Source organism: Crotalus tigris, unplaced genomic scaffold, assembly GCF_016545835.1.
Source record: "Crotalus tigris isolate CLP2741 ecotype Arizona unplaced genomic scaffold, ASM1654583v1 scf7180000017764.6130737, whole genome shotgun sequence".
Taxonomy (NCBI): domain Eukaryota; kingdom Metazoa; phylum Chordata; class Lepidosauria; order Squamata; family Viperidae; genus Crotalus; species Crotalus tigris.
In genome coordinates, this window is record NW_024096618.1 from 2699655 (window position 1) to 2976725 (window position 277071).

The 277071-nt window shown below is 41.0% G+C and overlaps 6 protein-coding genes, 1 long non-coding RNA gene and 1 gene segment (V, D, J or C); 5 read left to right on the forward strand and 3 right to left on the reverse strand.

Moving 5' to 3' along the window:
• The first annotated feature begins 20802 nt into the window (after positions 1 to 20802).
• Positions 20803 to 28369, forward strand: LOC120307018. 5 transcript variants are annotated; one of them, XR_005556431.1, is made up of 6 exons: positions 23035 to 23262; positions 23419 to 23682; positions 25219 to 25401; positions 25560 to 25820; positions 27520 to 27625; positions 27782 to 28369. XR_005556431.1 is itself a non-coding variant. In XM_039341189.1 (5 exons), the coding sequence occupies exons 1-4, from the start codon at positions 23184 to 23186 to the stop codon at positions 27543 to 27545; spliced, it is 630 nt and encodes a 209-aa protein (XP_039197123.1). In that variant the 5' UTR covers positions 23035 to 23183; the 3' UTR covers positions 27546 to 27625; positions 27782 to 28369. The 5 variants fall into 5 exon arrangements, 3 of the variants coding, with proteins under 3 accessions (XP_039197122.1, XP_039197123.1, XP_039197121.1); XR_005556432.1 differs by having other exon boundaries at positions 25296 to 25401; XM_039341189.1 differs by lacking the exon at positions 25219 to 25401.
• Positions 28370 to 33013: 4644 nt separating this feature from the next.
• LOC120306919 lies at positions 33014 to 33963 on the forward strand. The segment is given in 2 exon segments: positions 33014 to 33240; positions 33397 to 33963. Coding segments are annotated over 2 exon segments (516 nt in total).
• A 40093-nt stretch (positions 33964 to 74056) lies between these two features.
• On the forward strand, positions 74057 to 78249 carry LOC120307019. The gene is made up of 4 exons (XR_005556433.1): positions 74057 to 74107; positions 76526 to 76855; positions 77550 to 77678; positions 78008 to 78249. It is a non-coding gene; the product is annotated as an uncharacterized LOC120307019 (long non-coding RNA).
• A 13869-nt stretch (positions 78250 to 92118) lies between these two features.
• On the reverse strand, positions 92119 to 136625 carry SLC43A1 (solute carrier family 43 member 1). 2 transcript variants are annotated; one of them, XM_039341191.1, is made up of 15 exons: positions 136424 to 136625; positions 122305 to 122483; positions 120380 to 120563; positions 119871 to 119926; positions 118569 to 118645; positions 108924 to 109016; positions 108120 to 108253; positions 99003 to 99184; positions 97202 to 97348; positions 96992 to 97027; positions 96240 to 96378; positions 95976 to 96117; positions 95738 to 95811; positions 94910 to 95033; positions 92119 to 94205 (listed from the first exon to the last, which is right to left on the reverse strand). In XM_039341191.1, exons 2-15 carry the CDS (start codon positions 122456 to 122458, stop codon positions 94032 to 94034), a joined length of 1716 nt encoding a protein of 571 aa, XP_039197125.1. In that variant the 5' UTR covers positions 122459 to 122483; positions 136424 to 136625; the 3' UTR covers positions 92119 to 94031. The 2 variants fall into 2 exon arrangements, with proteins under 2 accessions (XP_039197125.1, XP_039197126.1); XM_039341192.1 differs by lacking the exon at positions 136424 to 136625 and adding an exon at positions 135668 to 135859.
• On the forward strand, positions 136558 to 193119 carry SMTNL1 (smoothelin like 1). Of its 2 annotated transcripts, none has more exons than XM_039341194.1 (9): positions 136558 to 136672; positions 175095 to 175637; positions 179247 to 179385; positions 180151 to 180205; positions 181756 to 181926; positions 184528 to 184630; positions 188105 to 188256; positions 190268 to 190474; positions 191670 to 193119. In XM_039341194.1, exons 2-8 carry the CDS (start codon positions 175158 to 175160, stop codon positions 190410 to 190412), a joined length of 1245 nt encoding a protein of 414 aa, XP_039197128.1. In that variant the 5' UTR covers positions 136558 to 136672; positions 175095 to 175157; the 3' UTR covers positions 190413 to 190474; positions 191670 to 193119. The 2 variants fall into 2 exon arrangements, with proteins under 2 accessions (XP_039197128.1, XP_039197127.1); XM_039341193.1 differs by lacking the exon at positions 136558 to 136672 and adding an exon at positions 170836 to 171058.
• TIMM10 (translocase of inner mitochondrial membrane 10) lies at positions 149671 to 162043 on the reverse strand. Of its 2 annotated transcripts, none has more exons than XM_039341195.1 (3): positions 161890 to 162043; positions 160138 to 160238; positions 149671 to 150050 (listed from the first exon to the last, which is right to left on the reverse strand). In XM_039341195.1, exons 2-3 carry the CDS (start codon positions 160206 to 160208, stop codon positions 149849 to 149851), a joined length of 273 nt encoding a protein of 90 aa, XP_039197129.1. In that variant the 5' UTR covers positions 160209 to 160238; positions 161890 to 162043; the 3' UTR covers positions 149671 to 149848. The 2 variants fall into 2 exon arrangements, with proteins under 2 accessions (XP_039197129.1, XP_039197130.1); XM_039341196.1 differs by lacking the exon at positions 161890 to 162043 and adding an exon at positions 161497 to 161862.
• Positions 193120 to 195838: 2719 nt separating the features above from the next.
• Positions 195839 to 199041, reverse strand: UBE2L6 (ubiquitin conjugating enzyme E2 L6). Of its 3 annotated transcripts, none has more exons than XM_039341201.1 (4): positions 198532 to 199041; positions 197305 to 197400; positions 196827 to 197013; positions 195839 to 196710 (listed from the first exon to the last, which is right to left on the reverse strand). In XM_039341201.1, exons 1-4 carry the CDS (start codon positions 198559 to 198561, stop codon positions 196556 to 196558), a joined length of 468 nt encoding a protein of 155 aa, XP_039197135.1. In that variant the 5' UTR covers positions 198562 to 199041; the 3' UTR covers positions 195839 to 196555. The 3 variants fall into 3 exon arrangements, with proteins under 3 accessions (XP_039197135.1, XP_039197136.1, XP_039197134.1); XM_039341202.1 differs by lacking the exon at positions 198532 to 199041 and adding an exon at positions 198322 to 198476; XM_039341200.1 differs by lacking the exon at positions 198532 to 199041 and adding an exon at positions 198216 to 198327.
• Positions 199042 to 207540: 8499 nt separating this feature from the next.
• SERPING1 (serpin family G member 1) lies at positions 207541 to 224536 on the forward strand. Of its 2 annotated transcripts, XM_039341197.1 has the most exons (9): positions 207542 to 208013; positions 210505 to 210615; positions 210842 to 210991; positions 211764 to 212160; positions 213487 to 213624; positions 216199 to 216402; positions 219913 to 220055; positions 222172 to 222391; positions 223776 to 224536. In XM_039341197.1, the coding sequence occupies exons 1-9, from the start codon at positions 207954 to 207956 to the stop codon at positions 224024 to 224026; spliced, it is 1674 nt and encodes a 557-aa protein (XP_039197131.1). In that variant the 5' UTR covers positions 207542 to 207953; the 3' UTR covers positions 224027 to 224536. The 2 variants fall into 2 exon arrangements, with proteins under 2 accessions (XP_039197133.1, XP_039197131.1); XM_039341199.1 differs by lacking the exon at positions 210505 to 210615 and having other exon boundaries at positions 207541 to 208013.
• Positions 224537 to 277071: the final 52535 nt, after the last annotated feature.

The window sequence follows — 277071 nt, forward strand, 5'->3', positions numbered from 1 at the left end:
CAGCCAGGAGCCAATGTACAATTTTGTGGTGGCCATCTATGCTGAAACGCATTCAGTCTTAGCTCCACAAGGCTGTCTGGAAACAGCGAGGAAACAGCCCCTGCCACGTCGGTCCCACCCCCTGGGTGCATGCTAGGGAGGTGTCACCCTTTGTGAGGAATGAAGAAATGGACCATGCCTTGGCGCTTGCCCCGGTTCCACCCCCTTCTGCCAGAGACCCTCAGATCTGTCCCACTCCTGCCCAGGCCCCCACAGGCACCCTTGATGCGAACAATGTAGAGCTGGCCATGCCCACCCAGTAGGCCATATCCACTCCATCCACGCCCACCCAGTAGGCCGCACCCACCCTGGCCACACACCCCCAGCCCCCCCCCCCAAGGGCAACTGCAATGCTGATGCGGTCCTCAATGAAATTGAGTTTGACACCCCTGCTCTAACTTAACGGCTGCCATGATTCATTTAACAACGGTGGCAAGAAAGGTCGTAAAATGGGGGCAAAACTCACTTAACAAATGACTCTCTTGGCCACATAAATATTGGGCTCAATCGTGGTCGTAAATGGAGGACTATCTGTATTGACATAAGCTATAGTGACCAAATCTTGTAAATCAGCCAGTGTCTGTCCTTTCCTGCTTCTTATATCCCAGGGAATAACAGGGGAGCCAGTTTTCTACCCACTGGGTTTTATGCATGTTTCCCTTGCCTTATTGTTGCCCTAAATCAGTGGTTCTCAACCTTTTTAATGCCGCAACCCTCAACCGGTCGTAAGTCAAGGACTACTCAACCGGTCGTAAGTCGAGGACTACTCAACTGGTGCAGCACCGTTTGCAGAATGGGACTTTTGGCAGGCTCAGCAGGGCAGAGACAGCCTGGACAATTCCTATTGGCTTCTGAAAGCCAATAGAATTAGACTCTATTCAAGAGAGTCTATTTTATTGGCTTTCAATAGCCAATAGAATAAAAGGGAGTAGCACAGCTAAGGAAAAGGGGGGAAAAAATGGCGGACTGCGTTGTTTGGCGACCCCCGTGAAATGGTCGTTCGACCCCAAATGGGGTCCCGACCCACAGGTTGAGAACCACTGCCCTAAATCTTCTGGATGCCTTTTCCAAGGCTCCCTATGGCACTGCTCCAAAGGACCAGCAAAGTGAGGCAGCCACTCAGGTGGTGTATTTGGAGTATCTCCACGGAGTTTGCAAGATGTCAATAAAGTACTGTCCCCCATCCCATATAAACACATGAACCTATCTGAATTTTCTGGAGCTGAAATTTCTCAAGGCTGGCTTCCGCCAGCCCAGGACTCATGTTAGATATTTCCTTACAGATACAAATTCTTTTCTCCCTCTCTCCCTTTTTCCCTGATCTGTATTCTGTCTTAATTAACACATTTCCCCTTTCTATTTGTGATCCCCTGAACATGAAACACATTCCCTGAAATTTGCAGCCATGAGTAAGTGGCAACCGGCTCCTTCCCTCCCACACCCGAATGCTCCAATGCGGAGGCTTAACCCTTCCCTGCCATTCAGCTTAACGCTCATTACAAGATTTGTACCCAACTTCTAGGAAAGAGGCCCGGGGAAATACCAGTTCCCTTGTCGACTGACCTTGGACAAGGACAAGGCCTTTTGAAGCCCAGTTGGGCTGCATCTGTAAAATGTTAAAAGCAGCCCTCGGGTGCAGGACAGTTGTGAGAACAGACATGATAAAGTTGTAACATTTCATTAGGGGACAAGGGACCAAGAGATTGCAAGTGCAGAGTGCGCTCTCGTTTGCTTTGCTCCTGTATTGCAATCTCTCATAAACCGTGATAATTCTTTGCTTTAATAAGCAAGGTGACATCTGCACCAATACCCTAATCATAAATTATCTGTTATCGCCCTTACCCGGTATTATTCCTAGACAAATGTGCTACAGTGGGAATGTTTTGTGTTAAAACTTTCAGTAGAGATAATAAAGCTGCTTTTCTTATTAATGTTATTAGCTTTATGCATGCATGCGTGCTGAACACTTTGCAAGGAATGAAGAGAAAGGCATAGCCAGAAACCCCACGATTCTTCTCGAATGTAGCAGCAATGCAACTGATAAAAGTAACTATTTGCAATTCTAAGTAATAGCTCAAGTTTTGCAGCTAAGGAAAGAGAGGTGCAAAGGGGACCAGAGACTTTCTTGGGTGTCATTCAGTAAAATAAAGTCAGGACACCCAGATTTCCAGAATGATCATTTTTGTATTCTGTCACTAGGCAACGTCTTCTCTCAGATATGATTTGCTTTCTCCTAGGACACTATTGAAAATGTAACTGGTATTTTGTCACTGTGTCTGAAGCTAAAGCATTTGTCTGTTCATCACCAATTTACCCTCTATTTCTTTTCTATTTGCCCCCCTGAAACTGTTTCTATTTTGAAATTTTAATGCTTGAAACTCTTCCCTGCCTTTTGTTTTCAGACAGGTTGTTTGGAGTACGATTTTCATATTGCACAATGACATATTAACAGTAGGTGCAACGAATTAAAGTTTGTGCGTGTGTTTTTACTTCAGAATGGATGTTCTTTCTATGGAACTGGAAGCGAGGGCACTGGCGAAGGCTGGGCAACATTTTTAATTCCAATCTGGCCAGGCTGATATGATCTGTTTAAGATGGGTCAGAAGTTTCTGTGAGAGCAATTGTTGCCGCAGAGCAATAAAAAAAAAAAGCCTGTTCTCACTTTTCCAAAAAGAGGCAGAGATTGACTTCTTCTCTGCTGCCTCCAAGATGGGAAGAGCTGTCATTTACAGGTTGATTTATTTATTTATTTTATATAGCCATTCATCTCAAATACGGATATCTTAGGATTAAAACAAGACAACCTTCTAAAAACAAACACACACACTCAGAATAATATATAAAATATATAAAAACCATATACAGTAACATAATCTGTTACTGAGCTATAAAAACACTCAGCCATGGTCAATATAGCCACTTAAAAATGGCGTCAGCCCTTAGAGGTAGTCCAGGCAAGAAGCACTAACCATGAACCCCCATCTTTGTTGTAAGGTTACGGTAACAGAAATTTGCAAATCTGAAAGCATATCTCTCCCCCTTGCCTTTAGAGTCCAAAAAAACTAGGGAACATCCCTTTTGAAATGTATTGCTTCTCTGGACTAAGCTGCCTCTTATCTGACCATTCATTGCTGCTGCTGCTGCTGCTCCTCCTCCTCCTCCTCCTTCTCCTCCCCCCCTCCATTGTCACACACATTCTCAAAGACCATTATAAATGTACATTCAGATCCCTACCGTGACAAAACCACATTTTTAAAGCCTTATAAAAGTCCACTAGGACCAATCTGAACTCTGAAATGATTTTTTTTTTTTTGCATTTTTTCTCTGCTTATAGGAGATTCTTGTCTTGCGATGACCAGAATATACACAATATTCCAAGCATGGCCTTGCTCTAGACAATATTATATCAGCAGTTCTATTTTCATGTTCTTTCCTGATGTTTCTAAGCATGTGGCTTTACCACTGACAGCAGCTGCTCCCTGGGTCAACCGTTCCTTTGAGTTCTCCACTTGCTGACTCTGCTCTTTCATTGATGTATAGGTGAAGTTTGGGATTGTTACGCCCATGCACACCTCTTGGCCCTTGAGCTGCTTTTTTAAAGCCTCGCTAGTTCGCAAACAGTGTAAATATCTTTCAGAGCTCTTGGCAATTCCTTGCTGAGGTTATCACATAGAACAGTTTAGAACCATCAGCAAACACCTACACGATGGCTCTCCATTTTTGTAGAAGAGCTGAAAAGTGCCAGCCCCAATATTCACCCCTGAGGGTCCTCACAACGCACATCTTGCCAGTTTGAACAATGCCAATCTAGCCCTATTCTTTTTTCCAATTCTTGAACCAGTTGCCGTCCTCTGATGCCATCAGCTGGGTTTGCTCTGAACTCCTAGGAGAGCGATATTACAAAAGGTTTTTGAAAGTCTAGCTATATAGTGTTGTTGCCTGTATGTTTGTAGATACCCTCTAAAAATTCTAGAAGGATCGGGTAAGCAGGTTTTCTTTTGCAGGAGCCTGAATGATTCATTTCAGCAAAGGTTCATTCTTCTATATGTTTGCTTATTTTCTCTTTCATAATACTCTCAATCACGCACTCCAGAACAGATGTTAATCTAACTGCCATATTGTTTCCTTTATCGCCCCTCGATCTGTTTTTAAAAATTATGATCACATTGGCTTTTTTCCAGCCCACAGAAATAGAAGCTGATGTCAAAGAGAGGCTGCATATTTTTGTGAAAAGATTAATATGTTCCTACGTAAGCTCTTTCAGAGCCCTTGAGTAGAGATTGTTTGGGCCTAGGAGGATTTTTTTTACTTTAAAATTTGTTTTTTTAGTTTGGTTTGTGCAACTTCATCACTTGCAACATGTATCTATCTCCCAATTTTTCTCAGGAAAAAATCCAGCCCAGAAACCAGTATTTGTCCTACGGGCTCAGCAGCCAAGAGGGATGGGAAGAATTCGTTCAGATCCTCTGTTTGCCTACTTTCTTTCACACCTTTACTGCCCTTGTCATCCAACAGTACCCTGATCATAAATAAATTGGAAGAATCCCATTGCTGCTTATCTTGAACTTCTTTGTCATCTGCTTCTCAAAAAAAAATATTTTTTTGGCATCTTTTCTTGATATTTTGCTATCTTTTGCCAGTGTTTTATGTTCCTTTTTATTTTGCTCAACTGGGCAAAGACTTCTTCTTTTTGAAAGAAGCCTCCTTGCCTTTAATAGCATCTCTGCTCATTCATCGTTCTGGCATCCTCCTGGATTTTGTTATGATGACTTTCCTGAACTCAAGTATATCTTCTTTCTACCTGAGATCCAATTATTATTATGGGCTCTCCAAGTACTGTGGAGAGAATTGACCTTCCTGACTTTCCCTTTTAACTTCCTTTTCACCAATACCTTTTTATTTCTATTTTATTTTTAAATTGCTTTTCTGAAGCTAAGTGTAACTGTGCTAAACTTTCTCAATAGGCCACCATTTACATGCACACTGATATGAGGTGACAACATTATGAATACCATAGTGAATGGGTTCTCTGACTATAAGGTTAGGAGCACTACTTTGTATTACATGTGATGCCGAATCTCTTCCTGTTGGTTCCTTGTGTAGCTGTTCCAGGTTGCAGTCTTTTAGGTACCTAGAAATGTTAATATTTTTGTTACATCTAGAATGGCACCCATTCATATCGGTGGTTGTTATTCAGATGCCTCTCTAATTACTCTCTCTTCTCCTTCTCCTCTGAAGCCCTATCTTCTTATTCAGTAGACATCCACAGTGATTCAAGAGAAGAGTCTGTTTTGCTTCCTGGGATTCTGTGGCCTCTTTACATCCAGGGCCACTCTACATCTAGAGAAAACCATATACCATTCATTATTTCCATTCCTCTAGCTTCTGTAATGCTTGATCTATCTAACATTAAATACCCTAGCTCTCACATTTGGCTCACAAGAGCCTGATATTTTTAGATAAATTGAATTCAACCTTGAATTTCTGTGGCACGTGAGCTTATGGCTTTCTTAATTGACTATCCTATTTTCCTTGTTCTATCCTGTCTCCTGACCACTTACAAAAATTTTCACCCTCCTCTTCCAGAAGTAATTTTTTATGAACCAAATGCTTCTTGCATCCTAGCAGCTTTTCCCTAGAATCAATTTAAAATCTGCTCTGCCATCTCCTGCCTTTGATATTATGCACCAGCAGCCTCGTGTCTTCCAGTTTTAGTACAGCCATCTTTTTTCTACAGACCTGGTTTCTCTCAAAAGGTATAGCACAGTGGTTCTCAACCTGTGGGTCGGGACCCCATTTGGGGTCGAACGACCATTTCACGGGGGTCGCCAAACAAGGCTGTCCGCCATTTTTCCCCCTTTTCTTTGGCCACACCCCTGGCACCCGGTGATGTATAAGTGATTGGGGGTCACCACAACATGGGGAACTGTATTATGGGGTCGCGGCATTAGAAAGGTTGAGAACCACTGGTATAGCAGAACCTCACAAATCTGAATCGCCTCTCCCAACATCAAACTCTCATCCATAGGTTGGATTATTCTACCCTACGTGGCCCTGCTACATGAGGAATAGGTAATTTTTCCAAGAAATCTACCTTAGCAGACTTGGGTTTCAACATCCTATCCCAGGATTTATACTTGACTTATGGGATCACCTAATTACTTCACAACTTTGGTACCAACATGCACCACAAAGAGTGGCTTCTTTTGCCCCACCTAGCAATCTGTCTTGATGATAATAACATTTGAACCAGGTAGGAAGTCCCCTATCTGGTCAGCATGCTCAAAGATATCTATATCTATCATAATCATGTACACCAGTACTAGGAGCTCCGCCTTCCTGGAATATATTCTCAGTGTGAAAAAAAAAAGTATGCTTTTTAGGGTTTCAAAACCCAAGAGGATACTAGAGGGCTCTTGAAACTTGAGATTTTGATAGCCAGATCAAAAGAGAAAAACAAATTTAATGGTACTGTGCTACAACCAGCATGCCATGCCCAGTCTCATATTCTCCAATTCCCAGTTAATATGGATTTGGCCAAGCCAGCACCATTCAGGGAATTGAAGCTATTATATCTGTCTACTATAAGTGTCTGCCTTTTCCAAACGCAACAGCTTTAAAGTAAAGAGGAATTCTTTGGAAAAAACAAGATCTAATAGAGCTGTTTACTTGCTATTCATCTTTATTTAATTGTTATCACCAAAGGACTAATTCTCAAGTTCTTCTAGCTGGAGCATGAACATGACTCAGTAATTGCATTTTTCTACCCTGTCTTGGTATCATTGCCTTTGTCTCATTCTCAACTCATAAGCAGCAATTTGAAGTCACCCATGGAGGATATTATGGTCACATGGTCGGACAGATGTTTAGACTGGATTTGGCATTTTCATCCACCCATTGAGTCCTTCCCAAATCCTTGGGAGAGGCAAATGTTGTTTGATGGTGTTAAACGTATCATCATCAGATGTAAGCTGTCCCCAGTAAAACTGCCTTTTGCAACTGACTGATGGTGAATTTGTCAATGTCAATGGTGTGAGTGGTGCTCCAGATATTTTGGTATTCCACCCAAGGCACCTATTACTATTGGTGCAGTCTTTGCTTTCTTTCACCATAGTCATTTTACTTCTATTTGCAGGTCTTTGTATTTAGTGATTTTCCCTAGTTCTTTGTCTTCTATTCTGCTGCCTTCAGGTGCTGCAACAACTACTATCCAGACTTTTTTTGTGTCTTCTTTATCAACAATTGTTAAGTCTGGGGTGTAACATGGCAGGTGCATCTTCATTGTTAAGCTGTATTCCATCATCTTCAACAATTTTGTCTGCCTTTATGGCTATAATTGCAAACTTGTTGATGCCAAATCACATTCCAATATCCTTATTGAAGCGTTTTCTGCTTTTAAATAAGGAATCTACTTCGGCTTCTGTTTTTCCAAAAAAATTTAAATCATCCATATAGAAAAAATGAGAAATTTTTATTCCTTTTTTTGGCCAATTCATAGCCACAGTTTATCTTGTTGAAAACTGTTGTCACTGGGGCCATTTATATATAGTACAAAGAGTGAAGGTGTTGATGAGTCACCTTGAAAAATTCCACCATTGATTTCAACTTCTCCTAACTCTTCCCCATCAGCCATCAGCTTCATTCACCAACACGTCATTGAAGTATTCATAAATTGTCAAATGTTTCTTGCTGATTCCAAAAATTTTGAGATTGTTCTCAATCCAGGTATGTGAAACAGAACTGAATGCCTTTTTATCATCTATCCCAGCCATAAACAAATTTGTTCTTTTAAAAAAATTCTTTAGAACTAATTTGTCAATTAATAACTGATCCTTCATTCTTTCAATTTTTTTGGAGTACCCTTTTGTTCTACAGGGAGCATGTCATTTCATTTCAAATAGCTGTAGATTTGATGTGCAATTTTGCCCATAAGTACCTTGTATGCTGTTGAGAAAATGTTATGGATCTGTAGTTTCCAGGCTCATTTCCCTTCTCCTCTTTCTGAATTCCAGTTGTTAGCCATCTTGTTTTGTTTTGTTTTGTTTTGTTTTCTGGGGCTTCCAAAACCCTATTCATCTGGTCTCCCAACTTCAAGCGTAGATTTGTCAATGATATCAGAATCCATAGAGTTCTTCTAGTCCAGAAGCATTCCAGTTTTTGATTGCTTTGATCGCTTTTGTACCACTTCCTCAATTATCCTACTGTCTTTCATGCAGTACTTTCACTGCATTTTCAACTTGCTTAATCCATGTTGTATTCCTGTTGTGACTCCTATTGCTTTCCCAAAAACTTTTCCAAAATTTTAGTCTCTCTTCTTCCACAGGGTTTTTATTATTTATATCGGTCCTTTCCCATTTTAAAGGGTTTGTAGAATTGATACTGAATTACTCTAAACTACAAATTCTGCTGGATTTGAATTATTTGATTGTCATATCGCTTCTCTGCAATAGCCACGACTCTTTGATTGTTTTATAACCTCTGCAATTTTTTTAGTCTCCAGGTTGTACTTTGCAGAAAAATTACTTTTGATTTTTTTATTTTTCAAATTTTCTTGCCTCAAATTCTTCAAATTGCTCAAATCCATACAAATTTTCTCTGTCTTCAATTCCAATTGCCTTTTTCATTTCTTAATAACTTCATTCCTTATTTCATGCTGAATTCTTCAGTGGTTACACAGGATATGTCATATAGCTGCTGGTTCATCTGAGCCAGTGCGGCAGTTGGAATAATTTTACTAGCTGCATTAACATTCTTCATTGTTTTAGCCAAAAATTTCTTGTTAATTTGATTCAATTTTGGCAAACATACTATTTTAGTTTCTTTCATTCGGTTCTGGATTTTCCCAATTAGTTTTTAATTAACTAGTTAATTAAACAATGGTTGGAAACTGATCAAAGAGAGAAGCAACCTGGAATTAAGGAGAAACTTCCTAACAGTGAGGACAATTAACCAGTGGAATAGCTTGCCTTCAGAAATCATGGGTGCTCCATCACTGGAGGTTTTTAAGAAGATACTGGACAGTCACTTGTCTGAGATGGTATAGGTTGTCCTGCTTGAGTGGGAGGATGGACTAGAAGACCTCTAAGGTCCTATTCTATTCTATTCTATTCACGGATGGTGCTTGCAGATCTATAGCAATTTCAGTTTCTTTTCCTTTGTTCTTCACTAATATCACCAGCTCTTCATTATCTACTGTTTTTTGCTCACTTGGTATTATTATTGGTAGTTCTGAATAAATCTGATTTTGAGTTGTTTTCTGTAGCTTCCAGTTCAGTATTGATAAAGAACTTGTTTTTTAACAAAAATTACACACCTTTAATCAATAAGTCTCTGCTTATTAATCTCTAAATTAAGATGTCTTTTTTTCCAAAGCTGGTACATTCACCTTTGAAATCCATGTTTCAATGGCTCTATTTGGTAGAAACATTCAATAATTGAGAAGTTTTCTTCCTTTGACCATTTTTTTTTCACTTTTGATTATCTTCCAGTAGCCCTACAGCTCCATGTCCTACTTGCCTAGCAGAGAACTAAGCCCAATGGCACATTTTTTTGGTGGCTGTTCAGGAGTCATAGCATCAAACAGGACACTTGTTAATCTAAATGATGTATTTTCAGAATATTAAATGGGTTTTTTGGAACTGATTTAGTCTGACTCTTCAGCTAAGACATGTCTCAAATGTTGCACCTGTTCAGCACAGCCCTTAGCATCATTAGAGAATGCAGGCCCCTCCACCACAATGAGGTATTGTTTCTTTGGATGAAGGAATATTATTATTATTCCTCACCCTTTAAATATATAGCTCGTGGTGAACTATGATTCAGTACACTTCACCAATGATGTGGCTGCTAATGCAGTTTGGGGTTGAGATCTGTTGAGTTTCTATTGGCCATTGAGGCAATGGCAGGCCAACCCCCTTCCCTCTGGTCCCTGAAAACTGCCATCTATTGCCATTTAGGGTTGGGATGTAGAGGGGACAGTAGACCCCTGGCTTCTGCAGAAGCATCTGCCCACTTTTTAATGTCAAATATTATCGAAATTTCTTCTCAGGTCTTACAGGGGTTCCTTCTAAGCAAGGAACCTATACTCTATACGCTGCATAGAAGGTCTGTTTAAACCAGGAAAGAGAACAGATTCTGCCAGGTATATATGACTGGCATTATCCTACCACCCTTCATTGTATTACAAGTTTTCTACTTTTGCTGACAATAAGGAGTTTCGTAGGTTGTATGTTTGTTTTTGTTATGTTTGTGATGACTGAGACACACTCCTTGCCATACTCCATTCCAATCTTGGTGCACTGTGTACCATGGTGAGGGCTACAGGTATTATACATGGACTAATCACAATGGTTTTCCTTAAGGCCTTGTTCACTTGCTGCCAAAATGGCCTTTCCCTCCCCTCACTGAGGATGGAGCTTCTTTTATCCTCAATCACTCAGTCCTATTTCACCCTTCCTCCATACCTTTTACCCATCAGTCAAGCTATTTCGGAACCAGGGTTAAAAAAAATCTTTCAGAAAAATCAAATTTGAATCCAGGAGACAGCACAGAACATCTCTAAACAGTTTTCTTGTAAAAAGTATGGAAATTGTCTAACACTGCCTTTCTCCTGAGAGTGCAAACTTCTTAATCCAGCCTATATTCCTTGGCTCTCTTTGTGATCTCCCTTCCAAGTGTTAAGGAAGGTCATGCTGAGTCAAAGCTTTGGAAGGACTGTCTCATTCCCTCATATCTTTCTTCCATGCTGGTGGCCCATCAGCTGAAACAATAGCTAAAAATTCGAGTATCCCTTATTCTTCCCCAGCCCCTGTGGTTATGAAGAGAGATTGATGGTTGTTCTCCCATAAGCAGGTGACACTTAATGGGAGAGGAAACAAAACTGGGAGAATCCACCCATCCAATCATTGTGTGTTAAATCACTGGTGGAGGTGCCAGTTTCTGGCCTCCATCCTGGGCCTGAATAGGATTGGCAATAATCTGAGGATCAAGGACTGGGGGGGGGGGGAGCATTTTAATCCTGCTGTTGGGATTGCCAGTTAATCTGTGACAACAAGAAAGAAGAGGGGCTCGCTTGCTTGTCCAGAATCCAAGTCCATTAATCTAGATCAAACCCAAGAGGCCTTAAAGGAGAGTTGATGGTTTCATGGTGTTCAAAACATATGTGAAAGTGGCTGGGAGAGATTTGGTCCTTGGAATCGGGCTGGACCCGCTATATACACTAAGTATAGAGGATTTCCAGATCACAAGCAGCGCGGCTCGGCAAGCGGGGGATTTGATCCCACAAAAACTTCCACAGAGCCGAGTAGCCTAATCCGCCACTCCGAGAGTTCATTTGCCGACCCCGCCGCCGCCACCGCCACTTCGCCTCGCCTTGGCAAATCCCTCTATGAATGAAAGAAGGGAGGGGAGGGGGCAGTGGGTGTGGCCTGTGGGAGAGGCCCTGGTTCCGTCTTTGCCTTGCCTCCGGGAGCTGAGGGGTTTAATCCTGCCTCTGCCGGGGGCCCCTCCCTAATCTCAGCCCCCGCAGGAGATGCAGCCCTTTCTCGCCATCTGTTCGCTGTTAAGCAGCAAAAAACACGTTGTTTTCCCGCTCTCGGCCCCTCCACTTGCTCATCGCTGCCGCCTTCCCCCGCGCCCCATTATTATCTCTTGAAGCATATTTGGAACGGGGGGAGGGGGGAGAACAGAGAGGAGGGGGAAGATTGATCACGGCGTCCCTCCCTGCCTCGGGTTCTTCTCTGAGGGGTACGCCTCGCTCCTTTCTACACCTTTCTGACTTCTTTTGCCAGGGAAAAGGTTTTTCTGTCCCCCTCCCCCCAACGGCGCCCCGGCAGGCAGAAATTCAACGAAGGAAGCTGAAGGGCGCCAGAAAGACCGGTTAGGTATTACCCGGAGAAGGGAACTGGCTGGACCCTCCCCTCGCTGCCTCCTGGGCGGCGAAAATCTCCAAGTCGATTTTAAGCTGAGAAGCGGTTCTAGGGCAAGCAAATGGGCCTCCTAAGAAGTGGCGCCTAACTTTGTTCCCACGCCTCGCCACAACTTTTTCCTGTTACTGAGGTGTTTTGGAGATTAAGAGGATGTCCAGGGAATTACCGCCTCTCCGGACATACCTTCCTGCTCAGCTCTGAGAAAAGTAACAGGTTAGGTTAGGACATGGAACCCAGAGCAAAACAGCAAAACAGAGTAACAATAAACACCAAACACGCATCACTGAATTGCACACAAGATGTAGGGCAGGCTTCTTCCAGATGTGTGAGACTCCAGCTGCAGCAGGTGGCAGCATGATCTCAAGAAAAACTGGAGGAAGGCAATAGCAAACCGTTTGGGGCTTTTGCCAATAAAACTACAAGACTATAGGTCCATTTTATCACCAGTTCCACTCAAGGGAAGATTTCTTCTTTTATATAGCTTGCTGTGATGGAATCTACAGTTTGATATTCAAAAGGCACCAGATTGAACAAGGTTTATAAAATATACAGATAGCTGAAGCAGCTTTCCAAGATCTTGTTTGCGTGAGGGGAATTTGTGAATTATCCTACATGCATTTAAACTAAAGTAAAATACCATAACTCAAAAATAATTCTTTGTAGAAGCAGTTTAGGTTTTCCAGTAAGTGTGGTATATCTTCCAAATAATGGAAGAACTACTCATAAGCTAGACTAGAGAATCAAAATGACCTTGACTGATAATTACATCTATGTATCTTTTTTTCTTTTCTTTTCCTTCCTTTCTTCTTGTTTGGAAATTAAGGTTAATTTTGGAAGATCTTGTAAGGCTAAATATTGAGGGGGTTACCTTTTTATTTTTGTACTGCATCTAACATTTAAAAGTTAAATTACTAATGCTTTATTTCTGTACACACTGTCACTGCTAACTAGATTATGCATTCTCTCTCCTAAAACCTTACATGCTTTAATCAATGAATAATTGAATATGAGTGATCTGCAAGATGTTTTTTTTTTTTTGATAGAGAGTGGGGTCACTTTTCTTGCTTTCTCTAAAGCACCCCCCCCCTTGAAATAACATTATATCTCCTTGTTTTCTGATGTCCCAGAATAAGCTGACATAGTTCTGCAGTGCCACCTACTGGATCCATCTTTCTATCAGATACCGTTTGACAAATTTCCTGACAAACAAGCCATGCCAAGCTGCCCATTAAGGATGTTGATCTGTTGCACAAAAGATGAACAAGTTGTCCTCTTGCTGCCTTTGTTTGGAACAACAACTTGGAACATCTGGGTCTGATGGTTCCTTCCTATCACATTGCCAAATACTGTGACTTGTAGCAGGGCATTTTCTCTATTTCCACTACTCTGAATTTTTCAATAAGAAAAATAAAAATAAAGTATTTTAGCTGAGTTCAACTCTGGTGACCATGGATAAATCCATACAATTTTCTAGGCAACAATGCAGTAATGGTTTGCTGTTATCTTCTTCCAGGAAAGCAACTACAGTATATATCTTGTTTTCCCTGGGCTTTTCCTTTTACCAGATCATGGCTCCATTAATCTGTTTTCTAACCTTTTTCTGGATGCCTTGCCTATTGTTTTCAGTTTCTTCCATATTTTGTTCTGCCAGCCCTTTCTCCGTCATATCCTCAAGCCCCACTGCAGTGCTTTTTGCCTTCCCCTCCTTCTCCAGCATATTTCCTAAATATTCTTGCTGCCAGTTGTGCTTCTCAGAAATACTGCCAGTCAACTAAAATTTAAATTAAGGCATGTCAGCAATTATCATGCTAACTTTATTGATGAAAATATATCTTGGGGCAGTGAACAATTCACAATGAACATGTTTGTCCTCATCCTGGAAACAAACAAAAAAAGCAAAGGAAGTAGAAACTGGTGAAATTGGAAGAAAGATGAGGCTATAAAAAATGGTGTACAGGCCCAGAGATGTCTTCAATAGTAGCAAGAAACAAGAGGGGATGAGCTGTGCAATCTTCTTTTGAGCACTAATCTGATAACTTCTGTCTCTTAGCCAAAATGCGCATGGAGAGAAAGTGGGGACTTCCATAGCAATTCCCCATACTTCCCAACAGAACTCATCTTTCAGCATGAAACCTTCACACATGCATTTTGCATCACTTGATGATGGCATATATGAAGATGTTGTCACAGACATACTATAACCATGTAGATGGAATTTGTATACTCAGCTGCCAGGTATCAGCTGCAGAGAAACCAAGAAATAGACATGTACATGTAAAGTTGTACTAAAACAGGGGTCTTCAAACTTGGCCCCTTTATGACTTGTGGACTTCAACTCCCAGAATTCCTCAGCCAGCATGCCCGGCTGAAGAATTCTGGGAGTTGAAGTCCACAAATCATAAAAGGGCCAAGTTTGAAGACCCCTGTACTAAAAGGTAAGAAAAAGGGCAGTTAAACAAGGTATAATTTTGTGGTTCATACCATCCCAAACCATTCCCTTCTTAACCATGTTGAATCCTCTGCCAAGTTATCACCAGCGCTATGGTATCTTTGTCTCTAAAAATCCTGCTTAAAATTTTCAATCTGTTCTTGTTTCAAATTAACTATATTATACGACAGCTTGCTCCCTAATCGTGCATATTTATCTCTCTCTTTTGGAGATTATCTGAAAAACAATGTTTCTGTCTTAATGTCTCAGTGTTGGAAGTTGTAGCCTCTCTTTGCTGCACTGAACTCACTATGTAGCTCCCTTCGATCCTAGACTCTTGGCCAGAGGCTTTTCAGCTCTGGTTACATATTCAATAAAGCCCTCCCTTGGTTCTACATAATTCACCCTAGTAAAATATCTGCTCATTCAACATTACTGCACAGGGATTTGTATCAGCCCAGCTTAGCACCCATTTCAATATGCACTTCAAAGTGACTCATACTTCTTAATGGCTGGCCCCATCTACTTGAACTGTTTTAAATCATGATTGCTCACTCTGGCAGTCAGGGCATTGATTAGCCTAAGGAGCAATAATATGTCCGTACCACTAAAATGTTTGAGAGCATCTGCAGGGCTCCCTCAATTCTCTGTTGACATGGGGGCTGGGGGGGAGGGACAGCTGGCAGGAAAATAGGAGGAAGAGCCACACGCAGAAGTCTGGGAGTCCAGAGACAGGACAGTAAAAGAAGAAAGCAAAATGAGCAGCTCACATTTTTAATACATTTGCTTTAATTGGAGTTTGATCTAAGATGTCCAGGGCTTTCTGTAACTCTTTTTCAAGGCATTAACTTCTCACTGAAGAGCGGAAGACAATGCCTAATGGCTTTTACACCCCATGAAGCAGTCTTTGGACATTGCAGAAGAAGACAGGGAGAAATGGTATTGCTCAGCATAACTTAAGCTTCTCTTACAATCAGAAATAAGGTGATAAAGGCTTAAAACAGATGGACAATTCATGTTGATTTTTTTTGAGGGGGGGTAATTCTTCAGAATGATCATGTCAATATTTGGCCGCAAGCAGCTGAACCATAAAAACAGAATTCACATATTTATCCCTAGAAAGGGAGGGGGGAAATGGCTTTGCAATCATAAACCTAAAAAAAAATCCCAAAGTACAGGTAATCCTTGAGTTACAACCGCAATAGAGCCCTAAATTTATGTTGCTAAGTGAAACATTCGTTTAGTGAGTTTGCCCCATTTTACGACTTTTCTTGCCACAGTTGTTAAGTGAATCATTGCGTTTGTTAAGTTAGTAATGAGGTTGTTAAGTGAATCTGGCTTCCCCTTTGACTTTGCTTGTCAGAAGGTCACAAAAGTTGTTTACATGGTCCCAGGACACTACAACCGTTATAAATATGAATCGCTTGCCAAGCATCCAAATTTTTATCATGTGACCATGGAGATGCTGCAATGGTTGCAGGAAAATGGTCATGTCACTTTTTTCAGTACTGTTGTAACTTTGAATGGTCACTGAATGAACTGTTGTAAGCATACTTGCTTAACATCAGGATGTTATTGTTAGCATTTTCTGCCCTGGCTGCCTAATATAACATTGTTTGCCCCTCTGGCTGTCCATAAGTTGCTTCCCAGTGATCTAAAAGGGCCCAGTGAATTAGAGGAAAATGTGAGGCAGGATTTCTGGTTCATATTTTTAAGGCCAATCTTCAACCAGAAAACAAATGGATTTTAAAGTCCCCTTTGCATACATTCTAACCTACTTCTGAAAGCACACACTGAATTAGACTTTATTTTCACTTAACTTGTCAAAACAAGTAAAACCACAAAGCTGAGCTGAAGCAATTGCTCGGAGCTGTCTGTAGAGCAAACGTGAGTGCTCATGGTGTTGGGAGCTGATCTCAAAACCACAAAGATCATTGCAGAAACAGGTGTTGAAAGATAAGGCAGCATAGATGAAAAAACAAAATCCCCCCACAGTAAATCTCTTATACTGTAACTTTCCCAATTATGTATCTTCTGGGGTTGTTGGATTTGCACCATGATATTCCAGAATTTTCTACCTGGTAAGATCTTTGGCATCTTTACTGGGAATTCTGGGTGTTTTCATCCTAATGCACACAGTGGTGCACAAACCTTGCATTAATCAAAGTGCATGCAATGTTTTTTGCAACAAAATACAGCTTTTTGCATTTTGTTTGTGAGCCAGATGACCAGTAGGTTGAAAAAGTGCTTCTTTCCTTTTGCTTGCATCATTTAGCTCAGTTTGGCTTTGATATGGACCTTTTGGGATTGTTTTTAAAGCACATACAATTGTGATGTGCTGCTGTACACCATCAGTGAATTCATGTGAATCATACCAAAAATGATTTAGTAACCTAGTTGGCCTTCAGAAATAAAAATCCTCAAATCGTTTTATGGCTATACTTTTATTAAGAAACCTCACAGATTACAAACTAGTCCATAGTGTTTCAAGAGAGTCAGAATTCTTCATCTGGTAAGGTGAAAATAAAGCAAGTTTTAGGGAGTAGGAAAGAAGCTGCTGAGGTTAAAATCAGGATGTTAACATTTAAGGCAGGCAGGGGAGAGAGCTTGGTTTCCAAAGGCATGCCCACAGCAGCAACAGAAATCAGTAAGAGCCGGGCAAAGCCCTTGCTGGATTCATGGCAGAAGTGTCACCTATCAGGCATTCAGCGAGGCTTATGCTGGAAGAAGATAGAGAGCATTATTTCTGCATGAAATCAGAAAATAAAGAAATAGGTTTCAGCAATATGCTGGGCTAAAAGACATATCCTTCCAAGAATTTACAAGGCATCGTTGAGACAAAATAAGGGAGTTGTGTAGATGTCCCTTGATGATCTTCTGAAAATAAAGGTGCAGATTCTGAAGTTAGGCTTTAATAAATGCTTCAGTATTTCCTGGCTCACCTAGGATTGCTCTTAAAACTGCTTGGATGAACAAATAAAGAATAATTGATCTGTTGTTTCTGAAAATATAAAGTGGGAATGTTATCCAGACTGATCTCCATTGTATGTCAAGTAGACAGGTGTAGAGCACAGCCAGGCCAGAACAACTGAGTTCATTCCCTGTTAACCCCACTTGATAGAGTGATAGCAGTCTGTGGAATGAAGGGTGCAGTGTATAATGATGCCCAAAACATAGCAGAAGTGGCCCAGTTAGAACATTTTCATCTGTGAGCTTTTTGGTTTTATGTGTGCACATGTACAGCCACATGCTCTTCTGCCAATAGATGTCCTTCAGATGGCTTGAACTTCAGTGTCATATCTGTACCCAGTACAGGCTTAGATCCTACTGGCTGCAGATTATGGGGCTGAAATCCAAGACACCAGGCTGGAATAAGTTAATGCACATAGTAATGTGTATAATGTGCTTTACTTCAACATGTGGTAAGTTTGGCCTGCTGCATTCAGGAATTCAGCCAAAGGTGAAGAGCAGCATTTGCAAGGCTGAGCCGGAAATTGTCTAGATAAGAGATGGGTAATGGGCCTTCTCTGCTGTCACCGCTGCCGAGGTCAATTATGAGCAATGATATTGACAGTTCAGAATACTAAGGGAGAGGTAAAGGGCTGTTATACCTAAGGAGCCCCTACAGGAAAATCTTTTTCAGTAGCTCTTAGCATGTTTTTTTTTTACCTCAAGAGTAAGATACCTGTGCACATTACTGTGCTCCAAGTGCTTAGCAGTTTCCTTGTGCACCTTGCTTTAAAAATATGTTTTCAATTAAATAATAATTCAAATTGCAAAATGGTGGAAAGCTGAAGCAGTGTGCGTGTGTGTGTGTGTGTGTGTGTGAGGTGAGAGAGAGAGAGAGAGAGAGAGAGAGAGAGAGAGAGAGAGAGAGAGAGAGAGAGAGAGGTCTCCTGGGCATGACTAGGAGACAGAGGAATGAATACACTTGCCAGCAGGCCCTTTCAAAAGTAGGTGTTTTGTAATCAGCAATCTCTCCACAAAGACTACTTTGTTTACAAGTAGACCAATCAAATGTGCTGTCCTGCACCATTTGCTTATCAATATTTACTTACACACCTTTACCATTTTTACAGAAGCCTCAAGGCCAGGACAACCCCAAATTGTACATAGGTTCTATCTGGAGGGGTAAAAATTGTATCCAGAAAAAAAGATGGAAGGTCCCTAGTTCCCCCCTCCTCCCCCCACAAGATCTAGACGCCCAGATCTTCCAGGCAGTAAAACGAGACCTCCATGACATTACACTATGGCTTTTGACATTACACAGAAGGTCTGAGGTGGAGCTATAAAGCTAGATATCATCAGTATACTGGTAATAACTCACACTGAACCATCGGATGACCTCACACAGCATCTTTTTCTACCCTGCAACACACAATATGGCTTCTGACAGGCTGAATCAGCTTTTTCTTTTGTAAAAAGACAGTTGCAAAATAGGAATTATGAAGTTTAAATTTCTTGTTGTACATTATCATCTTGCCCTCTTTTCCAATAAGCAAAAACTGATTGTTTCCTTGATTTTCTTTGTTCCACATATACCCCAAAATGCTTTATTGTGGTTGTTGTTATTTCTTATTCAGAGCATTTATTGTAAGCCTTACTTCATTCTTAGCCTTAGCCTTGATTATTTCCCCTTCAGGATTTCCATCAATGGTATTGTTTCTATTTTTCCCCTTAGCTTATTGAAATCTGCTCTCTGGAAATATAGACCGCTAATTTGCCTTCAGTTATCCCTGCCTGAAATATAGTAAATTTTAGAATTACATGGTCAGTCTCTACTCCTACAATTTTCATTTTTTCAGTTCTTTCTTCCATGTTACTAAATCTTGAATCCAATGTAACTGATCCTCTAATTCCCTCAAGTACCTTTTGGACAACAATGTTTGTTCGTAAGACACATCAAGAACCTGTTGGCCTCCTTCCTTGGCTGCATCAAAGAGTTTGCTTTCCAGGTGATGCTGGGATAGTTGAATTCTCTCACTATGACAGCAATGATTCCTGGATTCCTTGCTGGTCTGATTGACAAATTTTCATTTATCTCTTTGGCTTGATACATGACCTGTATGTCAAATGTCAGGAAAATACAGCTCAAATGGATATAAAGATTTATTGTAAGCTTAAGCCAGGGGCCTTCAAACTTGGCCTTTTTATGACACTGGCTGAGGAATTCTGGGAGTTCAAGTCCACAAGTCATAAAAGGGCCAAGTTTGAAGACCCCTGACTTAAGCTCTCTACAAGAATCTGAAATTAGTCAGAGATAAGAGTAGAAGGAATTCAAGGTAAGCTAGCCTTAGATCTCTTGTGGGTGTGAAGAGACTCAAGACTGATGATGCATTTATCCCCTCACTCCGCTTCAGCCTGGTCATCTCCTTCACTGTAATATCCTCTCACAAGTTTCGTTTATAATTAGGTTCTTTTCCCTTTCTTTATTTCCATCCAGGCCCCTTCAACAGAATTTTGATCACATGAATTTTCACACAGGTGTAGTAATTCTTTACATATAATGCAAACCCTACAGGTAGGTCTGTTTCTTTTGAATAAATTATATCCTGATGAATGCTATTCAGATAAAAAGTCTGGAATTATCTTTGTGATATATCTCATCTTTTCCCTTTAATTTTTGTAAAGGGTGTTGACAGCCTAAGGCCACCATACAAACCACATGACTGAATAAGGATTTGCTCTCATGCTTCTAAATTTAATTTATCTACTCTTCCACCTTAGCTGGAACAGCAGCTATGTGCAAAGAAGGTATAGTTCTTGTACCAAACTATAAATCAACAAATCAAGCATATTTCTTCATGCTATTGTTGTTAGCCCTGAAAAGGGCGAAAATTAGTGTTATGCAGAACACCAGAATCATGGGGTATTCTATACACTTTTATAATCTTCTAAACTCTCACATATTTGTAATTCTTTCTCTGTAAGCTTAAGGACTAGAAACACTGCTAGTGAAAAAACAGCATATTGAATTTTTCAAGCTAAGCTAATGCCTCTCCATTGTCAAGCTATTAATACAAGAGAAGCTATTTATAGCAAACCAGCAGATGCAGCAAACCAGCCCTTCTCCAGCAGTTTCTTTTTCTAAGTAGCAGAACACCCCTCTCCCACAAGAAAGCAAATGCGGGCCCCCCATTTCTGCCCAGCCTCTGCTCTTTTTTCCTCCCTGAGCTCAGGAGCAAAGGCCTCAGGTGGGCAGGGGGTGGGTGGGTATCCGGTTCCCACCACCAGGGCGCAGGCTAGTCTGCCCTTGCAGCCACATTGCCAGCATGTGACCGGAAACCCTCTCCAGCAGCTTCTATTTCTAAGCAGCAGAAACCCTCCACACACACACACACACACACACGCACACACAGACAAAAGGCAAACGGGAGCCCCCATTTCTGCCCAGGCCCCGCTCTTTTTCCTTTGTGAGCTCAGAAGCAAAGGTTTAAAGTGTCTGAGCATCCGGTTCCCACCACCAGGGCCCAGGCCATTCCGCCCTTGCAGCCACATTGCCAGCACGTGACCGGAAACCCAGCAGCTTCTGATCTCTTTCCAGTTGCTTCAGCAGCAGCCCCAGGCTGAGATGGCTGCAGCACCTCTCCACTCCTGCCCTGGGCGCCCTGGACTCTGCTTCTTCCATGTCCTCCTGGGCTTCTGGTGCAGTAAGTGCCCTGAAAGGGGCCTGGACCCCTTCCTTCATCAGAGCCCCATTTCCCTCCATATTTCATTAGGTCCTCCCTTGACCTAATTCTTCCAGAGTCTCCTGGGCTCCACTCTAGGATCCCCAGTTGATGTCGCCTTTTTCTTTCTCTTTCTTCAGCATTTGTGGGCAGTGGCTCTGCCCTGACAGTGATCCAGACTCCAAGCTTTGTCAGTGTCTCAACCAGGGACCCTACTGATATTTCCTTCAGTTGCTCTATGGATGATACAAGCTACAACATTTTTTTGTATCACCAATTGCCTGGGAAGACAGAACTGAAAGTCCTCGGGTACCTCCCCACTGGTAGTACAACACTTGATGATATTCCAGATGAATTGAAGAATCGACTGAAAGGACAAGCATCAAAGAGCACAAATCCACCTAAGAGGGGATTTCGTTTAGAACTGTTAAATCCTCAGGCGAGTGACACAAGCTTCTATCTCTGTGCTGCAGTGTACACGGTGAAAGAGAGAGGAATAGTGGCAGGTGCAAAATTGAGTATCAGGAACAAATCTGCCTTTTAGTCTTTTCTATTCATATCTGTTTTTTTATCTGACATCCATGGGTAATCCTGTTCTACATCCTAATAGTCTCCTATTTGAAACAGACCTTGATTAATTTATGCCTTTCAGATTCCCAGAAATGGCATTTTTACAGGGGCTGTGAGGTGAGCCATTTGATCTAATAAATTTAAGAAAAAAAACTACAAGAAAAAGCCCTGCATGATGAGGGCCAGGCTGTTGTAGGCCAGCATTTCACTTCTCTGGCCAGCCAGACTTCTCCAGGCAGCTGACAAAGAGAAGATGGATATAGTTCTTTTCCTATAACTGGAACTTGGAGACTTGGTGCCCCTAACTTAGAGGTAACATTATTTTACAAAGGACAGTAGAGTCTCTCTGGTAAAATGGTTGAGAGGTTTGACTAAAACCAGAAAAAGGCAATCCTTTTTGTACTGTCACCAAGAAAAGTGTATAAAAATGGGCAAAAAAAAAAAATAAGATGAATTGGGATGAAAGACAATGGGACCACGCCCTTTCCCCCAAGTTCATTTTGGGGAATATAAATTATTTTCACTGTACATTGATTTATATATAAGTTGGGAGCATTCCTATTTACTGTGGCACAACATTAGCTTTCACAAGGGGTTATGGGTGATGTAGTCCCATCAAAGACACAAAGAAATGTTGTAAGCATTGAAAGACATTTAGATTTCACAGGTGGAAAGTGATGCACTTCTGACAAAAAGTGTCAAAAAGTTCTGTACTTTGAAATCTGAAATAATTGCTGAAAATAAGCACAGGTACACAAGGGTATCCACAGATGGGTGTCAGCAGTGTGAAAATGGTGTATGCAACCCAGCAATTGAAATCCTTTCCCCTTTTTAATGTGCATATTTTGCACATATCAAAAAGAGAAGCAGCTTCAATTTCTCAATGTTATCTACCTTTTTGATGGTGCCCTCCTTCACACAACAGGAGTCTGGTTTTGGGGAGTCCTGGAAAGGAACAAACACTAGGACTGCCTATATGGGCTAAAATCTCTCTGACCCTCCAAACTCTTCTGAGATTTCGCAGCCATCAGTTGTACATCTCCAACCTTAACTAGTCTTAAGAACTAGAAACATAGTTACTGATAGGCAAAGATGGTCCAGGATAAGGGCATTTAGAGCTGCATTCAAAGCCAATTGAAATCAGCCAATGGCTTTTGGCTGGGTATATAGAGCCATCACATTTGAAGGAACAACTGAAAGTATGAATGACTTTGCCCTTAAAAGTATTTATAGCCAAGCCAGCAGGTGCAGCAAACTGGCCCTTTTCCGGCAGCTTCTATTTCTAAGCAGCAGAAACCCTACACACACACACACACACACACACACACACACACACACACACACGGCAAACGGGAGCCCCGTTTCTGCCCAGGCCCTGCTCTTTTTCCTTTGTGAGCTCAGAAGCAAAGGTCTGAAGGGTGACTGAGCATCCGGTTCCCACCACCAGGGCCCAGGCCATTCCACCCTTGCAGCCACATTGCCAGCACGTGACCGGAAACCATACACCTTCTGTTCTCTTCCCAGCTGCTGCAGTAGGAGTCCCAGGCTCAGATGGCTGCACCACTTCTTCACTCCTACTCTGGGCTCCCTGGACCCCTCTTCTTCCATGCCCTCCTGGCCTTCTGGTGCAGTAAGTGTCCTGAAAGGGGCCTGAACCCCTTCCTTCATCAGAGCCCCATTTCCCTCCATATTTCACTGTCCTCCCTTGACCTAATTTTTCCAGAGTCTCCTGGGCTCCACTCTAGGATCCCCAATTGATGTCGCCTTTTTCTTTCCCTTTCTTCAGCATTTGTGGGCAGTGGCTCTGCCCTGACAGTGATCCAGACTCCAAGCTTTGTCAATGTCTCAACCACGGACCCTACTGGTATTTCCTTCAGTTGCTCTGTGGATGATACAAGCTACAGGATATTTTTGTATCGCCAACTGCCTGGGAAGACAGAACTGAAAGTCCTCGGGTACCTCCCCACTGGTAGTAGTACAACACTTGATGATATTCCAGATGAATTGAAGGATCGACTGAAAGGACAAGGATCAACAAGTACAAATCCACGTAAGAGGGAATTGCGTGTAGAACTGTTAAATCCTCAGGCGAGTGACACAGGCTTCTATCTCTGTGCTGGAGTTACACGGTGAAAGAGAGATGAATAGTGGCAGGTGCAAAACTGAGTATCAGGAACAAATCTGCCTTTTAGTCTTTTCTATTCATATCCATTTTTTATCTGACATCCATGGGTAACCCTGTTCTACATCCTAATGGTCTCCTATTTAAAACAGACCTTGATTAATTTATGCCTTTCAGATTCCCAGAAATGGCATTTTTACAGGGGCTGTGAGGTGAGCCATTTGATCTAATAAATTTAAGAAAAAAAACTACAAGAAAAATCCCTGCATGATGAGGGCCAGGCTGTTGTAGGCCAGCATTTCACTTCTCTGGCCAGCCAGACTTCTCCAGGCAGCTGGCAAAGAGAAGATGGATATAGTTCTTTTCCTATAACTGGAACTTGAAGACTTGGTGCCCCTAACCTAGAGGTAACATTGCTTTACAAAGGACAGTAGAGTCTCTCTGGTAAAATGGTTGTTTGACTAAAACCAGAAAAAGGCAACCCTTTTTGTACTGTCACCAAGAAAAGTGTATAAAAATGGGCAAAAAAAATAAGATGAATTGGGATGAAAGACAATGGGACCACGCCCTTTCCCCCAGTTCATCTTGGGGAATATAAATTATTTTCACTGTACAGTGATTTATATATAAGTTGGGAGCATTCCTATTTACTGTGGCACAACATTAGCTTTCACAAGGGGTTATGGGTGATGTAGTCCCATCAAAGCCACAAAGAAATATTGTAAGCATTGAAAGACATTTAGAGTTCACAGTGGAAAGCAATGCACCTCTGACAAAACACGGTTACCAAAAACTTCTGTACTTTGAAATCTGAAATAATTGCTGAAAATAAGCACAGGGTGTCCACAGATGGGAGACAGCAGTATGAAAATGGTGGATGCCACCCAGCAATTGAAATCCTTCCTCCTTTTAATGTGCATATTTTGCACGTATCAAGAGGAGCAGCAGCTTCAATCTCTCAATGTCATCTACCTTTTTGATGGTGCTCTCCTGGAAAGGAACAAACATTAGAACTGTCCTAAAATCTCTCTGACCCTCCAAACTCTTCTGAGATTTCGCAGCCATCAGTTGTACATCTCCAATCTTATCTAGCCTTAAGAACTAGAAACATAGTTACTGACAGGCAGATATGGTCCAGAATAAGGGCATTTAGAGCTGCATTCAAAGCCAATTGAAATAAGCCAATGGCTTTTGGCTGGGTATATAGAGCCATCACTTTTGATGGAACAACGGAAAGTATGAGTGACTTTGCCCTTAAAAGTGTTTATAGCCAAGCCAGCAGGTTCAGCAAACCAGCCCCTCTCCAGCAGCTTCTATTTCTAATCAGCAGAAACCCTCCACACACAAACGCACACATAGAAGGCAAACGGGAGCCCCGTTTCTGCCCAGGCCTTGCTCTTTTTCCTTTGTAAGCTCAGAAGCAAAGGTCTAAAGGGTGACTGAGCATCCGGTTCCCACCACCAGGGCCCAGGCCATTCCGCCCTTGCAGCCACATTGCCAGCACGTGACCGGAAACCATACAGCTTCTGATCTCTTCCCAGCTGCTGCAGTAGCAGCCCCAGGCTGAGATGGCTGCAGCACCTCTCCACTCCTGCTCTGGGCTCCTTGGACTCCGCTTCTTCCATGCCCTCCTGGCCTTCTGGTGCAGTAAGTGCCCTGAAAGGGGCCTGGACCCCTTTCTTCATCAGAGCCCCATTTCCCTCCATATTTCATTAGGTCCTCCCTTGACCTAATTCTTCCAGAGTCTCCTGGGCTCCACTCTAGGATCCCCAGTTGATGTCGCCTTTTTCTTTCTCTTTCTTCAGCATTTGTGGGCAGTGGCTCTGCCTTGACAGTGATCCAGACTCCAAGCTTTGTCAGTGTCTCAACCAGGGACCCTACTGGTATTTCCTTCAGCTGTTCTGTGGATGAAACAACCTACTATATTTATTTGTATCGCCAATTACCTGGGAAGACAGAACTGAAAGTCCTTGGTTACCTCCCCACTGGTACTACAACACTTGAGGATATTCCAGATGAATTGAAGGATCGACTGAAAGGACAAGGATCAACGAGTACAAATCCACGTAAGAGGGAATTGCGTGTAGAACTGTTAAATCCTCAGGCGAGTGACACAGGCTTCTATCTCTGTGCTGTAGTTACACGGTGAAAGAGAGAGGAATAATGGCAGGTGCAAAACTGAGTATCAGGAACAAATCTGCCTTTTAGTCTTTTCTGTTCATATCTGTTTTTTATCTGACATCCATGGGTAACCCTGTTCTACATCCTAATGGTCTCCTATTTAAAACAGACCTTGATTAATTTGTCCCTTTCACATTCCCAGAAATGGCATTTTTACAGGGGCTGTGAGGTGAGCCATTTGATCTAATAAATTAAAAAAAAACACAAGAAAAATCCCTGCACGATGAGGGCCAGGCTGTTGTAGGCCAGCATTTCACTTCTCTGGCCAGCCAGACTTCTCCAGGCAGCTGGCAAAGAGAAGATGGATATAGTTCTTTTCCTATAACTGAAACTTGAAGACTTGGTGCCCCTAACCTAGAGGTAACATTGCTTTACAAAGGACAATAGAGTCTGTCTGGTAAAATGGTTGAGAGGTCTGATTAAAACCAGAAAAAGGCAACCCTTTTTGTACTGTCACCAAGAAAAGTGTATAGAAATGGGCAAAAAAAATAAGATGAATTGGGATGAAAGACAATGGGACCACGCCCTTTCCCCCAGTTCATTTTGGGGAATATAAATTATTTTCACTGTACATTGATTTATATATAAGTTGGGAGCATTCCTATTTACTGTGGCACAACATTATCTTTCACAAGGGGTTATGGGTGATCTAGTCCCATCAAAGCCACAAAGAAATATTGTAAGCATTAAAAGACATTTAGAGTTCACAGGTGAAAAGCGATGCACTTCTGACAAAAACTGTCAAAAAGTTCTGTACTTTGAAATCTGAAATAATTGCTGAAAATAAGCACAGATACACAAGGGTATCCACAAATGGGAGCCAGCAGTCTCAAAATGTTAGATGCAAACCAGCAATTGAAATCCTTTCCCCTTTTTATGTGCATATTCTGCACGTATCAAAAAGAGAAGCAGCTTCAATTTCTCAAAGTTATCTACTTTTTTGATGGTGCTCTCCTTCACACAACAGGAGTCTGGTTTTGAGGAGTCCTAGAAAGGAACAAACATTAGGACTTTCCTATATAGGCTAAAATCTCTCTGACCCTCCAAACTCTTCTGAGATTTTGCAGCCATCACTTGTACATCTCCAACCTTATTTAGCCTTAAGAACTAGAAACATAGTTACTGATAGGCAAAAATGCTCCAGGATAAGGGCATTTAGAGCTGCATTCAAAGTCAATTGAAATCAGCCAATGGCTTTTGGCTGCGTATATAGAGCCATCACTTTTGAAGAAACAACTGAAAGTATGAATGACTTTGCCCTTAAAAGTATTTATACCAAGCCAGCAGGTGCAGCAAACCAGCCCCTTTCCGGCAGCTTCTATTTCTAAGCAGCAGAAACCCTCCACACACACACACACACACACACACACACACACACACACACACACACACACACACACAGAAGGCAAGCGGGAGCCCCATTTCTGCCCAGGTCCTGCTCTTTTTCCTTTGTGAGCTCAGAAGCAAAGGTTTAAAGGGTGTCTGAGCATCCGGTTCCCACCACCAGGGCCCAGGCCATTCCGCCCTTGCAGCCACATTGCCAGCACGTGACCGGAAACCCAGCAGCTTCTGATCTCTTCCCAGCTGCTGCAGTAGCAGTCCCAGGCTGAGATGGCTGCAGCACCTCTCCACTCCTGCTCTGGGCTCCCTGGACTCCACTTCTTCCATGCCCTCCTGGCCTTCTGGTGCAGTAAGTGTCCTGAAAGGGGCCTGAACCCCTTCCTTCATCAGAGCCCCATTTCCCTCCATATTTCACTGTCCTCCCTTGACCTAATTTTTCCAGAGTCTCCTGGGCTGCTCTCTAGGCTCCCCAATTGATTTTGCCTTTTTCTTTCTCTTTCTTCAGCATTTGTGGGCAGTGGCTCTGCCCTGACAGTAATCCAGATTCCAAGCTTTGTCAATGGCTCAACCGGGAAAAATATTATCTTCCACTGCTCAGTTGATGGCACAGACTATAATTTCTTTTGGTATCGCCAACTGCCTGGGAAGGTAGAGCTTGAAGTACTTGGGTCTCTCTACACTCACAGTAAAAATATTGAAGCATCTCCAGAGAAATTGAGGGATCGACTGAAAGTAGAACGGTCAAAGAGTACAAACCCGCCTAAGTGGGAAATGAGTTTAGAACTGTTAAATCTTCAGGAGAGTGACACCGGCTTCTATCTCTGTGCTGTCGTGTACACGGTGAAAAAGAAAGAAATAGTGCCAGGTGCAAAACTGAATATGAGGAACAAATCTGCCCTTTACTCTTTTCTATTCATATCCAGCTTTTACCTAACATCCATAAGTAACCCTTTTCTACATTCTAGTCATCTCATATTTAAAACAGTCTTTGGTCAATTTGTGCCTTTCAAATGCCCAGAACTGCATTCTTTACATGGGCTGTGGGATAACCCTTTTGATCTAATAAATTGCAAGACTTGCACAATGAGGGCCAGACTGTTGTAGGCCAGCATTTCAGTTCTCTTCATGCTGCTGGCGAAGAAAGGATATAGTTCTTTTCCTGTAATTGGAACTTGAAGACTTGGTGCCCCTAACCTAGAGATAACATTGCTTTACAAAGGACAGTAGAGTCTGTCTGGTAAAATGGTTGAGAGGTTTGACTAAAACCAGAAAAAGGCAACCTGTTTTGTATTGTCACCAAGAAAAGTGTATAAACATGGGTAAAAAAATAAGATGAATTGGGATGAAAGACAATGGGACCACGCCCTTTCCCCCAAGTTCATTTTGGAGAATATAATTTTCACTGTACAATGATTTATATATAAGTTGGAAGCATCCCTATTTACTGTGGCACAACATTAGCTTTCACAAAGGGTTATGGGTGATGTAGTCCGATCGAAGCCACAAAGAAATGTGCTCACAAATACTGTAAGCATTGAAAGACATTTAGATTTCACAGGTGGAAAGCGATGCACTTTTGACAAAACACGGTTACCAAAAAGTTCTCTCCTTTGAAATCTGAAATAATTGCTGAAAATAAGCATAGATACACAAGGGATACTCCACAGATGGGAGTCAGCAGTGTCAAAATTGGTGGATGCAACCCAGCAATTGAAATCCTTCCCCCTTTTAATGTGCATATTTTGCACATATCAAAAAGAGAAGCAGCTTCAATTTCTCAATGTTATCTATCTTTTTGATGGTGCTCTTCTTCACACAACAAATCTGTCTGGTAAAATGGTTGAGAGGTTGGACTAGAACCAGAAAAAGCCAAATTCATATCCACCCTCAACCATGGAAGCTCCCCTGGTGACTTTGAGCCTTTCAGCCCAGCCTATCCAAAAGGGTTGTTGTGGAGAAAGCTTACAGAATGGAGTGAGCCTAAGCTCCTGGAAGAAAGATAAGATGTAAATCTAACATCTTAATAGACAAATCCTTCAGTCCACTTTTAAAGCCCTCAAATAAGTAGTCACTACTACAACTTAGTATTCTACCATGTACAGAAGTACCTCCTTTCTATTTTAAATTACTTTTTAAGCAGTTACATTGGCTAACGCCTGGTCTGAAATCTCTGAGAGAAGAAAAATCCTTCTTCCTGTCTACTTTGTCTATTTCATGGATGACTTTATGCACTGTGGTCATGTCTCCTAACCTCACTTTTTCTTATAAAGAAATGGTGCATCTTCCTTCACCTTCTATGAGAAAACAGATGGACCACTAAGGAGATATCATTTGGTTCAGGCACTAAGGCACTCATTTGTATAGCTCAGCATTACACTGAGTTTGCACCCCTTGTCATCTTTCATTTCAGAGTCATCACATGAAATCGATTGACAGTGCACTTTGGACAGGAATATAGAAGCAAGCCTTCAGCCAATAAACAAAAATGTGACAGATCTGAGCACTGGCTCCTAGTGTTTGAGCTAAAGCAGTTCTTGGTGCCTCTCAATCAAACCCCAAGCAATAGCCCAAGAATCCCAGAAATCATAGTCACAATGAAGTTATCAAATGAGTATCTGGATCAGAAAGAAGTTGAGGGTCTGAAGCAAGGACGCAGATTTGGTGGTCCAAGTCAGGGGTTTTGTAGGTAGAAAAGAGAAGGGATGGGCTACTCAACATATCAAGTTCAGATTCAGCATCTGCTTGATTTCAGGAAAAAGCATTAATGTTGAAAAGTCCTAAACTTCTAGATAAAAGTCACTAACATTCATGAAAGCCATTGTTTCAGGGATCCAGGCCCTTGAATCTGACATCCCATGCCTCTTTGTTCTCTTTAGCAGTAGCAACAGCAGTTATGGGCTTGGTTTTCAATTCAAGTTTGCTACCCTGCTGCTCTGGGCAAGCAGCACAGTTAAATTTTCAGAGTTCCCTCAAAATCAATCTTAATCCCCAATCACAATTTGGGGGATATCAACTGAAGTAAAAGTGTATACTTAATTGACTGTGTAAGAGAAATTCCTCCATAAACTTCTTTAATAATGGGGATCAGACACACTCTTTCTTTGAAACACAAACTGTTTATTGCAGTACCAGAGGTGGCAAGGCTAATCTGAAAAGGAATGGGGTTGCAACCCTATTTTAGGGTTGCAAATGCACATATTATTAATACAACCGGTAATTGATTAATAGGTATGTTTATGAGATACGGATACTAGGATGATAAAGGTGGCATTACAAAGACAATGGATATAGCATTAAACAAGGGCTCTGTCCTTTGAGTTAGTGTTACTATTAAGGTAACCTTCTCTAAGTATTTTCTCCCAGTGACCTTCTCAGTGCTTTTCTCAGTCTCTTAGTGCTCTTAACTCACATTCTTTGTGTCTAAATATTTTATGGTTTACCACCAGCATGGATCTGGGAGGAGGGTAATTTACTTGCTTTACCCAACATCATTTTCTTTCTACTAACTACAGCTATCTACAGCAATAAACTGTAGAACCCAAGGCAGCTGAAGCATCATCTCTACTAGGACATCATCTTGATACTGTAGTTGGGGGGGGGGGGAGGAGGGATGAGAAAACCTGAATAGGCTGAGTGCCATTTTTCCACATTTCCTGTTCTTCTCCATTGCCTAGCTTACAGTAGATTTCTTTAAAAGGAAACATGACAGTATATTCATTTGCATACTTATATGTGTAACACCTACTGTATACATAAATTAAACACACATGTATTTATTAAACAAATTATTACAGCCACCCAACTTACATTTAGATGACTTGGGGAGTTAACAACATTGAAATAATCCACTGTATAATAAACACCCATTTAAAAACCCACCACACCATCCTTTGGCAGAAGCAACACAAATCAGCCACTTGATTGGGTCCATCTTCCTCCTGGTCTCCAGCTCTGACAACCAACCATATTTTAGGGTCTTTTGGAAAAGCAACAGGATGGGTGCCATATAGCATTTTAAAATGTAGAAACTGAATTGCTTTCCTTTTTTTAATTAAATAAAGGCACAGACACAAATATCAAATAAAACTGATTTATTCCTCTGTCTTTTTTTAACACAAAGATTAAAATAACCCAAAGGCATAGCTACCCTAGATGTCCTTCCACAGTATCATCATCTTGACATGAGACAACTCAGTAGCATCAATGGCACTGAGAGTAATAACAATAGTACTTAGACTTATAGACCACTTTATAGTGCTTTATAGCCCTGTCTGAACTGTTTATGGAATCCACATGTTGCCCCCAACATTCTGGGTCCTCATTTTACTGACCTTGGAAGGATGGAAGGCTGAGTCAACCTTAAGTGAGAATTGAACTGCCGAACTGCTGGCAGCCGGCAGAATTAGCCTGCGATACTGCATTCTAACCACTGCGCCACCATGGTGGGGTGATGCCAGCTGGTGCAGCTGTATATGGTCAAATTGGAAAGAAAACAAATGAAGCTAAAAGATAATTCACAATGGGAGGGAAAGCGGCAGAGATTTTCAACTATGAGGGAAGCCAATGCACTTGGATAAGGAACTCCAAAATCAAGCCTGGAAAAGCTAGCTGCAAACCTTTTTTGTACTGTCACCAAGAAAAGTGTGTAAACATGGGTGAAAAATAAGATAAATTGGTATGAAAGATAATGGGATAAAGCCCCCTTCCTCAAGTTCATTTTGGGGAATATAATTTTTTTTCACCATACACAGATTTATATATAAGTTGGAAGCATTCCTATTTACTGTGGCAGAACATTATCTTTCACAAAAGGGTTTGTGGTTGATGTAGTCCCATCAAAGCCACAAAGAAATGCGCTCACAAATATTGTAAGCAGTGAAAGACATTTAGATTTCTCAGATGGAAGGTGATGCACTTCTGACAAAACACTGGTACTAAAAAAGTTTTATACTTTGAAATCTGAACCAACAAGGATGTCTGCAGCAGTGTCAAAATGGTGGATGCAACCTGGCGATTGAAGTCCTGCCCCCTTTTAATCTGCATATTTTGCAGGTATCAAAAAGAGCTTCAATCTCTCAATCATAACCACCTTTCTGAGGCTGCTGCTCCCCTTCACACACCCAAAGAATGGTTTTTGGGAGTCCTGGAGAGGAACAAACATTAGGACTATCTTATTATAGGCTGAAATCTCTCTGACCCTCCAAACTCTTCTGAGATTTCACTGACATCACTTGTACATCTCTAACGTTATTTTTGCAACCGTTAAGATCTAGAAACATAGTTATTGACACCTATGGAAAAAATGCTTAAAATAAGGGCATTTGGAACTACCTTCAAAGCCAAATAAAATCATAGAGTGGCTTTTGGCTGGCTATATAGAGCCATCACGTTTGAAGGAACAACTGAAAGTATGAATGACTTTGCCCTTAAAATTACAGCCCCGCCAGCAGATGTAGGAAACCAGCTCCTCTCCAACCAGCTCTCCTCTCTTTTTCCAAGCAGCAGAAACCCTCCAGAGAGGGAGGGAGGGAGGAGAGAGACAGGGAGAGGAGGGAGAGAGACAGGGAGAGGGAGAGGGAGGAAGGGAGAGGGAGGGAGAGAGAGAGAGAGAGAGAGAGAGAGAGAGAGAGAGAGAGAGAGAGAGAGAGAGAGAGAGAGAGAGAGAGAGAGAGAGAGAGCAAATAGGTCCCCCCCATTTCTGCCCAGCCACTGCACTTCTTTCCTGCCTGAACTCAGGAGCAAAGGCCTGAAGAGGGTCTGGGCATCCACTTCCCTCCACCTGGCCCAGGCCAGGCAGTTCTTGCAGCCACATTGCCAGCACGTGACCGGAAACCATGCAGCTTCTGATCTCTTCCCAGCTGCTGCAGTAGCAGCCCCAGGCTGAGATGGATGCAGCACCGCTTCACTCCTGTTCTGGGCTCCCTGGACTCCGCTTCTTCCATGCCTTCCTGGCCTTCTGGTGCAGTAAGTGCCCTGAAAGGGGCCTGGACCCCTTCCTTTATCAGAGCCCCATTTCTCTCCAGATTTCGTTGTCTTCCCTTGACCTTATTCCTCCACAGTTTCCTGGGCTCCCCTTTAGAATCCCCAGCTAATATTGCCTTTTTCTTTCTCCTTCTTCAGCCTTTGTGGGCAGTGGCTCTGCCCAGAATGTGATCCAGACTCCAAGCTTTGTCAATAGCTTGGCTGGGGCAAATGTTAACTTCTATTGCTCTGTTGACAAAGGCTATAATTTCTATTGGTATCGCCAAGTGCCTGGGAAGACAGAGCTTGAAGTCCTTGGGTCTCTCTACAGTCACAGTACAACACTCGAAGATATTCCAAATGATTTGAAGGATCGGCTGAATGGAAGGATCTCAGACAATTCAGATACATCTAGGCGGAAAATGTATTTGAATTTGTCAAATCTTCAGGCGAATGACAAGGGCTTCTATCTCTGTGCTGGGGTGTACACAGTGAAAGAGAGAGGAACAGTAGCAGGTGCAAAACTGAGTATCAGGATGAAATCTGCCCTTTACTCTTTTCGATTCATGTCCATCTTTTACCTGACATCATACTAATACACGGGTTCTGTTCTAGTGTTCTCATATTTAGAGCAGCCTTTGTTTCATTTATGCCTTTCAGATGCCCAGAACTGCCATTTTTACACTGGTTGTGGCGTGAGCATTTTGATCAAATAAACTGTTAGACCACAAGAGCAGCCCTGCACGATGAGGGCCAGGGTATTTTCTGTGAGTACATAAAATTTGCATATTATGCAGGAAACTGATGCACCAGGACAAGGGTAGGCTTCCTTGGCTCTTTTATGACTCGTGGACTACAACTCCCAGAATTCCTGAGCCATAAAAGAGCCAAAGTTGCCTATTTCTACACTAGGAAGACGAATATCAAAATCAAACCCGGAAAAGGCAGCAACAAACATTTTTTGTGGCGACACCAAGAAAACTGTATACAGGTAGGCCTTGACCTATGACCAGTCGCTTAGCAACTGTTTGAACTTATAACCCACTCGAAAAAGGGGGTGACTGGGATCCCAAGTTCTGATGGTCACCCTCTACTCCAGTGATGGTGAACCTTTTAGAGACCGAGTGCCCAAACATCACCCCACCCGCAGGGCCACCCACTGCCTCCACTGCCCACTGCAGCAGATTGCTCAGGCGGCCCAGCAGCACCATGGTGGCCATGCCCTCCGCCCGCACCCCGCAGCATCATCTGCGCGTGACGGAGCACGAGGGAGGAATCTTGTTCCCGCTGCCCGACTGCCATGTCCTTGGCTATGTTGCTCTGCATGGGCTGCACCCAGGGGGACTCTCCTCTCGGGGGACTGCTGGTGAGGAGGGGGCTGTGGGGGGAGGCGGGGCTGGGGCGATGGCGCGCATGCTCAAGAGAAGGTTCTGAGTGCCGCCTCTGGCATATGTGCCATAGGTTCGCCATTACTGCTCTACCCCCTGTAGTCATGTGACTGCCCTTCTGGCAATCAGCAATATGGCCACATTTATGGCCTCTTGCAGCATCCAGTGATGACATGAGTATTTTTTATGATGGTTTTGCCAAGAACTAGTTTTTGGCAAAAATGTGTGCCATGGCAATCCATGGATTCACTTAACAGCCATCACATTTTCTTAACGACCATCTCATTTGTTTAACGATGTCTGGAAAAATAATCAGGTCGATCATCTGACCAACCAATTTACAAGTGTTAAGACTGTGATGGGCAGACTCCATTATGATTGTAACGTGCGGACTAGCTGTCAGCATGGCTAAAAAATAACATACATTTGGATACCAGATCATGGGATACCCTGTTCCCCAAATTCATTTTAGGGAATATAAATTATTTTCGCCATATACATGGATTTATATATAAGTTGGAAGCATTATTGTTTACTGTGGCAGAACATTCACCAGGGGCTTCTGGGTGATACAACCCGATCAAAGCCACAAAGAAATCTACTCACTAATATTGCAAGCAGTGAAAGAGGAGTTTTTCCATTTTGTACAAATATATTTATCTAGGATGCAGAGTGTGAGAAACATGATCCAAGAAAAACTAGAAATTTTCAAAGAGGAAATGAAGCATATTACAATGGGTGGTTTACGAATAAATAAACTTAATTGAACCGGCATAGCCAACTTAAATCAGATGATTACACGATGTATTATTCAGCTAATGAAAACATAGAAGGAAATGGCATGTGAATGATATTCAAAAAGCCAGTAAGTATGTGCTTAGTTATAGACCAACAAACAATATCATAATATCTATTGTTTTTAATGGGTATCCATTCAACATCTGTGTTACGCAAGTATATGCACTGTTACAAATCCAGTGGAAAAAAGACACTGAGGAAAATGACAAGAATTGCAACACAAAAAAAGAATTTGTAGCATTTTCATGGAGTATTTGGGGAATATAACTTGTGAAGGTTGTTTAATAAGAAAGTATTTATGCCATTTTGTGTGCTGATGTCATTATGCAAATAGTATCATTTTCATACTGATGCAATTATACGAGTGAAATAGCAATTGCCTCATTTGCAGAATGACATCATTGTGCACATGATGTGATTTTCATCATTTGTGTAATTATCATGCATCCACACAAATTACATTATTTGCAAACACCTTTTTGCTAAGATCTCATTTTGTGTGTTTGGAATTAAAAAGTCGGAGAAATAGAGGAACTTGGAATCTTTCCCCCACATAACAAAGTCAACGAGTCATGTGAAAGCATCTTGCGAAGATAAAATGCCCACTGAATTGTTTAAAGATGAAGAAAATCTTTGCTGCATGCTGCCCAGAGTCACTTGCTTTGTGAGGTGGGTGGCTATATAAATTTGACACATAAATAAATAAAGTTCTCAGCTTTATGTCAACAAAGGTGGAGCAAAACTACAGAACTTCAAAACTGGGAAAGATTGGTGTATATATATTGCTATTAAAGGAGGAAGATGCAAAAGAACATCCTGCAGTTATGTTTAAACCTTACAAAAAAAGTAGAAATAAAAATGCCAGATGAACAAACAGGCTTTAGAAAAGGCAAAGAGGCATAAAAATCAGGTAGGTAAGATAAGATGGGTAATGAAAAGAGCAAAAGAAGACAAGGGAAATATTCCCATGAAATGATTCAGTAAGGTATCTGATTGCATAGGTCATGCTAGAATATGAATGGTCCTCGACTTACGACCATTTATGTCGCTAGTAAGACATTTATTAAGTGAGTTTTGCCCCATTTTATGACTTTCCTTGCCACAGTTGTTAAGTGAATCACTGCAGTTGTTAAATTAGTAACATGGTTGTTAATTAAATCTGGCTTCCCCATTGACTTTGCTTGTCAGAAGGTTTTAAAGGTGATCACATGACCCTGGGACACTGAAACCATCATAGATATGAACCAGTTACCAAGCATCCAAATTTTGATCATGTGACCATGGGGATGCTACAACGGTCGCAAGTGTGAAAAACGGTCATAAGTCACTTTTTTCAGTGCTGTTGTGACGTCAAACGGTCACTGAACGAACAGTTGTGAGTTGAGGACAACCTGTATTAAGGTTCATAGTTGTGGCAAAACCATGAGCAATCTTTACAATGAACAAGGTCATGAATTTGGAGAATTAGAAAGTTTCAGAACAGAAGAATAAGATGCATTCCAGGAGGCATCAGGGTGAATCAGGATGCATGTCTAATAACTTGTACAGCAAATATAGGACTGCAGGATGTGATTCAGGGGCATCCACATGGAGAGTTTAAAAAGTCAATGAGATAAGCACAATTGGGTAATCAAAGGCCCACCATTTTTGAATGTTTATTGCACACATAAAAAAGGACAGACTTTGATTGTAAAGCCATGGCCACCCTCTTTGACATACTTGACGTCCTTCCAGAAGCTTCAAAACCTGTGTATCAACAGGCTTGGGGGGGGGTGTCTTAGGGAAATGGCGATTGAATGAGGTGGTATATTAACATTTAATGTTTTCTCTTAGTCTTTTAATCATAGCCTTTTAATAATATTATTACAAATGATCTCCCTCAGTAGTATCATAAAGATGTTGGATAGGAATGAGAGACTGTAGAGATCTGAGCAATTCCACAAAACAAGGTTCTCCTCCTCCTTTACCAACACAGCTTGAACCACCCATGAAGGAAGGAGGAGAATCACTATAACACATACCTCCAATTCTTAATTCCCAAAACCACTTTGGACGAATACTATGATCAACAGTATTAACAGTTGCTGAGAGATCAAGAAAGGACAAGATAGACGCACCATTCCAACTTGGTACCACCAAACATAATATACAAGTCTAATTAATGCCACTTTGATATTGTATCCCAGTCTGAAACCTTATTGAAAAGAATTCAGATAATTCATTTCCTTCAGGGCCCTCTGGAGTATAATTATTCAATCCCACTGAATCCAAGAATGGCTTTTTGTAGAGGAGACAGATCACTGCCTTTTAAGTCCAGGAGAATCCCCCCCCCCCGTCTCACAGAAGCATTCACCACCATCTTGATCCTCCCACATGCTTTCTCCTGGGAGGCATTGCCCAACCAGAAGCATGGATCTAATATGCAGGTGGCCATGCTCACAGCCTAAAGGACCATATCCACTTCCTCAAGGCCAACAGGCTTGAACTCATTCCAGATAACTATGCTAGAACATGCCTATGGGATTTGCACATCCAAAATCCAGCTCAGAACAGAACTGAGTGACTTTATCTGACTGATTCCTAGAGCAGTCATAATATAGCAACAATATAGATGTTCTTCCAGCCCATTCTTCCTGAGGAATTACCAAGTCATCTTAAACAGAGCCCCAGATAATTATTTACACATACAATAAGAACAGAAGACTCGTTATGATTTGCCACTCTTATCATTACAAGGTAACTCTTAAGAAAGGTTCTTACTCATGGTCAATCAGATTTGCCTTCCAGCACTCTAAGCATCTCTTCATCTCTCAGAGTTCTTCTGAAAACCAAGGATTCATGGAGAGAAAGAGTCTGCACAGGGACAATTCAATTCAGGGTCATCACCATTCCCTCATTCCAGCTGTGGCCAAGACTTTGAACAAAGTCCGCATCAGTGCCATTAGGCAACTGGGCAAACCAATCAAATAAAGACACTGTGGGTGAAAGGATAAAATAAAATAATGAAAAACTGTAAACCCATCAAGGGCAAAAAGATTTAAGACTGCATACAAATTACTGGGTGAAGAGGGAAAGAAGAGAAGCAAAATTTTAATTCAGCTGACACGCTCAAGTTATCAGTCCTCGCTGTGGCAGAATTATCTAAAAATAGTAAGCATACATTTCTATATTTGTAAGTTTTACTTTATGCAATGAAAATTTCTCAACAGAGGTGTACAATATCGTTGGGCAATAATGATCTGGGGAATAAGGAAACTTCCACAAAGATAAGCAAGCAGCCCTGTAATTCAATCTTTCTTTAGGATAGGTTTACCTAAGTTCAGCAGTAGACAAGTTTGTGGTAAAGTCAGAAATAAATCTGAGAAAAAAAAAGTGGCTGCAACTGCATCCTTTTTTAGCAGGTACAATGTGCCTCTGGGCATAGTCAAAGTCTTCATTTTCATTTTCTCCATAAGGGGGGGAATAACAAGAGGAACCCTAGGGGTTCATCAATTCCAATCCCTTGCTCAGCATAGATCCACAATAACATCTCTGAAAGATGACCACCCAATCCCTACTTGAAGACCTCCAGCAAAACAGAATTCACTACTACATTTGGCAGCCTGCTCCACTGGCAGACAGCTCATATAATCAGGAAATTCCTTCTGATGTCTAGCTTGAATCTCCTTTCTAGTAATTTTAATCTATCGTTTCTCATCCTGTTGTCTATGGTTCTATCTGACTCTTTTTCAGATTCTGAAGAATGCCACCATCTCTCACTTCAATTGTTTTTTTCTGTAGGTTAAAAAAATCTCCCTGACAATGAAGATATTGAAGTGATAGATTGCTTCTTCCTTTTAGGATCAATCATCAACGATAAAGGAAGCATCAGTCAAGAAATACACCATAGACTAAGAACTATACAGGCCTTGGAAAAATATTCACAAGCTATGAAGTAACTATATCTGTAACAATCAGAATCATGCAAGCTGCGGTATTCCATTTGACAGCCTATGTAATCAAACCTTGGATTTTGAAGAAGCATGATAGGAAGAGCATTGACACTTTTGAACGTTAGTGTTGGAAAAGATTGCTGAGATTACTACAGAAAACCAACACAACAAAAATGGGTCATAGAACAAATAAGAGTTCTCACTCAATGCACAAATGACCAGGTTCAGATTACAGTATTTTAGACATTATATGAAGACTTATCTCTCAAGCTTATAATGCAGGGAAGATGGAAGAAAAGAGACCTTAGGAGCAAGGTGGAAGGATTCAGTTATGACACTGATAGGTGCACACCTGGAAGACCAGAAGGGCCATGTTGGGGATAGATTATTCTGAAGGGGATCATGGTCACTAAGAATCAACACTGACTTGATGGCTCATAATCAATTAAACAAACAAATAAATTCTAGATCTCTTAATTAATAGGGAGAAAGAAAAGCTGCTTAATTCATTCTTTGCATCAGTCTTCACACAAAAAGAAATTATAGCACAACATACCAAAAAGAAAATACTGCGAAAGACAAACTAGAAACAAAAATTAAAATAAGCAAGAAAATGGTAAGAGAACACCTATCTGACCTTGATGAATATAAATCGCCAGGACCCAACAGATTACATCCCAGAGTTCTGAAGGAGCTGGCAGATGTTATCTCAGAACCATTGTACCATATCTTTAAACAATCCTGGAGCACATGGGAACGACCTGAGGATTGGAAAAGGGCTGATGTGGTTCCCATCTTCAAGAAAGAGGAAAAAAAAACAGATCCAGGAAACTACAGACCAATCATCAATACCTAGGAAGATCCTGGAAAAGATAATCAAAAAACAGATCTGCGAACAACTAGAAGCAAACAAAGTTATAACTGGTAGCCAGCACGGGTTTGTTAAAAACAGATCATGCCAAACCAATCTTATTTCATTCTTTGATAAAGTGACGAAGTTAGTAGACAGCAAAACACTGTAGACATAGTATGCTTAGATTTCAGTAAGGCATTCGACAAAGTAGACCACAATCTATTGCTTGGTAAGCTAGAAAAAGATGGAATAGACAACATCACCACCAAATGGATTTGCAGCTGGCTGAAAAACCGTACTCAACCAGTAGTCCTCAATGGTACTACATCCACACAGAGAGAAGTAAGCAATAGGGTACCACAAGACTCTGTCTTAGCCCCAGGACTCTTCAATATCTTCATCAATGACTTAGATGAGGGAATAAAAGGCAAACTCATTGAATTTGCAGATGACATTAAACTGCCAGGAATAGCCAACACCCCAGAAGACAAGCTCAGGATTCAAAAAGATCTTGACAAACTTGAACAATGGGCCTATCCAACAAAATGAGTTTTTATGTGGAGAAAAGCAAAGTTTTACATTTAGGCAGGAAAAATCAAAGATATAAGTACAGATTAGGAGAGACCTGGCTCAAAAACAGTAACTGTGAGAGGGATCTTGAAGTCCTAGTGGACGATCACTTGACTATGAGCCAGCAATGTGCAGCAGCAGCCAAAAAAGCTAATACAGTCCTGGGTTGTATAAACAGAGGCATAGAATCAAGATCACACGAAGTATTAGTACCACTTTATAAAAAGCTAGTGAGACCACACCTGGAATACTGCAACCAATTTTGGTCACAAAAAATGATATTGAGACCTTGGAAAAAGTTCAGAGAAGAGCAGCTAAGATAATCAAAGGCCTGGAGACTAAAATATATGAAGAATAGCTGCAGGACTTGGGTTTGGCTAGTCTAAAGAAAAGAAGAACTAGGGGTGATATGATAGCAGTATTCCAATATTGGAGAGACTGCCACAAAAAAAGAGGGGATCAAACTATTCTCCAAAGCACCAGAGGGCAGGACAAGAAACAATGGTTGGAAATTGATCAAAGAGAGAAGCAACCTGGAATTAAGGAGAAACTTCCTAACAGTGAGGACAATTAACCAGTGGAACAGCTTGCCTTCAGAAATCATGGCGCTCCATCACTGGAGGTTTTTAAGAAGAGACTGGACAGTCACTTGTCTGAGATGGTATAGGTTCTCCTGCTTGAGTGGGGGATGGACTAGAAGACCTCCAAGGTCCATTCTATTCTATTCTATTCTATTCTATTCTATTCTATTCTATTCTATTCTATTCCATTCATTGTTCTTCATAAAGCTTGATTTCTAGACCTTTTCAGGCTTGGTAGCCTTCTTCTGAATTCACCATATCTGTCTCTGTTGAGACATATAGAACAGGCTAGGGAAGGCTTTTTTCAAACCTAACTGCCCACCAATCCCATAAAGGATGTTCTATGCATAGTCTTTCCCTGCTTGCACCTAACCATGGGACCAACATGTCCCAGCAATCTCTTTTTTCCTGCCATGTCATGTTCATCTAATCTGCTGCCCGTGCCTGAAGCAACCTAAAATATTCCTTAATTGTTCTGATTTAACAGCAGTGCCTTCCAGTTTCAATCGCTAACAAGGCTCAGTAGTTTTCCTGTTGAATATTCTGACATATTTCACTGGCCAATTGGTGCTGAAGTCAGTTGACCCCATTGGGTGACATCAGCCCGTCATCTTATTGACCACTTTAGTCTGGTTTGGACACACTCTTTCCTATCACTCCCTGGACACTGTTTCTGGGGAGCATTCAGCAGCTGATCAGCAGTTGCAATGAGGGACTGTTCAGTAGAGACACATAGAGAGGGTATTTTCCCTTTGCCATTCCTTGACCTCTCCAACTGCTTTGGAATGTGGGTTTAGCATTTTACTATGCAAATACCTCTTCTTCTCAAAACTTTGTTTCCTATCTATTAATGTAGAGTATGGAGACCTCAAGTGGGAAGCTATGCAATTCATACAAAATATAAATACGGGTGGCAAGAAGTTCAGCGCTTTCAAACCTGAACCAATTGCTGAAAATAAGCACAGATGTGCAGGGGCAGTGATGGCGAACCTTTTAGGGACCGAGTGCCCAAAAACTGGCCCATCCCCGCTCTGTCTGCTCCTTCCCTGCTCCGCCCTCACCCCGCCCACCTTCAGGACCATCCACGGAACGCTGCAGATCGCCCAGGCGGCCCTGCAGCGCCCTGGTGGCCACGTCCTCCATCCACACCCCACATCATCATCTGCTGCCCAGCTGCCATGTGCTTGGCTGTGCAGCTCCGCACGGACCGCACCCAGGGGTGACTCTTCTCCGGAGGGGCTGGTGAGGAGGGGGCTATGGGGGGAGGTGGGGCTGGGGCGACAGCATGCGTGCGTGCCCACAGAGAGGGCTCCAAGTGCCGCCTCTGGCACTAGTGCCATAGGTTCGCCACCACTGTGCAGAGGTGTCTGCAGATGGAAGTCAACAGTGTCAAAGTGGTGGGTGCAACCCTGTGATTGAAGCACTGCCCCCTTTGGATGTGCACTGCACACTCTGCGTGCATGAAAAAGAGCTGCAGCTGCAACTTCTCAATCTTATGCACCATTTTTTTTTCAATTTTTATTATTTTATTTTCATTACAATCATAAGAAAAAAAATTCAGAAACATAAGAATTCAGATACATAAGAAACACACAAATTCCGACATTGCTCACCCATTTCCCCCCAGACTGCATCCCCCTCTCATCTCTTCACTTCCCCCTTCCTTCTACCTCCTCCTCTCCCTTCCTCTTTCTTTCCTCCATCTTTCTACTTACTTGTCCCTCTCCTCTTCTTCTCAATCGGATGCGGTCTGCGGGAAAATGCCCGAGCAATCCTCTATCACCAAAATCTGAACTATTGAACATACTACCCATACTCTCCCCTCCCCCTCCCCCTTCTCCCCCCCCCCCGACTTCCCAGAGCTCCGTACAGGGTTACAAAAAAAAAGAAGAAAAGAAAAAAAAGAAAACTAAACATAGTCAACTTAAATTTACTACTTATACAATAACCGGAATCCTAATAACCCTTAACTCTCTGCAAACTTGAATTCATAATTTAATAAAAATCCATTATTCATAAAATAAATGAAACTTTGTTGTTCCATACTTCTTCTGAATATATTCTATCCATCTTCTCCATACAGAAACATATCTCTTTTGTGACTGATCCTTTAAGTAAGCAGAGAGAGGGGGGGGGGGCAAATGGCAAAGGCCTGAAGAGGGTCTGGGCATCTGCTTTCCTCCACCTGGCCCAAGCCAGGCAGTTCTTGCAGCCACATTGCCAGCACGTGACCGGAAACCATGCAGCTTCTGATCTCTTCCCAGCTGCTGCAGTAGCAGCCCCAGGCTGAGATGGCTGCAGCACCTCTCCACTCCTGCTCTGGGCTCCCTGGACTCCGCTTCTTCCTTGCCCTCCTGGCCTTCTGGTGGAGTAAGTGCCCTGAAAGAGGCCTGGACCCCTTCCTTCATCAGAGCCCCATTTCCCTCCATATTTCATTAGGTCCTCCCTTGACCTAATTCTTCCAGAGTCTCCTGGGCTCATCTCTAGCATCCTCGACTGATTTTTTTTCTTTCTTTCTCCTTCTTCAGCATTTGTAGATAGTGGCTCTGCTGTGACAGTGATCCAGACTCCAAGCTTTGTCAATGGCTCAATTGGGAAAAATATTTCGTTCAGTTGCTCTGTGGATGAAACAGGCTACAAGGTTTTTTTGTATCACCAATTGCCTGGGAAGTCAGAACTTGAAGTCCTTGGGTACCTTTCCAGTTTTGGTAGTGAACTTCAAGATAGCACTAAGAAGGATCGGCTGAAAGCAAAGTGGAAAGATGACAAAAACAATAAAATGCATTTGGATCTGCTAAGTCTTCAGGCAAGTGACACAGGCTTCTATCTCTGTGCTGCCGTGTACACAATGAATGAGGTAGGAACTGAGACTGCTAGAAAACTGAATATCAGAATAAGCTTCCCCAGCTTTTCTTAATTTCTTCTGATGTCATCTCCATGCAGGTCTCCAATTCAGATTGCTGATGCTACTCTGGAAACCTCACCTCTACTCTCCATATCCAATCATAGTCTCTCTGGATATACTATAACTTCCAGGCTGGTTAGGGATAATGGCAGTTGTACTCCAAAGCATTCAGTATGCATCTGGTTGGGAAGGATCCACACACTGAGGACACTGAGACAGCTTAGCACGAATTCATTTGCATTGTGCTAGCATTAGCTCAAAACGATTCTATAAAAATTCCATGGTATGAAATATAACATCAATTCCCACACTATTCCAAGCCATGATATACAGTGGTTTTCTTGTTTGGGCTTAATGTTTGGTGAATTCAGCCCCCCTATGGTTCTTATACGTTACTATATTAATGGTGGTTTTTCAATATATAAATACACAAGACCTATGCTATATGTAAAGCTGGTCACCAAATGCCTATTTTGTTCTTGTATCTGATGGTGGGCCTCTGCATGTGGGCAAATACATTATATCTTCCACTAAAGAACCTTAAAATCAGCCTTCATAGGTCTAAGATTTGAGGTGAGGAAGGTTTGCTTGAGTGTGCACAAACTTTGCATGAGCAAAACTTATATAAGCGTGAACAATGAAGAACAATGAATGAAGCATGTTTGTATTCTTGCATAATAACTTGCATTTTCTGCAGAAACGCAAAGTATTGGACTCCACATCTTTTTCTCCCAGCTGCCTCCATGTAAGGCTTATTGTATTCCATCAACCAGTGAATAAGCTGGGCTGAAAGACAGATTCACCCCAAGTCACCCAGAAGAACTTTGTGGCTAAGAATTTTCAGTGTCAGGCTGGACCTGGGAAAGTTGGTTAGCTTGTTTAAGGAACTGGGTGAAAAGAATGTGCTGCTCCAAACTGAAAAAAAAATGGCAATATTAGAACCCAGAGAGCCTTTTTGCAAAAAGAATTGAATAGCCAAGATCCCACTGCTGAGAAAATTTGGTCATCCTTTGGATTTCCATTTGTCTTGTGTCTCCAGGAAAGAAAGGATTGAAGCAGGATAAATTAACATATACAAAGACATTCTTCAAGTATTTGGGTTTAAGGACTGAGGGGATGCTAAGGAAAATGACCTGCAGCTCAATTCAAACTTCTTCTTTGGATTAAACCAATTATTTAAAGCATTGGAATTCAAATTGCTCTTTGGAGGGATGGCTTGTCTTGTTTTCATATTTCTTTATTCTGACCTGTATTGTGGCTAGGAAGCTCAACAGCTGGGAGTTCAACAGCTGGTTCTCTGAGAGGGGTTGAGGATAATTCTGGGAATGACTGCAGTGACCAGTTCATGCCTGTCCCAGGAGGCTTTTTCTACCCCTTTTTTCCTTCCCCCTTTTTTTTGCCATTGTAAGATTTTTAGTAACTGTTTGTAACAAGGTGGGGGGTAGAGTTTAAGAGAAGGGTTTATACACTCTAGAAATGGAATACGAAAGCAGAACCTGGGTTTTGACAAAGCCTCTTTTGCTTTTTAGCAAATGGGGTCAGTTGGGCAGCAAGTTACTAAAGCCATAGATTAGGCATGTCAAACTTGCAACGTCGCGTGACATATTGCGACTTTTTCCTCATTGCCGGCAATGGGGTAGGCGCGGTTTCGGCGTGATGCATACGGCCCATGGGCCGGCAGTCTGACATGCCTGACATAGATGTTGCTCAGTTCAACTTAATGGTGAATGTTACAACCTCTGGAGCCCATTAAGACTGAGGTTTTTATAAAAGGCAGCCTGAGTATGGAGAGTGCTAGTTTAATGGGGCTTCCTTAGTAACATATACTCATGTCCAGGTTTATTGCTGTACTCTATCAAAAGGGCTAGATCAGGGGTCCCCAACCCCTGGTCCGTGGGCCAGTACCGGGCTGCGGCATGCCAGCAACCGGGCCGCACAAACAAACAAAGCCCCATCCACGAAATGCAGGCAGCACACGAAACCACACACCCTCCAGTCCATGGAAAAATCTCTCTCCACGGAACCGGTCCCTGGTGCCCAAAAGGTTGGAGACCTCTGGGCTATATATTCAGGGACTGTTGAAAGCTGAAATTCAGCAGAGTCTATGACAATTCACTGCAGCCAACTTGCCACTGCAACTCACCACGGCCAACTCGCCACAGGACAACTCATCATGGCTAACACGCTGCGGGACAAGAGTTACACTACTATCAAAGAAAAGGTGAATAGAATCATTAAAGAAACGATGCAAAAGGAGGGACAGAATGAAATGTGAATGACTAAAATTGAAATGATTTATGTATTTTAAATAACTAAATTGAATTGTTAAATTGCCCTGCGGCGAGTTGGCTACAGTGAGTTGTCCCACTCCAAATTCATCAACATTTGCAGTCCAGAAGCTGCCTATCCAAAGCTTGCATGCTTACTCACACGCATTCTTACCTAGGGGGAAGTCTCATTGTACTCGCTGAAACATCTGAACAAACATGCTAAGAAAAAGGAAACCTGCTCAGAATTATTGATTTCCGTGATTGTTTTTTCATACACAATGGCATCACAAACAGAACCAGGAAATCTAACCAAGTAACTACAGTGGAGTCCATGGCTGCAGGCAGGAAGTAGTAGTGGGATCAGTAGATCCAAAGCTACCCCAGAGAGGGGAATGAGAGGAAGGTGGTATATCAAAGTTACTGGCCACCCAATGGAATGAGTTGCCCTCACTCGTATGATGTCTCTAATCTCAGAGCATTTCTACGTGGCTTTGAGGCATTCAATTAGCTGACTTTTGCTACCTTTGAATGGAACTGTTCCCATGTCAATAGAGAACAGGGAGGAAAGAGAATTGAGAAAGAGCTGCTCTGAATGATCAGGAATATGTGTGATGGTGGTGACAGTGATGATAATAATTGCAGGGGCCTCATGAAATATGGGAGTCCCATGAGATCAAGGCTCTTTTTTCCCTTTGTAACTTCAATGGGGATCAATATGCTTTCTCGTGTCCCACCTGAAGCCTCGGATTCCTCTCTGATCTCATGAACCTATCCTGTTTCTCAGGCCAGCGCTGAACCAGCTACAATCATCACTTGGCATTCTGAATTAAAAGTGGCTTTTTCTACATGGTTCCTGTCACAATGGCAATGTATATAATATCTAACAATTTTATAATCTATGTGGGGAGCAATTAACTTAGGTGGCATGCTTCTGGGTATAGTTATAGCCATACAAAGTCCCGCCCCTTCCTTCCATTCCTTGGACAGCATCACCACCCCATCTCTCCTTCCACATAAGCCATACATCCCCCCTCCTTTCCATTTTTAAATCAGATTGATTCAAATGGGAAGTTTGCTCTTAATGTTCTACTTTTCTTTTAACTGAATTGCTCATTTAAATGGGAAATATTTCTATATTAAAAAGATTGCAATGAAGGTATATTTTCTGATTCTCCAAAAGGAAAAGGGATGGTTTCTTAAAATGTAAGAAAACATGTTCAAATTTAATCAGCCTGCCACTCATTGCCAGAAGGAAAGGCTATTTTGAAATATTTTCTTTCTCAAGTTTAGCAAAACAGAATCTTATTTCTTATTATAGCAACTTCACAAAATGACTCCAAAAATGAACACGCTCAATTTCCAGCATAGTTAGAGAAATGCCTGCTTTAAAAGATGTACTGACACTTTTATTTCAGACCAGAAACCAAAACTGTCTTTAGTTTAGACATACTAAGCCACTCTTGGTTTAAATCATAGTTTATTCGGTAACCATAGTAATTTAGTCCATACAAAACACTGGAACCAGAGATGGGTGGCTGGGGATCCATTTAATGTTAGCAGCAGGGCCAGTAGATGAGTAGATGGGAACAAGTCATGCCTTGTCCCAAAACAGCTATGGTTCTGCAGGATTTGGGATGATGCATTTATTTTTTTGTTCTTTTGGCAGGTATTGAATTAATGTTAAAGCTTCCATTATAATTTCTTCCCTCACTGTGAGTGGTGAAAGAGACCTTTGGGGGAGGGTGTCACAATTGGCTCAAGGGTCACAGGTTGTCCATTCTTCTGCATTGCCATAAAAGGGTTACCCAAGCATTCAGAGACCCAGTGAAGAAGCCATTTTAAGTCTAGCAAAACCCCAGCAAACTACATCATCATTTGGCAATGATGAACCCAATCTAGCACTAACTTCCAATTGCTTGCATTCCTACTGAAAACACAAAGTCTCACCCAGAGATGGCAAACATCTGTTAAACTGCCAGGAAAAAGCCACTTTTAAGTTTCCTCTTCATCAACCTGCTACAGTGAAGGCAGCAACACATCTGCGCTGCCTGTACAGCCTTAGATCTCTCAGGCATCTTCCTGATAGTAGTGGAGGATAGGTTTAATTGGCAATTAAAGCTTTGACAGATTAATCACATTAGTGCCCTGTTCCAGCTGAGGTTAGCCATAACAAATGATTTTCTTCCATTGGTTTAATGGGATGTGCAGCTGAATCCTCTCTGCTTACCTGGCAATGAATCTCACTTGTATCAGGGGCTCATTTTCATGGAATTCTGGAATCCGAAATCCAGCAGACATATGGAATTTCCTTTGTAAAAAAACATGAGAAAGGAATAGCAGACATCCAATGATCATCCTCACTGGGGCCACTGAGCTGGTTAGCATCAAGGTCATTGCTTTTAGATGGCAAGAACTGTTTAACAATCAAATCTACTTACTCATACAGCATTCAACTTTAATGGAAAGATGAAACTGCACCCAGGTTTAACTGTTGCTCCTTCAGTTGCTCTCTCCACAAACTCATTCAGACAGTGACTCATGCCCTTATCATCACACCATTAGACTACTGCAATAGTCTGCGTGAAGCTTCCTTTCATATGAGCTAGAAATTGCCATTGGTTCAAAATGTAGCAGTTTGGTTGCTGGCAGGGACAGCTGGCTTAGCAGCATAACTACAATATACTGCAATTACCGTACAGTATTGGTAGCCAAAAGGTTAAATCTATACATCTGTAAAGTTCTATATGTTTTGTCTCCTGCTTACTTTCAGAACAGTCTTTCAGAACCAGAATTGGCTGCCCTATATATTTATTTCAAATGGTTGAGGAAATGGGGAGCTAGAGGAAGATGTTATATTACCGTAGGTGGCCCAAATATAAAGGAATAGCTTAGTCCAGCCTGGCTTCTACAAATCTCTTGAGAATGGTCCTATGCAGGCAGACATTTAGGCACTAGTGGTGAGATTGGACCATCTTTTGATTTTGCTATATTGTTTTGGTGGATAGAATTGGATTCTGGTTGGAAGTTAAATTAATCAAATAATAAGGATCTGAATTAATGAAAGTATAGGAGTATAGTGGCATTTTAAATATTTAGTGTACTTTTTCTCATGTAAACCTCCTGGAGCCTTTATCAGGATACACATTCTATAATAAATCAAGGAATGATATAAGCTCGGCATCTCTAAATGATCATCGGTGATGCTGTCATGGTAAACACATCCATCTCATTCTGGATAAATAAGAGACTGGATCTAGAGATCTTGGCCTTTCAATATGAGCAGTAACCATATCATAGGAATTTGACAATATGAGGCAGAAATAACATTTGCTAGACCTACCACTGCAAACATTCAGATCACCACCAACACAGTAATAAAAAGATAAAGAAACCTCTGGTCATTAAAGATTTTTCCAGCCTAGATATGTTTATCCTAAACATTTGACAGCTGAAGCTCTGGTGAAATCCTCTAAATCAGTGGTTCTCAACCTGTGGGTCGGGACCCCACTTGGGGTCGAATGACCATTTCACGGGGGTCACCAAACAACGCAGTCCGCCATTTTTTTCCCCTTTTCCTTAGCTGTGCTACTCCCTTTTATTCTATTGGTTTTTAAAAGCCAATAGAATAGACTCCCTTGAATAGAGTCTAATTCTATTGGCTTTCAAAAGCCAATAGGAATTGTCCAGGCTGTCTCTGCCCTGCTGAGCCCGCCAAAAGTCCCATTCTGCAAACAGTGCTGCACCAGTTGAGTAGTCCTCAACTTACGACCGGTTGAGTAGTCCTTGACTTACGACCGGTTGGGGGTCGCGGCATTAAAAAGGTTGAGAACCACTGCTCTAAATTATGAACAGGAGCACTGATGGAGGTTTCAGGTTATATAGCCAGCAAGAAAGACCAAAGTGGAATCAATGATCATACAGACAAGTGTGGTGCTGGGCTCAAGGTGATGGTCAAGAGTGGAAGTGGAGACAATCAGACTCTAGTAGAGGACCTCCTGCTTGGGCAGAGGGTTGGACTAGAAGACCTCCAAGTCCCCTTCCAAGTCTGTTATTCTGTATTGTGTATTCTGTTTTCTGTTCTGCCTGGAAGCTCACTAGGTATCTTTGGGCTAGTCAATCTCTCTCAGTCCAGGTTGTTGGGAAAATGGGAGGAAGGGGTACTACATACATGAACAACTGAAGAAAAGGCAGGATATAAATCTAACAAGCAAATTAAACTACATTTGGATGCAACCTTTATCCAGTAGAGGACTGCACTTAACTGCACTTGAAATAATACTCCAGTAAATGGGCAGGCCAGGATACCAAGAAAATTGGATTAAATGTAAATGAAATATAAATCAAATTAAATTAAATACATAAATGTAAGTCATTATATGAATTTAATAATTTCCTCCCTCTGTCAATTAAAATAACTTGGCAACAATTTTTCGAGGGACTCTGAGACTGCATGTAATCTGTGGCTGTACATCATTCATTGTCTAGGTTCAAGTTGAACCAAAAAAAACTATGTTTTACAAAGCAGAATGCAAAAGAGATATGTGTGTCATGATATCACACTGTTTTCATATGCTAAGCAAATACAGTTCATCATATTGCAATTGGCTCTAAGACAGTGGTGGCGAACCTATGGCATGGGTGCCAGAGGCAGCATTTGGAGCCCTCTCTATGGGCACATGTGCCATTGCCCCAGTCTTGCCTCCCCCCATGACCCCCTCCTCTCCAGCAGCTCCCCTGAAGGAGAGTCGCCTTCAAGAGTGGCGCACACGGAGCAGCACAGCCAAGGACATGGCAGCCAGGCAGCGTAGACAAGACTCTGCCCTCACACCCCATCATGCAGTTGATGCTGCAGGGCGCAGGCAGAGGGTGTGGCCGCCATAGCGCTGCTGTGCTGCCTGGGTGATCTGCGGTGGGCCCTGGAGACGGTGAGTAGTCCTGTGGGCAGGTGGGGCGGGGGATGGGGCAGAGCAGGGGCAGAGCAGGGGGGTGGAGTGGGGGCAGGGCCAGTTTTGGGGGACTTGGTCTCTAAAAGGTTCGCCATCACTGCTCTAAGATGAGAAAATGAACTTGTACCTGACCTATGATCAGGAGCCAGTTAAAGAAGGCTATCTCAACCCAGATACAGAATGTGTGGCACACTACAACTCTCATCATCCTCAGCTAATACACTGGGAGGGAGTAATGGGTTTGGGGATCCTCCTTCCTCCTTTGATGCAAAGGGGATTGTGGTAGAATGCTTTAAACTAGCCTTCCAAACAGGGCTACTTCTTTGGGAAAGACCAGTTTAAAGCATTCTACCGCAATCCCTTTCCACCACTTTAGAGTCATAGACTTGCACTGTAACAAAACACAGCCCTGCTGCTTCTAAATCCTATAATCCAGCCAAACATTCCCACATCCTCTGCAAAGAAATTATGTTTCTGGTTCATAGTGCCAAAGTCTGAATTCACAAAATTCAACTAACTTGTTGCCCTCTCCTCATTGTTTGGATTTCTGCAGCCTCCTAGCTGTCTGTTGGAGCAGCAGATAAAAGTGCTGCAATGTGGCTCAGCTGCGGAAATGATTGAGATACTTTCTAGATCAGGGGTGTCAAACTGCTGGCCCACAGTTTCATCATACCAAAGCCGCGCCCACCCCATTGCCGGCAATGCAAAAAGATTTGCGATACGTTGCGACATGTCATGTGATGTAGCAAGTTTTACACCCGTGTTCTAGATCCCTCCTGCCAATGGCAGAATGCAATGGAATCTTGACTGGGGCTACCAGACCTGACCTACAAAAATCCACACAATTACCAAAAAAAAAAAAAAAACCTCCATGATTCAACAATCATGGCTTAGCATTATGCTATATGAGAAGGCTCTAAGACAGAACAATAAGCGATGGATGGAAACTAATCAGGGAGAGAACCAATCTAGAAATAAGGATAAACTTTCTAACAATGAGAACAATTAATCAGTAGATCGGCTTGCCTTCAGTGCTCCAACACTGGAGGATTTAAAGAAGAGACTTGACAAGAGACTGCTAGAATGGTCAAAGTCTTCAAAGGTCCCTTCCAACTCAATTATTCTGTTAAACCTCCAGCAAGGGCTTATGGACTGCCACTCAGGTTTCACTTTTCAACTAGCAAAGAAGAGGAAGTATGTCTTTTGGTTAAAGTAGTGATGGATAGAAAAACTCTCATTTTTTCTTTACCAGTTCTCATTTAACTTGATGAGAGGACGATGACGAATTTTGGAAACATTCTCAGGAATGGAATGTAGCATCCTTGCATTTATTGAGCTCAGATGCAGGCAAGGGCGAAGAAGACACGGCCTTTCATTGACTGTACAGTTGGCTCTCTCATGTGATCTGCACTCTCCTTGCCTTTCCATCTTTCCCCAAAAGAAGACTTTATAAATCAACTCCTTCTATTATTTGTTTGCTTCTTTGTTTTTAATAGTCCTACTTTCCACTCCTCATACTCTAGAGGAGGAGACCTACACCCTTGAGAAATCGTTAAGAGAATTTATCTTGCTTTGAGGAAAAAAAAGTGAAGAAATTTTCCACCTAATACAGTTGCCAACAAAATGCTTTGGTTTAAAAAGTAGCATTACAGTCTGTTCTATTTTGAACTTTAATATGAGTCAGAGTGGAGAGAGGTCCAAACCTTTCCCTGATATTGCTTATAAATAATGTACCCATAGAAGCTTCAAGATAGAAATTCTCCTTTATTTTTCTGCCTCTTTCATTCCACCTTTTCTTTTCAAAAAATATGACACCCCTCTATTTCTTTAAACTGATTTTTTTTTTACACCAGATTGAAAGTGACAATCTTCAGACTTTGTGAATTCCAGATCACCAAAATACGAATAAACTATTCAAAATCTAAAGATGAATTTTCAGGAATGCAAGCCCAGCAGTAGTGATTTAAGATTTTTAATAGCACATATGCAGGGGGCTGGGGTTTAAAGGAACAGAGAATTCAGAATGCACACAATTTGATGTATGATCATATATGATCATCTCAACTTTTAAACAGTCATGACAGGAAATTTGATAAGGATTATGTAGTTTGCTGGCAGGTTGGGAGAGAATATTAAATTATCCAAGGTGGTAAAAAACTAAAGGTGATTATGAAAAACTTCAAAAAAATCTTTAAACTGAATGAATGATCAACCAAATGATAAATGAGATACAATTTAGATAAATATAAAACTAGGAATATTGAGGCAATACTGTCTCCCATCAAATATACTTTCATGCGGTCTGAGCCATCTATAACTAACCAGAAGAAAGATCCTGAGGTAATAGTAGTAATAGTAGTAAAGTTGGAACGGACCTTGGAGGTCACCTAGTCCAACCCCCTGCTCAGGCAGGAAACCCTATACCATTTCGGACAAGTGGCTGTCCAGTCTCTTCTTAAAAACTTCCAGTGTTGGAGCATTCACTGCTTCTGGAGGCAGGCTGTTCCACTGATTAATTGTTCTCACTGTCAGGAAGTTTCTCCTTAGTTCTAGGTTGCTTCTCTCCTTGATTAGTTTCCACTCGTTGCTTCTTGTCCTGCCTTCAGGTGCTTTGTAAAATAGCTTAATTCCCTCTTCTTTATGGCAGCCCCTGAGATATTGTCATAATATTAGCTCCAAAAAGATATTGACTCAGTATGGCAGCTCTGAAAAAGACTAAGGATTGGTCGCAAAGGAACAGAAAATAAATGCTAACACTGTATTGCGCTTAAACAAATGTACATCTGGAACAGTGTGTCTACTTCTGATTGCTATCCTTGAAAAAAAAATATAAGAGCTGGACAACGTGCTGAAGAGAAAAGTTAACATTATCAAATGACTCAAACTGCCTTTTTTACAGTACAAAACTATAGGATGAGGGGTCATCCGTCTGACTGGAAAAAGAGTTAAAACAGGCCAAAGGAGTGGAGAAAAAACTTTATTGAAAGATTAACTTCTGGAATCCATTACTGCAGGACATAGTGAAGGCCACTAACATGAATTGAATAAATTCTTGAAGAACAGATCCATCCAGCTTGAGATGACTCCATAGTATTTCCAAGTTGGAGCCTCATACCTCCATTTGACAGTTTCAAGAGGACAATGACAAGAGAAAAGTACCTCTCAGTGAAAATGTTTAAAAATATATCTAGCAATTGTTGGAAATGTAGACAAAAACAAGGCACATATTATCATCTTTGGTGGACATACTCTAAAGCCAAAAGATTTTGGTCAAGAATACATATATGGTTAGATAAAACGACTAAAAAACACATAGATTTTAAGCCAGAATTATTTTCGTTAGGTACAATTGTAGGAAATTATGAGAAGGAATGTGTATATTAACTTACATGTATTAACTGCAGCAAGAATTGTATTTGCTCAACATTGGAAAGATGAAGAATTACCAGCGGAGGAAGAGATAATTAAGAAAATTTTAGATTGTGCAGAAATGGACAGACTGACACTGAAAATGAAAGAGAAAGGAGATTCAGAATACTAGAACATGGGATACATTTTATCAGTGGCTAGAAAAAACGAGGTAGAGAGAAAGGAGTTTAATATGTATTAGTAAACTAAACATTGGAACCCAGACAATATGTTGCTGATAAAATATTAAGGATTTGTGACTATAAAAAATTAATAAAATATTGAACAAAAAAAGGGAAAAGTACCTTTCTGTTTCTTGTCCATGTGGCTCCAGGTCAGGACAAGGTAACTGAAATCAAAGTATCAGAACTATTCAAAATTAGTGTTTACCAAATTAATACCTTCTTTCATGAAGAGTTTGGAGGATCCTACCATTCAAAGGCATTTGTAGTCATTGTGGCTGAGGAAAGTGAGATTGGCCATCCAATACATCTAGAAGGTACCAGACTGGGAACAGCTTATCTAAACTAAGCTTTATATCTGAACACTCTTTATATCAGAATGGGCAACCAGGCACACACCATATTTGGTGGAATACTATTACCCAGTCCCACTGTGTTGGCCAAGCTAGCTGGGCTGATGGGAATTTGAGGGTAGAGGGTTTCCTTGTCCTGTTTTGAATAATTCTATAAGAAGAGTTGATTTGGAGAAAAAATCCTAGGAAATATAAATGATACAAAAAAAAGAAGAAATGAACTCAATTTGTTATTGCCAAATTTACTATAGCAGAACATTGCAGAATACATCTTTCTTTAAATAAATGGTATTTACAAGTGTGGGAAATAGCATGGGCTGAAAAATTAACACAGCAGCACAGTCTCTTGAAGAATCCTTTAATTAAAGGATCATCTTATTCCTATTTGATCTCCGTTTTTCTTTGTTCCAGCCCAATGAAAAGTGAGAAAGAAATTATGTATTGTAATTACTAAATTATTTTTAGTAAAACCAATAAAGTAATTCCTATTTGATTAACTTGATTCACCTCAGTGGTTTTCTGGATACAAATATTGAATATGAATGTTGAAAATTATATATCTTTCTTTAAAAGTAAAAATATATTGATATATACCAGCGGTTCTCAACCTATGGGTCACGACCCCATTTGGGGTCGAACGACCATTTTACGGGGGTCGCCAAACAACGCGATCCGCCATTTTTCCCCCTCAGGGGGCGGTGCCGCGCATGGGGGCGGTGCCGCGCATGCCGCCACGCATGAGGGCGGCGCCGCGCATGCGTGCCGCGTCCGTGTGATGGGGGTCACCGTCACACAAAGGTTGAGAACCGCTGATATATACTAAGACCATGATTTTGCTTAGTATATTTATATATACTACGACCAGAATTTTGTATAATTCTGCTTATGTGTTTTTTAATTCTTATGTCTTGTTGAGAGCATCTTTAGATAACTTTAGACGTCATCTTCCAAACTTTTAAACAACAAAGAAAAAATCATGGGGATGATGGCAGTTCACTGATGGAAATAGTTTTTCAAGATACATCCACCTGTTGTATTTTGAACCCAAGCAAAAATATATCCAATCTTTCAGACTTTTCAGAATCATTAAGGATCAACTTTCTACTGGAGGACGTTTTTTATTTTACCAGCTGAAAGGACTGCTGCTATTTCCTTTTGCTGCATTAGCTTGTGTTTTTCTTGTTTTATTGTTGCTGACTCTTACTACATTTTTCACCATTCTGGGAACAGCAATTTATATTGAAGAAATGTTGTGGTACAAATTAGTTAATATTTCTTTCATGGATATAATAAAGAATTATTTTTGATTTTGGAAAATGGCCAGCTTGGTTAGTTCCTGATTTTTTTACCAAACTGCATTATGAAGAAAATTAGAAATATCAAATACTTTTCCAGGAGTTCTCCTATTCTGCATATATGCCCAAGTAAGAGATTGAGAGAAAGAGAGAGCAAAGACTTTTCAGTAAGAGCAACCATTGTCCTTTCCAATGGCAGCCCACTCAAGATCAAATAGCTTTGTTTATTTATTTTAACTTATACTGTATAGCCATCCATCTCACTTATGCAACTCTGGGTGGCTTACAAGTATAGAGCTGGTCCAGTTCCATCTGGCATGCTTCCAACATCTGCTCTCCTCTTTCTGGATCACACAGCATGGTCAATGTCTGGAAGGGGGAGCAAAATGTCGATGCCTGAGATTTTGTTTTCTCATTCTCATTGGTTCGCTTTAGTCCCAATTCCTGCAGATCTTGTCCAATTAGTTGACTCCATGACCAGTTTTCTCTTCCTTATCCCGGTCAGCAGTAATTCAGCACTGCAGATTGCAAGCCAATTGCAGAATAAGGCACCACAGCTGTCAGTCCAGATGGACATTGCAACTATCATCCTTGCCAATTCCCTAGTTAAGCAACTTTAGGACTTTCAATTACAACAAGAATACCTTGGAAAAATAAAAAGGGTGAGCTGCATCACTTGCTGAATGGCAATCAGAGTGGCAGTGTTGCATTAGCACAACTTAGAAACCTACAATCCATTGTTTCAAAGGGGTAGCTACGTGCTGCAAAGGAAAGAGTGACACCAGCAGGAACACAATCTGTTACAAAACAAATTGTTAGACAGTTACAGGTAATCTTCAACTTACAACCATAATGGTGCCTGCCCATTAATGGTCGTAAAGCGGATCACCCACACAACTGACCCAGTTTTATGACCTTTTCTGCAGTGGACATTAAGCAAATCAGGGTATTTTTGCAAAAAAATGGAAGTAAATGCAAAACAGTCATAAATTATCATCACATGATTGTGAGGTGCTGCAAAAGGCCATGAATGCAGGCTGGTTGCCAAGTGCCCAAAATGCAGTCACATGACTATGGGGAAAGATAGCCATCAGAACTTCGGAACCAGGTCTTAAATATCTTTTTGGGGGGCGGGGGGCTGCATTAGGTTGAGGACTATCTATATATCCCTCTCCATATTTTGAGCCAGAAAAACATACCACTTCCACATAGGCAACTTTAATTCCACAAATGCAGCCAAACATGATGCCTGCTCAGAATCAGTTATCCATTTTTTCTAATAACTGCTCCCAAACCCACAAGTTCACACTTGCACACATATTTTTTTTTAAATTTTGCTTGCAACTGTTGCTTGAAAATGCAAGAGCTGACCATTTAGCTATTTTGTTTTGCTGTTCTCAGGCAGCTGGCAATGCTTGATTACCCATTAGAAATATTGAGAATTGATTAAGGATCCATCAGAAGGCTAAAACCAAGAGACATCTGGGAGCAGTTGCCCATTCAGAAATGCAAATAATATCCTGGACTATTTAAAGAAGAGGCAGGAACATTTAGCAGGAAACAGAGTCTGAAGGATATATAGAAATGTGCCAAGACATTCTAAATAATCAGCATGGCTTCCAACCAGTATTTTCAAAGTTCTGAGCAGTTGGAGGCACCTAGCTGACCTTGACCAATCCTGAAAAGTTCAAAGAAAGTCAGACCTGATTATTATTACTTGGATGGGAGATCACTAGGAAATCCCAGGCTATCAACCAGTTGGAGACTTTTTATTAAAAAAAATTAACCTAGAAGAAAACAATGCCAAACCCCTTCTATTCAAATATCCTTGAGCTGTGATTGTAATGGAATCTGCCTATTATGGTTGCAAGTCATGACGGTCCTTAAGTGAGGAGATCATGTGGGTCTACTCTCCCTGAAAAGGACATTAAGTGACTGCATGGATCTTGAAGTGGAGTAAAGGGCTAGGGGGGCACTGGGAGGCCTAGCACAAGTACAAGCTCACCCACCCAGGGTCTTCAAAGCCTCTCCCACCTCCTGAAGTACCCTGTGTTCTTTCTGCTGTCAGGGTCCTTGCCGACCTTGGCCTGCTCCCCACCCTGCCATTCACCCAACCAAGGGAGCCTATAGCAGGATAGCAGAAGCTACCAGTATGTGGGATTGTTACTGCTTGTAGGCTGAGGCCTGCTTCCCATTCAGGAACTAGAAGGGCTTGGCCTGCTCTCAGCCAGGTCCAGGGCCCAAGGGCACCCAACTTACCCTTCTGTTGTCTACAGAGAGGCTCCTGGCCAATGCGAGGCTCAGCTTTCCTAGAGAGGCTGCCTCTTGGCAACCATGTGCTATGTAAGGTGACCAACTTTTTTACAATGAAAAGAAGGACACAAATAAATTGAAGAAAAAAATATCGTAAATAAAAGAAACATTTTATTCATTGCAACAATAATACAGAATACACTATAATATGATGAATGCATAATAAAAACATTTTTAACAATAACATTTTATATTGTAATTATGCTTACATGCCGCACCGCCACCCGCAGCCGCCCCGCCAGCACTGCTGCCCCGCCGTGTAGAGTGGGCCCCGCGGCTCCCAAAGCACCAGCTGCGCTGGCTCTGGCCCTGGGGGGCAGCCCGTCAACACACCCCGCCTGCAGCCACCCCGCCAGCACCACTACCCACCCTGCACAGCCTCATGTAGAGCAGGCCCTGCGGCTCTCACAGCACAGGGGGCAGCCAGATACCGCCGCCCTTCACACCCCTGCCCGCAGCAGCCCTGCCGCCACTGCCTCTTGCGCCCGCAGCCATTATTGCCCTAGCAGGGCTGAAGATCAAGAGAAAGTTACCGTGGCATCGCCATTCCAATCTCCTCCAGGTATCTTTGGGGCTAACTAGGAGATGATGTAGTTGAGTAGCAGGGAGGGGTGCAAAGTTCCTGCCAATTCGCCTTCGCTGCAGACAACTTACGTGTGCAAAGTTTGCCGGCTGAGTGTTTTGATGCGCTCAGCAGCAATTCCTATTGGCTTTCAAAAGCCAATAGGGGGAGTAGCACAGCTCACGCAAAAGTTGGGGAAAAAAAACCATCAAAAAAGGTGCCAGAATGCCGGTCTGAGCGTTCTATGAGAAAAAAACAGCCCTGCAGATTAGTCTTCAAATATTGAAAAGGAGGACATGTAGGAGGACATTTTTCGAGGGAGGACAGAACTCACAAAAGGAGGACTGTCCTCCCTAAAGGAGGACGGTTGGTCACCTTATATCAGTGGTTCTCAACCTGTGGGTCGGGACCCCATTTGGGGTCGAACGACCATTTCACGGGGGTCACCAAACAACGCAGTCCGCCATTTTTTTTCCCCTTTTCCTTAGCTGTGCTACTCCCTTTTATTCTATTGGCTTTTGAAAGCCAATAGAATAGACTCTCTTGAATAGAGTCTAATTCTATTGGCTTTCAAAGCCAATAGGAATTGTCCAGGCTGTCTCTGCCCTGCTGAGCCCGCCAAAAGTCCCATTCTGCAAACGGTGCTGCACCAGTTGAGTAGTCCTCAACTTACGACTGGTTGAGTAGTCCTCGACTTATGACTGGTTGGGGGTCGCGGCATTAAAAAGGTTGAGAACCACTGCCTTATATTCTGGGGCTTCCTTACAAAGGAAGCCTCCTACAAGATCACAAGATTAGCACCTGTTTGCAGAATATTTCAAAATTTATAAGTAGCTTTTGGGGGGGAGGGCATAAGTTCAAGCGGTTGCTAAACAAGCAGTCAGGACTACCTGGTACTGTTGCCAACAAAATTGCAGAGACATGGACATGAAACAGTGATGTCCATGGGGAGGTGGGGGGGGAAAGGGAAAGTTAGTGGGTGTAGTATTGCCTCTTACCTTTTTTGACGCCCCCCCCGCCCCCTTGGATACTACTTACATAAAATCAGAATGCTGTCAGTTTGTCTTTTAAAAAAAAAAAAACAAATTGTATTGGTTTTTTAGTTTCTTAAAGCAAAGTATTCAGGACACACCGTGGTGCTGGGGTAATCAAACATCCTAAGACAAAACATATATACATAGTACAATCAATACATCAAGTGTTCCCTCTCTTTTTCCCTCAAATGTCTTAATATGACATATTAACTTTCTAGTGAGAAGCTCGCTGTTCACCTGTACAGTAGAAGTGGCCACTGGAGATTCCTGGAGGGTCCTGTGCTTTTAGGAGTTGAGGCTGGAACACGACAGAGCCAGAGATGTGAGGAATAAAGTGGGGAAGATGTTGCTGCAACAGATAAAAAGCTGCATTATTCATTTAATCGTTAGGCAATGTTTCTGATATATTGCTAAACTAGGCAGTTGGATGCACTGAAAAGCCAGGAATTTGCAGGAACACATTATCTGGAAAAGTTTTAGTAGATGAGAGAAGTCTCCCCATGCTCTTCTTTATGACATAAAGAAAAAGCTGTAATTCAAGAAACAATCGTTCAGAGATTCACTGGGTTAAAATCCAGCATATACACTGGTCATTACTTCTTTAATTTACTTTCCAAGAGTAGATTTATAAGCACTTTTTTATTATTTGGAATGATTCTACAACATAATTTTAACTATATGAAATTATTTTAAAAGCTCCTAGGCCACCGAGGCACATTTGCTGTACTTGTTAATTGCTGTACACTCCCTCCTTATTTAAATTCATATATGTTTATTGCTTATTTATTGTATGTTTATCCTACTTTTCAGATAATTGCTATCTTCAAAACTGGCTCACATCAACAAAAGAGAGTGAAGGAATGGCTTTCCAGCGGGCTAGCAAACTAAGTATGCATGACTCACAAGGGAATATATGGTAAAACAATTGAAAAAGAAATAAAAATGAAATGGAGATACATTAATCCAAAAAGGAACATATTTGCCAGAAAAAAAATTAGATATATTTTTTTAAAAAAAGTTTTACTAAATATTAATTGGTGCATTTCTCATTTGAGGAATGGGTGAAACTCCTTAGTTTAGAAATTAGAAACCACATTCACATTTAATATAGCTCACCATTGGTGTTCCTGTGCAAAAGAGTGAGCACCTTTGCAGGAAACCACAGCTTCCATTTTTCTGTTAGTTTAGAAAAGCTTCCATTGTCTGTTAATTCAAGACCAAGATGGTTGCACTTGTGGCTCTGCCTGCCTTTGTTCTTATCCAATGCCGCCTCCTCTTTGTAGCCCAGTAATATGGTAAATATTGGTGCATCTGAGGAGGGGAGGTAGAAATATGCATCTCATCCAATAATATTGTGATGATCTTTCCAACATAGGATGGGCAAGTTGTTCTCTTTCTTTCACCCTGTTTTGCCCTCTCTTCATTATGAGAGCAGATTCTCATCTCCCACACCCACTGAAGTCTTCTGCCTTTATAGGTTTGGTGAGCAATAATTCTGGAGTGAATTGACCTAACTTTACCTCCTGCCATACTACTGAAGGGGAAGGATTAAAATTGGACTTCATGATCAACCAAGATAATTGCTACCTGTTGATACCCCTGCTACCTGGACAAATTAGCCTCCAGCATCTGGGCACTTTCACTTTCTCTGAAAAGGCCAACACAAGCTGGAAGACTTGGAAAATGAGCTTTGTGGAATCAGTTCAGTCATTGAATGGAAGGCAAGGATTCAGTTTTGAATCTGAAAAACCTCCAGTGAAGTGGCTCAGAGTTCTATCTTTGTGTTGACAGGAATCAGTGGTTGGGATAGGAACAGGGGCTGATCGAAATTTGACAGGCCTCTATGTGCTTCTTGTATTCTCAGCATGTGATACAAGTCCACACACTCAAAGGCACCCCTTTCTGCCTCTGCATACCTGAGCCATCTCATTCCAAAGCTGCCTCATGATCCACAGCATAAAAAGGAGCCTTAGCTGGCCAAAGAGTTGGAGGACCAGAGTCACATCATAACCATTTTCACAGAGGGGGAAAGAGCATTAAAGTTTCTAGAAAACTAGCAATCTTGCCATCAATCTTGATTTTTTTGTTAGTTACGAAGTCGTGTCCGACCCTTCACGAACCCATGGACAACGTTCCTCCAGGCCTTCCTGTCCTCTACCATCTTCTGGAGTCCATTTAAGCTCGTGCTTCAGTGAGTCCATCCAGCCACCTCATTCTCTGTCGTCCCCTTCTTCTATTGCCCTCAATCTTTCCCAGCATTAGGCTCTTCTCCAGTGAGTCCTTCTCATTAGGTGGCCAAAGCACTTGAGTTTCAACTTCAGGATTTAGCCTTCTAAAGAGCAATGCCAACCTGATCTCTCTATCTCAATAGCTAGAGATTCTCATTGTTTTGTAGTTTCAGTACATCTGAAAGCCATAAGGATGGGATGGGCTGTTCTGGGCCCTATTTTTCCTTGACTGGCTACAATGAATACTTCTGGATCCTAGTTTTCTCCCTCTATACACCAGAGTAGTAGAAGTTATTTCTGTTCCCGGAGAATTGCTAACTTTCTCTTTCCCTCTTTTGTTGACCATTTTTACCCTACAAGAAAGCTCACAACTCTGTTCTACCTTTTGTACGATATAAACCGCATCTAAACATATTAAGCCATAATTTGATTAATAACTGTACACTGTATAAATCATGGTGGCTGGGCTTACACAACACGCTGAAGTAAAACTAAGTCAACCCCATTAAGACATAATGCAACATCAAAGCCTAGCCCCAAAATTCGTCTCACAATATTCAATGATGGCCACCCACTTGCAATATCATCCACAAGGCATCTGCTCCAAAAGTAAATCCTATATAGCATTCATTGAGAATTATTTCCAGCCAGGTAAATTGCTATAAGATTGCAGCCTCTGACCATTTCAAAAGAATAAACAAATAGAGTGGAATTTCTCTCAGCCAATGCAGTATATTTCTTTTGAATTCCAACTGGTGGATCAGAACCTAATACTGTATCTCAGCCAAGCTATGATAGGTTGCTACACCAACATTAGCACTTCAAAAACTTATAATAATAAGTTTGAGTTAAATGTAAATCATTAGTCTGAAAAGATTGACAAACAAGGGAAGAAAAGGCCATTCTTTTTGGGTTAATACCTGGTCATCAGTACTGAAAATAGATAGCTGAATTAGATTTCTCTACCTACCTTTAGCAGAACTCTAAAGTGCTGCCCTAGTTGCCAGAGAAGAAAATGGACTGAAAGACATTTCTTCTCTCTGTAAAATCCTGCCTCTGAAATCCTTGCCTGCTAGCCAGTTCTTTACAGAGAAGGAAGGAGAGACTAGCTATACTTACAGGACAATGGTCTATGGAAGGTCAGCAAAGAGGAATTTAGGGCTTCCAAACAGACATGGTGAGATTGCTCCAGAGTTTATGCAAAGCAGTCTATCACTGTGGAATACAGGGACTCACTATGATACAATAACAGGCACTACCTTTACAAAAATCTCCTCTGGTGGGAAAAACGAATACTTGGTTTCACCTTTGAAGGCATAAGCAAAACATAAGAGGAAGCAGACAGTTGACTCTTTCCTGCCTGGAAACATCCAGAGAGAGATAGTCACTAAAGCTGCTGTGCAAAATATTGTTGTGATCTTGAGCAAGAAAGAAGGGGAGGTGCAGGGAAAGAAGCACTAACTTTTCCCCACTATTTTTTTTTTCAATTTAAACCTGTCCTTCATACTGCTTCTTTTTCTGTATACATAAGAAGCTCAATGGAAATTAGGTTTGCCTAATGTTGGATAGGATCAGATTGCCTAACTACTGATGATGAAGTTGTCTCTTCTTTCCTGATACTGAAGACAGACAATTAAATAATGATAAACACTATTTTTGTAACTAGTTCACAAACAATGCATGCAATTATTGTAGCTTATATCATGCCTTTGTAACGAGCATATGCTGCCCTTCAAATTAAATAAATAATGTATTTATGTGGCACTGATGTTATTTAATTCGAACATCAAGAACCCCCGAGTTCAATCCTGAGTTACAAATATTTTCTTCTATAGATGCTAAGTACAGTAAATATTTCAATATAATAAAAGATCATTATCTTTGAATGGCTACAAGTGTAAGCAAACTAAACACATATAACAACTAGACTCACAGATCATGCTGAATCTTAAAATTAGCTTTGGCCCAACTCAAATCATACATCCATGTGTACTGCAGATTGGGCAGGATGGGTTGGGACAGCATCTTGTTTAGCCCAGCATCATTACAGCATCACTTATTCCATTCTAAACAAAATTAGTAGAAATAAATAAATGGACATGTGTATCCTCCAAATATCTTTGGGGCTTCCCTGGATACAAAGGAAACTGTGTCAACTGACTTAAAGATCATTGATGATACACTTAGACAATTTGCTCAAAATAAGTAATAAGTTAATGGGCCTATGCAACCAAGAACCAAGTCCAGAAGGATTATTTTTATGTGATCAAATGATATCTTTTTTGGTTCCAGGCTTTGTGTGCATACATAGCATGGCTAACCAGGGTGCATCAAATCAACTTTGAACAGGATAAGTAGAAAAGGTTATGATAAGAGGCCTATGCACCGAAAACACCTCTGGGCCACTACATCATGTAACCACATATCCAAGAAAGTGGCCTTAATGTGGGACAGTTTTTCCCCTGGGCGATCCAGACGTAACACAAGTTTACTGCATGCAATAGGCAATTATTACATTATTAGTCAGTGGTAGCATAGTAAACTAATTATGCTTCAAATAGAAACAAAACAGGAAATGGGCTTATATCTCAGCAGGTCATTATACTTACTTGACCTAGACCAGGGGTGTCAAACTCGCAACGTCACGTGACATGTCACTACATATCACAACTTTTTTTCCATTGCCTGCAACAGGGAGGGCATGGTTTCACCATGACGCATCTGGCCCCGAGCCGGCAGTTTGACACCCTGACCTAGACTGATTCCCAAATTTAAGCAGGATTGGACTGGTTACAATTTGCATGGGAAACAAGCAGCACTTTGACCTGGAAACAAATTTGGAGCATTGATGTTATGTTGTTCAATCTACTACCTCCAGTTAATAGGTTTTTTTTCCTTATTGGAGGAGTTGAAATATAAGGATCATTTGCCAGACAGTGCAGAGAGGCAATATCTTCAGTTAAAACATTTTTTGACATGATCTAGATGTGGGCCAGGAGCCTTAAGTGCTTCTCTAGCTCTAGAGGATTTAACATATTGTTTATAATAATAAGCCTGTAACAGCTATTTATAAAAGGCTATTAGAATACATTAAAATAGACATCCAAGAATATTGGGAAATATTGGGTATGTAAGCATTAATGTTTATCACTATACTGTCGTCTGGGCCTCTCTGTGTCACATTTCAATATGTTTAAAAGTATGGTTAATTCAACTTCATCAACAAAATTATTGTGCATGTGAATACCTATCATTTTTTTAAGGAAGAAATTGATAGTTACAGCTGGAGAAGTTATGCTTAAAAAGCAACACTGGTTCCTGCCAGATGTCACCACGCACTACAAGAGTTCTTTCTGGAGAGAAATTGTTTTACATATTAATTCTCTTCTCATTCTTTTTATAGAGGCTTATATCCCTTTGAATTATATATCAATGGTTTGGAAACTAACAGGAAGATAATGGAAATAAATATTGTCTGCTTTTATGATCACAAAAAAAGGATACTATAAAGCTGGAAGAACATCCATTTGCCATCAATTATACAATGGTCTAAAGAACTCATCTCTCTTTCTATATTTGAACATAGATTTTATCACCAGGAATCCAGTTTGGAGGAGTATTTAGAAATTGGACCACATATATGAGTTTATAAGCTTTTCTTTTATATTGTTAATATTATCAATAATTTAATTTATGATGTGATATGACTATATTCTTAGTTTTATTTAGTACCTAAGAGGTGTGTGCTTTGTGCCTTCTTTTTCCTTTTCCCCACTTTTTTTTGAGTATGCCCATACACACGGGTGACAGTGGCACTGTCTTCTGATTATATATAGGTTTGGACTGGGAAAAAAATCAATTTATAGTAATAATCCTTGGCATACAGTAACACAAGTTCGTTTCTGATTGCTAGTTAAAACACAATCGACCCATTCTTGATTTGGCATTAACAATGCCAACACAAAACTGATAGTTGAGCCCACTGCCAGTTAAGCTGAGCCCTTATCCTGACTTCTTTCCTTCTGTTTGAATCATTGCCAAGCAGTGTTGTCCTGGTTTGTGGGTGAACAACTCATTAGAAGCAATTGGTTTTTCTCTTTGTTGTTCTCCCCCTCAGCACATCACTAACCAATGTAGGAAAACAGCAATCAGGAGTCTGTAGCACAAATGGAGAAAGATTGACTTCCCTGAGGTAATTGGTCAAGCTTTCATTGCATACCTGTACCATATTTTGGCATCTCCTAAGTTTAAAAAAAATATATAGGAAGGCACCTGGGTCAGAAATAATTCGAGGAGGGGGGATATGATTTTTTTTCTACTAGCTAGTAGTAACTGGATAATTGTCTTTCTTAATTTATGGGGAGAGGGGAAGTGATGAAACTGATAAAAAATAGGAACATAGTATGGAAACAGTCACTACTTCAAAACCAGTACATTTATTAAGGACTTAAGGCTGGTTTATTCTTGGGCTGGGAATGAGATGAGATCAATGTCAAATTACCAAAGATTGTGCCGTGGTAAAGTGTGAGGCAAGTAAGTAAAATATTAAGTGTAAACCTTGGCTTAACAATGTAAGATCTCACCAGAGTAATGATATTTGAGCTGTCTAATGGAATGTATCGTCCTCAGTACTAATGTTGGTGGGGGAGATTTTGTGGGAACTGACTGGCTCACAAACAGTCCATGATATGCATTTTTCATCTTCCAATTAAAGCTTCTCTCTGCCGTTATCCAGCTATGATGCATCAACACTGGTGGGGAGAGGCAGGATCAATTAAATGTACATCCGATGGTTCTGTGATGATAAACCGGTTTTGCACTATACTGGCATAACACTATTTGAATCATAGAATGGTTACTGGAGACAAGGCTTGCCAAGGCTGTTTTGTGCAATATTGTTGAAATTTTCAATAAAGGAGATCATTTTTGTCTATTAAGTTGCTGATAGAGTTATAAGAGCAAAGCTAATGAGGGGGGGGGATGTATTCAAAAGAAGTACGTTCTTTTTTAAAAAAATTACATTTAGGTGTTAAGAGATAGAATATGGAAAAGCACAAATCTTTCATGTTAGTGTTAGAAACTATGGTGAATGGGTGTATATAAAAATGCAATTTAATGATCTTAAAACTTAATAGAATATTCTTTAAAACCAGAGGAAAAACAGTCTGAGAGGAAAGAGAGTTTATTTTGACTCAATGATGCAAAGTGGGTAGTTTTAAACCCTGAAGTAAATAATCTTTTAAAGAGACAGGTTGTTTTTAAATGGTTATGTATACTGAAACTCATAACTGCTTTTGCATACAAGCAAAAACAAAGTTTGCTAATTCTGACTTTAAAAAGATACATTGGCATCTTTCACATTTTAAATCTTTTATAGCTTTACCACAGGAAATGGAGCTTTGCTGAGCTGTCAAAATAAAATATAGTTTTTATCTACTGGAAAGAAAAATGCAGCATACTTGGAAATGCACTTCTAGAATTCTGAAAAGCCAACTATACTATACAATAAGAAGTACTGGGCAGCTTCTCATAGATAAAAAAATCTTTTAAGTCAAAGAGAGTACATGAGATTTTGAACTTCCCATGATTAAGGTACTGAAAGTAAAACTGGATACTATTTCAGTAAATAGTAAAAAATGGATGAGTAGTTTAAGAATCATGGTAGATGCATAGGGACCTTTTGACTGAGCTAAGAATTAGAAGGGGGGATGGAAGAAGGGTGCAATCACTAAATAGCTAACATGCAGAAAGCAAAGCTAATACTCAAAAAGCTAAGAGTAATGAAACGTTTTCTTTTTAATTATGTAAACCAGTGGTTCTCAACCTGTGGGTCGGGACCCCATTTGGGGTCGAACGACCATTTCATGGGGGTTGCCAAACAACGCAGTCCGCCATTTTTCCCCCCTTTTCCTTAGCTGGGCTACTCCCTTTTATTCTATTGGCTTTTGAAAGCCAATAGAATAGACTCTCTTGAATAGAGTCTAATTCTATTGGCTTTCAAAAGCCAATAGGAATTGTCCAGGCTGTCTCTGCCCTGCTGAGCCCGCCAAAAGTCCCATTCTGCAAACGGTGCTGCACCAGTTGAGTAGTCCTCGACTTACGACCGGTTGAGTAGTCCTCGACTTACGACCGGTTGGGGGTCGCGGCATTAAAAAGTTTGAGAACCACTGATGTAAACAGTAAGAGGAAGAAAAAGGAAAGAGTGGGCTTGCTTCTTGGAGAAGATGGTAGAGTGGTAACGGGTGACAGAGAGAGGACAGAGCTCATCATTTCCTACTTTGCTTGGACTTCTCTGCAAAGGAGAATAGACCTAATGATAACATAGCTGATATAAGCAGGAAGTGGCAATCCAAGGTAAGTAAAGAGGTAGAAAATAGAATAACAGAGTTGGAAGGGACTTTGGAGGTCTTCTAGTCCAACCCCCTGCTCAGTAAGGAAACCCTATACCACTTTCAGACAAATGGTTGTCCAATCTCTTCTTAAAGACCTCCAGTGCTGAAACACCTACAGGCGTTTCACTGATTAATTGTTCTAACTGTCAGGAAGTTTCTCCTTAGTTCTAGGTTGCTTCTCGCTTTGATTAGTTTCCATCCGTTGGTTCTTGTCCTGCCTTCAGGCGCTTTGGGGAATAGCTTGGCTCCCTCTTCTTTGTCTTAGCCCCCGAGATATTGGAATCCTGCTATCATGTCACCTCTAATCCTTCTTTTCATTAAACTAGACATACCCAATTCCTGCAAAACCTCCAGTGTTGAAACACCCACAACTTCTGGAGCAAAGTCATTCCAGTGACGAATTGTTCTAACTGTCAGGAAATTTCTCCTTTGTTCTAGGTTGGTTCTCTCCTTGATTAGTTTCCACTCTTTAGTAGTGAAATATGAAAAGTTAAATTTGTAAGACAAAAGTCCTAACTGAACTTGTAGACTGTCATTTCTCTGTGATCTTTGACAATAATTTGAATCACACATAGTGCCAGACAACTGGAAAGGAATAAATACTGTTCCAAAAGTGGGGAGGGGGAGAGGAGCTGAGTGCAAACTTTCTTGACAGTAACCAGTTAGTTGACCATAAAAATGCAGTGGACATAGTATATCTTGACTTCAGTCAATCATTTAACAGAGTCTTCCATGTGATTCCAATAAAGAAGATGGCATAATGTGACTGTGCTAAACAATCATTACTTGGAAACATACTTGATCAAACATTAGCTCCAGGAGTTAAAACATAATATAGATTGGCAGATGACAAAAAGACTGGAAGATAGCAAAGCAGGGTTTTCCAAACTGTGAGGTGCACATCACAGTTTGGGGAGGTTCAGACAGAGTGCAGGGGAGGGGTAAGAACCTTTTTGTTGTACATTGTTACAATAAATCCTTGCTTCCCAAAGTTTTATTGAACTGTTTTCATCATTCTTTTGTGTTGATATATTATTAAGGCTTAGAGTTTAAAGGGAGGTCTGTATATTAGGATTACACTAAAGGGAGGTATAATGGCAAAAGGTGTAAGAACCCCTATCTTAGAGACAACAACAACAACAACAACAATAGAGTTGGAAGGAACCTTGGAGGTCATCTAGTCCAACCCCTGCTCAGGGAGGAAACCCTATACCATTTCAGACAAATGCCTATCCAGTCTGTTCTTAAAAACTTCCAGTGTTGGAGCATTCACCACTTCTGGAGGCAGGTTGTTCCACTGATTAATGGTTCTAACTGTCAGGAAGTTTCTCCTTAGAAACTAGGTTGCTTCTCTCTTTGTTTAGTTTCCATCCATTGCTTCTTGTCCTGCCTTCAGGTGCTTTGGAGAATAACTTGACTCCCTCTTCTTTGTGACAACCACTGAGATATTGGAACACTGCTATATGTCACTCCTCATCCTTCTCTTTATTAAACTAGACATACCCAATTCCAGCAACCGTTCCTTTATCTTTTAGCCTCCAGTCCCCTAAACATCTTTGTTGCTCTTCTCTGTACTCTTTCTAGAGTTTCAACATCTTTTTTACATCGTGGTGACAAAATTGGATGCAGTATTCCAAGTGTGGCCTTACCAAGGCATTATAAAGTGGCATTAACACTTCATGTGATATTGATTTTATCCCTGTTAATGCAATCTAGCACTGTGTTGGCTTTTTGGGCAGCTGCAGCATACTGCTGGCTCATAGTTAAGTGATTGCCCACTAGGACTCCGAGATCCCTCTCATAGTTACTACTACTGATCAAGGTAGCACCTATACTATATCTGTGCATTTGGTTTTTCTTGACTAAATGTAGAACTTTACTTTTTTCACCATTGAATTTCATTTTGTTACATAGCATCCAATGTTCAAGTCTGTCAAGATCCTTCTGTATCTTAGGCCTATCTTCTGGAGTGTTGGCTATTCCTGCCAGGTTGGTGTCATCTGCAAATTTGATGAGTTCCCAATCTATCTCATCCAAATCATTGATGAACATGTTGAAGAGCACTGGGTCCAGAACAGAGCCCTGGAGCACCCTACATACTTCCCTCCATGTAGATGCAGTTCCATTGAGGACCACACGCTGCATACAGTTGGTCAGCCAACTATAAATCCATCTGGTGGTGATGCTGTCTAACCCACATTTTTCTATCTTATCAAGTAGTAGGTTGTGATCTACTTTATCAAATACCTTACTGAAGTCCAAGTAAATTATATCCACAGTATTCCTCTGGTCCACTAATTTTGTCACCTGGCCAAAGAATGCATGTTGGCTTCTGGTAATAACTTTGTTTGCCTCTAGGTGTTTGCTGATTCGTTGCTTGATTATCTTTTCCAGAATCTTCCCAGGTATTGAGGTCAGGCTGATAGGTCTGTACATTCCTGGTTCTATTTTTTTTTTTCCTTTTTTGAAGATGGGAAATACATCAGCTCTTTTCCAGTCCTCTGGTAGTTCCCCAGTGCTCCAGGATCTTTGAAAGATATAGTTCAATGGTTCTGAGATCACGTCTGCTAGTTCCTTCAGAACCTTGGGGTGTAATCCATCTGGTCCTGATGATTTGAACTCATCTAGCGTGAACAGGTGCTCACTTACCATTTTCTTGCCTATCTTAACTTGTGTTTGTAATCTGTTTTTTGTGGTATGGACTGTTTTTCCCTTTGTGTAAAGATGAATGCAAAAAACAAGTTAAGTAGTTCTGCTTTCTCCCTGTTGAGAGATATTTAACAAACTAAAACAATGGTTAGAAACAAATAAAATGCATTTCATCTGGAACAAATGTAAAGCTTTTTTATTTGGGTATGAAAAACTAAAGGCATGAATAGAAGCAACAGAACATGCAGAAAAAATCTGGGTGTCTTGGTGTAACAACATGAGTCAATAGTATATTGCAACTGTGAGAAACAGCAAATTCAATCCTGCATCAGCAGAAATATAATCAAGAGAAAACCCTGTTCTTTGCTGGTCTGTCCACTCCTAGAATATTCTGGGCCATTTTCAAAAGGACACTGACAAACTGGAGCATGTCCACAGTAGAGCAACCAAAATGATAGGTAGAAAAAACAACAACCCATGAATAAGAACTATTGGTAGCATTGAATATGTTTGTCTAGAGAGAAGATGGGGATGAGACATGGTAGCTTTCTACAAGCATCTGAAAGACTGTCTTGTTAAAGACAGGGCAGAATTATTTAAAGTTATTTCAGAAGACAGGACAAAAGACAAGGGATTTTAATTAAGTTGGATATCAGGAAAAATTTCCAGATAACTGAGAGCTGTTCTCAGGCATGGAACTGACAAATGTTGGGATTTGATATATCTAAAGTTTGGATAGCCATTTGCTGGGGAGACTGAAGTAAGGGATTTCTGAATTGGTCAGGGGACTGGACTAGAAGCGCTCCCAGATATCTTCTAACCCTTGTATCCTATGAGTCTGATGTTCAATATGATTCAACATTTCAGCAATGATGATGATCAAACTGCCATCAGCATCATCCGCATGATCTCATCATCTACAGCAGGGATCCACAACCCCCGGGCCGTGGACCGGCACTGGGCCGTGGCATGCCAGCAACCGGGTCACACAAACAAGCAAAGCCCCATCTGCGGGATGCAGGCAGCACACAAAACCACGTCCCGTCCGGTCCATGGAAAAACCCCTCTCCACATAACCAGTCCCTGGTACCCAAAAGGTTGGGGACCTCTGATCTACAGGTATGATAAGGCACCTGGTGTTGCTGCTTCTGAGCCTGTGGGAGTGAATGCTCTACTTAGGAGCCATGCCATGGCCCTCTCAGACCAGGGGTTGGCCCTGGATTCTTCCACAGGTAAAGCCCATCTGGTTCCACTCACCACATGTCCACTTGATGGGCCTGTCACCTCAGTGCCCTTCCCACCATTTACTGAGGGAGACTTGGGGGGGGGGGTTTACAGCAGAAGTTGAAGGAAAAAAATGTAGACACAATACAGTAGCGCAGGCGAACACCTTTTGATCAGCATCCTGTGGGCGGCAGACAGGGACCAATCTCAATCCCCAATCCCAGAAGTTGGAAGGAAGCTGGAGAGGGCGGGGGGGGGCATTGCATTTAAAAATGGAAATTGGTGATTTCAAGCTAGGGGTTGGTAGGAGAAATGAGAACACCTGAGTCACTTAAGATTTGGCCCCCGGATCCGAGGACACCCCAGCCCCCGGCCCCGGAGTCGATCTCCGAAACGCCTAATATCCAGAGACCGTCGGGCGTCGGAGAAAGGAGCGTGAATTAACACTCTGGGTGCAATTTGGACATTCGGGGCTGCCCGCAAAAAAGTGAAAGGAAGTTTTTGCCGCGCCTCGTCTGACTGTGCACAGTACAGGGCACGGTGATACAAAGCGCGTCTAATACTCTGGCCAGGCGAGGGACTAGGGTGGGGGCTGCTAGGAGCCGTGGAAAAGGGTTCGGATCCCAGGTCGGGTCCCGGGAGAAGAAGTCGGAGGGAGCCGAACTAGGCGTTGGGGTGCAGGGCCCTTTGGCGGGCTCCCGAATGAGAAGCGAGGGCTCCCGCTCGCCGGCCGCCCTCTCGCCGGGCTGAGCGTTTGCGACGTCCTCGGCCGAGCGGAGCTCATCGTCTTGCCCCCTTTTGGACGGAACGGTCACTAAGCCCGGCTCGTCCGGACGTGACAAGCCCGGCGGGCGAAGGGGAACGGCGACGCCGGCCGCCAAAGGCTCGGGAAGAGCCGGGAAGATTTTGCAAAGGCGCCCGGAAAGACTGCAGCGCTGTGAGAACAAGCTCACTTCGCCCCCACCGGAACGCACGTCCTCGTCACAGGTGAGTCCGAAAGCGGCCTGCTTCGCTTGCTCTTTCCCAACTCTCCCGTGGGGGGGGGGGTTACCGCGAGGGCTTCCCAGGGAGCGAGTCTGGGCTGGTCCGAGGCGGGGAGCGGCAGAGGGTCAGATCGCCGGGGGAAAAGTCTTCCATTGCCGCCTGCGCAGTGGGGAGGCAAAGTCGAGGGCTTGCTCCACTTTGCCAGGGAGTCCGCCCTCGCCTCTCGTCGGACCGGCGAAGGGAGCGCCCAAGGCACCCGCTTGGCTCCCGCCACGAAGGTCCCGCCAGAGGCTCGCAGGGATCGGCAACCTCGGCTCTTTTATGACTCGTGGACTTCAACTCCCAGAATTCCTGAGCCAGCACAGCTGGCTCAGGAATTCTGGGAATTGAAGTCCACGAGTCATAAAAGAGCCGAGGTTGCCTACCTCTGCCTGGAGGATTCATCAAAACGGGGGGGGGGGGTAGGGAAGCGGCGGAGGAGAAGCGGGAGCGAGCCTCCCCCCTCCCTTTGCTCAGGCAGGGGCAGCAGAAGGGCTCTTCGTTTGCCTTTGCCGGTGCAGCGGACCAAGGGGAGGGTCAGCGACGTCCCGGATCAGCCCACTTGGGCGAAGGGTAAACTGTATCCCCAGCTGGGCAAGAGGCAACCCTCCTGTGTTAGGATCGGATTTCTGCGTTCCCGAAAACAAGCCAGCAGGTCCTTCCGACCAGTCGCCGTCCTCCCTTTGTGAGAACTACTAGAGCTTTGGTTGGGAAAGGCTGATAGTCCCTGGTGGAGCTGGAAAGAGGAGGCGAGGGGCAGCTTTGGCCAGCTGGTCACTGAGATCTGGCCTGGAAGTGGGCGGCTGGAGCCTTCCAAGTTGCCCTGCTTTAAGACAACTCAAACTCAGAGGCAGCTGTCGTCCCTTCAGATAGATTTAATAATGGTGCCTTTCCCAACCAGTTGCTTTTCAGATGTAGTAGAGTTTTTAGACTATACTCCCCATAATGTTCCCGCTGTTGGGAGCTGTAGTCCAAGGCACATGGCTGGTTGCTAATTAGGGAAGGCTGATTTAATTGAACTGATGCTTTTGGTGGTGGGATGCCTTTGAGTCATTTAAAAAAAAAAAAAAAAAACTCCTGGTAACTGCCCTGGTGACAAGTCCCTGCAGTTTTCTTGGCAAGGTTTTTCAGAAGTGGTTTTCCATTGCCTGCTTCCTAGGGCTAAGAGAGAGTGACTGGCCAAAGGTCACCCAACTGGCTTTGTGCCTAAGGTGGGACTAGAACTCATGGCCTCCTGATTTCTAACCTAATCTGTCTCTCAGTTCATTTTAAGGATTATCAAATAAAGAGAAACTAGATCATACAAGCAGCTTTAAAAACAAAACAGTAACAAGGCCACACTTTATATTCCACAGTTAAAATCATGGGACCCCCAACCGAGTCCTGAGCTAGTTTATTTCACTGTTGTTGGCATTTGCTTGGCCTATTTATCTTACTTTATAAAGTTTTTTAAAAATATCTAGAAAAATGTTCACCTAAGGAATGCTTTAGTATAAACAGTCTTAAAAGTAAGCCCAATTTTGAAAATACACCGGAGCTAAAACCAGAGACTTTATTCTGTTTTAGTCATCCTGTTCATTAATATGATTCAAGGGTACCATCGGCATTAATGTGCTTAGTAAAAGCATCCGTCCAATTGGTAGCAAGTGTCATAATTAAACTGAAGTTCAGCCTTCTCCAGCTTCATGCCCTTATATATATGTATGTATGTAGGTAGGTAGGTAGGTAGGTCTTTGGTTGTTCGGGTTTTCTCCCACGTAAAATTGGAAGTGTCTTGGCGACATTTCGACGAAGTCCCATTCATCATTTTCAGGCTGGTGTTTTCAGCTTCATGCTCCTCGAAGCATGAAGCTGAAAACACCAGCCTGAAGATGACGAATGGGACTTCGTCGAAACGTCGCCAAAATACTTCCAATTTTACGCGGGATTAAACCCGAACAACCAAAGACCTACATACAAACACCCGCGAAAACCTCAGAAAATATATGTGTGTGTGTGTGTGTGTGTGTGTGTGTGTGTGTGTGTGTGTGTGTATGTATATGTATATATCTCCAGCCAGTATGTTTCCAGAGGATTATGGGACTTAGAATAGAATAGAGCTGGAAGGGACCTTGGAGGTCTTCTAGTCCAGCCCTCTGCTCAAGCAGGAAGGCCTATACCATCTCAGTCAGATAATTGTCTAGTCTCTTTTTAAAAACTTCCAGTGATGGAGCGCCCACGATTTCTGGAATATCTGGTGCCACTCCAAGTCTTTCTTGGAGGGCTTGAAGACTGGGAAGGGACCTTTCTTCCTTGACAGGATGCTTCATTCCTGAGTCTTGCTTCTAATCACAGGTTAAGTCTGTCTGTAAGGGCAAAACACAGGCTACTTCTCTCCTGCAGATCCAAATTGTGACGATCAGCCATCACCAAGCGTCGTTCTCCTGAGCCCTTTATGCCACAAAAAGCGCGTCACCCTCGTGTGCCTGGTCCAGGGCTTCCACTACGAGTGGCCCCTGGATGTGATCTGGGAGCGTGATGGCAAAAAGATTGAACGGCTCTCCTTTGCTACTGAGCCAGTCAAGCAAGAAGGGAAGTGCAACTTCGCCACTGCCAGTCGCCTGAGCGTGTTGGCAGAGGAGTGGCAGAAAGGCCACAACTACTCCTGCCATGTCAACCAAATAGGGCAGGAGGTGGGTGACTCGGTGAAGAGCAGTCCAGACCACCAGACAGGTAAGGAAATGCCGGGCAATTAAGCAAGCAGCAGGGGAATGAATAAGCTGGCTGAGTTCTGTCATCAGGAAGACAGGGCTGGAAAGTGGCTTCCTCTTCTTCCTTTCTGGAAGAGAAAACCTTTCTGGGCCTTGGAGATTGATTTACTGGTGGTCAAGCACATCTGCTTCCCACAACCAAAGGGCTGTTTGTTATTGGATCATCAGTCTAAAGTCAGTTTTACAAGGAAGAGGGTTGAGCAGAGCTGGCCTGAGTTTTACTTATGGCAACCCATGACCTCCACTGCCATATACACATATAGAGGGAGGGAGGGAGGGAGGGAGGGAGGGAGAGGGAGAGAAATAGAGAGTCTCTGCATAGTCCCCAACAACCAAATTCCTCTGGCAAATGGCTGAGGCAAAAATCCTGCAAACAATTTTCCCTAGAAATATCAGTAACAAAACACATTTTAAAATGCACCATTTGCTACTTTTGCATGAACTCTTCAAGAGGACTGGCCAAAATTAGTTGCTTATTTATCGAAAGGATTCTGTGGAATGAAATGAAAAAAGTCCAACTCAAAACATTTGGGTTGCAAGCTTTGCAAACTGAATGGGGGAGGGGGGGTATTAAAATATCACCCTGAAATGTCTCCTTAAGCAATGCCGCTAGCTTCTGTTACAACTGCAACCTCTTTCTTTCCTTCTTTCTTCAGAATCACCTTCAGGTATCTCTGAGGTTCAACTCACCCTTTATGCAGGACACTTTATATTCCTCCTACTAGGGGCGAAAAGCTTGGTCTACAGTGTTATTTTGGGCATCTACAAGTTCTATAGAAAAAAAGGTAAGAGACAACTGTCTTGGTTATCCTAGAACAACTTTTTGATGCTGTTGAAACATCACATTGATAGTTTAATTATAATTTATTGACTAAGCCACAAATGACTTTACTCACACAGCATACTAAGCCAATAAATTATGGTGATGGGTTCCCACTCAGAGTAATTAAACCACATTATAGTTTTAACATGAACTGCAGGTCCCACCTTTGTATAGCAAAGGCCCTGATACTCTGAGGTGTCTTATTCAGGACATATACTTAAGTGACAGGCAGCCATGTGCTGATGGTCATTGCTGACTATATCCCTACATCTGAATTTATTTCCTTTGTAGGTCTCTAATTGCATTACCTGCTACAGCAGTATTCACTCCCTTAACAGCCAAGCACAGATTTACGTATGGCTGCAGGCCTTTCCCAGTGAAGATCCATTCCATTCTGAAGTTTCCACATCCTTCATCTCAGCTTCTTCCTTCCAGAGGGACTCATTGGTCACTTTATATTAAATTGTTCTATGCCTGGAGAAAATTTCAATACGTATTTTCTGCCTCATAATAAAGATGTTAGTGTTTCCTTATCTTTGTGTGGAAATTATTAATCCGAGCGGGTTTTCATATTGTCTCCAAATATTGGGTGAACTGAAGGAAACTGCAGCTATTCAGAGGAAATTATGATGACACATATTCCCATATAGCTGTCTTCCAAATCACATCGCTGCTCTCGTTAAATCCTGGGTCGCTTGTACTTCACATGTTGGTTGGTCTTCATTGCATTCAGAGTCTTCTGATGTCCTCCATCAAGGCAAGGTGACTATAGAAAGGAACAATGTCACTGTTGGATGGGCAACTTTCATAAAATGTGCTGGAATATGAACCCTGATAATAGCATCATACTGTGCTTCTATCACCATAGTCAACGGAAATGAAAACACAGACAGTTTCATTAGAACTAGTTCAGGGAAAGAGGGAAATAATTGTTATGGTTGCATAGTGAGAGTGAAAATGGATGCTATTCAAGGCCTCAAGTCATGTCAAGCTATTATCTAAACCAGGTTTCAGCCTAGACTCGCCCAGGTGCCTTTCCCATAATCTATCAGCCAGCAAGCCTGAGGGTTGGAGGAGTATGGGAGCAGAAGGGCTCCGGAATTAGGGGTCACAAAGTTTGGGCTTAGACTTAACTTATCTTTTACAACAGCCTAATGAAATCTATCTGTAAACTGGGAACGAAGCTGAGAGATGAACAGCACTTTAAGCTTTCATTCTACAATGTTGTATAGAAAGCACATTGTATCTGCAAGTATTTAGTTAGGTGATTTGACAGAAATCTTAAAGGGGGTCTTATTCTTTTGTATTAGTTAATAAAATGAAACAAAGTCTGTTGATTAAATAAGATGTTACGTTTTTAATGTGAAAGGATAAGGATCTAAGTTCCAATGCTAAAAGCATATTTCGAACAATAACAGTTCAGATGAAGAATTTTGCTATGTTCATATAACAAATTAAGCCTTGGTTTGCTTAAACATGGTTTCTTGAATAAATCATAATTGACTAAGTTTATAAAAACAGATCTAGAGTATAAACACTGGATTCTAAATCCAAAACCCAGATAGGTTGATAATAAAGTCCTATTTAAATATACTTTTTTACAGAGTTTCAAAAATATAACAGTAGATATATATTTAAGATGGAGAAAATTAAAACAATATTAATTAAGAGAAATCATAGCAATTAAAATGAACTTTCTGCCAAGGTTTAATTTTCTGTCCAAATGCTCCCAATAAAAATTGAAAATAAAATATTAACTGATAGAGACAATTTTTGGTGGACTAATAAATGATTGAGGATTATATTTTAAGTTAACTACAGTACTTAACTTTAAATTTGGAGGAAGAAGTTAGTCCAGCAGCTCCAACCACCTTACTGTCTAACTTGGATTATAGATTGGATCATATCATCTTATGATTGAGTTATTTTTATTAAGGGAACAGAAATCCCAGATCATTTGTACAAATGTCTTTGGACTGATACAAACAGGAATTAATGGCTTATAGAGAGATCATGCAATAAACAGTGTTTAAAAAAAATGTGATAAATACAGGAGAAGAATGATTTATCTCTCACCTAGTTATTAAAATTTTATTTTAATAAAGAGAAAGCAAACTCAGTGGAGAGATAACAAATTGTATAAACTGCAAGAACTGATTATTAAGAAGAAAATATTTTGAAACTCTTTGAAAATGCCAGAATGATCCAACCAATTTCCATTTTCAAATAAACATTATAGATTTAAAAGAATCTCAAGAAAAGATTTAAAAGAATCTCAGAAATGAGTGGGAACACTTGGAGATTCTTAATGAATTTGAAAACCTTTTAATGCAAATTCAGAGCATTTGCTGGGCCTTATGTGTTGAAATATGTTCAGAAACCAAACAATTTAGAAATGCTGTAATTAAATGGATGAAGATCCTACATATAATATTTAATAAGCTTCAAGAGGAATGTCAATGGAAGAAAACCATTAAATTCACATACAAAAAAAAAAACTGCCATAAGGTGTTTTATTGCTGATGTTTCACTCCAGTATTGTTTGCTAAAATGGGCAGTTCGCTCTCTAAAAATTGTTGGTAAAATAACAACCAGATTGGATCAGTTTTCCATACTTGGTGCAAGCTGAACAATCACAACGATTATTGATAATAGAAATACTGCTAAATCTTACTTTCCCACTAAGTATATCAACATTTTGTACAGGGTAATTGCTATAAGGATACTTAACCCTTCCTATTAAATACTCAGTTATTTAAAACTAATTAAAGAAATATTAAAATTTTTAAATCTAAATCCCTCATGTTGGTAAATTCACTATTTAGTTACTCTAAATTTTCTTTTTTTTTCTTTTTTCTCTTTTTTCCCTTTTCTCAAAAATAGTTAACAAAATACGATTAAAACACACAATACACACACACACACATACATTTTGGCTTAGCATAGTGTGGCCACTCAGGGTTTTACTCCCTTATTCAGGCTAGCATAGCCTAGGAATCATGAGATGCAGCAATGTTTCTGTTCCTCCTGCCAATCATTTTGAATAAAGCTATGTTGCTAATGCATTACACTGGATTCAAGTTGGGACACTTTAGGGATTTTAGTGAAAAAAGAAAAGGTAAATAAAACTTCTAACTTAGACTATTTATGACTGGGATGAAACTAGACATTTCACGCCTCGTGTACTTGTCTGCAATGTTTTAAATGAAATTTCTTTGCAGCCTGAAGTTCAGCAATAGATCTGTCTTCAAAGCATGTGTGCAAAATGTGTTTCAGGCTGGGTGGGACTACACCTGACCAAGACAAAGAAATGACTGGGGAGAACAGAACCATATTTAAATTTAATTAAAATGGCAATACCATTAATACAATCACTGTTTCTGTGTTAATACTTTTCTCCATCTATCATGCTCAGACTTAAAATTTGCTACTGGGGGGGGGCAGGATAAATCTTTTGGTGAGCCATTTTCAGTTCTGAACTTCTCTAGGAGCCAAATTTTGTTTTTGTTTTTTTCTTTAAAGAATAACTTCCCATCCAGATGCTTTACAAGTATTCTGGTTATCAATTAATATGCTTAGGACACCACAGAAGTGATGGCTTGTTTATTTATATTCATTTAAAATATAGACATAACACATCCTATTTTAAAACAGCTCAAACCAATTTACACATGCAACCATTCAAACAATTAATACGACATAAATTGTAATTCAATTTCTATATTTGAATCAGCAGCATAATATCACAGTTAACAGAGAGAAAAAAGCAGCAACATAAAGTCAAAAATATCACAAGAGTATTGTTATTAAAAACCTGAGACATTAAGGCATAAAAAGCATTTGCCCGGTATAAAAAAGCAATAAAGATGGTAAGAGATGTACTAAAAAACAACCAGGGATACCAGGTAAGTCCTACTTCCAGGTAACCATTTGCAATCCAGGTATAAGCAAGAACCACTTGAAGGCCGTTCTAGTCCCACCTTGTCTGGACAACAAGATGCCAGGCCAATGGTTTTGAAAATTGCTGAGAGGTCCAGGAAAATCAATAAAGTTCATGCATTTAAAGCATTTTTATGGTTGCTCACCTCAGCTCAATGTGACTCAGTGGCACACAAAAGAAAAATACACCTATATTAAGGTGACCAACTTTTTTACAATGAAAAGGAGGACACAAATAAATTGAAGAAAAAATATCGTAAATAAAAGAAACATTTTATTCATTGCAACAATAATACAGACAATTTGCATGTGCAAAGTTTGCCAGCCGGGTGTTTTGGCGCACTCAACAGCAATTCCTATTGGCTTTCGAAAGCCAATAGTGGGAGTAGCACAGCACATGCAAAAGTTGAAAAAAAAAACTTTAAAAAAGAGTGCTGGAACGCCATTCTGAGCGTTCTATGAGGGGGAAAAAAAGCCCTGCAGATTAGTCTTCAAATATCGAAAAGGAGGACATGAAGGAGGACACTTTTTGAGGGAGGACAGAACTTACAAAAGGAGGACTGTCCTCTCTAAAGGAGGACGGTTGGTCACCTTACCTATATATGTGTGTGTATCTTTCAGTGCCAAAACTGAACCTGAACTGCAACTACCTAATCTATTTCATCAAAGAGTTTTTGGATCTAATCAACTACTTTATTTCATTATATTTAAAACATAAAGGGAACACTGGGCAAGTCAAACTAGAGTTTGTTTAATCTTTGTCAGCTTCCCCCAACAACTGTTGCATCCCAAAGCAGAGCAAATATTGGGGGTTCCTACTAATTTTAAGACTCCTGCAAGTCCCTTGGACTGCAAGGTGTTCAAACTGGTCAGTCCTAGAAGAGATCAACCCCGACTGCTCTTTAGAAGGCCAGATCCTGAAGTTGAAACTCAAATACTTTGGCCACCTAATGAGAAGGAAGGACTCACTGGAGAAGGGCCTAATGCTGGGAAAGATTGAGGGCAATAGAAGAAGGGGACGACAGAGAATGAGATGGCTGGATGGAGTCACTGAAGCAGTAGGTGTGAACTTAAATGGTAAGATGGTAGAGGACAAGAAGACCTGGAGGAACATTGTCCATGGGGTCGCGATGGATCGGACACGACTTCACAATTAACAACAACAACTAATTTTATTGTTGCTGTTTATAACTGAAACACTAGGAGGATAAAAAAGCCTTCTCACCCCCAACTCCTTGACTCATTTCTAGCTTCTCTATCTGGTTGATCTGCAGCTGCAGGAACTGTTTCCTGCCGCAGAGAGGCTTGTTTTGTTATTAAGAACAGGGTTGCCTCCATTTTATGAAAGAAAACAAAAATTGTAAAAACCTTACCCATTTAGCACCTGCATCATCGAGGCAACTATTCTACCACAACATTACCACATTCTACCACTACAGATGACAGAGTAGGGGGTGGAGGGGAGGTGAAGTGAAATTGGCCTTTAAAAAAAAAAATAGCATTCTTCCTCTGTTGCTCTTAAAGAATGCTGCATTTTCTCCTTTGCATGTTGCTGACTATTTCTCAGGTCAGTTATCAAATAAAAGCCACATTTTAAGATGCTACTGTGGCTCCAGTGTATTCTCTTGCAAAGTTTTGGCTCCCTTCATAAGAAATCACAGTGCACCCAATGCTTGAATTCACTGATACAGAGCAGTATGTCACACTGAGCTCTACCTCCTTTCCTTGGGATGCTTCAAGCTGAGCTGGTGACTTCATGCTCAGATCCAAGCAGTTTTCTTGACAATCCTATAAAAATGGTTTGGCACTGCTATCTTCTCGGATGTTTCTTGATTTCCCCATATACCAACAGCCCTGTCGTTCTCTGGAAATCTCCCATCAAAGCACTGATCAGATCTAACCCAGAAGGGGTCTGCCAGGCGACGCAACCTACCAAGGTGAGGGTTAATAATAATAATAATAATAGTAAAGTTGGAAGAGACCTTGGAGGTCATCTAGTCCAACCCCCTGCTCAGGCAGGAAACCCTATACCATTTCAGACAAATGGCTGTCCAGTCTCTTCTTAAAAACCTCCAGTGTTGGAGCATTCACCACTTCTGGAGGCAGGTTGTTCCACTGGCTAATTGTTCTGTCAGGAAGTTTCTCCTTAATTCTAGGTTGCTTCTCTCCTTGCTTAGTTTCCACCCGTTGCTTCTTGTCCTGCTTTCAGGTGCTCTGGAGAATAGCTACACTCCCTCTTCTTTGTAGCAGCCCCTGAGATATTGGAACACTGCTATCATGTCCCCCCTCGTCCTTCTCTTCATTAAACTAGACATACCCAATTCCAGCAACCGTCTCTTATATGCTTTAGCCTCCAGTCCCCTAATCATCTTTGTTGCTCTTCTCTGTACTCTTTCTAGAGTCTCAACATCTTTTTTACATTGTGGTGACCAAAACTGGATGCAGTATTCCAAGTGTGGCCTTACCGAGGCATTGTAAAGTGGTATTAACACTTCACGTGATTGTGATTCTATCCCTCTGTTAATGCAGCTTAGCACTGTGTTGGCCTTTTTGGCAGCTGCAGCACACTGCTGGCTCATATTTGGGTGATTGTCTATTAGGACTCCGAGGTCCCTCTCACAGTTACTACTATTGAGCAAGGTACACCCTAAACTATACCTGTGCATTTGGTTTTTCTTGCCTAAATGTAGAAACTTGCTTTTTTCACCATTGAATTTCATTTTGTTAGATAGCACCCAGTGTTCAAGTCTGGGTGCTATCCTTCTGTATCTCAAGCCTGTCTTCTGGAGTGTTGGCTATTCCTGCCAGCTTGGTGTCATCTGCAAATTTGATGAGTTCCCCATCTATCCCCTCATCCAAATTGTTGATATAGATATTGAAGAGCACTGGCCCAGAACAGAGCCCTGGGACACCCCACTACACACTTCCCTCCATGTAGATGCGGTTCCATTGAGGACCACATGCTGAGTACGGCCGGTCAGCCAGCTATGGATCCATCTGGTGGTGGTGCTTTCTACCCCACATTTTTCTATCTTGTCAAGTAGTAGGTTGTGATCTACTTTATCAAATGCCTTACTGAAGTCCAAGTTAGTTTTCCTTCTGTTGAGACAAGTTCATTCAGCCTCAGCTTCCACTATCAATGAGCTGGCTGGGAATGTACTCAAAGTCTACAGTGGGTTTTGAAGGATATGATGGCCAAAAGGAAAGAAATGAAGTGTTTGCCTTTAAAACCATGCTCTATTACTTGATCAGGAGGAAGCAGGATTCCACCTCTTCACTGCATCACAATGTGTTCACATCGCCACCCGCTGGCTTGTACACAAATCATATCAATACCGATTTCTTTTTCTGTCCCAATCTTCCTCTTTTATGTTGCGAACAATCATTGTATTTGCTACATTTTGTGTAAAGCATGAACCAGCCGTTTAGAAGTTTTTGTATTTTAGTACTTGAAAGAGATGCACTTATGGCCTTCACTCTATTGCTTGTCAGATAAGCGGAAGTGACTAAGAATAGCAAAAGGACAGGCCAATTCATGCTAAGCAGAATTTTCCTCTGCTGGAAACTGACAAATCTTTCTTTTTTCTAAATTTGATCCTGAAGGGAAAAATGGACTTTTAACCAAAAATTATTCACACAACACCCTGTACCTCAAACTAACCAGCCATTGATTAACGTGCCATGGAATTGTTTTCATCTCCTAAGGACCGCATAGCTTTTCACCATGAGGATCTTTCCCCAACTGGTCTTTCAAGTCTCTCAAAGATACACTTGTTGCCACTGAACCGAGCCATCCACCTTGCAGCTGGCCATCCTCTTCTTTTTCTTTCACCTTTCTCAGCCTTAGAGCTTTTTTTCCAGAGAGTTAGTTCTTTGCATAAACCATAATTTAGCATATTATGTGCACCCAGAAAATTGGGAGAATTGCAACAGGCTTCCACTTTGGCCCTAAAATTAATTTGCATACAACATACAACACAGAGAGAGAGAGAGAGAGAGAGAGAGAGAGAGAGAGAGAGAGGGAGGGAGGGAGGGAGAGAGAGAGAGAGAGAGACGGCAGGCTTTAAGCTAAAGGATGAGTAGGCACTGACCTAGGATGCCATAGTTTCAGGGCACAAATGGCTCTTTCTGAGTCATTCTAAAAATGCACATCTTTACATTAGTAGGATATTGATACCATTAACAATGCCATATATCCTTGAGTTGTCAACAGTGGCACACTCATTCTGTATAGCTGGATATACAATAGTACAATATACAATAGTAGCTGGATATACAATTTTCTAGAGCAGTGGTTCTCAACCTGTGGGTCGGGACCCCATTTGGGGTCGAACGACCATTTCACAGGGGTCACCAAACAACGCAGTCCGCCAATTTTTTTTTTCCCTTTTCCTTAGCTGTGCTACTCCCTTTTATTCTATTGGCTTTTGAAAGCCAATAGAATAGACTCTCTTGAATAGAGTCTAATTCTATTGGCTTTCCAAAGCCAATAGGAATTGTCCAGGCTGTCTCTGCCCTGCTGAGCCCGCCAAAAGTCCCATTCTGCAAACAGTGCTGCACCAGTTGAATAGTCCTCGACTTACGACCAGTTGAGTAGTCTCGACTTACGACCGGTTGGGGGTCGCGGCATTAAAAAGGTTGAGAACCACTGTTCTAGAGGGTGCATAGCCAAACCAATTATCATTCTTTGGAACATTCTGAACAAGCTATAGTTTTCACAGATACCGTTTCTAAGAATGGAATTTTCCTTCCTTACTCCTAAGAATGGAATCTCTTCAATGAACTGACGTGTATTTTGTAATATGATCACTGGAAGTATGCATTGGAAGAAAGGTATAAACATTTTAAAAAGAACACAAATGAATGAATATTGAATATTTGATATATATCTAGACAAAGCTTTCTGGCCTAATGACCATGTAATTGCTACTCTTGTTTTGTTCCAGTTCCATATTCATGAATTCTCTACATTAACTGTACCTTCATTTGAAAGGATTTTTTTTTCCCTGATACTTTGCCTTTCAGTTTAATTGAGCTGTTTCTGACTCGTATATTATGAATAATGGAAAACAAAGGAAAACTGCTTGACATTTTCCAGGCCGAGATTCTTTGTATGTGTGGGAGAAAATACTATTTCTAAAATATAATCAAATGTTCCTGAAACCAAGTTTTTAATTATTCATAGATGGCAATCTTGTTTGTTTTAAAGTCCATTTCAAGAACCTTAAAGCAAAAATTTCCAACATTTTTGAGGTGTCCAATTTCCCCCCATTTTTTAAATGAAGCACACTATAAAGGTTTATAATAGTAAGAACTCAGGAAAACCAATCATACATTAGCATAGACTCTGGTTCATAAAAAGATCTGCTTCAAGATGATTTTGAATCCCGGTGACTTAATGAACTTCTTTATAAAGATTTATTGGCAGCAACATGGAAGTGGTTTGCTGTGGGCCCCCTTCCAAGATATTTTTTACTTTTTTATTTTTTGCAATTTCCAGTCTAGCCTACAGCCTCAGTGTTCCCTGGCAATCTTCCATCAAGTACTAATAAGGCCTGACGCTTCTCAGCATCCAAGCCCAAACAACAGAGCCCTAAATATGGATTGAAGGAGGAGGCAGAATTCTATCTGGAGAGGAGACCACATGCTGTTTCTCTATGAAGTCATCTAGATAATGTTGTACTCCATGAATTCAACCACATGCAAGTGTTGGGCTCAAAGCATTCAACATCATGTTAAACCACTAGAAACCATTAATCAGTGCACACCCAGTGACGTTTTACACCCGCCCTTAGCTTCTTAAATAAATATAGAGGCTTTTAGCTCAGGTACATGATGTCATCTGAACCTGGAGCAAATCCCATTGTTAGTTTGTAGAAGCTGGAATTTAACTTCTAGGACAAGCATGGTCATGGATTGTTTGCCATCTTTGATGCTGGCTGGATTCATGCAGACTAAACCCAAATCACATCATAGTTTACTGAATTATGAGACGCCAGTTTCTAAAAATTTTTGCTCTGTTCCATGATGAAAATTAACTTTCTTCTCATGTCATAAATACCACAACATATTTTACTGACTGCCCTTCCCGTCCAAATAAACAAATCCATTTACAGTGCTGCATTAAAAAAAAAACAGTTGCATTGGTAACAGTTGTATGTTGCCTACAAAAACAGACAACCTAGTGGATAATGCATTAAGAGTCTAGTAAATAAACAACTGAGAGAGCTCTGAAGGGCACCAAAGAAAACTGGCAAACATCCTTCAGAATTTATTTTCAAACTTATAATAAAATGTTTCCCCAATAGCATCTCCTAGCTGCCTAATCCTACAAACCAAAAGACCAAAATGACAGCACAGCTAGTCTCTACCCCCAGAATGGGCTTGGGGAAAAGAGTCCAGCAATGAGCTTCTTCCATTAAAAAAAGGTGATGGGGGTCTGTAGGCACTCCTCAAAAAAGCTCACAATTCAGCCAGACAGGAGAGGAAGATGCAGCCAAATGAGACCCACTCCAGTAATTGTGTCATGGATATTCCTTTTGACACTTGTAGAACCCTCGTTAGCTATAGATATACAGATTTTGTGAGCTGCCTGAGGGGGAATCCTTGGATTAGAAAGATAGGGTATTAATTAACTAAGCAGAAGGAGCTGTCTTAGATAGAGTCAGACCAATTATTCATCTAACCCAGATCTGTCTAGCTTGATTGGCAGCAGGTCTCGGGCAGCGCTGTTTCTCAGGCACACTACCTGAAAACCTTTCACTGAAGGTGCCACGAATTGATTTGGGGACTTTATATATGCAAACCCATCTCTGCCCCTGAGCTAAGTCCTTTCTCTCTGCCATGCTACAGTCACGGAAGCAACAGGTGTACCACCTGGAGAAAAGATGGCACTTTCTAAAAAAAAGAATGTTCTCCAATGATATCCCATTCTTGGCTATCCTCATGACTGCTGTCGCTTGCTGCTCTCCAGCCCATCAGTTCAAAAGCTGTGGTCCAAAACCAGAAAAATAATTAGCGGTTACTGGGGAATGGACAGCCAGATGCACATGGTATATATGCTCTCTCCTTACTTCTGAATAGGTGGCTGTGTAAGACAGCAGGCACACAACCAAGAAATAGCTGCCCGGCCCTTTGAATCAGCCTCCTGTTTGAAATCAGAGAGATCCCTGCTTTTTTTAGGACAGGACCTTCTGGAGGCCCTGTCTCTTCCCCCCCAAGCAGCGGTGGGGTTCAAATATGTGAACAATCGGTTCTCTGTGTGGGTGCCGCTTCTGGAAGTCCATTCTAGGCCTGGGCAACAAAAAATTAGCTACTGGTTTTGCTGTAGTGGTGCGAACAGGCTGAATCCCGCCACTGCCCCCCAGCATGTGGGGAGAAGCTGTGAGGATATCTGGTCTGGCAACTGGGGGAAGGGAAGGAAGGGTACTTTTGTTTTTAATCATAGTTCTATGGATTGCTGCGAGCCAACTAGAGTCATTACATAAAATAGGCAAGCCGTAGAATTCCTATTTTTTGTAAGCTGCCTAATGTCACTGAGTGAAAGGGCGGCCATATAAATTCTCTAGATAAATTAAAAAATAAAAAAAAGCAACTATCAAAGGATGCCCTCCATCACTACCCTGAAAGTTGGTCTTTTTTTCCCTCACTGAAACAATTGCGCAAAGTAGCATTCAAAAACAGCAAACATATTGAACATCATCCCGAAGATATAACCACACATTACACAATGTAATTTGCTTCTGAACACGAATGCAATCAACCCTGAATTGTTGTCTAGCTTTCTGAAGTAATGCTGAACGTTTTTGTCTCAATCAAGGCTACAGACTTCTTTTAATCTCTACAGTTTTTTGCCAGTTCTTCTCCTCTTCTTGATGTAAGCACAATGCAAGTTACAAACCTCCTTCCCTCAACCACACATACCAGCAATCTGGTTCAGTCAGGGAGATTTATGCAAGCATTCAAGGCTTGAATAAAATGACAGCTTATTAGTTCAGAACTAAAACATGTTGTATTAATATCCAAATGCAACCAAAATATACATGGATTGCCTTGCTTTTGATGTCTCATGAATATTTAGCCTTATCTCCATTTTGGAGCAGTTGGAGATGTGTGCAGGTAGTCTTTGATTTACGACCGGCCACTTAGCAACCATTCAAAGTTCTGATAAACCTACCTGGGGGGGTTACTTACAACCCAGATTCAAAGTTCCAGCCTTAGGCCTTCCACAGGATAACATGACTGAATTTCAGGTACTCAGTTAACCAGGCCACATCTACAGCGCCTTGCAGCATCTTGTGATCACATGACCGGGCTTTACAATAGTTTTGCTGAAAACTGACATTTATTTCTGGTGTTTGGCAAAACCACACTCATAGTGAACCATTGGTTCAATTAGCAACCACTTCAAAGGTCATCACATCACATGACTGACCCCATTTAAAGACAGTCATGAGTTACAACCAAGATGAGCAGGCTCTGTTATAGTCTCAAGGACTACCTCTAAATGCCCTTTTAAGACACAATTGGAATTTGAAGCAAGTGAACGGGGTGGGTTATTTATTGGTAGCATCAAGTATCTGCACATTCTGACCCGTCTCAGATTAAGTAGAAGTATTAGCAGGGCTACAAACTAATTTACCTTTTTTCGTTTCCCCTTTCCTGAAGGGTAATGGTGGAAAAAGATATATGTGTTGATTATCACAGAAATTAATAAACTTCATGTGCACATCCCTTGCACTGATGTGGGCATTGGGCTAACTAACTTTAACCTGTTCTGAGTGTTTGTTTGTTTTTTAACCTCGGCACTGATGCTGGGAAATGAACAATTCTGAATGAGGGGAGCTAAGGAAAAGTAAGTCAAGATATCAATCAAATAATGGCTCTGTCCTAAAAGATACAGAAGTCTCCATCACTTGTGTTCTGAAACTTGTCTTACACTACTTAACACTTTAGCTCTGGAAAATTTCTATGGACACCATGAATAGAATCCTTCCTATCTTCTGATGCCAGATTAGACAGAGAAAGGCAATTCCTCATTTTAGGCTGGATAGACTGGGAACATCACTATTTCTATGTCTTTGTCATGTTTGAAAATAGCCCCCTAATTAAATGCTTCTGATACTGCTTTTAAAGAGGCCTTCTCTCATTCTCTATGCCTTGGCCATTGGCCTGTTCTTATTCTACCAGCATCTTGGCTAAGGTGATCATGCAGACAGTGATGCATCAACTCCATTTACTCCGGATGAAATGAATAAGATAAATCCATTTCACTCTGGTGTTCAAGGTGCAGACTGTTCCAACTGCCTCTGTACTGAGGGACAAGAAGAGCTGCTAGCATTTTCTAATGGACAGTGGCTACAGTATCTTTCTGGGCATCTTCCAAAGGTCGGCAGCAATAGCTTTTGCAGAAGCTCGTCTTCTGCCTGGTAGAAAAATGGTCCAGCAGGAAGAGATCCTGGAAAACTACTGGCCTTCCCAATTATACTGCAGGCCTCTACCTCCTCCTTTTGCATTCGTGCAAAATGAGTGAAGAAAAAAAATCATTAAAAGGAGTAGAAAGATGGGCCCATTTAAATGCCATTACTAGGTTTTTGCTTTCCCAAGTATATCAGGCGTGAGAGCATCACTCATCAGAGGCTGCTCCTAAATCAGATGAGTGACAAGCTGTGTCATTTTGTGTTTAACACACAGATGAGAGAGATGCACACACACATACACAGACAATAGGAATAGATGACAGGCAGATGAGAGACAGACAGACAGACAGACATTGCTGTAAAGGAATGATCTGATGAATTGAGATAAAAATGGTGGGTGTAACCTGCTCTGACTCTCTTATGGATTTGCAATTTAAAAGTAATTCTGAAAACATTACTTTTAGACAGCCAGGTAACTGGTATACCCACAAATAAGCTGTTTTCCAGCTTTGACAGTTATATCAGTTGAACTCTTTTTCAATGGTTACAAACTTGGTAATTTTTGCACAAGTTCAAACTTTACAGTAGTGGAATGGTGTCAATGGGCACCAATATACCATGGGATATTTTCTTTGTGTTTAGTAATCTCTCCCCCTTCACACACACACACCCTGCCCCATTTGGTATTATACATAATGGAAAGATGTACAACAAAATGCCAGATTCTAATTTCACATTTATTTCCAAAAATGAGGAATATTTCTGAAAACAGGTCCTAGGTATTCTTAGAAAATGATGAATGAACAGCATCATTTTTTGGGAAACCCTCCTAACTCACCCCCCCCACCCCCAAAAAAGACTGAGCAACGTTGGAATGCTGGGCTAGAAATGTTAAAAGATCATCTCACCAGTGTGTCTCCTAGTAAAAGGGTGTTTTGCGACTACAAGGCACACCAGGGTAGCCATTCACGAGGAGGCAAGTCCCATTATGGCATCCATTCAGTGAAAGTGTTATGATGTTTCCAAATGTTGCTCATCTAGTAATTTTCACACTTAGCTTCTGCAGTATGCTATACAGAGAAGTCCTTGAAACCGTTTCAAAAAACTCCACTGATTCAAAATATGGCAGCCCCACTTTGAGCAGAAACAGGCCAAATTATGATTTTCCCCTGGCTACCACATTAGCTGATGGTGGATGGCTTTGACCTTTGGAACAGAACACTCCATCAACCACAGCCAACGGTGCCTTCTCCTCCATTTTTTCCAAGTCACAACCACTGAATGGAAACTTGCAGGTATCTTTGAGTAGGACTAAAGCATTTTCAGGGCTGGTTCTAGTACAGGTGGTCCTCGATTTAACAATAGTTCATTTAGTGACCGTTCAAAGTTACAACAACACTGAAAAAAAGTGACTGAGGACCATTTGTCACACCTAGGATTGTTGCAGCATCACATTTCGATCCTGTGATCAAAATTCAGATGCTTGGCAACTGACTCATATTTATGACGGTTGAAGTGGGGTCACTTTTTATGACCCTCTGACAAGCCAACTCAATGGGAAAGCCACGTTCCCTTAACAACTGTGGCAAGAAAGGTCGTAAAATGGGGCAAATTTCACTTAACAACTGTCTCACTTAGCCACGGAAATGTTGGGCTCAGTTGTGACTGTAAGTTGAGAGTTACCTGTATGCAGAATTCCCTCCCAAGGAAGAATCGGCCCAGCCCTGCTAAACGCTACTTTTTGTACCTCATAAAAACATTTTTAACCACGTTTCCACCATTTCTATTTTTAATCTACCTACATTTTATCATTCAGTTGCCAGTTGGCTTATTTAGTTTTTTAGACAGTTATTGGGTTTAATGTTGCACAGAAACTTATTTAATTTTATTGTTGGATCGCTGTATGGCTTTATTTTGTTTTAAGACAAACCACAGCCTGCTCTTAATAGAAAGGCAGCAATACAATTTCCATATCAATAAAAAAGTTTGGCTGGGATCTGCCAGTGCAAATCCAGTCGCTAGGATTTAAAAAAAATTTTTTGGGGAAAGGCCCAGGCAGAAAGTCAGTCATGAAAAATTGGCACTTCTATTCTTCTGACACAAGTCTTGTTAAATCAATGCCTGCCTACACTTCTGTAGTATACAAACCTTGTCACACTTGCAATCAAGACAGATCAAAGAACAATATCTGGAAAAATTCACAGCACTCAAAAGGCCATTAAATTCATCTCTGGGGGACAATTCATGGGGAGGGGGCTTGTCTTTTAAAGCTCAAAACAGGATTGGGAGCTAAGGCACAACCTGCAGCATTCATTATCAAGCAATGATCTAACACGGCATCCAATTTTTTGACACCCCCAATATTAGTTGCCGAACCCCAAGGGGACAGAGTCACAAGGGACTCCCTGGGACTGTTAGCAAACAATAATCCTTTTGAATTTACTTCTGGGATTTTGCAGTCACTTCTTGATTTTCTCTGCAATAATTATCAGGCAGGGAGGAGACGGAAATGGTGAGAGTCAAGTTCCTGCCCAGGGCCAAACAACACTGGAAAATTTCGACTGGTGAGAGCTACCTAAGGTGCTGTACGTTAGGCATGGTACTCCACCCTGCCAACCCTTCATTCAAGATCTTTTCATAAATGCTTCTTGGTTTCCAATGCTTAGTGACTGATGTTCTAATCGTCTATTTAAAAATCACTGAGCTTTTTAAAATACCCTGCAAAAAAAATAGAGTTTTGTTTCTATATATATATAAAAATATAGATAGATATAAATATAGATAGGCATTTGTTGAGAATTAAAAGCACCTCAGTTATTTTCATAGTTCCCAAATGTAATGTTCTCACAGTATTGTCTCATCCCTTTGCTCACGGCGCCTTGCTCCATCTGTTAGGCACACCAGTTCTGCATTCTGCTCTCCATCATCCACAACTCCCCACTTTCCCCATGCCTGATTTATAAAGAGGTGGCTTCATTGTTCAGCAAGCCATTGGCAAGTGTATTGTCCTGGAATTTCACAGGAACACCATCTTTGGCCATTTGCTTCTGGATAAGTTTGTAGCGGTAGTAGAAGAGATAGCCGGGGAGCAGGAAGCCCATAAATGAGAAGATAAGCAGGGCAAGATTCACCTACAAATAAAGCAAGGAGGATCAGTCATCTACCATCATATCCATGAATTATGTCCATTTATGATCAGTGACAGTAACTGGTACGAAATTGCTAATTTTGTTTCTGGACTAGCCTGCTTTGACTTCATCAAAGCCCTAATTTTCCATTAATATTCTTTCATTCAAAATGAGATCACATATATTTATTTTAGAAATAATAATTATCTACCTACAATAGATAATTACAGTACATTCCCATATAAAGCCATCCGTGAACAGTTCTCCCTATCCTGCAGTGACATCCCAGAGAAAAAGTCAGATGACAAAGCCAGTCAGAGTAATTCTGTAGCTTGTGGAGCTTATGTGACATCACCAATATCTCTCTTTTCCAAATCTGTAAAGCACTTTTTAAAAACCCTTTTTAAAAAGTTGCTGATATGGAGTGAGAGTTGCAAATTAGACATAGGATGTATGTGGGTTTGGGTACAACAACAGCTTTGGGGAAAAAAGGCAAGGGATACACTGATACACAAAGTACAGAATAAGAAAACTGAGAACCAAAACATATTGTTAGTATGGGAAGAAGCATATCAGCTTGGCACTGAGCTTGCTAGAGTGTTTGTCAGTAAATCTAAATAGGGAAGTGGATTTCACATCAGACATGAAAAAAACACCTCATTCCTTCTTCAAGTACTCCTATCTTCATTCAAACAACTAAAACTCACCCAGAAGGGATCCCCTTGTAATGGTCCCACCATAGCCATGAAAAATGGCTGTTGTAGGAGAGCAAATACGGCACTGATCAAGGACTGGAGCCCGGTCAATGTACCAAAGTGATTGGAAGGGTACCTGGTGATCAAACATAATGTGAAGAAAACAACTCTCAAAAAGCTAGAAAGGCTATTGACAACCCTTACCTCAACATCTACATAGAAATATATATTCTCAACAACCACAAGTTTCTATTTTGTTTAGAGAAATGGAAATCTATCAGTTGTTTAGGGTTTGGGAACCTGTGGTCCTCTAGAAACTGCTAAACTGCAACTCTCTGCAGCCCAGTCAATACATCTAATGCTGGGAACAATGGTTCAACATCCTCTAGAAGGCCACAGGTTCCCCACCCTGCTCAAAAACTGTCCAATCTATCAATATTATAAAGATTTAAAAGAAAGCCTCAATGGATTAAACTTGTATTTAAGTCTAAGAAAATGCTAATGGAAAATGTAAGAAGCAAGATAAACTGCCACTCTTGTTTAAAAACCATGAATAGTATTTAGATTCAGTAATTGGAAAAGAAATTTAACTAATGCTTCTCTTCTACTTCATCCTCTTCCATTCTTAGGGAAGATTTGGTCCCTTGGGAAAAAAGACAATGGGATAAGCAAGAAAAGAAAGCCAACTCACAGAGCTTTCTTCTTCTGGAACGGACTGCCCTGCTTAGATTAGAAGGACTACCCCATTTTCACCTGAGTAGCAAACCATTCTACCAAACAGGGCAATACCTTTGCACTCATTCTCAAGTGCAAAAGATTCTATCCAGTGGCAAAACTTACACAGCAGCATAGAGACTTCCGCAGGCAGAATGGAAAAAGCCGCGTACCATGGTGTGAAGAATGAAGGTCACAAACTGTAGGGGAAGAGACAAAGAAAGAATGAGGAGTCATTAAATTAAAGATAAGTTAAGGAGCTGGTGAGGGAAGGAAACCAGCACTGAGGCAGCAGAAGAGCATTATCAAGGGGAGAGAATATCAAGGAAAATCAGAGAGGAATGAAGAACACAACAGAGGTTACCTGCAAAGGAAGGTTGTTGATCAAGCAGGTGATACCAAATCCAACCAACAGAAGGTTGGTGGTGACAAAAGCTCGGATAGCATTGGTGAGCTTCTGGATCTTAAGATAGCGGACTTTAGGTGGAATTCCTTTCATCTCAGGACTAGGAAGATAAAGGAAAGTCATCATTGGTCCTCCTATTAAATGCCCCAGCATCTCTACCCTCAAGCATGGGTTCCATTCTACATTTGCTGTTTTGTCATTTGGAAATTATCAAAGTCTCACTTGATAGATCCAGCACGGTTTGTATTTCCTGGTGCATCCACACAATCCTTTATGCGCCAGTCCATCACATAGCCAATGAAGGGACAAGTGAGAAGACATAATAACTGCATGACACCAAAGATGGAAGAGTAGAAACTGACTGTCCAACAACAAAAAAAGGAGAGGGGGAATGAGAAAATAATCCAAAGAACCAGGAGAAATGTTCCTTTCCTAACCAAAATAAATCATTTTGGAGCCCCAAGGCATATTATTCTAAGCTCATGGGGGGGGGGATGAGATAGAAGTATAAAACCACATCGTAACAGAAATGAAACCTTCATTCAGAACAGCAGAAATTCTCTGGTCCAGCTTATTTACACACTTGGATCAACCTGCTGACCATCATTTTATGCCTTGTTAGCCTTGCACTTCCCAGTCCATAACAGGAAGCTCCTGTTAACATCCACAGTGGTAATGATGGTTCTGCTGTTTCAGCACTCTGATTTCACTAATGTGAAAAAAATCATCCCCCTACATCTACCCAGTAATCAGAGAACACGAAGGGGGCAGATAGTTAGCAGTACTTGAGCTCACAGCAATGGCTAGAATTTTTTGAAGGACATGGAGAATATTTGGAAGGTTTGTTTCCTAGGAAATGGAAGATTTCACCTTAAAGCTTGGACAGAGAACTGTATATAGAAGCCCTTTATCAGATTACATTACACATATACTTTGAGAGACCCATCTTAGCCCCAGGCAATTAAGGCTCCTGCCTGTGTTCTTGGCTTTATCCTCCAATTCTTCTGGCACTGGAATAAAAAGAAAAGAAAGAAAAAACTCACATCAGAATAACCAAATTTATTTTCAGGATAGAACTTTCAACTAGAAGCTCACTAAGCAGGAAGAAACAACCTGATTCTTCCCTCTCATTGCTTCCTTTTTCTCCTGCATTGCTTCCAGACACCCTTTCCCGTTGAGCTCACCAGGGTCCACGCCACCCGTCACCTGGAACGCCAGCATCTTGTTCATAGCTGCCATATAGAAGATGATACGCAACTGGGTCATGCCCATTGTGATGAGGCTCCACAGAAAGATAGGAGAACAGACACTGTGGCAGAAGGGGATGGAGCCTGCGTCCAGAAGGAAAACGTTAGAATGCTTTTCGGACAAACAAATGAATATCCTTTCCCCTTACACTGTACTTATTAGGGAGGAATTGGATTGTGTCTCAGACAAGACTTCTCCATAAGGTGCTTTATGGCTATAGCCTCCCAGAAAAAGTAAGCTGTCCCAGGCAATCTATCTGGCATCAGACCTAGAAAGACTGATCTAAACAATCCTTTCTTAGCACTCTGCTTTTCAACAAGGTAGGTAATAAAGATTCACCTGAGAGTCAGAGATTATGATCTCTTAGGAATGTACTAGTGATTTCAGCTAGACCAGGGGTAGGCAACCTTGACTCTTTTATGACTTGTGGACTTCAACTGCCAGAATTCCTGAGCCAGCACGGCTGGCTCAGGAATTCTGGGAGTTGAAGTCTACAAATCATAAAAGAGCCAAGGTTGCCTACCCCTGAGCTAGACAGAATATTCAGTACTTCAGGAGGCTTTAACAGTTCTGAAAGGCCAATGATACTTAATGTACAGGAAGTCCTCATTGAACAACTCCCCTGTTTAGTGGCCATTCAAGTCATAATGGCACTGAAAATGTGATTTTTTTGACCAGTCTTGTGACAATGGCAGTGTCTCTGCGATCGCGTGGTTTTAGCATGAGGCACTTCATAACCAGAGGGCATTTGCAACCAGTGGAGTGTCCCATGGCCACATGGTCATTATCCACATACTTCACAACCAGTTTCTGACAAGCAAAGTCAAGGGAGAAGCCAGCAGTAAAATTGTAGTTGGGGTCACATGATGTTTTGCTTAGAGAAGAAGTTGCCAGTCCCGACTCTGGTTAAGTGAGGACCCCCTACAAGCAGAGAGGATTTCTGCTTCACAGAATTTGTTTATCTTAATCAATTAAATACATCTTTTCTGTTATTTGTATACCTGGATTGAGTTCAAGCTCCACAAAGGTACTGGTCACATAGCTTGCTTATTTACAAGTTTCATTTTTTCCCTGGCTGATCTTTTAACCTATACTGCTACAGGATTGCTACCGGTAGAAACCTAGAGAGAAAAGACTGTTCCTTTACGAGAACAGTACAGAGTTAATTCAATTACAACACCAGGTTTTTTTTTTGTTGGTTTGCTTGCTTGCTTGCTTGCTTGTTTGTTTGGTCAAAAGAACAGCAGTTGGACTGGTGATCCATATCACTCCTATTTCTATCTTGAATTTTGTTTTGTTTTCTTTTTCCAGTTACCACTGCCTAGAACAGGCAAAGGAGGTGTTTCCCTCCAAATTTAGGACTGAAGCCAATAAACAGAAATGCTCGAACTGTCTCCTGCCAACAGATGGAGCCAGATGCCAGGGTCTGTCCTGAGCTTTGGCAGCCACAGCTAACAATCACCCCTGATGCCACAGGCCCAAAGCTGGAGAGGGAAGGAACAGCTGGGAGGGAACATATAATGTAGTGCCAAATCTACAAACAATGGAAGTTCCCATTTCTTAGGAAGGCTGGTACCAGCCCTCAAACCTCCAGCAACCCTTCTCGAAGCAGCTTGCAAGCCAGGCACATGACAAAACAAACTGCAAGCTTTGTGAAAAAGGCTCTTTGCACACATCCCCTCCTCATATAGCTTCTCTCACTGAGCTGAGGGATGGCAAGGCAAGAAGAAGACTCACGCTGGGCTGATTTGGTGGCCCCTTGGCAGAGGTCCTGCACTGATGGGTAGAGGGCCTTCTTGCCCCCCTCCAGCTGCGGCTCCCTCTGGCTTAGCCGCTGCCCCACAGCTGTCACATGCAGGTAGAATCGGTCACCGGTCACCTTGTGATCTAGAGCTAGGCTGCTCAGTTTGATCTTCTTCCTGTTTTAGGGATAAAGGGTCGAGGAGGAGAAGGAGAGACAGAGTTGGACTCACACACTAAACAAAGCCTATACATGGTGGCACAGTGGTTAGAATGTAGTACTACGGGCTAACTCACTGCTCACTCCAGGAGTTCAGTCCTGATGGGCTCAATGTTGACTCAGCCTTCCATCCTTCCAAGGTCAGTAAAAGGAGGACCCAGATAGTTGGGGGCAATTATGCTTTATAAAGGAGCTGTCAGACCCAGCACACTACCAACCTGGCCGCTACCAACCTGGCCGTTTGCAGCCTCCAGCCTGCGCCAACGGCGAGCGCGTCCTGGCGGCTCCGGCGGGACGGCACCTACACCGCCGGCGTGATCTGCGTGCAGCCAGCTGATTGGGCATGTGACGTCCTCACGTGGAAGCCAACACGGGGGATGGGGGCTGTGGGCAGGAGCTATGAATTGCCGCTGGGTCTGACAGGATCTAATGTCAGTTAGGGCGGGGGGACGGACTTGTTTCATGGGGCTTGCTGCTGTGGGACTGACTGAGGACTTGTTTCATGGGGCTTGCTGCGGTGGAGGTTAGCACAGGGTGGGGTGGATGGGTGGATTATGGGCGGGGTATCCTTATAAGGCTTGATGAGGGTGTGTGCTGTGGGTGTAGCCCGGGACGGCATATAGCGCGCGGGGTTGGAGCCTCTCCCAGGGTAAACTTTGTTTCCTGCAACGTGCAATAAACTTTGTTGGATTCTGGAGCGTGCCTGGTGTATTGCTTGCCTGATTCACTCAAGGACGTTCCTTACAGTAAGTTTACCCTCATCTTGCTTGCTGTTCGACGCCGGTTGCCTGCAGCGTCATGGTGGAGGGAACACAAGGGGCAGACCCGGTGGAGACCGCAGAGGCGGCGGAACCCGACGAACAGCTGGAGAGTCCGGCTGTCGGCAGCGCAGCAGTCAAGCAGCCAATAGTGCGACCAAAGGAGAGGGTTCGCATTCCGGAGGTGCTGGAACCAGGTTTAAAGCTACAACGCCCGGGGGGGGGCGAGGCCGACTGGTGGCTAGGTTCGGCGTGGGAAGGACCAGAGGACAATAGGGGGCGGCGGTTAGCGCCGAGTTTCACCGGATGGAGGGAACGCCGGGTGACTGGAGATCCGGAGGAGGAATGGAGCTGCTCCACGGCTCCAGGACAGTATACCTTAGATGTGCTAAGAGAGCAGTTCGGGGAACGTCTTCATCCCGCAACACTCCGTAGTCCTGTTAAGGACAGTCCGTCCTATTCCTCCCGTTTCCGCCTGTCCAGTCCAGGATTGGAATTAAAATCAAGTGATCAGTTTGCGTTCCAGGACCCTGGCCCGGGGCGGGTTGAAGCGGAGCGACCCCGTTACAGCCTGGGACCACGCCCGGCGGCAGGACAATCTTTAGGTACCGACAGACAAGGGGCAGGGTCCATGGGGGAGGGGTTTCGCCCTATACCACACCCGGGGGCTGCCCCGTACGGGGGTCAGGCGCCAACCCCATGGCCACAGAACATGGTATGGAACCCCCCCCGATCACCCTCACGTTCGATGGTGACTCAGATCGGTTAGCAGTGTTCCTGAGCCACGTGCTAAACCACCTGGACCGCTATACCACCTTATATTCCTCCAATTGGGCGATGGTGGTGGCGGTCACAGCATGCTTGCAGGGTGAAGCCGCTGCTTGGGCCGCAGATCTATACAGCGACCAAGCAAGAGAGTTGACCGACGTAGGGCTGTTCCTCGAGGCGCTGAGAGCAAGGTTCGACGACCCAACCCGGTTACAAAGAGCTGAGGCCCAAATAGTGGGGTTAAAGCAGAGGGGTAGACCGGTGAAGACCTATATCCGCGAATTCCAAAAGGCGGCCGGGAGGCTGAGGTCGTGGCCGGATCGTTTACTGATTCACCACTTCCAGGCTGGATTGGATTCGGACATACGTCGCGCCTGTGCGGTGAGAGGAGTTGTGGGACGCCTGGTCGACTGGTTTAAAGCTGCCATGGAGTTGGAATTTGGACTGAGGGACCGTCCCGACGTACGTGCCGACAGGCCGCCCGCGCGCCGTGCTCCAGACCGATCCGGAGAGGGCACTACACAAGCCGTACCGGGTACCACCCGGCCGAAGCCCGTATTCAGGTGCTTCCGCTGTAACCGGCCGGGCCACCAGGCCGCAGAGTGCGGGATAACAGATCTCACCGAGCTGACCGGTACACCAACGGCGATCGGAAGACCGGGCGTTACGCCGAAGAGAACGGCGGAGAAGTCCCGAGTTGCATCCCAGACGGCTCAGACGTCGTTCCAACAACTCCCTGGTGATACGACCCCAGTGCTCCACGAATATGAAGAGGAAGGTCAGGTGGAGGATCCTATGGTGAGTGAACCGATAGTCCCATTTAACATTCCGGTAACATTGACTAGCCCGGTCACTGGGGAGACAAAATCATTCCAGGCATTGGTTGACACTGGCTGCACCAGATGTCTTATTAGCAAGGAGGTGGCGTCCCAGATGCATATTAGGGTGACCCGATTGAAGTCCCCCATTCGCTTTGAGCAGGTGGATGGGTCCGTATTAGGAGGGGCCCCGACTACGCTAGTGACTGAACCCGTTAGGATGGAGGTAGCCGCGCATTGGGAGATGTTGAGATTCATAGTAGTTCCATCCATGTCAGAGGCTATTATCCTGGGGTTGGCGTGGTTGGATAAATGGACACCAACCATATGGTGGGCAGATGGCTCCCGCCATCTACGCCTTACAGCAGGCCCTCAACCACCAGTCCCGGAGCGGTATAATAGCAACATGAAAGGGGAAGGGGCAGATCACATAACGGATGGGAATCAGGGCGAGTACCCAGCAGTGTACGAGGATCTTGCAATGGTCTTTAGTGAGCAGGAGTGCGACAGTCTGCCTCCCCATAGGCGTACAGATTGCGCGATTGAACTTATCCCTGGGGCGAAACTCCCAAAGGCCCGAATGTACCCAATGACATTCACGGAGTTACAGGAGATGAGGCAGTACGTGGATAAGAACTTAGCCAGAGGATTTATAGTACCAGCACGGTCTCGGATGGCCGCCCCTGTACTGTTCCAGGGAAAGAAGGATGGGGGTTTGAGGTTATGTGTAGACTTCCGAGGTCTCAATGCGGTGTGTATAGAACAGGTGTATCCTCTGCCCCTTATAAAAGACCTTCTGACCCACTTGGCTACTGGAACAATCTTCACAAAGCTGGACCTCCGTGAGGCATACTACAGGGTTCGCATCAGGGAGGGAGATGAGTGGAAAACAACCTTTAACTGTCCGCTAGGCAGTTATCAGTTCAAAGTAATGCCATTCGGGTTACAAGGGGCCCCGGCTGTGTTTATGCAGCTGATCAATGAGGTGCTGCACGACCACCTATACAAGGGTGTCCTCGTGTATCTGGATGACATCTTAATCTACTCACGATCACTAGAGGAACATGTGGAATTGGTGCGCACGGTTCTACGAAAATTGTTAGACGCTCAGCTGTACTGTAAAATATCGAAATGCGAATTCCACAAGGAGCGTATTGACTATCTTGGCTTCAGAGTGTCGGCGGCAGGGATAGAAATGGATCCCAATAAAGTAAAATGCGTATTGGAATGGCAAGCGCCAAAAACCCGTCGTCAGCTACAGCGGTTTCTAGGGTTTGCGAACTTTTACCGGCAGTTCATCCCCTCCTTCGCTGACGTGGCCCTGCCGCTGACTCAGCTGTTGCGCACCAAGCGATTAACCGGAAAACCTCGCCCAGGACAACCTCTTGCCTGGACTATGGCCTGCCAACAGGCTTTCGAGTCCCTTAAAGGACTATTCGCACGAGAACCCATTCTGATACACCCCGATCCAGGCCGGCCGTTCGTCGTACAGGCCGACGCCAGCGATGTCGCCATTGGGGCGATATTGTTGCAACGTAATACAGACGGACTGTTACAACCGTGTGCCTACACGTCCAAAAAGTTCACGGACACGGAACGCCGCTGGGCAGTGTGGGAGAAGGAAGCGTTTGCTGTGAAATGGGCCCTGTCGACATGGCGTCATTTGCTGGAGGGCGCACAGCACCCCTTCGAGGTGTGGACAGACCATCAAAATCTAGCGGTCCTCCAAACCCCAAGAAGATTAGCACCCAAACATGTGCGATGGGCGCAATACTTCCAACGGTTCAAATTCCACCTGAAAGTCGTTCCGGGAGGGAAGAATTTCCTAGCCGACGCACTATCCCGGCTACCACAGTACAATAGCAAGAGAGAGCAGGTGATTCACGCTATCATACCTCCGTATAATCCGGGTCCCGGCCTGCCTGAGAAGGGTGCACAGTTAGGAGCCTTCGAGGATGGGCTGAGATCGGCTTTGTTAACAGACCCCTGGATTTTGGCTAACCCTGGGGTCTTGAGTCGTCGTGATGGGTTAGCCTGGTATGGGAATAGGCTATACGTTCCACTGGCACTAAGGAACCGAGTGTACCACAGATGTCATGACTCAAAAACAGCCGGCCATTTTGGATTTGTAAAGACACTCCATCTAGTGAGACGCCAGTTCTGGTGGCCAGGGATGAGGAAAGACATTGAAGAATATGTCAAACGGTGTCACCTTTGCGCCCAAGCAAAAACGGTACCGAAAAAACCCATGGGATTACTGCAGCAAGTATCTGACCCGGACCGCCCATGGCAGGATCTCGGGATGGACTTCATTGTAGATCTGCCAAACGTGAGGGGCTACACGGTGATCTGGACGGTGGTGGATCTCTTTTCTAAGCAGGCCCACTTCATCCCCTGCAAGGGTCTGCCATCTGCAAAACGGTTGGCGAAATTGTTTGTACAACATATTTACAGACTACATGGGGCGCCCCGTCGAGTGATTTCAGATCGCGGCGTGCAGTTCACAGCCCGCTTCTGGCGAGATTTCCTAGCCAGTATTGGAACCACACAAGGATTGAGCTCGGCATACCACCCCTGTACCAACGGGGCGGCAGAACGGGCAAATGCAGCGATTGAACGGTACTTACGCTGTTATGTATCGTATCAACAGCTGAATTGGGTGGACTATGTTCCATTTGCTGAACTAGCGTATAATAACGCAGTGCATAACAGTACCGGTCTAACCCCATTTCAGGTTGTTTATGGGTATGATGTGGTCCCCTTACCCGATTGTGTGTCACCAGACCCCCCTCTACACCGATCAAAGGGTTGGTTTGCTCGAGCGGGCCAGGTGTGGCGTAGCGTAAAGCAGGCACTAGACCAAGCAACACAGGTGGCTAAGTATCACGCCGACAAGAGACGTCGACAACCGCTCCAATTCCGTGTGGGGGATAAAGTATACTTATCAACCAAATATGTTAAGTTACAGGTCCCCTGCAAGAAACTGGCACCAAAATATATCGGGCCCTTTCGCATAGCACAAATCATCAATCCGGTAACGGTGAGGCTCGAATTGCCAAAGCTTCTAGGTAAAATACATCCGACATTTCACGTAAGTTTATTGAAGCCGGTGGGGAGGACATCTCATGGACAAACCCCAGGCCCTGTCACCCCAGGACGGTACGAAATAGAGGACATAGTTGACTCGCGACTACGGGGTAAAAGACTGTACTACCTGGTCGTGTGGAAGGGGTATCCTTTGTCTGAAGCCTCCTGGGTATTGAGTGAGGATGTATCCGCCCCCGAGCTAGTTAAAAGGTATCACAGAAGGGTACCACACGGAGCGCGGGGGGGGCAAGGGGACGGTTAATTGGCGTATCTGGCCAAAGGGTACACGCGGTGACTCATCTGTTACCTTTGTTTCAGGGGGAGTTGTGGTGAGGGGAAGCCGAATGTCAGACCCAGCACACTACCAACCTGGCCGCTACCAACCTGGCCGTTTGCAGCCTCCAGCCTGCGCCAACGGCGAGCGCGTCCTGGCGGCTCCGGCGGGACGGCACCTACACCGCCGGCGTGATCTGCGTGCAGCCAGCTGATTGGGCATGTGACGTCCTCACGTGGAAGCCAACACGGGGGATGGGGGCTGTGGGCAGGAGCTATGAATTGCCGCTGGGTCTGACAGGATCTAATGTCAGTTAGGGCGGGGGGACGGACTTGTTTCACGGGGCTTGCTGCTGTGGGACTGACTGAGGACTTGTTTCATGGGGCTTGCTGCGGTGGAGGTTAGCACAGGGTGGGGTGGATGGGTGGATTATGGGCGGGGTATCCTTATAAGGCTTGATGAGGGTGTGTGCTGTGGGTGTAGCCCGGGACGGCATATAGCGCGCGGGGTTGGAGCCTCCCCCAGGGTAAACTTTGTTTCCTGCAACGTGCAATAAACTTTGTTGGATTCTGGAGCGTGCCTGGTGTATTGCTTGCCTGATTCACTCAAGGACGTTCCTTACAGGAGCATTTAAGAGCAAAACCAAAAACATAAATAATTAAATTAAATAAATCTAAAACTTTTTCTGAAATAAAGGATCATCATTTATAACTAAGGGCATATATGACCATTGTAGTTAAAAAATATAGTAAATGAATTTTGTCTTAATCACATAAAACGCTCCTTGTTTAATAAACTACCAGTACGCAAATCACAGTGTACATAATATATGACTGTGGGCAGAAATGATCCTGGCAATGTTGTCTCATAGTAGTTACGTCTCATAGTAGCTACAACCAAGCCTACTGCAGCTGATAAAAAGGGGTTTTCCCTCCCTTGATTTCTGCTACTTGGCAGAAAACCCGAGGTGAAGAAAGGACAAGAGAGTGTGAAGTACAACAGAACAGGGCTTTTCAGCCAGTGGTTGGATTCTTATGTGATTTTGTGACTTTGAAGTTCTGGGATTTGTGCAATGCAGGCTTTGTGTTCTTGAGGAGTGTTTGGCAATTTCTATTGTGACTGATGTCTGGTGTTGAATTTGGGGTTCTAATTCTATTGCTCTGCTATTGTTAGCTGTAAGTTTTGCTGCAAGGGATTTTGAAGTATTTTTGTCCTGAATGGATTTTGCCTGTAGCATTCCTTTACTTATGAATGGAGCCATTTGGGGAGGCTGCCTTAGCCAGCAGCCAGTACTTTGTGGTTGGTTTTTTTTCTTAAGTGCCGGCCTGCTCCTTAACTTTCCTTTCTAACCAGTAGCTAATTCTTAAAGAGGAATGCGCCTTTTTAAGCTAGTTCCTTCAGTGGTTTGTCTTTTCTGTCTCTGGAGGCTTTTCCTTGTTTGATAAATATATGGAAGAGGGAAAATAGGGGGGGGGGTTAAATTCTTCCTTCAGAAGGAGATGGGAATGAGAAAGAGGGAGGCAGGCAATTTAAATTTGATATAAAAAAATACTATATAGTTTTTTCATAATTTTTAACTTTATATATATATATATATATATATATATATTCTATTTTATATTCTTTTTTTTTATATAAATATAAAATTTTTTTAACTTTTTTTAATTAAGCCTATATTCTGCTCTGGGAGGCCCTGGGGGGGGAAGGGGGGGTTTGGGTAGGGGTGGGGGAAGGGGGGTTTTGTTGGGTAATGTTTGTTTTTATTTGTATATGTTGTTTTTTGTTTTTGTATTGTCTTTTATTTTTTGTAAAATTTATAAAACTTTTTAATAAAAAAAAAAAAGAGAGAAAGAGGGAGGCAGGGAAGGGAGGAAGGGAAGGAAGTCCCGCCTTAGCACTTGGCCACCAGCAGCTCTGCCACTGACTTTGCTTGTCAAAAGATTGCAGAAGGGGATCACATGACCCTGGGACACTGTGACCATGATAAATATGAATCAGTTGCCAAGCATCCAAATATAAATTGCATGATCCTGGGGATGCTGCAATGGTCATAAATGTGAAAAAATGGTCATAAGTCACTTCAGTGCCATTGTAACTTTGAATAGTCACTAAGCAAATTTTTGTAAGTCGAGGACTACCTGTACTTTATCACTTTTTTCCTTTTTTTTGGTCATTAAGTTTTTGACACTTTGTTAGGTGGTACTCGAATATTGCCATATCCTAAAAGCGGTACAATCGGTGAAAAGGTTGAAAACAACAGAACATGTACCAGAAGAGCCTGATGGGGCCCAAGCCAAATACAAGGAGTGCATTAGGGAGAGACTCAAGACTTGTGGACTACTCCAAGGGAAAACAAGCCACTCTTCAAACTCTAGAGGGAAATGCCTTGGGGCTGAAAGGAAAAGCTGAGCCAAGGCTGGCATCAACATCTGGCACCTTTAAGAACCTGCCAAGATTTGAATGGGGTGTACTATGCCTGTTTCAGGAAGAGTGCCAGATATTTGGGTATACCATCTTTTTCATCCCCTCTGAGTCTCTGACCCAGGGGAATATTGTAGAAGTATGTATCATTCTGAAAGCCTGAAGTTCCACTGCAGGCTAAGCTTTCTGTGCATCACCAACCAATCAGAATATAGTAAGTAACCAGTAGCAAGCCAGTTTTCTGCAATACACACTTAACAAAGATGTACATTTTAGCCAAAGGGAGAAGAACAATACTTCCCCAAATCAAGCCAACACATGGCAGCAAAAGCATGCCATCAGAAGACAGACAAAGCAATTCAGAAGGAAACAGAGTCTGTGAAGGAAGCTCCACGGAACCGGATACATCTCTCTTTAATACTACTTAAGATACTAAAGCAGAGAATGCTGACCCTGATAGGCAAGAAATTGCAAATCAGCCCATCTTCCATTTAGCGTAATGTGCTGTAACTATCCAGGAGCTGATGTGCTCCTGAACTCCCAAAATTTCTAATGAACATGGCAAATAGGTAGAAATTAAGGATAATAAATACAACACATCTGATGGGGAAAGATAGGTGCAGTGTCCGCAATAAGGAGAGAGAATAGCCACAATATAAATTCTTGAGAATCCTCACTCTTGCACTCTGTTTACCAGATGGTTTACCTGTAGAAAACATGTATAACATTGATTGGCTAGAGCTACATTGCCATGCAATTCCTACTTACGTATAGTTGGCCTCTTCTGGAGCTGGGAAGGACTCCTTAGGCCAGTTGATCATGCAGTTGAGGAAGATGAGGCAAGCCAGGCCTGACCAGACAAGCATGATAACGATGAACGAAACTCCTGCATCATAGATCAGCTAATAGCAATAGGACAAGAGGCAAAATAAACATCTGGAATAGTAGAAAAGCCACAGAGAAAGAATGGGATGGCTTTGGACATTCCAATAAGTAGTCATAGAAGAGGCTGATGAATTCTCTAATATCTACACAATATCTATACTATTCCTGTGGATTCCGTGCACACAGTTGAAAACATGCATCCATCTCTTCACTTAAGCTTGGAAAGCAATGACAGATGTCGTCTATGGAAATTCTCAATCATCCAGATTATGGCTGCCCCAAAGATGTTTTTCCAAAGAGAACTTGACTTTCTTGGTTTTTTTCTTTGAAAACATTTCACTTATCATCCTCAGAACTCAGGAAAGTTCTTGGATGAGAAACAAAATGTTTTCAACCCCCAAGAAAGTCCAGTTGCTTTTTGAAAAGCAGCTTTGGAATAACAGATGATATGTCAATCAGGCCTGCTTCTACTCTCCTTTCCTCTTCCCAGAGGTAGAATATCCTTTGCTGGTAGACCACACATCTGGATTCCTCATGTGTCTCTCTCAGCCTAATGACGAAAAGCTTTCTGTATCATCAGCCAAGAGAGAAGAATGTAGAGTACAACCCACAGCTGCCTTTGACTTTCCAGATCAGGAATTTGGGATTAGAACTTTCCTTGCTGCATCATCCGGTTCTATTACGTACCTTAACCCCAGGAAATGTAACAGCAGAAGAAGCATAAGAGCCAATCAAGAGGGCCATGAAAGTAGAACGCAAGTTTCCAAACATGTTGGGCAGCTGAAGAGATATAAAAAGAAGCAACAATAAACAGAAATATACTCCCTAGTCTGGTCCTTTCAAATTACTCTTTTATTTTGAAGTCTTGTAGACCATACTGGGTATCAGCTTCAGTACCAAAAAGCTGGATCCTTTATTATTTTCCATACTCTCATCTAAATCATCCCCATTTCTTTCTCTAAATTCTAATTTTGCATCAAAGATACATATTCAAACCAAAGGTATTATCACTGCCTAACAAATTACAGTGCACAGCTTCACATGTGTATTCAGAAGCCAAGATCCAATGAAGTAAGTGGCCTAGGATAGTAGCATTAGCTAACTAACACAGTGTTTATTTTAAAATTATATACTACTTCCTTGAAAAACTCAAAGCCTAAAAACCAGCAATTAAAACAATAATATATTGTTTAAAGTATATTGCACATTAAAACATTATAGGTAATATACAGACTCTATAACAAAAATAATACCGTAAGAAAGGTAGCAATAGAAGATCTAAAAATCACAGCAACATTATAATTAAAAGACTGGAGAAAACAAAAATAAATTTGCTTAGCACCGAGTCAATAATCACTCACTTGGGAGACCTTTCCAAAGTCCCTTGAAGATGACCTTGTCAGATCAACATCTATTGGAAGAGGGATTTCTTTAGATACTACAGTCCCGAACTTATAAAGGGCTAAAACCAGCACTTTGAAGTGGAAATAAATTGCATGACCATAAAGAACTGGCATGATGTGTTCATATTGCCCAGTTCCTTTCAATGCTCTTGCTACCAGAGTTCTGTGCTAACTGAAGCTGCTGAGCCATCTTCAAGGGTAGCCTCACGTACATACATCTGATTACAATAATCCAACAACAAATATTTAGGACATGGATTATTGTTTTGAAGCTACTGTATGTATATCCAGTTAGGGCTGTAGCTAGCATATCAGCCTAAACCAGGGGTCTTCAAACTTGGCCCTTTTATGACTTGTGGTCTTCAACTGCCAGAATTCCTCAGCCAGCTTGCCTGGGTGAGGAATTCTGGGAGTTGAAGTCCACAAGTCATAAAAGGTCCAAGTTTGAAGACCCCTGGCCTAAACTGATAAAGGAACTATGTGCCACAAAGGCTACATACCCCTTTGCTATAAACCTGATCCTTTAAGGCACATGCAAAACTATTCAGAACAGACTCTGGATACAAATGTCACTAACAGCACACTGTCTTTTCTGAATTGAGCTTCAGTTTGTTGCTCTTCATCATCCAGTCCATTTTCAAACGAAGTCCCTCATTCCATGTACATATTGACCAACATAGAGAATACAATGGAACCTGTGAAGCCTCACAATGGTCAGTCAGAAGTCCTCCATTATCACCTTTTGCAGACAGCCGTCCAGAAATGAGTAGAACCACATTAAGGCTGTTCTGCCTATAGTTAAGCTGTTTAATGTCTCCAGAAAGATTCCATGGTTGATAGACAGCTGCTGAAAGAAGCTGGGGAATCAATAAAGTTTCACTCCCCCATCTTCTCTAGGCAAAGATTGTCAAGGCAGTTTCCCTGTCAAAACCCCTAAACCTGATTGAAGTGGATCTAGTAAATCCATCAGCACCTGCAACTGATCAGCAGTCATCTTTGTCCAGGAAGGGAATGCTGGCCATTGGCCTTAAAATTATTTAGATCTAATCTAGAATCACTGATATTATTCCCAGGAATGGGCTCATTACACCTTTTTTTAATGAGGTTACGATCATTTATGTAAGCAGGATTTATAACTTCCAGATCAAGTTAAGCATGTCATTCTTGCTGAATACAATAAGCCATAAGGGATAACAGGCAAACAGATGTGGGACTGGCTGACTTGCTCAAACACTCAAACAGTGTTAACAGGCCCTAAAAATAAAATATCCAAAGAAATCTGATGAAAACTGAGCTCTGAACACGTCTACAAATTGGTCTGAAGCTGAAGAGTCTAAATGATGATTGTGATCAATAGTTAACATGACACAGCTAGCCATCAAGGATTATGATCTGTATTCAGCTGGATCCCAAACAAACCCTCAGCCATTCAGAAAAACTGTGCTGGATGACACTGGGAAGAGATGCAATGATGGAAGAGAAACTGCTTTTTGCTTCCATCATCACCACAAAGCATGTTTGATAATGAGCTCTTGTGTTTGATCAGATTCAGGATGTGTTTTTCCTCCACTTGGGTATTAGTCATCGCCTGACTTGTCCTCGTGTGTATCAAGGGATTGAACAGGCTGTATGACATGGGAGAAAATGTTCAGGAGCAATAACAATCTCTATAGTCCACATGCAGCCAAATCATCAACACCAACCATATTAGCTGAGAAATCTCCCCCCCCCCCCAAAGCCTTGTGAAATCCATCCACCTCCTGGGAACAGGGGCAGACCACTCTAACAGGTTTCCCACCTCTGCAGAGAGGAATAGTCTCAATAAGAAGGCGTCTAAGCGTGACAAGAGAGCCGACCTTAAAGCAGATACCACCATCCTTCTGCCCAGTAGAAATACAAAAAATAAATCCAAATCCCTGAAATCCAGCACAGGTCAGGTAATTCAGGGATGAACATTAAAGCATCCCAGGAGTCTTCAAAATTAAGTCCTAAACCAGGGGTAGGCAACCTTGGCTCTTTTATGACTAACTCCCAGAATTCCTGAGCCAGCCAAGGTTGCCTACCCCTGTCCTAAACAATCTCCATCACTCAGATTGAGAGGCTGTTGGATTATGGAGGGATGATATAGTCCTCAATTTACCACCACAACTAAGCCCAAATTTTCCCTTGCTAAATGAGACAGCGAAGTGAATTTTGCCCCATTTTACCTTTTTTGCCACATTTGTTAAGTGAATCGCTGCAGTTGCTAAGTTAATAACACAGTTGTTAGGTGAATCTGGCTTCCCCATCAACCCTCTTTGTCAGAAGGTCACAAAAGTTGATCACATGATCCCGGGATGCTGCAATCGCCATAAATATGCACCAGTTGCCAGGCATCCAACTTTTGATCTCGTGATCATGGGGATGCTGCAATGGTTGTAAGTATGAAAAACGGTCATAGGTCACTTTTCTCAGTGCCCTTGTAACTTTGAATGGTCACCAAACAAACAGTTGTAAGTCGAGGACTACCTGTACTATCCGTTTTAAGCTTATTTCTTTCCCTGTAGAACAGCTCTAGGGAAGGCATAGTGCCAAACCTAACATTGGACTTGGGTAAACATTGAAGTAGAGAATGGCTCCTTCTCCAGTTCCCTAATATATGCCTCTCTCCAAGGCAAAGGGAGAAGGTGTGGCACCTTATTCTGCCTGCTCACTGGCTGGTACTCGCCACCTGTGCCCTGAGGGTGTTTTTCTGCCTATTCCAAAAAACACATTGATCTCCCCGTGAAGCAGGTATAATCCTTGTATGTTTTGAGATAGCAATGTTTTGGAGATAGCAATGGGTCAGAATTTTTAAGCCGTGGGCTTGGAAGAGCTGTTGCTCAGGTCACCTAGACCAGCAAACAGGGAGAGAGAACTTCCTGCCACGGTCATAATCCTTGCCCTTTGGGGCAAGCCCGAAATGACCAGAGCCACCCTGTGCCTTTATCAATGGTGAACAGGAAATTCCAGCAGATATAGATCTTTGAGCCCCAGCTGATAAAGTACCACTAATGTCTCTTTCGTATGGCTCTTAAAGGCATCAGTGTTAGGGTCACCCAAATTTCAAAGTATTGCCTCATAATACATGACATTCAAGGAATATCAAGCAGGAGAAGAGACCCATGACTCCTACCAGCTACCAGAGTCACATACACCAGGGGTCCCCAATCCCCAGTCCGTGGACCAGTACTGGGCTGCGGCAAGCCAGCAACCAGTCCACATAAACAAGTAAAGCTCCATCTGTGGGATGCAGGCAGCACACAAAACCACACACTCTCGGGTCCGTGGAAAAAACTTCTCTCCATGGAACCGATCCTTGGTGCCCAAAAGGTTGGGGACCTCTGACATATATTACGCAGCCCATACAGCTTATACCACTTATACACACAGCCCAACAAGGAAAATTTAGACACTCACATTACACCCAGAGAGAGCAAGATATTTAAAATTGTATGTTTGAGTTCTACCATTTGTTACACAAGGGTTAAAAATTACTAAATTTTACAACTACAGATATTTAAATTCACTTATCTCTGTAAATTACTTAAATTATATGAACACAGAGAAATGCTAATGAGAGCCGGTAGAGGTTTAACATAAAAATGTGGGTATTAACTGTGATTCAAAGGAATAATGTTCAGATTTTTGATGCTTTTATCCTATAACATTTTGTTTTGCTTTAGATTTACCTCTAGCAAATAAAGGGGGGGAAATAAGCACTTCTGTCTGCTGATAGAGGATTACATAAATGGATAATGCTCAGAATGGAAAGAGAGAAATCTAGCATGTCAGGAAATACTAGACATCTCATGCCCCGTTAGGTCATTGTTACAGAGATATTTCCTTACCTAATCAGAGAAACTGAATTAGCAAACAGTAATGGAAGCAGGAGCAATTTCTGATTTCCTGCTGGCTTCCTCATTGAATTTCCTTGTGAGAAGCTGGCAGAGAGATTTAGGAATCCCTAACTTACTTAACTTCTTTCCTCCCTCCCTTCTCTCCCTCCCTCCCTCCCTCCCTTCCCTAGCTGCCTTCCCTCTCTCCCTGTCATTCTGACATTATCTTTCTTCCTCCCTTCTTTTGTTCATACTATCCTTCCTTCCATTTTTCTTTCTCTTCCTGCCTCCCGCCTTCCTCCCTTCATTCCTTGCATCATTCCTTTCTTTTCTCTCTCTCTTCCCCTTCCTTCCCTCCCTTGTCATCAGAGTGCATACCAGGTGTGTGGTGGGGAAGACACTCAAAGGGGTGGTGCGAGCCACTCAAGGGATGGCACAGATCATAAGAACACATGGGAGGATTGGCATGGGCTGAATAGGATGGGGGTGTCTTCCTTCCTTTCCCAGCAGGCAGGGAAATGGCTGCTGCTGGGTGGGGGAGGGAGCAAAGGATTGTGAGAGTGGCTGGGAAACTGTCATGCAATATTCCAAATGAATATCACATGACCAAAGCAGCACAACAACAGCCTGAAGCCGCCACAATCTTCGCAATTTCATTCCCTTGAAAGTCATGGGTTCTGGATTTTGTACAAATTCTGTAAGTTAACCCATTTGAGGTATCTCAGTTTAAAAATTGTTACCTATAATGCACTGTTTCACCAAATTAAAAGTTGTGACAATAAGAGTTTTAATAGTATTAGATAAGACTATACTAATATTCCAAATATATGTTTTCTTTGTGCAAGAATGTTTCTTTTATTTGTCTGAAAAAACACTCAGCCTTTCAAAGGGGCACAAAGATTTTATTCTACTCCCTAATTGTTATGCTTGAGAATCAGGCTCCAAAGCAACGCTATATTTATTCTCTATGCTACAAAAGCAAACTCCTGTGCCAAGAAAAGCCATGGATAGTTTGTAAATTGCCTATTGTTGGGGTGAGCAATAGTTTTAAAGCAGAGCCAAAACTTAGAGTTGTTTAATTTTTTTTTTCATCTTTTGACAACCACAGATATCGTGGCTGGTAATGTGACTTTTCTCACCAAGGGTCTGGGGTTTATTTTTGGGGGTAGTGGAAGAAAAAAGTTAAGGGAGAAATAAATACCTTAAATGTCATGGAAGCTTATTACATCAATTTTGTTCCTTACTATGGACAAAATGGTCAGAGAACTCTAGTATTAAAAAGCTATGGTTGTATCACTGAAATTGGGCAGTACAATTTGGGAGCAAAAATAACGGAGCTGAGAGCCATACGTAACCTGTCACCCATGGGCAACCTATCTGTGATCTTTACTATTTATTTGCAGTTTGATTGGCTCAGAGAACAGCTTAATAAGAATCCAGTTTCAAACTTACAAGGCATTATTGGCACTTCTTTCATTTGGAAAAAAAATATTCAGAGTCTGCTGCTCATTGCTTAATGCAGAGAATTTTTAATCAGTGATGATCAGTATTAAAATTATTTTTGGCTTTTTTACTGTAATAAGGAACACTGAGAGAAAGAGAAAGACAAGCACATTTTCAGGGAAATTCTATGAGCTTAATACTTTGAGCAGCCATTAGGACAACAATAATAGATGGGCAAATAGGTCAACAGCATAACGATAGCTAAAGAAACAAGCCTGTGGAGAAAACTCAGCATCTTTCCAGAGAATGGTTCAAGGCCTGCTGTAAAAACAATGTCTCCCTGAAAACCATGTACGAGATTATGTGTCTTGCACAGTCCCTTCAAAATGCATATTTTTTAAGAGACAGGTCACTATCAGATCAGAGATCATACCACAGGCTACTCGTATGGTCAGGGATGCAACTTTATGGTGCAGCTATAAAATCATTAACTCAGGGCACAGATTCTCACAGATTGTTATGCTTTTGTAAAGAGATGCTCATATCTGCATCCATAAATTACTTGATGAATTATACATTCTGGAATCAAGCAACTGGTCCCCATGATTTTTTCAGGCAGATAAAAATAATCTTCACCAGTTCCTATCAAGGTATATTATCATCCTCCATATCATCCAATATTTACATCATATTTGTTGGCCAGAGAAACAGAGTTTTGTGTGTAGTATTGCCACTACTGCTAGGTGGGTTTTTTTAGATTCCTGCTTTAAAATGTTATTTGATGAATGTGAAGCACTCGTGTACTATCTTCTGTAATGCTTTAAAGAAAGTCCATTTTACCGAGGTTTAGGAGGCTGTTTTAAAGACATGCAGGCAGGGACACACAAACGGGTGCCACATGAGCAATCCCTCTGAGCCCAAACTGCAAAGCTTTAATTACCATTGTGAAAACAAAAACCACTCAAACCTGAAGCACTGATGCCAAAAGATGCTCTCGGGTATTACACAGAAGTTATACAAATTGATTTGAAGGAATCCCAAAGAATGCACCATCAAACTCACAGCAGTAGAAGAAAATCTTTTTTTCCCCTCTGATATCATCTTACCCTTACTGACCCAGTGCCACTGTCTAAGGAACATCTGAATGGACTGCTAGACAGACTTCCAGGGGCACCAAGGGTGAGTTAACAAACCCCTCTCATAATTCTCTCTTCTGTTAATGAAGGTGTTTACCAGCAACAGGAACGGTCTCAATAGATTTCACAGTACAATTTCAATTCTGATAGGCATGCATAAAATCACTGTAAAAAAATTATCCTGAATGTACACCGTGCAAAAACAGATCTGAAGTTTTTCCCCCCTCTTTTTAAAAAATGCCAATGAGGAAAAACAGCAGTATGCTTTTCAAAATTGTGCTGAGACAGAGATTTATCTTTGGCACATAGCGTTTTTCTCTCCTTCCCCCCCCCCCCACAACTAAAAAGGATGTAGAATTTAGAAATACATACATCCTTCCTGTGATCCTGAAGCACAACGCATCCTGGCTTTTACATGGAAAGTCTGAGTATCCTAATCATGACTAATCAGAGCTCTCTAGCATCTTCTAGGTGCCAGACAGCACACAATGCATTACAAAAATTATGGATCCATGCTTCTTGGAACTGCTTTGGTCCAAGCAATTAGATTTGAAGCACACAGACATTCATTGTTTTATAAACTACAGTGGCTATTTAATCAGCCCTGCCGGCCATGAATACAAAATCACGTAATATAAAGCTCTAACATGATTGACATGCTCCAGAGCCCACCAGTGAAGAAATGACACCATGCTGGTGCTCAGAGATGTGCTTTCTCTGAGGCTGTTCCTGCCCTCTGGAGCTCCATCTGCTCCACCCAGCTCAACGTGGCCTGTTAGAAGGCCTTGATAGTTTTCTTCAATATATTTTGGGACAGAGCAGTTAATGACCTCACTTGGGGGTATGTTGTTTTACACTGCTGTTTCCCCAATATGATTAGTTGATGTTCTTTTCTGCTATGCATGTTAAACCTGTTTTAAATTGTTTCTTATATTGGTAATGCTGCCTAGAGCTGCTTCCATGGATAATAAAGTCAAGCAAGCAAGCAATCAGGCAGTGGATCAAATTACAGGTACAGCAATTCCCAGCAGAGCTGTGGCAACCGTAGAGACCTTCACACAGTCTCTCCTCCTTTCTGCAGACAGGCACTTAAAGCCACTGTCGCGTCATAGTGGTGTTACAAAGGGCCAAATCTGTTCTTTTTAGAATACACCCCCTCAACAAGGAGGTGAAGTTTTACTAGAACAGCAATGGACCTTCTTTGCAACCTTGAACTTGCTTATGTCTCCTCTGGCTACAATACTAAACTTTGGATTCCCATTTGTTTTGATAAGAGGACCATACAGATGTGCATGGTAAACCTCAAATAAGCTTAACGAGGTTTTAAAAACAAAAATAAGCCAACTTCTCTCACAACCCACTCAAGACAAGAATATCCCAGCCCAAGTCCACAAAGTAGCTGCCCTGTTTGAACTGCCACATCGGCGGACTTCAATCATTCTGCCTACCTGATATGTTCAAGCAGAGTGGGAGGCAGTTCAGATCCCCTCAATTAAACGCTCTTGTCTTATGGGACTGAGGAAGCACACCTTCTGGATCATAGCTCCTGTCCTCTGGAAAGCTATACCCCTAAGACACGCAAGCTTCCCACTCTCCAATTTTGGGGGGAAATCTGTTTAAGATCTACCTCTATTCCTAGGCCCAGAGTTAATGTGTTAATGGAGAACCCCATCACACGCCCCGTGTGTTTGTGTATGTTTGCATTTTATTATGACTCTTTATATTGTTATGTTTTAAATTATATATTAAATTTATGAAGTGGAGCTGCTATAATAAATCATCACCCACCCATCATGGCCCTGGCCCCATTTCCCAGCCATCAAATAGTTCTTTACTATCCTATTCCTGCAATCACTGTCAGAAAGAGCTCTACAAGGCACAAAAAAGAGGCAATGACTTTTCACTTTTAATGTAAGACAGTGAGAATTCAGGAAGAACCAGCTTCTAATCTGTGACTGCACTACAAAAGAACTGGATCTAATTTATAGATCTGCTGTAAGCTTAATGATCTGAGGAATCTCTCTTTTTTTGTAAGTGCTTTCTGTAATCCTTATATTCTAAAAGGCATGAGATTCCTGGTGTGTCTTTCAATTCAGCCAAGAGTACAAGAGTACATCTAGGCTCAATTAAGAGTAAGTATATAATCAATGTGTCCAAAATGAAGTGAAACAGACACACCCAATCAAAACATGCCCAGAGCCAAAGCTATGGTCTCAGCTTAGTAGAAATTTAGTAGAAAATTTTGGCAAAAGCTAATAAATTACAGATTGTGCCTGAAAGTTCTCAGGTTGAGCAATATAGAGAATCTGAGTGAAAAGAACAAACAAATTAGGAGTCAGGCTCTGAACCCTAAGCTAATAAACCTCTGTATCTTAAAATTCAGGGGCAAAATAACTTAAGGCCAGAATGATCCCACCCTGACCTTGGAACAGACTGTTCTAATCTTGCTGGATGAATTCTAGTTAGACAATGAAAGATTATTTCTGTACTTACAGTTAAGGAGGTGAACGTCAGGCAGATCCCACCAAAACCATTTAGGGAAAGGCCAAGAAAAATCAATGGAGAAAGAACTGGGAAGGAGAACAGAAATATGGGGTGAGAAGATGGATGGTGTTCACAAGGAATGGAGGAGATTTGTGGGAAATAGAAATACAACGGAAGACTGAGTGGAATAGCAAAAAGACTTGAGAATATGATATAGGGTTTTTTTAAAGGAATAGATCCATCTTTTCTACAAATACCCAGTTGGGGAAGACACAAGCTGTATAATCTAGCACATTTGAAGAGATCAGGCTGGAGATGGTTGAAGGAATTTAAGATTGCCAATGGGAGAACCTGTCTTTTTAATATATCTAGAGCATGGTTCTCAACCTGTGGGTCACGACCCCATTTGGGGTCGAACGACCATTTCACGGAGGTTGCCAAACAACACAGTCCGCCATTTTTTTCCCCTTTTCCTTAACTGTGCTACTCCCTTTTATTCTATTGGCTTTTGAAAGCCAATAGAATAGACTCTCTTGAATAGAGTCTAATTCTATTGGCTTTCAAAAGCCAATAGGAATGTCCAGGCTGTCTCTGCCCTGCTGAGCCTGCCAAAAGTCCCATTCTGCAAACGGTGCTGCAAGTTGTCTGCAGCGAAGGCGAGCTGTCTGGAAGTTTCCACCCCTCCCTGCTGAGCAACTACTAAAAATGTAAGTAAAAGAGGGCCGAGGTGGGAGGTGGGAGGCCGGCGGGTGCAGGGAGGGTTGCTGGCGCGCGTGGGGCCCAGCGGGTGCCTTACCTCCCTTGGGCTGGGCCAGCTGGTGGCCCAGCCGGTGGTCGGCCTGCTCAGTCTCTGCCGCTTGCCAGCTACGCCTCGGCCGGCGCAGGGGGCGGCACCACGCATGCGCGGCGCTCCTGGGCAGGGAAAGTCCTTGACTTACGACCGGTTGGGTAGTCCTCGACTTACGACCGGGTGGGGGGTTGCGGCATTAAAAACGTTGAGAACCACTGATCTAGAGCCATTAAGGAGGATGTAGCCATAACCCTCCAAGGGCCATTTCTCTATGAATTGGACTTCTCGTATTGCACATGTGGGGCCAGAGAGGCAGGAAACCAAAATGGGTGGGTTGAGTTGTATGACAGAACCAGAAGAACATTAGGGGAGGGAGGGAGGGAGGGAAAAAGAAAGAAAGAAAGAATGAAAGAAAGAAAGAAAGAAAGAAAGAAAGAAAGAAAGAAAGAAAGAAAGAAAGAAATTCACATTTGCAAGTAATTAAAAGTTACTAATTCAATTAACACAAAAATTCTTCTCACCTAATGGGTTGTAGGCAGCCAGAGCCATGAGAGCACAGGAGAAAGCAAAGCTGGCACTACAAAGAAAGTAATAGGTATATCAAATCATTGCTGGGCTAAGTTATGTCGTCAAAGCAGCTTTCCTCAACCTGTGCCCTTTTGATGTATAGATGACAACTGCCAGAACTCTAGAGGCAACTCATATTGTGAGTTGCAGTGCAACACAGCTGGAAAGCTCCCGGTATGGAAATTCTGCCTCAAAAAGACAGAGAAAATTATTGAAAACTGTTCCCCAATTATTTCACAATTATATTCTCCACCTTAAAAGCTGCAATCTGTTGTCAGTTCTCTCTCTCCATCCAGTGTGGTTTCTAATCTGCAAGTTCACTTTCTAATATTTATTCATTTCCACTGAAATGAGATTTTGTGACCTAGTAACCTCCAGGCATTTTTTTTTTTGTCTTCCTAAGTATTTTGTTCAACAGGCCACCATGCTATTTGCCTCAGCCCAGAGACCTTTTTCCTCTTACCTGCCAACTAGGCGGAGTGGCCTGGGTCCAAATCGGTCCATCAAGATGCCAAGAGGCAAAGTAGCTGCACTCAAGAGAAAGGAGCCAATGGTGAAACCCAGGGTAAGCATTTCTTCCTGTTCCACACAGCTGAGCCAGGGATGGGACACATTAAACACAATTGAAACATTGGTGTTATTCTTATCTAAAGAGAAAAAAATGGCAAAATAGATTAGGACATTGATTTCAAATCCCACTGTTGCATCTATTCTATCCTAGGGCAGGATTGTTTTCTGTTCCTAAAGAAGCACAATCAAGTCCTTCTTGCTGCACTGAAGAAAACACAAAATTGTGGAGGTCTTTGATGCTTTCTGAGCTTGGTTGTTTTCTTGCAGACATTGCATTACCAAAATAGGTAACATCATCAGTAGTAGAATGAAGTGGGGTTTGCTCTCATTTTATACACTAGGGCAGGGGTAGGCAACCTTGGCTCTTTTATGACTCGTGGGCTTCAACTCCCAGAATTCCTGAGCCAGCATGGCTGAGCTTGGAAATCTCTCCCTTTCCCCTCAGCATGACTGGGTCAGGAATTCTGGGAGTTGAAGTCCACGAGTCATAAAAGAGCCAAGGTTGCCTACCCCTGCACTAATGGCTTGCCCTGCCAGTGTTAGTGGGAGTTGGTGGCTCCTTGATTAGGCTACTGTTTACTATTAGCTTGTTAGTAGTTCCTTGATTGCGGCATTATTTCCTGATCATTGGTTCAGCACTGTGGATTAAACACAACCTTCTCATGCACAGCAGAGAAAGCAAAAGGAGGAGCAAAATGACCTGGGAAGGAAGAGGATCTGAATCACATTCTGAGTCTTCCAGCTGATTGCTGTGGGCCCATTCTGAGCATAGAAGAGCTGCTTTGCTAGTTCAATCACCAGCCAAGAAAGGCAGGGAGTGATTCTATGATAAAAGAGGATGTGAGCAGGGGAGAGTAATGGATTTGGCTATCATTTATAGTGAGAGCAGCTCTTTCTAAAATTTTAATAAAGTCAGACAGTAATCTGTTGCTTGTGAAAGATTTAGGAGACAGGCTGTGATCTGAGCTGCTGTATCACAAGAAACAATAAAAGCCTGACTCCAGAAAATGAGAGGTCCAGGCACTTGGAGGAATTGTAGTCTGCCTTTCTTATAAAGTGCAAGGTCAATTTTATTAAGGAAGAACACTATTATAAGATTTCTCTGGGCCTTTGAGGAAAATAGTAGGAAAATAAGAGCTAATCCAGCCACTGTGTTTATTACAAAAAGATGGTTTGAAAAAAAAGCTTTGTGGGATTGTTAATCTCACATAGTCACAGTGAGGTAGTACCGCTATATCCTGCAACATAGAATGCTTCACAGCCCTAGCAAGAGTTAGGATCATGGGAAACTTCACTTGTTGGGGGCGGTACAATATGGAACTACAATGTGGAGATGTTTTATAAAAAATAATGATAAGGTACCCCCACAGAAACTGTTTTAAGCCATTACCATATAATAAAACCAGCTCTATTAATTTGGTACTAATTTGTTTATTCCTCCATCTTCAGTCCCTCACATAAATTGCAAGATTTGTGTGGAAGAGTCATATGAATGCCAGATCCCAAGGTTGAAACTGCTGAATCCATTTGTATGGAATCCCCCTCTCAACTTTTGATCAAGTACGTAATGCTGGTACAAGTTACTAATCAGTTCTGTCAGATTCATGCTTACTTCTGTCCCCCCAGAAGCCTTGTCAATAGGATCCAACTTGCTTCATCTGCAAATGTTCTGGTAAGTGCAGACTTGGGGATGAGGCCAGCGAGAATTTGTGGGAATGGGAAGTGCAACACTTTGCTCAGAATATCGCCTGCAAACCTCCCCATATCCCACTTTATCATTTTATCTCACCTAATAGGCTCCGATCCCAGCCAACTCACCTATGCACATATGGGAGTAGAAGCCTTCACGTTTGAGCATAATGAGTAAGGAGCTCCAGCCCAGCAAAACAGCAGAGAAAAAGAGATTTTCCACCACCGCAATACAGGCCATCCACCAGCGTCGCCGGTATGCCTGATGCAAGGTGGGTGCCATCTTCCCTCTGGCTTGTGACAGGAGGCTGCAAACAAAACAAGATCATCTTTCTTGGCACCCGGGTCTTATTTACTATTCCATTGATCTGACCTGAAAATTATAGGTAAGATCTATAGGCAAGACAATCAGTGGTAAGATGCTTGGTTTACATGCTAAAGGTCCCAAGTTCAATCTCTGTTCTCTTCAAAAAGGGTTAGGAAGGGAAGCCTGTAAACTTCTGCCAATCACCACCTTTATTAGATGGAACAATAGTCAGATCTGATGGCAGGAGACACCTACTTTTAAAGAAAATAATGGGATGCAAAACTCTCCCAAACTCACTGGAGTTATTAATAATCTAGAGAAGTAATGAAGCAGCACTACACATTGGGGTGGTGATACTTGTCTACTACTATATCCCGGAAGGCAAGAGCTAGCAGCAAAATATTGTAAAAGGGGGGATATATAACCTTGAAAACTACTAAAAAAGGAAATTGCTGGCCCAGCTATTAGCCTGAGGGCAAACAGCTGCTAGGATTTCTTCCAAAAGAGGTCTGAGCCACACAATCAGTTCCCTTGTAGCTACTGGAGTTAAACAAGGGCAGCCTTGGCAGCTGCTACCACTCACAGGGCAGGAGCCTCAGAGAGGTTGCAGCCCCTCCCTGCAGAAAGCACGTGCATCATTGGAGCCTCCATCTGTTTTGTGAGTTGCCTGCCTTCCCCTTCACCCTTTCGTTTTTTCATGAACAAAAAGGAAGATAAAATGTAAGATACAACTATGCAGACCAGTAATGGCAAACCCTGCCCCATAGAAATGTCAATATACATCCCTTCGTTTACGTGCCTGGGTTAGAACCCTATCACGGAGTATCATATGCTATGAAAGGAGATCTTGGTCCTTGCTTGCTGGCAAAAACCAGGCCAGGCCAATTCGCTTGTTTTCTGCTTGAAGTTGCCTATCGCAGACTGAGAGTAAACTGGCCTCAGTATATTGCTTACTGGCCTGTTTGTTGTCAGCAACTATAATTCAAGTACCCCCTTTTTAAAAAGAAACAACAACAACATGCTCCTATGAGCTTTTTAAAATGTGTTTATTTTCTGAAAATCGATTACATAAGTGGGCTTCATCAGCTATAGTGCAGATGCTCATGTGTATGCGTATGTATACTAAAGCTTACAATGTATTTGTATCAGAAGTATTATTTTGACAAGAGAAGTCTTCACAGAACAACCTAGAGAAAAAATTACTAAGAATTACACTGAAGTCATAAGCGGGCCATGCATGAAGTTTTTAGCTCAAGGGGAACCCTTCTAATGTAGCAATTGGAATACCTAAAGACACACGCCATGAATTCAAATCCCCCACTTGCTTACTGAATGATCGTGAAATACTCTGCCTCTCTCAGGAGATTAATGGGAGGATGACAATGTGGAACAAGAAATCACATTCACTAAGCATAGTGTCTCTTGGAGAAAAGGGTATAAATATTTACGTAAGTCAGAGGAGGCAATCTAAACATATTCACTTTTAACAAGTATAACAAATGGAAAGAGGGGCACATAACTAAGGCAGAATATCAGCAAATAGCCCCAGCCTGCAAAGATGAAGTGAGGAAAGCTAAGGCTCAAAATGAACTAAGGCTTGCGACAAAAGTCAAAAATAACAAAAAAAAAGCTTCTTTCAACATGTAAAAAACAAGAAAAAAGTCAAGGAAATGATTGGTCCATTAGTGGGAGAAAGTGACAAGAAGGTGATAAGCAACAGGGAGAAAGCAGAACCATTTAACTCGTTTTTTTGCATCTGTCTTTACACAAAGGAAAAAAACAGCCCAACCTATAAAAAACAGTACCATAAAAAACAGATTAGAAACACAAGTTAAGATAGGCAAGAAAATGGTAAGTGAGCACCTGTCCAGCCTAGACGAGTTCAAATCACCAGGACCAGATGGATTACACCCCAAGGTTCTCAAAGAATTGTCAGATGTGATCTCAGAACCACTGAACTATATCTTTCAAAGATCCCGGAGCACTGGGGAACTACTAGAGGACTGGAAAAGAGCTGATGTAGTTCCCATCTTTAAAAAAAAAAAGGGGGGGGGGAATGTATCTAGGAATGTACAGACCTATCAGCCTGACCTCAATACCTGGGAAGATGCTGGAAAAGATAATCAAACAATGAACCAGTGAACACCTAGGGGCAAACAAAGTCATAACCAAATGCCAACATGTTTGTCAACATCTTCATCAATGATTTGGAAGAGGGGATAGATGGGGAACTCATCAAATTTGCAGACGACACCAAGCTGGCAACACTCCAGAAGACAGGCTTAAAATACAGAAGGATCTTGACAGACTTGAACACTGGGTGCTATCTAACAAAATGAAATTCGATGGTGAAAAAAGTAAGGTTCTACATTTAGGCAAGAAAAACCAAATGCACAGGTGTAGTATAGGAGGTACTGTGCTTAATAGTAGTAACTGTGAGAGGGATCTTGAGAGTCCTAGTGGACAATCACTTAAATATGAGCCAGCAGTGTGCTGCAGCTGCCAAAAAAGCCAACACAGTGCTAGGCTGCATTAACAGAGGGACAGAATCAAGATCATATGAAGTATTAATACCACTTTACAATGCCTTGGTAAGGCCACACTTGGCATACTGCATCCAGTTTTGGTCACCACAATGTAAAAAAGATGTTGAAACTCTAGAAAGAGTACAGGGAAGAGCAACAAAGATGATTAGGGGACTGGAGGCTAAAACATATAAGGAACGTTTGCTGTAATTAGGTAAGTCTTGTTTAATGAAGAGAAGGACAAGGGAAGACATGATAGCAGTGTTCCAATATCTCAGGGGCTGCCACAAAGAAGAGGGAGTCAAGCTATTCTCCAAAGCACCTGAAGGCAGGACAAGAAGCAATGGATAGAAACTAACCAAAGAGAGAAGCTACCTAGAACTAAGAAGAAATTTCCTGACAGTTAGAACAATTAATCAGTGGAACAACCTTCCTCCAGAAGCTGTGAATGCTCCAACACTGGAAGTTTCAGCCATTTGTCTGAAATGGTATAGGGTTTCCTCCCTGAGCAGGGGTTAGACTAGATGACCTCCAAGGTCCCTTCCAACTTTATTATTATTATAAAACGTGAAAGAGGCTGAAGAGGTGAATTAGGACATTCTAGTTTGAAGACCTTCCTCGGAGACAAACTTTCAGAAATGCCTCTAAAAACCTCAAATGTCAAGAGAACTTAAAAATGTAAATGTGTAACCTAAACACCGAAATGTCAAATTGTCCCGGCACAGAACTTTGATTTTACTAATGCTGTGCCAACTTCCTGAATTGTGAATGTTCGGTTTTTCCTTTTGAACATTTGGTTTGGGACTAATATTTCTGAAGTTCCAGAAATGCAAGGTGGGTCGTGATTGATGTAATGCTTTATGTAATGAGGCAGAATGGGAAGTAAACAGCTTGGTAATGAAATTCAAAGATGACACCAGATCCAGCAGCATTTGTAAACAAGCACAATGGGGGAGAGAAAGAGATGCTGATAGCTCTTAAACTAGAAAGAAGAAGGGAAAAGTGGAAGAAACAGGGCTTGCATCATTTAGCACAGAAGCTTTTAAAAAAAGGAACCTTGAAGACAGATGTTACTTGAAAGGATCCCGTGCCAAAAAGCTGCTGCTGCTTGAAATGTTTAAGAATCCATATTACAGGAATGTGTTGTCAAACATTGGAAGCCTGAGACTATACACTGCACAGTGCTAACGGAGTAGGCGTGGCCAGGTTCCCTTCCCAGAAAAATGTGGCCAAATCCTAAAAGGCATGAATGTCAAGGTTGGAATACTGGGCCAAATGCCGGTGTGGCTGGAGGCCCGGCTTTAGTGTGATTAGTCACAACTTTTATAAACCACAGGGGATGGAATGCACAAGCAGTGCTCTATCTGGGCTCTATGCTCTGCAATACTAAGATGTTTTATATAATTTTTGATACACTGGCCCCATTACTTTGATCTGGATTAGCGAATACATTAAGCTGTAATTTTACTTCCCCCCCCCCTCTCCTTTAGAAAAATGGATTTTTCTGCAACTTCACTGAAATCTGCCTTCCAGTTTTCTGAAAGATTATTCCCGCACCGCAGAAAAAGATAGTTCTATTTTATACTTCTTCCTTTTTTTTTTTGTTTTACAATTTCTTTCGTAGTATCTGAACTTCCTTTCTTACTATGAGGTGTTTGAGAGTTCTTGTAACTTTGGTGGATCCATTTCCATGGCTGCTTATGATAAAAAGTGCTGTGGAATGAATCCCTTCATGATGTCATTATTTGAATTGTAATTAATTGTAATTAAATTCTGCATATCAATAGATATGGGATGCTGCATATCAATAGAAATGATCACATTATGCTTGATTCTTGGCCATTTTATAATTATAAAAAAATTGCCTTAAAAGGGATTTTTCCTTCCTGGAGGGAAAAAAAAGTAAATTTACTTCATTTCCTCCAAAATGAAGTAAAAAGATTGAAAAGCACGGAAGAAATTCTCTCTATTCTATAAAAATATTTTTTCTGTACTAAATCAGAATATCCCTTTAACTGAATATGTAGGGTAATCAGAAAATGATGTATTTTGGTGCTGTGTTCTGCAAAAGATGGAATTTCTTTTGATGTAAGCTTAGCAGATTCTGACCTAACGCTTTCAACAGTCAGATCAAGTTATAGAAATAATGTAGAATATTAAAAATTTGCACAGTCCTTGATTTACTGCCATAATTGAACCCAGAAATACAGTTATAAGTTGTTGCAATCATTAAGCAGATCATTTCATGACCAGATCTGATTTTGCAATATTTTTTGTGGTGGTCATTAAATGAATACCATGATTGTTAAGTGAACCATGGTTGTTAAGCAAGTTCATTTTACCCAATGGATGTTTTTGGCCAGTAAATGTGAGAAATCAGCAAAAAATGAAAATGAAAATCAGTCACATGACCACAGGATGCTGCAAGAGCCATAAATGTAAGATCTGTAAGCTACCATGAAACAGTTACCAAGCACCCAAAATGCAATCCTGTGACTTCTGTCTGTTATGTCCCGAGCCTTTGCAAACGGCTCGGGCGTTTGCAGGCAGTCCCGGGCAGGTGCAAAGCTGCCCGGGACCAGACAGGCTGTCGCCAGCGCCGTGCGCATGCGCGGGTGCTGGCGCGGGAAAAGTAACCCATGTACCCGGGAGTTGCCTATATAAGGGGCTGCGAGGCGTTGGGCTGAGCTGAAGCCATCTTCCTGTAAGCTGAACGCTGAATAAAAGAACCTGAGAACTCCAGCTGCTTCTCGTGTCTGTTTTCCCGCCAAGGACGCAACACTGGCGACGAAGGTGGGATGCCTTGCACTACCTGGAAAGGAAAACGTGTAAGCTTACCCAAGGAGTCCTGAGCGGCGGAAGAGGAACGGCGTCGACTCGGCAGCTGCCCGCCAATCCGGTGCGCATTCGGGGGTAGGCTGGCTGATAGACCCGTCTCCTGAAGATCCGAAGATGGCGAAAATCGGAAGGCTTTCGGAATTCGACGTCTCACATCCAGAGCGGTGGGAGTCCTACGTATCCAGAATGGAGAACTACTTCAAGGCAAATCAAGTGAGGGAAGATAGCTTGAAGGCGGCCACCCTGCTTTGCGTTTGCGGCCAAGACGCCTTCGAAATCGCAGAAAATCTTGTAGCACCTGTTCCAGTAGAGTCTGTAAGCTACACAGACCTGAAGAAGCTGCTGAAAGAGCACTTCCACCCCAAGGTGTCCGTTATCTCATGGCGCCACACCTTCGAGCAGAGGGATCAACGGTCCGGTGAAACAGCCAAGGAATACATCGCCGCGCTACGGAAGGCCGCCAAGCCCTGCGAGTTCAAGGACCTCGAGGAACGACTGAGGGACCGATTCGTGTGCGGGCTAAGGCATCGAGAGCTACAACAGAGACTTTTTGCCAAGGAAGAATTATCCTTCCAAGACGCCTTAAGGGAAGTCACCGCAGAAGAAGCAGCAGGCGGCGCCATCAAAAACATGCGGCCGATCAGAAACAGTGCAGAGGGTGCGTCCGTGCACCAGGAAGACGTCCGACGAAACTCCGAGGAGGATCCGGACGAGGAAGTCGACCGTCTACACCCCGCGAAGGAAGAGAACCAGAAGGGAAGCTCTTCGGCTCCGCTCAAGTGCATCGGCTGTGGAGGTCGCCACAGGAGAACCGACTGCAAGTTCCGCTCCGCTACCTGCCGGGCATGCGGCAAACAAGGGCATATTGCAGCTGTGTGTCTGAGCCGACGAAAGGCACAACCCCAAGAAGAACGCCTGAAAGGTACCAGATTCCCCAGCCAGAATAGGGTAGGGTTTTGCGCTTCGCGAAGAAGCATCTGTAGAACAGGCACACACAAGCCCATGAAGAAAAAGCTGTCACTCAACGTGAAGCTACAAGGGGTTCCATTATCTATGGAACTAGACACAGGGTCTGCCCTGTCCATCATTTCATTGCATACATTTAGGAAGATTTGTTCCAGAAGTGGGTCTAAGGCCAAGTTAAGGCCTTCTGATATTGTATTAACAGATTTTCAGAACTCAAGAGTGTGTGTTAAGGGGGAGGCCACCCTTAACGTGCAATACAAGAGTTTTGAAGGTCCACTAGACTTGTTAGTAGTAGGGGGTGAAAGAACGAGTCTCATAGGACTCGATTGGTTTGAGGCCCTGGGGATACACGTCACAGGACTCAACAGCTTACAAACACTCGACCTACAGGAAGTCTGCAAGGAATTTGCAGATGTTTTCAGCCCCCAGCTGGGCACATTCAAAGGACCACCTGTGTCCTTAAAGCTAGACCCCACTGTCACTCCCATTAGGATTAAAGCAAGAAGGGTCCCTTTTGCTTTAAAAAGTAAGATTGACACTGAATTAGACAAACTAATCCAACAAGGAATCCTAGAACCTGTTGATTCCAGCCCATGGGAGACCCCCATTGTCACGCCTCTAAAGGCAAATGGGGACATTCGCATTTGTGCTGATTACAAATGCACACTCAATAAGGCATTGCAGCAACATGCCTATCCTGTTCCTGTGGTCAGTCACATCCTGGCCTCTCTCAAGGGGGGGCGTGTTTTTGCAAAGCTTGACCTAGCTCAAGCATATCAACAGCTGCCTGTTGATGATGATGCTGCCATAGCTCAGACTATTGTGACCCACAGGGGAGCCTTTAAGGTAAAAAGGCTGCAGTTTGGAGTGAATGTCGCTCCTGGGATTTTCCAAAGCGTAATGGAAAACACACTACGAGGTATACCAGGGGTCTGCCCCTACTTTGACGATGTCTTGATTGCAGGAGACTCCACACACATTCTAGATGAAAGGCTTAGGGCTGTCCTGTTAAGATTCAGGAAATCAGGCCTTAAGCTCAGAAAAGACAAATGCAAGATTGGGGTGCCTTCTACTGAATTTCTGGGATTCAAAATTGATGCTGCTGGGATTCATCCTGCTGAATCCAAACTAACTGCTATTTTAGAAGCACCCAGGCCAAAGTCTAAGGCCGAACTTCAGGCCTTCCTAGGCCTCCTGAATTTCTACAATTCTTTTCTTCCACATAAAGCTAGTGTAGCTGAGCCTCTTCACAGGCTACTAGACAAACAAGCTGTGTGGCTGTGGTCACAAGCACATGAGGCTTGCTTTAAAGAAGTCAAGGCCTTGCTCACTTCTAACAGTGTTCTTGCACATTTCAACGAGTCTCTTCCTGTGTGCATCGCTTGTGATGCATCCCCCTACGGGGTTGGAGCTGTCCTGAGTCACCTCAGGTCTGATGGAACTCAGGTTCCTATTGCATACTACTCCAGAACATTGTCTTCTGCCGAGCGCAACTACGCTCAGATAGACAGGGAGGCTCTGGCTGTTGTTGCTGGAATTAAAAAATTCCACGATTTTCTATATGGCAGGCATTTCACGGTCTTCACTGACCATAAGCCTCTGCTGGGACTGTTTACCACACGTAAGCAGACTCCCCACATCATTTCCCCTAGAATGCTTAGGTGGTCTATTTTTTTGTCTGAATATGATTTTTCATTACTCCACAAGCCTGGGAAAGAAATGGGCCATGCTGATGGCCTCAGTAGGTTGCCTCTGCCAGTAGTAGAAGCTGACCCCGCGCCAGCTGTCAACATTCTATCAATCCAAGCCTTGCCCGAGCTTCCTCTTAGTGCCAGGGATGTTACCGCTGAAACAGGTACAGATCACACACTTTCACGTGTCCGCTCCTGGGTCCTGTCCGGGTGGCCTGAGCACTGCCCTAGTCCTGAGTTTCAGAGTTTCTGGTCCAAAAGGAACGAATTGTCCCTTTCTCAGGGTTGTTTGCTTTGGGGAAACAGAGTTGTCATTCCCACCTCAATGAGGACTAGGGTCTTAGAATCCCTCCACGAGGGTCATCCTGGCATTGTTCGTATGAAGGCTCTTGCACGCAGCCACTTGTGGTGGCCTGCTTTAGATAAAGATATTGAGGCTAAGGTACACGCATGCCACCTGTGCCAACGATCTCGCCCAGAGATGCCCCAAGCTCCTGTGCATAGATGGGAGGAAACACAGTCCCCATGGTCTAGGGTGCACATTGACTACGCTGGGCCCTTTCAGGGCCAGTTCTTCTTGGTCCTTGTTGACAGCCATTCAAAATGGCTTGAGGTTGTGCCTGTCTCATCCACCACCACTGCAAAGACTATTCAGGTACTGAGGGGGATTTTTGCTGCACACGGGCTGCCAGATGTCATTGTGTCTGACAACGGCCCTCAATTCACCTCCTCCGAATTCCAAGCTTTCTTACAGGCAAACCTGATTCGTCATGCCACATCTGCGCCCTTTCACCTTCCACCAACGGTATGGCTGAACGCATGGTGCGCATCGCAAAGGACGCCTTGAAGAGACTCACCTACGGGGACTGGCATCACAGGTTGGCTGACTTTCTCCTTTCTTATCGCACCACACCGTCCACTTCTACAGGGAGAAGTCCAGCTGAACTTCGTTGGGGGCGCCAACTTACTACGAGACTTGACCGGTTGCATCCGGACAGACTGCCTTCATCTACCTCACATCCTAGGGCACCTAGACAACTACTTGTGGGTGCCCCGGTTTGGGCTCGCAATTACGGGCCTGGTCATACATGGGTCCCCGCTTCTGTGTCCAGGATCACAGGTCCTCTCTCCTACGAGGTTGCCCTGGACAACGGTCGTGTCCTGCGTCGGCACATCGACCAACTCCGCTCTAGGCGGGACTTTTCTGCTGAAACTCCTGGGTCTTTTCCAGGGGGGGAGGGGGACCCTTTGGAGCAAAGGGAAGGGCAAGAGTTACTGCCCATCTCCACTGAGGGAGCCACAGACGGCCCGTCCCAAGATTCTGCAATTGCTCCGAAAAGGAAGTCATGGAGCTTACCCACACAACAGGCATCCACGCCTACTCCAGCCAGGGAGTCACCCCGGGGGCATACTCACTTCCACACACATCACACAGCACTCCAGCAACGGAGGATACCCGGGGGCATCCCAACAAATCATTCCCCGCAAGAGAGCTGGCACACAATCCCAAGGTTGGCCTGACCTTACCCCAAATCCTACAGGGGGTCAAACATACACAGAGCTAGTCGAGGAACCAAGTCCCGACTACAACACCCCTAGCACAAATCAGGGGACACCTGAGTTTTGGGAGAGTACAGAAACCCACATGAGCCCAAACACAGAATGGGGTTCAGGGAATGGGACAGCCTCCTGACAGGTCTTGGACTGACCTAGGAGGTCCTACAGAGACGCCCAGCAGCGGCTATCACTTCAAGGGGCCTGAGGGTCTACAGCTAGGCAGGTCAACCAGGTCACAAAGCAACAGAAGCCCTGGCCTGACGAGCCCGGTGGGCAAGCAAGCAGGCCAGGCATCGGGGCACAGTCCTTGGAAGACACCAGGGCACAATAGAGAGAATAGGCTCACGCCTCCCTCCAGTCAGGGGACTTATGCCAGTAACCCACAGCTAAGAAGGTCACAGAGAGCAAAGAAATCTCCCAAGTACCTAGAAGACTACATAACATTGCTGGCAAGGCAAAGGCCAGTAAACAGTGGGAGCACTGGGGAGCAAAATGTGCTGTATAAATGCTGTATGTTGGGTAGTTTTAGCCCGGGGGAAAGTCCCGAGCCTTTGCAAACGGCTCGGGCGTTTGCAGGCAGTCCCGGGCAGGTGCAAGCTGCCCGGGACCAGACAGGCTGTCGCCAGCGCCGTGCGCATGCGCGGGTGCTGGCGCGGGAAAAGTAACCCATTTACCCGGGAGTTGCCTATATAAGGGGCTGCGAGGCGTTTGGGCTGAGCTGAAGCCATCTTCCTGTAAGCTGAACGCTGAATAAAGGAAACTGAGAACTCCAGCTGCTTCTCGTGTCTGTTTTCCCGCCAAGGACGCAACATGTCTGTGTATGTGTGTGATCACTGTTAACTATAAAATCAGGTCATAGGTAGTTTTGGAGAGGTCCAACGTAACTTTGAATGGTTGCAGTCAAGGACTACCTGTACTGTACTTTCCAGAAATCCAGAATGTTAAAACTGATAAAACTTCCTGAAAACTACTCTATAAAAGTTAAAGTCCAACACATTTAGAGGCCAGTGGATGGAAAGGTTATGCTATCCTAACAGACCTCTTTCATAATACTCAGCTGATCATCTGATGTTTAGCAATACTATATTTGCAACTGTGCATGCTACTCTTTAATGAAACCACTGTAGAGAATTAATCTAGTCTCATTTTTTTTCAGTTGCTATCAATTATCAGTTATCTAAATGGAAAACTTGTTTGATCGACTTCTTTCAAGAAAAACAAGGATCTAGAGCTTCTGATAATACTGTGCATATTCCATACAGACGAAGTACATGACAGATCCTTATAAATTATTCGATTTTAATATGGCTCCCTGAACTTTCAATAATCTGAATTCATCCTGAATAAAGTAAATGAACTACTGCTGCATTTTTTTAACAGAGCATGAGATCAGATGGAAAAATTCTTAGACTGAAGCAGGCAAGTGCATGCTTATGCTTTTATTTCCTTACTGCACAGGGCTTCTGATTGTATCTTGTTCATGACAGAAGGGTATATATTACAAAAATAATACATGCTCTGCCCTGCATTTCATTTAGTAACAGCGAAATGTTCTGTGAAATTCAGTAAGTTACAGTAATAGACTGGAAACCAGATGCCTGATTGTTTTAAGGATGGAAAGCAAGATTCTGTCCCACATGGAGTAAAGAAAAGAAAACTTTGGAAATACCTAGTCTAAGGCTGTTAAGATGTTGGGTTCTATACAACTCCAATGTGTGTGCCTTGCCAAGTAGTTAAAAATCTATTCCTCTTTTAAGTTAGTTAAGTACAACAAAAGAAAAGGAGAAAGAAGACAGATTCTTTCCCTCGTTTTCTTTTCTCTTTGTTGAAAGAATCAACGTATCAAAATCAAGATCCCTACCCGATGTTAATTTTATGCAAACAGCAGTTTCTGTGAATCAAAACTAAATAGGAGACTGCAAAGGAAAGTTGACTTAGGGAGATCCCATAGGCATCCTTATAAAGAAGGAAATGAAGAGTGGGTATCATCCAATGATGGTTCAATTATATTAAAATTAACAAAGATGCAATCAAGGATTCCACTTCTAAGTAAGTAGTGGGCCTTCCTCCTATTTTCCATAGCAGGATAACAGCATGCAGGTGCCTGAGCAAACTATGAACCAGTAAACACAATTGTTTTCCATGATCCTAGCAAAACTTGTAAGAGTGAATCTAGTTTTTCCACAATTGCTCGAAATGCAATGTGAGAGCAAGAGAAACAATATATTAGCAGTGAGAGAACATTATACATTTTTTTAAAATTATAAATATGATTGAAAAATCTCTGGAGAACCACCACTTTGCTTTTTAATAGAGGAAGATTCCAATTGGGCGCTGTCATCTCAGCAGTGGTGCTAGATAACGAGATTTCACCTGTACGTCACAGGGAATTAACTTAGCTAACCAGAGAGAATTTAATAGGCAGAGGAAGGCACTGATCAGAGTCATGCTACAGAACTGCAGTGTCAAGCATTATTCAGGCAGCAATCCAATACATACTTATTTAGAAGCATGGCTCAGAGGAACTTACTTCTGAGCAGGCCTAAGTAGAATATCAATGCAAATTATTATTATTTGAGGGGTGCAATTTAAGTTGCCTCCTCACACCACTTTATTCTTGGCAGTCCATGAAAAAACACCAGTTGTTATGATAAATGGGTTGGGGTCATTGACTGCCTTAGTGTGACTTCAAATTTGGCAGATGAACAATGTAACTATTATAAAATAGTGAGTCTTGTTTGTACTGTTTTGCTTCTGTAACAAAAGTCTGCAGTTGTTGCTGGGAGCAGCACTGAGATGATAAGATAAAATAAGACAAAATGAGATAAGATGAGGGTAACATCTAGAGAAGCAGAGGGGAAGGAGTGGGAAACTGAGCAATTTGATGGTAAAGAGATAACCATGGACTCCCTTTATTATAAAATAGCCAAGACTGTACATAGACAAAGGATCCTTTGGAGATATGGATCAAAATGTTTAGGGATGCACTGATAAGGTAGTCCCTGACAGAAATCAAGACAGGGAGTTCAAAAGGACTTAAGTACCAATCCCAGTTAATGGAAAGTTCAGGCACACTTAACAACTGAGTCTACAGACTTTTAAGGAGAAGGAACTTGCTTGTGACCACTCCAAGCAAGGTTTGTACTGTTAAGATTGCTGGTGTTATCTGCCTGTCACTGACATCAACAATGACACCCTCAGATACCAGTAATACCAAAGATGCCTCATAAAACAGTACATTTGGCTTAGATTTGTGATTTGTATTCAGTGAAACTTAAATGTGTGGCAAATTTAAAATCAAGTCTCAGGAACCTCCTCCTTGCATGTGAATCTACGAAATGGTCACACATACAGCTGTGATTTTACTCAGCTACTGACAGTGGAAGCAAAACACCCCAAATCCCTCACCCTTGCATGTTTAATTCAGTTTAATCTCAATACAGATAAGCTTTTGATCTGAAAATATCAGGCAATATTAATAGAGAGAAGGAACAAAACATGCTCCAGGAAATTAACATCTGTTTGAATTTAAGCTATGAAAATCCAGAAGTTGTAAACAAATAGTTAGGAGAGTAAAGGTGCTCTTTAGATATCTACAAGTCCCTTACCAATTATGCAGATCCAATATTAGCCCAAATTCTTTCTGCCAACTGCTCAGAGATCTTTAAAAGCTGGAGGGGAAGCACAGCTCAAGAAAAGTTTGAGGCCTGAGACCCTCTTGGCTCCCTCTGAATGCCAAGCCATACAAGAGATTTTTGCTCCCACAGTATGCACTCCAGCCTAAGCGGGTTTACTCCAGCCTAAGCAATCCTGTAAGTTGCTTCCCACCCCTTTCCTGTGATCCTGTTTTAGTATCCTTAGGGACATCCCAAAATCTGCGGGGGGGGCGGGGGAGGCAGTTCTTCACATCCTCCAATGCGTTATAATCGCCACGCCGGAATCTTTCGTTTCAACTCGTCCCCTCCCTTCCCCACTCGGGAGATTTGCAACCTCCCCCCCCCCCCAAAAAAAAACCCCCTCATCCCCTTCTTCTCCCCGCTTTTTTTGTCTTGCTCGAGTTGGGAAATGAGAGACTACCTCATTTCCCAACTCGAGCAAATCCAAAACGCCGGGAGAGGGCGCGTCAAAATATGGCTGGCAGGGCTCGCTCTCGGCCGCCTAAGTGGCAGCCCGAACTGGAGGGAGCCGCGGCCGCTGCCACGTGGAAGCCAGAACCCTGCCTAGTAAGGGAGTGAAGCCATACAAAGAGGGCTTTTCGGGCAACCCCCGATCGCCTACATCCCTCGGCCCCCGCTGCCCCTATATAAGCCTTCCTTCCTTCCAGCCCCGCTTTGCCAAACTGCCCCCCAAGTTAACCAACTCACTTTCGGCTCCAGCTGAAAGTGGCGGGCTGAAATGAAGGCGCGCCTTTTCCCCCTCAAGGCGTTGTTGCCAACCGGCTGCCCCGGGCTCGGGCGGCCGGAACCTCCCCTGCGAGCCGCGGAGAAGGAGGCGGCTCAACCGATTCCGGAGCCCGCTGGCGGCGCCACCTCTGCGCTCCGGCTCGCCTGCCAGCTGCAGGGTCCGCTCAACCTGGAGAAAGAGAAGCGCGTGTTCCGCGCGGTGTGTCCCGGGTAGGAAGTGTTTCTTGCTGCTGTGAAAACGGGAGGGGGGGGGCGAGAGGACTCGAGAGGCTCGTCCGCCTGTGACTTTATAAGGTCATCGGTGCGGGTTTGGGGATCCCTCCGAAAAGAACGTGGGACTTGGGGCGAGATCGCGAGGGGGGGGAGTGAAAAAGTACACGCGCAGCAATGCAGAGAGGTGGTCTTCTCTTAAAAGGTTGCCGGTTCGTTCGCCCAGGCATTTCGGCTCCGCTGGACTCCAGTTTCGATCGCTTTCGTCCCGGCCTGGCTCAGTAACCAATAGGGAAACTTCGTTTGGGGGTGGGGGAGGTGAGGGAGAGCCTTCAGTTCACAGGTGGATCCTTTGCAGCAACAATGTCTAAAGTTGTCGCGGGCTCCCTCACCATAAACGACGGAACCAGAGAAAGGAGAGAAACAGGCTTGTTTCTCTACCCCGTTATAAGCAAATACAAGCACAAGGGGCGTAACGATATAAACGTTGCTATTATAACACAAGTGCAGAAATGTATGTCCCATGGTGCCGTGATGCTTACAGAGCCGTGCAAAACATGTTTGGGGGGGGGGGGTAGTCTAAGAAACAGAGAAAATAGAAGAAAACACGAAGAATTGTGATATTGCCTTAAAGCCCATCTTCTATCAATTGATTCAGCTGAGCTAATCCATGACAATAGGTTTCAAAGTGTCTGGGCTGCTTGGGCTTGCTCCAGGATTTAAAAAAAAAATAATTATGTTTCTCCTTTTCTTCATGCCTTCAGCACTACTACAATGGAGTGCAGAATGAGCTGACATTAATTCAAAAAATATTTTTCACGCTATTTACCATAGGGTAGTGTGATCAGGATCTCTGCAAGCAGGTATGCAAGTTGTGCATGCACAAAAGTACCATAATATGGGACACCAGAATGAGTTTTAAAAATCAGTTCTCCATTCTGAACACCAATTGTGTGCTCAGAAACATCAGATTTCACTTCTTCCAAAAGGAGTGCTATCTGAAGCTATCAGTGCAGCTAACTCTTCAGGTATGCATATTGCTGCGGTTCCAGATAGTTCATTGTAATAAACACAAGCTGTGCAGAATCATCATCTACAAAGCAAACAAAACAACACTTCCCATTGGTTTTCTGAATTAAAGCTTATTCCAAACTTCATGTCTAATCATAATCACTGGCCTGTTGTCTCAAGTTAAAAGAGTAGCAAATGCAGGTAACCTTCCTCACTTAACAAACACACTTGGGACTGACAACTCCTTCATCAAGGGAAGGAATTACTAAATGAAACATTATGTGGCTACACTGGACTTACAGCATCAGTTCCATCATGGCCATTAAGCAAGTCACCTGTGATTGTTAAGTGAGACATCAGATGACTGTGACTTGTGACTTATTGCTGATTTCTCCACCGACTGCTTGTCAGAAGCTGGCGGCAAATGGCAGTCGTGCTTGTGGGACACTGACGGTCATAAGTTCAAGGATGAGTCATAATAGTTACTTTTTCAGCACCATCTTAACTTCAAACAGCCATTAAATAGGGCAGTTGTTAACCAAAGACTACCTATAAAATTCTTAAGGGGAGGGGGCAACAAAACAATATTTTGCCAAAAGTGTCTTACAAATCAGTGGCAGTCCATAATTTTTAAAAATGAAATGGTTTGCAAAATAAAACACTAGCTCACATATAGATAGATTTTTCTTGTTTTTCTAGCTCCCCTTCTTCTAGAGTCTAGTTAAAAATTACTTTCCGAGAAAAGAGGATAAGAATGACATATGTCCTGTGACAAAGAATTCTAAGAATATTGTTTGATGTTCTAAGCCGTATATATCCACAGCTCCTACTGTGAGCTCTTGCTGTGAAATTACTGTCCTCTCATCAAGAGTATTTGCTTAGATTTTCCCCATTCTTATGTCTCTTTGGTTTGTGTTCCTCCATCACTTGTTGTGACATACCAATTCTTGTATCATTTCAAGGACCTTGTAGTTTTGATCCAATGGACTGAAAGACTTTGAAAAAGATAAAAGAGACACTGAGAAAGACAAAGAGACACCGGAATTCTGGTTTAAAAAAAAAATACTTTAAATTTCCTATTCACATTCTTATGCCCTCGGGTGCATCACAAAACACACTCTCTAAACTGGTTATCTCTTGAACTTGCCAGACTAGCTAAGGCAGCTGAGCTCACGTCTATCATGTAGCAAGAACAGGTAAAGGAACAGAAGTCAGGATAGAGGGGGTGGGATAAATAACTACAGTGTGTCAAAGAACATCCAATGTTAGCAGTTATTCATGTGAGGGAAACTACTTGTTGCAACTATGTTAAATTGTTGTAGGGTAGTTTTAGTAGCACTGTAAAGTTAGGGAAATCATATAGGCCAATGCAAGTTAACAGCATGGTACAGTCTAAATGATATGTTATTTGGAAGCTAAAAGCATTTATGATTGTATGTGTGCCTGCACAGATGGAGGAAGTGTTTAGTGACCATAAGACAAGTATAGATATTATGGCTCTTCAGTTGAAGAGACTGCTAAAATATGATGTGTTTTAAGGCAGAAGGATAATTCACCAATTGCTTAGCAATATCCCTCAACTACAAATATTATTTCAGAGCTTTATATTTTTATGCCTATTTAGGGCTCATGCAATGAGCTCAGTTGGAAACTGAACCAAGAAGCCTGCTTAGTGTTGTTTATTCAGTTCAACAAAACTTCATTTTTTGAAAGTCTTCTACTCGAGCCACTCTGTGCATCTGATGAAGTGACTGTAGCTCACGAAAGCTCGTGCCTTTTAATAAAATTGATTAGTTGGAAAAGGTGCTACCAGACTCCTCCCAATTTTTTGAGGAAACAGAATACAGGTGAGACTATGAATACTTGATAGGCTACATGTAACCTGTCTCCTATGTTATGTGGATGTGCATAACTGACCTCTCTCTTCCTCCCTTTCCTTCCCTCTCCCCTGCTTACCTTACTGCAATTTGAATACTTTATGCATCTGCTGAAGTGAGCTGCAGCTCAAAAAAGCTTAATGCCTTAAAATAAAATTGGTTAGTCGTAAAAGTAGACTAACTAGACTGCCACTAGACTAAAATATTGGTGAAGGCTTTCATGGACAGTGTTTCTTGGACAATAGTGCCCAACTGCTTATAGATTCTGACTTTTTGCTGCAAGATGAACTGTGTCAAGTAATCTTCAATCCTAAAAGAATATTTGTATCCCACATGAAGCTGCTCTCACCAAGATAGTGACTATGTCTGCCCAGTGCTCTATTTTGATGTGATATTGAACATAGTTGGGTCCTATAGAAGATCTTTTCCAAATAAAATAGATATGTGATTATTTATACAAAAGTTTTCAACTATTTATTATTTGTTTAAACACAGTTTTCGAACAGTTGTAGCAGATGGGCAGCATATTAAGATCTTTTGGAAGACTGGTGCTTAGTATTAGAAATATAATCCTAGAGTAACATGTAGAATCAGTATCCCAGTGGTGCAGAAATATCATTTTGAAATGCAAAATCCCCAGATTTATATTCATGTGCCTATGTACTAATAGCCAGAGCAGCAGCAGAAGACAGAACTAGACATAAATGCATCGTGTCCTTCTTTCCCCCAAAGTAATTGTTTCTCACTAACCCGTTTGCTTAATGCTGTTATAGTGAAAACCTCTGAGAGCTGTTTAGATAATTAGGTCCAGCTGTTTGGCTCATTCTATGACATGTTATCTCTACCATGGTATCCTCAAAGTGTTGTCCAGCAGACTGGTTCCAGGTGGTAACACTTAGCATTTGGTTAGCATTTTACTTGGTGGATATAGAAGTGAAATTCTTGCCATCTGCTCTGATAAATTGTTCTGTTCTTTGAGAAGGTTTATTGTATCTAATCAGAATTTAACACTGTAATTGAAGACTTTCTAGATTGATATCAAAAGCATTTCCTAGTCATATATGGCAGGGGTCCCCAACCCCTGGTCCATGGATCAGTACCGGGCCACGGCATGACAGCAACAGGGCCGCACAAACAAGCAAAACCCCATCCGTGAGATACAGGCAACACACAAAACCATGCACTCTCTGGGCCATGGAAAAACCTCTCTCCATGGAACTGGTCCCTGGTGCTCAAAAGGTTGGGGACTTCTGATATATGGGATCATTGGTTTCAATCGGCAAGGTCTGAAAAAGAAGAGAAATGCTTGAGTCGATCTGTTCCGCTACATGCAGTCTTAATCATTTGGCTTACAAAAGCTAGCAGAAGAATTTGGCTGGCTGGTTTGAAAAGATGGGGGGTTATCTAAGCAGGGGCGGGGGAAGGGGGTGTTATGAAAAGTGATAGTACAGTCTCTTCAGAGAAGGACTTCCTTGAACTCAGGTATAAAGGCAATCAACCAGTTGCTTTCCGGACAAAATGCTGAGATAACGACAGGCAATCAGCTTCAAACATCTTGGAGAAATTATCTATGGATGATGTTCTGGAGGTAAGGTAAGGATTCTAGGCTGAAGTAATCTTGCTAGTCCTGACTAGGAAGGGAAGTAAGGTAACTGCCATCTTGCTAGCACACTTGTGTCTCTCACCAGTTTTTATTGATTCTAGATCTTTTTTTGCACCAGCTACGCATGGTAAAAGTGGGTGGCTATGAGATGGTGTGAATGCTGATTCCAAAAATTGGAGATGTTCTATATAAACACGCACCTATTAGGTAGTCTAATCTCTATATGAAGCTGCTAGGTGAGATCACTAGAGTGGTACAGTATTGTAAAACGCATTTCTCCATGTCACCAGAATCAAGTGCAGCTGTTGGATCACTGTTGAAGTCTATAAGAATTTGATGGGGAAAATCACACACTAGGTGGTAGAGCTGTGAACTAATCACAGTGCAGGAATTCATATATTTTAGAGTACAGCCATGTACTTCATCTGGGGTTACTTTTGAAAACATTCAAATTGAAGCTAATTCAAAATATAGCAGTGGCTTGGTACCAGAATCATGGCTGGTTTTAAAGGAATTGCTTGGTTTCTTCCATTATGCTTCCAGTCAGAGTTAATGCTAATACTATTCTTACATCTAAATCTTTTGGGACTCTTATGTTTGAGGGAATGCCTTTCCCCACATCTTCACTTGCCTGAGTATTAAGATTTGCCAAGGAGCTGCTTCTTCTATTAGGGGTACAATACCGTATAATGTGGAAATGTATTCATTTGTTTAAAATGTATATAGCCAGCCATCTTATACCTTATACCTCCCAGAAGTGCAGAATATAGCCACCCGAAAGGCTAACAGCCCAGAAGACAGATTGCTTTTGTTTTTCGTGTTGTTTTTCACTCAAGTTCAAGGTTTTTATTTGTGCTCTGTTTTTTAAGTAGATGGTTATTTGTTTCATTGCTTATTTGTTTTAGTGGCTGCTTTTATTGCCTTATGATTATCCGAGATAAGGAGATGTTGGCATATATATTCCATTAGTGTTCCAATACATTATAAAAACATTTTTGATTAAAGATAATGCTGGTACATCCAGAAAGCTTCACGATGTAGGATATAGCTAGCAAGTGCAGTATATGTATTACTCAGGTGTTTCTGAACAGCTGGGTTTGCACCACAAATTTAGTTATCATTAGCTTAACTATAATTTAGTCCATCTACACACATTTCTGCAATTATGAACACACTGGGCTTACAAACAACACTATAAACTAGGTTCAGACAACATGCCAAGTTGAAATGTGTTTGGCTAGTTTGTGCTTCAGTTATTGGTTAACAAATGGCTTGTCTTATCTAGGCATTTATTTGTTTTTTCTATCACTTAAATTTGTAACTTGGGAACTTGTGGCTGCTGAACTACAATAACTATCATTTCTGACCATTGATCAAGCTACTTGGAGCAGATGAAAATTAACATTGAACCAATGGGAATGCTTTTGGAGAAGGCACTCTTCTCTCTCAACCCATCCTACCTTCACAGGTTTGGGAAAAATAGAAGCTAGCACTTTGCCTACTGCCTTTCTTAAATGAAAGGCAAAATATAAATCTAATAAATAAACAATTTCCCATCTCTCCTTTAAAAGTGTTATTTTAAGTGGTCAATCCAGTCCTGCAGTTGTAACAGTGATCTTCTGTTTTAATGTTGTTTTTGTGTAATTTGATTTGTCTAATTGTTAGATCTGGGATTCTTAATCTTTTGCCATCATACCTCCCTTTAGTGTAATCTTAATGTGACCATCTCCCCTAAAAATCCAAACACCCAAATGAATATAAATGAACAATAAAAACAATACAATTAAACTTTAATTTCAATAAAGACATTAAAAAAATCTTCACACTTCCTCTGGCCTCTATCTGCACTTTCCTCCCGAAGGCAGGCACACCTCACAATTTGGGAAATCCAGAGATAGATTATTGTATTTGCCCCCTTCCCTTATCCATGTTGCTTTGAGATTTATGAATAGCATACAATGAAGCACAATATTTGGGGAACAGTCCACCCAATATGCCTAGTTTACCAATTATCTAGGTTTGTTGTTGTTAATTGCGAAGTCGTGTCCAACCCATCGCGACCCCATGGACAACATTCCTCCAGGTTTTCCTGTCCTCTACCATCTTCTGGAGTCCATTTAAGTTCACACCTACTGCTTCAGTGACTCCATCCAGCCATCTCATTCTCTGTCGTCCTCTTCTTCTATTGCCCTCAATCTTTCCCAGCATTAGGCCCTTCTCCAGTGAGTCCTTCCTTCTCATTAGGTGGCCAAAGTATTTGAGTTTCAACTTCAGGATCTGGCCTTCTAAGGAGCAGTCGGGGTTGATCTCTTCTAGGACTGACCGGTTTGAACTCCTTACAGTCCAAGGGACTCGCAGGAGTCTTCTCCAGCACCATAGTTCGAAGGCCTCAATTCTTTGGCGCTCAGCCTTTCTTATGGTCCAACTTTCACCAGCCATACATTGCAACTGGGAAAACCATGGCCTGGACTATACGCACTTTTGTTGGCAGGGTGATGTCTCTGCTTTTTAGTATGCTATCTAGGTTACTACACCTTTAAAACATTTTTAAACCTGGCACATATCCACCTTACAGGCAGCTACATCTCATTTACATTTCTCCTTTTTATTCACAACAATGTATGTGAGATTGTGTCAGAAGCAACATATACATAGTCTTTAGCAGAGTGCAAAAAATATAACCCATTGCAGGTAATTTCAGTGTATCAGGTATATAAGATCCTGCCTGAAATTCTCTCCACCTAATCTTGTTCTTGAAATTCCTAAATGGGCAGCATGAAAAATTTCATAGGAGAAAATACTGTGCTATATAAGGAAGATCTGATTGCTGAACATAAGCAAGTAATTATGAAATAATTCTCTCTCACTGAATTGAATAGGGGCAGCAACTCGGCTATCTGATTATTTAAAAGACAGGGTTGGAGATTTAGAAGTGGTTAACAAGTGAAGTAATGTGAACCAGAAACTGCATGCCCCTCAATACAGAAAAAGCATTTTGATGGTTAAGGTCAAGGGATGGACAAAGAATGGCGATGCCATAATAGGTGAAAAAAATCAAGAGATGTGGCTCTAAGCTTAATTGATCTGTAAATGAAGAGAAGGACGAGGGGTGGGACATGATAGCAATGTTCCAATATCTCAGGGGCTGCCACAAAGAAGAGGGAGTCAAGCTATTCTCCAAGGCACCTGAAGGCAGGATAAGAAGCAATGGGTGGAAACTAATCAAGGACAGAAGCAATGTAGAACTAAGGAGAAACTTCCTGACAGTTAGAACAATTAACCAGTGGAACAACCTGCCTCCAGAAGTGGTGAATTCTCCAACACTGGAAGTTTTTAAGAAGAGACTGGACAGCCATTTATCTAAAATCATATAGGGTTTCCTGCCTGAGCGGGGGGTTTGGACTAGATGACCTCCAAGGTCCCTTCCAACTTTATTATTATTATTATGGATCATCGCAGTCAGCCAGATGTTCAGACTGATTTGGCATTTTGTCTACCTATCGAGTCCTTACCCAGGACCTGGGATAGGCAGATGTGGATGTTTGATGGTATTACAGATATCGTCGCAGGATGGAAGCAGTTCCTAGTAAGGCCGCCTTTTGCAATTGACTAATAGCGAATTTGTCAATGCCAATGGTGTTCAAGTGGTGCTCCAGTTGTTTTGGGATTGCACCCAAGGAGCCTATTACTATTGGTACTACCCTTGCTTGCTTTTGCCACAGTCTTTCTATTTCTATTTGTAGGTCTTTGTATTTTGTTATCTTCTCCAGTTCTTTCTCGTCTATTCTGCTGTCTCCAGGCACTGCCACGTCCACTATCCAGACTTTTTTGTCTTTCTTATCGACAATTGTTTATTATTATTATTATTATTATTATTATTATTATTATTATTAACATTGCATAGACTGCTTGAGCCATAAGTTCAGCTTTACCCTTGGCAGAAGAAACATGGATTTGCTTTCCATTTAGAAACCGTGGCAGAAGAGACTAGTTTCTATTAAAGCCCCTAATAAGGGAAATGCAGGTTTGTACTGCTAACATGACCATGGCAAGCATAAAGCTAATGCTGACAAGGTTTGGGGATCAACACTAACACAGATTTAAACTGAACGGGACATGCTGAGCCACCCTGTCCCTATGTGAGGCTTATACCCTTAGGATTAATAGGCCACCATAAGAAATGGACCTGGAGGGGGGAAAAATGTAAATAAGGAAACCATGAAACAGGAGGCAAAGCCAAATTGGGAAAATACAAAGCAATTACATATATGAGAGACTGGGGGGGAAAAGTCTCCTGATGACACCCCAGCCTGCTGAAGAAAAACATTAGATTCTTGTGCAAATTCCCTAAAAGGAATCTCTATAATCTGAAAGTCATCTTGCCTCTACTGCAGGAAAGGACATTTCCCCTCTTGTATCTAACAACAGCACACATATGCCCTGGCATCATCCTTTTTTCTGCTGTGTCCTCTTGATGTCACCTTCACCTTGTTCCCAGCCCACAAGATGACGACGATCTTAAGCTTTCCTGCGCCATACTAAAGTGCTGCTTTCCCCTTAAGTCAACAGTGTTCAGTAACAACTATGATATATAGTTTGCTTTTGTTACCCATTAGTTTGGAAGGAAGTCAGGTGACTGCTGGGCCTTGAAAACTGAGACAGTAGAGCAAGGATAGGAATTGGCAATGAGGATGGCAAATTTCGTGCCAGAGTCTTCTGCTAGTTCATGGATTGAAAGCATTTCGGGCCAGCAGTGGGTAAAAATCTTGAGACGCAGATGAGAATTTAGTTTGTTCTATAACATAGGACCAGTTTGTACATAGCCAGTATGAAGCCAGGGCCTGCATGATCTGGGCAAAATATACAATATGCATTTTACTCTATATTTTATATTTGTAAAGTAGCTATAAAATAAGTTTATGGAAGATACATAGATATATGGAACAGTACTGGCTCTATTGGCAAACATCTGCATGAACATCTGTTTTTGACTCCTAATAGTTTTAACAGTTGGAGTACAACTTACAAATGCAGCCGAGTCCAAAATTTACGTTGCTAAGCAAGACAAGTGAATTTTGCCCCATTTTATGACCTTGCCATAGCTAAGTGAATCACTGCTGTTATTAAGTTAGTAACACGATTGTTAAGTGAACCTGGCTTCCCCACTGTTTGTAAGGAGGTCGTCAAAGGGGGTCACATGACTCCGGGAAATTGCAACCATCATAAACACATTCCAGCTGCCAAGCTTCTGAATTCTGATCACATGACCAAGTGGGACGCTGCAAGTCATAAATGTGAACTACGGTCATAAGTCACTTTTTTCAGTGCTGTTGTAACTTCAAACAGTCACTAAACAAATGATTGCAAGTCGAGGTGGCGCAGCAGTTAGGGTGCAATACTGCAGGCCACTTTAGCTGTGTTCAGCAGGTCAGCGGTTCAAATCTCACCGGCTCAAGGTTGACTCAGCCTTCCATCCTTCCGGGGTAGGTAAAATGAGGACCCAGATTGTTGGGGGCAATGTAAATATATATATATATATATATATATATATATATATATATATATATACACACACACACACACACATACATTGCTTACTGGTGTACACCGCTTAGAGAGTGCTTGCACTTAAAGCGGTATATAAGTCTCATAAATAAATAAATAAATAAAATAAATATCTGTAGTACTTACTTTCCTCTCAGAGAAATTAAATTGAAGAATAGAAGTGAACTGTTGGGAATCAAATTCCGGGTCTTATTTGAAACATGTTATCAGTCCCATTTTTCTTTCCTTCTCCCACTTTGGCCCAATCATGAAATCCTGTGAATGTCTTGCAATTTTGCTGTTGCTGCTGTTTATTAAACTCTGGTTGCTCTCCCCAGCCCCCGCAGGGTGCATGCAGGGATCCATGAAAGCAACTGCAGCATAGCCTCCTACCCTGGGTAGAAATAAAACCACAAGCAAGGGTTGCCAAATAACTTCCAGCATGTGGTTTTAAATAACTTCTAATTGCTTTAAGCAGCTCTAATTGAATAAATCACCCTCTGGCTAAGTACTGCTATTTAATTAGAAAAGGTAGAGCGCGTCTAAAAGAAATCTAAAGGGCCCAATTATGAACCAGACTCATTAAAAAATTAGCCATACCTTAAAATTTATTTGTTTGTTTGATAAAGTAGTGCTCACAAGACTTTGCTGACCACCGACCCCTGCTGGTCATAAGATATAGCAGTGTGCTTAGTTAGATATCTAAGGTTTGGGGCTTAGAGATCTACTTGGTGTTTTCTTAAAAAAAAATAAAAATAGCTGTGAGCGCTGACACAGAATGGCAATAGTGAGGCTAAAGGAGAAATAATAATTTGCGCCAAATAGAGGGGTAGCGAACACTAAAACCATGGCTTTCTGCTTCCGTAGAACCTCCATTTCGTAGAGTGCAAGAAAAAAAGCAAATGGTTCTTCTGCTTCCACCAGCCAACTCATTTCTTCTACTGCCTATCAATGCTAACCAGCTCAACTCACTCCTTAAAAAGTACCAATCACCAAGGTTTGTTTCACACTTGTGTGTGTGTGTGTGTGTGTGTACATGTGCAGATGAGATGTAAACCTACACTTTACTGCCATATTTTTTTCCTTGCACTTCCCCGTGGTCTCCTTTACCCAGACCTCTTCCACTGATTTTTCTATTTAATTGCATTTTCTTTTTTTCTTCATGGTTTTATTTTTCTCCCTCCCTCACACAAACGCACCATCCTGGACCAACCCACGCTTTTCCACCTTCCTCCCATGGCCTCCATCTGTTTTTCCCTCCCCCTTCACATTTTTCTCCTACAAGCCACAACAGGCATAATTTAGCCTCCGCAACCCACAAATATGCTGTGAAATCCAAATGAAAGTGGGTGTGTGCGTTAGGGACCCAGAAAGGAGCACCAAGCAGGCAAAGAATAATGCTGTTTTGAGAGACCATTTTTAAAAATATCAGTCAATCTATTGGGGTGGGGGGGATGAGAATGCATAGTGAGCCCCATGGCAGGCTTCTGAAAGCACCTGTATATTCATAAATGTCACACTAGAGACTGCAGCACCCACAACAATGCAGAAACACAGAGGCATTCTTCAACAGCTAATGAATTATAAGTGCATTTGAGGCAAAAAGCTCTTTGGAAAGCAATAACGTGCCACATCTTATTTCCAGCAAAATTAAGACAACATGAAGAGAAATAGGATCTCTGCTTCAAATTACAGAGAAATTGTTTGTATACTCTAATAAAAAGCTACCAGGAGATGACGAAAAATTGCTGGTTCAATAAGAACATCAAAGAACAGCAGCTATATTTTAGCCAAGAAGCCAGCAGCTAATAATTTGAGTAATCTTTCTTTGAAGAAGTGGTTGAATCAGAAATCACTTACCAAATAGTGTACAATTCTCAGTACAGTACTTGGTCTCTGCCTGTGTCCAGTAAGAGTTCCACATACTGGGGTTCCTATTTTCTGAAATCTGCAAACCAACCAAGCAATCCTGGGACCTTCAAAGTTGCAGACTTTAGTTCCCCCTTCTGATTGTCTGTTGCAACTGCAGCCAGTTTACCAAAGAGCCCAATCACGGGAAATACTTCGCTCATACCAATTACTTAAACATTTAACTATTATGTTATCAGGCATTATCACATAGGCCAGCATGTTCCTTTTCCTTTGTGGAAAAGTCTGCTTCTGAAACATCTCATATCTGAAATTTGGAGCAAGGGAAGATTCCACCCCTCCCCATTCCTGACATTGGCTGGTAAATTGGATTGTTTCCCTCCCATTTAGCTTGGCTGACTACCTAGATTAGCTAAGAGATAGTTGTTGTATCACATGATGCACCACTCCCATTCCCTATGGAAGTAAATTAAATGGTTCCACATGCTGCAGGAGAGGGAATGCATTAGAAATGCCCTTAATACCCCTCAGCTCTTATGATTCTAAACCAGCATTTTCCTGAAGGTGTGGACTTCAACTTCCAGAATTCCAGCAATGATCATATTGGCTGGGGAATTCTGGGAGTTGAACGCCACTTCTTTCAAAGTTGCCAAGGCAGGGAAACACTTTTCTAAATAGAAACGCCTGCAGTTCTTTGTCGTCAAAAGCAAAAGGGGGACACCTGGGGAGAGGCACACAGCATGTCTACAAATCTGTTGGGTGTACAGTACTGTAAACAGATTTCAGGGAAAAAAAACATAGCAACTGCTCTAAGGAAGTAAAAGCAGGTGCTACTCAAGTACCCTGCCTGGTCTTGAATTTGAAATACTGAACATACCTAAGAAAGAACGCTGTTCTCACTAAATGAAAACTGATGCATGAAAAATTATAAACTGCTTCTTTTTTTCTGTTAGTGTGCCAAGGGAATGGAAACAAGCCGGGAAAGTCTGTGGAGCTAGATAATGTGTTAAAATAGCCCACTAAGCAAACCCAAAGGTTCAGCTTCCAATGTTCAATGAGAAAGGATAAGCTAACAAAAGGGTTCTAGAGATGAGTTTGTTTTCCTTCACAAGGCATAATCATTTATTAGGCCTAAAAAGGGAAGGCAGAGCTCCAGCCCCATTAGCAGCTGGTAGAGGAAACACAGTATGGATGTTTTACTGGCAAAAACAAGAATTAACACCAGTCCAGACACAAGGTGTAGAGATAGGTTGGAGAATCTGAAGCCGGACTTCAGGCAGGTCCAGTCCCTTGCTGCATCCGTTTCATCAGTTCTTCATCCTGCATTGAGAGTTCTGTCAGTTTCTTGCCCATGCGCTCATGAATGTCCAAATACTTGGAGACACAGCGATCCAGGCACACGGATTCCCCTTTTGACAGTTCAGCTTCCTTGTAGTGAGGAGGAACACATTTACGATGGCAGGCATTGGTCATTCTGTGATAGTGCAAGAAGAAAAGAACTTGAGGAAACAGTCATTTTTTCAGACGTCTACATCTGCCTTTTGTTCTGACAACATAAAACATTTAAAGACCATCATGCCCACAACTCTTAATGGTATCTAAAATGTTTCCTCTAAGAGTTTAACAATCTCTGATGCAACTTTGATTTCTTTAAAATCAAAATTACAGAACGAGCCCTTCTTAATCTACAAACAGTCTAGACTATACTTTTGTACAGAAACTATCAATTCATTACTGAATTTTGTAAAGTGGACACTGCAGACTCAAAGCACCTTAAGTAACTTAAGTTTACCACATCTTAATATTCTAATCCACATGACACTATGATGGAGTGAGTAGCAGCACTTCATTCAGAAATCCATATTTTGCCTCAGTAGCTGAAATATGGTAGGTTTCTTATTTTATTAATAATTCTTCAAACGCTTCTCTGCCATCACTACCATCTTCTTTTAGCTGCCATTCACAATCCAGTCAGTCAGACACTTCCAGTTGCAGGTTGTAAAACAGACCATGAATTACTGCTATTCAAATGGGTTAAACTTAGAAAACCAAAGAAAAAAAGGTATATCGGTAAAATATGATCTAGAGGCTATATAGTAAAAACACAAGGTCAGTGCATGGTACAGATTTAGTATACTTAAATTATGCAAAACTAAATCTATGGAAACCAAAGCAAAAACAAATAAGCAAACCAACCCCCCCCCCCAAAAAAAAATTTTACCAAGGAAAAGATTCAAGCGTCTTTCAGAACAAGATGTCATGATAGCTGAGGAAAGATCAAGGAAAGGAAATAAGGATGTATGGTGACTGGACACAGACATTCAGTATCAAAGAAGGCACAAAAAGTTAAGATTGTGAATAGAGGAGAGTATCAAGAAATAGAAAAGCAGCCAGAAAAAAAAAATCAGAAATCAAGGGAAATTTTTCAGCTAGGGTAAAATATTCAACAAAACTTATAGAAAATATCCGAATGGGAAAATGAGATTCAAGGAAGATGAAAAGACTACACTGGGATCGTTTACAAAAGAGACTGTAAATTGACAAAGACATTTGAAGGGAGAGAGGATATATTTAGGAACTAGCTCAACAAGAACGTGACCCGCTAGAATAGCTTCAAACAGGAATACATCAAATGCAAATGAAATGCCCACTGAATCCTTTAAAGCTGCAGGAAAAGAGATAGTTAATGCTAACATCTCTACATGAGGCTTAGGCAGTTGCAAACAAAGTGTATCTGCCTATACCAGTGATGGCGAACCTGTGGCACGGGTGCCAGAGGTGGCACGCGGAGCCTTCTCTGTGGGCACGCGCCATTGCCCCAGCACATGTGGTCTCTAAAAGTTCACCATCACTGGCCTAAGGCCAGCCAGCCTGGAGCCGCCATTGGGGAGCCCACCATCCCACCTGCCAGATACCCCCTGGATCTCCCCCAACCCTGCCCAGCTCCCACAAGTGTCCCTCCCCATAAACAACATCAAGTGGCCACGCCCACTCTGGGCATGCCCACCCAATCTGCCATGACTACTGCAGCCACACCCATCCAGTGGCCACACCCACTCAGCCTGCCAAGCCCACTGTAGCTGCACCCGCCGAGTGGGCCACACCCACCCGGCACCCGGTGATACATAAGTGGGTTTTGGGTTGCAGTTTGGGCACTCGGTGTCTAAAAGGTTTGCCATCACTGGCCTATACAGTGCTAAAAACAGGGACGTGTAAAAGTATGCAGAAATTACCAAATTCCCACAAGCTAATAAATATTTACTTAACTTCTTACAAAAAGCAGCCATATAGGTAATCCTCGCTTTACGACCACAATTGAGCCCCCAAATTTCCATTGCTAAGACAGTTGTTAAATGAGTTTTGCCCCATTTTACAACCTTTCTTGTCATAATTGTTAAGTGAATCACTGCACATGTTGAGTTAATAACATACTTGTTAAATGAATCTGGCTTCCCCATTGACTTTGCTTGTCGGGGGGGGGGGGTCACAAAAGGTGATCACATGACCCTGGGACATTGCAGCTGTCATAAACACATGCCAGTTGCCAAGCAACTGAATTTTCATTACATGACCATGGGGATGCTGCAACAGTTGTATGTGTGAAAAACAGCTATAAGTCACTTTTTTCGGTGCTGTTATAACTTCCAAAAGTCATTAAATGAATGGTTGTAAGTTGAGGTTTATCTGTACATGGAAAGACAAATGCCAAATAAAAAAGGATGTTTTTAAAAAAAATAGAGATGTGCAAAACTTTCCATTTTTAAGTGTTTCAAACATGAAATTTCATGAAATGTCCTGCTTCAAGGGCAAAATTACTGCTTTGGATTGGAAATATTTTCCCAAATGCTTCAGGGAATCCATTATGCTCAAGACAGGGAGCATTGTGAAGTTTTAAGAATGAAAAAAATCCAAGTGAAGTATTTTGCACATGCCTACAAACTCAGCAAAGAGATACAGGTAGCTAGTGTTAAGAAAAATAATGGAGACAGTATGAGAATACAAGAGGAATATGTCAGAACATGGAATGTATTAATGATTCATATTAATGAATCAGAATACGATTTATCAGTTGAGTAATCTTTTCAATGAAGGAGAAGCTATTGTAAGAATGTTTAAAATAGAAATGAGACAAGGAAGCGTATTGTCCTCAAATTTGTTTACCTTGTTCAGCAAATATGTCATATAAAAAGCAGAACTGAAACAATTAACAGTTGAAATTAAAACTGTGACTAAACAGCAACAATTTGAACGTGTGGTCAAGCTGTGCATTACTTTGGATTCTAAAACAAATACATTAAAAAAACTTAAATGAGGTCCCAAGGAAAAGCATTTTTTTTTGCTTCCAGATCCAAAATAATGAACAGCCCTAACATGCAGCCATATCAATTTATTAGCTGCAAGTAAGTAAAACTTAGATAGTTGAAAAACATAAAACAAAAACTCTGGATGAATATTAAGGGGGCCTACTTATCAACATCACAAAATGGCAAAGGCACAAAAAGGGGAAATTAGAAACCAAATAGCCTTTTTCCTTTTTCTTTCTGCTGCTATTTTTTCTTTTTTCTTTAATATGTACAAACAATAATAAATAACAATACAGTATTAAGCACTATACTACGGTGTGTCTCTGAAAATAAGATCTGGTCTTATATACTTTTTTTTGCCTCCAAGAGGCACCAGGTCTTATTTGGGGGGGGGGTCCTACCCACTTACCTTAGGACAGAAGTAGGCAACCTTGGCTCTTTTATGACTCGTGGACTTCAACTCCCAGAATTCCTGAGCCAGTTTGGCTCAGGAATTCTGGGAGTTGAAGTCCACGAATCATAAAAGAGCCAAGGTTGCCTACCCCTGCACTAATGGCTTGCCCTGCCAGTGTTAGTGGGAGTTGGTGGCTCCTTGATTAGGCTACTGTTTACTGTTAGCTTGTTGGTAGTTCCTTGATTGCGGCATTATTTCTTGATTGTTGGTTCAACACTGGCTGGCTCAGGAATTCTGGGAGTTGAAGTCCACGAGTCATAAAAGAGCCACAACCAGGTCTCCTACACCCCAACACCTGCCTCACATGCGTTGCCCCCGGCCTCCATTCTGCAGCCGAGAAACAGGCCTTGTCCCACCTTGTGCAACCAGATGCAATGGAATGGGTGGGGTCTTAAGTAGGGCTTATTTTCAGGGTAGGGTTTATTTTCAGGGAAACATGGTAAGTTTCAGACAGAAGCCTTTATCATATAGTTTGATGCATCTTGCTGCATCATAAATACATGCCAGCTGCCAAGTGCTCAAATTTTGATCGTGACCCTGTGGATGCTGCAATGGTCGTTAAGTGTGAGAAATGGTCATCAAGTTATTTTTTCAGTGCCATTGTAACTTTGAACAGTCACTAAATGAACGGTTGTAAATCAAAAGCTACTTGTACTCAACTAATACAATGTACTAGTTATGTTTACAATAATGCAATAAAACAAATTATAGAAGATTTTTTTAAAAAAAATTGTAACATCAACTTATATTTAGTGAACATACAGCTTGCTCCAAAAAAAAAAGTAATGCAACCATCAATTTCATTTTGTGGGGCTTCAGAACAGATATGGAGGGATATTGTACTCAAGAAACAAAACCTAAGACTATTCCTAGAAAGAAATGGCAAACTTAGAAACCATTATGGAGGATTTCAATAACAAATATCAGCATAGTTAAAGCAATATTTCCAGTGATAGGTACAGTAAAAAAAAAATGACATCAAGAGAAAGAAGATAGATACCTTTAGATTATGGCTTGGAAATGATTACTAAAAACACCATGGCATGCAAAAGTCATTGGTCAATTAGTCCTGGTCCAAATAATGATAGGCACTTGCTCTGGATGATAAGCAGCAAAACATATGGATGGTCCAATCCGAACAGCCTTTCAAAAGGCTGTAAAGAATGGCCTCTTCACTCAGAGGCTTGGCCAGACTGTAGTTATTGAAGTTCTAGTCTGCATTTATGGCGTTGGTATCTTCTGAGATTTTTAATGGGGGTCCCCAACTTGGGTTTTCATATGACTGTTGATATTTTTTATTTCTTGTTGCCCAGAGTATCAATGCATAGATAGGCAACCTTATAAAGTTAATATAGCAGTCTTTCGCTTACGACTACAATTGAGCCCTGAATTTCTGTTGCTAAGTGAGACAATTGTTAATTGAGTTTTGTCTCATTTTACGACCTTTCTTGTCACAGTTGTTAAGTGAACCACTGCAGTTGTTAAGTTAGTAACACGGTTAAGTAAATCCGGATTCTCCATTGACTGTCAGAAAGTCACAAAGGATCATCACATGACCCCTGGACACTGCAACCGTTATAACTATGAGTCAGTTGCCAAGCATCTCAATTTTGATCATGTGACCACAGGGATGCTGCAGTGGTGGTAAGTGTGAAAAATAGCCATAGCAATAGCACTTAGACTTATAAGTGCTTTATGGACCTCTCTAAGCGGTTTACAGAGTCCACATGTTGCCCCCAACTATATGGATCCTCATTTTACTGACCTCGGAAGAATGGAAGGCTGAGTCAACCTTGAGCCGGTTAGAATCGAATTGCCAGACTGCTGACAGCCGGCAGTCAGCAGAAGTAAGTAGCCTGCAGTACTGCATTCTAACAACTGTGCCATCAAAATGGTCATAAGTCATTTTTTTTCAGTGCCATTATAACTTTGAATGGCCACTAAATTAACTGTTGTAAATTGAGGACTACCTGTAAATAAAAATAAAGAATTGAATAAGCAGATACTTACATACTTTGGGGATACGATGCAAATAGTGGATAATAAATATGGTTATGGAAAAAGTTGCAGGTGGATGGGATTGAGGGGAGGCCAACATAGTTTTCAGTGTTACCACCAGATTTAGACTTCCCAGACATTCCTTTACCATATAACTGTTACTACTTGTGTGTGTCAGTGCCAATTCCTTTGATTTGTATGTTTGTTTTTCAAGTTTTTTTATGTTTTTTGTTTTTTATGTTTCCACAGATTCATGAACGTCTGCTTAGTTTGCAGATATAAACATATACATATGTTTATACATTTCTCAGGAAACAGGAAGCCTGTGTCAGCATATAAAAAGCCTATTCCTATGAAAGGTCAATGGAAACCAGGAAATTAAGGAATATGCAAAGACAAGCAAAAGAGGAAAATCCCAAGTATCTTGCATTTTTATATTTATTAACCAATAATAGTAACTAGAGATACGTTGTAATGGAATAGGTGGATGACTGTGGGGAATGAGGAGAAAAGATGCTACCTAGGAAACAATAAGAGAAGAGAGACAGGAGCTCCATGTGGCTTAAAGTCAGAGAAAGAAACTTAGAAAAGATCTGCCCTAAAACATCAAGCAATTAAAAGCGATGGTGGTAAGTTTGTACTGTTAGACTTGCAAGATTGTTCATTCATTCATCTAGCCCTGTTTTCTATCTGATTAACCTGGGAAGACTGACATCAATCTTGCAAGACTGAAAGTACTGTACAAAATTCCTGCCCCCACTTTTAACTTGCTTGAACCAAAATTGGCAAAGATTGGAGGCTATTCCCCAAATTTTGGCCAGTGTTCTTTTTCTGAATATAAGGTGAAATTGTCAGATTGCCCTCTGTAGCTGTGACAGGTGCTTAAGAATAGACTACAAGAACTGAGGTTTTTGCAGTTGAATTGAGTGGCTCACAGCCATAATACAGCCTATATGGACACAAAGTTTACATAAGCTTACTTTCTTAAAAGATTTTGGATGTAGCCAATTTTGAAAGATTTTTTTTTTTGTGAAAGTACCTTTGAATAAATTGGAGACAGAGGTGGGACTGATGGACAGAGAGTTGGAAAAAAAAGTCATAGAACTTTGTTCTTGCATATGATAACCGCAGCAGATAACTCCTCATTAGTATAGTGGTAAGTATCCCTGCCTGTCATGCGGGAGACCAGGGTTCGATTCCCAGCTTTCAATGCTTATAGGTTTTTGTGGTCTATCCAAACCTCGAAGAGGATTTTAATGCCCTCCAGGAATTGCCTCCAAGTAAGGAGGGCCCAACGAACCACATAGGCTTCCTTCTCCCAGATAGCCCATCATTACTCAGTCTCGGAGAGCTTGCGGGAGGTGTAAGCACATGTCTGTAATTCTCCCTTTGCATTCTTCTGAAGCAACACCCCTCCCATGGCCATATCACTGGCGTCCGCTTGTATTACAAAGGACTCATCTGGGTCAGGGTGTTTTAGGACTGGTTCGGCGGTGAAAAGACATTTGAGCTTCTGAATGCAGCTTGGCACTCCAATGATCAATTTAGGGATTGGCTGGGCCTGGGTTTAGCTTCCCCTTTCATTTTCGGTAAATTCATGATCGGTAGGGCTATCTGAGCAAACGTGGGGATGAACTGACAATATAAGTTAGCAAAACCAAGGAAAGTTTGTCATCTCGTTTGTGGATGCTCCCACTCTAGGATCACTCAGACCTTCCCAGGATCCATTTTTATGCCGTTCTTCGAGATTCGGTAGCCTAGGTAGTCCCAAGCTGGTCTTAGGGAAATCACATTTGGACAGTTTCGCAACTGGACATGTATGCCCAAAGATGAAAAGATTTAGCAAAATCTAAGAGAGAAGAATGGTTGATGAAGATGATAGGAAGTTGCTAAGATGGCCAAATTGTCTTCTTTGATTAGAGAAAAGCCACTATCCATATTAATTTCTGGCTTATGGACATATTGCAAAAAACAGAAAAAAATGAACTTATGATTTATGGTTTTGATGATTAGACAGGATAGACGATAGAAAGAAGGCAGACATGTTGTGATTTTTAGAGAAATAAGGACATTTATAATTGTATTTATAACTGGCGTAAAGGCGTTTGGAAGCTACTTCTTTGTATTTTTTTCTTTCTCTTTTTAAAAACTTTTTCCTTTCTTGCATTTCTAGTTTTCTCTTTTGATTTTTCTTTTTCTGTCTTGATATATTAGTTTTTATCTTCTTTTAAAACTCTGAAAGCTGTAATCACTATTAAGGGACAGGTTGAGATGGTGAGACTATGCTCATTCATACACTAGGAATCAAACTTATGGTGCCGTTTTAGTACACTATTTCAAATTCATCAAGTCTTTATCTCTCATCCAAGACTGAAAGCCCTAAGCTTCCCATCACTTCTTATGTAGATTATTTTAATGCAAAATGTTAAAATTTTGCTTTGAACACATGGTTTTAAAAACAGCCTAAATTTTTCTCAGGAAAAAGAACAAGTAAAAATACAAAATATCCAGCATAAACATACTTTTAAAAAACTGCAATTCCATGTATGTATAATCAAGTATGTAAATTTACCCAGTTTAGAGGAGGTGGAGTTAACCAATAGTCAACTCTCCTTTTTAGATTCCAGCTGTAAAATGAAACCACTCCTACACTAGCTTATCCATTAGTTTGTTTAATTTTGCATCTCCAATGGGTACAAATGAAACTACAGTGCAGCTAAGTCTTTCACTAACCCAGGGGTAGACAACCTTGGCTCTTTTATGACTCGTGGACTTCAACTCCCAGAATTGAGCATGGCTGGCTCAGGAATTCTGGGAGTTGAAATCCACGAGTCATAAAAGAGCCAAGGTTGCCTACCCCCGCACTAACCCCTGCATGTTGGCTATGACCCTAAAAAGGACCATTGTACCTATTCTTTTTACTTTTCATCATAAAACATATGCAACAGTTAGGGACTCAAAACCGTTCCCAACAAATATTTATGTGTTGTGTGTAATTCTCTTATCCATATTATTGCTAAGCACATTGTTTAACATTTAATGAAAATATTATTTAGTAATATTTTCTTTAGTAGTAGTATTACTACTAAACTGATCTGTTAATCTGTCCAGAAAAACATTTTGGATTAAAACAGACCAGACCATCTTTTCAGGCAGGTGCCATTTTGGCATATCTATGATATTTATCCCCACCTAAACCCTTTATGGACTCCAGGAAGTTAATAGATACTAATACTAAATAAAACAGTGATAATAAATACACAGCTATATTAATACAAAAAATATTTTAGTTACCATGTATCCCAAACTCAATAACCCTTTACAACTGATCCATTCATTACTCAACTATCTTCACTAATTACAGGTTCAATTTTAAGTTCTTTCTATAATTTTACCTCTAACAACCATTTGAGCATTAATTGTTGTTAGTTGCAAAGTTGTGTCTGACCCACCGCGACCCCATGGACAATGTTCCTCCAGGCCTTCCTGTCCTCTACCATCTTCTGGAGTCCATTTAAGCTCACGCCTACTGGTTCAGTGACACCATCCAGCCACCTCATTCTCTGTCGTCCTCTTCTTCTATTGGCCTCAATCTTTCCCAGCATTAGGCTCTTCTCCAGTGAGTCCTTCCTTCTCATTAGGTGGCCAAAGTAATTTGAGTTTCAACTTCAGGATCTGGCCTTCTAAAGAGCAGTTGGGGTTGATCTCCTCTAGGACTGACCGGTTTGATCACCTTGCAGTCCAGGGGACTCGCAGGAGTCTTCTCCAGCACCATAGTTCAAAGGCCTCAAGCACTGTCTTTATTATAAGTATCTAATCAATAATTCCCAAATAGTGGAGCATAGATTCCTGGAAAACTGCACAGTCATTGCAAGGGGCCTACAATATACATGAAACATAAAACCCCCACTTATACAGTTTTTTTGTTGGGAGAGGTACTGACAAAAAAAGAAACCTGCCTGGACTGAAGTGGAACGGAGTAAAACACTACGCTGTTCTACGATGAAACTAAAAGAAACAACAGCTGCCGGTTTGTCTGAACTCTTCTTTTTTCCTTGGTAATGCTAGTATTTCTATTTCTTCCAGCATGCAAGTCTTCCTGCTATTGCCACACTCAAGGCATTGTGGCTGGAAATTGCCCATAAATGCTCTTGCCTCATACTAGCAATATTACTGTATCTAGACTTCCCCTCTGCTTTGTTTGCCTCCCAGAGCTATTTAGTTATCTCACCAGGCTTCTTAGGTATTTCACCGGCTCCAATTTATTTATTTATTTATACTTCATGTTTCTAAACCACCTACCACCCTCAGGGCAGTGTACAAAATAATACAACAGACAAATAAAACACAGAAAAATATTAAAACTAAAAATTTAAATTATGGTTAAAATGATAAAATTATAGAATAATGACTATTAAACATCAAAAGATTAAAAAGTTCCATATTATATTTTTCCTTTTCTCATAAACTCTCTGATATTATGCTATATTTCGTCATTTGACTTACTGCCAGGGCTGCAGAAGTAGAAGAGCCCACACCTTCTCAGTCACAATTAAAAGCTCCTAAGTCTGTCATCTCACCTGAGTGACAAGCATGGAGGTCTCACTGAGCTCCAGTATTTCATGCACTGACCATTGCCTAGCAGAAAACAGCTTCCATCATCAAAGTTCAAAAACAGTTGGAGTTTCCTTATAAGGATCTGAATAATTTTTGATATTTTGGCATCAACTTGGATAATAACCTGTTAGGGTTTTCATGGAGTTAAAAAGTTAAAATAGCTTTTAAAAATCTTGTACTTATAATACCTGTTGTACATATCAGCCATCATCTCCACTTCCAGCTCAGCTGCCAGCTGCTGAGCCCGCAGAGGATCCATCACACCTTCAAGTAAATTCCTTTTTTATAGCTGGAGAACACAAATATTAGAAGCTAGTAATTCTATCAACATAAAAATATGTAAAGGCATATTCACTAAATCAATAAAATTGTACATGTTCAGTATTTTACAAACCTCTTTTGATAACCTAATTCTATTTGTAATCTTGACTAATAAAATTTGTGAGTGCATAAATCACTTCACGCCCCATTTCCCACTCTAACCAATCAGTGTCATGGGAAGAAAAAGCCATTATATCAACTCTTGAAGTAGAAAGAGATGGGGAATAAAAAGCCTCAAAGAGGGAGAAGAATAAGATGGTACTTACCTGATAGAAATTTAATTTAATTTGTACATATTTTAACCTGGTATTTTATATTTTAAATGTATGTCATGTAGTATGCTTTATTTTAATTGTGATGGTTCTGACACCAGTAAGCACCTGATAGAAAGGACTTTCTTTCTTAATCGTCTACTTTTGTACGTTTTTTTTATTAAGTTTTTGAAATTTTACAAAAACAAAACAACCCATCCCCAAACCTCCCTAACCCTCCCATTCCCTCCCCCGACCTTCCCAGAGCTGAACATAGGCTTAATTGAAATTTCTTCAAAAAATCTTAAAAAAAAATATAAAGCATGAATAAATCTAAATACTAAATACATTAATTAAACAAATTATAAGATAATTAACAATAATATATATATAAGAAAACATAAATACCAAAAGAATAATACTTGAAAGAAAAAAGAATAAAGAAAAGGAAAAAAGAAAAAGATAAAAGAAAGTATAATAAAAATAAAAGATAAAAATAAAAAAAGAATAAAATCTATAAGATGTTTTAAATTTTAAATATAAGTTATTGAAAAACTAAATAATATTTTTTAATATCCAACTTATATTGTATAAAATCTATCCATTTTTTCCATACCGCAAAATACTTCTCCTGCGATTGATCCTTCAAGAAAGCCGAAATCTTTGCCATTTCCGCCAAATAAGCAACTTTAAAAAACCACTCTTGCAAAGTAGGCAAAGATTCCTTCTTCCAACATTGCCCTACTAACAACCTTGTGGCTGTAATTAAATTTAACATCAATGTGGTCTCTTTAGTATCACAATCAGTAACAATACCTAACAAAAACAATTGTGGGGTAAATTTTACCCTCCTTCTAAAAATTCTTTGAATATTCCACCATATCTTAATCCAAAAGGCTTTTATATTTTTACACGACCACCAAATATGATAGTAAGTAGCATCCAAACAACCACATCTCCAACATTTGGGCTTACTTTTGTACGTTTTTGTTATCTTGGGAAAAATTAAATGAAATAAAAAAAAGACCAGAAGTAGAAAGACGAAAGCCCGATCTCAAAGCTTTTTTCCCTCAGAATGAGCGCGTTTTGCGGCTATTGCTGGCGATGGTGGAGGGAATACAAAAAGGAGAGATTGGGAAGGGAGCTTAGGTTATGGCCACAGGCGCCTCTTTTTACTAGCTTCCCTAATGAAAGTGAGCAAACCTATTGGTGTTTCCTGCCCTATCTTCCCCTTTTTCAGTTTTTGTGCCTGCAGCCTCGTCTGCACCAAAAAGACGCCGCTCCATCCATTTTTTGCAGGATAGCCTCGCCATAAACTTCTATAAACGCCTCAACAGCCTTCCCGCTTTCATCGCTATCAAAACTCACCTTCGGTCCAGGTACCAACCGGAAGCACGAGGAAGCAGCACTTCCGCCAGTGTGCCTTTGGTTTCACTCCCTTCTTGGATACCATAGAAACTTCCCGGATGGAACCATGCCTTCTCTAAGAGGCCAGCCAGAAAAGTTCTCGAATTACCTCTGTCCAATACTGTAAGTCTCTTGACATCACGTGCCGGTTCAGAGCTACTGCGCAGCTGCAGTGTGATAGAAGCGGTTATTTCTATTTCAAACCATAGAGAGGAGGAATCCGCGAGAAGTGTTGAGATACGGTGGCTAGAGCGCGGGATCGCGGCTATCTGAATTGACAGCCGGCATGGCCGCTAGCTGGGGAATTCTGGGAGTTGTAGTCTAAGAGGTCAAAGAAGGCTGTCCTGATGTTCCTCAGCATCGTAGGAAAGAGAGCAAGCCAGGAGCGATCGGATGCTTTTTACTGAGAGAAGGGAAAGATAAATTAGTGCTGCTGTTTCATCAGTGAACCTTTGCACGAGACTTGGAGCGGTTTGTTGACCTTGTTGCATTTCCAGCAGGCGCTGATTATACACTGTACCTAAGATTTTTTCAGCATCGCTTTTCTGAGTTTGAGCGATGGACGGAACTCTAAACTAATCAAGCTGTCTGGGATTGTAGAATAAAATGTAGTTTCCAGTCACAGGAAACAAAGCTTGCACTTTACTCAACTTTGACCAGTTAACACCGTTGATCAATGAAGAAGCCTTCCTGAAGGAAAATAAGCATATAATCTGCAAAGATAAATAAATGAATAATAAATAAATCCCACCTTTTTAATGGAGAGAGAGAGAGACAGACAGCGATCAGCTGAAGATGATGAACCCCTTCTAGCACTTTTGGAATATATCTATGTGACTACATCATCTATATATACAGTAGAATAGATGATGAACTGTCAACTTCCTCAAAGGCTTTTTGAAAATCCAAACATATCCAAATCCCTCAAGACTCTTGAGTAAATTTATATATCATAGGATAAGAGGATCTATCTATAGATTACATAATTGTTTAAAAAGCAGCAAACAATGTAAAAAATAAATAGGCAGTTTGCTTGGTGAAGAGAAATAAGAACTGAAGTCCATCAGGAATATATTTTGGGATCAGTGTTAACATAAATCAGCTTGACGTAAGGGTAAGCAGCAAGGCAGGCAGCCAGGTTTACAGTTGATACCAGTTGGTAGTTATTCAGGGAGATGTTTTCAAGCTGAGGTAAGACTGTCTACCAGGGATATTTTAATATGAATTTCTGTATAATCTAGATACCTGTAGTCCAAGCTCAGTAACCCTAGAAAAATCCTAGTTGTTATATAATAATGTTGGGGGTACAGATGGATCCTTAATCATCATTATTTTCTAAAAAGGAATTGAATTAGTTAATCTGAATATGACAAAGCAATGAAATTTTTCTATTCTGTGGACTTTAAAAATGTAGTTGAAAGAACTATTCAACTCATTGAATCTCTTCTTCCTAGTGTTATTCTATGGCAGGGTCCACTTATTCAATTTATTAGGTCTACTATATAAACATGCACAGAATACTAGATTTCAGTCTTTCTATTTTTCACACAATTATATAGCTTTTGTTACTCTCTTCTCCTTGGGCAAATTTATCATCCAAAGATAACTGAAAATTTAATAGGATTAGGGACTGATAGTACTGAATATTATTTGTTCACTTATAGAAAAAAGAGATTGTGAATTGACAACTTTGGAAACTGAGAATCATCTATTACTTTCCATCTGTCTCATCAAATATAAAGCCAACATTTTGGTCTCCTACAGATTCTTGGCAGCATGCCCATCATTATGCCTGCCGAACAGAACACCATGGTGCATGTATGTGATAGTGCCCTAAGAAGATATTTTATTACACCCTAATACAGGAGAGTGAGAGGTATTAGTCATGGAATATATGGTAAAATATGATAAAGGGTTTGCTGATATTGGGCCAAAAAAAAAATTAGATCCAGCACAGGCAGCAACACTTATTTTTCAAAATGTTATATAGTTGCATTTATTGTTGTTTGAGATGTTGATGACATCTATTATACCAACAGTCCCAACGAATAGGGTAGGGTAGGGTAGGGTAGAGTAGAGTAGAGTAGAGCTGAGCTGAGCTGAAAGGGACCTTGGAGGTCTTCTAGTCCAGCCCCCTGCTCGAGCAGGAGAACCTATACTATTTCAGACAAGTGACTGTCCAGTCTCCTCTTAAAAATCTCCAGTGATGGAGCACCCACGATTTCTGAAGGCAAGCTGTTCCACTGGTTAATTGTCCTCACTGTTAGGAAGTTTCTCCTTAATTCCAGGTTGCTTCTCTGGTCAGTTTCCAACCATTGTTTCTTGTCTTGCCCTCTGGTGCTTTGGAGAGTAGCTTGACCCCCTCTTCTTTGTGGCAGCCCCTTAAATACTGGAATACTGCTATTATATCACCTGTTTCTTCTTTTCTTTAGACTAGCAAACCCAAGTCCTGCAGCCATTCTTCATATGTTTTAGTTTCCAGGCCTTTGATCATTTTAGTTGCTCTTCTCTGAACTTTTTCCAAGATTTCAACATCGTTTTTGTAGTTTGGTGACCAAAATTGGTTGCAGAAATCCAGATGTGGTCTTACTAGGGTTTTACAAAGCGGTACTAATACTACACATGATTTTGATTCTATGCCTCTGTTAATACAACCCAGGATGGTATTAGTTTTTTTGGCTGGTGCTGCACATTGCTGGCTCATAGTCAAGTGATCATCCCCTAGGACTCGAAGGTTCCTCTCACAGTTACTGTTTTTGAGCCAGGTCTCGCCCAATCTATACTTGTACCTTTCTGGCACTAAGGACCAGTTTCGTGGAAAATGATTTTTCCACAGACCAGGGGTGGGGGGTAGAATGGTTTCATGCACAACCTACTAAAAAGCCAAAGATAGGTAGCGGTCTGTGGCCTGGGAGTTCGGGACTCCTTTATTATGCCACTCCTAAATATTTTCATAATACCCTTTCTGGTCTTTATAGAAAGGCATTCTTAGTGGCAAGATTTTAAAGTTATGATAGGAAAATTAAGAATATCCCTTATACAGATATCGCAGCACCTTGTATTTTGTAATGTTGCCCATTATACTTTATCTGCAATGCAGTACTAATTCCTCTCTTTATTATTAAATACATGGATGACCCCAAAAGAGCCAAGGTGGCGCAGCAGTTAGAGTGCAGTACTGCAGGCCACTTTAGCTGACTGTGTTCAGCAGGTCAGCGGTTCAAATCTCACCGGCTCAAGGTTGACTCAGCCTTCCATCCTTCCGAGATAGGTAAAATGAGGACCCAGATTGTTGGGGGCAATGTAAATATATATATACATTGCTTACTGGTGTACACCGCTTAGAGAGTGCTTGCACTTAAAGCGGTATATAAGTCTCATAAATAAATAAATAAATAAATAAATAAATCAGAGATTTTAAATTATTACTGAAGAATCTGACTAGCAAAAGTTGTAAAAAAAACTTCCCTGATGCAATCATTAGAAAGCATTGGTTCTGTGTTAAGCAAAGCCTAAAGAAGCTTTTGATAAAACATGCTACATTTATTTTGTAATGATTTTTCACCCTTGATAATTTCCTTTCAGATACCTTATTCTAAGATTTATATTAAATTCATCTGTGACCATAGAGCAAACAAACAAATTGTACTGGTATCTCTGAAAAAAAGCTTCAGGAAACTATACATGTTTCTATATTACACTACCTCCATTGAGACAGCTGCCCACATCTTCTCTTTGATGAACTGTTTCCTTAGATCTAGTCTTAGGAAAATAACTTCCCTGGATAAAAATGGCATTCAGGGCTAATGCCAGCCAAGGAAGGTGGTCCCAGCATTTTTGGAACTTCAACCTATGCCCCAGACTGACTTCTTTGTAAATTACGTCCTGAGACAAGAATGAACTGCAGCTCATTTTGTGAAGGGCTATTTCTGTCCTTTTTCTTTTGATTGTGCAAGGAAGCAACCTAGAGGGACAGATTATCTGCATGATTATTTTCTGTGACTTGATGATTTCCTGACTTTTGGGTTTACTGTAGGTCAGTGCTGAATAAAATTTGATTTGCCTTGTGTCCGATTAGCTTCTGCAGTGGCAACTGCAGTGGCAGACCCTTCATCGGTACTATTCACGATGCAGAAGCTTTAAAACATCAGATAATCTCTTTTAAAAAATATGCCGCAAGAAGTTTGGAGACACAAAGAATCAATTGGTCAGATAATTGATCATTTAGGTTGCCAATGTGAGATGAGTTTGAGCAACCTGTATGACTTGTTCTCTTTCTATATCCTGTATTTTGGTTGGCACAAACAATGAAACCACATCAGGCAAGGGGGTTAAGGATGGAGCCATAGCTTCTTCCATAGCTCAAGAGAGGACCTGTTTTGTAAGGAGAAGATTCTAAATTCTATTCCTGACACAAACAGAGCAAAGGAACGCTAAGGACAGGTGTTAGTTAATGGTCCTTGGGCAAAGATGCTGCAATTTCTGGACTGAGCTGGATTAATGGACAAGTAGTTTGACCTGATATAAACATGTTTACTATGAGTTGCAATTAGATTTTAAGTTTCTTGATTCCAAATAAGTAAACTTATACATAAAATTAAGACTGCATATTCCCAGCATTATAAACACATGCTAGTTTATAATGCTGGGAATATGCAGTCTTAATTAACTCAACAAAACTAAGATTACTGTTATGGCCAATCTCTGCTTGTCTGTCAGTTAGATACTACTTTTCCTCCATGAACAAATACAATATCTGCATAGGATTTTTGTTTGTTTGTTTTACGCTTAGAATAGCAATCCTTGGAGCTCAACTGAGAAAATGTAATCTAGTCCAAATTAATCCAATGAACTTCCATGTTGAGTGGACTTGGATCTTCCTACTTCTGGTATGACACCTTACCATTATATCATATTAACATAGTATTGTGGTCACTGAAAGCACTTGGCACTCCAATTACTATATTTAGTTCATTTTCATTGTTCTCCTTTATATCCATTTTTCCCCCTTCGGTTCAATCATGTTTAATTCTTGAAGACTGCCTGGACTTCCTGGAGTTTTTCTGGAAATTTTTTTCAGTACTGGTTTGCCATTTTCTCCATTTTCAGGCTGAAAGAAAGTGACTGGACCCGGCTGGTTTTGTACCTAAGAGGCACGGAGTGGTCTTCTGAATTCTAGCCTGATGGCTTAACCACTACATTGTTGGCTTTCATCTGTTATTTAGGTATATTTATCATCTGTTAATTGATAACAAACTGTAATGCATCTAACAAAGGGGACTCTAGGTTTTGAGTCTAGTTTTCATTATAAAATGTGTACTCTCCAATATTCTGCAACAATCATTTCTGGTTTTTGTCTTTCACCTTAAGACTGAACTTTTGTTGTATACAATTCTACAAGTATATGCTCCCAGAACAATGGAATCAATAACTTCACTACATCTGGACGTCAGGAAGGGGTGGAGTGGCCCAAAGGGGAAAAAAAAAACCCTGACAATTATTATGATTCAGATTTACATTGTCTTGTTAGCTGTTAACCATTTCAAAAACCTAAATGTTCTGCTTGTAACAAAGTATTGTAGCAGTTGCTTTCCTGGGAATGTGTTTACATCATAGGCATAAAATAGTTAAATGGTTCTTCCTTCTGCCCATGGACAAACACATGAACTGATTGATTATCTGGACTGGAACAGTTACCACAGCATAGACCTTTCGGAGTCATTTTTTTGCTGAGTTGCAAGTAATGCCAGTTCATAAGGTCAAGCGCTTATAAAGGCTCTTGACTAGACATGGGTGCTGGCAAAGATTAATTATATAAAAAGTGTCATTCAGACTATTTTAATCAAGACTACATTTGGATACCCAAGTGACAATTTTGTCTATTCTTTTGCCCAACTAATTGCAGTCTGTCTGCCTGTGACTCACTCGGCAACCTGAAAGAGAAATCAATCTTTCTTGAGTTTGACCATAATTTTGGCTGGAACTGACTCTTCATCATGTGGGAGGTTAGAAAATACCTTTATCATGCAGTAGTTTTTACTGGCTGACCGTGCTTATATATTTAGTAAGTAATTTGAGACCCTCTTTGTGTATCATATTATATAAAGAGCAAATAAAGCCATTTCTCTCTGCTGCCCATGAATCAAAATAGACTGGATAAGAAGAAGCTCATCCCAAATAAACATGGTTTGTTTACTTTAGACAAAAACCTGCAGTGTGGTGAAAAAAGAGAGTTCCTCATGATCACACAACAAGTGAGATGGGCTGTTGAAAACATCCTTTTCTCTAATTAGTAGACCAATTCCTAGGACCAGGTTTTTAAAAATTTTTATTTTACTAGGCTTATGTCACTCCAGCCAACAACTGATTTGGAATAATCCTATCATTCTATCTTAATCTAAGTAAAGAAAATTATAATAGCAAAAATAGTTCAAACTAATAATTTTAAAATACTATATTATACAGCATTCCTATGCAAGGAATCATAACCCTGTAGAATCATATATAGAAAGAATTTCAATCATCTTGCCCCTCAAAGGTATTTTGAAATAACCAAGTTTTAATTGCTTCTATAAACTCTAATAAGTTGAGGCACATCAACATGTCCAGAAGGCATCTTAGGAAGAACAAAAGAAGTAATAAATCAGCACTTAGGAAAATTACCAGATCCCTCCCTACATTTTTCAATTTCCAATGAGTGTAATTTTCCTTTGAAGACAAAATACTAATTACAAGTGAGTCTTTTTCTGCTTGTAGATTGTTGGTGTAATAAACTCTTCCTATACATCTGGGCATGACTTCATAATTGTATTATCTGCCTTTCTTCCATTTGTATTCTGGTGAGGAAGCTCATGCATAATAAAAATCAGGTTTGATCTTGACTCTGGATCACAGTGCAGTTATTATTCTCCATCTCTATATCTTGTCCCTGTTACTGTCTAATTTTAGAAATTCAGTCTTTTTGGCCACAAGGCGTCAGAGTGGCTTCAGAAATGAATAAGTGGAGAAAACGCACTGGATTTGTGTGAGTGTCATACTCACACTAGAGTATGTCATAAGAGGTTAATCCCATAGTTTTCACCAGGTTTTCATTGTCACCCCAGGAGCACATTATAAACTAAGTCTGTTGGAGTCCTTGGCAAATCATATATTCAAACCACGAGTTCCTTCCTGCAGAGAGCTATCTCAAGTTTGGTTCCCATAGCAGTGTTTACAGCAAATACTTTCTGCCAGGTTGTGAAAGATGGGAAAAAGAGTGTTGACAATATTTGTGCAACTTGTGTTGCCAGCACAACATAACTCTATCATAGAAGATTTTTTTCTTCTTCAAGGAAACATGACTGAAGTGATGATATTAGATTACATATTCTCTCAAATCATGATATGAAAATGTTTCGGGTTTTTTTTTGACATTTGAACTTCTGCATCTTTGGAAATTGCTATCTAAATGCTAAATATGATCCGCATAATTAGTATGTCCCTTAGAATAAGGCTGCAACACTGACCATTCCTATCAGACATTGTTCAACTCAACCCAGTGGGGATCCAGGGTAGAGGGAAGTGGAAGGAAGGTCAGTTTCAGCTGCAGGCATGCTTTGTTCTCAAACTCATACATATAATGTGAGGGTCAAAATCCCCAAATATCTTAATTTTTTGACAGTTTATATGTAAGCGGCAACATCAACTTAAAATAATTTTGCATCCATTCAGGCCTCTTCCTGAGGACAAGCAAAGCTCTCTTTGTTTTATCCAAGTAAGGTGCAGTTGTCTCTTGACGAAGCTAAATATTCAACTTCATTAAGGATGATGAAATCTCAATATTCCTTCAGACATTCCCCATTTCTGTGAGACTGACTGCCTTTCAAGAATGGAGAGAGTCCTAGGGCTTCTGTGGTGCTAAACCACATCCTAAAGAAAGTGCAAAAATGAAGTACGGCAAAGTCAGATATTCATCCAACAGCCTACACTGTATCATCTCTAATCCTAGATGGGGGGGGGGGAAGCACTAGAGCAGGGGTTCTCAACCTTGGCAACTTTAAGACTTGTGGACTTCAATTCCCAGAATTCCTCAGCCAGCTTTGCTGGCTGAGGAATTCTGGGAGTTGAAGTCCACAAGTCTTAAAGTTGTCAAGGTTGAGAACCCCTGCACTAGAGCCTGGATTCCTGCTTTTATTTATTTAGAATGTTTCCTTTTACTGAAACCCAAAACAACTTATGCATTAAATAACAAAAGGGAAGTGAATGGTAGTTCTGCTCTAAATAGAGACATTTCATATACTTCCACACAGTGCTTTTTTTGTAAAAAAAAAAAAAAAAAGTACCGGAACTCACACACATCATACAACCCGCCTTGCCTATTCTACAAGGTTCCATCTAAAAAATGTGCCAGAACTCCATTCTGGGCGTTCTATGACAAAAAAAAAAGCCCTGCTTCTACAGCTTCTTCTATCCTCTTAAGAATATGAGTTCTTTTCAAAGTCTTCTGGCAGATTCCTTTGTTTTTTTGTATACATGTTTTTTGAATCCCTATAGGCCACCTTTCAAATTTCCTTTGAATGTCTGTTGTTTATCAGAAGTGACAAAAGGCTATGAAAACTGTGTCTATTATTAATAGCTCTGGAGTATTCTCCCATACAGCTGATGCCTCAAGAGACCAATACACAGGCTGAAAAATCTCTTATAGGCAGCTCACTAAAAGAGAAAAATAGTTCTTTCCTATGATTCCCTTAAATGTTGAGCTGAACTGCTAAGAGGCTGCTAGAAGCTATCTTTCTTTACCTTGTCTTGGCTCCATCTGGCCCTTCTGAGAAATAGGGGCTATGATTGAAAGAAGCACCTGCTGGGTTTCCTGATAAAAATAGGAGTGTTTAGTTACCCATCACAGAATGGAGGGTGGCTGTATCAACAGAGTAGTAAACAATGAGAGAAATGCTGCAGGCAGGCATAGTAATAGGAGTGAGGATCGAGATACTGGCAGAAGAAGCCAGGAGAAAGAAGACACGAAGAAAGTCAGCTAGCCTCAGAGAAGGACCTGCCAATAGGGAGGTGAAGTCTGATTTCTAGGATATCATGTTTATAAATGGTCCATAGCGGAGGCTCACAAAAGAACTGTTCCTAGTTGTGACTTCAGGTAAGTGTTTATTCCTAAAACATAAGGGGATGGCCAATTGGTGGCTCCTACACTATGTTCAGGTTCCAGAGAACTCAGGATTCTTGAACTCTGGAAGGAGAAACAGACATGGGAGGGAAACTTCATGGTGAAGTTAATCTTAGAAGCATATCATGTTCTCCTATCTCCCAAGAAAATTTAGGAGACATAAGAAAAATGGTTAGGTAGGGGAGTCACTCCCAATTAGCTATTCTTTAAAGTATTCACTAAAGAACACTGAGAACTAGAAAAGAAGAGATGTAACAAAGTATGTGATCCTGAGAGTCCTTCAAAAGAGCAAAGAGGGACCACATAATCAGTGTGGCAAGAAATGGCCACTCATTGATGGTGCACTGGTTGTGGACTTAGTTCCTCAAAAAGGCTCAAGTAGTGTTTATTCTAGTTATTTCAGCAGCAGACACAAAGCTTTTGATTTCACTGACTCTCTAAACCAAATATATATATATATTATCCAACCTATTTTATCTCTGATCGTTTTCATATGCTTTATGTTTTATTGATGGTTACTATTATATTGCCCTTTTATATGCTGTATAGAATCCTTGTTCATACTTTTTTCTAACGTGTTTTTACTATACATCTGAGATTATTTTGGAATATTTAGTCTAAACGTTCATTGAAGTCTACATTAGGCAATCTTTTCTCCAGATAAAAAATAAATGTGTGGTCTCTATTTCTCTGAATCTGTAACTTCCTAGTATTGTTATTGTCAAGATAAATTTTGGAGGCTACATCACTTGATTTTTTGTTTATTGAGTAATATTGAAGGCCAGGAATCTCAATTTTTTTTACAATGGTGATACCTCTGAGAAAACTAATATATGAAGGAAAACAGCAAATGCTTTATGATGGAGCTCTCAAGGAGCTTTGGAATATATCTTCAATTTAAACATATTATTCAAAGAGCTGTAAATCATTTTAAATTTAAAATGCATGCAAGTTAGCAAGGCACAGAATTTCTGCTATGCTTTTCTGTTTTTTGAAGAGAGAAATAAGATACTAAAGTTAATACAAATCTCATATAAAACAATTTCAAAAAAGGTTACACAGGACTACACTCTTTAGGATTTGCCCACAGCTGCAGACTTTGAGTTAGTTTGGTTTCAAGGAATTTTATGGCATTTCTGTATATTCAAAGACTGGAAAGGCATCAGTTGGTATTGGGAGGACAAAAATAAGGCAGGCAGTAATAATCATCCAGTATTCACCACAATATTTAGCATCTAATCAAATAATGCCCTATATCAGTGGTGGTGAACCTATGGCACGGGTGCCAGAGGTGGCACTCGGAGCCCTCTCTGTGGGCATGCATGCCGTCACCGCAGCCCCACCTCCCCCCATGGCCCCCTCCTCACCAGCAGCCTTTCTGGAGGAGAATCGCCCCCAGGTGCGGCACACACGGAGCAGCGCAGCCAAGGACATAACCAGGCAGCAGGGACACGACTCCGCCCTCGCACTCCATAGCGTGCAGATGATGCTGCGGGGTGTGGGCAGAGGGCATGGCTGCCATGGTGCTGCAGGGCTGCCTTGGTGATCTGCGGGCTATGGAGGCGGTGAATATCCCTGTGGGTGGGCGGGGCAGGGGGCGGGTGGGGGTGGAGCAGGTAGGGTGGGAGGCGGAGCAGGCAGGGGGGGCAATTTTGGGGCACTCGGTCCCTAAAAGGTTCGCCATCACTGCCCTATATTCTGTGGGACTGGCACGCACAGGTTTTAAAAACTTCTAATCTACTTTTTTAATCTACTCAAATTGCTTCTGTCACTTAGTGAATGTACTTATAACTCCAGTAGAGAAGTGAAATTTGTACAATTATCACAGCAGACATACTCTGATACTTCCTTCAAATCTGATTCAATTCTTGATAACTTTGTGGATGTATCCATTCTCATCCATCTCATCAGCATTACAAAAATGATTTGCCATTACCCTTCCAGGATGCTCTTTCAATTTCCCAGTCCTGCCTACAGCCCTGACTTTTCCCATCCTGATTCTAATAAACCCTTCTTGTGTTTAGCTTTTTTAAACCATCCAAGGTCAGCAAGGTGCTACCTCTTAGCTGAACAAAAAAGCATCTATTTCTCCTAGGGGAAGTGAGGGATAGTGTCATATCTTAGTAGAGTCCTGCACTGAAGGCTCACCTAGAGATTTCTACAGATGTTACTTATAAATGTATGCCACTGGAAATTCAAGGCAGAAATGTGGGGATGAAAGAGAAGTACATTAGCACAGTTCAGATAGGATGACCTCTGAGCGGGGATTGGCTGAAAAGAAAGTAGGGAAAGATATGTTTTGAACTAGTTAATGGATATACACCATTACCTGCCAAGGATTCTTTGGATGATTACATAGCATTCCCATCTTTAGACAAATTACTCCCAGTCATCATTGTTCAGTAAGAGTCTGTTCTTGTAGCTCTTTCTCTCTCACTTGTGTTTTTTTTGGGGGGGGGGGAGTTCTTTCCTAGAAACAATAGGAACATTTCCCTACAATTCATATATGCATCAAGCAAATAGGATAGCAGAAGCATGGACATAAAGAATAGAAATGGTGCGGCTTTTTTTAACTGAAAGAGCAGTTTTACTGACAGAGCAATCCTATGTGTTTACTAATTAAAATCAAACAAATCCATTGCTTTCAAATACAGAGTTAGAGCCCACAAAAGAATAGTGGGGGTACCAAGCGAAAAGAGCTACGAGACTTCTAGGCATCCTGACCTCTCCACTGTCTTTGCAAATGTCAGGAGGGTATTTTTAGTTGGTGTTATAGCAACTCACCTGCCCTCTTTCCCCAGAACTGCCTCTTGCTCTTTCCATGTCTGAGTCACTGGCTGTTCCTGGACTTCGTTGGCAGGTTTTATTTAAAGATGATTTACTAAGTGATAAGAAAGGAATTGGACAGGAGTCCCCCAGCCTCCGAGGACCTATCTTGTGCTTCAGATAATTTACTCCTTTGAAATGTGCTAAGACGGGACCAGTCCTTAACATTAGGCAGAAAGAGGCAAGAATAGCAACTTTTAAAATTTCTACAGCTGCTGTATTTTTACTGCCATAGAAAGAGGAGATTGTCTACAGGAGTGTTGCCTTACACGCCAAAAGACTTTACACTGTATTTACTTGGAATGACACCTATGTGTCTATGTGGAGATGAGAAATATTTGTTAGTCTGTCATAGGCAGAAAAATGTACTGGATTAACCAGGATAGAGGTTGGTGAGTTTAGCCGCCCGCATAGTTCTGCTTCTTAATACTCAAAGAAGGCCGGATTAAAGCACATGTTGCCAGGCTCTGTCTTAAGCCACGTTTTGTGATCTCACACAGGAGATATGTAGATCATGCTGTTTCCTTTGTGCAGAAGCACAGGGGGATGCACACAAATCCAGCTCTACTTGCACTAGAATGTCTGATAAAGCAGGTTGCCCAGCTGTTATACTGAAAACTTTAATATGGTTTTAATGGCTTATACTAAGCATATGATCAGATTGTTCTGAAATACAGAAGAAGTGCAGAGAAGAGCAAGGTGTTTTTACTGCCTTGGATGTAATTGTTATGTAAGGTGATTTTCAGCACAGCAAAACCTCCAGTTTGGCAACATTTATAGAATTTTCTTAGCTCTTAAAATGCAGGTCATGTACATAGAAGAAAGGTTTTGTGAAATCAACCTATCCTTCCATATTCCTCCTCCCCCTTCCCCACCACCCCGTCCTCCTCTGGGCATCCACAGTTGATCTTAAGAAATGAAACCGTTTTCAGTGCAATTGACACATGCACACACAACCACTGATGACTTCTTTGGGTGAATAGTCCCTCATCACACTAAATGCCCCCAGCTTTTCAACAGAGTCAGATCACACATTTAACTGCAAACTAGAGAGGCCAAGGATTGCCCAAGCAGTTGGGACCAATTAAGAGTTACAATATACGGTATTAATTTGTGTAAAAAAGTGGAAATCTTTAGCACTGAAATTTTGTGTTTATTCTTTTCACTTTATATATATTTCCAGGAGTGGAGCGTGAATAGGCCACCTGCTTTGCACTCCATTGAAACAACAGAGAAACCTGGTACTATGGAGGCTGGAGATACCAAGGAACAAGAGAAGAACCAGCAGATCAACCGGCTGCAGCAGAAGTCAGAAATGACTGAAACTGCATTTGAAGGGGGAAATGAGGCAGCAAAAGCAGAGACTGCTGAGAAAAGGGACAGGAAGTTTGCAGAAGAAACTGGGAAAGAGGTGGATGAAGCAAATGAAGCAGAGAAAGCAAAAGGGGATGCTGGGAATGAGGTGCATGGAGAGAAGGAGGCTGGGAAAACTGAGGCTGCTGGAATTGAGGCAAAGCAGAAGGAAGAATCCGCAGAAGGGGCTTCTGAATCTGAAAAGGGAACGGCATCCAAGGCAAGCCAGAAGGAGCAGATAGTCAAAGAGAACAGCCAACCAGAATCTGAGGGTGTATCGGAGACCAAAACTGATGTTTCTGGGAAACCAGAAGACCTACAGGAAGAAGAAGGGGGGAAAGCTGATGTTTTGAAGAAAAATGCCAAGGAAGAGGTGAGAACAGAATGCATTTCAAATTGTAATCATTTGCTTCTTTTCTTTCAAGAGTATTATCTCCTGATACTTCTTTTCTATCAAACATCAGGAACATTTTTATCCTTCCAGCCCTTACATTTTCATGTCACATTATTTTAGTCTATGTAACTTCATGTTGGTTGGCAAACAGACAAAACACACTTATCTAGACTTATATTATGTCTGTCACTAATTTTAATTTGTCTCCCTTTAGCTATACGTGCCAGCTTATTTTCTGTTTACAACATACAAATACAAAACTTACAGAAAGACAAGTTTTATTGTGCAGGTGGTCCTCGACGTATGACCACAACTGAGCTCAAAATTTTTATTGTTAAATGAATCACTACGACAATTGCTAAGTTAGTAACATGGTTATCAAGTGAATCTGGCTTCCCCATTGACTTTGCTTCTCAAAAGGTAGGAAAAGGTGATCACATGACTCTTGGGCCCCTGCGACCGTCATAAATATGAGTCAGTTTCCAAGTATCTGAATTTTGTTTGCGTGATCCTGGGGATACTGTAACGATTGTTAAATGTGAAAAACCGTCATAAGTCACTTTCAGTGCTGTTGTAATTTTGAACAATCACTAAAAGAACTAGAACTACCTGTGTTATTATTCAACCATTCATAAAGAATGTTAAAGAATTGTTAAATAACAACACACTTATACGGTAATTTGCCAGGTTTTCTTCACCATTGTTTCTATTTTTTCTAAGACAGTGTTTCCCAAACTTGACAATTTTAAGGCATGTGGACTTCAACTCCCAGCCATTCTTATCATTCGGCACAAAACCTCCCAGAATAAATGAAGTATAGCAGTGTTTCCCAAACTTGACAATTTTAAGGCATGAGGACTTCAACTCCCAGAATTCCACAGCCAGCGTTGCTGGCTGTGGAATTCTGGGAGTTGAAGTCCTCATGCCTTAAAATTGTCAAGTTTGGGAAACACTGTTCTAAGATCTGGTAAAGGCAGAAAAGAAAAGAAACAATTTTATTCTTCCACAGGTCCTCATAGGAAACTACTATTGAAGGAACTTTTCCTTGGGAAGATTGTGGGATATTTTTTTTATAGCCTAAGTAGATGATCCATCATATACATACTATTCCCAGCCACTATCATACAGCTCCAAAAATGGTTGATTTTCCGCCACTGAAACTAGATACCAAATCATCAAAAAATAAAGGCTTGCAAAATAAGAAAACAATCGATTAATATTATCCAACCTTCAAAACCAAATGTCCTCATTCAAAGAATGTCATAACTTCTTCTTCAACTTTTTCCAGAATTATCTTAATGTCATTACAATTCCTCTTGTGCATTTCAGATATGGGGGGGAGGGAGGGAGGGAGGGAGGGAGGGAGGAAGGAAGGAAGGAAGGAAGGAAGGAAGGAGTTTGTCCTTGTTCTATAGTTTAGTACAGTGGTTCTCAACCTGTGGGTCGGGACCCCATTTGGGGTCGAACGACCATTTCACGGGGGTCGCCAAACAAGGCTGTCCGCCATTTTTTTCCCTTTTTCTTTGGCCACGCCCCTGGCACCCAGTGATGTATAAGTGGTTGGGGGTCACCACAACATGGAGAACTGTATTATGGGGTCACGGCATTAGAAAGGTTGAGAACCACTGGTTTAGTAGATCATTGTGAGCCAACTGTACTTTGACTCACTGAGGCACTTCAGTTACCATAAATGCCGGCGTACAAGGCGACCCGGCGTATAAGACGACCCCCGTCTTTATAGCCGGGCCGCATTCCTAGAACGTCGTCTTATACGCCGGAAACTACCAGTATTTCCGGCGTATAAGACGACTCGGCGTATAAGACGACCCCCATCTTTGGCGCCGATTTCAGCACTCGCAGAAGTCATCTTATACGCCGGCATTTACAGTAACATAGTATGAAGCTTTTCCTATATTTTTTTTGTAGTACAGTACAGCATGAGCCTGTATATTACCTCACTTTGTATTCCTTTTCAAGCCTTCTTCAGCACTTCCAATAATGGAGGAGGTTCCAGAAGGGACACCAAGCTAGGTAACATGGCAACTAAACATTTTAGAAATGGGAGAGAAACAGTTTTAAAGCAAAGAATCTTTCAAAGCTTTGCAAATGACTTAAGTCATTTTCTGCCATGCATAGCAACTCTAGAGGTTTCTTTGAGCTTATGAAGATAGGAAATCACTTTAAACTAGCATTATTTACTTATGACTGAAATCGGGTAAACTTTGGATGCAGTTTTTAAAAATGAAAATTACATTATAGTTTTGTAGAACTCTCAAATTATGCAGGACCTTTCTACTACTATTTAAAATGAGATGAAAATGCAAAACTAATCTATATATCATTAGTGTTAATTATTGCCTTCCTAACATCTTTTGGAAAAACGACTGTAGGAAAGCCTACAGGAAATTTCGAGGAGATTTTGCCATTACTATATTTAGCCAGATGAGTTTATAAAAGGTGCAGTACTGTATATATAAAACTGGCTAGAAAGAGAAATGTAATTCCTGGGTTACATTGTGAAACTGATTAGAAAAAGTCAAGAATTTCCAGCCCTGTAATAGGCGTATAAACTGGGTAAACTATTGCTCTTTAGGCTAGAAAGCACAAAGGAAAAATAGCAAGGAAGATTTTCAATAGAAACAGGAAATTCATGTATGTAGAAGCTTAGAATAGAATAGAGCTGGAAGGGACCTTGCGGGTCTTCTAATCCAGCCACCTGCTAAGCAAGAGAACCTCTACCAGGGGTAGGCAACCTTGGCTCTTCTATGACTCGTGGACCCCAGCTCCCAGAATTCCTGAGCCAGCATGGCTCAGCTTGGAAACCTCTCCCTTTCCCCTCAGCATGGCTGGCTCAGGAATTCTGGGAGTTGGAAGTCCACGAGTCACAAAACTATCATTTCTGTTCATTTTATTTATCAATGTATGAGTACACAACAACAACAAAAAGAACTTTATAGGGTCAGCTTACAAACAAAAGAACCAGGACGCTGCAGTGCTTATGGATTTAGACTGGGGAAGACTGGGGCATCCCAAACCGAAGGAAGTGCATTGGATGATTTTGGGACAGTCACTTTTTCTCTGCCCAACCTGATCACAATGGGGGGGGGGAGTTATTATGGGAGAAGAGAATGCTACGCATGCTGCCTTGAGAGGCTGAAGGCAAGGCAGATTATAAATCTAGAAAATCAAATAAAGCAGTGGTTCTCAACCTTTTTAATGCCGCGACTCCCAACCGGTCGTAAGTCGAGGACTACTCAACTGGTGCAGCACCGTTTGCAGAATGGGACTTTTGGCGGGCTCAGCAGGGCAGAGACAGCCTGGACAATTCCTATTGGCTTTTGAAAGCCAATAGAATTAGACTCTATTCAAGAGAGTCTATTCTATTGGCTTTCAAAAGCCAATAGAATAAAAGGGAGTAGCACAGCTAAGGAAAAGGGGGAAAAATGGCGGACTGCGTTGTTTGGCGACCCCCGTGAAATGGTCGTTCGACCCCAAATGGGGTCCCGACCCACAGGTTGAGAACCAGTGAAATAAAGGAAGACATTAATCTGGTTGACCTTCCCCATCCTCTTCCTCCTCGACCTGCAGGGTAGAACTGGCAGCACTTCGGATGAGCCTCTTTCACCAGAAGCCCAGGAGGAAGAGGAGGAGTTCTGGCCAGAATTCCCTCCCCGTTCTCCTGAAGCAAGTCCACAAAGCCCAACAGAGCTCAAAGGTTTGGAGACAGGTGAGGCAAATGTCATTCAGCAAACCGAGAAGGCCAAATACACTAAAGCTGGAGGGAATAGACTAAAAGTGGAAGTGACATACTGGGATGTATTGCTTCAAATAATACCTCCTAGAACAGGCCTGTGGGGTGGCAGAGTGGGGCACCACGGGCAGAGTAGCATCAGTGGCCCTCCACAGCAGTCCCAGTTTTTCATGTAGCCCCTTGGGAAAATTAATTCCCCCCCCCTCTTATCCTAAACCAGGGGTAGGCAACCTTGGCTCTTTTATGACTTGTGGACTTCAACTCCATGCTGACTCAGGAATTCTGGGAGTTGAAGTCCACGAGTCATAAAAGAGCCAAGGTTGTCTACCCCTGTCCTAAACAGTCTGCCTGGAACTTAATTTTGAGTAAATCATTTTAATTTTTTTTTACCAGTGAAGCAACAATAACAAAATCCTCTACAATCAATGTTTCTAGACTTCATAGCTTCCTGCATTACTGTCCTTCTGAAGACATTTTTCTCCTGACCTTCACTGATATTTCTCTTAAAACTCGACCAGCTAATGGCAGTGTAAACAGGAGTCCCAATTGTGCCCCCTGTCCCCATGAGGCTGGTCTCGTCTCCATTTCCCTGTAATGATTTATGAAACCTTTTGCTGCTTTTTCTATACTGCAAAACATGGATACAGAGGAGATTAAAGACACAGCAGTTCAGACAAGCGATAGAGGTTTGTTCACCAGATAAGAAAAACTAATAATCCACATGTCTGTAATCCAATCTAGGTGGCATTACTCCACCAACTACCACTTCAGAAGCTGCTCCAGCGGATATCGCCAGGTGAGATAATCTCTGGAAGGCTTTCTAGAGGGGTGGGCTACACGTGAGATGGGCAAGATTCAGGTTGACAAGATATAGTGGGAGAGATAGCCAAAAGCCTGACACTCTCTTATCAGAACTTGGTACAAAAGATATACCCATAATCATTGCATATGAGATGGACAGCAAGTATATTTTCTAAATAAATATACCCTTAACAATGGAAGAAGTGAGGAACAGATTGATTTTCAGAGTTAAATATAGCTCCTACTGTTAAACACACAAACACTTCTTCCTCGAGTTTTTTTTTTCCACTTCAGGACTATCATTAGATACAGAAGGAAGAAAGCAGAGGTGAGTTAATGGCTCCTTTTGTTAAACCACTGGGTGAAAAGGATCCTTGTCAATTGACTGAAAATCATGGAAAGCAGCAGTTCTGCCCATCTCAAAAGCTGTATTACCACTTTTTACTCTGCAGGGGGCACTCAGAAATCAAAGATAGGCAATGACTAGAATGACCAAAATGGGACAAGGATTAACAGTGAGGACAAATGTTCCTTATGAACACTTGCCTCCAAATGTTAAACCCTGGCCTTCAAACTGCTATCAAGAACTTCAGATTTCTAGTACATACCCTTCTGTGGCCATAAATTGATTGCTCAAAAAACTCTTTAAGGCTTGGACGAAAGCAATGAATTGGGCATATGATGTCAGGCCCCCAAAGCATTAACTAGTCTTCCCAAATGGATGCCTTCTGGAGGTGCTGGGGCTAGAACTTGACCCTAGTATATGAAAGGTCAAATGAAGGAAGGATGCTAATAAAGATGTGAACATTCAAAAAATTGGAAAGGGCAAAGAAAATCATTGGGTTGGTGAATGAAGAGCAGCTGCAGGACCTGGGTTTGGCTAGTCTAAAGAAAAGAAGAAATATGGGTGACATGATATCAGTATTCCAGTATTTGATGGGCTGCCATAAACAAGAGGGGGTCAAACTATTCTCTAAAACACCAGAGGGCAAGACAAGAAACAATGGTTGGAAACTAATCAAAGAGAGAAGCAACCTGGAATTAAGGAGAAACTTCCTAACAGTGAGGACAATTAACCAGTGGAACAGCTTGCCTTCAGAAGTCATGGGCCTCCATCACTGGAGGTTTTTAAGAAGAGACTGGACAGTCACTTATCTGAAATGGTATAGGTTCTCCTGCTTGAGCAGGGGGGTGGACTAGAAGACTAGAATATTCTATATTCTATATTCTATATTCTATTCTATTCTATTCTATTCTATTCTATTCTATTCTATTCTGAGAAAAATTGGGAAGAAGTCAAAACTGGAGACGGTAGTGGTTCTTTGCCATCCTTTTCCCCAGATCCTCACATTATGGCAATTTTAAAAATGATTCTCCAGGGAACCACGAGCCAAACTGTTAGCATTCTTTACTGCAGAGTGGGCAGAAAGGGATCTCACCATCTCTTCTGAGAAGCTCTGCCTGAAAGCCGAGGACAGAGACCCACCCAGGGCCACTTCTTCTCCAGCGCTTCAGTCTCAGTGTGTTTCTGTTTCTGGTTTTCAGCCCTGAAGCCGCCCTGAAGGGAGAGAAAGAGCCCCCTTCTGCTGCACCAGAGGAAGCAGCTGCTGCCAAAGAGAAAAAGAAGAGGCCTGCTTTTGACCGGAGAGAGATTAGCAGGCCAAGGATGCCACCCAGGGGACAGTCTCGCAAAGCCATTGTGGAGAAGTTTGGAGGGTGAGGCCACGATGTCTCAGGTTCTGCCATAGCTTATTTCACTCTAGTTTGTTCAGCCCTATTGATGGATATACAGATATACCTTTTTATAGTTGGGCTTGCAAAAACGTAATTGCTAAATTTATGCCTTACAGTGAACCAAAACCAAGGCAATTATATTACAGTGTGTCTTAGCACTGGAATAAGCAGTATCTCCCCAGCTGTATGTGGCCTGCCCAACTTACCGATGAAACTCTGCAGCATGGTTTCCAGACATTTTGAGACTGAAAACAAATGAATAATTTAACATAAGCCTTAAAATAGGTTCCACCAGACAATCATTTGTTCCATTTGCAAAGCATCCTTAATGTGCTTCAGTGCCATCATTTTGTTTTCACAGGAGGCAACTCCCAAATGTCTTTCTCATAATGCCCAGTTCAGGGCCATTCACTGCTCACCTCTTTATATCCAGAGTCATCTGAGCCCTGAGACAAGCAGACCAACCTATGAATGGCAGTCAAAAAGAGTTCAGTCTCCCTGCCTCAAAACTCTAATCACCTAATCAACTCTAATCACACACATTCACTCACACTCACACACACGCACACACATATATAATATATAAAACCTTTTCTCTTCATATATATATATATATGTGTGTGTATGTATGTATGTATGTATGTATATGTATATGTATATGTATATCTTCTTCTTCTTGTGCCATATCCGTTATCGGACGTTGGCGATCATGTTGGCAATCTTGTTTTTATCAGCAGCCGCACAAAAAAGTGCTGCTGAGTTTTGTCCAAACCAGTCCCTTAGATTTTGAAGCCACGATATTCTTCTTCTGCCTGGACCTAGTTTGCCTTCAATTTTCCCTGGAGGATTAAATGGAGTATGCCATATTTTTTGGGTGTCGCATCACATGTCTGAAACATTCTAACTTTCGTTTTTTAATTGTTTTGATGTTTTCCCTTGGCTTTCCCAGGCGGCTTATTACCTCCTCATTTCTGATCTTGTCAACCCAACTCATACATAACAGCTGCCTGTAAATCCAGATTTCAAATGCTTCTAGTCTCTTCAGGTGGCCTTCTGTCAGAGACCAACTCTCTACTCCATAGAGCAGGATAGAAAAATATAGCATCTGACAAGCCTGATTTTCAGTCTTGGGCTTATGTCGTGACTGCAGAAGACCTTTTTTATTTTGAAGAATGCTGTTTGAGCTTTTTCTATCCTTGTCTTTACTTCAACGGTCATGTCCCAACTTTCATGTAAATTGGAACTAAGGTGCGTGATCCTTTCAACTTTTTCTAGTGGTATTCCTGTATATGTATATGTATATATATGTGTATATGTATATAATATATATATGTGTGTGTGTGTGTGTGTGTGTGTATAATCACCTAATTAACTCTAATCTCTCTCTCTCTCTCTCTCTCACACACACACACACACACACATAATATAAAACCGTTTCCGTGTGTGTGTGTGTGTGTGTGTGTGTGTGTGTGTGTGTTTGTGTACTATCTGGATGATTGCAGTGGATGGATTGCTTTGGGGGAAATTATTGGCCAATGCTGAGAAGCCAAAGAAGACTTCTTCTTCTATGGTGCCAGATTAGCATCAATGAGGAATATAGTATTCCAACAAATCCTGGCAGGAATGTATGGTTTCATACCAACATAACTGCACTTGAGAAGTTTTTTCCAAGTTTGGCTGGCTGAAACATAAGCTATGAGACAAGGGTATGACAAGCCTTCTGTTCAATGAGAAAGCAAAGAACGAAACTGTGCTTCACACATAACTGAAGTGAGAGATTAGCAAAAACAAAAACAAAAAAACCAAATCTGATTTTCCAAAGCTCTTAAGGAAGTGTTTAGAACTCTACTATATGCTACTGCTGCTTTATTGAAGGGCCATTCAATAAAAGGAAGGTATCTTGCAATGTAAATGGAGCATATTCGTCACACAGTATACTTTAACATTTAAAAAACAATCCCCCCAATCCAGAAAGAAAATCCAAAAATTCCAGGTACATATATTTATGTAGTACATACAGTACTGCCTTGTTTGCCTCACTGTATCACCCAATTCTGCTCTTAACATAGAAAAACTCTATAATCCCTGGAGAGCTAAGAGTAACTCATACTTGGTTTACCACAATATAAAAACCCAGCCTTCCCCAAGCAGTATCCATCATCGCAAGACAGCACTGGCTACAATTATCATCCAAGACCATTTGTAGGAGGACATGTTTAAGAAATGTGACTAGATCCACAGTTCTTGGACAGTGAAAGCCCACACCACTATATTCCAGAAGTGTTTGACCAGTCAGGCAAGCCCATCAGAATGCAACCATATTCAACACCTCTAGAAAAAAAATTGCCCTGACCAAGAGTTTCTCTTGCACAGATTATAAAATGTATAGGTATTTACACAATCAGATTAGATAGCAGATATTGCTACAAATCATGCAGATCTCTGTCCCACCAGATGTTCAGCAGAAAATAATAGGGGGAAAAAGGGAATTACACCAGCCAAATCTCATAGGATTAAAAATACATTTGTTTATTCTCTACCATCCTATTCCCTGCCTTCCTTCCCCTTAATGATCTTCCAAAGGGCTGCAACTGGTCCTGCCCCCAATATCAAGAGGAGTGGAGCTACAAATACTGTGAAGACCATGTTGCTGGAATGGTGTCGGGCCATGACTCGTGGCTATGAAGTAAGGTATCAACTGTGAAATGAGAACTACTTCAGTGCCCTTAAATGTTTCTGGGGGTGAAATAGGCAAATTGATTTCCTTTGGAAGGCGAAATCAGGGGGCACCAGTAATGCAACAGCAAGAAGACCTACGTGGATTATCATAATTTAAGAGATGTGAAGACAGTATTCCTCTAGTTCCAACAAACTTACTCCAGCATATTTTTTCTCAGAAGTGAGTATATATCTTTCTGAGTTATTAAGAGTATTTGAGAAAGCATCACCACCCATAGTTAAAAACTATGATTTTTTTTTAAAAAAAGCACTCTCTAATGCCATCTTTTTTTGTATTGTGTTTTTTTGATATATATAATCTCAGGGACATTTCTAGATTTTTTTGGTATTCTAAATTCTTGCCCTGTTTTTGATCAAAGTTGGAGAGCAAAGCCTTGGAGGGATCATAAGTAGCAGGATAATCTTTTCTGTGAACTAGGTCAGGAAATACTGTACTTCTTTGTGTGCTGTTGGTATTTCTTAGTTATTAACCCAACACATACACACTGTCGTGCAAATATGAAGATTCATGTGTGCAATCTTAGCCTGTACTATTTTCTCATTATGCCTTTTATTCAGATGTTGAATTTCATTCAAAGAGTTAAGAGAATGAGTTATGAACTCCAAAATCTCAGTTGAAAGATTATGTAGTTCACATATTGAGATTGTAAGATATTTTGGAGTTATAATACTTCACGTTTAACAAAACTGTTAGGACCCAGTGAAAATGGTGAAATATGTGTTGATAATTCATGTACTACAAAACACAAGGATCTGTCACAATAGCACTAACATCCACAGCAGCATAGATGAAACCATCGCTACATGCAATGTACTTTATGTATAGAAATGGTCGGCTTCATAAATCATGACCTGTAATGCAGGCAGGCTTGAAGGATTACTGAGAGAGAAATGATGGAAAAGTGATGTGAATTTTTTTTTTAATTGAAAATTTTTAAATTTTACAAAACAATACAGTTCCCTTCCCCGAGCCCCCCCAACCCTCCCATACCATCCCCCGACCTTCCCAGAGCTGAATACAGGCTTAATTAAAAAAAATTCAAAAAGTCTTAAAACAGATATAAACCATAAACAAATCTAAATACATTAATTAAACAAGTTGTAAAATAGTTAACAATAATATATGTATAAAAAGACAAAAATACAAGGAAATACAAGAAGATAGGAAGAAAGAAAAAGGAAAGAAATAAAAAAATAAATAAATAAAGGAAAGTCTATAAAGTCTATAAAATATCTTAAATTTTAAATATAAGTTATTGAAAAGCTAAATAATATTTTTTTATATCCAACTTATATTGTATAAAGTCTATCCATTTTTTCCATACCAAAAAATACTTCTCTTGCGATTGGTCTTTCAAGAAAGCCGAAATCTTTGCCATTTCCGCCAAATAAGAAACTTTAAAAAACCACTCTTGCAAGGTAGGCAAAGATTCCTTCTTCCAACATTGCCCTACTAACAACCTTGCCGCTGTAATTAAATTTAACATCAATATAGTCTCTTTAGTATCACAATCAGAAACAATACCTAACAAAAACAATTGTGGGGTAAATTTTACCCTTCTTCTAAAAATTCTTTGGATATTCCACCATATCTTAATCCAAAAAGCTTTTATATTTTTACATGACCACCAGATATGATAATAAGTAGCATCCAAACATCCACATCTCCAACATTTAGGCTGTAAGTCAGGATACATACGAGACATTTTTTGTGGATCAAGGTGCCATCTATAAAACATTTTGTAAAAATTTTCCCTTAAATTTTGGGCTTGTGTAAATGTAACATTCCTCACCCAAATAATTTCCCAGGTATCTAATAGAACCGGTTCATCAAAATTTTGTGCCCATTTAACCATACATTCTTTAACTAATTCTGCTTCTGAATCCAATTCTACTAACACCCCATAAATTCTCTTAATATGAGTTCGTCTTTGATCTTTTATTTGTTTTAACAAATTCTCATCTTCTCTAAGCAAACCCACATTACGATCTATCTTCTACCTCTCCACTATTTGTCTATACTGAAACCATGAATAAATAATATTTTCTTGTGTTAAATCTTCCAAAGATTTTAACTGCCAATTTTTACCATCCCATCTAAGTAATTGTATATAAGAAATACTATCCAACTTAACTCCTCTCCTTATCCCTTCTATCGCATGCCATGGTATAGCCCATAGTGGAATTTTAAAATCACTTCTATAATATTTCCTCCAAACCCGAAGTAAAGAAATCCTTATAATATGAGATTTAAAGACCCTATCAACCTTTTTATTAAAAATTAGATAGGCATGCCATCCAAAAAGTAAATCCCAACCCTCCAAGAGGAATATTTCTACATTTGTTAAATTAACCCAATCACTTATTAATGTTAAAACCACAGCATCATAATACAATTTCAAATTCGGTACCTTGAGTCCACCTCTCTCACGAATATCTTGTATAATTTTAAGTTTTACTCTTGGTTTTTTCCCTGCCCAGATAAATTTGTTAATACCTTTCTGCCATTCATTTAAATTAACCTCATTCTTTAAAATAGGTATCATTTGAAATAAAAAAAGAAACTTTGGCAAAACATTCATTTTAATCGCTGCAATTCTTCCCAAAAGAGATAATTGCAACTTCTCCCAATTTTCCAAATCTCTTTGTATATTGACCCACAGCCTTTCATAATTATTTTTGTACAATTTTGCATTAGAAACAGATAAAATAACCCCCAAATATTTTACCTTGTTGACGACCTCAAAATCTGTCAACTTAACCAAAATCTGCTTATCCAAATTAGTCATATTTTTGGGCAATATTTTAGTCTTATTGTTATTAATTTTAAAACCCGAAACCTGTCCATACTGATATATCAATTGTAATAACTCTATTACAGAATAAGTAGGTTGAGATAAGGTAACCACCAAGTCATCTGTGAAAGCCCTTAATTTATATTCTTTTTTATTAACTTCTATTCCTTTTATTTGCTGTGATTCTCGAATCTTAATCAGCAATATTTCCAAGGTTAAAACAAACAGCAATGGTGATGTGAAATTTTAAAATATAAAAGTAAAATGAAGTATGGATGCTGAACACATGGGGGCAGTAAGTTAATTCTCCATGTCCTTACAATTTTTCCTTTCACTTCCAAGTTACAATTAACAATGCTCATAAAGAGGAGGATGTTAACACAATAATATAGATTCAGAATGCTCCCCAATTACTGCCATACTTTTACAGGTAACCTGTTTCATGTCATTTGTAAGTAAATTCAACCACACAACTTGTTCCAACGCAATAGTGTGTGTTCTAACCAGAATGACACATTTATATTGAATAGACAGGAATAATGTTTCAGTCACTGCTAGTGCAGGAAAACTTAAGAAGGAGAAGTGGTTGACCTTTTCTGCCTAATATCTCTTTTTTTAATTTTCAGCATGTGGACATCCAGAACTTTTCCACCAGTTGGAAAAGTGGCATGGCTTTTTGTGCCCTCATCCACAAGTTCTTTCCTGACGCCTTTGACTACGCAAACCTTGATCCAGGAAATCGGAAAGAGAATTTCACCCTGGCCTTCTCTACTGCTGAGTGAGCACTCCCCTCCATCTTAGACCTCAGGACACCACCACAGCTGTAGGGCAGGCTGAGTCAGGGATGAGTACTAATCTCCAGAAAGTGCACCATGGTGTTGGTAAACATGTAAAGTTATTCTCTGAAGTAATTTTGCCCTATCTTCCAGCTCATACAAAATAACAGTGTTACCAAAGATCAAAACCGTGTCCAACAACTGATCAATTAAACTGACAGATGTGTAAATGTTGCCAACTTTAACAGGGATGAAAATTGTAGCATGATCAAAAGGGCCCCTCCTCCCCCATTCACCCAGGCAGCAGGCTGAGGAAAGCACAGGGAGGCACATATAGCCTTCAAAACTAGGGAAACCTGAAGAAAAGCACATAGGATTATCTTCATACTGTATGCTGTTGTGCAGATTTTATTCTGTTACTTGAGCTCCGTACCATGTGGGATGGTACAGATGGAAGTCTTGAAGCTTCCTTTTAAACTGACTGGTGGCTAAAAGTTTGGCATCATGTATTTCTAACCACCAATCCTATCTATATTTAGCAGCAATGTTTTGGATCAGTTTTAAAGTTTGTGAAAAATCTCCCTAGGCAACCCTAAATGCAGCAGACTGCAATAGTCTAATCTTATTGCTGTAAGAAAAACATAGATGACAATGGCCTAGTTATCTTTACAGTATTCAGGGGTGTCTGCCAATGACTATTTATTTATTTATTTATTTATTTATTTATTTATTTATTTATTTATTTATTTATTTGCTCCTACCTAGCAGTTAGACATCCCCAGCTAAGATTCACATAGATCCATCAAGCTGAGAATCTGAATTTTAAAAGAATACAGGGTTTTACAAAGAGACTGACTTTTATTTCTCCAATCCATAAAGTTATCTGCTATTACGGTAGTTTCCCACTTTCTTTGGGTTGACCCATATTTCTTCTCAGATAGCCAGGACCAGGAATATAACTATAGTCAGAAGTATTGAAACATCCAGCTACTGAACATCTATGAGAATTAGCAATATCAGAACAGAGATTCAAAAAGAAATTTCAGCCCAAAGCTAAGCCTGAAACCAGTCTGTAGAGTTTTAAAAGCCTGGAGTTATTATCTTTTATTTGTTAGCAACTCTTGTTTCAACAAGAAATAGTTATAATGGACATATTAGTGAGGTTTGCTAGCTAAGGAGTTTTTGACAACTGCTTCCTTTAACACTATAGGGACTGCTTCACAAGGAAAAATTAGTTATGTCTTAGCTGATCAACCTTCAACTGTTAAGCATGATAAAACAGGAAATTTCAAGAAATCAACACACCTTCAATAGTTCTTCAATAGTTAAACGTAAATCTTGAGAAGCAACCTCCCACTTGTCCTTCAGTGGTGGTATTGACATGCACACTATTGTACCTCTGAACCTGGAGGTAGCATACAACCATCATAAATAATAATCAGTAATTATCTACTATATGAAGGAAAGCAGCACATTTTTAAAACACAGCAGACCCAAACCAAGCAGCAACAACAATTTGAGGATACCCCTTAAAAGTTGCTAAATCAGTTAATGTACTGATGATGCTGAATAAATGTCAAGCTTCAAGATAACATTAAGCTCTGAAGGAAAGAATTTAAAGCCTTTGAATAGCCAGCCTTGAAGAAGCAAGAGCCCTTGCTAGATAATTGGACAAAGGAAAATGATAGTCAAATAATCAAAAGCAAGAGTAGGTTCTGCATTTGTAATATGCAACCCAGAGTTTCAAAATAGTTAATTTCAGTGATTTATGGTGTCTTCAGTGTTGCTCTTGTGCTATAATGAAATCTATTCAACTTAAAAAGGCAAGAGGTTCAAATTAACTACCTTCTTGGACTTCACTGTGATTTTGGAGATCTTTGCATCCTGGTCCAATTTTCTAGAATAAGGCTTGTTAACTCTTGTTAATTCTGATGATGAAGGGCTATATTTAAGCTGCTTTGCCAAATCATTGAGGTATGCAGCAGAGCTGATCATTTGTCCATCTTTTTCCAGGAAATATGCAGACTGTGCTCAACTTCTGGAGGTGGATGACATGGTGCACATGAGTGTTCCTGATAATAAGTGTATCTACACCTATATCCAGGAACTTTATCGCAGCTTGGTGGAGAAAGGGCTAGTAAAGACCAAGAAGAAATAGAAATGCAAAGCAGGCTTTGGCTTGAGGCTCATTGGAAGCCAAAAAAAAATTTGGTGGGACAGGTAAGAGGGTTTCTGTGGTTCTCATCTTCAAAGAGGACTATCTCCTTCAAATTCTAGAATCACATTAAGTGCAACTAGATAAAACCAAAAGGAATGGAAAATAATAGAAGAGTTGACCTCTTGCTCATTTGCAGCACATGGAAAAGAAGAATTTTAGTCTTGTTTTTAAATTATTCCATCTTCCAGATCAAGCTTAGAACACCTACACGTGCTTAGGTAGTAGGTTAAAAAATTAAAGTTTCATATTTAGTTTAAAAATCTTCAACATATTCCTTCAAAATCTTATCATGTGGTTGTTGTTGTTGTTTGGCATAACCAATGTTATTGTCCTACCCTAAGAATTTGGGAATGATGCTCTTATTGGGATATAGTATATTTTCCTTCGGTGATCTCAAATTCCCTCATGCCATGTTAGTTTATTAGCTACCAAGTACTATAGTATTGTGTCACCTTAAATGGAAATGTCTGTTGATGATGTTGCTACTTTAGTCGGTAGAAAAATGACAAAGATCAATACATGAATGATTATGAAATACTTAAAGATGTTAAAAGTGTTTTCATCACTAGAAAAGTCCATCTTAATGGTAGGGAATCTTAACATTCTTATTACTGGGAAGATAAGCCATTTTGGCTTGCAAGACCATAAACAGAATATCTAGAAATAAAATAAATGTTGCTGTTTCCACTTCCAGCTGAATTTTAGAGGTCTAGTGCATGTTGGTGCAGTAAAAATGGCACATGAAGACAGTTACTTGTGGAAGAATGGTCCCAGGCAAAAAGCAGCACAGTATTCTGGTATTGACTCCAGAAGATGGTAGAGGACAGGAAGGCCTGGAGGAATGTTGTCCATTGGGTCGCGATGGGTTGGACACAACTTCGCAACTAACAACAATTCTGGCATTGACTGCCCTGTAGATATGAGACTTCATGCACTAAGATGTCCAACACATGTGGAGGATTCTAGATTGGGAAAAGACTTTATTCAACAGCTGGATCTTTTCCACATTAAAGCTTATAGGATTTCAAAGAAACATAGGGGGTGTGGTTCTTCTGTACCCAATTGTCAGGTAGGCTGGCCTATAAACCTGCTTAGAAACCCTGCAGAAATCATAACAGTTGTTGGGAAACTAGGCTTGGCTTCTGTGTTTTCTCCAAGAGACCTCAAATTTGGATATATTTTTTTTTAATTTTTCAGAGGGAATGCAACATGGGATGTAAATATTCTGCAATTTTCCGAGCATGGCACTGGAACCAACTACTACTACTTAACCCTCACTAGCACTAAAATCTGCTATGCACCACCCTTCTGCCACCTGAAAAGAGCAGGAAAGGAACGCTTACTGATGCATGTCAGCATTTCAAGCAGAGCAGAACTGAGTCTGCCTCATATGCACGAGACTCAGAAGAAGTGTGTCCGTCAAGATGTTAACATCAGCAACTCTGCATCCTCTTTTTGGGTTGCAAAAGTATTCCTGCAACCCATGCTGCAATCACCCTTTCCCTGACCAGGCACCGGTATCATTAAAGCACAACGGTACCAAGTCAAGGTTGTCACACAGTATTTTTATGCTGCGTTCTGTTTTCCACGGCGTGGTTTCCAAGGGAGAATGCAAACATGTTCTCTGTTTAAAGTAGCTGCCCAGGCATATTAGAATGGTTTGAGTAGCGCAGCATATGTGATCCAATCTTATTTTTTGTTTACTAAGAAATAAGCTCCTCTGCATTCAGCTATTCACCAAACCATTGAACTTTGAGCAAAGAAATCATACTGTGCAGATAAGAGGCTAAGAATAAACAAGCTGACTGGAGGGAACGGGGGATTCCCTCCTTTGTGGTTTACAGGAAAAGTGCTGGGCAAACATCAAATGACAAAGCTTTCAATGTGTGGCAATGAAAAACCTCTCTGGAGGCAGAGATTTACATGTGGTGATTTTGCTCTGTTCTCAGCAGCTTGGAAGGGCTTGGGGGAAGAACAAGTTGAAATTGTTCAGAAGACAGCTCATTTTACAAGATGGCAAACAGGATCTAATTTGGAGTAAAAAAACCTACCCACTTTGCCTCTTCTTCCCACTTTTAAATATAAACACACCACATTTAGAAAGGGGAAAGGAGAAGGAGGAGGGCTTTAAGGCTGAACTAAAGAGGAAGGAGGGCTGCAAACTGTTTCTTATTTATTGAAATCAAAAGACAAGTGTACACGCTGGCATTTTAGTTTGCAGAAATACATACTCCTTTTTTAGGCCTATTTCCTGGTGGCCAATGCAAGTACATTCAGAAGAGGAACTTACTTTAAAAAGAAGGGAGCTTGAAAAGAAAGCAAGTGTAGGAAAGTCCTAGGAAAGCAAGATCAAGTGCAGGGGTCCTCATGGCTGGCTGGGGAATTCTGGGAGTTGAAGTCCACAAATCTTAAAGTGGCCAAGTTTGAGGACCCCTGATCTAGTGGTTTACTCTGCTCTGTTGCTAAAGTCCTACTCTAAGAAGGTTCAACAGCCACGTGCCTCAGTGAGACTCGTGCTACCTGAAGCCATTCAGCTCAAGCCCAAAGGAGCTGTGCTTGCTGAGTAATGAGAGGTAATTCACTGCTTTTTCTCTCCTAGGTCAGATATGCTGAATATACTAAAAATAAAAACAGTATAATCTTTGGAGATAGTTTTTCAACTGTTTTTTTGTTGGAATAAGTGAAAGAGGAAAAAGAACAAAAAAGAATTGATGCAAAAATGTAGTACCAGTAAGTGGACAAGGAAGTTACAAAAATTGTACAAATAGTGCTCAGGATATTACTGATGAAGAATTAACCCTTTAAATATATTGGATTTTTTTATGGGTAATTCTTCATCATTGATATACCGAGCATTAACTGTACAGCTTTATTCTTATTTTGATACCAGTGAAGGAAAAAATTATTTGATCCACTGAAATCCATTTTTGGGGATTTTTGTTGTTGTTGTTATTCTGTCTCTCACTGTTAAAATAAACTTACCATTAAAATTATAGACTGATCATTTCTTTGTCAGTGGGAAAATGTACAAAATTTGATCAGGGGATCAAATATTTTTTCCCTCACTGTAATAAGGAAAAGGATTTTAGAGATCTTTTTGAATCTCTGCACCAAGTGCCAGAGTTTCCACTACTTGTTATTTAAAGATACCACAAAAAGCCAAGAAAGTAGCACTATTGAAAACACTGTAGGTGAACATTTTGCTTCTGACTTCCCCTTTGTAATACTCTTAATAGATACCTAGCAGTATCAGTAACTAATACTATCTTTGGAGATACTGAACACCGGATGGTGTACATCATTGTAATTTATGAGAATGATTCAACTAGACAACAGCAGCCCCCAATCCCACCGCACTGACCAAGAATCACTGCTTGTATTTTGGCCCACGTTTAAGCACTGGAACAGGAGGGAAAGCATCAGAATAGACTTGCTTTGCCTCCTCAAGAGCCCTCTCTAGAGATGTACAATAGCTGTCTTCTATGGCCACTCCACCCCAACTGAGGTTTCTCAAAATCTGATCGATACTTTCTTAACACCTCCACCAGAATAACAGAATAAGAGTTGGAAGGGCCCTTGGAGATCTTCTAGTCCAACCCCCTGCTCAAGCAGGAAACCCTACAAATGGTTGTCCAACCTCTTCTCAAAAAACTCCAGTGTTAGAACAGCCATAACTTCTGGAGGCAAGTCGTTTCACTGATAATTGTTCTGTCAGGAAATATATCCTTAGTTCTAGGTTGGTTCTCTCCTTGATTAGTTTCCATCCACTGCTTGTCTCGCCTTCTGGTGCTTTAGAGAATAGGTTGACCCCCTCTTCTTTGTGGTAACCCCTCAAATATTGGAACATTATTATGTCATCCTCAGTCCTTCTTTTTATTAAACTAGACCATGGGTCTGCAACCCACAGCTCCAGAGCCGCATGCGGCTCTTTGAGCCTTCTCCTGCGGCTCCCAGCCTCCTCTGCAATTTGCAGAGACAGAGACAGAGGCACTTGCACTTCCTTCTCTCTCTCTCTCTCTCTCTCTGTCTGTGTGTGATGTGTGTCAGCTTGTTGCAGAATAGCGTGAAGCCAGCTTGCCAGGTGAGCAGACGATTGGAGAGAGGAAGAGGGGGGGAGAGAGAGGGAGAGAAAGAAAGAGGGAAAGAGAGGAGAGAAAGGGAGAGAGGGAGAGAAAGAGAGGGAAAGAGAGGAGAGAGAACTCATGCACAGCACCTATTTCTTTTTAATTAAACTCTTCAATCAAGCCCCCCCCCCTGGCGTGCACACATGTGCACGTGAGTTTTGCGGCTCCCAGTGTTTTTTTTTTTTCCTGTGGGAAACAGGTCCAAGTGGCTCTCTGAGTGTTTATGATTGCCGACCCCTGAACTAGACATACCACGATTAGCAAAATTCTGTTACACTTCACAGAACTGCTCCTTAGCAAATACTGGATATTTGATTCATTGTAGCAAGAAGAAACTTCAAACAGGCAAAAAATAATGCCTGAAATAATGATCCCTTTCTTGCTTTCTAGGGGTACTTATGTGCTTTGCTTACAAGCTTTGCCTACCGATACAAAACTGATGTCATACCAATACAATCAGTTACACAATGATGTTTTGTTAACAATACATATGTTTGGGAAGCCACAAGCATTGTTAACAGTTGTTAGTTGTTAGAATCAAATTCACATACAGCAAATAAAAAGAAAACAATAAGACACCAAGAATCTGTAATGGCAGTATTGTATCATTATTTGCAATAAATTATAGTCTACATTTATTACAGAACAGAAAATCAGCTCAAAGTATAATTTCATGATGATGGGGTAGGGAGTTAAAAAGCAACACAACCTATGCCAGTGATGGCAAACCTTTTAGAGACTGAGTGCCCAAACTGTAACCCAAAACCCACTTATGCATTGTTGGGTGCCGGGTGGGTGTGGCCCATTGGCTGAGTGTGGCCCATTGGCTGGGTGTGGCTGCTGTGGTAACAGCAGACTGGGTGGGACTAAAAAGTTCAATCAATCAATTCCAACTGTGCAAGATTTTTTTTCTCGCAAGAAGTTGAAATTGATTGATTGAACTTTTTTTTTTTGCACACGGCGGAGGCCTAAAGCGAAAAGGTTTTATAAAACCCAGCTGAAGGCCTAGGAGTGGGGCGTCGGCACATGTGCCCACAGAGAGGACTCTAAGTGCCGCCTCTGGCACCCATGCCATAGGTTCACCACCACTGACCTATGCAATTACTAAAGCTTAAGAAAAAAAGAGAGAAAATGCGATACATTAAATCAATTAAACTTTGAATCAAAAAGGAAATATTTGGAAACAATCCTGAAGTATTATAGGAGTGACTATGAAAATGGAAACATATAAGGAAGAATAAATTAGAAAGAATTAAGAATGTGTTTATTTTCTTCATCCAAGGTAAATATTCTAGCAAGGGAATGGCATATAGCAAAGCATCACATGCCATATTGTTTTTTCCAGAAACATTCCTATTGGTCTATTCCTGATAAGTCATTCTTTGCTTTCACAGCAAATCTCTCAGTTTTTCCCCTCCTCTTATCAACCCAGTTTTTCTGTATTTGGAAAATAGAAAACTTATTACTTTAAGTTTTCTCTGTGGAATTCTAACTCTACTTCTCTGATGTACTCCTGAAACTTTGCAAATGTCCTAATTTGTTCTGCTCTTTTGGAGGAAAATATTGTTCTGTTTTAGAAAACTGTGTCATCTCTTCAGTTTGATTTGAAATTTATTGAAATCCAGTACTGACTTTAAAGCCAGAACTACCCTTTCGAGAAATAAGATTTTAGCTTCAGGATGGGGAAAGCAACACAAGTTTTCATTCATATTCAGGCACAGATCTTTAACTTAATAAAATGAATCCGTGTCTCATCTTTGAATCTATGTTTGTTCAAGGGTATGAATGTTTCCCAAATGAATAGTTCTGGCTTTAATGTCAGAAAAATCCAAGTTTTCATCATGCACATTTTTTGTGGGTTCTTCTTCTCTATCATCTTGTTAGTAGACAAAGATTTGTGGGGCTAAAAAAAATAAAATAGGGCATTATGTAAGGCGGACTCCAGTCAGGGAGAATAGTTCATTCGCACGGTCGCTTCTCACTGAAATTGCTGGTGTGATCTTCTGCCCGTAACAGGAATTTCTCATGATCTTCCCTGAACTCCTTGGCCAAGTCTGGACGTAGCGGCCTTTCTAATTCAGGCATATTTAGCAGATGGATCAAGGCCTGAATCACTACAGAAAAGAATAAAAGTGACACTTCCTTGAAGCAGAGAAAAACATACACAAAATGGCAATTGAATAAAAGCCACCCAGCAGCCCCAGTTCTATCCATCCAGCCCATGTCATACCTTGGTCCATCTTTGTATAAGGCTGCCAGTTTGTCTTGCTGATGATTGGCAGGCAGAGTTTACCCTCCTCATCCACATTGGGGTGGTAGATCTTGGTTTTGAAGGTTATAGTGGGAGGCTTGAGTGGATACTCACATGGAAATTCTATCTCAATCCAGAAGGCTCCTTTATTGTATGGAGAATTATCCTGGGTATAAGGACAGGAACAAGCATGATTCATAGCAGGAGGCTAGGGAATGCAGTTTTCCTTGCAGACCAAACTAAAGAATTAAAGATGTCAGCCCCTTCCCAAATGGTGAACAAGTAAAGCCGTTTAGTACCCCAAGTTGAAAATGTAATCCACTCCACTAAGACTCTGATACTTAATGGTGTTTTCATGACAACCCAAATCAGCATGTTACTTTATTCTGACAGGTACATTGCAATTTCCTGCAAGCTCTCAGTCACAATTGTTCTTATTTAGCTCCCTTGAGCTCACCGGCATTAGAAGTCCTTTCCAAAGGAGAATATTGGTCACATCTGCTTGAATATCCCGGAAGCATCGTAACTCTGATTTTTTAATGATATCAAGTTCCTGAAAAGACAAAAATGAACAAAATAACAATAGTAGTAATAGTAATAATAACAATAACGATGACGATGATGCCTATCCCCGGTCCTTGGTAAGACAAGGTAGACAAAAATGCCAAATCCAGTCTGAACATCTGGCTGACTGTGAGATGATCAACAATAATAATATAAAACACACACACACACACACACACACACACACAAAACAAAATAGTTCCAAAACCAATGCTGACAGCAGCTGGACACATTTTCCAGCAACGCTGGCATGTTTCTATGCTAGGCTTCCCCCAACCTAGTGCTCTCATCCTGGATTTAAGGTGGAATTTTGTGAGTTGAAATCCAATGAATCCGGAGCGACTCTTCTTTTCATTTTCAGGTCACTGTAAAATGCAATGGCTTATATCTAGTAGCGCACAGATCCGCTTTATGGCGTTTCTGAGTCGCAGATCACTTCACATTCTCCAGACAGCTTTTGAGTTTGGTTCTGTTTCCTCCTCCCTCCTCCCTCGCAAAGCTTTCCAGCCCACAGTAAACGAAACCGAAAGCTCCTTTTCCCTGGCGGCCTTCGGTTCAAGCATTTTCCTTCAAAATAGGGCTACCCGAAGCCAGTAGTCTCAAAATTATCCCTCTCCGGCTCTAAAGGACGCATCCTGGGCACCAAATTATTAAAACATGCGAGGACAGTCCAGACAGATGCTCCTCCAGCCCACATATCGGAGAGCATCCCGTTAAAGCTCTCCCAGCCAAAACTGAAGCTAAGTATTTAAAGACTGAAGCTAAACATTTTCTGCCGAAACTCTCTAAAAATAAAAGGCGCACAGTAAACCCCGTCAAAGGGGCAGCTTGCCGGAGTCTGCTACTGCCTGCCCATCCCATCCCGATTAAGCCTCCGGAACTGCCTGGTTGCCTGGCAAACATCTCTTACTGTTTCCTCCTGGAGATGTCGGAGGGCTGCCCCAAAGGTGCCGGTTCGAGACCCCTCGTCTCCTCCTCAAAAGAGGCGCGTCTTAGCAACCTCAATCGCTTGCGACCTTTTCTGAAGCACAACCTGCCTCTCCTTCCGCGCCCCTTCCGCCTTCCTCGAGATGCCTCGAAGCCCTAAAAGGGTCTCCCGACCTCCGCGTCACCTGCTTACCTTCGCCACCCTCCGGCTGGCTACCGCCATTTTCCTTCGATCCGATCACGAATGCGCTCGACCTGCCTCCCTCACGCCCCCGGATCCCTCTCGCGCACCAGGCAGGGAGAGGAGGAAGAGGGTCGCCTCCGCCAAAGGATCCCTTGCAGCTGCTTTTGCTTGGTCGGACGCCGGTCTTTCCCCTCAGCGATCAACTCTGCCCCTTTCCCTAGCAACGTCAGATTCAATTAAAATCCCGGCTACTACAGTCCCTGTATTCAGAGTTTCTCGGCAGCGGAAGGCAACGCAATGAAACCTTAAACAAAGGAATAAAATGAAAGATCCGAGAAACAGTCTCCAGTCTAGTACAAGCTAGCGAGATTATGTCCCAGGCAGTTTCTAACTCTGTTTCTTCTGTGCCGAGCTATTATGAGGAGCGCGTCTGGAAAAGATAATGGCCCCCTTTCTTTTTCCCTTTCTTTTTACTCCTCAGGCGTCGTCGTAAATAGTGAGATGTGAGTGAGTCAAAAAATAATTTCCGTTCTTGCATACGCATTGCCTTCTCGGGGTATGTTTCGTTTTCATAAACTACTTCTTCGAACAGTTTTGCGTAGAAGCAGGAGCAGAACCCATATGTCAGCTTTCCATCAAATTGGCTGAGGAAGATGGGAATTGTGGTTTAAAATATGAGGTTGCCCAATGGTTACAGCTAGCATATCTGAGCTGCAAAGCCAAAGTCCCAGATAATCACTAAATGGTAGCAAGGAGATTTAAAAAAACCCTCTTAATGTGTTGCTACCATCTAGTGAACTTTAGGATTTCTGCAAGTCTGATATAGTAGTCACAGCATGGAGAAAGCAATCAGATGTGCTCTGGAGTAAACAATTTTGAGTCATTAAAAATATTATCCATGGATATAGATCACAGGTAAGCAATTTTCATTAGCTTGAGAACTGCATAAGACATTGCATTGCATGTTTTGTTTTATTCTTCGTTCCTCATTCCAATTGGACTCTATAGTTTATAATACATACAGCATATTAGTCAATAAACTGCTAATATTAAAAAGTAATAATAAGGTTACACTAGACTAGAAGTAACATTACACCAGAAGCGTATGTCTCCATTAGCTAGTTAAAATAAACAGTATGGTAGGCCTAATGCTCAGTGTAATTCCTGGCTGGAAAATGTATATATTTTCTCCAGCAATTGAAAATTGTCTGTATAGAACAGCGGTTCTCAACCTGTGCGTCACGACCCCATTTGGGATCGAACGACCATTTCACGGGGGTCGCCAAACAACACGATCCGCCATTTTTTTGTCAGCTGGCGGCACCGCGCATGTGCGCCGTGCATGGGGACGCCGCCGCGCACATGCACCACGCATGGGATCGCTGCCACGCATGCGCAGCGTGCATGGGGATGCCGCCATGCATGCGTGCCGTGTCCTTATGACCAGGGGCACCAGAAAAAAAAGGTTGAGAACCACTGGTATAGAAGGTCAAATTCTGTTCCCTATTATCTCAGAGAGCAGAATAGGAAATTATCAGTTTAAATTACATAAAGAGAATTATATAAAGGGAAATTCACCAAAGAAAGAAAAAAAATTATATCTGAGAAGAACTAGACATAGTAGACCATTATATATACCATGGCCAACGGATCTCAATGGAAGGTAATACAATAAAGGAAATTGAATCGCTTATTAAATGTGGTTGGCAGTCATTCGGCAAACTAAGCATAATTTTCAAGAACAACTGCCTAGGCTTGAAGAGAAAAGTTTTCCATCAGTGTGTGCTACGTGCTCTAACATATGCCGGTGAAACATGGACACTCACCTCACAATCAATTACAAAAGCTATGAGTGGCGCAAAAAGCCATAGAAAGATACATGCTCGGCATCACACGACAAGATTGAAGGACTTGCACATGGATTAGAGAACAAACGGAAGTATACTACATCATCAAGAGAGAAAAAGAATTGAAATAGAAATGGGCTGGTCACATGGCAAGAAAAACTGATGGCAGATAGATTAAGGCAGTCATAGAATGGATCCCACTTGATAAAAAGCATCCACAAAAGAGACCTAAAACAAGATTGATTGACCACATCAGCAAATACTACGGACCAAATTGGCAAAAGAAAGCTCAGCACAGTTTTGGTTGGAAACGTGTGGAAAAGGCCTTCATCCTACCGTGGATTGTTGTTGTTAATTGTGAAGTCATGTCCGACCCATTGCGGCCCCATGGACAACGTTCCTCCAGGTCTTCCTGTCCTCTACCATCTTCTGGAGTCCATTTAAGTTCACGCCTATTGGTTCAGTGACTCCATCCAGCCACCTCATTCTCTGTCGTCCCTTCTTCTATTGCCCTCAATCTTTCTCAGCATTAGGCCCTTCTCCAGTGAGTCCTTCCTTCTCATTTGATCCTGAAGTTGAAACTCAAGTATTTGAGTTTCAACTTCAGGATCTGGCCTTCTAAAGAGCAGTCGGGGTTGATCTCTTCTAGGACTGACCGGTTTGAACACCTTGCATTCCAAGGGACTCGCAGGAGTCTTCTCCAGCACCATAGTTCAAAGGCCTCAATTCTTTGTCGCTCAGCCTTTCTTACAGTCCAACTTTCACATCCATCATTGCAACTGGGAAAACCATGGCCTTGATTATATGCACTTTTGTTGGCAGGGTGATGTCTCTGCTTTTTAGTATGCTGTCTGAATTTGCCATAGCTTTCATCTCCAGGTCTTTTAATTTCTTGGCTGCAGTCCCCATCTGAGGTGATCTTTGAGCCCAGAAAAATAAAATCTGTCACTACCTCCATTTCTTCCCCATCTATTTGCTAGGAATTGAGAGGGCCGAATGCCATGATTTTGGTTTTCTTAATGTTGAATTTCAAGCCAACTTTTGCACTCTCCTTCTTCACCTGCATCAAGAGGCTCTTTAGTTCCTCTTCACTTTCTGCCATTAGAGTGGTATCATCTGCATATCTTAGGGTGTTGATATTTATCCCGGCAATCTTAATTCCAACTTTTGATTCATCTAGCCCTGCCTTTGTCATGATGTGCTCTGCATATAAGTTAAATAGGCAGGGCGACAGTATACAGCCTTGCTGGACTCCTTTTCCAATTTTGAACCAATCAGTGGTTCCGTGTCCAGTTCTCACTGTTGCTTCTTGACCCACATATAGGTTTCTCAAGAGACAAATAAGATGGTCTGGTACTCCCATCTCTTTAAGAACTTGCCACAATTTGTTGTGATCCACACAATCAAAGGCTTTTGCATAGTCAATGAAGCAGAAGTAGATGTTTTTCTGGAACTCCCTAGCTTTCTCCATGATCCAGCGTATGTTGGCAATTTGATCTCTAGTTCCTCTGCCTCTTCGAAATCCTGCCTGTACTTCTAGTAGTTCTCGATCCACATACTGCTGGAGTCTAGATTGTAGGATTTTAAGCATAACTTTACTAGCATGTGAAATGAGTACAATGGTGCGATAGTTTGAACATTCTTTGGCATTGCCTTTCTTTGGAATTGGAATATAAACTGACCTTTTCCAATCCTGTGGCCACTGTTGAGTTTTCCAAATTTGCTGGCAAATTGAGTGTAGCACTTTTACTGTATCGTCTTTTAAGATTTTGAATAGCTTAGCTGGAATATGTTCACCTCCACTAGCTTTGTTGTTGCTCAGATTTCCTAAGGCCCATTTAACTTCACATTCTAGGATGTCTAGACAATGGCTAAAATGATAATGATGAAAGGGAACTTCTTACTGAGTCTTAGGAAAGCTTGCTAATAATGATAACAGTTGACAATAGAAGCAAGTACAGTATTGTGAAAGGTGATAGTCTCTCACTGTGCGTATTCAGGCAGAAGCTAACTACTGTAATGCTTTAATTTGATTTCCTTCACTGGATTGGATATGATCTGCATAGCCCCTTCCAACTTTTCACAATTCCTTTCACAATTCAAGGATTTAAGATTGATACCATAAAAAGGAATATTATTTGCTCTGCTTGCAGGTCTGCTTCTGATGGTTCAAATTTGCTCAAAGTCTAACAACAATAACAAACATGTTTTAAGACAAAAAAAAATAGCCTCATTATAAAAGATGCTAACACAATAATCAAACAATTATAATCATCTTAGTAAAGTTTTCCACACAGTTCACTGCCAGGGCATTTTATGGGGACTTTTTGACTCTAAACATTGGTTTCCTGCCAGGAGCAATGATACACCCTAATCAGCCACTTCTGAACAAGCATCCTCTTCTTTTGTTGCCTCCACTTCCTTCTTGGCTGGAACCCCCTAATATTCTCTCTCTCTCTCTCCAGGACAGATCATCCCCAACACAGGCTTCTGTGGCAAGGCCTCTTATATTAAAGGTGCTTCTGTCTAAACTTAGTCATGGGAGTTTTGTCACTATTACAGAGCACGCCATGGAAGACATTTATCATTCCAGTTGTCATATGCCCTACAGGTAAGCCAAATGCTTCTCAAACAGCATCCACAAGCACAGCTTCACAGTTCTTCCCTGCCTTAGGCAGAAAACATTCAGATATGTACATGTTATGTACATGCATATAGTACTGAATATTGTTCCCTTCTTCCTTCCTTTATCCTTAAATGCACTAGTGGTTTCATACATGCATCTTGCACCTAAAAAGCATTTGTAAAATTGGTCTAAGGTTTCTTCCTGAAGGGAGAGTAGATTCACTCAGATGCAGCTCATTTCCAGATATAACAACTTCTGGAGCCATGCAACCATCATTGTATTAAAATAACTGTGTAATAAAATATCACTTCAATATAAGTGATATAAATAAATCACTGGTGTAGAAATAAAGTGACTCAAAGTTATGCTTGAACAAACCACTGTTAACTGTAAATATTTATATATTCCCTTTTAGTGTAAACTCAATCCATTTCATTTTCTGATAAGGTCTAAGCAGAGCTTCAGGGGAAATACCAGCATTTTTAAATGCTTTGACCTAGAAGTGTTTACTAATATAAGTGCCACTATCAAATCACCTAATAAGCTACTAATGTCCAAAGGTCCAGATACCACACCAGAGAAAAAGTATTATCTCTTGACAGGAAAAAAGTGAAACAGAAGCTATAATATTACATAGAAGTAGTGTTAGTGAAGAATGCTTCAACCCTGCTTCGTAACGATAATTGTTTAATTATGAAAGACAAAGGGAAATGGTCTACTTTCAATAATAACAAATTATTTATATAGAAGGAAACACTTTCTGCACCCCATATAAATCCTCCTCCTCCTCTTCTTTCTGAAATCTAGCTGCAAAGTCTAGTTAAAACATCTCTTTCAGAGCTTGCATAATGTTTGAGATGTCATCATAGTAAGACACATGGACAAAGGGTGGATTGCATGTTTGACATATTTTTGCAAGAACAGAAGGTGAGTCAGAGAGAGACCATGTCTGCAGAAGATTTTGAATGGAAACAATAACTCTGGCTTGGTAGAAACAAATCCCAGTCATAAGCTGTGAGAAGTTAGATGCTGTTTTTCCACTTATGGTGATAAAATAATACAAAGTTGTGTTAAATTTTGAAATTGTGAAAAAGAAACAGCATATTTCAACACAGTCATGATCAGAAAGAGAAAAACTGACATTAAACTGTAGATAACTCTTGCGATTTACGAAAACATGCATCCCTGAATCTATGTACATACTGCACATACCTTGTGAGTTTTGCTGAAATGAACCAGGTGCAGGGTCAGAGATGAAAAAGAAAAATAACATACTGTACTGAAGTGTAAAGTTGCTAAAGAAGGTGCTTCTGCAGTTAAACCAAGATATGAAGTTTTAGAAGCAAAGGTATTTGTAGACCTTCATGCTATTTCAAAAACAACCCATGTCAAAAGGCTACACGCAAGGGATACCCTAGCAATTCTGGAAATTGAAGTCTACATACATATTTTAAAGATACCATGGTTGAGGAACACTGCCCTATAAGATGAGGGAATTATCCAAAAGGAAGCTAACCCTAAGACAGGAGCCTTCAAATTTGGCCCTTTTATGACTTGTGGACTTCAGCTCCCAGAATTCCTCAGCCAGGCATGCTGACTGAGGAATTCTGGGACTTGAAGTACACAAGTCATAAAAGGACCAGGTTTGAAGACCCCTGCCCTAAGTCATGTGCAGGACCTAGTGAGAGATGAAAATGAACAGAAGTGACAAAAAGAATACCACGAAAGGGTTGAAAACTGCCATGGAAATACCTTTTAGCCACATTTCATTTCAAAAGAGGCAATATTTCAAAAATGAGGAAATTGGTAGAAAGGAAGTAAAAAAACATGTCAACATAATATGAACTAAGAAAGTATAATGCAAATCAAGAAAGTCTAGGAAATCACCAGCATGTTTAATGAGCAATGTCAAGAGAACTATTAGATACATGGAAACCCTCAAAGATCATTTCAGAAAATGGAAGTTTGGTCAAATGCAGATAACAAAAACAGCATAGGTATGAACAAAAGAAAGGCAAGTAGGCAATAAAGATTTTTTAAAAAATGATTTTGAAGAACTTGTTGACATATTCATTAATAATAATGACTTCATTGTTTCATTAAATAATTCGGAGGCAGAAACAATCAAATGAGGCATTTGGACTATTGGATACCAATGGCTTACTAAAGGGAGTGAGATAATTGTATTTATTCATTACAGAAAATATGAGATAGAGTCTGAGAACCTGAGGCTGGAATCATAAATTACATTAAACTAAGTGTCTGGCTGGATTAGCACAAAATACTAAACCATAAACCATGGGTTAAACCAGAAATGCTAGATTCATACTTAGCTAATATGAAACAAACCATGCATCCATGTATATATGAATTCTTAAGATGAAAAAAACGTCACTAATAACATTTAAAACCAAGCAAATAGAGACATCTATATCTGAGTTCACACTTAATCCAAATGTGAAATTGCTAATTTTCTAACTAATATCTTTTACAGGCCTTAAAATTAAATTTGTCGGTTGGTTGCTGTCTTCTTTTTTTAAAGTTCTTTTATAGGAAGATTGAAAAGTAGCATAGAATTGGGAACTTCATTCATTTATGACTTTCCAGTTAATAATAAATTGTACAACCATACCTGGAATATTATGTGCAGATCTGTTTAAATCTGCATAATGCTCGGTTGCTGAAATTCTAATTTCAGTCTTTCCCATGAATGATCATAGTAGGAACAGAATGGAGGGCCATTTATCCTGTTCTAAATGAGTACCATAGCCGATTTCTAGAAAATGCAAATGAAGCTTAATATTAGTGATATAGAGTCTGAAGTGGTATAGGGTCTCCTGCTTGAGCAGGGGGTTGGACTAGAAGACCTCCAGGGTCCCTTCCAACTGTGTTATTCTGTTGTTGTTTTCCTTTAGAAGCCATGTGCTGGGGGATAATTCTCTGGTCTAGTTTTATTCTCAGATATAAAACTATGCAATAATCCACTGGTAATTGTATCACTCTTATGCTCAGCTGATCTGCATATCTTCTTCCCCCTCTTATAGTTTGTAAACCATGGATTATGGATGAACATGGGATGATGTAAAATGCAAGAGTAGCAGCAGCAGTTACCTTCTAAAGCTAATTGGCTTAGTGGATGAAGACTCCCAGAAGTTCATAACTTCATGAGGACATTCAAGAGTGTTGCCAGTCTAGGGGAGGAGAAGAATCAAGAATCTTTTGCAGGAGAAACAAAAATATTTCTTATAGCACAGTGAAGACAGATATATTCACTTTTATAAGCTTTTGTGGATCACAGCCATTTTGTTTAATGTAGCTGAGAAAGTGGTCCTTTCATGATATAAAGATAGCATAAGAGTATTGGTTGTAATACTTGAAAACTATCTAAATAAATGCTAAATATGGTGTTCTAGTTATAATCTTTTTAAGCATGTTCTGGCTGAGTTCACATTTTACAAAAGCCACACCCGTGTATCCATTATTTATTGTCTAATAATCCATAATTGACTGGGTTTACGCAACATGCTAAAACCAAACCAAACCAATCACTTTATGACATGTCCTTGAATGCACCAACACAGCCTCTAGCCATTTCTAGAGGAAATATCCTCCTAAATTTTCATCTTCATCTCTTCCCTCACCCACTCCTTAGCCATTCCAGTTTTAAAGTACTATTTTCTGTCTTCTCTTGGCACAAGAGAAATAATTTCTGACACTTTGTGCACAATATTGGTGCTGGCACCTATCAAGAATATTTTAAGTGCTAGTAGAATAAAGGGGTTTTAAGACTTTGGAGGAACTTGAGAAATTCAACAGAGGGAGTTACGTGAAAACTCAGATCAAGAACAAGTGAACACGCTTGTGAAGTGAAATAAGAAAAGGAGGAACTGGGTGCTGGATTTGCTACATGAGAAGAGATTTAATACATATAATTGAATAGGAATATAAATCACATATATATCATAGCATTTTGCTACATGTTTGCAACCAAAGATCATAAAGTGCAAACTGGATATACACAGTTGAATGATTATGAGACGTGGAGATTTTTAGCCTGCTGTTACTTCTCTTCATTGAAGTTATTTCCATACAAAAATCTGTAGCCTATAGATTGCATTTCCAGATCAAGTTTACAGCTACAAAATGTCATTTACTAAATTATCTTCTGAGTTCACAGAGCCCTCTCAAAACAAACTTAACACTATGCAAAAACATTAACTTGATTTAAGCAATCTTTTTAAAATAAGCGGCGAGACCATAATAAGCAGTTTGCAGGTACAGCTTGCTATTGTTTACCAATGTTATCGTTCTTTTTTCTTCATGATAGAATATTCTACAGGCTGACCCATTATTTTATCCCCACCCTCTTGATTTACAGGAATCCTCACTGAGAGGGGAATCAATCATCTTTAATTTTTAACTGATTATGTTTAAAGCCAACCAATGGACTGTTCATAGTCCTCCAATTTCACTCCTCTTGTGCCATTCTCTCAAGGTAAGGTAATATATGTCACAACTGTCTGATTCTATTATCTATTAGAAGTTTGCACAAAGAAAGTTGCTTCTTGTTCTCCTGTTTTTCTTCCATCAGAGAACTTCCTGTTTCCCCTCCTTGTTTGAAAAATCTCTTTATTTCATCATATTTTTCTAATTGTTTCTTTCCAGCGAGATCTGTTGGACTGCTGGAATTCCCCCAGAGAGAGTGAAACTAAGTTGGGCTTAATCACATGATCAGAGATTGCGAAAAATGGGAGAGAGGAACATGCCAACAGCTAGAGAAGAACAACAAGGAGTTATTTGAGACGGGGAGAAAACCAGTGGCTGCTCTTCAGAATTCCTCCAGCAAGAAACTGTTTTGATATTTTTCAAGGAAGAAGATCAGAGAAGTAGGAGAGAGGCCTCCATCTTTGGTTGGGATTAAAAACGAGAGTCATTTTTTGGGTAGGCTTTCTGCCATTATGAAGACTTGGCTGGTCCTTCTGTGTTTGGCCATTATGGCCATATCGAGTCTTCAGCAGGTGAGTGCCAGTTATTTACCTTATTAAGAGCAATGGAGAAGATTTAAACTTTTATTCGATTTCTGAGAGTATGCAACATCCTAATGTTGGTTGGGATAAAACTAGAAAGATTGCAGTCACAGGAGCAAGCCAAGGTTATGGTGGCAAACCTCTGGGACCCAAATACTGCTGATGTGGTTGATCATGCAGCTAGAGGCTGGGATCTGCCCTGCTTTTTTGGCCCTTTTAAGCTGGTGTAGGAAACCCCCTTCTGATTACTGGGCACTACCATCCATTCCCATTTTTTAGTAGGACTATAGAGGAGAATGGACATCTGACTTTGTCATTGGCATTTACCAATGTAGTGCCTTACCAATGCTTTTATAATACTTGTTAGATTTCATATATGAATTTTCCTATGTACAGCTTTAGTGATGGGAGTTCTAGTCTTGTAGTGCTCAGAAGATAGTCCGAAACAAGAGAGAAAACTGCATTCTGGCAGCTTATGTGTAGCTGATTCTGTCACCAATAAATGCATTGCAGGGTTGTTGTTGTTGTTTAATGCTTCTGGCTATGAGGATTTTTTATGACCATTTTCTGGTTATTATTTCTTGGGCTGTGTGAAGGTTCTTTGCTTTCCAAGCACTGGATACACCACAGCATAGCAAATCTGTACACAGTGCTTTATTGCACCACACACTTTCCCCAACAACAGGTTACTGTTCTGGGCCAACTCTATCCTTTAGGGCTTGCGACCTGCTGCTGCTACTCAGCCCTTTGTGCTCTGTGTCCTTCAATACTCAATTCTTTAATATTCAGTTCAAATGAAATCTTAACATCTATAAAGTAGCAAACAACCGTTATTATTTTTTTCAAAAGGCCCTGCAGTAGGTGGGATGAGGTGCTGTTTCAGTGTGGATGCTCTTTTTCTGGTTGCTATTGAGCTTCCAGCAAAGTTCCAAGCTCTAGGCAACAGCCTCACCAGGATATGCTGCCCAACGTAGCTTGTGATTCTGGCAATTGAATCCTCTTGCCTGCTTGTAATAGCTACCAGTTTCCAGGTGTTGCCTCTACTTCCCTGTTTGGTTATCACTTTTCCTCCTACACCCCCCCCCCTCTGTCTTAGCATTTGCCATGGTAAGGTAAGGGTCTGGGCCAGGTGAAGCTGCCATTAGACATCGCCCCCTCCCCTTGAAACACCAGAGTGTGGCTCCATTATCATAGGCTTGGATGCTTGTGAGTACAGTTGTGAGTGAATGTATGATTGCACGAGGGACGTGGTGGTGGGAAGCGTTTTTGCCTGGCTGCAGCTCTTATCCAGGGCACAGACAGCAACCCCAACTTCACTCCCTGATGGGGCCAGGGATTAGGCAGCCCATTTTGCCTATTCCCTTATCGGTCATCGCCAGCACTGCCTTTCCTTTGCAGCACTTGTTCCTGCAACAATCATTATTGCTCTGGACTCCCCCTTCTCCATCCCAGAGTCCCCCTCTGCGCCTAGCCTAACTGACAAGTCACAGACATGGGAAAAAGTTGAGGGGTGAGTGGGAAAGAGCACCCCGATGTTTCTCATGAACCCACCTCCACGCCTGTCACCTTTTCCAACACAGGCCTAATTACTTTGGAAAGAGCACTAAACTCGTGTCCAAAACTAGCCTGGTTGAAAATGTGAAGGAGGGACACATTATGAAACTGGAGGAGCACCTCCATATTTATAAACTGTTAGACAACTAAACAGCTGGCTAAGCCCATTGCTCAAAGCACTTGCCCTTATTTGCCCAACCCATCCATCCAATGCATTAGTGAGAGCAATTGCTAGATGGTCTCCTACTAGCAGATTGTATTTAATGGTAGAGGAAACAAAGCCAGAAAAATGCACCAATTGCTTTCCTTAATTTGTCTTCATTAAAACTGTTAAGGACAGCAACACATACTAGTCTTGCATTGCCGCTCAATGGGACTCAGATGTCAGGGCAGTACACTCTATATCAGCACACTCTTCTGCCATGTCATGGACTGGAGAAATGCACATTAACATGCCCAAGAGAAAAACAGTCCTTAGTGAACTCCCTAGAGAGGAACCAAGAAGCCAATAGGATTCCTAGTTCAGGTCCTTTGTGACCTGACACTGCCACCTCGTGGTTCAAATTAGAGTTCAATTTTCAATGTTTTCTAGGACAGTGCAAATTGCATGCACATCATATATTTATCTCAAAGGAGAATGTCTGAATTTAAGACAATCCTCTCCACAAAAGAAGAATAGACAACAACACCTCAGCCTGTTGCCAGCAAATCTAAGTCTGTTTTTAAGGATAAATTATTAGGGCAGGAGAGTATTCTTCCTTCAAATATTGAAGATTTGAATGTTGACTGTTAAAAAGTTGAATTATCTATTTGTTAACCAAATCAGAAAGCATTGTTGATATAAGAAATGCATGGTTACTATTTAGGATTTAGAAGATTATGCATTTAAATAACAGGGGTGTATTTCTCCGTCACGCCTTCCATCAAGGTTGCATACAGAAGAGAAACAGTTGCTGAGATGACTGAAGAATCTAAACTAAACAAATGCCAGGATGAAACTGTTTGGCAGAGAATCACATCATGGTTGTCGGGAGAGCAGGTCTGATTCAAAATTCAGATCACAATTGTGTTAACTCTTATCAACTAACTACTAACACAATTTTGTTCATTCTCAAAAGGCATGTCCTTTAATTTTTCCTCCCAACTTTGAACTAAAACTAACATAATATAGTAACTAGCTTCTCTTTTAAATCAGAAAGAAAAGGTATTGTTTATGATGAAAGCAGACCACATTGATTTATCTAATGAGGATTTATTTTTTTAAGAAAACTTGCATCGTTGCCGAGATAGATAATAGAAATGATATAACACCTACTCCTTTTCAAGAGGCTGAGAGAAGTGAAGAAACCGAGCAAACTCTGGATTCAGATACCAACACTGAGGATAAAGGACAGTTTGAAGAAGAGGACAATCAGGTGTGTTGGCTAATGGAGATCAGAACAGGAATTTTTAACTCTGCTTTCTTTTGCATTGAAAGTAATAGTCAATTTATTTTTAAAATTTAGGTATTCTACTATCTTAAATTTATTAAGGCATTATTACCCAGCAGCATTTTCATTCTGCTTTAGAAACATTATTAATACATCTCAAACAATTACCATATGGTCATGAAGAAATAAAAGAAAACATTTATTTATGCTCTCTGGTCAGCATGCAGGAGAAGATATGTATTTTCCATGTCTCAGAACCAAAAATTTAGAAAGAACCATTTAGGATAAAATGTCTCATCTGCTTACAGCAATCATCAGTGTCCAGGACTGTCTCATTCTGAAAATCCATTCTCCTGCGACTTTTCCCTGGAGAAACTCAGCAGTATAAATCAAATGAAAGCCATGCAGCAGGCTGTGTGTGTCAGCCTGTTCAAAACCCTAACTTGTACTGAACTTAAACTTCTAATTTATTTTGTTTTGTTTTAAGGAACAAGGTATTGCAGTTTAATCTTTTAGAGTTCCTTTTATGTGAAATGTTTTCCAAAACCGATTCTATGTCAAATCCATCTAAACTGCAAAATGTCAAAACATTTAATTGTGATTAACATGCAGTACAGTGCCAAATTGCTTGTTTTTTTATTTAAACCCTAGATATTTGGAGTTGCCAATTATTTTTGCTTTTGCTGATATACAAAAAAGCACAAATTCATATTTGTATAAATGTAATCCACTATTACTTAATATCAACATTTTACAGTTCAATTTAGGTGAGGATGCACAAGGACCAATAGTGGAAAATGGAAAAAATGATACTAATACTGTGACAATCGAACAGACTGTCCCTGAAAATCAGGATCCAGAACTTCCAAATGTCAAAGAAGAATCTACTGAAGTTTCAACAGAAAGGTCAACCACGGCAAATACTACCCCAATTCCCACAGTGTCTGATACCAGTTGCCCACCCGATTCATGCTCACAGCGCTGGAAACCGTGGCCTGCCTGTGCCCAATCCACTGCAGAAGATGAGCAGAAGCTGGCTAAGGCTCTGTCCAGATTTTCGCTTGAGTTCTATAAAATAGCAGTCCAGAAAAATGATGGCAACTTGGTTTTCTCACCCCTTAGCATCATAACAACGCTTTCCAATCTCCTATTAGGTAAGAATAAGCCATTGGGATCTCCTCTTCATCTTTATTTCTCCTTACCTGGAGGACCTGCAGTGCAATGTGAGTGGGTCTCCTGCTATGTGTTAGCTCCTTGAATTATGTTTGCATGAAAGGTTCCCTTGTATACTACATTTTAGTATAAAATACATTCATATATTTTCATACTTTCTAAGATATTATGTTTCTCTGAAAAAAATCCCTAAGTTATGAAACATCCTTCCTATCTGTCATACACATCCCTGTTTCAAATAGCATTGCTAATACAGTAGACACATTTCTATCTTCCCATCTCGTTCTTGTTGTAAGAAAGCTATAGTATTAAACTAGGGGCATCTTCATTTAAACTAAGTATAAAGTTCCTATCTTTCTAGAAGTGAGCCACATTCACTTGGGAATCATTGGCAATCTAAATGAATCTTTGGACAGATTTTTTTGCAGCATTTGTTCAAGATATATTTGTGTCTATATTGTGTCAGGCAGCTAAGCACAATCTTATTATTCTGATTACTATTGCTGAAATCCCCTGGGGAGACCATTCATTTTTCACTAAAAGGTTTTGCGCCAACAATCAAATTCCAGCTTCCTTTCATCCAATCTGTTTTACTATTTTTGCCTAACTTCTTTCCTTCTATGGGGCCTTACCCACAGAACATGAGCCAATGCTGCAAACTGAATCACTTATTCTCTGGTCTAAGCACTTTTTTGCTCCCCAGAAAACAAAACAGTCAGCTATCACCCAGGTATCTTGGGCTACAGCTCCCACACTTTTTTTGCCAGTGGCCAAAAGTTGACAATGTTAAGGTCCAAAATATTTGAGGGCCCTAGACTGTGTTACTATATCTGAGAAGAAACAATTGCTGCACTTTTACTTAATCCACACCTCAAATGCTGGAAACAAGCTGGGAAATCTGTTGAGCATTGTCACACTAAATCATCCAATGGTTAGTGATTAATGTCACATGAGTTTAACATTCTCTGTTGCTGGAAATTGTGTTAATAAAGCCGGAAAATGTACAGTCTACTTCATTAACAAAAAGAAACACTGGTACTGGTTTATCCACACACTGTAAACATTCAGGTGTGATCTTTGCAACATGAAAGTCCATTAAAGTGAAGGGTAAGGTCAGTGAAGAGGTAGCATGTGTCTAGGTCTCAGAATCAAGCTCAGGAGTTAACACTTGGCAGCCTTGAAAAGTAATTGTCCAAAATCCAAGAATTTGGGCATTGAAAGAGTAAATAAATAGGTTGCAGGGAAAAAAAAATCTGTATTTGCCCAATGACAAATAACCGCTCCATACACATATTTTTGTCATTCAGGAGCCTGTGATGAAACTAAAGATCGTCTTGAGAGTCTGCTGTTCTATCCTAAAGAATTTGCATGTGTGCATAGAGCCTTGAAAGTACTTGGCAAGTCCGAAGCCCTGACTTCAGCTAATGCGATTTTTTACCAATCAGGTGAGTAAACAGTTGGTTTTCTTTTAACTAAAGGCCTGGTTTTTAGAGGTCAGTGTGTTCCAAAATGGAAAAATCTTCTTGGAACACAACTGAAGTCTGCCTTGTGCTGGAAATTACAGTTGAGATTCTCTTACAGTACTTCAGCTTGTACAATTAAATTCTGTACAAGTATAAGATATATTCTGCCAGATGTTTGGTCTCATCACTAGGTTAAACTCTAGACCAGTCTACCCTAAGGGAAATTTCAAGATAAAATTGTAAAAGCCTTTTGTAGCCTGTTTTCAGTTTGATGAGCAAATGCCACAGTAGCCTTCCCTAATCTGTTACCCTTTGGGGCCACAGTTTCTACAGTTTTTTTTTAAGGTTTGAAAAAACTAACTTATTATAATTGGATTTTTAGCTAACAAATGTTACTGGTATTAGTTTCTTTTTTATTATTATTCATATATTCCTAAGACCCTACAAAAAGATTTGTTTGTGTATGTGTGTGTAAGTATGTTATAAGCATTTGTGAATTTTGAACCTTTTAATGATATTATTATAACTTATATTTTCTTTGCCCCTTTGATAGACTCAGTCCAAAAATAACTTTGGCATGTTTTTAAAACATACAAATATAAAATATGGCAGCAGAACAAAAGTGAAGGCACAGTAATTTAAACTATTATGCTTCTCCTTTCTTCTTCTAGTGACATTTTTGGACTTATTGTAATTGAACATTTTTGTTGTTGATTTTCCCTTTTCTGAGCACCCATAAATATATGTTTTGTGGTACTTCTTACCTGGATCCATAAGCAGGATTCTATTTAATTGCTGTTTATAGAATTGGGCTATGGGAAGTTGATTATTCAGATAATTTCCCATAGTGCAAATCAATAAATAGCATATTAATACATAGAATGATAGGATTGGAAGGAAACTTGAAGATCTTCTAGTCCAATCCCTGGCAGGAGATCCTATACCATTCTGCACAAAGGGCTGTCCAGTCTCTTTTTGAAAACTTCCAGTGATAGAGCACCCACAACTTCCAAAGATGAGTCATTCCACTGATTAATTGTTCGCTACTGTCAGGAAATTTCTCTAGCTTGGATCTCTCTTTAATGATCTTACACCTGTTACTTCTTGTCCTGCCCTCACTTGCTTTGGAGAATAAGTTGACTCCCTTTTCTCTGTGACAACCATTCAAGTACTGGAAGAATGCTATCATATCACCCCTAGTTCTTCTCTTTGTTAGACTAGACATACCTAGTTTCCTCATTCGTTCATGATATGTTTAGCCTCCAGACCCTTTATCATTTTTGTTGTTCACTGCACTCTTTCTAAGGTCTCAACATTTTTTTTTTTTTTTTTGGTATTATGGTAACCAGAATGGTTACCATGGTTTTCGCAGTTGCAATGTATGGCTGTGAAAGTTGGACCATAAGAAAGGCTGAGCGCAAAAGAATTGAGGCCTTTGAACTATGGTGCTGGAGAAGACTCCTGCGAGTCCCCTGGACTGCAAGGTGATCAAACCAGTCAGTCCTAGAGGAGATCAACCCTGACTGCTCTTTAGAAGGCCAGATCCTGAAGTTGAAACTCAAGTACTTTGACCACCTAATGAGAAGAAAGGATTCACTGGAGAAGAGCCTAATGCTGGGAAAGATTGAGGGTAATAGAAGAATGGGACGACAGAGAATGAAGTGGCTGGATGGAATCACTGAAGCAGTAGGAGTGAGCTTAAATGGACTCCAGAAGATGGTAGAGGTCAGGAAGGCCTGGAGGAACGTTGTTCATGGGGTCGCGATGGGTTGGACACGACTTCACAACTAACAACAACAACCAGAATTGGAAGCAGTACTATCACTTCACATGATCTTGAAACTAACCCTCTGTTGATGCAACTTAGAACTGCATTAGTCTTTTTGGCAGCTGCAGCACACTGCTGGCTCACGCTTAAGTGATGGTCTATAATAGGGGGTCTTCAAACTTGGCCCTTTTATGACTTGTGGACTTCAACTCCCAGAATTCCTCAGCTAAGCACACTGACTGAGAAATTTTGGGAGTTGAAGTCCACAAGTCATAAAAGGGCCAAGTTTGAATACGGCTGGTCTCCTAGGACACCTACATCTCTCTCATAGTTGCTCATCTAAAGTATATAAGTGTTCTGTTACCACTTTCTTGCCTATTTTGTGTTACATTTCTATTCTATCTCCTACGATGCTGCTTTTGGTAGGTTGGATTATTGTTTCCTTTTGTACAAAGACAGGTGCAAAGAATGAATTAAGCAGTTCTGTTTTCCAGATGAGTACTTCCAAAGGAAATTCTATAGCTTATAAAGAAATTGATTATAAATCTCATATAAGAATCTCCTTAAAAGCACTTTTCTGGTCCCTTAAGAACATGAATTAATGACAGTATAACATATTCTCTGTAAATGAGCCACAGTGGGAAACCATCCATCTTTATCTTTTAAATGAATAGTACACTATAAAATCTTTGGAGAAAAAGAATTATAAATATGTTTATTGTAAGTGGTACATGCTTTGGAATGGCCTACTGTTTGAATTTTTTTAAATCTGTATTTTTGACACACAGCACTTAAGATGGGAAGTGGATTTCGTAATCTAACAAGTACATTCTATCAAACCAAGCTGAAGCTCCTTAGTAACAACACCTACCAGGCAGTAACTGATATCAACTCATGGGTGAGTGAACGTACTGGTAACAAGATCAAGAAACTCTTGGATGACCTAGATCCTGATGCCCAAATGGTACTCCTCAATGCTGTCTACTTCCACTGTAAGTAAAATATTTTAGGGATTCTGCACTTGGCATCTTACTCTCTCTGATTTCCTGTAGAAAGGGGTTCAGTCAATCTAGAACTCACTGCCATCATCATTTTTCTGAAGAAAAAAAAAGAAATAATTGTATTCTTTGTAGCGTGCATAATGTGAGATTAAGAGTGGCAATCACTAAAGGATTAAAAATACAATAACTCTGTTATATTGTTATGCTGTTGTTATGTTATTAAATCACATATAGAAATTAAAAGTTTGGATATTGGCATGTGTTGGTTAGCTTGTGCAAGGCAGTTGTGGTTAGCTCAGTGTGGAGCCTCATGTCCCAGAGGCAATATGATTCATGACACCAAAGGCCTCATCTGGCGATTCCAGTATCTGAAGAGCCTTTTTCACCAGTATTGTGTAAGATTCATCTGGTGCGTCCAGTAGCTGAACTGCTGAATGGGATCTAGAGCAATATAAAGTGAAGCAAATGTCAGTCTTGCTTTCAGTTTATAAGTGGAAAAGGAAGATTACTTTTCAGAACAGCTTTCAAAGGTATGGGTTTGCATGAAGTTTTGTCAAAGCTTTGTACAATCCATTGTTGAAGCTTTGTACAATCCATTGTTGAGTTGCTTTTACAAAAATTCTAACAAGAGGAGAGAGACGTGGAGGAGGGGGGGACTGTGACAATATCATTTTCCATGCAGATTTAATTATCTTTTTAAATGAATTCTTTAAGGAATTTCCTACAAAATATTGCCAAGCCAAGTTATATCTTTATAATCTAATCACTACCTAGTTTATATTTGCATAAAACATGAAGGTTCACACAGCTTCTTGGCAGTTCAGAGGCCTTACTCAAAGGAACACTAGCAATTTCTTCTGTGCCTCACAGATGCCACATCAGATTCTCTTGCACCATCTCCTCAAGACTCTGTGCCAGTGGTGGCGAACCTATGGCACAGGTGCCAGAGGCGGCACTCAGAGCCCTCTCTGTGGGCACGTGCACTGTCGCTCCAGTCCTAGGCCTTCAGCTAGGTTTTATAAAACCTTTTTGCTTTAGGCCTCCGCTGCCGTGTGCAAAAAAAAAAAAAGGTTCAATCAATCAATTTCAACTACTCGCAGGGAAAAAAAAGATCTTGCAAAGTTGGAATTGATTGATTGAACTTTTTAGTCCCACCCAGTCTGCCGTTACTACCGCAGCCACACTCACCCAACAGGCCACACCCAGCCAATGGACCACACCCACCCGGCACCCAACAATGCATAAGTGGGTTTTGGGTTGCAGTTTGGGCACTCAGTCTCTAAAAGGTTCACCATCACTGCTCTATGCTGAAATGTGATTTGTCTCCGATGCACACTGTTTCCCTTCAGGTTTTTTGGAGTAACTTTAGTCCTTTGTTCCTCAGGATATTCCTTCTGTCTTATGACTTTTTCTTTCTTCCAAGGCTTTTTGGTAATCTGTCTCTATACTGCTGCCTCTGTCTTTGAATATTACCATCTTTCATTCAGCATTCCTTAGATAACTAGTCCAGTGGTGGGATTCAGCCAGTTCGCACTACTTTGGCAGAACCAGTAGCTAATTTTTTTTTGTTGCCCAGGCCCAGAATGGACTTCCAGAAGCGGCACCCACACAGAGAACCGGTTGTTCACATATTTGAATCCCACCATTGAAACTAATCCCAGTAGCCAATGTATAACTGAGGTGACATTGACAGTTTCCTATGCACATTGAAATTCTAAGATACATCAGGCAACCTGGTTTGATGCAAGGAACTTAGTTAGCTAGGCCTTCAAGTTGGGCCTGAACATTCATGACAGTATGGGCAAATATCTGCCATGCTGATCTGTATCCAGTAGTAATCCAAGGACAAACCAAGTAAGGTTTGTCTGGCAATCATTTGGCTCCCCAAATTGTTCCCAAACTCTTTCATAAAGCAGTCATTCATTATTCTGAGATCATTCTTAAAATGGATTCATGCTGTACCTCTTCAGAATTGTGACACTAGCAACTGTTATTTATTTATTGAATGAATTTATAGGGGTGTCCAACACATCCGTAGTTACTCTAGGTGGATTAGAAAATTGAAAATCCTCAGTACAGAAACCCATAAGCCCAGCCCAGCTGCTGTTGGTGTGGTTCCACATATCATGGAACCCTGTTCAAATTGTTGATTATTCTGTAGAAGCAGAAATGGAAAGAGATGATTAAGCTTCATCCCTCCAACTGTGAAACACCAAGGGATGCCTACTTTCCCTAACAGGGAAACAATTCCATTTAAATGTTTGCATCTATATTTGTGGGTACACACCCCCTTTAAATGTTTGAAAGCATAAAACAGACTGGAAAAACGCAATGGCAAGTTGCTTCAGTATTTTTATTTTAAAAAAAGCAACATGGATGGCCAACAAGACATCAAGAACTGAGCTCAATTGAAGAAAAAAATATTTACTTAATACACTTTTTTACTTCATTTAAATATTATGAGTTTATATAAGCTTAATTTAAATTTATTCACTATTTAAATATTATGAGCTGAAGGGAAGACTTGCCCACAAGTGTAAGTTGTTTGCCCTGCTTTCAGGTCAGCGTTTATTGATAATCACAGAGTGTATCTACCTAATCCTTGAAACTCATCCACACAATGTTGGATTTAAGCATCAGTTGATGTGCTTTCTTTGTTTTAGGGTTCAGGACATTTGAACCCACCCATTATAGACCACTACAAACACAGTAGATACATGTAAGTCAGGTCACTAATATTTGTTCAACAAACCATTGTAAAAAAATAAAATCCCTTGGGTCTGCTCCATGTATGAACCCAGCCATGAGACAAGCAGCCGGAAAAAGAAAGTGCATGTTCTGAGGCTGTCAGTTTCTACTTTAAAAAGAGTTCTTTACAGCATTATGCAAATAATTGTATCAGACATTTCCAAAAATGTTCCATCGTGGAGCAGCTAACCTTTGGGCAAGACTAGCATATTTATTTTATATATTTATTTTGACATTCATAACTGAATGACAGCTTATGTGACCTGTGTAGTAGACTGCATTAATTTTTAGTGAGATTCAGCAGGGCTCTTCCTACTTTCTTATATAGTTGAGATATATGTATATGTTATCCTTAATTACGCTAAAAATATGAATTCTGAGTATACTCATATTTAAAAGAAACAATTGAACACCAGGATAAAATACAAACAAGACTGTTTAATACACTTAGCTTTCATCGGCTAACTACCGACATTGTCAGAGTAAAATGTCAGCGTTCTGGGAGCTTGCTTATAAAGCCGGCCATTTTTGTGCTCTGCTCATTGAGCAAGTTACTGGTCTATCCACCCCAATTGGCCATACACAGATTGATGCAAGACAGTTAGAAACAATACGTTAGCCGACAAAAGCTAAGTGTATTAAACGGTCTTGTTTGTATTTTATCCTGGTGTTCGATTGTTTCTTTTAAGCATATGTATATGTATATGTACACATAAAGAGGTTCCCTCTTATCCAATTTCTTTAACTTTTCAGCCAAATGGAAAACTATATTTAAAAGAAAGAATACAATCTTGGAAGATTTCTACCGTCCTGGTCTACCTTCCATCAAGGTACCCATGATGACCAGTAAGAAATATCCAGTGGCCTCCTACTTTGACCCCAATTTGCAGGCTAAGGTAATGTGCATATGACTAGGACAGCCTCTTTCAAGTCCCTTTTATCTAATCTGTACTTTGTATGAAATATTCATATTCCATGAATTCCTTGATAGATAAATTATAACAAGGACCTAGGAGGTAAGGCTTTTCTATCACAGCATTTGCACTCTGGAACACCCAGCTGGTCCCAATGCTGACATTTTGTAAAGCTTTCAAAAGGTGGCTGTTTTCCCATCAGGGAGCTGGAAAGCTAAATGGTTCTGGGAAATGGATGTGTCATCTGTTGATGTTTTATGTGGTTCGCAGTTGCCATTATGTATATATATTTGATTTTTAAATCTTTTTAGAGATAGATGATAGATAGACAGACAGACAGACAGATGATAGATAGGTAGATAGATATAGTAGATAGATAGATAGATAGATAGATAGATAGATAGATAGATAGATAGATAGATAGATAGATAGATAGATAGATAGATAGATAGATAGATAGATAGATACCGGTAGTAGGCATAGGGATAACAACAAAAGCAGTAAATTTAAATGCAAATACTCTACCTATACCATGAGAGTTATTGTTCTCTAGAGATACATGGTATTCCACTTTCATGCCCAGCATTTTTGCTCTTTTGAGTTAAAAACCATTATTGGACTGGACAAAGGCTGGCACTCTCTCTTTTTTAGTATTTTAAAGGCCAGAATTAATTCAGAGGTCTCAAACAAGTCTATTGATCATGCCATTCAGGTGGATGGAGGGAGTGATAGACAGACAGATAGATAACTAGATGATTGCATCTTCTCATTCCTCTGCATTAGCCAGACTCAGTTCATTTTGCTGGGAAAGAGATGGGCAATCTAAAGCCATGTAATCCTTGAACCTTTATTTGTCGTCTTTGGAATCACTCTGATCATGGCTGCAGAAAACTGGTAATGAGTGGAATCATAAATCTATAGAGTATTGAAACATAGCTTAAAACATAAATAAACTCATAAAACCTCAAGAATCACTAAGGAAAGCATGGCCCAATCTACTTCGCACCATTATCTGCCACCTCAGCCTTCCAAAAATATTAAATGCAACTTCAACCATGAACCCTATAAACTGCCTTGGGGCAACAATCGCAACTCTAGTTTCAAATTCTGGGTCCAATTCTTGTACCTTCCTAATATCATCTTGCTTAGTGATTATGGCTAATGTCCAAAGATCTTTAGAAATTGTAATTCTGTATTGAAGCAGATAATTTTTAGGTTCCCAGGAGTGATACTTTTAAGACATTACTGTACTATCATTTTTTTAGCAGTCAGATGGACAATGATACTTAAGTCATGAAAGTGGGTGAGACTTATATTTCCATAGAAAAGGTTGTCCCATTAAATCTAAAAGAAAGATGGCATACACTTTAATATTCTGTCAAATAGTATTAAAATCAGTGGCTCCATTTCTTAGTGGTTTGTGTCTAACTTTTGACTGGGTGAATTCTACAGTTCTGAGGTCCACAAAATAGGCATTTGGACTGGGTTGCCTATATTGCTCTTTCTGTAAGAAGAACATAACAATAACTTCAGTGTCATAGCAAAAGTATCGTTTTATGGTTTCTTCAGGAAAAGGCAGGAATGTAAAATTGGCTTGGCACTAGATTGGGTATGTATTCTAATCCCTGAACAATTTTCTCAATTTAATGCTTTCCAGATAAGATGGACCTTAATCCCCTAATTTCTAGTCATGCTATTTGCATAATTCAGCACATCAGGAGAACACCAGATAGGGGAAAGCTGTCTCCAAAGTCATAAGAAATCGCCTTCTACTGTTTCCTCACCAGGTTAACAAAGTTGTGCCTGCTTACTCAATACAAGACTCCTGCTGCTGAACTGGGCAATATATTTAAACTCTTATTCAATGAATTTCTCTGCAAAGAAGCATTTTGTGGAATTTCTTAGGGTTTATTCGAGTCTTTGAGCCCACAAAACTCCTTGTCATTCCCCAAATGGTACAGTTAGAGAACATGGAGAATAGCAAGTACAATTTAAGACTTATTACAGTAAAAAGAAAGGGAAATGAATGTTTTTCTAAGTCAAAGAGAGTGAGACTATGGGAGACAGGCTAGAGGCTGATGGATATTTCCTTTGTCAGGTTGCCCGGTTTCAGTTGCATCACAATTTGAGTTTGGTGATCCTCATCCCTCGCTCCCAGTTGACAAGCCTCTCTGAGATAGAGGAACGTCTCACTGCAACAGTCGTCATGTCAGCTCTGAACAGGCTGGAGGCCTTGCCTTTGAAGCCAACAATAGTAACGCTGCCAAAATTTAAGCTGGAATCATCTCAGGATCTTACTGAAATCATTGGAGAAATGGGTAAGAAAAATTAAGAAATTAAATCAATGGGATCATTAGAGGTGAGGAGAATGTATTTGCTACTTTCAAGTCAATCAGGTCAGTCAATGGTGAGAAGAAGAAAAAAACAACCTCAGTGCCAATCCTAGCCATATTTAATTCACTTCAATTATATAACTTTATTCCGAGAAGAAAAAAGCTGCCATCTCTTTTGCTCCTAGAGGGGTCTTTTGGCATCATCCAAAACTGATATTCTCAAGAAGGATACCTGGCATTGGCATTGCTCAAAACCTGCTGGAAAACAAATAATTTTGTTTTCTCTTTCCCGTATTTTCTTCTTCCTTGAAAAAGTGAAGCTAATTAGGGCTCACATCTCATCTCTGCTTCTGGGATTACAGGTAGTCCTCAATTTACAACTACAATCGGGACCAGATTTTCTGTTGCTAAACAAAGCAGATGTTAAGTGAGTCACACCTGACTTTATGACTGTTTTTTGCCATGATTGTTAAGCAAATCAGTATAGTTTTTAACTGAATCACAAATCCAACTTCCCCATTGACTTTTGTTGGGAGGCAGCTGGGAAGTTTGCAAACAGTGATCCCTTGACCCTGGGGCACTGAAACCTTTGTAAATACATTCTGATTACCAAGCACCCAAATTCCGATTACGTGACCCTGGAGATGCTACAACAGTCATGAATGCAAGTGCCTGTCCTAAGTCACTTTCTTTTTCCAGTGCTGTTGCAACTTCCAATGGTCTGTAAATGAATGGTTGTAAGTTGAAGACTGTCTGTAACTTTGGAGGGTAAATAATGGGGAAATAGAAAAAAAAACTTTTTTCCTGGTTCTGTTTTCAGTGAAGTTCTCTTGAATAATAGAACGTCATTAGCGTTGGGGAAAAGAAAACGCTATTGAGACTTTTAGGGTTGTTTTCAGGTTAGTCACTTTGGCCTCCCTTGTGAGAGGATACTTGGAAAGATGGCTGTAAAAGAAAGAAAGGAAGAAAGTAACGAGAAAAGATAAGAAACATATCACACGCATAAACATTAGGTTAATAGAAGTTGACCGAGTACAGTATGGAGCTTTTAATTAATGTTTAATTAAATAGGAAGCTGTTAATTATTCTAGGTGAGAGAACATTGCAGAATGGGATTGACCTGCCAATATGTATCACAGAAAGACCTTTACGAGGAGGGAGGGGCATGGCCAGTTATTAGAATAGTGTTATTACGAATACTATATATGTCATAATTCCTCTTTAAATAATTCTGGAAAAGCAGCATATCTCAGCTATGTACAAAGATGGAATGTGGAAATGACCTGAACATGGAGTTTTGCGGATTTAGATCGAATTTTAGATCTAAGAAATGCCATTTCTTATGCATTCTTTCAATGTTTCCTTTCAGATTTTGGGCTTTTCTATGATGCCGATTTGTGTGGGATCGCTCCAAATGAACCAGTCGTCGTGTCCGGTGCCAAACACAAAGCTGTGCTACAAATCTCAGAGGAGGGAGTAGAAGGAGCTGCCGCAACAGCAGTCAGCCTAGCACGCATAGCCACAATGTTTGAAGTGCAACAGCCATTCCTCTTTTTGATTATGGGGGGTCAAGGAGTCCCAATCTTTCTGGGACGGGTCACCAATCCACTGGCTTCATAATTTTTCCATGTCCTCCCAACTTCCATTTGTGGGACAAAGCCAGCTTGCAGATTGCCCTAGCACAGTGTTTCCCAAACTCGACAATTTTAAGGCACGTGGACTTCAACTCCCAGAATTCCACAGCCAGCGTTGCTGGCTATGGAATTCTGGGAGTTGAAGTCCACGTGCTTTAAAATTGTCGAGTTTGGGAAACACTGCCCTAGCACAACCTAAAAATATAGGCAGGAGATTTTTGGAACCGTGATTCCATGTAACACATTTATATAGCCTCTTCTTTTTGCTTCCATTAAAAGGTTCTGTTATTTTTATCTTTTTTTAAAAAAAAAAAAATCTGCTCCCTGCTTCTGGGTGTGTTTTGTATATCCTTTTGCATCTATGAGCCCAAGAGAAATCCACCTCTTCTCATTTATGCTGTGTATGAAGTCAGTAAGAGGGGTCCTACCATTTCTGTAAGTTTGACCTCTCCTATCCTCTTTGGTCTTCTAAGAAATAAAGTATAATTGTATTGTCTCTTTGGACTGTTATTGCTATATCTCAGACTAAGATTTGCTAGAGAGAATTTGGGGTAAAAGATTTTTGTCAGTAGCCATTATCATATAGCAAGGTCTACCCATGGTGACCTCAGAACTTCAAAACCAACTCTCAGTCTGCATGCTTATATGACACTGGCTAATTTGCAGATTTGAATCAACCTTTTCCTTGCTCAACAGTATCTGAATTTGAAACTGGGGCAAAGTTGAAGTTTCATCTAAAACATTGTGGTTGGGAGCTTGTGGGTGATTTGTGCTCTCACTGGAGGAAACCACTGCCTTGCCTTGCCTCTTAAGTTCTAACTCTTCACTCCCCAGCTGCCACCCGTTCCATTTCTAGAGCCTGAAGTTTGCGTTTATACCAGCGGTTCTCAACGTTTGTGTGACGGCGACCTCCGTCACACAAACGTTATGCGCATGTGCGGCACGGCGCGCATGCACGGCGGTGCCCCCATGCACAGCGCGCATGCGTGGTGCCGCCCCCCGGAGGCGTGACGCCGCCCCCAGAGGGGAGAAAATGGCAGATCGCCGCCTTTGGCGACCCCCGAAAAATGGTCGATCGACCTCAAATGGGGTCGCGACCCATAGGTTGAGAACCGCTGGTTTATACCATTCTCTTTTCCCCCATGCAATCTTCTGGGTAGTCTTCAGGGACAGCCCCAGGTAGAGCACACTGCAGTAATCCAAATGGAAATTTACCAAGGCATGAGTGACTGTGAGCAAGGCCTCCCTGTCCAGAAAAGGGTGCAGTTGGTGCACTAGATGAATCTTTGCAAATGTTCCCCTGGCCATGGCAGGAGCAGGAGACATGAGTCACTCTAGGACAGTGATGGCGAACCTTTTAGAGACTGAGTGCCTAAACTGCAACCCAAAACCCACTTATGCATTATCAGGTGCTGGGTGGGTGTGGCCCATTGGCCGGGTGTGTCTGCGGTAGTAACAGCACACTGGGTGGGACTAAAAAGTTCAATCAATCAATTCCAACTTTGCAAGATCTTTTTTTTTCCTGCGAGAAGTTGAAATTGACTGATTGATTGAACCTTTTTTTTTTTGCACACAGCAGCAGAGGCCTAAAGCGAAAAGGTTTTATAAAACCCAGCTGAAGGCCTAGGACTGGAGCGACAGTGCGCGTGCCCACAGAGAGGGCTCTGAGTGCCGCCTCTGGCAGCCGTGCCATAGGTTCTCCACCACTGCTCTAGGAGGACCGCCAAATTGCATACCAGCATAGTTTCAGAGATTGCTACTCTGTCCAGAGTCAAAGATGAAATATCTGAATCTGGGGCTGGGTGGCCAAAAACCCAGAGCCATTCCATCTTGCCAGGGTTGAGTATCAAAGCTGATTCCTCCCCCCCCCCCGAGAATCTTGGCTGGCATTGCCACAGTATCAGCTGTCCATTTAGGGGTGGAGGTATATAATTGAATATAATCAACAGATTGATGATACTGACAGATGACCACTCCCAAACTTCATGTTTATGTTTGAGAGGCAAGAGGCTCAAGCCCCAAGGAAACCCACATTGCAGTGGCCTAGGCCTTGACCTCTCCTCTTGCACCAATACCAAGGAAGTAGCTATGGAGGAAGGAGGAGAACCACCATAGCACAGCACTTCCCACTCTGAATTCCTGAAGATCATCCAGAAGAATAGTGCGATTTGGGGAGCTGCTCTCAGCCCAGCCCAGTCCCTCACAGGATTGTTGTTGTGGGGAAGATAGGATGAGGAAGGAGTATTGGGTATGTTTGCCATTTTGAATTGTTTATAAAAATAAAGGTGGGATATATATGAATGAATGAATGAATGAATATATCAAAAGCCATTGCTCCAGGAGGGCCAGAATGGTTGAACCACTCTCATCTCGAGCCCTTCCAAGATCATCCACAAATGCAACCAATACTATTTCAGTGCTATGCCCCAACCTGAACCCAGCTTGAAAAGCATCCAGATAATCTATTTTATCCAGGGACTTTTGTATCTGTTTGCCAACCACCTCCTCAATGACCTTTTCTAAAAAGGGAAGACTGGAGACTGAACAAAGTTGTCTAATATTGTTGGGTCGAAGGATGGCCTCTTGAGAAGGGGGTCCACCCCTGCCTCCTTCGGAGCTGGCAGCACCACCCTCTCCAGCATAGAGACACTTTATAATATCAGCTCTTCCCATAATAACTCCCCTTAATTTTCCATCAAAGCAGCATGAAGTGGGAAGGGGAGCAGAGGGCAGGGGAGTTATTGCAATCTTTTAAAATGTCCTTATAGACCAGAGGTGGGCAGCTATGGTCCCTTTATGACCTGGGGACTTCAACTCCCAAACTTTCTGAGCCAGCAGGAAAGCTGGTCCACAGGTCATAAAGGGGCCATAGTCGCCCACCGGTTATAGGTACGAAGTAGGAGAGAGGGGAGTAATTCAGAGGACAAGGCGTTAACTGAACAATGATTTTGTGCATTCTGGTTGGTTTTCTGGGGAGTGGAAACAGAGCTGGGAAAAAGGTGCTCTTAAACTAGTTCTCACAAAGTAGTGGGAGGAATGATTAAGCTGGACTGAATTCTTTAGACTGCAAATGGACATTAGCATATCTGGTCTTCTAAGGGGGGGAAATAATTTCTCCCATTTCAGTGAGCCATTGGGGCCTTGTTAGCAATGGACTGTTGATGTGGTATTAGTAATTAAACAACGATCAGAAAACAATGCTGTCAGAGACCTAGCCATTATCCTGGTTTCTTATGTTTGCAGTTGCTCTCTTTAAGTATCCTTTTTTTCTAAATAAATAAATAAACCGTATAGCCAATTGCAATATTCTAACCCAAGAGCATTCGTTTTATTTCAAATGCTGTCTAAATTGGCTGACTAAAGGATTATCACTTATGCCATTGTAGCTTTCTCAAAATTTAGCAGGCATAATTTCCATAATCCTACTGAGAAAGAGCATTAGCTTTACACAGTGCTACTTGCCTGCCTGATAATTTGTGGATGAATATGAGGCTAACACAGCAGGATGAAGGCACCTGAATAAAGTTAACTCCTACTCTTTTTCTTTTGGAAAGAGAGATGCAATCTCCTGTGAACTATGCACACTATTATCTTGAGAGTCTTTCAAGACTTCCAAATAAATAGTTATTTCACTAGCAAACTTTATGATGAGGTAATAGGTGGGATCGATTGTGGGATTATGGAATTACATGGAAGCAACTGATTAGACAACACAGCAATGTACAGACATTATTCTAGTCAGTAAGAATGTTCAGATCAGTCTTAGGAAATTCCTGTTCCTTTGAGAAATACACTGCAATCAATTACTTAGAAAAGAATCCAAATTTATTTTTTTAAAAAATTAATCTTTGTGCTCTATCCTTACAGATACCAGAGAACATAATGACTAACCAAAAATATTATTATTATTATTCATACATAAATAATCAAAAAACAGAAGTCAATTGAGCCAGTTTCATCTCTAAGTTGCACATTGTGTCAGTCAACTCTCCTGAACCATTTACTTCATTCCAGATGAAAAAGCGCCATTAAACTCAATGAGGCTGACTTCCTAAAGAGATATGTACAGTATTGCACTATTACAGATCATTTCTGCTTCTACAAAACATCTCTTTGACATATATAGAAACTGCTTTTCCACTATAACAAAGTATAAAATAAATGATGTTGACCTTTCCTAAGAAAACTTTGACCTCAGTTCCATGACCTAAGGCAATAATGATTCAGTTCCACCATGCTGATCATCTCAGCTACAAGAAAGGTTGAGCTGCTCCAAATATGCAAGCAATTCCTGGGCCAGGTGGGGTCCTTTGATGAGGTCCTGCCATCGGAGATCAGTGGAGGGCCAGGAGATTCTGCAGTATGTGGTACACAAGGCTGAGGGATGTGACTGAAGAAAGAGTAGGGAAAAAAATCTTAGAAAAAAACTTCTCTCTAAGGAGCTTAAGATGGCATACCTCTTAACCCGCAATGACAACTCTATGAGATAGGTTGGACTGAGAGAGAGAGGAATTGAACCAGAGTCATCTAACGAGCTTCATGTTCACATGAATTCCTAAATTTAAGTCTCTCCTCCTGACTCCCAATTTAACATTCTAACCCAGGGGTCTTCAAACTTGGCCCTTTTATGACTTGTGGACTTCAACTCCCACGCTGGCTGAGGAATTCTGGGAGTTGAAGTCCACAAGTCATAAAAGGGCCAAGTTTGAAGACCCCTGTTCTAACCTGTACAAGAGAAAGAGTCAACTGTCCCAATTTACTTATACAGATTCAGCATGCTGGGCGAGAGATAGGGGGATACATGCAAATGAAGTGGGAGAGAATCCTATTGTTTTTCAATGTAATTTTTTTTAAAAAAAAAAAAAAGTCTGAATGTTAGACAATGCCATTGTGGAGCTTTCTAAGATTTCCACTAAATTTTGCTTTAGGATCACTCTTCTTTTGACATGCACACACAGAGCCTGAAAGTCATTTTGGAAAACCAAAGGATAGGCCCAAAGGAATCACTCTTACCTTCATTTTTTTAATAGTATTTTCCAGTTGATTGAGGTACTTCCGACAATATTCGATGCTGGGTTGCAGTGCTCTGGACTCTCCAATGATACCTGCAAAATGCTGAAAGCACCTGCTGTATTGGCACAACCGTGTATCCTGTAATACAAATGGGACAAGGGGAGAGAGAGATACACTAAGCAAGGACATTACTGGCCAGACTCAAGTAATTTCCTCATTAGTGATTTATACCCTTTCCTAGCGTTAGCAACATCTAACCACTGTGCACCTGTAACAGTCATGAGGACTAGACTTATATTTTTCAGTGGTGGCTTATGACACTAGAAGGCTCTAAAAACCACTAGTGAAGAAATGTTTTAGTGACATCTTCAAGCAGAAGAAAAATATTTGCCCTTGATGGGAACAAAATTTAGGGCCTTCATGAACACACATGGTCCTACTTTGGAGCTGCAAGAATACAAAACTTACATTTGTGACAATGCAACTCTTGCCAGGATGTCACTGTTTTATTCCAATAGCATCTGTGGATGAGAGGGATAGTCTCCACAATCCACAAACAGGGCTGTAGGCTTGCTATCCGCTTAGAATAGATCTCCAGCTGATTATTTAAAAAACAGCCTCCAACTTCACAAATGCCAGGAACCTCAACAATACCTGGCTGAAAGCACCTTTTTTTACCCTGTGTAAATTGCAAATATCTCATTCTTTTGCCCAGACTTTAGAACATTTAAGTTTTTAAACTTCTCCACACTGCTGAAATGCATGAGCATTCATTCCTTTGTTCCTTTTGAGAGTTGACCAGAGTCAGTTGCTGAAGTCTGGAGAGGCAATTCTGAACTACGTTTGTAGCAGCCTTCAGGCTAATGGAGCAGCTTCTTCCCATCTATTCAAGTGCCTTCTTACCATATCCATAGATTGGTCTCTGAAACCACCAGTACATACAGGTCCTCTTAACTCTCTAACTCCAAAGCCCTCATCCTGCAAATTAGAAAAACAATAATAAAGCCTGGATTTAAGAACTGGCCCTCAGTCATTTCAGTTGTAAAACAGTAATGAATACTTTTCATTCTTTTGGTTCACGATAAAGATAATTTTCTAGTAGGGATCTCATATTCCTAAAGGCTGACCTTGTGTCATCTGCACAGAAGGGAGAGATGTGTCCTGGCTTGAAGAAGATGCAGGATTTGCAGAAGTACAAATGCTCTTTTAAAAGGGGAAGAGTTTCCCAGTAACAGCAATAGTACTAGCACTTAGACTTACATACCACTTCACCAGTGCTTTATAGCCCTCTCTAAGTGGTTTACACAGTCAACACAGCCCCCAACAATCTGGGTCCTCATTTTACTAACCTCTGAAGGATGGAAGGCTGAGTCAACCTTGAGCCAGAAAGACTTGAACTGCTGAGATGCTGGCAATCAGCAGTCAGCAGAATTAGCCTGCAATACTGCATTCTAACCACTGTGCCACCACTTTAAGGGTACTTCCTCCTGACCATGTTAACATGCATTCCTCCCATCCTTGAGTCAGTGGAAAATTAGGTTAGCAAACATCTACTGCCCTGCCCACACACCCAAGCTTCACTGTGTCTCAGCAACAAAGCTTGACTGTGATGCTTTACTCACAGATTCAATGTAGGATACTTTTAGAGTAGCAATTGGTAGATTCCCTAGCTTCCTTTTCTCTTCGACTCAGAGTCTCCAACTAATGGGAAAAGCAACACCAATTGGTCCTTACATGTGCCACCAGACATTTACCTAGATCTCTTGATTGAGTTCTTACAATGGTTAGGTACGTGAACCTTAGTTGAGCAGAAGGCACAATTCATGTGAAAAGAAAGAGCCTACAATCAGCTCTCGTACATACCACTAAGGTCTTGTAAAAGTCCTTCAGGCTCTTCTTCAAGCGATTGATGATTGAGATGGCATTGGGCAATTCTTCCAAACAGGTGGGTCCAGGTCCAATGGGGCAGCCATGAGATAAACTCCAGCCAACAGCCATTAATGACATCAGCAATACCAATTTTTGCTGTCCTACAGGATGTAAGCATTGAACCATTAGAGATGCCATTAAAGCTAACTCTACAGAAGAACCATATGTTCTTTTCTGATGAGTACTGGTCATTAGGTGGACTCAGCCAGATTTACTTTCAAATCCCCAAAGAGTTGCATTTCACAAAAGAGCCCAACATCAAAATTAGCCTTCCTCAACCTGGCATCCTATAGATACATTGGAACTGCAATTTTCAGAGTTTCCATCCATCCCAATGCATATGGGGGCTGTCAGATAGGAGCAAGGCGATGTAGGTAGCCATCATGCAATGGAACATAGAATTGCTAGTTGAGGGACACCACAGTTTGAAATTACTGTGATTATCACCATCTCATGACAGAACTGAGCAGGTTTATTTCTGGCTTAGCATAATATATTTGAAACCACGTTAAAACTACGGTAGTCGTCTCTTTGCAATATTGAGGCTTTCTGGTGGTAGTAGGTTCATGCACCTATTTTGAGGTACCTCTTCCTCTTTCCACCACCCCCCCCCCAGCTTCTGAACTTCAGCCACTCAAGTACATCTTTCTGAAGAAAAGAAAGTTTGATAACTTTGTACTTTCCCCTCCACCCACTTATAAACTGCACAGATTGTTTTGGACCACATAAATATATAAAGAAGTTCATGTAGAAGTGTGTGGGAGGAGATACAATTTATTATATGCTTCTCTGGGATAAATTAAGAATTGGGGAGAATGCTTCTCCAATACCTGCAGCAACTCAAGCTAAGGTGTTTTTTTTATTCTCAGGATCATGAAGTTAATGGAAGCAAAGATGTCATGATATGGCTTGTCATCAAACTTTTTATGAGGGATTGAGTAGTAAACATTGTGACATTGTGAAAGTGCCTGAGAAATTACTGCACTGAAGAACATTCAACAAACTATCTTTTCATTGTATTTAAAACGTTGGATTATGGAAGCTTCTTTTTCCCAATATTTGAAGCAATTAATGATTGGAAGCACTTAAATCTTCTTATTTTAGGTGCAAAGATCTTTTTAGGTATCCACAATTCCTCAAGAAGGAAAAGGAGATGCTACAAACTTTAGCTCACAACTTAAAATTCAGGCTTCGATTTGTTGTTATTTTCTTGCTTCATGAGAAATATGTAGTGAGTTAAGATTTTTTTTTTTTGAATGAAATTAGGATGGAATTATAGGACATTCATTTTACAGGTAAAAGCAAGTAAGCATAATTCAGTGACAAAGTATAAGTAAACTAACCTAACTTCAGAGAAGTTTTTAAAAAGTCCTCTTGAAAATATAGGCAAAGTACTAGTCTCCTGGAATAGCACATAAGCCTGGTATGATTGAAAGCTATCTTGGATGTCTTGAGAAGTTGTGGGACTAAAATATAAATGATAAGCAAGTAAATGCTCTGCAAAATGAACTACAGCCATATCTGCCATCCCAACAGGTCTTCTCAGAATACATTGGGGTCCGAAAGATATTTAACATATTGACTAATTGTTGGAAGCCCTTAATAAATGGCTACTAATGGGTCTTGCCTGAAGTGGTCCAAACAAAAATTTCTAAGATTTCTAATAAGCACTCAGTGGGGTTGCCAATCCCCTCCTCGGTCTAGAAAAAGGAATACCAAAAATGGAGGTGAGGGCATTGAAGTTGATGTTAAACTATTGGCTGAAAGTCCAGTTCTTCCCTCTCGTGACTATTAATAGTAATCAGTGGTTGCCCCTTGAGCTGGAACAGCATAATAGGACAAAAGCTAATGACTTATAGGTTATCATCAGAGTCTCTATGAACCTTGGGCTATGACCGTACCAAACACAACTTCTCCAAAGATTTAATGTTATTGAATTTCAGGCAGAAATAAATACCTTATCACTGAGAAGTAGGACTTGGATGACAAAGAGCTTTTGGGAAACAGTCAATTCTCTCTCTTCACTTCACATTCCCCAAACTAAGAAAAGGTCTCTTTTGGACATAATAATATTTTGCCTTCAGCATTACTACAGGAAGGATAGTCTTAAAATCCTATTTAAGAAACATGTTTGGCCTCCAAAATGCGTCATTTTATTGTGCCATCTATAGAGATATTTGTAATGCTTATATCCCCCCTCTGTTACATCACTGTCCTAGGTGATGTGATATTGCTTATATTTTCATTTTTTTTCCAAATTGTAAATTGTATCTCAGATCAGAGCAAAATACTGTGCAGCAGCCATGAGTATTTGACATCAATTGGAGGTCTCTCACAGTTGTAACATATTTTTTATATCAACTGTACCAGTGGTTCTCAACCTTTGCTTCACTATGGACCACTTTAAATAAGTTGTGTGGCCATGGACTATGACCCGCAAGACTTAACTAAAGATTTAAATCATAACATTCCTTCAAGCTTTTGCAGACCCCCTGTGATGACATTGTGCCCCCCCCAGAGGTCTGTGCACCACAGATTGAGAATACTGAACTACTATACAATTGCCTATATTAATCTACTTTTACTTAATTATTTTTTAGTTGCTTTTAGTTATACCTTCTATTTCTGGCCTTTGGCGGTAATAAAAAAAAAGAAAATTCATGTGCAATTCTATACCTTCTACGTTCTATAAATTAATACTCCTAATTGCAATGTTTTTTGCAAGATGGGACTTATTGCACATTATTTTCTGAGCAATTTACCATACTTCCAAGTGAAGCACTGCACTGCAGCTATTTTTTTATTTTATTTTATAAAGGATAGATGCTTTTAAGGCTCTTTTGGAACTCAGAGGAACTGGTGCTTTGCTTTCTAGCGTGCTATATTGCCTCTTATTTATTTATTTTTACCAAAGGAAAAGTTAGCTCAGAAAATTTCTACCATTTGTCTGCTGACCTACTTACATATTTAAATATCTGGGTAAGAGGGTTTTCATTTTATTTAGTAAAATAAAATCTAGTAGTATTTAGTTTACTATTAGTATTTAGTTTACTATTTAGTAGTAAAATCTACTAAATAGCTTTGCAGCAGTAGCTTGTCATTTTAAAAAGTCAGAAATATTTTTTTAAAAAATTAAAACTTGTTTTCAAAAAGTTATTTTGAACAAGACCAGAATCAGGATATATTTTTGTTTATGCTTAAGTACTTTCCATTAACCCTTTCTCTTCCTCTGGTCATTCCTCATCCTTGTTGACATTAGAGATAGCTATCTTGTAGTAGAAGGACACACACACCTGCCATAGGAATTTGCGCCAAGCAGCAAGGTTGTGAGATCACACACATACCCTAGCCAGAGTGATATGCTACTTCCTTTCCTGAGAAAGAAGGGAGATTTTGTTTATTTATATCCAGGAGCAGAATGAGTTTAAAGGGACTTGCCCAAGTCACTCAACAAAAAGGAAAATAGAATATTGGCTATTGAAATTAGGACTACAAGAAGCAAAGTATCTTAGTGGCATTTACAGCTGTTGTCAAGCCTGCCTGAAAAGGGATGCTACCAGTAGGATGAATTGTTGGTAATTTCATGCATAAACCTCCCACATACCCACACTTGATACTAATGTGTGCCCCTTCCTTCTGTAACAATCTCCACTAAGAAAGCTCTGTATGAGCGGGCTTCTCAGAATTTTGTCTTGGGAAATGTAATAGCAATCTACAGGGAATCAACATGAAAACATTTCTCCAAACTATCAAGTTCCAATGCCCCATTTCTCTCATTTCTGCCTCATGCCAAAAATTCTTGCTAGTGCAAGGTGAACAGCATTTTGTTCTTGGCACAGATCCTACAGTTTTACATCCTTGTGTTGGGGAGCACCACCTATTTAAATTCTACCATTGCCCTGCCAGGAAAGAAAAATCAAGTGGCAATCCTGGACTCACCCACTCTAAGCATGCACAGCCTTGTTGACATCTTAGCAGGCCCCAGGCATTCTCTTACTTTACTTATCATAGTGGGCAAAACATGATAAACACATTTGCCCTCTGTTCATAGGTGGACTAAGCATACCATAGAGGTTCAAGAAAAAAACCCTGACTCAGCAAGGGAAGATATTAAGAATCTTGGACAGATAAAAAAAAAACAAAACAAAACAACAAAAGAGCCTTCTCAGTTTTCATTCAACACCCAAACAAGATTTCTGATTCTCAGCACAACTCAGCAGTATAGGTTGTTGGCAACTCTGCTTCCACTGATGAGCGTTCAGCAGTGAATTGCACTGAGCAACAATTGTCTTCAGAACTTGCATTGCTTCCCAAAGTCTCTATAGATATCATTCCAAAGCCTCTACACGTATCAGCCTTAGTCTTTGATCTCCCCTTTCCTAAAGGCCAGCTGGTTGAATAATCCCTTTCCTCAGCTACCTAAACCTAAGACATTGCTCACCCAGACAGCCCAACTTTCCACTTCAGAGCAAGAGAATACAATACCCTCCAGCAGCTTCTACTCACGCTGCTTCATCCTGCTCCAAGTTAGGTGCTTTCCCACTTCTTAATTGTCCCTCTACCTTTTGCCTTCCAGGGTCTTTATATCTTACCTGTTTGCTGGTGAGCACACCCCTATTCTGACATCATTCTGGGTTTCCAAGAAAAGCAACTAGAATGGGCAAGAAGTAAACATGTGACCAAAGATAAAAGATTTTAACATTTGGACACTTCTGGGTGAGGCAGGACAGGGTAGAACAAGACATGACAACCTATCAAGGGTCTCCAGGAGAGAGTGACCAAATGAAATGTTGTCCAAGGATTGCAATACAGTGGTCCACTTGTTTTTTTTAAAAAAATGGGGAGTTCCAAGATAAGCAATTTCTGGCTTCAGACAGGGAAAGATTCTAGGCTATTGCTGAGGTAATGACTTCAGTTCTGAATTAAAACTGAAGAGAAGGTTCAGAAGAGCTATTTAGCAATAGTCTAGAACAGGGCTTTTCAACTTTTTCACCCACTGTACCACTTTAGGATATGGCAACATCCGAATACCACCAGTCGCCTAGCAAGGTGTCAAAAACTTGATGACCAAAAAAAAAAAGGAAAAAAGTGATGAAGTACAAGTAGTCCTCGACTTACAACAGTTTGCTTAGTGACTGTTCAAAGTTACAATGGCACTGAAAAAAGTGTCCCCCCAAACCACAACTGAGCAAGACACCTGCCTGCCTGCCTGGCAGTGCTCTTCCTCCTGTCCGAGGTTTTCATTGTTGTCAGCATTTCTGTTGAGGATTGGCAGTGGGGGTGGGGTGGGGGGTTTTTGGTTTTTATTCCCCCCCCCCCGTCTGCTGGGTGGTTGCAGCAGGTTTTGGTCACTTCACATGACCCTGGGACACTCTGACCATCATAAATATGAATCAGTTGCCAAGCATCTGAATGTAAATCACAAGACCCTGGAGATGCTGCAACATTCCAGCTGATCGGTGTTTCTTCTGGGCTCAGCAGAAGCGCCAGGATCAGTGCTGCTTTCCAGCTGATTGGTGCTTCTTCTGGGCTCAGCGGAAGCGCCAGGATCAGTGCCGAGCTCCAACTGGAGCCTGGCGCTGATCCTGGTGCTTCCACTGAGCCCTGACAACCCCGAAGAAGCACTGATCCTGCTGCTTCCATTGAGCCAACAGCCCTGCAGCTCCAGCCATCTCTCGCTCAGGCTTGTGCAGTGCTGTCACCAGTTCAGCTCATTCCCCTCCCCCGCTACCACTTTTCTAGGATGGTCACGTACCACCTGCCAGATACCACTAGTTGAAAAGCCTTGGTCTAGAATACACATTGTTATACAGTTCAGACAAAACAGTTTGATGCAAAAAGCCCCCCTAAGTTCATGTATAAATGTAATGGTTTTAAACTGATTGTACTGAAATAGATGTAATGTTAGAGATGATTGGGCTTACTTTGTGCAGACATCTCTTCCATACCTTTTTTTTTAAATCATTCACTCAGTGTTGACTCTGGTAACTGCCTGAACTGGTCCCTGCAATTTTCTTGGCAAGGTTTATCAGAACTAGTTTGCTATTGCCTCCTTTCTAGGACAGAGAGAAGTGACTGGCCCAAGATAGGACTAGAATTCATGGTCTCCCAGTTTCTAACCTGGTGCCTCAACTACTACACCTAACTGGCTCTCTGTACATAGATGATTTATGGGGCAGAGGGAAGGAATACCCATGAAAATGATTATGCCTTTTGATAATGTATATGCCTACAGTGCCATTGCATTTGAAACATATTCACACATTTCTAATTGTTCTTTATTAAGTAAGATACTGCAAGGCTGTTATTTATTTATTTAGCATATAGTATCTACAGAGGTCATGCAATCACTGATATAATGCAGGGTAAAAAAAAAGGATTGTAAAAATGGTGGGGGAATGCATTCCCTCTGAGGAGAAGCTGAGGTGTTCTTTGGTTTAAGAAAAAAGATGACTAAAAGGGGTGGATTCTTGACACATTTTTATAAAATTAGTATGAAGGAAATGGACAGACTATTCCTTCCTCTCCATTTCTCGTAAGTAGAGGACTCAGTATGACTCAATGAAGTGGATTCAGGACAAAAGGAAGTATTCATTTATTTATCTTTTTTTTTTATTGTGCTGCAATCAAATGACTCTCACAGATTACATTGAAATAAAACAAGTTAAAACATCCACAAGCTGATGAAAATCCCAAAGGGGGGGTCATCAGAAATGACACAAACAAGAGGCAACAAAAAATAAAGACAAATAGTAGCAAAAAGAATAAATATACAAGCTTAAGAGAAGGTCCTTCTTCAAAGTAGTTCCGTCTTTAGCAGTTTTTAAAAATCTAGCAGGAAGTAGATGTCCATTGGGAAACCATTCCAAAGAAAAATCTGACTCTGCATTTCCCAAAAGAGCTTTTTCAAAAGGCAACTGGATTTTCTCTGGTTTTCCTTGAAAACAAAAAGAAAGTCCATTTGCCTTTTGAAAAAGCATCTTTGGGACAACCATGATATGGATGACTAATTGAATCCAAGGAGAGAGTAATAGATTCCTAAAGGCATGATTAGTTTACCATACCAGTGAGAACCCTTGGCCAAGGAACACTATGCCAGAGCCCTAGTTTTGCCTCTTGAATTTTAATTTGCTTCATCAGAAGCAAAGGGAAGTCGGTATGCCAAGCCCTCATAGACTTAACTAACTTACACCTCAGAATAGGCTTAAAGTGCTGTCTCCTCAAGGGATACAATTGTTGTTCCCACCCTTGTGTTCATTGTCATCCACATATTTGTCCCCTAATTATTTGTAAATAGCATGCCTTTATTAAACTATTTGCCTTTATTTCCTTCCCAGCTCATTACAGACGCACCTTTAGGTTTAACTATTGTTAACTAACTTAAGTATTCCAGTTTGGTTCACCAAGTGTCAGGGCAGTGATCAGGTGTCCAGGCAATTGGTTCTTTTGGTTCACAGAGACAATGAATAAGTAAATAAATGGATTTCACAGTAAATAAATGGATTTTAAAGGGATTTTAAAAGGGATAATAAAGGGACTGTATTATTAGCTAGAGCAAATAGATTTAAAAACATAACATAAAAAGCACACATGCCAGACAAGATAATAACCAAATCTATTACTAGCTGGCAGGATCAGATATGCCTCAAGGGTGGCCAATTTCCACAGAACCCAGTGGTAAGTTCTGTGCAGAAGCTCTCAAAAACTGGCACCATGACTTCATGGCCCTGCTATAGTCAGGAGACTGCAAGACCTGACAGAGTGGGGTATGACTTTGAGCCTTTCACAGTGAGAAAAGCGTTGAACCTTGTGAAGACTCCCCCCTCCCGCTTCTTTTTTTAATTCAATAAACAGGAGTAAAGAAAATAAGCAGGCTAGCTCAGAATGAGCTCTAAACTACTAAAGTGTTCTTAATATGAAGGATAAATCAAAACATGTCACTAAACTCCTTGCAATAACAATGGTTATCTGAATTGCCTTTTCTCTCAACACAAATCTTACTGACTGAACAATCTCATTGATGATGCTGGGGATGATGAAGTCAGTGGCTAGGATCTGTCTCGTTCTTGTTTGCTTCAGGTTGATATGAGTATGTCTCCTCCAGTCCATGGGCATTATTTCCCAAGGACATTGTTGTTGGAAGGAAAAGGTCCAATTTGCTCTCTCCATCTGGGAGGATTAAGTCGGCATGATACACAAAATTAGAAGATGGGAAAGTGAGCTGCTTGGAAAGGAGGTTTCTTTATTTTGGAAGCCAGAAACTGCAGTGACAGCAGTGTTGGGTTCCGGGTCAGCTGGCAACCTGGTCTGGTGAGTGGATGGACTTTTATATTATTTGGGGATATGTGATTGAGATTTCTGGGCTTGTTGGGCAATAGTTTCAAGTGTATGTATTTGGTTATTCTAATTGTGGTGGCTTGGTTTCTATTGTGGCTGGGAGATCATGCACTGTCCTTAAGGTCGGGTAGGGGAGTGCAGATGTTAGGTGTATTTTGCCTCTTTGCTTTTTAATCTGATCATTTCCAGTCTTCTGTGGAGGCTGTAGCTGAACGCATTTTGTTTATGAATGGAACAGTTTGTGAAATTAAACATCCATTCACAGGGGACAGATGCATGAGTGGTTTTACTTCAGGGAAGGCTTTTCTCTTCCAGGGGGGGGCATTACTTTGCTAATAGGGGGGCTTTCTTATATTAAACCTGGGGGGGGGATTCTCCCTACATTGTGCTTTTGGCATAGGACAGCCCAATTCTTCCAAACTACCTCTCTCCTTGTCCTTGCTAGGTCACCAGTACCAAAGACCATCTTCCAGGGATTAGACACCTCTCAGTTGAACAGTTGGCTCCTCACAACTGCTAATCCCCAATGGTGGTTGAAATAGCAAGACAAAGGCAGGCTATTAGCCACCCTTCTGAAAAAAATGCTAAATCCATGTTTAAAAGTAACCCTTCAAAGAGCTGATGAGTTAGGATGGTGCAGTGCAGCCCTCACTCTACCTTTCAGGATCCTCCCACAGTCTCTCCATCAACTAAATTGATTTTTGGAAGTAGCTCTCAAACCAAGTTGGGAAAGAGTCACAAATGAGGGGGCAGGGAAGAAGCAATCCTATTACGTCAAGCAAACTCACTGTGAAGTAAAGCAGAACAGCCTCTCCTCTCTGGGTTCACTGCTCCCACCCACCTTATGGATCAGGTTTTAGCAGATAGCTCAATTCATGAGTCTAGCTATTTGTCAAAACTCACCTCTCCCCCCAGTCACTTTCCTTAACCTGTCCCAATCTGTAGGACAATACTAATCATTGGCCTTGTCACTGAAAACTGTTACTGACTAGGGCTTGGCTGTCAAGGTAGACCAATTTGTACTGACATATTTTTCTGCTGACTCAAGGACAAAAAGAATGCACAATAACACAGCTGTGAAGAGGAGTCCTTGTTGCACTGGAGGCCAAAAAGTACTTACTTATTATCCAGACACTCAAATGTACAAACAAACACAGGTTTACAAATGTTATTATTTACTTCCTGAGCAAAAAGTTTCACTCATTTATATCTATGCAATGCTTACCTGTCCAACTCAGAATCTAACAGAGCAGAGTAGGTTTAAGTTCCAAAGAAATTCAGGTAGTATGTTTCATTCTATATGATGGCTTCAAAGGATTACAAGTCTCCTATATTTATATATCTTCCAACACAGTTTAATCAGTGTATCAAACTACCTGCCCAGCCAATTTTGATCTGGCAGGGTTGGCAGACTCCAGGTTTCTTTAATTAAACAAAGTGTTTATTGGAACTCTCAAAACATACTTTCTTTGTAACAGTGTCTGTCCTTTGGAATGAGATTTCCCCAAAATTTGGATAACCCACTCTTCTGGTGTTTCAAAGGGGCTTGAAGACCTAATTCTTCTCCCAGACCTTTAGACAGGGTGAAGGAAAACTCCTTGGATTGTGTGGATTTGTTTCTTTTTCTTTCCCCATTCCTGTCTGATTTTTGTCATTTTTGCCATCTTTTATTCTTTTTTCTTTTTCTTTTTGCATTTTTATTTGAGAACCACCCAGAATCATTGGGAGCTGGGCGACCTAAAAAATTAATTAATAAATAAAGTTTGGCCAGTTCTACATAGCACTATCCACATAATTTCTGGTATATTTCCACTCCAATACAATTGCCTCATTCAGTTCACATGGCAAACATCTGTTGTTTTGGAAGCCATGTACTTTTGTCAGAATCATAACTTGTTGAATTTTTTTCCAAGTCTTCATTCTGGTACTTTTCCATAGGCATCATAAACTGAAACTTTTAAGTAAGTTTCTGCCTCTATGGCCTACTTTTAGTGGGTCTAACATACTCTATCTTTCACATATATTCATACACAAATATCCAAGGCATAAACGTATACATTACATCTACATCATAGAATGATAGAAGAACTGGCATTACATGCTTGTGACAATATACTGCCATTAAAATACCGAGACACAATTTATTGAAGCACAGTGGCTCACTAGTTAGAACGCATTCGAGATCTGAGTGCTGCTGTGTGATGGGGTGAGCTCCCATCATTTGCTCCAGCTCCTTCACACCTAACAGTTCAAAACCATGCAAATGAAAGTAGATAAATAAGTACAACTTTAATGCGCATATTAATGGGGGAATGAAAGGAGTCTCCAACCAGATGTTCCCCCAAGCAATGAGGATTCACTTGCTAATCCTTTCTACCCAGAAGCGCCTTGGTGCTTCGGACAGGAATGGGACAGGACACAATGAATTAATTAGTATGATTATATACAATTAATGAACCATGTATTTGTATGGTCACCACCACCATTGCTCTACAAGTCCTGCAATGCATTGAGGCAGTGGGAGTGCTGTTAGTGGGAAAGATAAGTGGAATGTGGACAAGAATGCATACTCCCAACAGAGTCACCCAAGGCATAATGGTCATCCCAACTGCCCAGCTAAAGCAGGCAGGCCCTTAGATCAAGCACCAGCAATAGAGGAAAATGCTGGATGCAGACAACCATTTTAGTGTCAGTAATAAAGGCATCAATTCATGCTGTATGGGAGAGGACAATGGCAAGGCATTCCTGCATTTTAGCAAACAATCACATGACTAGATAATACAAAATGGTTGATTATAATACTGTTAGATAACCATTAATCGGCTACTGAGAAATAGCTGAGATTCTTTTGTAGTATTTATGGCATATTTATGTTTATGCCACGGTGTGATGTTCACAATTCCACGGCTTGACAGTCAATTCTCACCTTTGATACATCTTGTCATGCAGGGAAAGAAAATACAAAGTTGCAAAGACAGAATTGCAGTGGCAATGTGGAGCATAAGAAACATGAAGATGAGAAAGCTCAACATAGTGAAATATCACCGTGACTACATATTGACATTTCGGGCAACGGAATATTAAAATGGATTGAAATTAGACAGTTCAAAACATGAAGAAATAGAAGGAATAATATTTCTTCCATAGATGTGAAGGGTATAACAAAGGCAGCATCAGTGCTGTCAGTGACTGAATAATATTAATTAGATTTCATGGACACCCTTTAACATGACAGTTATCCACATTTATGTTCCAGTCACTGATGTAGAAAAAAGGAGCTTAATGAGTTTTATAGTCAAGTTCAATACAAATCAGCAAACATGGAAACAAGATGCACCGCTTGCAGTTGGAGAATGGAATGCCAAAGTTGGGTATAGTAAAGAGGAAAACTTGATTGGACTGTATGCCCTAGGAAAGAGACATGAATCAAAGTAAAAAATTACCAATTTCTGCCAATCCAATAATTTCTTCTTTGCCAACATATTCTTAAAACAGCCAAAAAAAAAACCACCTATAAACATGGACATCAGCAGGTGGACCACACAGATATCAAGTTGGCTATATTATTGGCAGAAGGAAGTAGACAATGATATAACCAAAAAAATACACGGAACAGATTACAAATTGCTTACATATAAGTCCCAAATTGAGTTAGTCAAGCTAAGGTGCAGGAATAAAGGCAGCTGGTTTCCACAATATGATTTTGAGCACACATACTTACCATTTTCCAGAAGAACATTAATCACGTGAAGGTTCAGGAGCTATGGAATGAAATCAAAGAAATTGTTAAGAATAAAGGTAGAAAAGAAACTGCCTAAGATCAAGAAATAGAAGAAATCAAATTGTATGTGAGAACAGATGATGAAAGCCAAGAAAAAAGATTTCAAAAAAGAGCTTATAGAATTTCAGAGAGCTGGTAGAAGAGACAAGAAGCAGCATTACAGTTATATCTGTACAGACATTGAGAATGTAAATAAACAAGAAAAAACAAAGACTTCCACAACTCAGAAGAAAGTTCCAACTGCAGATTAATATGCTAAAGGATGCCAATGAACAGATAATGACTGATTCAAAGAAAATTAAACTAAGATGGAAGGAATATGCTGAAATTCTGTATAATAGAAATGTCACATCCAAAATATCTTAGACGATATTCCTTATGTATGATAAACTCTAATACTAGAAGATGAACTTAGAACAGTGCTCTTGTCATTGCCAAGTCAGAAGGCTACAAGAATTGGTGGAATATCTACAGCTCACACATCAATATCAAAGAATAAAAAATTAACAGAACATGCACATTATCACATAATATCCTTAATTTCACATGCTGGTAAAATAATGCTTAGGATCATCCCATGGAGATTAGAGCCCTGCATAGAAGAGATACCAAAGTTCAAAAAGGTTCTAGAAAAGGCCAAGGAATGAGAGATATTATGGCAGAAACATGCTAGATCAGGCATGTCAAACTGCTGGCCCGTGGGCCGGATGCGTCACGGCAAAACCGCACCCACCACATTGTCAGCAATGGGGAAAAAGTCCCGATATGTCACGCAATGTTACGTGACATCATGAGTTTGACATGCTTGTGCTAGATAATTGAAAAAAACCCAAAGATTTAAAAGAAGTCAATATGTGTTTACTATTTATAGAAGGACCCTTGATTGTGTTAATCGTGGCAAACTATGGAATGTCCTTAGGAAAAAGTGAACCCAGGATATTTCATTGTTCTCATGTGAAACCTATACTGTAGATAGGCTAGGAACCCACACTCTGGATAGAACATAACAAGGCCAATGTCTCTAAATTGGCAAAGGAATGAAGCAAGGCTCTGTATTCCATCCTTTATTCAACTTACATACCAAATATAAATGGAGAGAGGCTGGATTGTTGGAATTTTAAAGCTGGAGAAAGAAACATCAATAATCAGTTCTATGCTGATGATACTACTTTAAGAGCTGAAATGCAAATGACTACAAGGTGTAGTAATGGAAGTCAGGGAGCACAGTGAAAAAATGGGACTAAGATGAAACATATGCTCCAACACTGGAAGTTTTTAAGAAGAGACTGGACAGCCGTTTGTCTGAAATGGTATAGGGTTTCCTGCCTGAGCAGGGGATTGGACTAGATGACCTCCAAGATCTCTTCCAACTTTATTATTATTATTATTATTATTATTATTATTATTATTATTATTACTATTATATAGAAAAGTGAACTATTGATAACATGTACAGCAACTAGAGTTTTCCCAGTTGCAATGTATGGTTGTGAAAGTTGGACCATAGGAAAGGCTGAGCACAAAAGAATTGAGGCCTTTGAACTATGGTGCTTGAGAAGACTCCTGTGAGTCCCCTGGGCTAGAGGAGATCAACCCTGGGCTAGAGGAGATCAACCCTGACTGCTCTTTAGAAAGCCAGATCCTAAAGTTGAAACTCAAGTACTTTGGCTACCTAATGAGAAGGAAGGACTCACTGGAGAAGAGCCTAATGCTGGGAAAGATTGAGGGCAATAGAAGAAGGGGACGACAGAGAATGAGGTGCCTGGATGGAGTCACTGAAGCAGTAGGTGTGAGCTTAAATGGACTCCAGAATATGGTAGAGGACAGGAAGGCCTGGAGGAACGTTGTCCATGGGGTCGCAATGGGTTGGACATGACTTCGCAACTAATTACAACAGCAGCAACTAGCTTTAGAACTGATAACGACTACTAGTATATCAATTGAAGTAATCAGTTGAAGTAAGGAGGCTCTCTGGGATGTGGGGATGCTGACTCCGTGGAGAGATAAATGAGTGGAGGATAGTTAACCAGTGGAACTGCTTGCCACCAGACCTTATGGGTGCTTCATCACTGCAGGTTTTTAAGAAGAGACTGGACAGTCACTTGTCTGGAATAGTATAGGATCTCCTGCTTGAGCAGGGGGCTGGACTAGAAGACCTCCAAGGTCCCTTCCAGCTCTATTCTGATTCAAGTGGTAGATAGTTTCTATATTTTAGGATTGACTTTCAACAGCAAAGGAACCAGTAACTCAGAAATACACCACAAGCTAACTACTTGGCAGGGCAGCAATGAAGGCCTTGAAAAAATATCCAGTTGCTATGATGTCTAAACCTGCACACTGTTTTCCTATTATACTGTTCGGAAGCAAAAAATGGATCCTGAAGGGAAAAAAAATGTAGGCTGTCTATTGACATGTTTGACTTCTAGGGTTGGAGTAGATTACTGAGAATTCCATGGATAGGTAAGAAAATAAACAAATTGATCATAGAACAAATCATTTCACAGTTCATGCTTGAGGCAGATACAAAATATATTCTGCACACATTATATGAAGGCCTATCTCCTTTTAAAAGTCCATAATCCCAGAAAAGAGAGAAAAGAAAAGAAGAAGAAAACAACTAACAGCGATGGAGTTGGATTCAATTACAGCAGCAATGGATCTAGTACATGGTCATTGAAAGACCAGGTTGAGGACGGATCATTCTGAAGAAGTTTTATCTATGTGGTCACTAAGAATTGAAACTGATTCGGTGGCACATAACCGGTCAATTAATCAATCAATGAATGTACACTAACAATCTGCGTGCAGAGTCTTAAAAACGTAGTTGTAAAAAAAAGAGCTCCTTGGCAAAAAAAAAAAAAAAGGTACTTACACAGAAGTGATGTAGAGAGTAAGGAAGATGAATTTGACAGAATTATGCAAGAAATGTAACCCAAGTAAAGAGAGCTAAAATATTCTTTAAATCCTAGGAAGCAAAATAATATTCAGAATCAGCTCAGATTACCTGATTCACTGTAGTATAAAAGGAGAGGTGGCAAAGCACCACCAGACTTGCAGTATCCTGTTATTATAGCCTTTTTAAATAAAATATGATTCTGGACTTTTCTGGTTTGATCTGCGAAGTGAGCAGACATGGAGAGGGCAATGGGAATAGGAGTGACAAAATGTGCATTGTGATGTCACGATGCAAAATCTGTGACTCATATTCTTGGGTCGCAAGGACAAAGGCGAAAGCTTGTATTGTGATGTTGTGATGTTTGTGGAGGATACTTATGACTGCTTAATCCTTATCTGTAATCTTTAATGCCTAGGGTGTAATCATGAAGGACTATTCAAAGTTCTTCAGATACAAAATGTTTAGATTTGGTCACCTGGATGGTTGGTTTATGTCAGGAGTTCCCAACTAGGGGTGCTCACACCCCCTGGGGCAATGGTTCTCAACCTGTGGGTCTTGAATAGAGTCTAATTCTATTGGCTTTCAAAAGCCAATAGGAATTGTCCAGGCTGTCTCTGCCCTGCTGAGCCCGCCAAAAGTCCCATTCTGCAAACGGTGCTGCACAGTTGAGTAGTCCTCGACTTACGACCGGTTGAGTAGTCCTCGACTTATGACTGGTTGGGGTTGCGGCATTAAAAAGGTTGAGAACCACTGCCCTGGGGGTATGAGACGACATTCCAGGGGGGTGAGGAAACTTGGGCTTTCAAAATTATAATGTATATGCATAATTCGTTGCCGTTATTTCGAACTTTTGTAAGGGGCGTGAGATATATCAAAAGCATTTTAGAGGTGCAAGGTATAGAAAAGGTTGGGAGCTGCTGGTTTATGCGAACACACAGGCTCCACTGTGACCCTAATTTTCCTAATAATTTTCCGAGGCTTTACAGTGGATATTGATAAAAAGGAGGAGGAGGAGGAGGAGGAAGAGGAGGAGGAGGAGGGGGAGGAGGAGGAGGGGGAGGGGGAGGAGGGGGAGGAGGGGGAGTAGGAGGAAAGATATTCCACCTGTATGCTACAGTGGTGGAATGCTCATCACTAAATAGACTCTCTGCTCAGTAACTGTCAATTGCATCACAGATGAAGGAGATATCACTAAATATCTCTAATGGAGACACTAATAGTAGCCAGAACCAAGAACACAGGACAATCATTACTTTTTATTTAATAGAACTTAGATTTACTAAGAAAGCCAGTTTCATGTAGTTAAGGCATCAGGTTAGAAACTGAGATACTATAAGTTTGAGTCTTACCCCTCACTTAAAGCCAGTCTCTCTTTTTCAGCCTTTGGTGATTACAATATAAGCCATTTCTGAAAATCTTGCCAAGAAAACGGCAAGAACCAGTCAAGGCATCAACAGGATTCAACATTAATTCAAAAGTTTCATAAAAATGAGTGGGTAAAGTAAATAGCATTACTCAATTGAGTACTCAATTCACAGTACTCAAGGCTGGAAATGGTTTTCAGCTTTTAATGAAGCCTTTGCAGTAATTAATCTGAAAAGTTGAACTGAAATACTTGCCAGAGACACTGAGCTCTATTCCTCTTTTTCGGTAGAACTGGGTAAATAAAATACTGCTTGGAGGTCATGCTACTTGGAATCAATAATACTATAGAGGAGTGCTAGTTAATAGTGATCCCCTATTAATAGGGATAGTTAAGAGTGATCCCCTAAAGTACCGTTATGCACTTTATTGCGATAGTTACTACAGATTGCAGCCATCTTCTATCTGACTTAGAAAATTAGGTTTGACCTGTCCTAGATGGTAATATATCCCATCTTTATCAAGTCCAGTGTTGATCTTTGAATCCTTGCAGAGTATAATTTAATTAGACTTCATTACTTTAGTATGCTTTGTGCTGGGGTTTTTTTATTAAAGACTTTCAAAAATTCTATTAGCTTAAACTGGCACACTTATACTTTTGACTGAAAAGAACAATGTAAGTCACAACACATCTTTTCTGAAATACCCTTATGGCCTTCCCAGACATTTCCAAGTGTTCTACAAGGCACTTAATTTCCAAGTGTCACTTAAGGGTTAGACCTAAGGACCATATCAGTTTGACTAAATGTCAATTTATGAAAAAATACTTCTGGGTTCTTTCATCTAATAAGGTCAGGCAGTAACTTCCAGGATATTTCACTGTGGTATCTATCTGTGACTTTTGGCACTAGGGAAAAACAGATTTTTTTTTTAATAGTTGCTTTTTAAAAATATTCTCCACTATTTTGTGCCTGGCTTTAAATCATCGCCTATTGTTACATTTATTTTATATTAATCTTGTAAAAAAAATCAAATGATTTAGGAAAACGGATACACCACATAAATAAATGAATTAGAATTCACAGATACAAACATGTTCAAGGCCATAAAAGTTATCTTTGAGAAGGATTAAATATATTCCCAGAGAAACCATCTATCATTAGCCATAATTATTAAATCTCAAAGTTTAGAGATAGCATATCTCTGATGCCTGTGGCTATATGACAACCAGTAGAAAATGAAATACCCCACGTATCACTTCCCAAAAATATTTGCTAACTGCCATGTGAAACAGGGGAAAAAAAATCTCTCAAAGATAGACAAAGCTGCTGTTACCACACTGGAAATTTGTCTGTCTGTCTGTCTGTCTGTCTTCCTGCCTGTCTGTATCTATCTCTATCTCTATCTCTATTTACATCTACATCTATATCTATATCTTTTTTGAAATCAATAAAATTAGTGAACTCCAGGATATAAAATAGCCTTTTTATTACTGTGCTTTCATCAATTTGCTGTTGACATCATCAGAGTAAGGGCTGAAGATTGGAAGAGCTTATATACATGCTTGTGTGACCATTTTAACAGTCAGGTCATAGAATGTATGGTCAGTACCCCGCCACCCGCTCACCCACATTAGTTTCACTAGTTCCGGTTTTGATGTAAAAGCTGGTCTCAGTCTGAAATTTGAAAAATCCCTCCTCACAGCTGTTTGGCGCGTCAATCTCATTGCGCTGTGTGCAGCCACGTCAGTTATTAGTGTCCTCGTGAGACATGTAATCTGCCTGGTCGCGTTTTGCTGTCTCACACCCAGCTGCCATAAGTCCAGCTCTGTCGCATGAACCAGTTGATGTCCTCATGGGATGTTGAATAGCTCGCCCGTCCCTCCTCTCCCTTGCCTGGTTACCGCAAAACTGGCTCCGCCACACAAGCTAGCTAGTCTGTCATGGTCTCTCTCTCTCTCTCTCTCTCTCTCTCTCTCTCTCTCTCTCTCTCCCCTGTATATATATTTGTATATATAAAAGATTTCTTTCTCCCATATTTGGGTCGACAGGGTGCATCAAAAAGCACTCAAGGTAATTCTTCCCCCGTCTCTTCCCTCCTTGACACAGCTGACAAAGTGAGAAAGAACCTGTGGCCTAGAGGTTAACACAGCTGCTTAACATGCAGACAGCCCAGGTTCAAATCTCAGAAGGGTATGTTTGGTTGATGAGAACTAAAAAGTTCGAAATAGCTATTCCATTCTCCCTTAATTCTTTGTTAGCAATCCAAATTTTATTACACACACACACACACACACACACACACATATATATATATATATGTTAGTTTTCTGAGGTTTTTGCGGGTGTTTGTATGTAGGTCTTTGGTTATTCGGGTTTTCTCCTGCGTCAAATTGGAAGTGTCTTGGCGACGTTTCGACGAAGTCTCATTCGTCATCTTCAGGCTGGTGTTTTCGGCTTTGTGCTTCTAAGAGCAATGTGTGATCGTAGCTGTTTCTTCCTTTTAACTGCCAGTGGGGGTATGAACTGATTGGATGAGAGCTTGGCTGTGTTCTGATTGGATGGAGGTGTGTTCTGATTGGTTAGGAACTTGGCTGTGCTCTGATTGGATGGGGGGTTGGCTGTGCTCTGATTGGTTAGGGGAGTGTTCTGTTTGGGTGGGGGCTTTGTTGTGCTCAGATTAATCTGAGTTGCAGGGGGATGTGAGATGGTGAGCATTGCTATTGTTTGGCTTCGCATTCATGGTCGTGCCTCATCTTCATGATGGGTGTCAGTTTGCTTCATGTATGGATTGGAGGGGTTTAAATTGGCTAATGATACAGCTGTGGTCTGGCTTCTGGTTTGTGGTCATGCCTCATCATCAGTGTGGATTTGGGTTTGCTTTTTGCGTGGACGTGTGGTGGTGACATCCTGTGTGGCTTTCGTGAGTGTGAGTCTGGTGTCATTCTTTGTGTTAGGGACTCGTTTGTCAATAAGGGCGGGTTTCCAAATGTCTGGTAGGCGGGAGGTATCATCTCACTTGTTCATGCTGTGTGGGCGTTTTTCTATCTCAATGGATTCTCTGATTATTCTGTTATTAAAGTGTTCAGTTTTGGCGATAGTTCTGGTCTTTTTAAAGTCAATTTCATGTCCTGTGATTTTAAGGTGTTGGACCAGGGAAGAAGTTGGTTCCTCTTTTTTGACTGAGTTCTTATGTTCTTCAATGCGTGCACTTATTCTTCTATTGGTTTGTCCAATGTATGTGGGGGGACAATATATACATCCTTTTCAAGAATGTAGAGCTCTCTTGACCATCTTGAAAATTTTTAAAAGAATGATCCTATCCACTTTGCAAATTTTTCCTATAGATATTAAAGTTTAAAATCAGCATGAATATTACCAAAGGTGGACAAATCCAATAGAAGAACTTACCTCCATTCCATTGTATACCTCCTCCCATCTTAAATATTTGTCTATTAATGTTAATGTAATATTTATTGTCTTATTGTTTTAATTTTTCATAATATTGTTTTATCAGGTTGTAAGCCACCCAGGGTTGTGTGACAGCAAGATGGGTGGCATATTAAACAAATAAATAAATAAATAAATAAATAGAAGCAGACAAACAATAGCCACCATGCCCTATTCTTACAAACGGTGTAAATTAATCAATTTGTTGAATTCACCATAAAGATTCGAAGGTTGCCATCATGTATGCAAACTCTTCAAAAGGAAAGGAGAAAGGAAGCAGCAGCAGCAGCGGTGAATGATGAATGAAACCATGGCCATTGCTACAGAGACCGCCCATACAGAGGAGGAAAAAAAATCTCTAAACGGAAAGGATTCCTGAGCATTTCAAAATGCAAATAAGACATCCTTCCAAAGTATGCAATAGTTGGGGATATGAGGCCGTGATGCTTGAAAACAGGTGTGGCTGTTGCACAAGACATTATGGACAACATGAACGCACTATGAAATTTGAGAGGTGCCCAGAGGCAAAGGAAATAGTAGATGAATGAATGAAAGAATTTTTAGATGAAGAAACATTACGTCATTGATCTTTTATTTGGTGAGCTAATGGAGGAAAGCTTAAGAATTCTAAGAAGGTACTGAGGGGAAAAACATATTGACTAGCTATTCCTTGCTCTCCATTTACTGAAAGCAACTTTGGGGGGAAAAGGAACAGCAAAATTTCCAGGCAGGATCATTTGCCATAGAATGAATTATGAACTCATTGTTGGCAACAGTGGCTTCTATGATAACATCTTGTGGTTACAGATGAATACTTCCAAAGCTTTCCCAAGTTGTTCCCAAATAATCCATTTGCATGTACAGTAGAACTAAAGCTTAGTCTCCAGAGCTGCAACCTGTCAAATTGCTTTCCAGTGACATTTGAAGAAAACTAGGATGCAGCAGTCCTCATCCCCTATCAAATCCATAGTATTGTACACACTTCCCTAAGGTTGTTTTACATTACTATATTACATTTTAAAGTGTAAATGCACATACAGTGTATTGAGCAAGTCAATATTTTATAGAGGTTATACATGAAAAATACCTATTCTAAAATGTACAATCTGGGTAATTCTTTTTTCAGAAGTCAGACAATTATCCACCTGCTTCCTTGCAGAGTAGGATGTACTACTGGGTAACATGCCTAGGATTGCAGACAAAAAAAACCAAGTTCTAAACAGTCAAATTGGCCAAGAGGCCTACCAAGCTCACATCAGGCTGCCTGAAATCGTGCTTGTATCCAAAGCCCAGAAAACAGGAAATCTTGTTTTAAAACCCCCTACTGGGTTGTCCCAAAGGTTTCCTTTCACGAGGCAACTGGGCTTTCTTGTTTTTCTTGGAAGATGTTTCACTTCTCATCCAAGAAGCTTCTTCAGCTCTGACTGGAGAGTGGGGAATGGAAGGATTTATACTCCTTGTAGACAGCTGGTTATTTGCATTCTTTTAGCAAGTAGATAATGCCACCTGGAGGTTTATCTATGTTGTCAGGGTCACCTAAATCAATGGTTCTTAACCTAGGCGATATTGCCCCCCAGGGGGTGATTTCATTTTTCAGGGGGGCGATGGAATGAAAAGGGGCAACGTGGGAGCGAAGGAACAAAAAGGGGGCAATATGGGGGTGATGGAGCAAGAAGTTTTGGGGACACTTTTGAGACTTTTTCGTATCTGTCATACAAAAACATCAGATCGCTCGCTATTAGTGGATTGAATTGTGTTTTCAAATGTTCTTCCAGCTAGCTTCAGTTCAGAATGCCGTACATATGTAAATATTCATTGCTTATCTTCATGCGTGTTGTGCAGCAGCCTCTACCCATACAGTGGCGCGCCATTAGCCAGAATTTGGGAGATATGGGGAAAAGATTAGAAATAAATTATTTGCATCGATATGTCCTAATGAACAATTTTAAAGAAAACAAAAAAAGTGTTTGCATAAATTGAAGAATTATTTCCCATGTTGTGATTGAGAGGTTATGTTGGGGAAGGGGGGCGATGACAACTTCCTCATTGGCTCAAGGGGGCAATTCGTTCAAAAAGGTTAAGAACCACTGACCTAAATAGTGTAAATGGGTGTGGAGCCTTCTTAGAACTGTTAAAAGGACTGTGTTGTAGACTGAAGATAGATGATGTCGTATCCCTCCCCCTCTGTTGAGAGAGGGCTGTTCAGTTTTGACATAGATGGCTTCTTTGACCCTTCTTTCAAACCAACAGTCCTCTCTGTCCAAAATGTGGACTTTGCTACCTTTGAAAGGGTGGCCTTTCTCTTTTAAATGCAGATGGACTGCTGACTCTTGTCCTGATGGGTTTGTTCTCCTGTGTTGTGCATACGTTTATGAACCCCAATGGATTCAGTTGCTGGTTCACAAAAGACCATTATTTCAAAATAAGAAGCTGTACCTCACAAGGACTCCTTTTTAAGAAAAGAAGGAAGTAAAAAATAAGTATAGTCGAAGTTAAGTGATTGTATGAAGAGAAAATATTATTGCTGTGGTAAATCTATTAGAAGATACATCAACCTCCCAACAAAAGAAAGCTGAGTGGAGGTAAGGAAAGAGAAAGTGAAAATTGCTTGGAACAGAAAAGAATTATGTTACAGAAGTGTGTCAAATTTCGCTAGTGGAATGTATAAAAAAGGATGCTTGGTAGAATGTATAACTGAACGCAGCTGAGGTTGAAAAAGAAGCGCAAGACAAGCGTTTGTGCAAAATGAGGTAAGACAAATGTATAAGGTGTATTGAGAGAAAAAAGGGAAAGGACAGAATGAAAACAGAGTCCCTGTGAGAATAATATTTAAGATTTAAAAAGCAAAAAAAGTGCAAAACAACTTTTAGGAAAATAAATAATTGTTGTGAAACTAGGAAAAGTAAAGAAGGTTAACCCAGGAGCCTTCAAAACAAGAGCTGTAAGGAAATATAGAAGTGATAAAATGATTTGGGATGAAACTAAAGTGCATGAATGCTGGAACAAGCATTACAGAGATATGAGAATGATAGCAAACAATGTAGAATTGAAACAAAATGCACTGATGAAAACCAAGTAATAAATGCTATAAGAATGTTGAAAAATGGTAATGTTACAAATGTAGATGATGGGACAGGCAAAAGGTTGATCTATGGGTGTAGTTTGACTAGGGAGTGACTTTACAACTTGTCGAATGGATCTGTGAAGACCGCATCTGTGCCTAATCATTGGAACAATGGCGTTATTGTTCCCCTAGGAAAGGGAAAAGATGGAACCATGGTTGTAAATGTCCATTGTACACCTAGGAAATTATTTGTTACAATTCAGATTGAAAGAGCACAGGAGGTGACCATGTGCAAAATATGGCAAATAAAGTGCACGTTTATACCAGGAAGATGTGCAGAGAGCAGATTTTTGCTTTTCAGGAGGTCATTAAGAAATAAATCATGACGAAAGTAAAGCATGTGTGAGAATAAAGAAAATACTTCATGTATGATTCAATACTGAATATAGGATAAGAAAAGGATGTGTCATGTCTCTGATTATCTAATATATTTATGGATACATGAATAGGCAATGCTGTGGTAATGTTAAAGACATGTTGATGTCTTTTGTATGCCAACGATGCCATGGTTTGGCTGAGAACCCAAATGATTTCTAGTGAATGTTAGATAGTTGAATGATGCAATGAGAAGAGGGAAGATGAAAATTAATATATATGTAAGCACAAAGTAGTTGCATTTGATAAGAAAAATCAAGTGCGCAATTGCAAATTAAACATCAAGGGTAAAAAATCTTTTAAAATGTGTGGTAAAACAAGAGATAGGGCAAAGAATGAATGGATGGTGAATGAATGAATGAATGAGTGAATGAATGAATGAATGAATGAATGAATGAATGAATGAATATGGATTAAATACACAAGTGAACAAGCATTATAAAGCAGTACATTGTGATAGAGAATAAATGAAGAAAAAAAATAGGAAAAAAATAAATGACAAGTGAATGAGGAAAGGATGGGAAGTCCAAGAAAATTGGAATTGGCAAGGAATTTAAATAACAAAAGGCAATGTATAAATTGATATATGGATATGACAGGATGATTTGCAAAAATGTATTACATGGTATTGGTATAAAGTACCTTTAATTTTTTTTTATTCTCGTTTCCCCTCATGCCCTAATTTCTTTGGTTTACAATTTTTTTGTCTCTTTCTACTCTTTCTATAACATTGCTTAACCTGAAAGGAATAGTGTGATATGTGTTGAAGTACATACATATGACACATACACTATTTCATTAGCTGCCAAAGCAGTTAATACCACTTCAGGTTTACTGACTTTTAGAGGAAAATTAAATTAATGAATAGCAAATCATTCATTGCTAGATGAGAGGCAAGGGCAGGGCATGGTCTTTGAACTCATCTTGAAATCAAAATTTTAGTTTGAATGTATCACCAACACATTTTTTTAAAGGGATTTTTCAGTTTCATTAAACATAACAGCAGGCCACCAAGGTTAAATTGTGCAATGTGCTTCATTGCGTGATTCTTTTTAATCTACACCTTTTTTGAATATCTCTTATAATAGATTATAAATACATTGGGCATGTTATGGGTTGTGTCATCTAGACAGCTACATTTGGCGGGCCCTAGTCTGTGAACCTTTTTTGCTGTAGCCCCTGCGCTGTGGAATCTACACACACACACACGAGGTGAGAATGGCCTCAGTGCTTCTAAGCTTCTGAAGATCCTTCAAGACCTAGTTATGCCAGCAGGTATGGGGATCCGGGGATGGGTGAACTAGCAAGGGGGCTCCAATAGTATCAATAGCACTTAGACTTATACACTACTTCACAGTGCTTTACAGCCCTTTCTAAGCTGTTTAGAGAGTCAGCATATTGCCCCCTACAATCTGCACCCTCATTTTATTGACCTCGGAAGGATGGAAGGCTGAATCAACCTTGAACCAGTGAGAATCGAACTTCTGGCAGTCGGCAGCCATCAGAATTAGCCTGCAATACTGCATTCTAACCACTGCGCCACCACAACTCTTAACATCCCTTCATCTGTTGTTCTTGTTCTAGCTGTTACTATGGCTTTGAAATGTTTCTAATATCTGTTAATGATAATGATTTTAGATATTTGTTTTACTGCATGCTATCCAGAGTCACCTGCTGTGAGATGGTTAGCTATATAAATTAGAAAGATAGATAGATAGATAGATAGATAGATAGATAGATAGATAGATAGATAGATAGATAGATAGATAGATAGATAATTCTGAGGTCAATTCCGGGCATCTAAAAATGTTCCAAAAGATGTTCATTATTCTTTTTGATTGATGCTTGCGTGATCATTGTTAATGTCATGCGCTCTGCGTACTTACAAGTTTTACCTGTAGGTCTTTTCCCAGACTAATCTCTCCTTCAAAGTGTGTTGCTGCAGATCTCACATGTTTCTGCTATTTCCCATGCTTTCTTCCTATTAGGAAAGGCAGCAGGAGCATTGCTGGAGGCGCCTCCTTACTGTAAACTATCAGAATGGTGCGTGGGAAATTGTTTTTCTTATGTAGGCAAATGCCTGTGGGAGGTATTTCCAGGGAAATAATGGAAGCTAGTGCTTAGTTTTCCCAGCATGTATAACAGGGAAATCATTTTCCCCAAAATATACAAAGCACTTTTGACTGGATCTGGAAATCTCTTTCTTGTATTACTAAAGCTGAATGTAGTTTGGAACCAATTTGTTTGTGATCCATTTGGACAATCATAACCTTACTTCTTCCAATGAAACAGAATCAAAATGGGAAGTACCGAACCTTACTGCTTTCTTAAATTATTCTTCAAATATTTACATCACAGAGGAGCAAAACCTGAACGATTAGCAATGGGATCAAGAGATAGATTCAGAATGTGATGATAACATGAAGCGACTAAGCTACGCTGTTTCTGAGAACATGGGGACTGCTGGCTGATTCTCTGGAAGGAATAATCATCTTTTGATGGTATAGCCACATTTGTCAATTCAAAAATAATCACAGCCTAAAGGATTTTTCTGTACATGAAGCTTTGCCAGATGATCAAAGTAAGCCGCGCCTATATTGAAAAAAAAATAAAGTGTTGATCCCTGAGGAAAGAAAATATTAAAATCCATAGTTGGAAAATACTTTTATTAGGTCCAAACATATTGACACAGAAGAGTGTACAAGATTTGAGTTTTCTGGAATCATTATCAGGCAAGGTAACACGTCTGCTTTCTTGCACTCAGTGTGGTCATGAGCAAATTGGTTGCATCTGTTTATTTAACAACTTTCCTGCTTCATACTTGTTTTACTTTATTTATGGGTTAAATTTAGATCCTCTTTTTTCTGCAGGAGCTCAAGACAGCATATACAACACATCCTCCTCCATTTTTTCTTTTACAACACCAGAGAGAAACAGTGTGGGCTGTGTCAGGTGCAAAGAATCAGGATCATTTGTAAAGTTGCAGCACAGAAGATTTATTCAAACCTACACACAAGAATCTGATCAACTAACAGGCAGCACTGAATTGGCACTAATGAGTCAATAGAATTCAAGAAGGGCTGGATTTAGATCTCTTGTGGCAGCATAAAGATTCTAAACTGATAGTGTGTTTAATTCTGCCCCCCAACTCTGCCTGCTCTTCTCTTACAGGCTGATAGAGTAACTGTTCTCAAATCCTCCAGTGAGATTTGTTGCTGAAGATAAACATGAACCTTGGTCTCCCTTGGTCCTCATCCATTATGACACTGAGGTGTGAGAGGAGGACAATATTAACACTAACAGAATGGCAAGAGAATAAGCACTCTCCTCTTGCTGTCTTATCATCACTCACTCCAGCCATTTTACTGCAAGCCTGGTTTAATTTCTGATTAAAATTAAAATATTTTATGAATATGGGTATTTTAGAGAGTTGATTATTAATATTTTAAGATACTGGCATTATATGCTTAAATTTAGAGAGAGGTTGTTGAATTGTTATTATCAGGAAGGGAGAAGTATATTTGTTTCTTCTTCCTCCTCCTCTTCTTCTTCTTCTTCTTCTTCTTCTTCTTCTTCTTCTTCTTCTTCTTCTTCTTCCTCCTCCTCCTCCTCCTCTTTTTTTTCTTCTTCTTCTTCTTCCTCCTCTTCCTCTTCTTCTTCTTCTTCTTCTTCCTCCTCCTCCTCCTCCTCCTCCTCCTCCTCCTCCTCCTCTTCTTCTTCTTCTTCTTCTTCTTCTTCTTCTTCTTCTTCTTCTTCTTCTTCTTCTTCCAATCAACACATCCCAGTTGATGTTAGAGACAAAGTGAAAAATTATGCTTTTCTTATGATGATAGCTATTTCGATTTTCCTGATTTTAAATAGGATGATGGGATTATTTGTGATTCTCAAGCAGGTATTGAGAATGGACACTTTAAAGGCATCCACAAGAAGGCTGCCAAAAGATAGAGAGGTTTATTAGAACAACTTAGGGATAAGGGCATTTTACTGGATTTATTGCAGAAAATGTTTGAAGAATTTTGCAAAAAATGGCTGCAAGGGTTGCCAATGGTTTGGATGATTTTAAAACAGAAATGGAAGATGGATTTGCAGGAATTTAAAAAAAAGATATGAAAGAAGTAGTTTAAGAAGATTGAAGAATCTGGTGAAGCATTGCAGGTATAACAGAATGGCACTCTTGACAATACCTATTTTTCTGAAAGGCTGATCTTTCTCAAGAATGGATATGATTTGAATTTCTGAAACTTTAGCTATTCATATTCATAAAATGAAGGCTTTATCAAAGACATTTTCAGATCAAAATCCAGTACCTTTAACTTTTAAAAGGAAAATTGAACTTTAGGTGGAGATTGAATGAGAGGTTACAAACAAAAATCATGATAGAGTATTGCAAAAAGAAATTAAAAGTTTTTTTTAAGACTGATCTTAATAATGGTACAGAAGAAAGGACGGTTTGGGATGCAAATATCTTACAAAAGAGGATATTTTATACAATGCAATAGTGGACTTAAAAAGAAAAGGCAACTGCAAATACAAATCAGTTTGGATGAGGTTAAAAAAAAGGAAGAAGATTTTTTTTAAAAAATCCCCAGAGATTATAATTATTACTCACCAAATTAAGCATTTCCAAAGGCAATTATCCATGTTAACAGTGAGGGAGATGTAAATAAAGATAAACTATGCAAAACAAAGAAATTTTGAATTTGCAAATAAACCGGGAAAATGGTCTGCAAATAAATTGCAAAAACAAAGTGATACTAAAGTTACAAGAGGGAAATATTGTAATAACAGATAACGCAAATATGTGAAAAATATTTCATCAGTATCATATAACTTTATATAAAGGTCAAAAACATTCCAGAGAAATGTTGATGATGAGATTTACAAACTTTACAACAAACAATGAATACTATTTTATAGAATGGAAAGATTCCTGATAACTGGAAAGATATTAATATAGCATTAGTACATTAAGAGGCACAAGATTTAACAAGAAGTTATAGACCAGTATTTTTAATGAATCATGATTATAAATTAGCATGATTTTGACTAAAAAGTTGAAGATAATTTTACAAGGCTCTATTTATGAAGATCAATATGGGTTCCTACTGAAAAGACAATTAAAAGACAGTATTAGAAATGTTTTAGATGTTCTGGAGTACCTGAAGTACCATAATGAAAAACAAGTTGCTTTGTTATTTTTAGATGCAGAGAAGTCCTTTGGCAACTTGAATTGGATTTTCTTGTTTAGAGTTATGCAGCATATGGACCTTGGGGATAATTTTATTAAATGGGTAAAATACAATGGAGTAGAAACATTAATGGGTAAATTAAAGGACTTTGGTAAGTTAAAGGTTTTTAAATTAATAATCAGAAGATGAAGATGTTAACAAAAAAATGAAATCAGAAGATCCAATAGAACTGATGGAGAAAATTTATTTTAAGATTGAGAAAAAAGTAAAACATGTGGGTTTAATATAAATATAAATTATTTCAAAATAATGTTAAGATATGGAATGAAATTAAGAAGGACTGTTAAGATAGGAGTTATTTTAAAATCATCACTGTTGGAGATAAATTTTGTGATAAATATTTTGCCAAGAATGATATTTTTGTTTCAGACATGACCTGTTTTGACAATTGATGTACCATTTAAACAATGGCAAAAAGATATATCTATATTTATATGGCAAGGGAAGAAAAGCAAGAATTAAATATAAAGTGTTACAAGATGCAAAGGAAAGAAGAGGATTGGGCTGAAATTGTATTTTGCTGCTTGTTCTATGGTCTGTATGAAAGAACAGGTGTTGTTTGATACTCCATTAAGAATATTGACAGTTGGCTCTCCACAAACTCTTCTAAATCTATCTTGTTGACCATTACCAGAAATCCTTGCAACTTTATTTAGCTTCTATATTACATTTCAAGGCAATGGAGTGGCTTCAGATTTACATTCCAAATATCCACTGGGACAATGATAACATATTTTTTAATTCCTCAGCTTATAAAATTCATAGCCTGTAACGTCCCACACCACTGCTGCATCTGATCTCTAGTAGGAATGATATTCTGTCCTGTATCTAATATGCAGACTCTAGTAGTGTAGTTGGAAAGAAGGAAGCAGAGCCCTTAATTCGTTCCCACTGATTCTGTGGTTATAATTATAAATCTTACTTGTGGAGTTGAGATACCAGTAAAACACTACTAGCCTATAGAGTTCCAGCTAAAAGAGTTTATTAATGACAATTTACTTAAAACAGTGGTTCTCAACCTTTTTAATGCCGCGACCCCCAACCAGTCATAAGTCGAGGACTACTCAACTGGTGCAGCACCATTTGCAGAATGGGACTTTTGGCGGGCTCAGCAGGGCACAGACAGCCTGGACAATTCCTATTGGCTTTTGAAAGCCAATAGAATTAGACTCTATTCAAAAGAGTCTATTCTATTGGCTTTCAAAAGCCAATAGAATAAAAGGGAGTAGCACAGCTAAGGAAAAGGGGGAAAAATGGCAGACTGCATTGTTTGGTGACCCCCGTGAAATGGTCATTCGACCCCAAATGGAGTCCCGACCCACAGGTGGAGAACCACTGACTTAAAAGCTTTACCAATCTTTCTTTCTCCCCACTGTTGCACTTTTTTTGGATAAGAAGAAAGATGGCTCCGTATTAAGTAGTACCGTGGTAGCGAACCTGTGGCACAGGTGCCACAGGTGGCATACAGAGCCCTTTATGTGGGCATGTGCGCCATCGCCCCAGTCCTAGGCCTTTAGCTGGATTTTATAAAACCTTTTCGCTTTAATCTTCCACCGCCATGTGAAAAAAAAAAGGTTCAATCAATCAATCAATTTCAGCTTCTTGTAGGAAAAAAAAAGATCTCACAAAGTTGGAATTGATTGATTGAACTTTTTAGTCCCACCCAGTTACCACCACAGCCACACCCACCCAATGGGCCACGTCCACCCAATGGGCCATGCCCACCCGGCACCCGATGATACATAAGTGGGTTTTGGGTTTCAGTTTAAGCACTCAGTCTCTAAAAAATTCGCCATCACTGAGGTAGTCCATGACTGCAGTCCTTAACTCTGTAATCATCAGGGATCACTGCTGTCTTCCCCAATCTCCAAATTTTTAGAATTGCAAACGGACATATTTCTATCCAAGTGGACCTTAGTTTTAAAAAGCTTACAATCTGACTCACCTGAAAAAGAGCCAGGAATCAATTTTCTTTTATTTTCTTTATATGAAATTTGAATACATATTAAGTGATTAAAGACTGATCCACAATCTTCTTGCAATTTATGAATGATATTTTTCATATTCTTTTGGATGACTTTTTAAATTACTTATTTAGACAATTTATTTATTGAATCCAACAACCCTCTTCAATATGAGAAATGTTCCCAAAGTTTTTCAATGCCTTAGTGTTTATACTAAAGAAATATGTCTTTGATTTGCATGCAACTCAGTTACTGCATTTCCTTGGAAGGAATTTAGATGGATCCAAATCAAATAAAATCTATTATGTCTTAGAAATTCTACCTTACGATCAGATAAATTCAACAGTTCTGAGCTTTGTCAATGTTTACCACAAGCTTGTTACTCTTTCTAGTACACTTACACAACAGACTCATCCTACTAAGAAAAAGTGTCCATTTAAGTGAGATTGTGATGTTCAACAAATATTTGCTGTACAAGTAGTCCTCAACTTACAATCACAATAGAGCCCAAAATTTAAGTTGCTAAGTGAGACATTTGTTAAATGAGTTTTGCCCCATTTTATGACCTTTCTTGCCACAGCTGGTAAGTGAATCACTACAGTTGTTAAGCTAGTAACATGGTTGTTAAGTGAATTTGGCTTCCCCATTGACTTTGCCTGTCAAAAGGTCACAAAAGGTGATCACATGACCTCAAGATACTGCAGCCATCATAAATATGAGTCAGATGCCAAGTATCTGAATTTTGATCACATGACCAAAGGCATGCTGCAATGGTTGTAAACATGAAAAATGGACATAAGTTACTTTTTTCAGTGCTGTTGTAAATTCAAACAGTCTCTAAGTAAACTGTTGTAAGACAAGGACTACCTGTATTCACATAGTCCTTTCCTTGTGAGTCCATCTTCTGTCATATAAGGCTAACATATCCTTGTTCTATATAGGCTGATATGTCTTCAATTTCATACTGAAAATGATGTTTTTACAATTTGCTGCCAAGCTGAGGACAGTTTGCTCCATTGCACATTCTGTTCCAGGCAAACCCTGCCAGCTGAACAGAACTATATTTTTAGCGAGGTGCTTTTGGCCATCAAAAAAGCTTTTTTACACATTGATCCTATCTTCTCAAAGAAGCAAAGCACCCTACTGAGCTCCAAATAATTTGGAACATTTACAAACCTTTTTGTAAACTCATTCGGCACCAAGTCACGCGAACATAATTCTTGTTTTAATTTTGCATTTCAAAAATTTGCAAGAAGTAGACCAGACATGTCAAACACAAGGCCCGGGGGGTGGATGCGGCCCGCGAAGTGGTTTTATGTGACCCGCAAAGCCATCCTGGAAACAGTGAGGGAACAGCCCCCTCTGCCTTGGCCCTTGGCCCTTGGCCCTGGCCCTGGCCCAGCCAGGAGCCAATGTACAATTTTGTGGTGGCCATCTTGGCATTTGCCCCGGTGGACCATAACTTGGCACTTTCCCTGGTCCCACCCCCTTCTGCCAGAGACCCTCAGATCTGTCCCACTCCTGCCCAGGCCCCCCATAGGCACCCTTGACGTGAATGATATAGAACTGGCCACGCCCACCCAGTACACCACACCCACCCAGTAGGCTGCACCCACTGGGCATACCCACCCGCGCTCCCCAGGGCAACCACAATGCTGATGCGGCCCTCAGTGAAATTGAGTTTGACACCCCTGAAGCAGACTGATGCTTTATCATTGTAAATTACAATATTTTTTACTTGATGATCCTCCTCCCTTTACCTAGAAAACTTTGTAGTACCAGCACCATCCTGTGACCTTTTTACCTAATTGTTTGGATCCATACTTATCAACAGCCATAAGTACAGGCCCAGAAATACAACCTTCAGAAGTCCCCATTGTCTTCTTATTATTTTTCTTGGGAAGAGGAGGAAATGTGCTATAATTACTAGCTATGTGCTCCTCTTCCTTGAGGGGAGCAGTCTTCCAATTCTGCGATTACAGCTGAACCTTTTGGAGTGTTTAAAACGGTTAATCTCCTTCTCTGAAATCTTGTGACAAGACCTATATTTCTTCTTGCTACACTTGTCCTGTGAAGCTTCTGAGCAGCAGACTATTTGGATTCTGGCATCCTCTGACTTCCTACAGGGAATTGTATCAGTTTCAAAGGTTAGATTATCTCCTATTCTGCATTCCCAAACAGATTCAAAAAGGCTAGATCAGGGGTAGGCAACCTTGGCTTTTTTATGACTCGTGGACTTCAACTGGCTGGCTCAGGAATTCTGGGAGTTGAAGTTCACGAGTCATAGAAGAGCCAAGGTTGCCTACCCCTGGGCTAGATCAATAGAGATTTTAAAACAAAACAAAAACAAAAATTTCAGTAGATGTTTAGATGTCTATGGAGATTCATGATTGTCTCAAAGTTGCTTTTTTTCTCAAAAGGCAACTGGACTTTCCTGTTTTTGTCCTTTGAAAATATTTCACTACTCATCTAAGAAGCTTCTTCTGAACTGAAGCACCTTTGGGACAATAGATGTTTAGATTACATTCTTTTCAACAAAACATAATATTTTAGAAATGACCTTCATTGCATTTATGTTGTTGGAGATGCAGTAAAACATAATACTTTTCTTAAATACATTGTTCCATTTTGGTAAGAAGCAATTACATGTATTAACTGAACTTTGAGATTTAATATTTTCAGGTGTGCATATTCTATCTGTATCACTTGAGAATCAACCTCTGGAAAAGGAATTGGATTTACAATCAAAAGACTTGCTGTTCAAAATTAGAAAGACAAACATATAGCTCCACCTATCCAGCGTTTTGCAGAATTGATACAGATCAACTATAAAGAACTGAAATGAATCATGATTTCAGTTTAGTGGTATGTGTACTGTATGAATATGTGCCTTGTAAATTTTGTTTCTTTTTTCAACTTTCTTCACCTTTATTATAATTTTATACATTTTCTGTATTTTTTTTCAAATTTAAAAAGAAATACTGGAAAAAAATCCACTGATTCAAAAAAATTAGGGGAAACAAATTTAGGATTTAAATCTGAGGTCTGAAATATAGATGCACAGGGCTTGAGACCTATGTTCCCTGGTAGCCTTACTGTCTATGTATATTTGACTTCTTTTATAGCTACTATAAATGTTACTTATTTAGCTATACAGTGTCCCTAAACCTGCTGCAGTTAGCTATTATTTATATTTTTATTTATTTATTTATTTATATTTCTAACCTGTCCATCTCCTCAAGGAGATTAACTGGTGATCAAATTTCTGAAGAGAATTTCATTGCTGAATTTTGTGTGAAGACTGACAGCTCTACCAACATATAGTATAATTACTTCTCTTTCTTTCATTTCATTAATTCATGTCCTTTATCGTTTACTCCTCTTATATTCCAAGTTATAATTTTCCATATGTCATAGCCATCAACAAACGGACCAAAAAATATTGAACCTCAGCAGTTATTATGTGTTTTGGCTAATCAAAACTTCTGCTGAATGCTTTTTACTGAGATAGAAAAGATGTAGACTAAATTATCAGCCTTACCAATGCTACATGTAGCATTCCCTACTAAAAATAAGTATAGCATTGATCAATTTGGGCATATTTTAGCCAGTATATAACAAGAGCAATTAAAAGACCATTTTAATTATGATTATGCTATTTTGTGCAAATTAGGACATCTGGGCTAGACTCCATAGAACCCAATTAACTGCTGCCCACATCCCCATCCACTAGAATATAAAACCAATATACTAATACAAACATAGGAGGGATATGAGCGCTGGGCAATACAACTTTAAGTGTAACTTAAAGAGGTGGAGAAAATTTCACAATAGCATCAGGTTGTAAAATTGTAATAAAAGTCAGCCTTCCTCACTGGGAATAATAAAGGCCCCCTCTTTGAGGCAGATGGGCGATTTAGAAATAAAAATTAATTAAATTAAATATTAAATTAAATTAAATTAAATTATTAAATTAAATTAAATACACCAGAAAAAGCACTAGCTTTGGAAATGATGCTCTTTTGGTTAAATAAGTTTAGATACATTATATCAGTATATCTGCATAACAGATTGATCCACAAATGAAGAAATCACATTTTAGTTTACTGTGGTGGTATGAACCCACAAAATTAGATAATAATAAGCCTATAGCTAAGTATGTTATTAAAAACCCAGAAAATTGAATTGAATGAACCACAGGGTAAATTGGTCATTAATAAGTATTACCTGAACATAGCCACTCTCACATAAAATGGTTTATTCCATCTAATTTGGCTCCAGAAATCCTAGAGTCTTCCAAAGACTGAATGGAACAAAAAATGTGGATTTTTTTTTATTTAATTTGGAAGATTTTAAGGGAATTTAAGGGGTAAAATGGTATCTTAAGTCTTGCGAGCATTAAAAACTTCGATTTCATTCCTTGAAACTCCTGAAACCCCACCCAAAATTGGTCCTGTCTCCACTCACTCTTCAGCATACCAAAGCAAAGTCTGGTGTAGATCCTGAAGTGCAAGAAATTAAACATCCTACGTATACTCATTCCTGGTTCAGTGTTACCTAATCACTCTGGCTTTAGCAAACACTGAAGTAACTTTCCAGTGGGAGAGAAGGAAAGAAACCCCATCTCACCAATAAACAAGAAGCATCTCCATAGTTTAATAAACGCAAATCAACAAAGATCACTAATCAAGGTACTGACATTTGATTATGGGCAAATGAAAATACAGAAATTTGCCTCATAGATGGGTGGTACAGAGTGCCTCCAAGGTCCCTTAGTTTGAATACTACAAATACAAAGTGTTCCATCTGGTTTGCTAGTAGTTTATATTTTATGAGGCACTACTCTGTTACTTAGATGTAAATATAATGTATCACAACTGGTTTGTTGACAAGCTAGAATTTTTCTGAAGATACGTGTTACTACTTCATGAAAGATCTTGGTTCTCAATAGTGTTTTGGATACAAGCATTTTGGTTCCTCTAGTTTGTGGTCAGCTGAGGTCATTATTTAAGGAAAGTGCCAGAGAGTCGACCTGGAGTATTTCTATTTACTGAACAAATCATTTGTTTTCTTGAACAAATGCTGACACTGCAGTTTGAACTTAAATATCAATATGGTGTCTGTGTATGTGCTTTCTCTGACATATTTTCAGCTAAAATCTAGCTCTTTTTCTTGTTATTTTTAGTTAAAAACTACCACTTTAGCTACTACTTTTCAACTACCAGTACTACCAGTTTCTAATATTGTTCTAGTCTAGTTAACTTTCATCTTGCTGAAGGAAAAATGGAAGTTTATTTCTGTAAAAATGAAAGCAGCTTGAAGGAAAGAGAGTTTATAGTTAAGATTAGCATATCTCTACTTTTAAAGGTTCTGTTATGCTTTCTTCCTCAAGGAAAAAGAGAATAATGGATACCCCAAAATGTGGGTAAACCATGTCATAGCTGAGAACAAGTTTTCCCCAACACCAAATTTTAAAAGCATCAATATTCTTGCTGTGCTGCTTCTTCAATATCCAGCATTCACCTCCCTAGAGCGTCTGCACTCTTCTGATCTTTGTAGGTGTAAACACATCACAGCATCTAAATATCTTTTTCAAGATCTTCGTGGCTACTTTACCGAGTGTTAGTCTATGGCAAAACTGTTGTATGCTTGTTCCTTTACTGTTGATGGTAGATTTCAAAAGGCAGAAGCTATCTAACACCTAAATATCTTTCTTGTAAGGCAGATAACTGTATCTTTTTGTCATTAGTTTGGCTTTCTTTAAATTTAATTTTAGTCCCACTTTTATGGTATCTTTGACTTTTATTTCTAGAGATTCCAGATTCTTTGCATTTTTGGCTATCAGGGTCATCAGCATAGCACAGGTTATTGATGCCCTGATGTTTCTTCTTCCAGTTTTAGAAACATGCTCATCTTCATGTAATCTTCTTACTTCCCTTTATATTCAAAATATAGGTGAAATAAATACATGGAGAGTATACAGTTCTGTCTCACTCCTTTGCCAACCTGCAGCCCATCAGTTTTCCCATATTCTGCCCCTACTGTGGCTTCCTCACCTGCCTATAGTTTCATGGAGGACAGTGAGATATTCTAGGATTCATATTTTCTAGGCATAATCCATAGTTTGACATGATCAACACAGTTGAATGCATTTCTATAATCAATGAAGCATGTACTGAATTCTTTTTGGTATTCTTTGACTTTCTCAATTATGCAGCATTATCTTAAGCATTATTTTGCTAGCACTAGAGTGCAACTAGTAAAGGCTCCAGTAAATCACAGTCAGCCCCTGGAACTTCATAAATACATCCATGTGGAGTTTGGGGAGGTAGCAATACAGAATTGGTCCGTCATTGTTTTACTCTAGGATATTGTTTTGTTTCCCATTTCCCAGTAAAATTTCCCCAGAGTACAACCAATGGTAGCCTTTGGTCTTTCACTTGACAGGAGCTGTTTTTTCTTCTGTGAGATGGATTTCTAATGTGAAGTTTTTGAATTCTAATTCATCATGAAATGCAACTCTACTATGTAGCGTCTAAATCAGACATGTCAAACACAAGGCCCAGGGGCCGGATGCGACCCACGAAGTGGTTTCGTGTGGCCCATGAAGCCATCCTGGAAACAGTGAGGGAATGGCCCTGTTGTGCCCTGAACCTGCAAAGGCAGGCTCAGGACGTTGCAACAGTCCCAGGCAGTTGCAAGCTGCCCGGGACCAGACTGGCTGGCGCCGGCGCTCGCAAGCATGCGCGAGGCGCGCAGCGCGCCTAAATGTTGCCATTTGGCACGGGGATCGTTATTAAGAGAGGCTGAGAGGCTTGCGTGCCTCTGAGTTGTAACGGGGCTACAGAACAACAATAAAGAGGCTCCTGAAACTACGAGATACTTCGTGAGTTATTGCCATTAGCTGAGGACTCAACACTGGCGACGAAGGTGGGATGCCTTACAATGAATTGAAGAACTTGTAAGCTTACCCTGGAGTCCTGAAGCAGCAAGGAAACGGCGTTAAACTCAGCAACTGCCTGCCAATACAGCGTTGTTGGAGGTAAGCTGGCTGATAGACCCTTCCTGTACTACTGCAAAAATGGCAAAGATAGGAAGACTTTCTGAGTTTAATGTTATGCATCCAAAAAGATGGGAGTCTTATGTGGCCAGAGTAGAAAATTATTTCAGAGTAAATCAAGTGAGAGAAGATGGCTTAAAGGCCGCCACCCTGTTGTGTGTTTGTGGTCAAGATGCATTTGAAATTGCTGAAAATTTAGCAGCCCCTGCACCTCTTGAATCTGTTGCCTACACAGATTTAAGGAAATTACTAAAAGAACATTTTCAGCCCAAGTTGTCTGTTATTGCATGGAGACATACTTTTGAACAGAGGGATCAACAGGCTGGTGAATCAGCTAAAGAATACATTGCTGCATTGAGAAGAGCAGCTAAGCCTTGTGAGTTTAAAGACTTAGAAGAAAGGCTGAGAGACAGATTTGTATGTGGGCTGAGAACCAGAGACTTGCAGCAGAGACTTTTTGCTAAAGAAGACTTATCGTTCCAAGATGCCTTGAGAGAGGTTACTGCAGAAGAGGCAGCAGGTGGGGCAATTAAGAATATGAGGCCTATCAGAAGTACTCCAGAAACTGTTTCCGTGCACCATGAGGGAGTCCAAGGGAGCTCGGAAGAGGACCCTGATGAAGAAGTAGATCATCTCTACCCAACCAAAGAAGGGAAGCAGAAGGAAGGCAAAGAAAAGTCTTCAGCTGTTCCCAAGTGCTTCGGATGTGGAGGTCGCCACAAGAGGATGGACTGCAGGTTTCGTTCTGCAATCTGTAGAGCATGCGGAAAGCAAGGCCACATTGCAGCTGTGTGCCTGGGCCGTCAGAAGGTACAACCACAAGAAGAATTGCGCCTGAAAGGTACCAGGGTCCCCAGCCAAAATAGGGTGGGTTTCTGTGCTTCATGAAGAAGCATTTATAGGACAGGCACACACAAGCCACTCAAGAAGAAACTGTTACTTAAAGTGAAGTTGCAAGGAGTTCCATTGGTCATGGAACTAGACACTGGGTCTGCACTTTCAATCATTTCCACTCACACATTCAGAAAGATTTGTTCTGGTAGTGGGTTCCAGGACAGGCTTAGGCCTTCTAATATAGTGCTAACAGATTTTCAAAACTCCAAAGTGTGTGTTAAGGGGGAGGCCACCCTTAACGTACAGTATAGGGATTTTGAAGGTCCATTAGATGTATTGATAGTGGGGGGTGAGCGAACGAGTCTCATAGGACTTGATTGGTTTGAGGCCTTGGGAATACAAGTTACAGGGCTCAATAGTTTGCAAACAGTAGGTCTACAAGAAGTCTGCAAAGAATTTGCAGATCTCTTCAGCCCACAGCTGGGTACATACAAAGGACCCCCAGTTTCCTTAAAATTAGACCCCACTGTTACTCCTATCAGAGTAAAAGCAAGGAGAGTACCTTTTGCTTTAAAGGGGAAAATTGATGCTGAATTGGACAAATTGATTCAGCAAGGAGTCTTAGAACCTGTTGACTCCAGTCCGTGGGAAACTCCTATAGTCACGCCTCTTAAGGCTAATGGGGACATTTGCATCTGTGCAGATTACAACCCCTTTATGGATTACTGCCTTGTCGTGGCGAAGGGGCTTGCGTAACTCAATGAAGCTATAAGCTATGCCGTGCAGGGCCACCCAAGACGGACAGGGTATAGCAGAGAGTTCTGACAAAATGTGATCCACTGGAGAAGGAAATGGCAAACCACTCCAGTATCTTTGCCATGAAAACCCCATGGACAGTACTAAAAGGAAAAAAGATATGACGCTGGAAGATGAGCCCTTCAGGTCGGAAGGTGTCCAATATGCTACTGGGGAAGAGCAGAGGGCTAGTACTAGTAGCGCCAGAAAGAATGAAGCGACTGGGCCAAAGCCGAAAGGACACTCAGCTGTGGATATATCTGGTGGTGAAAGGAAAGTCCAATGCTGTAAAGATTTATTCTCCATAGGAACCTGGAATGTAAGATCCATGAATCAAGGCAAGCTAGACGTAGTCAAAAAAGAGATGACAAGACTGAACATCGACAACTTAGGAATCAGCGAACTAAAATGGACAGGAATGGGTGAATTTAACTCAGATGACCATCAGGTATACTACTGTGGGCAAGAATCCATCAGAAGAAATGGAGTAGCCTTCATAGTCAATAAAAGAATAGGAAAAGCAATACTGGGATACAATCCTCAAAATGACAGAATGATCTCTATTCGAATCCAAGGCAAACCATTCAATATCACAGTAGTCCAAATCTATGCCCCAACCACTGGTGCTGAAGAGGATGAAATTGACCGGTTCTATGAAGCCCTACAGCACCTTATAGAATTAACACCAAAAAAATGATGTCCTTATCATCATGGGGGATTGGAATGCTAAGGTAGGAAGCCAAAAGATAACCGGAATAACAGGCAAGTTTGGACTTGGAGTACAAAATGAAGCAGGGCACAGGCTAATAGAATTTTGTCAAGAGAATACGATGGTCATAACAAACACTCTTTTCCGACAACCCAAGAGACGGCTCTACACATGGACATCACCAGACGGTCAACATAGAAATCAGATTGACTATGTGCTCTGCAGCCAAAGATGGAGAAGCGCTATACAGTCAGTAAAAACAAGACCAGGAGCTGACTGTATGATCATGAGCTTCTCGTTGCAAAATTTAGGCTTAAATTGAAAAAAGTAGGGACAAGCACTAGGCCACTCAGGTATGAACTAAATCATATTCCTGATGAATATACAGTAGAGGTGACAAATAGATTTAAGGAACTGGATCTGATAGACAGAGTGCCTGAAGAACTATGGATGGAAGTTCGCAACATTGTACAAGAGGTAGCAACTAAAACCATCCCAAAGAAAAAGAAATGCAAGAAAGCAAAATGGCTGTCTGAGGAAGCTTTGCAAATAGCTGAGGAAAGAAGGGAAGCGAAAGGCAAAGGAGAAAGAGAAAGATACACCCAATTGAATGCAGAATTCCAGAGAGTAGCTAGAAGAGATAAGAATGCCTTCTTAAATGAACAGTGCAAAGAAATAGAAGAAAACAACAGAATAGGGAGGACCAGAGATCTCTTCAAGAAAATTGGAGATATGAAGGGAACGTTTCATGCAAAGATGGGCATGATAAAGGACCAAAATGGCAGAGACCTAACAGAGGCAGAAGAGATTAAGAAGAGATGGCAAAACTACACAGAAGAACTATACAAGAATGAGCTTAACATCCCAGATAACCACAATGAGATGGTCACTGACCTCGAACCAGACATCCTAGAATGTGAAGTGAAATGGGCCTTAGAAAATCTGAGCAACAACAAAGCTAGTGGAGGTGACAGTATTCCAGCTGAGCTATTCAAAATCTTAAAAGACGATGCAGTAAAAGTGCTACACTCAATTTGCCAGCAAATTTGGAAAACTCAACAGTGGCCACAGGATTGGAAAAGGTCAGTTTACATTCCAATTCCAAAGAAAGGCAATGCCAAAGAATGTTCAAACTATCGCACCATTGCACTCATTTCACATGCTAGTAAAGTTATGCTTAAAATCCTACAAGCTAGACTCCAGCAGTATGTGGATCGAGAACTACCAGAAGTACAGGCAGGATTTCGAAGAGGCAGAGGAACTAGAGATCAAATTGCCAACATACGCTGGATCATGGAGAAAGCTAGGGAGTTCCAGAAAAACATCTACTTCTGCTTCATTGACTATGCAAAAGCCTTTGATTGTGTGGATCACAACAAATTGTGGCAAGTCCTTAAAGAGATGGGAGTACCAGACCATCTCATTTGTCTCTTGAGAAACCTATATGTGGGTCAAGAAGCAACAGTGAGAACCGAACACGGAACCACTGATTGGTTCAAAATTGGAAAAGGAGTCCGGCAAGGCTGTATACTGTCGCCCTGCCTATTTAACTTATATGCAGAGCACATCATGAGAAAGGCAGGGCTAGATGAATCAAAAGTTGGAATTAAGATTGCCGGGAGAAATATCAACAACCTAAGATATGCAGATGATACCACTCTGATGGCAGAAAGTGAAGAGGAACTAAAGAGCCTCTTGATGCGGGTGAAGAAGGAGAGTGCAAAAGTTGGCTTGAAACTCAACATTAAGAAAACCAAAATCATGGCATCCGGCCCTCTCAATTCCTGGCAAATAGATGGGGAAGAAATGGAGGTAGTGACAGATTTTATTTTTCTGGGCTCCAAGATCACCTCAGATGGGGACTGCAGCCAAGAAATTAAAAGACGCTTGCTCCTGGGGAGGAAAGCTATGGCAAATCTAGACAGCATTCTAAAAAGCAGAGACATCACCCTGCCAACAAAAGTGCGTATAGTCCAGGCCATGGTTTTCCCAGTTGCAATGTATGGCTGTGAAAGTTGGACCATAAGAAAGGCTGAGCGCAAAAGAATTGAGGCCTTTGAACTATGGTGCTGGAGAAGACTCCTGCGAGTCCCTTGGACTGCAAGGCGTTCAAACCGGTCAGTCCTAGAAGAGATCAACCCCGACTGCTCTTTAGAAGGCCAGATCCTGAAGTTGAAACTCAAGTACTTTGGCCACCTAATGAGAAGGAAGGATCACTGGAGAAGAGCCTAATGCTGGGAAAGATTGAGGGCAATAGAAGAAGGGGACGACAGAGAATGAGATGGCTGGATGGAGTCACTGAAGCAGTAGGTGTGAATTTAAATGGACTCCAGAAGATGGTAGAGGACAGGAAGACCTGGAGGAACGTTGTCCATGGGGTCGCGATGGGTCGGACACGACTTCGCAATTAACAACAACAACAACAAGATTACAAATACACTCTAAATAAGGCATTGCAACAGCATGCCTATCCTGTACCTGTAGTCAGCCATATTCTGGCTTCCCTCAAGGGGGGGGGGCGTGTTTTTGCAAAGCTTGACTTAGCACAGGCTTATCAACAGTTGCCTGTTGATGAAGCTGCTGCTGTAGCACAAACCATTGTAACACACAGGGGGGCATTCAATGTCAAAAGGCTACAGTTTGGAGTAAATGTGGCTCCTGGAATTTTCCAAAGTGTAATGGAAAATACATTGAGGGGTATACCAGGGGTTTGCCCCTATTTTGATGATGTTTTAATTGCTGGAGATTCCACTCAAAATTTAGCTGAGAGATTGAGGGCTGTCCTGCTGCAGTTCCGGAAAACGGGCCTCAAACTTAAAAAGGACAAATGTAAAATTGGGGTGCCTTCTACAGATTTTCTGGGATTCAAAATTGATGCCAATGGGATTCATCTTGCTGAGTCCAAGTTAAAAGCTATCATGCAAGCTCCTAGGCCTAAGTCCAAAGCTGAACTACAAGCTTTCCTGGGCCTCTTGAATTTCTATAATTTATTCATTCCTAACAAGGCTAACGTAGCTGAACCACTTCATAGGCTTCTGGACAAACAGGCAGTGTGGCAGTGGTCACAAGCACATGAAGCAAGCTTCAATGAGGTTAAGGCCTTACTCACATCCAACAATGTGCTTGCACATTTTAATGAAACTCTCCCTGTGTGCATCGCTTGTGATGCTTCTCCTTATGAGGTGGGAGCAGTACTCAGCCACCTTAGACCGGATGGAACTCAGGTTCCTGTTGCGTATTACTCCAGAACCTTGTCTTCTGCTGGGCGAAACTATGCCCAGATAGACAGGGAGGCCTTAGCTGTTGTTGCTGGAATTAAAAAAATTCCATGATTTTTTATATGGCAGACATTTCATGGTCTACACTGACCATAAGCCTCTGTTGGAGTTGTTTACTACAAACAAACAAACCCCCCATATAATCTCCCCCAGGATGCGGAGATGGTCAATCTTTCTGTCAGCCTATGATTTTTCTTTAATTCACAAACCTGGCAAAGAAATGGGCCATGCTGATGGTCTCAGTAGATTACCCATGCAAGTAGTAGAGGCTGATCCTGCCTCTACCATCAACATCCTTTCCATTCAGGCGCTGCCTGAGTCACCTTTAAATGCCAGGTATGTGGCTGCTGAATCAGCCACAGATCTCACACACTCTTGTGTCTTATCCTGGGTTTTGTCTGGATGGCCAGAGAGTTGTCCAGGCACTGAGTTTCAGAGTTTCTGGCTTAAAAGGAACGAGTTATCCACTTTTCAGGATTGTCTGCTGTGGGGCAGCAGAGTTGTCATTCCTATCTCAATGAGGTCTAGGGTCTTAGGTTCCCTTCACGAGGGTCATCCTGGCATTGTATGAATGAAGGCGCTTGCACGCAGCCATTTGTGGTGGCCTGGTTTAGACAAGGAAATTGAAGCTAAGGTGCACGCATGCCACCTTTGTCAGCGCTCATGCCCAGAAATGCCCCAGGCTCCTGTACATAGATGGGAGGAAACACAGTCACCATGGTCTAGAGTGCACATCGATTACGCTGGGCCCTTTCAGGGTCAATTCTTCTTGGTCCTGGTTGATAGCTATTCAAAATGGCTTGAGGTTGTACCTGTCTCTTCCACCACCACTGCAAAGACCATTCAAGTACTGAGGGGGATTTTTGCCGCACATGGGCTTCCGGATGTTTTGGTGTCTGACAATGGCCCTCAATTCACTTCTTCCGAATTCCAAGTTTTCTTACAGGCCAACATGATTCGTCACGCCACCTCTGCGCCTTTCCACCCTTCCACCAACGGTATGGCTGAACGGATGGTCCGCATCACCAAGGATGCTTTAAAGAAACTGACCTATGGGGACTGGCACCACAGGTTGGCTGATTTTCTTCTTGCTTACTGCACCACACCTTCAACTTCTACGGGGAGAAGCCCAGCTGAACTTGCTGGGGGCACAAACTGACTACTAAACTTGACCAGTTGCATCCGGACAGACTGCCTCCTAAGTTTACACAACCCAGGGCACCAAGACAATTGCTAGTGGGTGCTCCGGTATGGACCTGTAACTACGGGCCAGGTCACTTGTGGGTTCCTGTTGTAGTATGCAAGGTTACTGGTCCTTTGTCATATGAGGTCTCCTTGGATGACGGTCGTATCCTGCGACGGCATATCGACCAGCTGCGTACAAGACTGGACTTACCTTCAGAGACTCCTGGTTCTTTTCCGGGGGGGAGGGGGACCTCTACAGGCAAAGGGAGGGGTGTTGGCAGCAGCCAGGCACCAACAGAGAGGCCATAGACGGCCTATCACAAGATTCCGCGAGTGTTCCGAACAGGAATTCCTGGAAACCAGCTAGCACACAGGCACCAATGTCTACTCCAGCCAGGGAGTCATCCTGGGGGCATAATCATTATACACTAACACCATTCAGCACTCCAGTCAGGGAGAATAACCGGGAGCATCCTAATAATTCACACATCACAAGAGAGCTGGCACACAATCAGTCTAGTTGTCCCAGCACTGCTACTGCATCCAGAAGGAGGCATTCACACAGGGAGGTGGGAGGTGGGGCAAATCCCAATTCTGACATCTCTGGCATAGTTGAGGGGGCAACTGAGTTTTGGGGCAGTACTGAAAACCCAGACAGTCCTACTATGGAACTGGGGAGTGGAGGAAGGCAGCCTCACGATAGGTCCAGTACGGGCCTGGGAGGCTCTACAGAGTTGCCCAACAGTGGCAGTCCTCTAGAGGGGCCAGAGAGCTTGCAACTAGGCAGGTCAACCAGGTTATGGAGAGAACAAAGTCCTGGTCTGACGAGCCCGGTGGGCAAGCAAGCAGACCAGGCAACGGGGCACGGTCCATGGGGACCACCAGGGTCCGAGAGAGGGGGCGAACCCATTTCATCCCCTGGGCAAGATGTAATTGGAGATTATCAGAGCCTAAGAAGATCACAGAGAGCTAAGAGATCTCCTAAGTACCTTGAAGATTTTGTAACTCTGCTGGCAAAGCAGAAACAGTAAGAGGGTGTCTCTGTGGAAAATTGGGAATAGGGGCACTGGGGAATTAATCTCCAGAACAATAGCCCGGCACCATTGAAGAAAGGGTTGGCACACCACGCTCGTGTTGAGGTCACGTATAACTATCCATGTAGTTGTAGTTTTAGCCGGGGGGAGGGGTGTTGTGTCCTGAGCCTGCAAAGGCAGGCTCGGGATGTTGCAACGGTCCTGGGCAGTTGCAAGCTGCCCAGGAGCAGACTGGCCTGTGCTGGCGCTCGCACGCATGCGCGAGTCGCGCAGCACGCCTAAATGTTGCCATTTGGCACGGGGATCGTTATTAAGAGAGGCTGAGAGGCTTGCGTGCTTCTGAGTTGTAACAGGGCTACAGAACAACAATAAAGAGGCTCCTGAAACTACGAGATGCTTCGTGAGTTATTGCCATTAGCTGAGGACTCAACAGGCCCCCTCTGCCTTGGCCCTGGCCCAGGCCAGCCGGGAGCCAATGTATAATTTTGTGGTGGCCATCTATGCTGAAACACATTCAGTCTTAGCTCCACAAGGCAATCTGAAAACAGCGAAGAACCAGCCCCTGCCGCGTCAGCCCCGCCCCCTGGGTGCATGCTGGGGAGGTGTCACCCTTTGTGAGGAATGAAGAAATGCACCATCACCTGGAAGTGGCCAGCA

Bases quoted from the DNA above. Each gene is read 5' to 3' on its own strand.
- LOC120307018 (XM_039341188.1), top strand. From the start codon at position 23,184: ATGGCTGCACCACTTCTTCACTCCTACTCTGGGCTCCCTGGACCCCTC. The intron at 23,263-23,418 runs GTAAGTGTCCTG...CCCTTTCTTCAG, and splicing joins CCTCCTGGCCTTCTGGTGCA to CATTTGTGGGCAGTGGCTCT. The intron at 23,683-25,559 runs GTAAGAGGGAAT...CTCTTTCTTCAG, and splicing joins ATCAACAAGTACAAATCCAC to CATTTGTGGGCAGTGGCTCT.
- SLC43A1 (XM_039341191.1), bottom strand. From the start codon at position 122,458: ATGGCACCCACCTTGCATCAGGCATACCGGCGACGCTGGTGGATGGCC. The intron at 120,564-122,304 runs GTGAGTTGGCTG...TTTTCTCTTTAG, and splicing joins CTACTCCCATATGTGCATAG to ATAAGAATAACACCAATGTT. The intron at 95,812-95,975 runs GTAACCTCTGTT...CTTCCCCTACAG, and splicing joins TCAACAACCTTCCTTTGCAG to TTTGTGACCTTCATTCTTCA.
- TIMM10 (XM_039341195.1), bottom strand. From the start codon at position 160,208: ATGGATCCTCTGCGGGCTCAGCAGCTGGCAGCTGAGCTGGAAGTGGAG. The intron at 150,051-160,137 runs GTATTATAAGTA...GCACTATCACAG, and splicing joins ATGGCTGATATGTACAACAG to AATGACCAATGCCTGCCATC.
- SMTNL1 (XM_039341194.1), top strand. From the start codon at position 175,158: ATGGAGGCTGGAGATACCAAGGAACAAGAGAAGAACCAGCAGATCAAC. The intron at 181,927-184,527 runs GTGAGGCCACGA...GATCTTCCAAAG, and splicing joins ATTGTGGAGAAGTTTGGAGG to GGCTGCAACTGGTCCTGCCC. The intron at 188,257-190,267 runs GTGAGCACTCCC...ATCTTTTTCCAG, and splicing joins CTGGCCTTCTCTACTGCTGA to GAAATATGCAGACTGTGCTC.
- UBE2L6 (XM_039341200.1), bottom strand. From the start codon at position 198,314: ATGTTTGCCAGGCAACCAGGCAGTTCCGGAGGCTTAATCGGGATGGGA. The intron at 197,401-198,215 runs GTGCGCCTTTTA...TTGTCTTTTCAG, and splicing joins CCCCTTTGACGGGGTTTACT to GAACTTGATATCATTAAAAA. The intron at 197,014-197,304 runs GTGAGCTCAAGG...CCTTATACCCAG, and splicing joins GGAAAGGACTTCTAATGCCG to GATAATTCTCCATACAATAA.
- SERPING1 (XM_039341197.1), top strand. From the start codon at position 207,954: ATGAAGACTTGGCTGGTCCTTCTGTGTTTGGCCATTATGGCCATATCG. The intron at 210,992-211,763 runs GTGTGTTGGCTA...AACATTTTACAG, and splicing joins TTGAAGAAGAGGACAATCAG to TTCAATTTAGGTGAGGATGC. The intron at 220,056-222,171 runs GTAATGTGCATA...TTCCTTTGTCAG, and splicing joins ACCCCAATTTGCAGGCTAAG to GTTGCCCGGTTTCAGTTGCA.